The sequence below is a fragment of the Ursus americanus genome, chromosome 1 (assembly GCF_024610735.1).
Source record: "Ursus americanus isolate L20-20 chromosome 1, mUrsAme1.1.p, whole genome shotgun sequence".
Taxonomy (NCBI): domain Eukaryota; kingdom Metazoa; phylum Chordata; class Mammalia; order Carnivora; family Ursidae; genus Ursus; species Ursus americanus.
Window position 1 is genome coordinate 107627468 of NC_142127.1, and position 288358 is coordinate 107915825.

General features: G+C 51.3%; 1 protein-coding gene across 1 annotated transcript; it reads right to left on the bottom strand.

The window, feature by feature from the left end:
* Positions 1-104055: 104055 nt before the first annotated feature.
* LOC123791218 (contactin-associated protein-like 4) lies at positions 104056-237927 on the bottom strand. Its single transcript, XM_087865191.1, has 24 exons — positions 237811-237927; positions 216828-216938; positions 192015-192208; positions 174429-174576; positions 166691-166894; positions 165905-166086; positions 164518-164661; positions 163425-163689; positions 159784-159933; positions 158118-158289; positions 153802-153908; positions 151934-152053; positions 146695-146892; positions 144612-144768; positions 136920-137047; positions 132564-132734; positions 131807-132025; positions 122184-122423; positions 117327-117551; positions 115349-115482; positions 114419-114506; positions 108021-108239; positions 107468-107539; positions 104056-105944 (listed from the first exon to the last, which is right to left on the bottom strand). The coding sequence occupies exons 1-24, from the start codon at positions 237893-237895 to the stop codon at positions 105754-105756; spliced, it is 3924 nt and encodes a 1307-aa protein (XP_087721317.1). The 5' UTR covers positions 237896-237927; the 3' UTR covers positions 104056-105753.
* Positions 237928-288358: the final 50431 nt, after the last annotated feature.

The window sequence follows — 288358 nt, forward strand, 5'->3', positions numbered from 1 at the left end:
GATCACGGGACCAGGGAGCCACACAACGGCACTCACACGTGTGTGGGGTGGACAAGTGCAGGGACCAGGAGCCCTCGGCCGGCCTGCGCTGTGCGGTGGTCGCACGGGGTGCTGGAAGAACTTTACAGGCGCTGTTGCCTCCCTGGGCCCGAGGGAGACCCCGCTGAGCCTCTGCCCCATCAGCACGAGGACCTGGCTGCTCCGGCTTCTCTCCCTCCTGCGTCTGGAGCAAATTCCCCTCCCGTGTAGCTCTAGCCTGGGTCCTTGGAGGAGGCCGATCCAGGGACGCGATCCTGTGGTCCAGCCTCTGGACAGGGTCAAGGGGGCGGGCTCTGCACACTGCTGGACTCAGTGCTCGCTCTGTGCGTTTAACGTGCTGTCCACTTAAACCAGGGACAGGGATTCGTGGCAGGGTGTGCTTCCTCCTGCATCAGTCAACCGGGAGCAAGTGGATCCTTCCATGCTGACCACGGGTCCAGAGCCAGGCCCAGCCTGCGTGGTTCTGAAGAAGGAGGCCCTCTTCAGCCAGGAGCAGTGGAGTCTCGGGCTGTGACCTGATGACCTAGCGGCCCCATAGCTCCTCTCACTGTTGACCACTGGACCCACGGCTCCAGGAAGGGAATGCTGCCAGCTCCCGACACAGAAACCCCTGCGGGTCCCGACCCTGGGACGCTGTGGCTGTGCGCCCGTCCACAGGCTGGCCTCCTTGCTGAGCACATTCCCCAGAACCCACCGGGGGCGGCTCAGTGTCCACACGGGTCCCAGCCAGGTCTGGACACCATGATGTCCTCACAGGAGGGCCGGAGGACCACAGGCCAATGCGCAAGGACACCGTGTGGACACAGCGTCACACTCATGCCGACCACGTCGAGACACCACGTGGGAAGTACTGGACTGTCTCCCCCAGACAGAGGCTCTGCTCTCCTCAGACACTCTGGGGTCTTGTGGGGCTGCCCCCCAGAATCCACTACCTCCTGACACAGAGACTCCAGAGATCAGGGTGTTGCCAACAATGCCGCATTGAAATATAAAGTTCAGTGAATTAAAAAATGTACTTCACAGTTCAAAGAGATTGCATTAAATCACTTTCTCAAATGGTCCTAATTAATCTGAATGAGTTTCGTACGTGACAAGACTCACAATCTTCCAGAAAAACAGTACCTGTGAATCTTTTGCACCAGCTGGAAGTGAGGCGGGCTGTTCCCTTTCCTTCCAGGGCTGGGCTCCTGCCTGACCCTGCAGTGGGAGGGCGCGGGCGAGGCCCAGGGGACAGGGCAGGCAGGGCGGGCTCGGCGCAGAGAGGAACTGGCACTGGGAGCCACGGCAGGGCTGGGAGGGTGGCGGGGGGGGGGTCCTGTCTCCAGGGCGACACCACGAGCCTGGGCATGTGCCTTCCAGCCTCCCGCCTCCCACGAGGACAATCTCTTCCCGAGTCACGACGTTGCTCCCAGTGCTGGGAAAGCCAATGACAAACCAGTGGGGACTCTCATTACCTGGAGACAGGCGACTGAATGGTGACCACTGTGTATTTATCGTTTTTCTACCGAATTTATTGAAAAGGACATCAAGTAACTTTCTACGTGCTGAATGTGATTTGCCTGCTTTGCTGTTGCCTACACTTCCCGGCTCCCTTAGGACTGTGCACCGCGTGCGTATCAGGCAGCGTTGTGCTCTGCTTTCTACCGTCACTAACAGGAAACATCGGAGAGAAAGGAGGCATCGATCCCGTGTCCGCAAAGCTCAGTCACACACAGCTGAACATAACACTTCAGTTTCTGCTCTGACGAAAAGGGAAAACGGGCACATTCGCCCTTCCGCTAATTCTCTTCAAGTGTGAAATGAAAGGTGTTGCCAGACGATTCTTACCAGTGCCTCTTTCTTCCTAAGTCTCAGCACATTTCACTCAGGATAAAACAATGTCCAGAAGGTGGGATAAAAACGCAAATCCTCCCCTGCCTTCCAGCGTGACCTTCAGAAAGCAGCTCTTCACGCACGCCCATCAGCATGTGAGCGCTCACGCGGACATCAGCCCGCGCACCCATCAGCATGCGCGGGTTCAGGCAGAAGTCAGGTCTAGGGGCGCCTGGGTGGCGCAGTCGTTAAGCGTCTGCCTTCAGCTCAGGGCGTGATCCCAGCGTTCTGGGATCGAGCCCCACATCAGGCTCCTCCACTGGGAGCCTGCTTCTTCCTCTCCCACTCCCCCTGCTTGTGTTCTGTCTCTCGCCGGCTGTCCTCTCTCTGTCAAATAAATAAATAAAATCTTTAAAAAAAAAGCAAGAAGTCAGGTCTATTTCTCACTTTTTTTTTATTTGACAGAGAGCTGGGGGAGCGGCAGGCAGAGGGAGAAGCAGACTCCTCGCTGAGCAGGAAGCCCGATGTGGGGCTCCATCCAGGACCCTGGGATCGTGACCTGAGCCGAAGGCAGCTGAGCCTCCCAGACGCCGCAGATCAGGAGTATTTCTAATCTAAACATCTGCTCCCCCTCGACAAGCTCACGCAGCAGCTGACTGATAAGTGTCCCTACAGCAATGATGTGTGAGTGGTTTTATTTTCCGAGTCTCCAACATGCACACAGAGGGACCGCACAGCTTTCTGGAGTGACTTTGTGCAACTTCACTCAATTCAACCACATCTCAGAAATGAGCTCAGAGCTTTCCTGCAAGTTTATGCAAATATGTGAAAGGACAACTGTGTCAAATCCAGTGTCACACAGCTGAATGTCACAAGCGTGCAGCTCACTACTTCTCAGGCTCAATGTTTGTCAGAAACTGCCATTTGCAACTTATGTTTTAAAATTAAAATTGCATTAATTTTTTATATTTCTCGATTGCATGAACACTTATTAAATACACGAGGACATCTCATCCCCACCCACTGATGTCAAAGTTTAATTCAGATTACGTGAGTAAGTGGATACATGAACGTTTAAGCCTCTGTGATGTGAGACGTGAGAACAAAGACCCAGGACTGGAGTTGAGATTCTAAAGTGGCCTGGAGCTCGGAAGGTGGCTTCCTGCAGGCGAGAGTCTGAGGACTGCTGCCGCGTGTTGTGGAAAGCCAGGAAGGTACAGGAGAGTGCTTTGACTTTGGAAATCGCAGGGATGCCCTGGATGGCCGGGGGGAAGTCCTGTCTGTGTGGCGTCACGCGGGGCCATCTGCGCGGTCACCAGCACTCCGTTTCCTTCGCCATCTGGGCGTCTGTAGTATCTTTCCGCGCCTGTCCCCTTGGAAGTCTTGCACTTAGAACAAACTTCTTACTAAGTAAATAACTGCCATAGAAAATGAGGGGTCATATAACATCAGACTTCCTGTAAATGGTTAAAAACCAAAAACTATATTTTATGACTTGTTAAGATGCTGTGAAATTCAAAGTCCAGTGCTTACGATTGAGGTTTTATGAAACAGCCACGCCACCCTGCTGGTGATTGTGGCTGTGGACGGGACGCCGAGAGCCTGAGGTCCTTCACGGAAAGTCCTTTCTCTGGACCATGTTATTTTCTTTGAAATGTATCGCTTGGTTTGTCCTCAGAAAATGATCATTCATCTACGTTCTTAGGTGTAATTTGTACACGTTGTCTCTCAGTATCTTTCCCCGTAGGTGTCTCCTCTTAGGGATCCAGAAGTAAAAATGCTCGTGCTGGGAGATGGCTTCGTCGGCCTCACCCTCCTGTGACAGATGCTTCTGGTCACCGTGCAGGTTAGAGCAGAAGTGACTCCGCGTCTTGTCACACAGAAAACGAAAGAAGTAACGGGGAGCTTACCTGGCGAAAACAAGAAGGGGAGTCAAGAGCCGACACAAACTTTAAGTACAACATACAAATAGTGCAGACATCCAGACGTTTCTGGATGGATGCTCAGGACTCACTCTCCGGACATGATTATCTCATAATCGCGACCGGGCAGGTGCGCGATCGAGCCGAGCGGGCCCGCTGCGACAGTGCTCGCCAAAGCTGAATGTTAGGTTTTGTCCTGACATTCCAAGTGTCTCGTGATTTCTTGCCTAATTACAGCTAATACAAAATCAGTCTGTTTCTCGTTACCCAAGGAAACCCGTCGCATGTGTCCAGGCGCTGGAGCGTCCTCGGGCCCTGCCCTCCTGGAGCGCGGTAGCTGGCGTTCCTCTGTGCCGGGCCCGTTCGTCAGAGTTGAACAGATTTTGACAAAGGCTTTTAGGATACACGTGTGGCTTCTTAAGCCAGCTCTTTTAAACTTTTGTAATGGTGGCTTATCAGATCCTAAATAACTTGGAATTTAATGTTATTTAAAAACCTGGTTCTTAAAATTCAGCACACTGTCCAAGGGTTCAACCTTTACACAAAGTAACACGTGACACACATGAAACACAGACAATGCTCCTCCCGAGCTGTGGAGACCTGACAGAACTCCGATCTACAGGAAAGAGAAGGCACGAAAGCCGACCGTGGAGACAGCATGAGGACGTCTGACCTGTACAGGTGTTCATGCTACGCACAAGAACGCATGTCCTGCTTCACTGCACCAACGGTGATGTGAGTGCTGGTGCCCTCCATTTACAGCTCAGGCCAAAATCGGGGTTCTGGGGTTCCCGCAACGCCGGCCTGCTGTGGGGGGTGCAGCATGAGGCCGCGAGTGCCCCGGGCTGGCCCACGGCTGTTTCCTCCACGATGGTGACTGACAGCAGTGACCGCAGCTGCAGTGCTGGCGCTCAGGCCGCAGGTGCCAGACCTCCGTCCGCTGCGGCCCCCTGGCAGGAAGCCCCTCCTGTGCCCCGCAGGACGCGTTCCCCATCAGACAGCGAGTTGGCGGGTTTGCGGGGGGGGGGTGGCTTCACCACATTCTTCAGCTCAGCAACTTCTTGAGTTTTAGAAGAAGCCATACGGCCTCATTTCCTACAACAGTTTTGAAGGTGACACAGAACTATTGGCCCAAATCTACTGTTGATCACGGTTATACGTCCACTGGACGCTGCTGGACACGATGCACACTGCTCAGCATTGGCAGGACGACTTCAGCAGGCAAGCTTGGGTAACTCTGTGCCGTCGTCCTGGCCATCTGTGCGCACGCTGCAGGCTTCCTTCCCGGAGAGAGAGCCCAGAGCATGCCACGGGATCCGGCACCTGAAGGGTTACGGGTGTCTTTAACCCTGTGTGGGAGGCGTGGCTCCCCCAGGCAACCAGACTCAGGTGCAGGAGCTCAGGAAGGACAGGGAGGACAGGGCAAGGAGGACGAAGCCAGGGCCGCTGCCCGGGGGCACAAGGCAGTCAGAAGGGATTCAAGGAGGCCGAGGAGGGCAGGACGCTGACGTCCTTCTGTCCCCAAGAGTGAAGGCAGAACTTTGAATTTGCAGAAAGACTCAAGGCTGCACTCCCGGGACCAGCAGGCCTGGGAGATCGCTGGAGGGCGGACTGTTATGAATGGGACTAGCACGGCCATGCTGCGCACACACGCGGAGGTGGCCTGACTCCAGGAGGCGGAGGGGCCCAGTTTGGGGTGCAGGGCACTGAGGGTGTCGAGAGCCCCTTCAGCCTGTCGACCACCCACTCACAAGTGTCCCCTTGGCCGAGCGCCCGGCGAGTACAGGGCTCTGGCATTGCGTGTGCACATCCGTGCACGAACAACATTGCTTCTGATGTTTCGGGCGCAGTGCAGACGAGGGCATGACTGCGCGGTAGAGCATGTCCATGTGTGTGGTCAGCAGAGAAGGGAGCGTTTCCTTGGGACTTGGAGAGGCTCCCGAGGAGACGGCCCCTGGCACAAGGCTGAGAAACAAGGGACTCTGGGCAAGGGTGCGGCACGTGCCCACGTCCTTGGAAGGACTGAGAAGCCACGTGGGGAGTGTGCCGGCCGGGGGGAGGCTGCCACCAGGGCCCAGCTTACTCTAGGTCCGTGGGATGGCCCAGGAGTTTGAGCAGAGGTGACATCACGTGGTATGGGGTTTACGGCTTTGCTGGCAGGATGGAGCAGAGGCCGAGAGCTGCCGCCGGACCGGGTGGAGGTTTGGGGACACTCGGAGAGGAACCAGTAGGCTGTGGTGGTTTCCTGGTGCCGCCTCTATTTGGGGTCAGAGGTGTGGGCTGGGCAGTGAGGTCTTTCAAGAACATGGGAGAAACCAGGTGCAAGGGTCTGGCCTGGTGGGACGGACCTCCAGACAGAGAAACTGCTGAATAAAATAAGATTTGGGGACACACAGACCTGCCTCGTGTAAACACAGTTAATCAGTATTTCACTGTACGTTCTTGTTAGGTATCTCAGCTCTGACCATAAACTCAGAGAGATACAAACTTTACTGAACCCAACTGCACCCACTACCACACCTCCTGAAACGGAACCGCCTCAGGTGGGAGAGATCACGCCCTGGAAAGGAAGAGAGGGGTGGGCGGCGGGCCCTCTGAGCCAGGCGCAGCGCTGTGCCAGGCGGGGTACCTCAGGTCTGCAAGTAACGCGACAATCCTATTTTTTTAAGCCTGTTCCCAGCAGAGAAATAAACCTTAAGAACGAACCAGGGAAGGTTTATAAGCAAGTTCAGGTAAACCTGGTTTCCTTGTAATGAACTGAAAGTCACTAAAGCATTAAATATGCAATCACTCGCTTGTTAATGTTAGAATCGCGGAGAACCTCTAGGCATTGAATTACCATCGAACACAACAGCCATCGCCGCTTGTCTCGGCAACCCCGAGCCCGGATGTTCAGCCGCCGATGTGTAATTAACGCTGCTCCGGTTATCTGCTGTGAACACACTTTTCCCGAAACTTTATCTTAGGTTTTACTTTAGTGGATGCTGGGATTTGGATTTTGCACAAGATCTGCTAAGAAATAACTGGTCTCCACAAAGTAAGATGACACTAACACATCCTAAGTGAGTTCCAGGCCGTTGAGACCAAAGCACGACCCGCTGAGGTCCATGGCCGCGGGGTCGGGGTGAGGGGCTCTGGCCCTTGTAGGAGGCGGTGTCCCCTCTGCTCTCGAGACCCGCCTCCAGTGCAAAGGGGCTGTGACAGAATTCAGCTGTAAATGACATTTGATGGAAACAAAATCTAATTAGGACAATGAATAAAAGGTTCTACAAGATCCTTTCAGGGTAAAAATTTTCATAATTAATTCTTTGGAAAATAAAGAAAACTAGGATCTCATAATGGATTTGCTGTTCTGTGTGTTATCTCCATAAGCAGCAATTTCCCGTTTCCTCTGGATTTCTCAAGGTATTTCAGAATAAAATAGGGTGAGTGGCCAAATTCTTGGAGATTCTAATGCGTTTTACTATGTTAAAAGCTGAGAAAGCCTTTGCTGAAATCACAGCATTTACCAAAACACGAGCTCGAAACCCAGTCTGCACAGAACACCCTTGAGGTGGCCACAGTACAGAGAGAAAAGCCAGCATGGATCTCCAGGGACGCGCGGAGACAGCGGAGCAAATCCAAAGCCTACGCCCGTCGCGATCATCGGTACTGGGCGTCTCGGTTAGTGTCTCCCACGTCCTCCGACTCGAGGAATCACTTTGTATGTTTGAGTAGAAAGAGAAGCGACCACTTGTTTCTTCTTGCTCACAGAGGACAGAAAGTAAGGTCCTAGTTCCTGGGCCTGTGTGGCACCTGCCACGCCACCAGCCACGGCACTGGCCACGCCACGCGTCCCGTCTCCTGATTGCCTGCTTCATCTCCCCTCCCCAACCGCCTTCCTCCAGCAGCAAACACTCCTTCCGTGCCTCCTGCTGCCACTGAGCCCCTGCTGCACTGCCCGTCTCCACCCGCACCTGCCCAGAGAGGCCTGGAGGTCCGTCCCGCCGTGGGGATGTGCCCACATCCGTGTACACATGGCAGCGGCAGATGCAGCAGGGAGACAGACCGGGCAGGGCTGGGCACAGGGAGGCTCCCTGTGCCCAAATGCAGGGCATGCCTGCCCCTTCTCGACACCACCGGGAGGAATCCCCCGTGACCACCCACGATTCCTCAGGTAGATCTGTGGGACCTGGGGACAGCCTAGTCCTTGGACGAGCTGGCACAGTCGGGCAACGCCTGTGGTCCAGACAGGACCCAGCCACCTGGGGGAAATCGGAAAATTATGCCCCCGTTTCTTTATTAACGGGTTTATAACGAGTTACCCAATTTCCACTCCGACCACCTGCCTCTGTGTTAATTAGCTATAAGATGAGGCCGGCCATCCTAACGGGTGCTTCAGGTCACTAACAGTCTGCTTTCCTTCCTCATTTCCCTCGTCCCAAAAGAGGCTTAACCACGTAGGTACCGTCTTTATAATTCTACGCTGTTGTGAAGAAGGCAATTAGAGGAAGATGTTCTAATTTTGCCAAATCAATGAAAATAACTTCCTTTGGGTGAATGAATTTACTCACTCGTCAAATATTTATCGAGCATCTGTTACATGCAGTTACGGCCTTGGTTGTACGGTGGAAGCAGCCTCAACCAGCCACCACTTGCAGTGTGTGCCCGGGGTTTGCAGGAGCTCGAGCCAAGGAAGCATGTTGCCCTTGACCACAGATGAGACTTAGGGTTTCCTTGTACAGGATGTGGGGGGCTACCAAAGACAGGCGCATATCGACCGGCCCTGGGACATGGAGCGCTGCCCCCAGCCTCCCTGGACACCAGACCGGACCCCCTCTCCCCGGGAGCGGGCACTCACCGGCGTCCTCAGGAGGCTCACCTGGAAGAGGCTCCCATCTGGGGAGGGTGTTGGCCGAGATGAGACGTGCAGCCTCGAGCCCACCCCCTGGGCCCACCGCTGTCTTCCTCAGAAGTCAGCTCTGGAAGGTGGGCTGACGCTGGTGGCTGGGTGGGAGCGGGTGTGACATCCAGCCGTGCACTGGTCTGCGGCCCCGGCAGCTTTGAGGACACTCGCAGCCCAGACCGTGCAGACACACGTCATTTCTCCAGCAGGTGTTGGGAAGCAGTATTTCTCTGAGTCTGAAAACACACAGTGGAGACCAAGAGAATCTGTCTTGAATATAAGTAAGAAATACATGGGGGGAAAACACAGCAATTTAAATTAAAAAGCAGATGGCCAGAGTTTGGTGATGCTGCAGAAGTCATTCTTTTTTCTATTTTAATGTTTTATTATATTATGTTAGTCACCATACAGTACATCCCCGGTTTCCGATGTAAAGTTCGATGATTCATTAGGTGCGTATAACACCCAGTGCACCATGCAACACGTGCCCTCCTTACTACCCATCACCAGTCTATCCCATTCCCCAACCCCTCTCCCCTCTGAAGCCCTCAGCTTGTTTTTCAGAGTCCATAGTCTCTCATGCTTCATTCCCCCTTCTGATTACCCCCCCTTTCTTTATCCCTTTCTTCCCCTACCGATCTTCCTAGTGCTTATGTTCCATAGATGAGAGAAATCATATGATAATTGTCTTTCTCTGCTTGACTTATTTCACTTAGCATTAACTCCTCCAGTGCCGTCCATGTTGCAGCAAATGTTGAGAATTCGTTCTTTCTGATAGCTGAGTAATATTCCACTGTATATATGGACCACATCTTCTTAATCCAGTCATCTGTTGAAGGGCATCTCGGCTCCTTCCACAATTTAGCTATTGTGGAGAATGCTGCTATGAACATTGGGGTGCATAAGGCCCTTCTCTTCACTACGTCTGTATCTTTGGGGTAAATACCCAGTAGTGCAATGGCTGGGTCATAGGGTAGCTTAATTTTTAACTTTTTAAGGGACCTCCACACTGTTTTCCAGAGTGGCTGTACCAACTTGCATTCCCACCAACAATGTAGGAGGGATCCCCTTTCTCCACATCCTCTCCAGCAATTGTTGTTTCTTGCCTTGTCAATTTTTGCCGTTCTAACTGGCGTAAGGTGGTATCTTAGTGTGGTTTTGATTTGAATTTCCCTGATGGCTAATGATTTTGAACATTTTTTCATGTGTCTGTTAGCCATTTGTATGTCATCATTGGAAAAGTGTCTGTTCATATCTTCTGCCCATTTTATGATTTGTTTATTTGTTTCTCATGTATTGAGTTTGAGAAGTTCTTTGTAGATCTTGGATACCAGTCCTTTATCTGTAGTGTCATTTGCAAATATATTCTCCCATTCCGTGGGCTGCCTCTTAGTTTTTCTGACTGTTTCCTTGGCTGTGCAGAAGCTTTTTATCTTGATGAAGTCCCACAAGTTCATTTTATCTTTTGTTTCTCTTGCCTTTGGAGATGTGTCATGAAAAATGTTGCTTTGGCCGATGTCGTAGAGGTTGCTGCCTATGTTCTCCTCTAGGATTTTGATGGATTCCTGTCTCACATCGAGGTCTTTCGTCCATTTGGAGTTTATCTTTGTGTACGGTGTGAGAGAGTGGTCAAGTTTCATTCTTTTGCATGTAGCTGTCCAATTTTCCCAGCACCATTTATTGAAGAGACTGTTTTTTTTCCACCGGATGTTTTTTCCTGCTTTATCAAAGATTAGTTGCCCAAAGAGCCGAGGGTCCATTTCTGGGTTCTCTATTCTGTTCCATTGGTCTATGTGTCTGTTTTTGTGCCAGTACCATGCTGTCTTTGTGATCACAGCTTTGTAGTACAGCTCGAAATCCGGCATTGTGATGCCCCCAGCTTTGTTTTTCCTTTTCAACAGTTCCTTGGCGATTCGGGGCCTTTTCTGGTTCCATACAAATCTAAGGACTATTTGTTCCAGTTCTTTGAAAATTGTCATCGGTATTTTGATCGGGATAGCATTGAAAGTATAGATTGCTCTTGGTAGCATGGACATTTTAACTATGTTAATTCTTCCGATCCATGAGCATGGAATATTTTTCCATCTTTTTGTGTTTTCTTCAATGTCTTTCAAGAGTGATTTATAGTTTCTAGAATATAGGTCCTTTACGTCTCTGGTTAAGTTGATTCCAAGGTAACGTATGGTTTTTGGTGCTATTGTAAACGGGATGGATTCCCTAATTTCTCTTTCTTCAGTCTCATTATTCGTGTATAGAAATGCAACTGATTTCTGAGCATTGATTTTGTATCCCGCCACATTACTGAATTGCTCTATACCTTCTAATAGTTTGGGAGTGGATTCTTTTGGGTTTTCCATATAGAGTATCATGTCATCTGTGAAGAGAGACAGTCTGACTTCTTCTTTGCCGATTTGGATACCTTTTATCCCTTTTTGTTGCCTGATTGCTGTTGCAAGGACTTCTAGTACTATGTTGAATAATAGTGGCGAGAGTGGGCATCCTTGTCGTGTTCCTGATCTTAAGGGAAAGGCTTCCAGCTTTTCCCCATTGAGAATAATATTTGCAGTAGGCTTTTCATAGATGGCTTTTATGAGATTGAGGAATGTACCCTCTATCCCTACACTCTGAAGAGTTTTAATCAGGAAAGGATGCTGTATTTTGTCAAATGCTTTTTCTGCATCTATTGAGAGAATCATACGATTTTTGGCTTTTTCCTTCTGGATAAAATCTAAGACACCGATCGATTTACAAATGTTGAACCACCCTTGCATCCCAGGGATGAATCCCACTTGGTCATGATGGATGATTCTTTTAATGTACTGTTGGATTCTATTAGCCAGGATCTTGTTGAGGATTTTGGCATCCATATTGATTAGGGAAATCCGTAATTCTCCTTTTTGAGGGGGTCTTTGCCTGGTTTGGGGATCAAGGTAATATTGGCCTCATAGAATGAGTTTGGTAGCTTTCCTTCTGTTTCTATTTTTTGAAATAGCTTTAGGAGAATAGGTATTATTTCTTCTTTGAATGTTTGGTAGAATTCCCCAGGAAAACCGTCCGGTCCTGGAGTTTTATTTTTTGGAAGGTTGTTTATCACTGTTTCAATCTCTTCATAATTAATTGGCCTGTTTGAAAAATCAATTTCTTCCTTTTTCAGTCTTGGTAGGTTATAGGTTTCCAGGAAGTCCTCCATCTCTTCCAGATTGCTTAATTTATTGGCATAAAGCTGTTGATAAAAGTTTCTAATAATCCTTCCAATTTCATTGGTGTTGGTTGTGACCTCTCCTTTTTCATACATAATTTTATTAATTTGGGTCCTTTCTCTATTCTTTTGGATAAGTCTTGCCAGTGGTCTGTCAATTTTATTAATTCTTTCAAAGAACCAGCTTCTAGTTCTTTTGATCTGTTCTACTGTACTCCTGGTTTCTAACTCATTGATTTCTGCTCTAATCTTGGTCAACTGCTTCCTCTTGCGTGGATATGTCCCTCTGTTGCCGTTCCAGCTTCTTGAGGTGAGAATATAAAAACTGCATTTTAGATTTTTCTATTCTTTTGAGTGAGGCTTGGATGGCTATGTATTTCCCCCTTAGGACTGCCTTTGCAGTATCCCATAGGTTTTGGACCGTTGTGTTTTCATTCTTGTTGGTCTCCATAAATTGTTTAAATTGATTTTTGATTTCCTGGTTTATCGAATCATTCCTGAGCAGGATGGTTCTTAGTCTCCAAGTGTTTGAGTTTCTTCCAAATTTTTCCTTGTGGTTGAGTTCCAATTTCAGAGCATTGTGGTCTGAGAATATGCAGGGAATCATTTCAGTCTTTTGGTGTCGGTTGAGACCTGTTTTGTGACGCAGAACATGGTCTATTCTTGAGAGTGTTCCACGGGCATTAGAATAGAATGAGTATTCTTTGGTTCTGGCGTGTAGTGTTCTATATATATCTATGAGGTCCAACTCGTCGAGTATGGCATTCAAAGCTCTTGTTTCTTTGCTGATTTCTTGCTTAGGTGATCTGTCTATTGCTGATAGTGGAGTGTTGAGGTCCCCTACTATTAACGTAGTTTTATCTATATGTCTCTTTATTCTGGTTAAGAGTTGGCTTGTGTATCTTGCTGCTCCCCTGTTGGGGGCATACATATTTATAATTGTCATATCCACTTGTTGCATACATCCCTTAAGAATAATATAGTGCCCTTCTGTGTCTCTAACTATAGTCTTTAGTTTAAAATCCAATCTGTCTGATATGAGAATTGTTACCCCAGCTTTCTTTTGAGGTCCACTGGTGTGAAAGATGGCATTCCATCCCTTTACTTTCAGTTTGAATGTATCTTTAGGTCCAAAATGAGTTTCTTATAGACAGCAAATGGATGGGTCATGTCTTTTTAGCCAATCTGCAACCCTGTGGTGTTTATGGGAGCATTTAGGCCATTTGCATTGAGACTGAATATTGAGAGATTATGATTTTAATGATGCCACGTTGCCAGTAAAGTCTTTGTTTCTATAGATTGTGAGTTTCTGTTCTGTATCACTCTTGGGGCCTTTTTACTTTTATAGAACCCCCCTTAATATCTCCTGTAGGGCTGGTTTCGTGGTTTCGAAATTGGTCAATGACTGGCGATTCTGGAAGGTCTTTATTTCTTCATCCATTCTGAATGACAACCTTGCTGGATAAAGGATCCTTGGCTGCATGTTTTTCTCTGAAAGAGCTTTAAAAATGCCCCCCCACAACCCTTTCTCTCCTTCCAGGTCTGTGTAGACAAGTCTGATGTAATTCTGATACCTTTGCCTTGGTACGTGAGAAATTTTTTTGCCCTGGCCGCTTTCAGTACTGTATCCTTGGATCTAATAATTGCGAAATGCACTATGACGTGACGTGGCGTAGGTTTGTCGTGGTTGAACTTGGGAGGGGTCCTCTCTGCCTCTTGGACACGAATGTTTGTTTCCCTTGCTAGATTAGGGAAGTTTTCAGTTACATTTTGTTCAAATATCTCTTCTAGACCTCTGTTTTTCTCCACCCCCTCGGGGATGCCAATGATTCTGACATTGGAACGTTTCATTGAGTCAGTAATCTCCCGTCACCTACATTCCTGAGATTGGATTTTTTTGAGCTCAGTTTCTACTTTAGCTTTCTCTTCTACTAACCCATCCTCCAATTCACCAATACGTTCTTCTGCCTCATTCACCCTGGCCGTCAGAGCCTCTAGTTTTGACTGCATTTGGTTCATAGAATTTTTTATTTCTGCCAGATTCACTCTCATTTCCGCCATTAGAGATTCTATATTCTCATTAACATTTTCATTAATACTTTTTTCAAGTCTACACATCATCTTGACCATTGTTACTCTGAACTCCATTTCTGATAATTTGGTTATATCCATATCCATTAGTTCTGTGGCAGAGGCTACTGACTCATTGTCTTTTCTTTGCTGGGGGGGATTTCTCCTTCTCGTCATTCTGATGAGGAGAGGTTGCGGGGATGTCCAGAGCCCAAATTATTGACCAGGACCCAGGCTGTGCGCCCTTGTTTTATAGGGATCTTAGGGATGTGGGCTTCTTGATTTTTCAGACTGCGTTCTGGGGGAGGGGCCTGCCGCGCCGATACTCAGACCACCCTGTTTGGGTAGAGTCTCCGTGTCCCCTGGGAGGGGGGATGGGGATGGGCACACTGTGAGCCGGTATTTCCAGGCTTTTGTTCTCTGGCGGCTTTCCCTGGCGGTTTGCTGTGCCTCTTCTGAGAGTCAGAGCAGCAGTGGCCGAATCTCAGCCTCTGTCTCAGAACAGAGGGATCGCGGACCATCCCCCACTGATGTTCTGGCCACTTTAACTCTGTTTCTGTTGATGCTGCTCAACCCTGCATCGTCCGGGGATGTGCACCCCACACCTGGCGTCCCAGCCCTCACTTCCAGGGCCAGCGCGTCTCTGTCCTTTGTGTTTCTAACACCGCCAGCCACCAGCTGCCAGCCGCCGCCACGCGCTCCCGGAGCTCCCGGTCTCAGTCTGGTTCCAGTGAGCGCACCGGAGGTCCGTTTCAGTCTGGTCGAGCACGTTCTCCAGCTCACGGTCTCAGTCTGCTCTCTCGTGGGTGCCGGTCCATGACTCCACCCGCTCCCCCGTGCAGGTGGCTACCGCTTCCCAGCACCCGAACACGGTGGCTCCCTCCCCCTTCCGTTTATCTTCTGATATCTGTGCGAGGTTTCACGGCTCCCCGCTTCGTACCTCGATACTCAGCGCTGGAGATATTCATTTGTAAAGATCCAGATGTATCTTCCTGCGTCTCAGGCTGATTCCGTGGATGTTCAGGCTGGTCTGGTACCTATCCAACTCGACTCAGGGGACCGGCTGAAAAAGGGGTCCCCTACTCCTCCGCCATCTTAACCAGAAATTGCACAAGTCATTCTTAAGGTCACTTTGCACCTCACTCGACTCATTGTAAATTAGAAGGTTTTCTCTGGATTTGAGATAAGGAGGTACAAGAACTCCATTCTCCTCCAGATGGGTCATAGAAAACCAGTTACTTGCTGGAAATTGGAGGCTATATATTTAAACTTTGCCTTCCTCTTTTTTATAATGTGTGATTTGGGGAGATACGGGACTGGACTCCGCTCTGATGTTTTCATGCCACAACTGAGCCTGTTTCTCAAATCACGTACATCTAGGAAGACGACTGCCTGCAGTGGGAGACAGCATTGTGGAGAAACCGCCCATCTGCACATGCTTGGCAGTAACCTCTCCCCCCACCCCGCCCCTGCCTGTGATGTCCTCCCTCCTCCTCACCGTCTCCGGGGTCCCGGAGACGTGGACGCTGGGTCTGCCGCCTTGGGAAAGTGGCACAAACACTCCTGGCTCAGTTTCCTCCCTGTGAGCAACTGGGACGGAGCAAGTGAGACATTCACCATTTGGATGACAGTGTTGACGATCCCACAGTTAAGTGCTCCTGTCTGTGGTCTCAGAGCAGGGATATGGTATTTTTAATATTATATTAAAGAACAATATTTCCCAAAGAAAAGAGGATAAAGTTGGGAACGTTGCGATAACCCACGAAAAAGCCTTTAGAAATGACCCACACCTCTTTTGCCAGATTATAGGTCCCAATGCAGCTTTGAAATACAGGAAGCAGTTCTAGCTTCAGGCATGATGTGGAAGAGCCTGGAAGTTGTCATTCCTGTCCTGACAACAAGAAGAATATACACAAACTAGTAATACTTGTTATTTCCTGCGCCCTCAGAGAAATGAAGTCACAGAACGAAACTCCACCTGGAAATCGGGAGAGATAGGCGCACACAGCGCAAACCTAGGACGGGAGCTGTTGGGGCCATTAACTGGAGGAAACTCTGATGGGTTTCCAGAGGTGCGTGTACGGCAGCAGGAGGGCACAGACCCCCGGGTTTGGCATTCCTGGCTCCCGACGGCTCACGGCATCTCCTCATGGCTCTGGTGTGGAGCGCAAGGATCGTCCCTGAGAGCAACCCTCCAGGACAAACACCCATTCTCCCAGGGAAGGGCTTCTCTGAGTTTTATTCCCGTGAGGAGGGGGCTCTTGTGATCCCACCTATCTCAGCCAAGGACAGCAGCGTGCAGCCAGGAACGCCTGTGCGGGTCCCGAGCCGGGGTTTGGCTCTAGTGGAGGAGTGCCACGGCTGCCGATCCCGGGTCCCTAACACACAGCGCAGACAGCACCCGAGTTAACACGGACGAAACGATGATTCCTTGAAAAACGCTGGCTGGCAAAGTGCATAAAGCCCACCTGAGAGAGGTCGAGACGTGGGAAAACCCATATAAACAGTGGCGGATGTTAAAACACCGTCCTCGACAGCGCACAGTGGGAACACAGACAACCAGCATGTGACTTGCTGAATCCACACAGGACCCCACACCCGGCAGGGATAAATGCACACCCTCTTTCACCACACACTGAATATTTCTCAAGATGACCCCTAGGATGGCTCATAAAGTCCTAACTGCATTGATTCTCAAAAGGCTGGAAACATTTATAAATTGTCTGAACCCAGTGGAATTTAGTAGGAATCAGTCAACAAAGACATTGGAAAATCTGCAAATGCTGAGTTCTAACCAGCCCTCTGCTCGAAGAAAAATCCCAGCAGAAATTCAGGAAATGCTCTGAAGTGAATGTTAATGAGGAAAAATGAGCAAAATTTGCAACTAAGCAATGCAGGGCCTTATGTTCATGTGTTAGAAACAGAAGAGTCAAGGCTGAACAATCAGTGACTGGATTCTACAGAAACACTAGGAAAATGAACCCAGTAAGTTAAAAGGCAGGAATCAACTTTTACCTTCCCATCCCAGAACTTACAGGATATCTATCATCTCTAATCTACCCATAATTTCTCAATAACCTATGTTCTGTCATCTATCTACTATCTATCATCAATCTATAATCTGTCAATAATTGATCATCTATCATCTACCTCACAATACCACTTGGCATTTTATGCTATTTTTTACAAGTATCTGCCGGTTGTCTCCTGTATACATACATGTACTTCAGTGATATCAAGTGCATCAAACAGCTGTATTCACTCATTTTTCTGCGATGGATCCGCGTTGGTACACTGTATGATACTGTATGATACTGTGTGATATTGCATGATACTGTATGACACTCTGTGACACTGTGTGATATTGTATGATACTGTATGAGATAATGTATGATACTGTGTGACACTGTATGATACCGTGTGATACCATATGATACTGTGTGATATTATGTGATACTGTGATACTGTGTGGTACTGTGTGACACCATGTGATACCGTGTGATACTGTATGATACCGTGTGACACTGTGTGATATTGTGTGATACTGTGTGACACTGTATGATACTGTGTAATACTGTGTGACACCGTGTGACACTGTGTGATATTGTGTGATACTGTGGTACTGTGTGGTACTGTGTGACACCATGTGATACCGTGTGATACTGTATGATACCGTGTGACACTGTGTGATACTGTGTGACACTGTATGATACTGTGTAATACTGTGTGACACCGTGTGACACTGTGTGATATTGTGTGATACTGTGGTACTGTGTGGTACTGTGTGACACCATGTGATACCGTGTGATACTGTATGATACTGTGTGACACTGTGTGATATTGTATGATACTGTATGAGATAGTGTGTGATACTGTGTGACACTGTATGATACTGTGTAATACCGTGTGACACCGTGTGATACTGTGTGATACTGCGATACTGTGTGGTACTGGATGATACTGTGTGACATTGTGATACTGTGACACTGTGTGCCACTGTGTGATACTGTGTGACACTGTGTGACACTGATATTGAATTTTCGTGAGCTAGCAATGTCCTCCCATCCTTTTATCTTCTTAGGGAATGAAGTGTGGTCTGAAGCCAGACCCCGTTTGGGTGGTGAGACATTCCAGCTCAGTCTTTCTGTGGAAGGTGGTGCCACGGAGGCTCAGTGACTCAGGAGCCATAACTGGGTCCTGGCAGACGGAGCATCTTCCAGGCACCACGGCACCTCCTGGGCCGTCGCCTCTGCTGCCAGACCTGAATGTCTCTGAATGGGCAGCAGTCTGTGCCGGGGCTCGGGTACACCTCTGGGGTCAGCGGCAGCCCCTCTGAGGTCCTCCCTGGTGCTTCGGGAGGGGTGAGCCCCGCCTTTCAAGACCTGGTGACCTCTGCTCTGGAGTGGGGGCACCCTCACCATCTGTCTTATCTCTCATCCTCCCAAGCAATTAAGCATTTGGAAGAGAGCGTGCCTGCTGCAGGAAGTGCCCCAGGACACAGGGACACCAAGGGTCTGGTGATTTTCCTGGAAAGCTAAGGGCTGACGGACACAGTGGTGGACAGAAAACACCATTATTTCCCCCAACAAACTGTCTTGCCATGGTGCACACAGACAGAAACGTGCATTTTAGTCTGTTTCTCAACCGTATTCTTAGCAAAGTTCCACATCTGTGCAGAAACATAAGGATACAACCCGTGGGCCATCCATGGACCAAAACGCAGAACATCACCGGATGGTGGCGGTCTTAAGCTGCTTAATGGGTGACGTTCCCCTTTTCTGCATTTCACATACGTGGGGCCGTGGGCTCGTATTCTTGAATGCTTCTCTCTTGGTCGTGCCCACTCCAGTTGCTTTCCCAGTGGGATTTCACTGTGGTTGCGGTGTTTTCACACACTCGGACACGACACAGCGGCGAACGTAAACGAATCACATCTACCTGCGACGTCTCAGAAAGCGCAAAACATGACCCACATAGAGAACAGTAAATAACATTCTCAAAGCAACACGGCTCATTCGTTAGCGAGGGAACCAATAACGTGTTAAAGCCGTCATCGGAACAGACACACGCGGCCAGGTGATGAGCTCCTGCGGGCTCGGGGTACCGCGTCCGGTACCAGTGCTGCCTGAGCGGGGGAGGTGGGGCTGGAGAGCTTCCCGCACGGTGATTCTAGTCAGGCCGACAACTGGAACATTCTTCTGAAGAAGCGTCATATATTCATACGGTGAACTCTATGCTATTTGAGAAAATTTAAAGTTCAATAAAATGGTAAAATGACTGATCGACGTGCATTTTATCACATATAAAATAAAGAGGAGCACTGCAGCCTGGCTTGACATCATCCTGCCTGAGAAGCCACATCTGCTCTGACATAAAGAAGGAGGGAGGGAGCTCCTTCCAAATTTGAGCGCAGGCGACAGCGACCTGGATGTGCAACGTTGGACATGCTCGAGCTCAGTGTCACAAACGCCATCCCCTCCTCCTGAGCTGCGGCTGGGCCTGGAGGGAACGTTTGGGGAGCGAATCCTACTTCCTCTGTGAAGCACCTCTGACTGCGGTGGAATCAGGGAAGGTCCCTGCGAGAAGGGGCAGTGTTGGGCTGTTTTCTGCTGCAGCGTCTTACCCGCGAGGCCGCGTCCTGGGGGGATGGGAAGCCTCTCCCATGGCCTGGCTGCAGGGCTTTCTCCTTCCTCTTGGCCTCGGGGCCTCTGCAGTGTTTGTGGTGTGGACGCCACTGCTGTTCTTCCTCAGTAAACTCTGGCCCCATGACAGGGACTCTTCCCAGCATGGCGCTGACGCCGCGGCCCCACGACAAGGACTCTACCCGGCGAGGCGCTGACGCCGCGGCCCCACGACAGGGACTCTGTTGGGCAAGGTGTTGCCACAACACTGTAAAACGATGGAAGAGCAGACTCACTAAGAGATTGTTCAAACCGTCCTGGGAGTGGAAGGTCTGCATTTTCTCAAATGTGAACGGAGAATAAACACCCTTGATCCTGGCGGTTGAACACTTCAATGTTTCACGACACTTAAACTCACTTGTCTGCTCTCATTTCAGGTTGTCAACTGGCACTTCCACACCCAGTAGTGAGGGAGCGTGACCTCACAGGACCGTCCACCCCGAAAACACAGGCGATCTGGACATGACGCAGTGAACGAGTGGCCGCCTGCGTCCCAGGGAGTGAGCGCAGAGGCAGACTGGGGCAGTGCTGGCCTGGGGGAGGGAAGCTGCCCAGGGTGGGTCTCCAGCATCCGGGCTTTTGTCCGAAGCCGAGTCCAGCTGGTAGGGTGGGTGCAGGTGCAGGAGCGGGGTGGGCATGCAACGGTCAGCGGGTCCTCAGCAGCCAGGAGCAAGTCTGCTGAGGTGGGGGGCCCGGCGAGCGAAGAGATGGGTGGGAACCCCAAATCTCTGCACCGCACCGGGCGGGTGGGAACCCCACGTCTCTGCACCACATCTGGTGGGCGGGAACCCCAAATCTCTGCACTGCACCCAGCAGGCGGGAACCCCAAATCTCTGCACTGCACCTGGCAAGCGGGAACCCCAAATCTCTGCACTACACCTGCCGGGTGGGAACCCCACGTCTCTGAGACAGGGGCCGGAGTGAGCGGAGCAGAACACATCGGGTCTCACGAGCGCTGTGCGCATGGGTGGTGCCCTGCCAAGTGGGGGAGACATCAACCAGGAAGAGAAGAAACAATCCCAGAACCCGCATTCTAGAAACTACGTGTGTGTAATGGCCAGGTTACAATCCAACATCACGCATCATACGGAGGCGAGGAAAACAGAACCTGTTCTCGAGAAAACAAGGAATCGACTGAGAACGAACCCGCGAAGGCCAGATGTTTTGACTAACAGACAACGGCTTCGAAGCAGCTGCTATAACCGTACTCAGTGAAGCAAAAGAAAATGCCTTCAAAATAAACGAGACAGACAATTGCAACAGAGAAGTAGAAACAAAGGAGGAAGTCACAGTGGCAACTATCGAGGGGAAAAGTGCGGAATTTGCAAATGTGTGTCGGATGGGCTTATCCAAGCAGAGGCAGCAGACGACAGAAAACATGTTCTTAAATGTAGTTTAATGGAAATTACTGAACGTGAAGGAAAGTAGAAAAAAGTCGGGGACGTCTGTCCAGAGATGTCCGAGGAGGAGAGGAGAGACGTCTGTCCTGCTGTCCAGAGACGTCCCAGGAGGAGAGGAGAGACGAGGAAGGGAAAATATTTGAAAAACGATGAAACATGTCCTCAATTTGGTAGAAGACAGAGAGAAGCTTCAGTGAAAGACTCTCAGGGGACACAGAAGGTGCTAAGATGGTCAGCCAACAATGAGGTACCAGCCACTCACACCTGAGAGTCAGGGGTAAAGAGCAAATCCTGAAAGAAACACGAGAGAATCAATCTGCAACCTCCACGGGAACAACTGAACTAGTGGCTGACTTTTGATAAAATATGAAGTGAGAACAACATGGTTAAAGGAGTTAACAGAAAAGGAAGCTGGATCTAAGAATCTACACCTTGTGAAGGAGTCTCGCAAAATTAAAGGTGGAAAGAGATAGAGAGCAGTGTGGAGCCCACGTCCAGCAGCATGGAGCCCATGACCACCAGTGTGGAGTTCATGTCCATCAGCATGGGGCCGACGTCCACCAGTGTGGGGCCCACATCCACCAGCACAGAGTCCACGTCCACAAGCACAGAGCCCACGTCCAGCAGCCAGGAGCCCACGTCCAACAGCGAGGAGCCCACGTCCAGCAGCGAGGAGTCCACGTCCAGCAGCGAGGAGCTCACATCCAGCAGCGAGGAGTCCACGTCCAGCAGCACAGAGCCCGTGTCCAGCAGTGAGGAGTTCACGTCCACCAGCACGGAGCCCACGTCCAGCAGCGAGGAGCTCACGTCCAGCAGCACAGAGTCCACGTCCACAAGCACAGAGCCCACGTCCAGCAGCGAGGAGCTCACGTCCAGCAGCACAGAGTCCACGTCCACAAGCACAGAGCCCACGTCCAGCAGCGAGGAGCCCACGTCCAGCAGCGAGGAGCTCACGTCCAGCAGCGAGGAGTCCACGTCCAGCAGCGAGGAGTCCACGTCCAGCAGCACAGAGCCCATGTCCAGCAGTGAGGAGTTCACATCCACCAGCACGGAGCCCATGTCCAGCAGCATGGAGCCCAAATCAGCAGCATGGAGCCCACATCCACAAGCACGGAGTCCACGTCCACAAGCACAGAGCCCACGTCCAGCAGCATGGAGCCCATGTCCAGCAGCGAGGAGTTCATGTCCACCAGCACGGGGTCCACGTCCACCAGCACGGAGCCCACGTTCAGCAGCGTGAAGCCCAAATCAGCAGCGTGGAGCCCACGTCCAGCAGCTGTAGATAGCCTGTCACCATGAAGAGAATGGCTCAGATGGAGACATGGCTTTTTAGGTAATAGGTACCTATGTAAATGCAACACGTCAGTTTTCTATTTCCTCCTAATTTCTTCATAAAATACACAAACGTTTAAGACCAGAAATCGCAGTTTGGTTTGTGAGGCTCATAGCACAAGTGGAGTGTGATTCACGTGAGATGTGCAGCCAGAGGGTGAAGGGGCCACGGGCCGACACGTCTGCTGCATTTCTGCATTTTATTTGGGCCAGTGCAGCATTAAATATAATTAGAGTGTGAGACAATGGGAGTATTATTGCAATCCTTAGAGTAATTATCAAAAGATAAAACCAAATAATTCTAAGAAGTATCGCTAAAAAGCCAACAGAACGTTTTAAATGGAATTCTAATATATTTTATAATTAAAACAGAGATTAGGAAACGAAGAGATGAGCAAAAACCAGAGGCAGCAAATATAAAACTAGTATAAACCCCTAAGACACGAATTCAAGCAGATGATTCCATTAAGTGTTAATGGAGAAAACATTCCATTTAAAGACAAAGAACATCAGACAGATTTTTGAAAATCAACTTCATGCTGCTTACAAGAAATGCGCTTTAAACCCAGGCACACAGGTGGGAAAACAGAAGCAGAAACAAGGAGACCAGCACACGCACGTACGAGAAGGCGGAGCAGGTGTTCTAACAGCAAGTAACGCAGATTTGCAGGACAGAGATGTCTACCGGAGATAGAGCTACTTCTCATGACGGTAACAGGCCAGTGGGCTGGAAAGACATATTAATTACGGTTGTGTAGGTCCCTCAACACAAAGGTTAAAAGGCAAACAACCGAAATAGTAAAGAAACCCCAGACCATTCCACAACCTGGGCAGATCCGTCGCTCCTCTCTCAGGGACTGACGGAGTTTCGGGGACAGTGAGTCTGCAGACAGGGTCTCGGCAAGCCTCGCGGCCACTGCGACCTGGCACAGGATGCCACCTTAGCAGCCGCAGAATATACACATTCCTGCTAAGTAAGCATGCTGGGTTTACTGGGACAGACCGCGTACGAGACACGACGCAAGCGTGCACACGTTTACGACACTGAAGTTACGCCCCCGTGTTGCCCAAGTGTCATGTCCCACTCCCGAGAAACAGCCACCCCACTGCTGAGCATGGAATGGAAAGATAAACTGAGAATGGGTACAAGGAAGGTCCCGAATATTTGGAAAGGAAACAACACCTCTGAATAATGCGCGGGTCAGAGAAGAAACATGATGGAAACCCCAACAGAAAGCTGAATGATAACGACATGCGGCATCACGATTTACAGGACGGCGCTAGAGGCCATATTCAGGAGTCCTCAGAACTTCAAAGACTTATATCAGAAAATCCGTAAATTGTGTGAGTTCCTACGTTAAGGCATTAGAAAAAGGAATAAACCCAAAGTAAATAGAAAGAAGGAACTACTAAAAATGAAAGAAAAAGCCAATGAAAGAACATTTTTAAAAAATAGCCAAAGCACGCCTGAGGAAGAAGAACAGAGCTGGGGCAACACACCTGCCGATTTCAAAGCCTACCCCAAAGCTGCAGCAAGGAGACCTGCATGGTGCCGGCGTGAAGGCCGACGCACAGGCCGGGATCCGAATGGAGAGCCCATAGTAAACCCACGCATTATCATTCAGACGGCCACCAGAATACCCCACGGGGAAAGGACAATCTTCAAAAATGGCGCTGGAAAAACTGGACATCCACCTGCAGAGGAGTGAGCTGGACGTGCCCCTCACACCGCACACGGACAGAAGTCAAAGCGGACTGAAGGTTTAAGCGGTAGACCCGAACTGAAAAGCTCGCAGAAGCAAACTAGGGAAAATGTTCATGACGTGGGTCTGTGCAGTGATTTCTTGGACATGACCCCAAAAGCACAGGAAACAAAAGCAGAAACAGACAAGTGGGACCGTCAAACGGAAAAGCTTCTGGACAGCAAACGAAGTGGTTGACAGAGTGGGAAGCACTCTACGGAGAGGGAGGAAATATTTGCAAACTGCATATCTGGTAAGGGGTTAATATCCAAAAAAAATAAGGAATTTGTACAGCTGAGTGGCAAAAACCCCAAATAACTTGATTTAAACATGGGCAGAGGACTTGAGCAGACGTTTCGCCAAACAAGACATCCAGATGGCCAACAGACACGTGGAAAGTTGCTCAACAGCACTCATCAGGAGGGAAATGCAGATCAAACCACAATGAGCTGTATCGCCTCACGTAAGCTGGGATAGCTACGGCCAAAAACCCCACAGAAGGCAGCACGCGTTGCCGAGGAGGTGGGGGAATTGGAATCCTCCTAACTGCCAACGGAGACATAAGATGATGCCACACGATGGGAAACAGCATGCAGCTTCCTCGAGAAATTCCATATAAAACGATCCAGCAGTCCCACCCTTGGGATCTGTCCGGAAGAGCCGAATCAGGATCTGAGAGCCACCTGTGTTGTCACATTATCAGAACACGAGTCACAATAGCCAAGTCATGGGAACAAGCCAGACGTCCGCCGACAGATGAATGGAGAAGGAAAATGTGTACACAAACGATGGAGAGAAAAGGACAGAAATCCTGCCATTCGCTGCAACATGGGTGCATTTGGAGGACTTGATATCAAGTGAAAGAGGCCAGATGGAGAAGGACAGAAGCTGCTTACGTGAGATCCCTCACATCGTCAGGCTCGTGGGAGCTGAGAGCTGGATGGTGGGTCCCGGGGCTGGGGAGGGGGGCTTCTGCTCAGCAGGTGAGCGAGGTCCGGAGGTCTGTGGCACAGCCCAGCTGGAGGCCAGACACAAAGGTCACATACTGATTCACTTGGGAAAAGATGGACAATTCAACAAACACTGACAGAAGAATCAGTTATCGGTATGAAATAAAATGAATGCTAACCCATAAACAAAAAATACCTTGAAAAGGACCATGGATTTGGACAGAAGAGCTAAAGCTATGGAATTTCCAGAAGCACACGTAGGTCAAATCTTTGTGATACTGAAACAGGTAGATATCGTCAACAGGATACAAGAAAACACAAACGATATGAGGTGATATTGATAATCCCATCAAACAGCAATACTTTCGTTCCTTGAAATGCTGAGTTAAGAAAATAAAACGCAATCCAGATTGGAAGAAAGTATTTGTAAATCATATTTCTGACAAAAGGCTAATGACCAGACTATATAATGAATATTTAAAATTCAATGAAAATGATAAACAACCCTCAAAATGGGTCAAATATTTGAATAGACACTGCACGTAAGAAGAAATATGGGGGCGCCTGGGTGGCTCAGTCAGTTAAGCATCTGCCTTTGGCTCAGGTCATGATCTCAGGGTCCTGGGATTGAGCCCCATGTTGGGCTCCCTGCTCAGCGAGGAGCCTGCTTGTCCCTTTCCCTCTGCCTGCCGCTCCCCCTGCTTGTGCTCTCTCCTTTTCTCTGTCAAATAAATAAAATCTTAAAAAAAAAAAAAAAGAAATATGGCCTTTAAACACATGAAAAGATGCTCAAACTAACTGGTTTGTAGGGAGATGCAAATTGGAAAGGCAGTAAGAGACACCATTGCACGAATGTGGCCACGTTAACATAGACGGACAGGATGAGTGGTTGGTGAGGGTGTGGAGCTGGCAGGGCTATCTAGCCGTCGGGGAGGACAGGAGGACAGCATAGCAAGGTACAGAGATAAACACCCACTTACCGTAGGACATAGCCAGTCCACCCCAGGACTTGCCCAAAAGGTGTGAAAACAGGAGTCCACACGGACACTTACAGGGTAATGCCCATGTTCCACTCAGTGTTATTCATACTAGCATGAAACTAGGGGGACGAGGTGGGCATATCTGCTGTGGAGACCACTGGCAATCAAGAGGAACAGACCACTGATTCCTGCAACCACATGCCTGGACGAGGGGACAAGTCCAACAGAAAGGCCACCTGCTACAGGATCCCGTGGGTGTTTGGGTCTGGAAATGTTGGGACCTCAGGGACGGGGCTTGGTGGGGTGCTCTGGGCCGCGTGCATGGTGGGCTGACCTGACATGGGCGTTAAGAAGTGGCTTAGGGCTTCACTGCAGGGTGGCTTCATGACTGTATGAAATTGCCAAGATTCATCTAACTGTGCATTTAAAATTGGTGAATTTCATTTACAAACTACATCTTAATACAACCCAAAATTTAAAGGGGGTAGAAAGTAATTTTTTATTTCCACTCAATCATGGCATTTTTTTGGTTATTTTTAAATAGAAGCACATAGTTACATCACATATATATATATAGAGAGAGAAAGAGTGTAGTGTCATCAGAGATATTAACCTACATAAAATCAACAAAATTATAAATAACTATTCCTTATGCTGGAATCACAAAAACTACACCAAAGGTGGTTTCCTTCCCCGCGGAAAAAGTATTAATAGGTAAAGCCAATATGAATGAATGTGAAATAACATTTTTTTGTTAAGAATATAAAAGTTCAACAGAAAATAAACAAATGTACATGGACGTGTCAGAATAACCATGTGACAGGTGTGTCTTTTCAAATATATGCATTATGATCTGATTCCTGTGCACCTGGAAACACTTTTGGGGGTCATAGCATGATTTCTCTGTGTTGAGCCAGCGTATCACTTTTTTACTAAAATGCCCAACTTTTGCAAACAAATCTTTTGAATTTCAGAGAACAGAACACGGCTGGATGGGACTAAAACAGCTGTGTGGGAGTCACAGCTCTTGCCCCCGTGGGACATTTCCGCCCCCAGCAGGTGCTGGGAGTTAGAAAGCAATTGCGTCACGAAAGCCAACGTGGAATCGCATGGTTCAGACCGCCTCGTGGAGCCGATGCCACTGCCGAGGTTATATGCCACACACGCACACGTGCCATGGCGTGGTCCCCACTTCCAGTCCTTCCTGGAGCCTGGACGTAAAACGTTCGCGGCCAACCGAGCGCGGGGCAGAGGCACGTACACAGTCCAGGCGGATTCAGAGAAACAAGAACACACCAAAATTCCCCGTCAGAGGACATTCGTTCATAATAAATGCCAAATACGGTAGGATATGCACACGTACTGAAGGTAATTCTATCTCGGGAAATGTTATTTAAATTTCCTTGGTATCTCCTAGGAAGTGGGCGTCCTGCCCAGGAGACCACAGGCTTTTGTCACTCTGATCGTAACAGCACCGTCGTTAAGGGTCGTGTGTGATGCCGAATCACCCTGTGGCTTGTTCACGGTTTATGAAGACTGAAATACTCTGCTTGAGAGGTGAGACTCACCCTTCCCCTTCCTGAGAGGAACTGTCCAGTCTTTGTCATGAAAGCACAATAGTGTTTTCGCCCAAATTTGAAAGTGGAACGAGTGGAATATGGACTCAAAAGCTCCGTTTATGGGAAATAAAGAACATGGTCTGTGGTTGCCAGGAGGACCAGCGAGCAGGCGGGAGGGTGGGGTGCCCCCGCCTCACTCCCTCTCCTCCTCGGGAACCCCCTGCCCCTTTCCCGCCTGCAGCGGAGGCATGTGTCACACACATTCAGGTGGCATCCGCTCCAAACGTGTGCTGACATCCCCACCATCTGCCTCCCTCAGTCTGTGTAGGAATGTCGGCAAGCAGCTTGGCTGTGATGTGATTTCTGCGAGCTGACGAGCCGTCCTCAGGTGCTTTGTGAGTGTTTCGTGCCACGGCGATTCGTGGAGACGAGCGCTGTCTGTGCTCAGGCGATCAATCCCGTTTGCACATTCTTGTATGTAACCCAATTGTGTGGAAATGATTTTTTACAAACTGCACAAGAGCAACAGGAAGAGTGGAACAAAAGCAAAACGAAATCCCCTATTCACAGCTCGAAAAAGATGTTTTAAAACACCACTTTTAGCTGGAAAATAGTGATTGCTTAAATATTCCATGTACTTTCTGACGGTCCGGACAATGTTTTCAGTTGCTATTTTTGGTAAACGTTATTAGGTGAAAACATACTAATGTGAACACACTTGACCATTTTTACAAACCTTGTTCATGTTGTAGGATATGTTGCTTCTAATTAGTGATTCTCATAGTTTTCCCTTGGGGCCCATGTGAACAGAGGTGTGCGTTCAGTCTTGTCCCATTCTGCCTGTAGGCAGGTATCTGCACCTGCAACCGCAAACACCTGTGCGTGCTTCCGAGACCAGTTCAACCTAACCTCGAACCGCCTACAGCTATGTTGTCCTCAGATGCATGAAGCCCGACCAGTGGTTAACAGCTAAGCGGGGGGACAGGGGTGTCACCTTGCAAGGCTCTTTTGAGGAACTGGAGGCAAGCGGCAGGTAAGGGGTCCGGGACAGCAGGTACTGTGGAGCCGGAGGGAGAGTGGCCGTAGCCCGCATGGCCTCATTACGGGGAACAGAAGGTCTACTGGGGCACAGAGACACCTCCCTGCAGGGACCTCTGATTGCCCCAACCCAAGCCCCGTGGCCGTGGTTGACCCCAGGCGCTGAGGGCTGACGTGCCTCAGGTTCCGGGAGATGCAGGCCCAGCACCCGCCTGTCACACTGTGCACAGGGTCCTGGCGCAGAACGGGGGGGCAATGGGCTCCCTAAACCCTCGCTTCATGTCTAACGCCCTCTGAAAGGCGGGCAGGCCGGGATCTCAGCAAATCCCACCAGCCGCTAACCGGCCAGTTTGCTCAGTAACCACCACCGCCCCCCGTCCCGGTGCAAACCCTCCCAGCCCCATGTGACGCCAGCATGGTCCAGGTGCATGGCTTGCTTGGCGGTGCGGTCTGCAGAGCTGGAGCCTGAGGGGGCCGCGCCCCCACCCCGCCGGACGCTGGCCTGCGCACCCAGGGGACACGCACCGCCGCAGAGCCCCGGGCCTAGCGGCCCCGCCGCAGCCCTCCAGCTCGGGCAGAGAGCCTGGTTTTCAGGCACAGTCGGGGACAGACATCGCCCCTCCACCCCGGCTGTCATTGTGCTTTGTGCTATTTACCGTGTCTCCTCAGGGCCCACCTGCGGTCCAGCGTCGATCCCGCAGGACTGCGCGGACACACTGACCGGCGCGTGCACACGACCCCAGCTTCCTGCTGGACGGACCAGAGGCACCCGCGGCGCGTGCGCACAACGGCAGCATCCGGGCGGCCGGCGCGTGCGCACAAACGCAGCGACCAGGGCCCGTCCGGCCAGCGCGTGCGCACAACTGATGTCTGCGTCGAGCCGGGGGGCCGCCCGCCTGCACGTGTCCCGGAGCGCGGGTAGGTCGGGGCGCGTGGTCTTGGGGGTACGTGCCTCCTCACGCACCCATAAGGTACATACGACTATGCAGGCGTGGAGGTCTGTGGTCACGTGGGCAGCAGCTTCGGGACAAGGAGGGACTGAGGAATTTCACAGTGTATTTTATATTTATCTGCACCAACTTTTCAAAAATAACGAAATCCTGCAAGCCGGGCCTTCTCAGGTGCGTCTGTTTCGCTGTCTTGGAGGACACTACTCGTTAAAACTGGTGCCCCTCGACCTGACCAACGGTGGGCCAGCCTCTGAGACCCTGTCATGTGGAAACGAGTGCCTTTGCTGTGGGTCCCGCTGTCAGCATCGGGGAGCTCGGAGTGGCCCCCACGCGGCGCCCCTGGCCCCGGTCTCCCTGGGCTCCCCGCTCGCAGACACAGCCCCTGGGCCAGTCCTTGGCTCCGAGTGTCTGCTCCCTCCGGCGTCTGCCGTCCACGCACGGCCTGGCCCCTGCCCTGACCTGTCCCCCTCTGGTTCCTAAATCCTCTCCAGAGCCTCACCTGCAGTTGGAGGACAGCAGTGCACTCCCAGGGCCGTATGCCCACCGCCACGGGCAGACAGCCCACCGCCCTGAGCCGAACAGCCAGGAAAACCTGCAGGCCACAAAGCCAAGAACTGACGGGATGGGTCCGGACAGGTCGCCAGGCTGCTTCTGTGGGAGGATTCAAGGTGAGTCTGTGTGGAGTGGGGTCATGGTGTCCAGGTGAGGGTGTGGTGCTGGGGCGGGGGGGCAGGGACTGGCCTGTGACCATTGGACCCCTGTGTGAGTGGGGTGGGGGTGGGGAACCAGGCTTTGCAGGGGAGCCTGAGGGTCCTCACAGGGGTATGACAGGGCGCGTCTGATCGTGGATCACCCCAGTGCCCCTGGGCACCAGACCCAGGGGAGTGCAGGCAGAAGAAGGGAGAACGGCTCTGGAAAGCTGGTGGAGAGGGGTGGGTGGCTTGGTGACATGCTGGGGACGTGGGGGATGAGGGCAGAGAGGCCTCCTCGGAGCCTCAGGGCTGAGCAGCGGTGAGGGGGTTGCAAGACGGGGTGGCCGCATGTGATGGCCTGGGGATGATGTGCCAGCTCTGGTCCCAGGAGGGCAGGGATGGGGTCATGGGGAGTGCAGTGACCTGCTACCTATTCAAGGACGGGACAGATTCCCAGGAAGGGCCACCACAGGGGATGACCCCTGGATTTCCTTCTCCGCTGTCTTGGGGCTGCTCTGGGGGCTAACAGGGTCTCTCCAGGTTCTGAACGATTGTTGAGGACCCGGAGCCCGGGCAGAAAGGTAGGCCTCGTGCCATCCTGGTGTTCCCATGACAGTCATAGTGATGGCCTTTGGCTGGTCCCTCGGAGCAGCGGGCAGGCCCCTGGGCCTGGGCACTGGGATGTCCAAGGCTGAGAACAGAGGATCTGGGGCCCAGGCGCCTGGCAAGGACCCCCACTACAGCAGCAGTGATGACGATAATAACTGATAATGATCCTAGTGTGCCTGGGGGGAGGGGTGGGGGACACTGGACACGGAGGGGCTGGGACGGAGAAGCTGGTGGGTTTCTGAGCGGCCTCCCAAATCTTTCTGTTCTCATCTGTAGGAAGGAAACAGTGCTTGACAGGATTGGTGGGGACCAAGTTTTCCTAAGCGGTGGGTGTACTTGAGGCACTGTATGAGGGGGTCAGGAGGCAGGTGCCCCTGCAGGGGACGAGTGTGCTGCCTGGGGTGTCCTCAGTGGGACAGCAACCCCGAGGCTAGTCCTCTAGGCACGGTCATGCACCTGCACGTCCACACACGCGCATAAGCAGGGTTGGGTGACCTCCTGGCGCAGCTTGGCCGCCGGCCGCTCTGGCGGATGACCTCGGGGTGGTGTGGTTCCTGTAATAAGGATTCATGGTTTCTTCTTTCTAATACTTTAATTTTCCAAGAGAAATGTCGTAATTGTATCTCTGCTGTGTTGGTGGCAGGTGGTTGAAGACACCTAATCACACTGTCTGATTTTGGTTTGTGAGGAAGCCTGAGCTCTCTGGAAGGGCTGGGCTCACTGAATTAAATGAAACCCTCAAACAGAATGTCCATGGAGGTTGGCCACATGACCATGTGACAGTGGAGAACAAGGTGACCACGTGACTGAAGGGGCTGTCTGTCCTCTGAGACCCCAGGTCACCTCTCCTAGGGTGGGGGATGCGGGCAGGCAGCACCCACCCAGAGTCCCGTAGATGGCTGATGCGCCCACACCTGGACCCGGCTCTACTTGGGGGACAGCGTCTCTCTGCCCTGCACATCACCCAGCAGGGACACCTCCTCCAGGCAGTCATGCTTGTCCTGGCTGCTGCTTTTCTAGGAGGGATGAAGGATGGGGACACCACAGGCTTGCCAGCACTGAGAGAGCAGCCCCCAGATTAGGAGCCCCGAAGCTGCCTGGACCCCCATCCTCAGGCGGTCTCAGAGTTCCTTCTGTGCCTGTGGTTTGAGGCATGTTCTAGGTGGAGCTCGGGTCACCCAGCAGCAGACCCGCCATCATTGCCGTGGTGACACGGCGGCAGCTGGGGAAGCCTGTAGAAGCTTCCATGCCCCCTGCGCTGCAATGTTCCCCTTCGTCTCTGTCAGAAACGACTTCTGTGCCCTGTTCCGACCACAACACCGTAAATCTCTTGGTAAGAGTCCGATACAAAAGAAACACGAATCACCCGTAAGCTCCATTTACCCCGTGACAAGCAGCTTCCTCCCCTTTGCTTTCAGACTGAGGAGGAAGAGCAGGCGTTAGCAACCAGAACCCTGAGCAGCACTTGACAGCGTGGTGGTTTTCTCAGCCTCTTGTAAATCTTTGAGAAACGGGAAGGTCAGGTTCACCCGCAGGTGTCTGCTGGTGGGTTGACATCCTGGCTCCGTCCCGGCTGCACGACCAGGACCGGGTCCCAGCTGTGAGCCCGTGCTGGAGCTGCACACGCGAGCATGTCCAAGAGCCACGCTCCCGCCGAGGGGGACGCAGAGCAGACAGTGGGAGCCCCTGTCCCTCCCCCTGCAAACACACAAACATGGTGCAAGACCACTCATTTCTTCTCAGATCTTTCTCCTCGTCCTCCTCTGACTTTTGGTGGAGTGTGTCATCGTGGAGGACACCTTCCAGCTCGGGGAGGTACGTTCTGGCTATGGAATAAAGAGATGCTTCGGCTGCTTCCTGGAAATCACCTTCTAGAAGAGGCCATGCTCTCTGCCCTTTCTCTTTGCAGCTCTTTGGGATTCTGACCTGAAGGCAGGAGCTTGGGCAGCTACTGTGGGCTGTAAAGTGACCTTGATAATGCAAGTCATGTGCTGAAGCTGGGGGGCGCCTGGGTCCCTGGACCAGCAGTGTGGACGAGCTGCACACTCCCCTTGAGGGAGAATAAGCCTCCATGTATGTAATTCAGGGCTATTTTGGGCCATTAGCTACTTGCCAGGTTATATGTGCACCTCACGTATGGGTCTAGCCCACAAAGCCTCTGTTCCGGCTCTCCCTGAGCGCCAACACCTGGTGTGGTTCTAAGTCACTTACGACTTTTACTCGTATGGACATATAACACGCAGATCGTAACTACAGCGCCTGTGTTCTCGGCCCCACTAATTCCCAGGCGGTTTTCCTGAGCCCGTGTGTCCAGGCTTGGGCTTACCAGGTGGCATCAGCCTGTCGCCCTGCCTGGGACGCCTGCTCATCACCTCTCTGTGCCCAAGGCCTCGCCCGCATGCCCGTTCTCTGCGGTTCCTTCTGGGCCCATCAGGAACACGCTCACAAGCATATTTTGTTTCGTTTGTAGGCAAATCTGCTGTAATTAGAAAAAAATCTTCGGAGTCATGCTAGCTATTGAAAATGCAGTCAGGGTCCTTGAAAACCTGCAGACAGGACTCAGTCATCTGGGCTTGCAGGCAGCTGAGCAGGGCAGGGTGGCTGCTGTGCTGGGTGTACCCCAGGAGGCTGGCATGTGCAGTGTCCACGGATGTTGCGTGTGGAGATGAGTCAAGGCAAAGCACAGGGAGGCCTTATCTGTGATTTGGGATCATGTCTGGGCTTCCTGTGTGATCACAGGGGTGGGACTGTTACATATGTGCCACACACAGGCACACAGGTGCACAAGCGACTCATGCACACACATGTGTGCACACACACCATGCCACAAGTGCCAGTGCGTGTGCACGTGCCTGTGCCTGATGCAAGGCAACACACATGTAACACGCACGTGTCCTCCCGGCGTGAATTTCGAGCAGCGGCGTTGTCGGGTTAAAAGACATGATGTCTGTGTAATTTTGCTTCATTTTGCTAAATTGCCTTTCAAATGAACTGGACCAAATAGTCCCCAAAACACTGGATGGGAGCCTGCAGCCACCCCCCCGCTGCAGCTGCATTTTGTGTTTTAAAATGTTAAATTTGGCATTTTAATTTAAACTGCATGTGATCTCACTTTGCCTTCATTTTCCTTCTTTGATTTTGAGCGAGGTTGACCATTTGTGTATTGGTCCTTTGTACTGTTTACCGGTTTTTATCCCTGCTGGCTGCTTACGGTTTTTTCCTGCTGATTTGGAAAAGCTGCTCATTTGTTAAGGGTATAATCTCTCACACCTCTTGTGTATTCCAAGCGTTTCTCTGGTGTGTGTTTTGTCACTTAATTCTACTTAAGATGTATTTTCCTGCCAAGAAGTGCTCAATTTTGTTGTTTTTGTAATTCATCGAGAATTCCCTTCACATTTCCATAACCCGATTTTCACAGATTCCTCCTCTTCTGAGGGCCTGGGAAGCACTCTCCTGGCTGTGGGTGGGGACAGTTTCTGACAGTGGGCCCTAATCCTCCCCCTGGCGGGATGAGGGCCGCCGTCTGGCGCCCCAGGCTGCACACGCTTGGGAGAGCCTGGGTGTCCTGCTCGGGGAGCCGACCCAAACCCTTATCAGCCAGGTCTTCTGCTCGTGCTCACCCTAACTGCTCATTTACTGTACTTGTGGACTGAGAAACAGAGCTGTGTCCTGGTGAAACCCCCAGGCTAGACACTTGTCCGGTACATGGCAGGTCTCCTGGACCTTTGCGGTCAGTGGAGCCCTTGCTGGAGCCCAGACCTTCTTTGTCTGCTCATTTTTGGCATCCCCCAGTGGCTTGAGGACAAGGAGTCCATGCCGTGTCCACCACTGGCTTCCCAAACCTGCACATTCCACCCCCTGGGCACCAGCCTCACATAATGGCCTTGCAGGACGCTGTTCCCAAACAGCTGGTTGGCTGTCCCTTCCACACACTGTCCAGTGATGGAGGGCTGGCAGAAGAGGGCCAGTCTGGTGGCCATGTGCGTATTCTGTGCTGGAGACTGGCCTGCTGGTCCTGCCTGATGTGATGTGGTGTGCACTCGGGCAGATCACTCCAAGCTCTTGTTTCGATGCCGGCAGATGGTAAAGGCATGGGTACAAGCTTGTTTTCCCAGCACACGTCAGTTCCAAGAAAGACAAGCCCTGTTTCCTCTAGAAGAACAGGTTTTATGTAATTCGTTTTCCAGCAGGTAGCTGGCCCAGGAGAATACCCATCAGAGGGTCAGGATTGGCATCTGTTGTGGGCAGTTGAGACAGTCAGTGTATTTGTGGCCGGATGGCCTTCCCGAGGGGGTGCCCACGCACGGCCCCACCTGGCCACATGGCTGCTCCCTTCCTGTCTCACAGACACGCACAGGGCCTTTTAATTGCCAGCTGTTCACTTCATTGGTGAGAGCGCGATCCCCACCCCAGGGTCATAGGGATGTCGGGACTCAAGACGGTGACCCCGGTCAGCTGAGACAGCAGCATGTCGGTCACGTGTGCTCACGGCCCAGGGAGGGGCCACACGGCTGCGTGGGAAGGCAGGCTGTGTGCTGACGGGGGGAGGGGCCCTGGTGCTGCAGGAGGATGTGGTTGACGCTGGAGTAGTTCCACGGGCTGGTGGGCCTGAAGCTGCTATGGGGGATGGGCAGGAGCTGAGCCTGGTCCTCCTGGTAAGAGGCTTGTTTGTCTGGGGGACCTGATCCGCAGGGACGGGGTGGGGAAGGACGTGTGGATAGGCCACTCAAGGGGGCCTGGGGAGCAGGAGACAGGCTGGCTGTCAGCTCTCAGGTGAGCCCTGTTCTACTCTGGGCTCTCAAGGGCCCTTGTGGACCCACTGGTGGCCTTCACAGGAGGCCAGGCCCCTGCAGTCATGCTGTTCAAGCCCAGGGTCTGTCCCACACTCCTGCCCTTCACCTCCCTGTCCCAATCCTGAATCTGGCCCTGGAAGGACCTCCCCACACATAGCCATGTGCGGGTTGAGGGACACATTTAAAACATGGTAATGTTCAGATGAAAAATTCCTAAGATCTTTTTAATTGCAAACTGGAGGCTGCAGGGGGTCGGGAAGCTAGAAGCCGACCCCAGGAATTGCCCACGCTGAATGAAAGAGGGAAATACAGGTAAAAACATGACGGATAGAGTCTGTTGGCCAATATCAAGCAGTGTAACATATACAGAACTGGAAACACAGGACAGGGACACTGTGGCAGAAATAAACATAAGAAATAGGACCCCAATTTCCCACAATTGGCGAAAAACATCTACAGAGGCAAGAAGCACAGAAAACCACAGTATGAGAATAAATAATTATACCTATGGGCACATTATAGACCAAGTGTTGAGAACAAAGATGGAAAAAAGCCCTTAAAAGCAGCCAAAGAAAAGACAAATTACATGCGGACAGATGTTCCAGGGGCGGCTGGGAGAGTCTACGAACAGCAAAAGCAGAAGAAAGTGTTAGCCAGGCACGGGGAGCCTGGATTTGACGTGGTCTGCAGGAGGAAGGAGCCACGAGAGCCTCCCAGGTGAGTGACCCCAGAGAAGGCAGGACCAGCCCCGGGCTCACTGGGAACATGCAGAAGGTCCTTCCAGAAACAGGACACAGACTCGTTACCTGTGCAGCAAGAGAAACGCAGCTGCTGCCTTCACGGGGCACCGCAAGAGCACTGTTACCTGAAGGGTCTGTTACCTGAAGCCGCGGTGTGTGTGTTCTCCTCTGTGTGATGCAGGCGACCCAACACAACCACCAGGAACCCACCAACCCAGGCAGGACTCTGAAAACAATTCTCTCCAAAGAGAAGGTGGAACAGAAGGAAAAATAAAAATGGAGGGAAGAGCAGAAATGGTTGGAAGATGTAAAGTCACCCTCAGCAATGACCTCAGCAGGCAAGAGCGGCCTGGAGACCGCGTCATGGGCAGGTGCCCACCTCCAGAACCTCCATACAAAGGGGAGTTGAGTCCGCGCGCACCCATCGGATGGAGGTCGGTCCTGCTGTCAGAGAAGGCAGCCTCCGAGAGCGGGACTCTTCCCTGAGTAGAGAGGCTTTCAGTGTTAAAATGGGTCAAATCTCCAGGGAGACCTACAATCCCGACCGTGTGGGCACCTAGTGACGGCCCTGAAGAGCACGCGAAGGAAAATAGACACAGCGGAAAGAAACGGCAGACGAGTCCTCAGCCACGGTTGGAGAGTGTAGCAACATCTTTCTGTAATTGAAATAAGGAGAAAAACCAATAAGTAAGGATACATAGAAGATCCAAAAACCGTCATCAGCCGCCTGATGGACCTGAGACTGAGAACACACTAACCCGTGCAGCAGAGTGCACAGCTCTCCAGGCGCCATGGCCCGCCACGCACTCGCCATATTCCGAAAAGGCAGAGTGGGTTTCGATTGATTTCAAAAGGTTGATGCCTTACAGAGCCTGTCCTGGGATGATCATGAAAATAAACTTGAAATCAGTAAAAATAAGATATCTAGAAGATCTGGAAATATTTGGAAATCAGATAGTACACTTCCCAGTGGGTCTAGGGAGATGTCATAAGGGAAATCAGAAAAGTCTGAACACAATGATGAAAATACAGCAGAGCAGAATTGGTGAGTCAGAACCAAATTAGTGCTTACAGGGGGTTTTTTGTGGCTTTTTGTCCCTTTATTTTAAATATAAGAAAGGTTTAAAAGTAGATTATCTAAGTTCTATAAACACCTAGAAAAAGGAGGAATGTGTTAACTAGAAATAAGGAAATAATTAAAATAAGAGCAGAAACCAAAACAGTACGAAAAAACAAAAAATAGAGAATTAATAAAGCCAAAAGTTGCTCAGATAAAAATGTTAATAAAAGACTGTCTCCAAACCAAATCTGGTAAAAATGAGAGTTGAAAACAACAAAAGAAAGGTTATCCCTGCAGATCTTGCTGGTATAACAAGGATAATAAGAAATATTAAAAATAACTCAGTGTGAAAAAATCTCATTATTTAGGTGAGAAATAAATTCTTTGATAAGCATAACTTACCCAAACTGATACAAATACAGAAAATCTGAATTAGCCCTGTTTTAATTAAATGAATTGAGTTCATTATTAAAACTGTGCCTCTGTATCTCTCTCTTTTCCATCTTTATCTCTTACACACACACCAGCCGTTAGACGTAGTTTGTAAATATAATTTTTAAAAAGGATTTATTTATTTATTTGAGAGAGAGAGAGAGTGTACAGGAGAGGGGCAAAGGGAGAGAGAGAATCCGAGCGGACGCCACATTGAGTGCAGAGCCCCATGCGGGGCTTGGTCTCACGACCCTGAGATCGTGACTGGAGCTGAAATCAAGAGTGGGACACATAACTGAGGCACCCAGGCGTCCCAAAACATTCTTTACAAAAATAATATAGCTGGAGGACATGTGCTACCTGATTTCAGGTCTTGTTATAAAGCTTTGGTATCTGGAAAGTACGGTAAATACATAGGACAGGTAAATAGATCGACAGAATGGGGGGAGGGTCGAGCAAGTAGCTGCAGGTACACCGTCAGTCGATTTGCTGCATGTTCCATAAAACTGCCTGGGATGAGATGCTGCTGAAAGAAGCAGGTGCACATGTGAAAAGTAAGCCTGATCCCTATGTCACACCTCACACAAAAAATAACTTGAGGTGAAACATAGACTTAAACATAAAAACTAAAACTGAAAATCTTCCAGAAGGAAACAGGAGAAAATATTCCTTCTTGGGTTTAGTCAAAATTTCTTAACACAGGACAAAATAGTGATACATTTAACTTCACCAGAATTAAAGATTTCTACTGATTTTCAAAGAATACCATTAAAAAAAATAGAAAGGCAATCCAGAAATTGTAAGAAAATACTTGCAGATATGTGTATATGTGAAAGATATGTATCAAAATATACAAAGTCATCTTACAAATCAGAACAGGAACCTCTAAGAAAAGGTTTAGGACATGAGAGGAAAGATGCATGAACGGCCAACGAGCAAACAGAAGGTGCTCCCCACCATCAGCCAGCAGGGACTGCAAGCTGAAATCACAGTGAGGTGCCACGTTTGACTCACGAGAATAACTCAACAGGAAAGGACTCAGATTACCATGTATCAGCGAGGACTGGACCGTCCACTGTGCTGGTGGGAGCGCAGGAAGGTGCAGCCACGTTGGAAAACAACGAGACAGTTTCCCCAAACGGTGACATATACAGCTGCCCAGTGGCCGGGGAGGAGCGTGGACGTCTGTGCACAGCGGTCACGTACATGATTGCTCACAGCGGCTCCACACCCGCAGCCATCCCCATGCCCCGCGAGGGAAGCAGTGGAAGAAAGCGGTTTCACCAAGCCACAGAGACTCAGCAGGCAGAGCCCACGAACTGATGCCTCAAAGCCCTGGGAGAATCCGCTGTCACACACACGAGGGTCTGTGCTGCATACCTCCTGTGTCTGCACTGGCCTGCACTGTGCGACCCCACCTGCACGGCGTGAACCCATCTGCATGGGTTTCAGGCACAGCTGTGACCGAGGGGTAAGCCCTGTGCTTACTGGGGTGTCCTGGCTGTGGGGTCAACCAGAGGGAATCTTGAGGAGATGGAAATACCCTAGATCATAATGGGGCATTGTTTCCAGGGGTACAGATGACTGCCCACACTCAACTAATGGTACAGTTGGGATGCAGGTGTTTCATGTTGTTTTATCTTGATATTAAAAATACCACGTGATTCATAAAACACTGACCCGGTCAACGGGTGCCTTTGTGCTGTTTACCTTCAGCGCAGTCAACACAGGTGACGGCGTAATTTAGGGAGAGAGATGGAGAGAGACAGAGGAAGAGAGAGAGACAAAGAGACAGAGATAGAGACAGAGACAGAGAGATAAGGACAGAGAGAAAGGCAGAGACAGAGAGAAAGGCAGAGACAGAGAGAGACAGAGACAGAGGCAGAAATAGAGACAGAGATAGAGGGAGACAGAGAGATATACAGGGAGACACAGATAGACAGAGCAGAGAGATAGACACAGAGAAACAGAGACTCAGAGACAGAGAGAGGGCAGATGTCTCAACGTCCCAGCCAGCACATTTGGGGATGTCTTTCTTTGGAATAATTTATAGAATAGTGAAAGCACAACATCAAGAACTTTCATCTTCTTGAATCACTTGGGAGTAGTTGAGAACTCTATGTCCCTCCACCCTGAGTAGTTTACTGTGTGTTTGTGGCAAACACAGACATTTTTCTACATGACCACAAATAACCTTCAGCACCAGGGAACCAACACCGAGAGACCCTCAGGTCACTCCGTTTCACCACCTGTTTCAGTGACGTCCTTTATGCTAGAAGAATCCAGCTTGGAACCACATGCTGCATTTCGTTGTCAGGACCCCATAGTTGGCTCCCTGGAAACACATCCTTGGTCCCTCCTTGATCACTTCTTAAGATTTTGGACCTGGTCTGCTTTTTACCTGCACCCCCCTCCGGCCGCCCTGCCCCCGTTGCCAGGAAGACCAACAGGATTTGCGTAGCCTGAGGCAGGGTGCTCAGATGCACACAAACTGAGAACATGGTTCGAATAGCCAAATTTCATGATTGTTTTTCTAGTAATTAAGTTGCATTGCATTTTGCAAGTATATTGTCTATTATATATGCCATGAATACTGTATAATACGTTATAATAAATTGTATATTAAAGCGTGTCATAGTATATCACGTATAATTAATATGATATATACCATGTAATATGACACAAAACATATGATACACGCAGCATTACATATAAAAGGATAATGTGCCATATTATTGTCCTATCAGCCGAAGATGAGCTGGGCATTAAGACTCCTGGGTCCTCATCACACTTTGTGACCTGCTGGCCTACAGCCGGGGATTCTGACGTATCATGTGTCCCAGCCTGAACGTAACCTCGATTATCTGACGTGTTTCTGAACAAGCAGACTTGCGCTGTATCTGAAATGACCTGCACTCTACTTAGATATGAACTCCAATTTTTTATGAAAATAAAGCTTTACATTAGCTTACAATGCAGGTGTCAAATGGACACGTTATTTAAATTTTGTAAGGAAATTTTCTGCCTTGTTTTAAAGATGTATGTGTGAGGAAGAATGCAAGTCAAACCTTTGCAAGTCAATCATGATAGCATAAAGCTGGCCTGCAGGTTACAAACGCCCCAGGAGCGCCCCGTGTCTGGAGTTGGGGCAACGCAGAGGAAGCTGCACGTCCAGACGCCTCTCCCGCTCCTTCTGCAGGTCTGGGGAGCGCCTCAGTTTTCTGGGGAATGGGCTGCAGCCCCCTGGGCCACAACGTCTGGAGGGAGCTGGGGCCCAGGGTTCTTGGCCAGCGATGGTGTTTGGTAAGCTCATTGCTGGGGGGCTGTTTTCTTTGGCCAACATCGGTCTGCACATTTCCTGCGAGCCTCAGCTTGGGGGGCTAACTGGGCCTTCGAGGGGGCCTGCGGCACCAGGGTCTGCCAGACTCTCAGCCGCCCGGTCTGGGACGCCAGGCTCGGCCCGGTTGCCCTGCCACTTCACCTCCTCACGCGGTGAGGGGGATGCCTGAAGGCCTCACCTCGTTTCTCTGACCAAATGCAGATGCCCGCCTCCTGCCCGTTTCCCGCGTGGGGTAGCTTGTGGTCCGTTTCCTCCTCTGCAGAGTGGCCGTATTGGTATGTGATTGGGAATCAAATCCAGGGAACAGTTGGAAGGGTACCAGCTCCCACGAGTCAACCAATCAATGTGAGCGGCTCTAATTGTGATTTCACGCTTTCTGCTGGTGCACACCCGCCTCGTGGTCCTGTGTGATCGCAGGCCTCCTTCCAAAGGGCGGAGGCTTGCCCACCACCATCCGCTGCCTTGGGGGCTGGGCGGGCTACCTGCGCGTTCGGGTTCGGTCCTGGCAAAGTTACCGTCTCTGGCAGGCCTCCACAGGATGCGTGACCAGACCCTGCACCTCGAGGGCACAGCCGGACCCGAAGGGGTGGCAGAGCCCTGTGTGTGCCACTTCCTGGGTCCAAACCTGCCACCAGACTAGCCCTCGCAGGACTGATGGTGATCGAGCCACCACAACACTACGTGGTTCTAAACCTTCTTTTGTTTTGCTGGTGACGTTGTCGGTCAGGCACGCAGGACGGGCTCTCTCCTGTTTCCATTGTTACAGAGTTGTCAGGGGCTCTGTGGGGCGGGGTCCCCGGTGTCTCTGTGCGGCCGCAGCCATTCCACCCGGCACTCCCCATCTTGGGGCAGCCAGGCCCACGAGGTGCTGACTGGTGACTTCCACATGATCACACCCCCAAACACAGCGCCCGGAGCCCCGTTCTCAGAGTGTGAGCCCCAGCCCCACAGAGGACACCACACTCTCTTGGCATCACAGCCGTGATGGTGGGTTTCGTGCATCAGCCTCGATGGGCTCAGGGGAAGCGCCGGAGGCTGGCCGACGCGACACGAGGCGTGTGTGCGAGGGTGTTTCTAGAAGAGGTTAGCGTCTGACCCGGCGGACTGAGCAGAGACCACCGTCAGTGGTGCCGCCTGGCCAGGGGAGCCAGTCCCTGCCCTCTGTCCCCAGCGGGAGAACCAAGGGAGGGACGGTGAGTGCTGGGCTCTGAGCCTCAAAATCTAACCCCTGACAATGACATGGTTAAGTATCGGCGTCGGCCAGTGACCTTTAACCCTCTGAACAGCCCAGTCGCTATTCCACAGGCTCTTTAACTATTTCAAGCTTTTTTTTTTTTTACAAGAATAAAGTTATTTAAAACTCAGTGATTTACACTCTGTCACTTTCACGCCATTTTATGCTGCTCAGAAGAGCCTTTCTTAGTTTTGCTCAGAAAGCACTCTGCTTTCATCAGAGGATCAGGATTGAATTCCACTCGTTGGCAGTGACGAGCTTCCAAAGACAGCAGGGAGTTCACACTGTCCTTCGTGTTGCTGCCCCCACGCAGACCTGAAACTCTGGCAGGAGAGAATGCTCCTTTATTTTGGGAACGTTTTTCCTTTAAAAGAGAGGTTGTAAGTCATTACATTGTATATGAAACAGGATGTAAGGGGTTAAGAAGACACTTACTAGTCTTCTAAAGCAACAGTAACCCCTTTCTTCCAGCCTGTCTCAAATACAACACAAGTATCAGAAACAGTAACTGTACTTGTCCCTGCATACATCAGCGATGACCTAGGGACACTTCAAATGACGAGTCTTCCCCCGTCTGGGACTATTTCACGTTAGTAAGGATGTACGTACAATTGAGGAAGCTTGCTGTTGGCTTGAGTAAAGTGCCGTTTGGAGGCAGGAAATGACAGTCCTGTCCCAGACGAGCTGGCAGGTGGTGCATCCGACCCCCTCCATTCTCCGGGGGACCCTGAGTTCATGCTTCGCTCCTCTGAGCTCCTTTTCTCAACTGTCGGTGGCAAGTACGGAGCCCCCGTTGGAGCACTGCTGTAGGAAGGACTGGAATTGGCGGCTTCCCTCAGGTGGAGCCGGGGCCAGACCCCACTCCCTGGGGCAGGTTCACGTTCTTAGTGTGGCAGGGACACAGCCTGGCAGCGGGCATCTTCCTTCTACCCAGACGTGCTGTCCGGGTGGAGGAAGACAGACTCCAGGTGCATGTTTATCTCTGTCTCTTTGCAGCTGGGCACAGACCCCGATCGGGCGTGAGACCCTGGCTCTTCCTTGTTGTTCAGTGTCCCCCGTGGTCCATGATGGTTGGCTCTTTCATGCACCTGCTGGTCAAGGGGTGGGGGCAGGGCGTGGCTGAGCTCAGTCCTCCGTGTGCTGGTGCCCCCCAACGTGTGGAGATTTATTAAAGCAGTGTACATTGATATTTTTAAGAGTGTGAATTCTAGACTCAAGATGAACTACCCCGATGTCTCCACCAGGTTCTAACACGTAATCAAACACACGCACTGTGATGCGTTAACGAGTGTTTGCTCCGAGCTCAGCTGCTGTTCTTTGTCTGCGTGTATTCCCTACATTTGCATAAAAACCAAAGCATGGCCTCTAAATTCGTGTATGTGGAAAATTGGATTACCAAGGTGTTTAAAGAAGTGTATTCACACACTTGGACTTACGATTATCACCCTGATAATATCATTTTTGGGGAAGAGTAAAAAAATGTTAAACGCTGAACGTGTAGACTCAGAAATTGAATAGACCTGCTTCTGGGGGAAATGCCCTTTTCTGTAACAAACACAAGGTGTGAGGCATCGGAGTGATATTATTACTTAATATTTTTCTTTTTCTAGAAAACTGTCTTTTATTGCTGATTTAACTGAAAGATTAAAATTTCTCTCGTTATTGTAGTAAGAATGATAGCTAACTCATAACGATGTAACTGTATATAAATTCTATTTAATTTCTAAAGAAAAAATGAGCCCTGAGTTATAAACAAAATAATATATTTTACTTGAGTTTTTTTCAGTATTAGGAATGTGTTTTAGTGTACCGAATGGAACAGTTCAAGCATAAAGCTGGTTTCCTTGTTTAGCACTTTAAATATATCACTATCTCGTATCTTTGATACTGCTAAAAATAATTATAATAAAACAATTGTTTATGCCTCAGAAACATCTGTGTGATTTATACTCTGCTGTGAATGTTAACATTCCCATCAGCAATTTCAGCAGAGGGCTGTAGTTCCCCCATTTTTTATGGACATCCAATTCATTTCGTGAGGGGTGAAGACAGACGATTGAAGCAGCTTAAAATGCCGTCGGAACCCTCGCTCCCCACTCCGCCTTCTCCAGCACATTTCTGTGACAACAGCTCTCGCGGGGAGACATGAAATCAGTGTTCGAATGATTCTGAGAACGAAGGGTTGAGAAAACATGGTCAGTCTTCGTGAAACACAGTAAAATCTAGATAACGACCACCCACCAGCTGGCTTCATTCTGCAGACTGTTCTGTTTAATGCTTCTTAATGAAATGCGTTAATGGGATTTTTAAAAGGATCCTTCGATTCACTTTCGACTCAGGAGGAGCAAATTCTCATGAACTCTTCCTTACCCCAAATACAGGAGGAGCGTCCTTGCGATGAACCCCCTTGTCTTTGCTGACCTTGCTGCCAGGCTGTACGAACAACCCTGTGTCTCCTACACAGACTGTAGAAAGGCCTGTACGTTTTCTCAGCAACACCAAAACCCACCAGGGTTTTGAAAGGAACTGCCTTAAATCTACAGATCCGATTGAGGTGAATGAACTGCTTTAAAACAGAATTTTCAGTGGAAGGGTGTGGTCTCTCTCCTGTGCTTAGACTGGCTTAGCTTCTCGAATGTGTCATGATTTCTGTGAAGCTCGTGCGTGCTCTGGGCCCTGCAGACTTGCTGAGCACGCTCCTCGGTGTTCGTGAACTCTCCGTGCGTTCTCGGAGTCTTCTGCACCCAAAGTCATGCCATCAGCTCAAAGAACACGTTCTACACCTTCTTCCTCATCTTTTTATTTTATACGACGTGGTGTGAGCTTAGGGTCGAAGTTTCTTTTTGGTGTGCTGGTTTTCAACTGTCTGTTTCCGTTTATTGAAAAGACTATTCATCCTCCGTTAAGTCATCTTTGTTTTTTCCACTGAGTTATCTCGAGACCTTTGTCTGAAGTCACCTCGCCATGTGTGCACGGGTGTCTTCTGAGCGGCCTGCTCCGTTCCATCGGTCTGTACGTCCAGGCCTCTCTCCGGCACAGCCCACCTTGATGGTGATGGTCAGAATGTCCTCCCCTTGATAAAACCCCGTTGAGTGGAGCCTCAGCGTCTCTGTGGAGCCTCTTTCTTTTACAGGTACTGTTCCTGCGGTTCTCCCCTGGGGATCTGAGGACCGCCGACTACGGGTCAAGCAATCTGGTAGAAAATCGAAGGGATCGTGTAAAGTCTAGACCCTTGCTATCTTACGCACTCTGCAGCAAGAGGGGAAGTAAGACGTCACGTTGCTTCTGTGAGGTGTCTGCTGACCCCAACCCTCAGGGCCGTCGGTCCAGCCCCAGGCGCCGTCTTGGTTCCGCAAGAGCTTCACCGAGCTCTGCCCGCCCCACGCTGGGTCCCCCAACACGCAACACGTTCTCGAGCCACCTACGCGGCAGCCTTCGCTTGTTATGATCCGCCAACGTGCCAGCTGAAGCCCCCCCCCCCCCCATGAGCGCATCTCCTGGGTCTGATTTGTTCCTGATGCTGAGTCTGCAGCCGCAGGTGTGTTTCCAGAATTCTGTCTGTGGAGACTTGGAGGTGGCAGTTACTTGGTCGAGCCGCATCCGAAGCCTTCCCTTGCTCAACGTGTGTAACAGGTAAAGGTCACTGATAAAGGTCATTGACCGTGAATGACCTGACAGATGAAGACTAAAGAAATAAGCCTGGAGGGAAAAGTAATTCAGAGAATATTTTCCCCCAAAATATAATCACGTAAGGAACGTGGGACCTTGCTTGCTGTAGAAACAGCCCTGGGAGCTCCCCCCTGACTTAGGCCTCCCCCGGGCAGATGGCTGGTTTCTGAATTCCCTTTGTTCCCTTGTAGTCCTTACAACTGGGATTTTGCATTTCTTTGTGGTTCTGACACCTTCTGTGGTGTGCTGCCAGAGCTGCCCCAGGTCACTAGGGAGCTGCGGGAGTAAAGTGACTCCTGCAGGAGTTCGTTCCAGGCTGCTCTGTGGATGTTTTTTACTTTTCAAAACATGTATCCCTGAAATCACAGGTGAAGCGAAGCCTGGGGGCTGTGTGGGCAGTTACAGGTGCGAGGGAAGGTTTTGGGGGCCTTGGAAGGCAGATGTCTACGAGGATGACAGCTTCTCCTAATCTCCGGGTGCTGAGCCTGTGCATGCGACACCAGACCCAGGTTTCCCCACAGTGGCTTGTCACTTAGTTTGTAACTTAATGAAGAGAGAAGTGAAATTAGAGGTTTGCACATCTGATTTATGGCATTTGAGTTAAAGTTCTCGGAAATTTTTTGAAAAGTAGTCATTTTCAGACCAAAAGGAAAAATCCTGGACATTTTCAGAAATGCTGTATAATTATCTTTCCTACAACCAACGGCAGATCTTGTGTTTGATAAAACAGTGGGAAATGCCCAGAGCTCCGTTTTAATTTCATAGAGGAAGGTCCGTTCCTTCCACTGGATGAGGCCACACCCTCCGTGTTCCAGCTAGGCTCACCATTTTCCAGAGCTTTCTGCTTCTTGGCTTTTTGCCTGAATTATCTCCTTCACCAGGAAATTTCTAATTTCGACTGTTCAAGGGAAATCGGTCCCTGGTGCTTGCCGAAGATGAAGCCGCCAGTTCAGGTGGGGTGTGAGGGTGGGCAGAGGGGCGCAGGAGGGTTGGAGGGTGGGAAATCACTAAGGAGATGTTGGGGGTGGATTCTGGCTTCACCCCCCACCCCCTCCCCCACACCTGCTGTTAGGACTCTGCTGACAACAGCCCTCGTCGTCCCCAGGCGATCTCTGATCTTTTTTCTTTTTTTTTTTTTTTAAGTTTTTAATTTAAATTCCAGGTAGTTAACATACAGTGTAACGCTAGTTTCAGGTGTACGGTTTAGTGACTAAACACTTCATACATCGCTCTGTGCTCATCACAAGTGCCCTCCTTAATCCCCAACTGATATGTCACCTACCCTCCAGCCCACCTCCCCTCTGGTGGCCATCAGGGTGTTCTCTAGAGTTAACAGTCTGTTTCTTGGTTTGTCTCTCTCTCTTTTTTTCCCTTTGCTCATTTGTTTCTTAAATTCCACGTATAAGTGAAACCGTATGATAATTGTCTTTCTCTGCTTGACTTATTTCGCTTAGCATAATCTCCTCCAGTCCCATCCATGTTGATGCAAATGGTAGGTATTCATCATTTCTGATAGCTGAGTAATATTCCATTGTATATATGGACCACATCTTCTTAATCCAGTCATCTGTTGAAGGGCATCTCAGCTCCTTCCATGATTTAGCTATTGTGGACGATGCTGCTATGAACATTGGGGTGCGTATGGCCCTTCTCTTCACTACGTCTGTATCTTTGGGGTAAATACCCAGTAGTGCAATTGCTGGGTCATAGGGTAGCTCAATTTTTAACTTTTTAAGGGACCTCCACACTGTTTTCCAAAGTGGCTGTACCAACTTGCATTCCCACCAACAGTGTAAGAGGGATCCCCTTTCTCCACATCCTCTCCAACATCTGTCATTTCCTGACTTGTTCATTTTAGCCATTCTAACTGGTGTAAGATGGTATCTCATTGTGATTTTGATTTGTATTTCTCTGATGACAAGTGATGGGAGCTTTTTTTCCTGTGTCTGTTGGCCATTTGTATGTCTTCTTTGCAGAAATGTCTGTTCATGTCTTTTGCCCATTTCTTGACTGGATTATTTGGTTTTTGGGTGTTGAGTTGTATCAATTCTTTATAGATCTTGGATATCAGCCCTTTATCTGATATGTCATTTGCGAATTATCTTCTCCCATTCCGCAGGTTGCCTGTTAGTTTTGTTCACTGTTTCCTATGCTGTGAGAAAGATTTTTATCCTGAAGAAGTCCCAATAGTTCATTTTTGCTCTTGTCCCTCTTGTCTCAGGAGTTGTGTCTGGAAGGAAGTTGCTGTGGCTGAGGTCAGAGAGGGTTTTTGTTGTTAATGATGTTTTACTCAGTGACTACCTCCACTGAGGGAACATCTGAAACTATTATACTTTTTTATACAGCAATTATAGCTATCCACAATTATAGCTATCCACAATTATCTCATCTGGTGTTGGGGTTCAGGAAACACTGCCCCAAAGTATGGCAGCTTGGCATGTTGCATATTTTTTGCTGAAAGCATCTGGGAGGGAACGGCCACTCAGACCTCCTACTGAAAATGGTCATGTGAGAAGTGCCCTCCCTACACCTGAGGGAAAGTGCATCCTCATCCCAATGACCAAGGGACCCCGAGAAGGATCCAGCAAGGGGGCCTCGTACAGGTGCCCGGCGAACGCCGACCTCGAGCTCCCACGACTGCCCACTCTCCCTCAGACCCAGTGTGAGACACTCGGGCCTGTTTCTTTGGGCCATTTCCTTACAGAGACCCCATAGCAGATAAAATACCTAAATTCAATAAGACTGTGTACTCTTCTCCTGTTCGTCTGCCAGGCAGTGTGGCTTTCAGGCCTAGTCGGGACCCCAACAGGGTGGACGACGGACGCCCCCACGGGGTCGGTGTTAATTTCTGTCCACAGGAGGGACGCTCTCAGACATCGGTGAGCTCGGCACCTTGTTTGCTGACCTGTCTCCAGGCCTGGAGCAGGGAGTGCTTGGTGGCAGTCCAATACATGTTTTTTCAATTAATAAGTGAATTAATTTTTAAAAATATTTTCATACAATATATTTATCACTCAGTAACTCCATAGCTCTTGATTAGATTGATGGGATAATTTTAAATGTTTGGATTTATATTTTGAAATACAGACATGCATTAAGGAAAACAAATTACAAACCAATTTTTTTCTAGCCCTACACGGAAAGGGATTCAGTTTGCCTTTGTAACTTCAAATGTACAGTGATATTCACACTGTACCTAAGGAGTGGGAGAGGGAGCATGACATCACTAGTCCAGAGTGACGTGACTCTCATCCTGTGTGGCATCACTCTTGTCCTAAGTGACATCACTAGTCCTGAATGACATCACTCTCATCCTGTGTGGCATCACTCTCATCCTAAGTGACATCACTAGTCCTGAATGACATCACTCTCATCCTGTGTGGCATCACTCTCGTCCTAAGTGACATCACTAGTCCTGAATGACATCACTCTCATCCTGTGTGGCATCACTCTCGTCCTAAGTGACATCACTAGTCCTGAATGACATCACTCTCATCCTGTGTGGCATCACTCTTGTCCTAAGTGACATCACTAGTCCTGAATGACATCACTCTCATCCTGTGTGGCATCACTCTTGTCCTAAGTGACATCACTAGTCCTGAATGACATCACTCTCATCCTGTGTGGCATCACTCGTCCTAAGTGACATCACTAGTCCTGAATGACATCACTCTCATCCCGAGCAGCATCACCAGACGAGGTAACTTCGGGTAGCCATAGTTGCTGAATGCACACAGGTGTCAGGCTCTGCCCCCACCCTGCTCCTTTTTGTCCCTTCTCTGGTTCATCAGGCCCCTGGCGGCTGTGTTCTCGGCCCACATGCCGTGTTGACTGGCAGATCTGATTCCAGAGAGGCCTGCAGAGCCGCGCTCACAGTTGCCCTAGTGTGTGAGCGCGTCGGCCTCACCGCTAGCATGTGAGTTCCCTGGGACCAGCTGACCTTTGTGTCCTCACCGCGTTCATCACAGTACCGACACTGGAAGGTCTGTACGTTTCCCGTAATAGAAAGGACTCGTCCCTACGACCTAGAACCGTGTTCCTGAGCATCGGGGATGCGCATCGAGCCCCAAACCCAGCTGCCAACCCTCACCTGTTATCTGCCGCGAGCACCTCAAGACCAGGGCCCATTGTGAGCAAGTCGTGAGCTCAGATCAGTCGGACCGCTCACAGCCCGCGAGAGCTGCCCCGGCTGCACCCCCAGCCAGATGTGGGCAGACACTCGTCTGCACCCGTCTTCAGACGCAGCCTGTCCCAAATTTCCCACAGTTTCCCTCGTCCTCAATTTCCCCCACAAAACACCTGCAACTAGATACTACCTCAGGTCATACTCAGCGTTCAAAGAAGGCGAAGGACTCAGGGCCACAGGTGATTAACCCAGAGCTCAGTTCAAACCACGTTGGCATAGCCCTGTTTTTCATGCCTCAGTATTTTGGTTGTTGTTTCAGCAAATACAGGCTTGTTTCAAGATAGTTAGAGTTACCAAATATATTTTTCTAAGTTCCCAGACCAGCTGTTGCTGACTTGGTTCCCAGGACAGAAGCGAGTCCCCAGGGCTGGAGTCACTGGGCTGGAAGTGCGTCTGGAACGTGTGGGCTTCGTGGCCCAAGTGTCATTAGAAACATCTATTCAGCAAAAAAAGTCTTAGATATTTGCAGAAACAGTGCTTCTTCTCAGAGCACTTCTGCCAGCATGGGCTTAGCCGGGCTCTGGGGAATTTCTGTGAAAATAAGGCGCTAACAGACACAAAGACAGCGCACATGTGTTTGCGGGAATCCGCGTAACGCACGGACCACGACTGTAACAACAGAAGGTCCATATCATTTGTTCTTATCTCTTCCTTCTCTCTCTCTCTTTTTAAATCTAGGTTAGAAAGCAAAAACAACAAAACCTCAATCACAAAACAAAAAAATTTTTTTTTATGGTTGGAAGCTGGTTTAGGAGAGTTTGGGTAATTTTCCTTAATCTCCTTTCACATCCTCAAGATCTGGGCTGCGTGTGCGGCTTGGCGGGATCAGAAAGTCCCCCAGATGAATCTCCTGGAGTGGCTGGGGGGAGTGTTCTGGAAGGTTCTGCCACAGCGTTCCTTGACTAGCTAAGTGTGCAAAGCACCAACGAGCAAGCCCCAGATGGTTCAAAGGGAGGGGTTGCTGTGTTCCCGCAGCCACGGGCAGTGGGGACTGTGACCTCCGGGCCGGGGCCAGGACCGTGGGGAGGGGGCAGGCAGGGGCGGATCCGCACAACCTGCCTGAGTGTGAGCCCTCCGAACCCAGCAGGGCTGCCGCGGGCTGGCGTCGGCAGGGGATGGGAGAGAGAGAAGGATTGCGGGACTGGGGATGGGGAGCAGGCAGAACGACCAGCAAACACGGGTCAGGGTGGCTCCCTCCTCTGGGCTCCTACCGTCCTGGTAAAGTTCCAAAACCGTAACCTCAGGGGAGGTGTGCCTGGTGGAAAGTCCACCTTCCTGTGGGGCTGAAACGAGTTCACTGGAGCACAGCGGAAAGGAGGCCTCCAGACTGACATCGGAGGTGCCTAACTGCACAGAGCAGCGTCTTCCAATAGCCCCGGATGCCCACATCGGGAAGCAATATGCATTAATCACCTGCATAATCTTTATTGCACATTTTTCAGACTTTAGCAGAAACCGACTACAAAAACCCCACAAGCCCACAGAACTTTAGAATGATGCCAACGGGTAACGTAAGAAGCACGTGGTAGGGCTTGCTCTCAAGGTGGGGACGCGACATTCGCACAACCCTGAGGTATCAGTGATTTTGCTGCTCGGGGTACGGCTCACTCGGTATAATCTGGGTTTGCTCCCAGCGGTGTCGCAGAGGGAAGGGCTGCAATGTTGGCGTGACTCTGTGTGAATCACCGTGTCTCGGGTTGAAGGAGGAGACCAGTGCAGTATTGAGGCCCGTGCTTCGCTGGAAGTCCGCTCTGAGCAGATGACGGAGGCTTCGTGTCTGAGCTCGGCTCCTCCTGGCGGGAACTGAGCTCCTTTGATGTTTTCACAAAAATGTATGAGCCAACATGTGAACAAATCCTACATCAAGAATGTTAAAGCTTATATAGGGTTATTTCACCTGTCGTCCAGGTTTTTAAAGTATTTCCCTAGATTTTCGCTCACTGAACTATCTGATGGTGAAAACTACAGTGGACGACGTCAGTTCTCTGTATCGTTGACTTCCTATCAGCTGCTCGGCCTGCAGAGCCCACGGGAGTGACGAGACCACAAAGGTGACGTCTTCTGCTTCAGTCGGCTGAAACAAAGTACACACGTCTTGACACAAAGGACAAACGTATTTTCTGGATAAAATACTTCCACAGAACATGAACGACCTGTGAGTGGCATCCATGTCTTCACGTAAGGAGGGATGTGGGAAAGCGGTTGGCGCAGCGATGACAAGTGCCAGTTCTCGTTTGCACAGGGCGGCCACGCGCCTCACGCAGGCCCGTCCCCGCCCACCATCAGGCCCCCAGTCGCCGCCCACCTGGGCGCACTCCATGCAAGGTCTCCTCTCTCCTGCCCCATCTTCTTATTCTGGCCTTTGGGGTCCCAGGGAGTATTTAGGACTTAGGTGGTGGTACCTCTTGTGTCTGTTTGTCCATCTGTGCAGCGAGCTGGTGCCTTTCCCGTGAGCTGTATGGAAAACCTCTGGCTGCTCAGAAATTATTCGTAACTTCCTGTCATTGGCAACTTCCAAACTAAGTCACTTACAAGCGGTGCCCTCTGGGGTTCACTCTGACTTCCCAGGGACCCGTGCTTGTCCTGCCCAAACCCGCTGCTAGCACGGGACAGGCGGCGGCCTGGAGGGCCCCCAGGAGGCCCTCAGCCTCCAGCTCCAGGGGGCCCATCAGCTGCAGCGTTGGGCGTCAGTTTCCCTTCCCACACCTGCTGGCTCGTTCATGCCTCCTGAGTTTCGCGCCGTCAGCAACACAGCGTTCGGCATCAGAGAAGAAGGTACAAAATGGTTATCGAGGATCCAGGATTCACATACAGTGACTTCACTTCCTATAAATAAAACGTGCATTTAGGCAAATACATTCAATGTATGATTTTATTCAAATTAATATTAAAGAGCAAATAACATTTTATGGGAAAAATTGAAGGTCACTTCAAATGTCAATAAAATAGAAACATAATTTAAAGTGCGTTTAGTTTTTGGCATTGACGACAGAAGGTCAGCAAACGAACTGAGTGCAGTGAATTCACAGAATAAGAAGGTTAAGGGGACTTTGTAACAGAAGTTGAAGAATGAAAAGTTCAAAAGATAGTTGTCACTTCTTGACGACGACCATCTCTCGGGCCGCGAGCTGGTCAGTTGGCGGAGCGCGAGTCCTCCCCATGACGGCTAAGTCTCCCCGTTTGGAAAGGCAAGGATGACGTCACTTTGCCAAACTCAGGGAGCGTGTCTCAGAAGGTGAGTGGTTTCCGGAACGTGACATGACCGCGGGCTCCAGTCTCCTCCCTGACTTCAGAGGCCGCACACGGACCCAGGCGTCGCTTGCTGCCTCTGTCCCTCCGGCTGCGGCGATGGTGGTAGTTCGGTCCCGCTCGTGCTGCGGTTTCTCCGCGGGGCCCTGAGCCTGGAGCAAGTGGGTGGTTCCCCTTCCACTCGGCCCAGTGGACTCCATGTCAGGTCACAGTAGATGCGGCCGCCGTGGGGACCGAGCGAACCCTGAGCACACCTGGCCATCTGCCTGCTGTCTCCTCCCAGCAGATGGGGACGTGGGCCCTGAGAGTGGACCCGGCCGAGGTTCTGCCTACAGCTTGCACAGAAGATGTTCACAAGAACGCAAGCTTCTCTGAATACCTTTTCAAGGAAATATAAACGAGTGTTTAGGGGAAAACTGGGCTAATCACAGCCTCATAGTCTGAGTCTCTGCGGTCAACACCAAAATAAAAATGGCACCGAGCACAAATATGTTCAGAAACTTTCCAAAACCGGTTACTTAGCTTGGACGGTCGGGGTCCGAGGCGTGGAGGCCGCAGAGACGCTCCCCGGGCGGTGGTCGCGAAGGCCCCGATCGCTACTGAATGCCCACCGCCACGTCCTGACACCTGCGTGTTCTCTGAACAGAGGAGTGCAGTCGGGGTCAGGTCAAAGGGTCAGTGGGTTTATTATTGCTAAACACGCAAGTGCTTATTCACGGTAAGTCCTCGGAAGGGTCACGGTGGGACCGCGGAGCTCTGCCTGCGACGTCCGCACGGCGAGGGAAGCGTGTTGGCAGCTGCTGTGAGCCTCTCGCTACCGCCGACCCTGCTGTTGTCCCTCCATCTGGTGCGGTGACCCTCGGTTCTCGGCTGTGGTGCTGACCAGCTGCATACGCCCTCCTCACACTCACGTCCGTGTGTGCAGGCAACGGCTCCCTCCTCCGCCGGGTCCCTGCAGCCCCGTCTGCGATCGCTCCAGCACGAATGCTGGCACCGAAGGACAGGTGCACGTGGCTTCCTGCCAAGGCTGGGGAAGAAGCCAGCAGAGGCTGTCCTCTCCACGAGCAACCACGGGCGCTCCTAGGGCTGTTTGGGGTGAAAACTGAGGGCGGGTGTGGGAGGAAGGCAGGCGGCAACCGCGGGCAGCGCTGTCGTGGAACAGCCACCCTAGGGAACACGGGTGGGCCAGGCCCCCGCAGATGGCCAGGGAGGTGGCAGGCCGACCCCAAGCAGCCAGGCTGAGCAGACCCTGGGCCCAGGGAGCCTGGGGCAGCAGGGGCCGCTCAGCCTGCAGACTGGGTGCTGTGCACACTTGTGGGGGACCCACCCCTGTAGGTCCCCCACCTGGCCATGCACACACCTGCCCGAGCTGGAGGAGAGTCCACAGGGCCCACCAGAAAGTAAAAGCTGGGCAGCTTAAATCCTTGAGCTCTGAACACTCCAGCCCAACGCAGGCCCAGCGGGACGAGTCTGGGCTGCAGCACGACCTCTGCCCGAGCTTGGCTGCTAAACCGTTCAGGAGCCCAGGCCACCTCGCCGAAGCTGAGAGGAAAGTCAGATAAAACCACCGAGCACAGCACCACTGGCACCACTTCAAGGGGCAGCCAGATCCTGTCCATCCACTCAAACACCGATAAAGCAAACAGCAAAAACAGCCAAGTAAAATCAGGAGAACGTAATTGGAAAGCAGTTGCTGAGAAATCTAAAATCAGGGAGATTAAATTGTCAGTGTTTGTGCGCCTGACAACGAGCCCCCAGTGCACGAAGCAAACGGGAAGGGCGGCAGGAGGAACGGGACACCCTGGGGTGGCGTGAACGTGGACGCTCCCGCCAGGCCTCTGGGAGCCTCGCCCGCAGCAGCACGGTGGTTCCAGCCTCGCCCAACCAGCGCCGTGGTCCGTGGGGCGATGCTCGGGAGCGGGCGGCACGCTCACGCGGTGCCCGGTGTGGCAGCAGCCTCTCCGGGCGCAGCTCCAGGACCTGATGGAGGTTTGATCGGGGTCTGTCGGCCTCCATGCGGGGCTGCGTCCCTTCCCACCGTTGGGTCATTTCTCTGCTGCTGGCGGCTTTTAATTTCAGTTTTATTTCGGCCTTTCTTCCCACGGACGGACCCAGGTGTTCTCCACCGACGTCTGGACCCTGGGCGGGCGTCCGGTGTCATCCCTGCTCTGTCTGTAGGGAGAGCAAGGCTCCAGACGCACGGCCATGTGACGCCCACCCAGAGGGGCTTCCTTGTCCCTTCCCAATGACCACGTCCACGTCTGAGCATCCAAACAGCATCTACAGCTCCTTTTCTGTGGCTCCGGTGGGTCGGGGGGTGGTGTAGACAGAGGTCTGAATCGGCTTTGGGTGGAGGCCTGCCCCGCATGGTTGGCTCACGACTGGCCTCTCTCGGGCCTGCGCTTGTGGGAGCGCCTCCTTCAGAAGCTCAGCTGCTCTGGGAGCAGGTGCCCTCGGTGTGGCGGCCAGCGTGGTGGCCGTGACCGCTCCTGCCCGGGCATCGGGCGTCCTCCTTGTTCTGCTCGCTCCCCCCACACCGTGGGTTTCTAGGAGGTGACCATGAGGGGCCCCGGCGTCCTTCCCCACAATTTAGTGAGTGAAAGTCAGTAAAACGCCTTCCCTGGTCGAAGCACAGACGTCCGGGAAGAAGTGGCCGTGATGACGACTTCTCAAGGGTACACTGTGCCGGCGTTCCTGGAAGGACTCCGTGACCTGTGCAGAGCCCACCGGCCGGCACCGCGCGCAGCCTGCCGGCTTCCGGGTGACAGGAGCGCGTGGAGTGAGGGCCACACGCAGCCTCTCCCCTGCCTCTCGCAGCAGCCGCAGGAGGGCCAGTCTGCAAGCTGACGTCACTGTAAAATCAGACGCCGCTGGGAGCCGTGCGGCACACGCGCGTTTCCCTGCCGTCTGAGGAGCCGAGCCCAGCAGTTCCTGAGTCGTCCCTGCCCACCCTCGAGGGCGCCTTTCCTAGGCTGCGGCCACCCCGCATACCAACCGCGCGGACGCTGCGGCCCCACGGACTGTGAACCGGACGCCTTCCCACCTGCTGCTTAGAAACAAAGAAATCCCATTTTGCACTCAATTAATAAAACATCACTTTACTGCTGCACAGATCACGCCAGAAGAAAGATGGAGGGGAGGACGCAGGAGCCTGTCTGTGCGCGGCTGGCCGTGGTGCAAAGGGCCGTCCGCCACGCGATGCCATTTCCCCGTCGTGCACAAATAGAAGACACGTTTATTTCTAATCACTGTACCCTTTTCTATTAAAACTTTGCCCCGGGAATGAAGTAATTGCTGCGGTGAAACAGTTTCCTCCCATCCAGCGCTCCCCGCGAGCCGTCTGAGAGGGGGACACTCAGCGCTGGAGGGGGGCTTCCGTGAACCCACTGCTGTGGGGTCAGGTGTGTTGGCCGCTGGCGCCGTGCGAGCCCATCTAGCAGCTGTTCTCCAGCTCAGTGAGTGTCCCCCTGACGTCCGGGACGGGGCCTGTCTCACCCTTGGGGCTCTTGTCTTTTATTCTTTGTAAAACGTGTTCGAAGTCGATCTTACGAAACTACGTTAAAACCCTCCGTGAAAGATATTTACACTGAGCAGTCATGGTGAATCGTGTCTGAGGTTTTGCCCTTCGAATTGTATTTTGGGACGTTTCTGAACCAATAACCAAACTCACCGATGTTTCAGATTGGGTTTTCGAAGTAGGACTAGTGTTTGGACAGTGGAGAGAAGCATGAAACTTTAGGACCAGTCAAAAGGACACAACTTTAAACTATTTTGCTTTTTTCTAGGTCATTTGGGATGAACATTGACATTTATAATATTCAGGGCTCAGAGCTTTGCTGTGAGAATCATGGTAACTTGGGATTTATTGTCTTTCATGCACAGGGATGTCTTTGAGGTTGGCCCAGAAATGCTGGCTGTGTGGCGAGCCCTGTGTGCCCAGGCCGTGTGCTGGGAGCAGAGCTGTCCCTTCGTGCCCTCGGTGGCTGGGGTGGGCTGATGGCCACCAGCTTCCGACGGCTCCTCCTGCATTTTCCAGGACTGTCCTTTCTTCGGAGATGGTCAGGCTGTTTGAGGGGCTTCAGACCATCCTGTCTAAAATAATCTATTGGTAAATAGGATTCCCCAAAACACTGTGAGGCCTCCGGTGCACAGAGTGGTGGGGCCTGAGTCGTGGGAACTCGAGGAACGCGTCTGATACGGGCACCTTGTTCCCGAGGGGGACGCTCTAGTCTAAGAGCTACAGCCGAGAGGGAGAAGCCGAGCCTCACAGGGTGGGGAGACGGGCAGCACGGCCCCCTTAAAATCTCTGGGGACACATCAGTTACCGGGGGGAGCCTCAAGAGGAAGTGGAAACTGGCTGTGTGGAGACCCGGCACGTCTGGGCAGCTCACTTCTGGCCGCGTGGAAATAGCTGGCCTGCAGCTCAGCCCTGGGCAGACACGGGGGCAGCACGGTGTGGAGCACCCAGCCTGACAGCCCTGGGGGCATCCAGGCCCGGACGACTGCTGGAGAGAAGTCAGGATGGTGGGAATGCCACACAGGACACACGCGGGTGGGCGCTGGGCTTGAAAGCCGGTGCGGTGAATATCCTACCCAGAGCGCACGATGGATGGCATCAGTGGAGCGGAAACCCAGACAGAATGGAATGAGGACCGACGGGTACCGGCTGCTGAGGACGGTGGGGGACCAGAGAGTCCCAGAGAAAGAGGCGCAGACATAGCACGGCCTACGCAGAAGAGCGCGAGCCTTGGACAACAGTGAGAACGCCCGCTGGTGAGGGGCTCATGCCAAGGGGAGGCCGAGGGACACCAACAGCAAGAACGACCGGGAATTTTCCAACCCAAGGGAAGTCACCCACCCGCGCGTGGCAGATGCTTCCGTGCCGGAGCCCTGAGCCTCGGGCTGCATCTTGGAGTCCCACCACTGCCACGGAGAGCGTCTTCGTGCAGATTTATGGGTTTAGGGATGGTCTTGCCCTCACCAGGGACCCGAGTTCAGGGGAGCCTAGGTTTGCTCCAACAGTAGCCCCACATCTCAGCAGTGAGCGTCTGCTATCAGTGGAGGGTGCAGGCAGCTCCGCTTGGCGGAAGGGTCTGCCCTTGTCCTGCGGGGTGCTTGTGGGTCTGGGCTGAGAGCTGCCCGGGGCTGCGCTGGCCCAGCTCCGTGTCTGACGGGTGGACGGCTGCGGGCTGGAGGGACAGGGTGGCCGGGCTGTCTCCCATCGTCCTGCATGCGGGCTCACATGGTCCCCTAAGAGCTTGACATGCCCGTTGGAGGCTCAACCACACGTCCCTGGAGCCACAGCCAGCTGGACAAAGCAAGTCATAGGCTAGTCCAGACCAGGTGGGAAGACCAGCGGCACGTCCTGATGGGGGGGGGGGGGCAGATCCATTTTCAAAGGGCGGGATGTGGGTTGGGGGTGGGTTTGTCTTGTTTCGTGTTTTTTCTCAGTGGCTGTACTGGAGAACAGCAGACACACACCGCTGCACAAAGTCTAGGGCCGTTTGTTGGGTTCGGCACAGGGACGCACCCCCGAGACCACCAGCACAATCACGAGTACAGTCCTCACCCCGATGGCCTTGAGAAGAGCCGCCCAACCTCTGCGGGGCCACGGGGCACGGGGGTGGGGGACACGCCTCACAGTGCGCCGGCTACAGCATCTGAACTGAGCGCTGCGTGGCTTCGCTCACGGGAAGATCTCCTGCTGTGTGAAGACTGTGTCAGGAGAACGAGAACACAAGCACAGACCGGGAGAAAGGGCTTGCAAAGGACACATCCGACAAAGGACCGTTCTCCAAAATACATAAAACCTACGACCAACAGCAGGAGAGCACACAACCTGATTAAAACGTGGGCCAACGACCTTAGCACGCACCTCCCCGAAGAACATAGACGGGGAAGGAACAGGTCAAACATGCGCCACGTTCTATGTCATCGGGACACGCAAACGAAAACGGCACCGAGAAACTACACGCGGAGAACGGCCGACGGCTGGAGCGCTGGCGACATCAAATGCTGGCGAGGATGTGAAGCAGCAGGAACTCTCGTTCGTTGCGCGGAGGAACGCAAAACGGCAGGTACTCGGAAGACAGTCTGACGGTCTCTCACAAGACTAAACACACCCTCACCGTCCGATCCAGCAACTGCGTTCCTCGGTATTTACGCGGAGGAGCTGGAAACTCGTGTTTGCACAGAAGCTGTAACGAACATTTATAGCGGCGATTCCAATAATCCCTCAAACTTGGAAGCAGCTAAGATGCCTCCAGTAGGTGAACGGACAAACGAACTGTCCATCCGGACACTGGGATGTTCCTCAGCAGTAAAAAGAAATGTGCTGTCGACCCATGAAAAGACATGGAGGTACTTCAATGCTTACTACCAAGGAACGAAGTCAGTTTGAGAAGTCTACATTCTGTAGAACTCCAACCCTGACGTTCTGGAAAAGACGAAATTACAGAGACAGCGGAAAGATCAGTGGTTGCCAGGGGTGAGGAGGGAGGGTGGGAGGGGTGAACCAGTGATGCACGGAGGGCTGTTAGGGCAGAGAAAATACTCTGTACGATACACTGATGGATACATGTCATTACACATCTGTCCAAACCCGCAGAGTGCATGGCACCAAGAGTGAGCCCTAACGTGAACGGTGGACTTGGGGTGAAGATGATGGGGCCATGTGCGTTCATCCATCATAGCATGTACCGTCTGCTGAGGGACGTTGGTCACAGGGGAGGCTGTGCATGTGTGGGGCCGGGGGTTTTTGGGAGATCTCCGTGCCTTCCTCTCAGTCTTGCTATGTATCTAACACTGCCTCCCAAAATAAAGTCTTAATAATAAAAAATGAAGCAAAATAAAATAACACAAAGAAATAGATTAGTCAGTGATCTTATCTCTTGGTATTTCCAGGCTTTCTGTGCACATGGCAGAGGTCCTGTTCAAGGATTTACTGTGCTTGAAACTGCAGCTGAATTCTGTGGTTCTGGCCCCCGGAGTTCGAGAGACAGGCTGGAGCATCCTTAGTGGAGACATGAGCATCACTTGTCCTTCCAGGTGACAGAGCAGGGCCCCCTGCTCTGAACTGAAGCCATTAGAGCAAGTTCTTTCTGATATTCACACATGACAGGGAACGCCAGCTGTGATGGCCCCCTCCCTGCAGCCACCATGCGACATGAAGCCTGTAAGCAAGTCTGTCGGCATTTAGACAGACCAGAAGGGTCTGTTCCTTCGTAACCACAGGCTGTTGCTCAGCTCTGTGGTTACTCTTCCTTTTTATTCATAAGAACACTTTTTCCAGTGTTTCCCTTTGTGTGTCTGACAGATTCCGGCTATTTCTTCACAAAGCACGGTTGTGTTCAAGCACTGATATGTGGTTTTGACATTTGAAACAGTATTGCTCTTGACAGCATTTCCCGAAGTAGGAATATCTATGCACTGATTTAAAGAAGAGGGAATTCACGGTTGTCTTTGACAAACATGATTTGCTGGTGAGAGCCAGGGGCCCCATTAAATGCAGTCTTCCTGGGACGGGGCCATGGACTCTATGTGCAGGACAGCAGGGAAGGGGCGGAACGGGGCCGTGGACTCTGAGTGCAGGACAGCAGGGCAGGGCAGGGGCGGGACGGGGCCGTGGACTCTGTGCAGGACAGCAGGCCTGAGCCACTCCGGGATGTCCCACAGTTTTGTGTGACGTGTTCCGTGCAGAAAGCTCCGTGGCTTCTGAGGACGTGGAAGGACGGGGACTCCTCCGCTCAAGCACGTCATGAACGTGCCCGTGGCGGTTTATTTATGGGGGTTCTCGCGGTGCTTGAAGCAAAGGAGATGAAGTAAGTGTGTCTAGCCTTGGCGATCCGTGGGTCAGAAACGGGAGTTCCGCTTGTGCGTCAACACTGCGCTCGGTATAAATGAGAAACGGCAGATCCTGGGATAATTGCCAAATCCATGTAGGGGACACTTTTTCACACTTCTGAGGTAAACGGGTGTCTCCTCAAAATTCACGTCCTTCCCAAACCTCAGCACGTGACCATATTTGGGGACGGGGTCTTTGCCGGCACCGTTCACGGGTTAGGGTGAGGTCACACTGGAGGAAGGCATGCGGGTCCAGCAGGACCGAAGCCCCTGCAAGAAGACGGGAAAACACGACACCCACAGAGCGAGAGGGAGGCGGACGTGGGAGCCGGGTGTCTACGTGCCCAGGGCACCGCGGCTGGAGGGGCAGGAAGCGTTGTCTGCGAGAGCCTTCGGAGGCGTATGGCGGTGTTCACCCTTCGGTTCTGGACTTCTGGCTTCCAGAACCGGGACAGGGTAAGTTTCTGGAGCTGTAATCCCTGCGTGTGGTGCTGAGTGCCCGCAGCCCTGGGTCGGGAGGTTTGACTCTCCGCTCTGCCTGACTGACAGGGGCGGCACCATCCGTGCCCCGGGTCAGGCCTTCCAGCATTCAGCGGCCCGCGGTCCTGAAGGTCACCACCCCTGCGGAGCAGGGCCGGCAGGTGTCAGAACGCAGGGCTGGGTGTGCGAGTGTGAGAAGGAGGGAGGGATCCACTCCAGAAACTCATGAAAATCGTGAGTGTGCCGACCCAGGAGCCGGGATTCGGCCGAGGCTCGTCCATCGGGAAGACCTTCTAGGTGATGCCTCGCCTCAGGAGTCCACACTATTTACTCAGAAATCGCCAACTTTCTATTTTCATTGTGATGGAATGAAATCTGGGAACGTGGAAATATAACCGCTTACTTGAGAAACTCACCGAGAGTATCTGAGGCAGAGTGCTGACGGCTGAGAAGAGAAGTGTATTCTGGATGCGGCAGAGGGACTGGGCCGTCCGAGTAGTGGGTGAAACGTGCCCGGATTCAGCCCATCTCTGCCCTCCCACCGGCGGTCCCAGGCTTCCTGTCGGCTGTGAACTCAAGCCACTCACTGCCCGGTGTGGCCAGAGCATGCTTTGGACCCGTGAGCTCACCTGGCAACGATGCTCTGAGAGTCACCTGCTTTCCCAGCATGCACTGGACCATGAGCTCACCTGGGCAACGGTGCTCTGAGAGTCACCTGCTTTCCCAGCGTGCACTGGACCATGAACTCACCTGGGCAACGGTGCTCTGAGAGTCACCTGCTTTCCCAGCGTGCACTGGACCATGAACTCACCTGGGCAGTGGTGCTCTGAGAGTCACCTGCTTTCCCAGCGTGCACTGGACCATGAGCTCACCTGGGCAACGGTGTTCTGAGAGTCACCTGCTTTCCCAGCGTGCACTGGACCATGAGCTCACCTGGGCAATGGTGTTCTGAGAGTCACCTGCTTTCCCAGCATGCACTGGACCATGAACTCACCTGGGCAACGGTGCTCTGAGAGTCACCTGCTTTCCCAGCGTGCACTGGACCATGAGCTCACCTGGGCAACGGTGCTCTGAGAGTCACCTGCTTTCCCAGCGTGCACTGGACCATGAGCTCACCTGGGCAACGGTGCTCTGAGAGTCACCTGCTTTCCCAGCGTGCACTGGACCATGAGCTCACCTGGGCAACGGTGCTCTGAGAGTCACCTGCTTTCCCAGCGTGCACTGGACCATGAGCTCACCTGGGCAACGGTGCTCTGAGAGTCACCTGCTTTCCCAGCGTGCACTGGACCATGAGCTCACCTGGGCAACGGTGCTCTGAGAGTCACCTGCTTTCCCAGCGTGCACTGGACCATGAGCTCACCTGGGCAACGGTGCTCTGAGAGTCACCTGCTTTCCCAGCGTGCACTGGACCATGAGCTCACCTGGCAACGGTGCTCTGAGAGTCACCTGCTTTCCCAGCGTGCACTGGACCATGAGCTCACCTGGCAACGGTGCTCTGAGAGTCACCTGCTTTCCCAGCGTGCACTGGACCATGAGCTCACCTGGGCAACGGTGCTCTGAGAGTCACCTGCTTTCCCAGCATGCACTGGACCGTGAGCTCACCTGGGCAACGGTGCTTTCCCAGCGTCTGGGCTGACACAGTCTGTGCCCTGGCCACAACTTCCTGGCACGCTCTGTAACATGGGGCCCTATCCTTATTTCCACAGGGCGTCTGTGTCACGGGCCACCTGCCTTGACTGAAGCACATATGTTCACACACATTCGTGTGCGTGTGTGCACCCCCCACATACACGATGGCACAACAGTGTGAAGAACTGAGAGCATCCTGCCATGTATTCTTAGGGAAAAATCCCAAACTCCAAGTCAACGAGTAACAGAAAGGTGGTTTCTGGGAGTCATCCACGCTCTCCCCTCCCCCTCCTCTAAGTGCCCACACGGGGACACGGCTGGACCTCCACAATCCCCTCCTGTCCCAGGGTCTCAGGGCACTTGAGAGCCCCTCCCCGGGGATGGGACCCGGTGTGGAGGAGGGGTGCGGGCCTGTGAGGGTCCTCGGTCCCCGACCTGTGGGTGGTGCATTCCTGGTGTGGGTCAGGTGGACGCGCACTGTGTGCAGGGAGCACAGGTGGGTCAGGGCCACGGTCACGTCGGGCTGCGTTGGGGGATGTCTCCAGGCCTGGCAGCACCTCAGGTGAGGTGGGGAAGGGGTGCTTGGCAGGAGTGAGGTGGTGCTGCCAGGATGTGTGGGTTACCATCCCCGTCCCCGGGCTGGGTGGGTGGCGGCCAGACCCAAGGTTGGCGCGTCCTCGCTGCCCAGGGCCCCCATCCCTGCACGACCTTTGCGAGGGGTGAACGCTCACTTGGAGTGGAATCTGGGGACCGTCTCTGTGTGTGCACATTTAATGTCCACGTCACCGGGTGAACCGTCTTGGGGACGCTGGGGTATTTGAACCAGCTCCGAGTCCAGCTTGTATGTACGGCCATTTCTACGCAATATTTTAGGCAGGTTTTGAGAAAGTCTGTCAATTTTCCAGGCTCTCGCACGTCCACAGGGCATGTCGTGCAGACGCTTTCTCCCTGAACAACGTGCATTCTAAGGTCTTTTCCATGGATTGACATTCTCAGCCTGGGTCGATAAAGCAAATTTTAAATACATCTAATACCTTCAATGTGTTGTGGTGCTTTATTTCCTTAGAGTAGATACACGTCTTTCCAATAGAAAATCTTATGAAAATTGGACATTTCAGTGAGTTACAGGATGTGATGTTTGGATCCTTGTCTTTTCTCCCAGGGTCTGTCATGCAATTGTTACTGCTGTGCAGGATACCGTCGGGTTTCCCGAACTGGAAAACGTTTTTCACGATCAGTCAGAACGTGACATGGCCTAATAGAAAGACAAGTCGAAGATGTAACAGAGTTATCACAGGAAGAGCCATCCTGTCGGCTCCTGGGCACGGAGAGAGCTGGTGACATTTCTCACTGAGCAAACTGGGAAAAACAGAACTAAACGTCACATGCTGACGATTCTGAATGTGGGCAAAGCTCTAAGAGACGGTCTGTGAGCTGCTGACCACAACCCGCCAGTGCCCACCATGCGTGGGCCGAGCGTGCCGCAGCGCCTGACTCCATGGCGTCCGGGGGTCCGGGTCTGCGGGAACAGCCTGTGTCTGCACGCACAGGTGCGCTGTTAGCTGTCTGGGGGGTGTGTAGGGTGTGGACGTGCCCGTACCGCAGACACACACGCAGCGGGGCGAATCTTTGCCAGGTTGTTAGGAAATATCTATTATCTGGCATAGATCAGACACGCCCCATAACTGTGTTGTCCGCACTGTTTAGCCACGACGCTGGGTGTGACAGAATGAGGTCAGTGCAGCATTTCAGGGGGGCGGGGTGTGGCTCAATGACAAAACACAAACTCTATTAATTTTGAGCAGAGAAAGATAGAATCCTGACGCCAGTTTCCTGATACCCTGGAACATTATGACGATTTCAAAATCAGGGGACAGTGTCCCCCCAGGTGGTGTTTGGCACCAGCTTGTCCACAGGGGGGCTCAGGTAAGAGATAACTAATCCAGGGAGTGTATTTCAAAAAGAAAAACGTAAAAAGCATGTGACCACAGGGGGCAGTAGCCGCTGAGATTGCTGGCCCATGTGGAGGCTGGCGTGACCACCCTGCTTACCTCTGTTTATGTGCAGGTGTCCAGGGTCCTGCATCCCTGAGGGGCCCGGGCCGTCACCAGTGTGGGAACTTTTGGTCCCTCCTGCACCTGGCAGTCAAGTAAACCCCGGTCATAAAGGGCTGTCACGGGCTCCGTCCACAGCAGGGAACAGAGCTTTCAAAGGGATGAGCTACAAAAGTGGCAAAATCACACTTAGCGCAGAGTAAACAGAAGGTGCTCAGAAGTTGCTGGAAACTTCGCAAACGTACAAGCCGAGTTATCGCCCTGCACACCTGCCGTATGTCAATTACATCTCAATAAAGCTGGAAAAGAGGGAAGAAGGAAAAAATTAAGCAATATGATCCATTCAAAGTGTAAGAATTACTTCCACAGAAAGCGAGACAGTGGATTCAAACATGACGTGCTTAGGCTGTGAGACCTGCACTCGCCCACCTGCCCTGCGTTCCCCCCCCCCCCCCCCGACCCAGGAAGAGCTGCTGATGGCTCCACGGTCAGAGTTTTCCCTACGAGGGCGGAGAGGCGACTCGCAGCTGCTTCCACACAGACCTGGGAGCCTGCGGTCCCCAGATCTAACTGCTTTTCTTCCCATCAGCTGCAAACCACAGCACCCCAACTTCTGTGAACATGGGCCAACCACGCGGAGCAGCAGAGTGCATACAGTCGGTGGGGACGGCAGAGTGCATACAGTTGGCGGCATCTCTTGTTCGTTGTTCAACCTGGTGTCTGCATGGACACGTCTGCGAACCCGCCACACCTGGCCTCCACCTGCCCGTGGACGGATGATGCCTTCTCAAGGCAGACACTCCTGGACGCCTTCGCCGCCTGGCGTTTCAGCAGACTGTCTCCCGGTCACAACGGGAACGATGGTGCGTCGTGAAGGCATCGGTGTATCTGAGTCGAAGCTCCGATTTCATGGACTTATACATTCACTAGTCGACAAGAAGCCAGTTCTTGTGTGATTACACCATGTTCTCTCAGCCCCTGGGACTGCCTTTAACTGTAGGCCTCTCGTTCGCGGTTGTTCAGGCCCAGCCACGTCTCCCCAGCTGCTCCAGAAGAAATGTCAACCAGCCATCGCACCTGCCAGGTCATGTTGACACAGGTCTTGGTCCCAGGCAGGACTCGGGGAGCAGGTGCAGGTGCCAGGGCGCCGAGCTCCCCGGGGGGCAGACGGGGACCTGTGAGCGAGGGTGGGGTCTCTGACTTGCCCCTCCTGCCGCCCCTCCGGTCGTAGCAGGAAAATCACATCTGACCCTGTGCAAATATCACCGGGTCTTCAACTTCTGGCAGAACACCCCAGAATCTGTTAACTCTGGAGAGAAAGTATCTGAAAAAGACATAAGTGGTAAGTACTATCTTTGAATTTAAATTTTATTAATCTCCAGATTATTTAATATTTTAGTCACTGGCATACATTAATTTATATTTTAAAATTAATTTTTAAAAATTGAATGAGAAGGCAAATTTCCTATTTTAGATCATGTTTTTTTCTTTATATTTTGCTGTAACCTTTTTCTGTTTTTAAAACATGCAACATTGATTAGTAAAATGTAAACATCAATGTCATATAGACATTCAAACCTTTCAATTCTTCATAGTCTGACTTTGAGCAAATTCTTTTTTCAAAAATGTTTTTACGTTGGTATAGTACTAGCAGAATGATATTTGGCTTTTAGCAATATATTTGCAGCTATAGTGTAAAATATTTATGCATTATAGCTTAACTTAAATAATTTATTCAGGACTTTTTTGCAAAATTTAGCTTTGAGCTATAATAAAAGCTTCAACCAAATATTCACTTCACAGACTTCCAGGCCCTTGAGTACAGACTCCCAGGGACGGGGGCATACAGACGTTCTCAGAAAAGGGGAGACATCAAAACAGATCATGCAAAATGTGCGGTTAGCTCACGATCCACCTCGAATAGCTGAACTGAGCGATCAAACGGCTCACGTGTCTAATACGTATGAGAGCACAGTGTTGCCAGTTTTCCCTGTCTCTTGATAGTCACTGATGCCCACCGTCAAATTCGGAGCAGCAGGAGGCCCAGGGTCTGAGCACAGGCTGTGCGACTGGACAGCCTCACTGGCGTTTGTATGTTTTCTTAGGGACAAAATATCCAGGAAAGGTGCATTGTTCTTCAGTCTGACTTACTGTTTAGAAGCTCAGCTATGGGCAGGGATCGCAGAGAGCCTCGGTCTGGGCCAGGGATAGGAGCAATTACGAACAGGTGTGCAAGCAATTATTAACCAGCAATAAGGCGCCATGTAGTTTCCCCTGGATGTGATCTGGAGTGGTGGGGTTTGGCGCCAATGGCTAGGAAAGAATTCTTGAGACGTCTTTGGTGCAAAAAGGTGATTTTATTAAAGCCCGGGGACTGGACCTGTGGGCAGGAAGAGCCGCTGCCCGGGGGTCGTGAGGGGTGACTGACCATATACTACGGAGCTGGCGGAGGTAAGGACGGGGAAGTTTCCAAAAGGACTTTCGTGTGTTCAGGAGGACTCCTGGGAGCCTGGAGGCCGGGCTGCGTCCAGCTAAGGTGGTTTCCCCCCAGCAAGGCTTCAACAGTAAGACAGGGCTTCCCGGAGCGTCTTACTCTCCCCGCCTGAACTGTTTGTCCATCGGCTGCAGGTCAGAAGGAAAGTTAATTTTATCTACATTTCTTTGGCCTTTGTTCCCCACATTAACTTCATCAAGGAGGAAGATCCTTTTGAAAATCACAATAAAAATCACGTGATAAGAAATCTCATAGACTGGCCTTAATTCTGGCCTAGTTTTAGTTGAAGGGGTAGTTGGTGTCTCACCGTGTAAAACTCTCAGACTGTTGTATACCCTCGCGGAGAGCAGGTTTGCTATCGAGCCGCGGACCACCCATAATCAGGAAGAGCGGTCCTCCTAGAATATCGTCGGGGGACGTGTTTGGACTTGGCTTTTGCCATTTGCTGCCGCGCCCGGAGCCTCCAGGTGGCACAGAAACCACTCGGCAGTTCCTAGTTTGGGGGAACACACCGCAGGATCCCCAGACTGAGGCCAGGCTGCAGGAGGCGCAGGGAGAGGAGAAGCGAGCGATCAGAAGGTCATCTGGAATCAAGCCCTCACACCCAGCAAAGCCTGATGGGAAGCGGTTTTGCAGACCTCACCCCGCTAACCTGGCACCTCTGATGGGCGGCAGCTTGGGCGGCACTGATGTTCTCTGAAATACTGTTTGCGGAAGCCGTGGTCTTTTGTCTTACTTGGGGCGCTTCTCCATGTCAGTCAGTGGGCTCCGTGTCTGTAATGCATAGTGTATCAGCACGTGTCTACGGGACATGCCCGCCATGCCAGCCCCGAATCTTCCATAGACGATCTCATCTGTTGTGTGAAAGCCCCGAGAGGTGGGAGCGGCCACCACCCACCCTTGAGGGAGCGCAGGTGCACGGGGAAGTGAGTCGGTGCCCCTGGGATACGCCAGGCTGTCAGCTCGCCTCTGCAAAGCCAGGGCTGCTGTCTGGCCGTGGGCTGTCGTTTGAACCCTTTGAAGATGGTGCGGAAGAGCACTGGGGATCAAACAGCAGCTCCCTGGGAAAGACAGTCTTCCTGTCTTGTCTGAGGAGTGCTGTCTGATGCTGTCCTGACAGATCGAACAGCATCAAAGAGAAACCTACGGAAGATCTCTCATGTTCTTTGAGTGGACTGGCATATTATCCTTATCACAGCGCGTGCCTGTGCGTGAACGGGGGAGTGCGTGTGCGTCAATGGTGGAGTGCGTGTGTGGGGGACCAGGGCGCCAAGACAGGTAGAGGAGCCGAGTAGACAGGAAGGTAAGTTACCAAGTGCTGGTTACCAGACTTGGTTACCCAGTGCTTATCACTCCTCCAAATACAGGTAAAATACCGTGTGAATTTCACTTGCTGACAGTAACTTCTGTCCTTATTTTTTTGCTAATCTTTCAGAAAGTACATCTGAAAAAAATTTATCTGTCTTTGGTCAAACGTAGCTTTTGTAGATGAAATCCTCTAGGCGTTACCCACAGCTTGGACCCTGCGCACTGACCCCGGCTTCACCTGCTTGCACTGCTCACCGTGGGCAGAAGGCACCCGGGCACGTGCACCAGGAGCTCCGGGGGAATCTTTCCTACACGGAGCGGAGCGCCGGAGGGAGTGCTGGTCTGTCTGCAGGGAGCTCTCCGTCCCGGAGTCTCCGAGCCCTTCGCCATTACACCTGCGATATGACATTAGCGAGTCACCTCTAAAAACGTGGAACATATTACTGCAGGACTTCAGGTAACTGGACGTACGCATGCGTTTCGACAACAGTTTACGTTTCCTTGACGCGGCCAAAACCACTGGTCAGCGCCGCCCCAGGCCTGCATGGACCTTCCTCCTCTTCTGCGGGGGGAGGTGGTCCGGCCACGTCAGGTTCACGTGTACGGAAGGCTGGCCTGTGTGGGAGCCGGTCGGAGGCACTGCACGGTTAGCGTTAGACAGAAAGTATGTGACCACATGTGTCATTAAAACATAAAGGGAGCCACCAACAGAACAGAAATGTGACCTGTAGCTTTCAAATCCATCGAGTGAGGAAAAAATAGAATAATTAAAAATTCATCAGTCAAACAAATGGGTAGAGGAAGAATAAAGAAAAATACAAAACAAGCACAAAAAAATGCATAACCAGAAATACTATTTACCAAGACAGCAAAACTGTACCAGAGATATGAAGCTCTGTCCTCCAAAGAGAAAATTATCAAACATTGCTTGACCAAATCAGTGATGATAATTTTAGGAATATATCCATACGGGTCAATTGTAAAGTCCCGCATCGGGCTCCTTGCTCAGCAGGGAGTCTGCTTCTCCCTCTGCTGCTCCCCTGCTTGTGTGTGAGCGCTCTGTCAAATAAATAAATAAAATCATAAAAAAAAAGAAACACCACCAGTAAACTAGTAACATAGAAAGTACATCTCTGTTTTTTCTCTAGTACCAAACCAGTCTGTTGGAATGAAGCGCTTTTGTTCTAGGACAAAGCAGCCAACATGCCCTGGAGTGGTTGTGGCCCTGTTCCAGTGACTCTATTTCCCAAAATGTCCTGCCTCCCCCACCACCGCCCAAGAGGCCAGGGCGTCCTCGGGAGGGAGCACTTGTCAGAGACGCCCCACCTGCCAGTGCTGGGGACCCCCACTTCTCAAGGGCCTTGCAAGGACACTCAAGATTTGGAGACTTTTTGGGGGGAATAAAACTAAAAATCTCTTGTCAACCCAGAAAACCTCCCACAAAGAGAGAAGAGAAAGAAAACACGGATTACTGCATCAGTGATGAGGGAACAGAGGGCCGGCTGAGGACAGAGCAGAAACCGATTCCCCTCCCCCCACCCCATGGGACGTACGTGACATTCCGCAGGCACTCCTGGCTGCCCTAAAGGACAAAGACGGCAAGACTGGAGCCTCCCTCGGTTTACAAATGTCTTAGCAGTTTCCAAGAACAAAGTATCTCTATCAGTAACCCAGCTTCCAGAAGGGAATGTAGATACAGTTAAATGTCCTTACAATCTGCAGGCTCCAGGAAGTTCCCAACTACCTTCAGGGTAATGCCCTGCTAGAGGGGTCAACAACCTTAACCTGAGATGGCCAGGCCTCCTGTATCCTGTGAGTCGTCTTTAACATATGAAAGTACTTTCTCAACCTCCCTGTTTCCTTATACTCCCCCAACCCCGTAGTGTATAATCAGCCCCCCTCCCAACCCGGGGCAGCAGCTCTTTCTGCCCACGGGTCCTGCCCCCGAGCTTTAGTAAACCACCAAAGACATCTCAAGAATTCTTTCTTGGTCGTCGGCTCCGGACCCCACCCCACTGAACGTCACCGATATCCCACAACCTCATCGTCAGCATTAGACCAGAAGCTGACTCAAGCCCCAGGCAGCCCAGCCAGGGTTACAGGGACAGAGAGAAAGCTCCCCTTTCCCAAAGCCGAGCGGCTGCACCCACCGCACACAGGCCCCCAGGCCCCCAGCCAACAACTAGTTCGGTTGGGGACCAGCACCGTGTGTCCACTCGTGTGCACCCTAAATCCACCCGGTAAATGGATGGCCACCTGTGCTGGCTAACGGGCTTCATCCAGAGAAGAAACAAAGGTCTCAGGTCTACATCAGGAAGTGGGTTTGCAGCTGGAGAAATGCGTCCACGGCAAGCGCCAGACTCAGGCTCCTGCCCTCCCAGGAAACAGAAATGAGGGCTGCCTTCCTGGGGGCTCCTGGGTCCCGTCCTGGTCGTTCCTGGGCCTTGGAGCTGACAAGAGGCTATTTAGCTTTCAAAGAGTTAGTATCCATCTCAAAGAGACAGAGGAAGAACTTAGAATCACGGCTTTCTTAGAACTGCTGTTCTGGGGGAGGGAGCAGGGGACAGGAATCTGAGATGGTCTATTCTCTTGTTCTCAACTGGGAGAATTAATCTTCTTATTCTAATTTGTATTTACCACCTCAGACTTTTCACTTGCTTTCTAAGGAAATGAGTTATCAAGTAACCCAGTTTAATTTTAAAAAGTTTATTAATTAATAGCTAATGATGCGGGAAACAAGGGCAAAAGAGAAATGTCCTTACTCCCTGCAGCCCAGTGACAAGTCCTTGAAACAGGCAGAGTGACCTTCCTCTAGGGACTCAGCTGCCTCAGTGTTGATACTTTACTGAGGGCAAAAGGCAGTCTTAGCCCCAGGACCCTGCGAGTCTACTTTAACATGTAGAAATTCCTCTGGAAACTGCCTTTATCTCTACCCCCAAGATACATGTCAGCAGTCGTCCCCCAAGCCTATGACCCACGATAGACATCTGGAGGGTCTCATGACTCAGGTTTTATTAGACGGTAATAAATGACCTTTTCCCAACAATAGCTGCCCCCTCAGGGTCCTGGAAACCTCATTGCCAAAATACCTGGGAGGCTTATGCTATCCCTAACCCCCCCAACCTGAAAGTGTATAATGGGCCACTCCTCGTGACCCTGGGGCAGCTCTTTCTCCCCACGGGTCCTGTCCTTATGCTTTAATCAAATCACCTTTTTGCACCAAAGGCGTCTCAAGAATTCTTTCTTGGCCATAGGCATCGAACCCTAACGTCTTTCCTACATCAGCTAACTTGTGAAATCCAATCGTGCTGGACCGCAGCTTTTCCTATACGCAGAGCCCTCTCCGCGGCACCCAGCCAGCTCCCGAGATGGACACGTTTATCAGAAGCAAGACGGCAGGTCCCAATGCCCATCATCACCATTCAGACTTTACCTACTTACAGCCTTCCCCGGAGATGGAATCTTAACCCAGGCGACCAGGGACTGACCAGCACCAGTCGGGTCGTCTGCCTGCCCGGCATCTGCAGTCCCCTAAAGGAAGTGACCCTGCCCAGCCAGCCACCCTGTGAGGGGGCCGTGCAGATGGGTGAGAGAACATGAAAGGTCATCCTGGGTCGTCAGACCTTGAACTGGGTTAATCCCGTTCTGTTTGATGTCTCCTACTCTCTGGCTACAGACTTAGGAGGGATCAGCTCGGGGGGTCCTGGGCTCTGGTCCCACCGGTGAATGGCCCCGGAGGGGGGGCGGGGTCTCCAGCACCTTCTGTCAGCCCAAGTCGCCCAGTAATTTCTGTGTAAGGACCATTAAATACAGTTTAAAAAGTGCTCCCCTGAGAATGTTCGTTTGTATGAATTGCTGATGCTTTCCTGTGAAATGCACTTACTTCCCCATCATTCAACGATGGAGCCCACTGCCTGCCCTCTGGCTGTTGTCTGGAAACAGAGTGAGCCTCCTGAGGGGCGGGGAGGTCACGGCACACGTCCTGCCGATCTGATTTGTCACGGATGCCACGATACGTGTGCACACCCATGCGTGAAGACTAGGTAATGCACATTACATGTGACTATACCCTCATGTACACATGTGGGTGGATTTACTTGTTACAGAAGCACATTTTGTCGTCGGCAATGCCTGTGGTGTCACCACGTGGGAGTTTAGATGATGGCATGTAGGCAGACCTTTTTGCCCCAAGAGAGCCACAGTTTCTGTATTTTGCCCCAGTTTTTTTCACTCATGGATTTGGGGTCAACGGATACAGAGTCCCCCGGCGAGTTTCCACGGTAATGCCCTTTACCCAGTGAACACCTCGCTTGTGAGATTGTTCCCCTTTTCCCATAGAGAAACCGCAGGTGACCTCAAGCCCTCAGGTGCAGGAGGTGGGATTTGAGGGACGGAGACCCTGCTGCCCACCCGGCCCCAGGCCCATCCCGTCCCCCTGCTCGCAATCTCAGAGCCAGAGCTGCTTGTAGTTTCTTATAAAACTGTAACAATTGGCTCCAATACAGTGCCGACTTTGGTCGACACATATTGACCCCGTCCGTGTGGATGATGAGTTTTGAGCTCGTGGAAGGTCCTCACGTCTCCTCCTTCCTCCTGGTGGTCTTGCTGGTCACGCGGCTGGTGCACCGCTTCCGAAACCCGCCAATCCTCTCGCACCGGCCGGCCGATCTCCACAGTAAACACCGGTGTGCAGTATCTTCAATATGATTTTTAAAAATCCCTTACATGCTTCCCTTATACTTTAATAGCATTCAGGGAAAAGATAAAGAAATAATAATACTAGGTAGAACCTCATTACTTATTCTTTTAGACTTTACCTTACTCTACTTTTTTACCTCTTTTGACAGAAATGAGGTGACGGCCCATGTGTTTCTCACAACCGCCCTGTGCCAACACAGACGGTCATTTCACCTCCCTGAACGGCTTCCGTGTCTCAGGCACCATCTCTGCTGCCATTTACCGACTGATGGGCTTTCAGCTTTTTTCGGGGTCAGTGTAAAAAATGCTTCTGTAAACGCCCTGGCCTGTTTATCTGAATACATTAATGCTTTGTTTCTTTTGAGTGCGTTTAACAAACTTGGAACGAAATTAATGTTGTTGATGATTTCTGGATGATTTTTTTCCACAACACAAATCGTGATAATTCACATTCCCAGAAACTGTTAGGGACTGCTTCAATGTTTGCCAAATGGACCCGTTAAAATTGCTACTTTGTTGCAATTTCATTTTGCATTTCCTGAATACTAATGAGCTTCAGCACATTTTATGAATCTTTTAGACATTTGCATTTATTTTTCTGCAAACTACTATTGCATATTTTTTGCCCAATTTTTAATTTTCTTTCAAAGAAACCATTGTAGACAGAGGCTCTTCATTAGGGAAGGTAACGTTTGTCTTGCGTATGTGTCCTAAATATTTTTCTGGGCTTTCAATTTGATTTGATTTGATTTCCATGTGGGATAAATTTACAAACACTTTATGGACCTAAATATGCTTGTCCTTTCTTTCATGATTTTGGACTTTTATAATTACACGTGCAATAAATATGTATAAACATTTATGTACCTAAATATTTTTCTCATTTTGGCTTTTCCTCCCTAAGAAATACCTCTTGAAATGCAATGTACCCTGCATATTCCTCCAGAAATTATTTTTATTTATGCTTTAGTTCCCCGATGCTATTTCTTTGCAGAAGGATTGCCACTTACTCCAAATTTGCTAAATAAGTAATTGTTTCTAAATGAATTGAAAATCTATATCGCCAGAGCTAAAGCTTTGTAGGTGTGTGTACATCTGGTCTTAGATTTTATTCAGGTCTGAAAATCTTTTTTCTTTTTTACTTTCCTGTGTTAATACCAAGCCCTTTAAAGTCCAGCAGCTTTACAAAAATATTTAAAATCCTCTTGGTTTCAGTGTCACCAGACATCATTTTATAACATTTTCTGGGATATGCTTCCATGTGAGTTCTTTGATTTAAAATTTAAATCATTTTGTGAACTTCCAAAACTTATCTATCATCATTCCGCTTAAAATGCCATTAAATTTGTCTATTAACTGGGGAAGTATTGAATTTTTATGACATAAAATTTTTTTATTCAGTAAAGGTCTATATTTATTCATTTTTTTCAGGTTATTCATATGTATTATTAAAAGTTTTAGTAGTTTTCTTGGTATAATTTGTCCCTTTCTTGTGAAATCAGTTTCTAGGTGTTATGGAGGGTTTTTTGGGTCTATTTTTCACTATTTCCATGTTCTGTTTTTAACAATATATTGGTAGTGCAGACGGTGTGCGTAATGATGTGTAATAATGCACGTCTCCTGTATTACACACCTGGTCCAGCTCTCATCAATACGACAGACTTAAATATAGATAAATAAGATAAAAGATAAATTATGTAAATCTATATTTAGCAAAGACTGCAGGATGTCTTAGGTACATATTCAAGTCACCCTCAAAAAGAAGTGATTGCTTTAATTATTTGTAAGTATTTATAATGATTAAAAATATCATATTTCAAATGCCTCTATTTGGAGCCAGGGTCCACCTGGTTAGTTCAGATGAAAGAAGAAACAGCAGCTCCTACCATCTGCGGGCTCCGCTGGGCGCTGAGGAGCACGCCGCACGCAGACCCAGGCCCCCGAGGTGGGACGCATGCTCCCCATCTGCGGGCTCCTGGAGGGATGTGAGCCCACCACCCCGGGATGCCCCGCGAGATCTCTCGCAGTAAACAGGTGTCTTCAGAGTCCAGGTACCCGGGATGGAACAGACGCAGCGGGCCGGACAGAACAGCACCAGGAGCAGCGCCACCTTCTCAGGAGACCTCAGCCCGCATCTCGCCAGCCATCGGGAGGTGGGGGCGCTGCACCAGGACCCCCAGCCTCCCTCACCTCAGGAGCTCCACTTCCAACCGTTCTGGGCTTGCTGCCCGGCGGGCGGGGACTGTCCTTCGTCTCGGTTGCACGGTGGTTAGAAATGTCCAACTCCGTTGGGCACATCTCTGAATAGACCCAAGCAACGGCTGGTAGACCCTTGTTCTGAGGTTAACTGCTCAGAGCCGGAGCCCAGCACGGGGGCGTCTTCTTTGTGGCCGCTCATTGTCGGCTCCTGCGGCTCCTGGAAGGGGGCAGCCGCCGTCTGTCAGATGACCTAACCGCGGTTAACGATTTTCTGAGCCGTGCTGGGCGAGCGACGGATCCATGAACGTTCCCGCCCTCTCGGAGTGGTGCACGCAGGAGACGGGTTTCATGTCCGTGTCATAAAGCCCACGGCGAGGACCCGCGGACGCTGCTCTCAGGAAGGAGCGCAGGTTCACAAACGTGCAGGAGACTTGGCGTGCTCGGGACGGGCGAGTGTCCCAGCAGCGCGAGGTCGGGGTGCAGGAGACGCACAGGCCGGCCGAGGAGGGACCCCGGGGACAGGTATCCAACGCCCCAGGAGGGCAGGGCTTCAGAAGGAGGGTGAGCAGAGCCGAGTGCGGCCTGGGGTGGCCCCTGGGAGCCCCCCTGCCTCAGAGACACGGCTTTAGGAATGAGGAGGGCACGTGGGGGCGCAGAGCTGTGGAGAGGCCCTTCCTCCCGCAGGACACACGGCCCTCGAGCAGACCCCGCCCAGGCCGGGTCCCTCACCCCCACACTCTGCTCCTCCTTCTCCCCGTGAATGACACCACAGCCGTGCGGTCGCCTCGCTTACTGGCTCTGGCAGCTTCTTCTCCTCAGACACCGTTCTGACAGCGGACTTCCTCACGTGTCCCCGTGGAACAAACCCCAACATTCACGTGACCTCCGCAAGACACGTGTCAGGACGGCCCTCCAGCTGGAGACGAGCAGCCCGTAAAGCCTCACCCTTCCTGGACGCAGACAGGATGCCGGGCCCAACTCGCAGGGACCCTCCCACGTTCCCAATCCCCCGGCGTCGCCCACGTGCCTGGCCACCGTCTGGCCACCGTCACGGGCATGGGTTCAGCAGACCAACTCAGTCACTACGCACCCGGACGGACGGAGCCCAGAGAGGCCAGAGGGACACCCAGACACTGGGCTGTTCCCTGGGCCCACAGAGCTGGCTCGGGGCAGCGAGTGAGGCCGTGGTGACTGTGGAGGCAGCCGTGGGTCCTGTCTCCGCTCGTGGGCCACCTGCCGTGTCCCGTTCGGGTCCTTCTGCTCCTGATGCAGTGACCAGGGGTGGTCACCTCCATCAGCAGCAAGGCTGCCGGAGGCTCCGTCCCGCCCGCCCTCGTGAGGTTTCAGTGGGGTCAGGCCCCACAGAGAAGGAGGCCTCCTTGTCTCCTGGTCAGACCACTGGGAAGTAAATTAAAGAATAAACACCTGCATGTGAACGTGTTTACATTTTTGGAAAAGGCACATTTTCCAAGAAGGTATAAAGCATCTAAGAGATCAGATCTCTGGCCTCTGAGAGATTTCCTTTCGATAATGCCGGCAGGCGGATGGGAGGACGCCAGCATCCTCAGGAGCACGGCCAGGGCAGCAGCACGGCCGCTCCGGGTCCGCGGGGGCACCGGCGACATTGTCTGCCGGGCTGAGGCTCGAGGACGCCTCATCTGGGTCTGTCCTCGCATCTGAATCCCATTAACATCAATGTGATGTATTTATCATTTTGTAATTACTTTTTAAATATTACAAAATGAATAAGGCTTCTGAGGTAATTTTTGTAATTAACATTTTGGGGAAATTAAGCAGACACAGAAATACAGAGTATAAGAAAATAAATGAATCTTGCACCAAGAAAAAAAGTATTTTATAACAAACGCTTGGGATTAGCTCATAAAAGAAATAAAGTACGCGGTAAATCTTAAGTTCCTCCCATCTCTGCCGAGTGACAGGCCGCGTTCTGCAGCTCGCTTTTGTTTCCTTTGGCCGCTGTGTTTCTGAGCTCCGTCTGCGTTGTACCTGGACCGTGGTAGCTCTTATTTTAACAATTTACGGTGTCTCATTGTCTGAATACACCACATTGTATTCTTCAGTTCGCCTTATTTATCAAATATGTAAATGCTTCGGTGGGGATGGGGATTGTCCCACTTCCCACCCGCCCAGGAGGGGACGCCTGCAGCTCTGTCGTGAGAAGCAAGGGGGACGCTGGCCTCTCCCCCCGAGCACAGCCGTAGCTTCCGGGTTTTCACGGGAGCTGCTCCGTAGGCTGAGGGATCCCGTCCTAGCTGCAGATTCTGGGGTTTTCATCCTGCGTGGGAGCTCGTGGGTGAGTGCACTTGGGTGCCTGATAAGTCAGGAGTCTGCACACCCTTCTCCAAAGAGCCAGACCGCGGACGTGTCAGGCTTTCCGACGTCGCGCTGTCCAAGCGCCCGACCCCATCTGCGTTCCAGCGAGGCTCCATTGTGGACACTGACATCTGGGCCTCGTCGAAGCTCCGGGGCCCCAGATACGGTTCTAGTCTCACTTTTTCTCACTCTCCTTAAGACATAAAGAGACATGTTTGGCTCGTGGGCCATACTTGGCTGACCCTGATTTTGATAAACGTTTTTCTCTTTTTTAGATTTCAGAGTTTTCAAAATTTCTGGTTCTTTCCAGGGTCAGCTTTCCATGTCGTTGATTTTCTCCCCCATCATCTGTTTTCCATTTCACTGATTTCTGCTCCCACGAGCATTGTTTTTTCTTCCGATAGTTTTGGGTTTTATTTCTGCCCTTGGGCGTCTGTTAGCATAGAAGCTTGGAGCATCGGTCTGAGACTTTTCACGATCGCTGTTGGTCTGCCTCTCGGCTTCTGTGGGCTGTTCCGAGGGACCCACGTACACGCCCTCGGTGTCGGGCTTCTGCCACGGGGCCTTGCCGTGCTGTGTGGGGTGCGTGATCAGCACCGCTCTGTGGCTCTGCGTTCTTACCGTGGGGCGCTCCGCACTTTGCTTGCGTGCTCGCCCGCGGATGCCCGGCGTCTTATAGTTTTAGGTGATCAAGGACGAAAAGTAGCGCGAACACAAGTTTACAGGTCTTGGTGTGGACCTGTTCTCGCTTCCGCTGTGCAGGCCGCGTGGTAAATGTGTACGTAACTTTATAAAAGCAGCTGACTGCTCCCACCTGCCATACGAGAGCAGGTGGGCTCGTGTCCGGTCAGTGATGAGGGGCCTCGCCACGGCCTGGCCTGGAGAGCGCTGGCTCCCAGCGTGCACGCCCTCGCCTCGGGGCTCCCTGGGGCGCTGCCGAGCTCATCCACACTCTGATGCAAGAACTTTTTGAAATTTTAGCTGTTTTGTGCTCGCCTGCTTTTCCAGAGGCAGCCTCTTCCTTCCACATTCCACCAGGTGGAACAGTTCACGTGTCCCGTCTGTCCTGGGAGTCTTGTCGGGCTGCGTCCCCGTCCACTCTCAAATGGGCTCAAGAAAGACATGATTCCAAGGTCACTCAGGTCTCCTTGCTGCAGGTGGGAACACCTGCTCCTGTGACTCAGGGGTCCTCCTGGTGTTTAGAAGAGCCAGTGCCACGTCCAAACGGGCCGAGCCACATTCCCGGGGGCCACGTGCACCTGTGCACAGGCTTCCCGGGGCAGAGAACAGACACAGACAGGACATTTTTCTTCCTGATTAATCCTGAAGTTCATCTTCTCAACAGGACATGGACTTGGGTGTCGGCCGAAGCAGGAGAAAGATGCCCAGTGCCCCCGCCCAGCCGTCTCTGTGCTTCCAGCTCTGGGAGGCTGACCGCACTGTCGGCCCAACAGACCCCCTGCCGGCAGGAAGCGCCCTGTGATGGGGGTGAAGCTTCCACACAGAGATTTCCCCTTAACAAGTGGGATTTCTCAGGAGGGCAGGAGAACCATGAGTACTTCTTTGTTTCTATTTTAAAATAAATAATTATTTGGCTGGTTTTAGAAAATAAGGGTTCAGAATTGCCGCGTCTGTAATTCCCTGTTCCAGTTCACCAACCCAAACACTGAACAATGCAAACTTACTTTCTGCATAAATCCCAGCTCGAATTGCCTCTCTTGCAGTGAGTTGGACTTGATGCCGAGGCCCTTGCGTCTCTGCACGCAGCCCCGATAATTTACGGGGCAGGTTGGCTGCTACACGTCCTTCCACGTAGGAAAGCATATTGTGCTAAGAGGTCACAAACTCTAATTTTTCTCTTACGAAGTTGTAAACAAAGAAAGAGCAGAAAGAAAGAACATAGAAGCTGGAGAAAAAGGAAAACAGGATAGAACACAAAGGGGTGTGGCATCAGGTTGGGGTAAGAGGTGGAACCCACACACGGCTGTAGAGACGGCGGATGGAAACCAGTGACCATGCAGCTCGGGGGGAAGCAGCGTCTTGGGGAAACTGAGTTCCACACGGAGGGGGAGGCTCCTCAAGGTTCTGAACAACTGAAAACACAGGGACAAGAGAGGCTTCGTCTCAATGGCGTCATCCCCCGGGTGGTGGCGTGCAGCCACTGTGAGCAGCTTCTGGGAATCCATGCTGTGCGGGTCCCGCGGGAGGACACGCTTGGGGAGGCAGACACGCCTCGGGTCCCGACTCCTCGTCCCCTCCCTGTGCCTTCCTGCTCTCGTGCCCCCTCGGCGGGGCCTGGGGACGGCGCCTCCAGGTCAGAGCCCGGGAGAACTGCTCCAGGCTTTGGGAGGAGAGGAGGCTGCAAACAGGGCTGGTTTTCCTGACGGTGCGGAGGGGCAGGGCCTTTGGAGCCCGGATGCAGGACAGGAAGGGCCGCGGAGTGTCCTGGGGGCAGCACGGGCCCGAGGAACGGGGGACAGTGGCCTGGAGAGGAAGGTCCAGACAGCCAGTGCTCACACTCCCGCCACTGGACGACATCCTCCCTCATGTCCCAGAGCCACTGACGTCCCACCCAGGGGCTGCAGGGTCAAAGCTAATTTGATTCATTACAAAAAATGAAATATGACTTTTGTTGATCCTGAAATTATAGAAAAAATTCATGCCAGCAACCTTGGGGAGAAACAGTCATTGTATGTTATTTTCCTTAAATCTTTAACTTCCAACTAAGGAATAAATGCTGTTTTGGGTTATCCTACCTTCGAGCAGTGCCCCGGCCACACACGCAGATCTGCTGACCGTCCCTCTGCGCGCTCAGGGCTCGTCATCAGGCAGAAGGATTCCCCGAGCACAGCCGTGATCGTTCACACGTCGTAATACGGCGTTAATTTTCCTGAGTAATTACTGAGATTTGAAAACGCTGCGATGAAGGTAATTATACAGAAAAGCATAGGTCAAAACTTACAATTTGAAACAAGTGTTTAATGCGTTTTAAAATGTTTGCACTGTCTCTCCCGCCTCACCTGCCCACACCCTCCGCCACGTCCCAGAGACGGTGCGACTGCACTGCCCACGCCAGGCCCGTCCACGTAAAGGCCGTCCACCCAGACGCCGCCCCATTTTGCCCAAGCCTGGTGGCTCGGGGGCCAGCAGTGACGCGGTCTCAAAGGTCAGGTAACGCCGATGTGACTCTGGAATCCGGGGGACTGCGGGCCACGGTGACACCCACCTGACCCACGAGTGTGTTTGCTCGTCTGCAGAGCTCGGTAACCGGAGTTTCCCACACAGAGTGCGGGCTGTGTTTTGTTCCTTTTCTGAGATGATACCAGTCTGAGACCCTTACCCGGTGGGTGGTCAGGGTCAGGCCACGGGGTGGGCCTGTGAAGGGATCAGTGCTCCGTAAAGAGACACCAGAGCTGGCTCTCTGCCACATGAGCACAGTGACAGGCGGTGTCTGTGGACCAGGACACGGGCTCTCACCAGACCCCACATCTGCTGGCCCCTTGACCGTGGACTCCCGGCCCCCAGACCGTGAGGGCACCGATAGCTGTGGCTCAGGCCGCCCAGTGTGTGATGTTTGTTGCAGCCCCACGTCCACAGAGGTGGGTCCCTGTGTCATTGACTCTGCCTCGGGAATAACTGGGCCGTTCACACACCCCGAATATTTCCAGCAGCCACTTCCCTGCAGTGCCCCGGAGCACACGAGAGGGGACCGCGTTTGCTGTCCATCTCACGCGGACAGAGCGCCTTCCCCGTCCCCCTTCAGGGCAGACCGCCAACTAACTGTTTTACTTGCTTTCAGCACCCGTCAGACCGAGTGACTCCATCGGAACAAACCACGACGTGGGACCGAGACACGCGTACTCTGGGGCTGCCTCTTGTGGACAGGACCCTACACTTCAAGATTAACGAAACCGGCGGGCGTAGCGTACTTTCCTGACTTGTTCAAATACCGCTCCACGGCTTGAACCGAATTACTCATCCATTTTCCCATATGCGTATGCACTTGCTGAGATGTGCCTTCTTCAATTTACTTTTGTTTACAGAGGGTGGATTTTCCCTTCTGCTTTTGTGAATTTCAATGACTTTCTACAACATGCTGTAAAATTTAGTGCATTTTATCATTACTGCACTTAATCCTGGATGAAGGTGACCTCAAACAAAACAAAACGAAACAAAACAAAAACCAGAAAGAAAACAGAGGGAAGGAGTAAGGAAGGAGGAAAGGGGGGAAAGGTACAAAAAAAGAGAGAAAAAAATACAAGTTTTACATCTCAAAGAACTCGTAACAAGATGTGTTTTTTATTCTTTCCAAAATCCACATCACTGCTCGTGAGACTAAAGGCCACTGAGCCACGGGGCGTCCGCCCGAGGATGCCATCCTCTGAAGGGGCGCGTGCTGCGGGGTGGGGACGCCTCCAGCTCGGTGCGCGTGGTGTCGCTGTCCGACAAACAGCCAACGCCGCTCTTGGTGTGTAGTTTTATTCACGTGTGTGTTGGGGGCACCGGGTGCTGGACCAGACCTGCGGCTGCTCGGGGCATCAGCACCCGGACGACGTCAAACTCCCGTGAGCAGCCGGTCGTCCGGGGGCGTCCTGCCCTCTGAGTCCCTGTGGCCCAGGTGCTTCCCCAGCACGGAGGGAGACTCCCAGCTTTCCCAGCCACGGTGCACCGTGTGTTTCCTCTTGGAGCGCCTCTGACTTGTGCGCACCTGGGGACGTCTCCATCCCCGTCAGGATACACTTTGGTTACAACTGATGGAAACCAACCAAAACCCATGCAGAAAAGACAGGTGATGAGCTTAACTTTATTGGCCAGTTCAGGAAGGAGGGACGTCTTCAGGCACAGCTCGATCCAGAGGCTGACACCGTGTCTGCCGTCCTCTGCTGTGTCTTGCCCTCCGTTCTTATCTCCGCTTGCCTCGGGGACAGCCTGACTGCCACGCGCGCTGTGTCTGGGGCCCAGAGCCTCAGCTCACCCTTACAGCACTGGAGACCTCTTCTTCCCCAGCGGGCACGGGGGTGCAGCCACGCCACCTGTCCACGGTGAAAGTCGGAGGTCGCAAAGGTACAGGGCGCACCTCCACCCTTCTTGATTTGTTTACACGGGGTGAGTGTCAGTAACGAGATTTAAGCAGTCAAGCCTGCATCTATCCTTGTTCTTCGACAGACAGGCGCCCGACTCTGGTACCCGTCCATGGACTATCCCATTGCTGGAGGAACAATGAGGGCATGTGCTCTGCTGAACATCTGAGCCCAGGAATAGAAATGTGCAGAGAAGCTTCCCTCGATCGATGACCCATTGCGTGGCTGTTTATAGGGCAAATCCACTAAAAAACTTTGCTTTTAGACTTGCTTCAAGGTTTATAGCCATTATACGTGGCTTCCTGCCAATTTTAAAAGCATCATAGTATTTCCCAAGTTAAAAATAATATTTATTAGGGGTGCCTGGGTGGCACAGCGGTTAAGCGTCTGCCTTCGGCTCAGGGTGTGATCCCGGCGTTATGGGATCGAGCCCCACATCAGGCTCCTCTGCTGGGAGCCTGCTTCTCCCTCTCCCACTCCCCCTGCTTGTGTTCCCTCTCTCGCTGGCTGTCTCCATCTCTGTCGAATAAATAAATAAAATCTTTAAAAAAAAATAATATTTATTAAAATACCAAGTTGTCTTTAATGCAGCAAAATTGCTATCATGCACACTTCATTGGTAAAGGAAGTGTTATAATGATGCATGCCAGGAGTGATAAAGGTGTCTCCCAGTTTATGCCATGAAGTAAGTAGGTACCACTCTAAGTACCCTTCAGCACAACCTAGTTCTGAGTAAATACACTCAGCGGCAAGCGGCAATGCGTTATAGAATACGATTAGTGAGGGACATGAACTTATCCGTCAAATGTCTGTGACAGTATATGTAATTTTCCAGCAATACCTTTTCAACTATGGAGCAGTGCTTAAAAAAAGGGTGTGTGAGAACAAATTCCTGAACGGAGTAAATATTCTTCGGAAAGACTGAAATCTGAGAAAATCACGCCCTAAAGTAACGTAAGGAACAGGATGCTTTGCACGTCGTGTGGTGGTTCCTTCATAGCTTTAGATGAAGATCGTGGAAGGATGGCGCTCACACCCCCAGGACCCCCAGGCTCCCACACAGAGGGTCCCTGCACCCTTGCTTAGGGAGGTTCCCGGGTGGCCTCGGGTGGCCCGAGGGTCTCCTCACAGTCCCCTGCTTTCGAAGCCCCTCATCTCGTGTGTTTTCAGTGGGCACCTGTTTCTTGCGTCTGCCCGTCCCCCGGTTCCCCGGGCTTGGTCTCTGCACCCCTCTACCCGAGCCGCAGTTCCCACCGCTCCCCGCCCGCAGCGACGTATCCCTTCATCACGAATTGTTTTCCCAGCTCAGGGGCCACGTTTTATGCTTCCTGGAAATTGCCAGCTTCACGGCTCGCGGACTCCTGCATGTCAGCACGAGGCATCATTCTGTTTACGTAGATGCGGACTTTCCAAGTGCTTCAGTGACTGAGTCTTGCACTTCTTTTGTTAAATTCATTCCTAGATACTTTATTTTTGGTTTATTTTGAATGGAATTGCTTTCTTAATTTCATTTTTGAAAGTTTTGTTAATGCCTAGAACCATATGATTGACTCTGTATATTCTTCATGTGTCCTGTAACATTACCAAAGTCAGTTGTTCACTATGACTCTGTGTGTGTAAGAGTGTGCTGTTTGTATGCCATGTGCGGTCACGTCATCGGCACGCAGACACAGCGTCACCTCCTCCCTGGACCTGATGACCCTTCTCCTCTCCCACCTCCTCGCGCGGCCAGAACCTGTGCCACAACGTCGCACAAAGTTGCAGGGTGAACGTTGCTCCTGGTCTCGAGGAAAGCTCTGGCCTTTCAGATTTACCTGGGATATTAGCTGTGGCCGTTAACGAATTGAGGAAGGTCGTGTCTCTATTTCTTTTGTTCAGTGTTTTATTTATGAAAAGGTGTTGGATTTTGTCATGTGTATTTTCTGCATGTATTCAGAGTATCATGTTTTTTCCTCTTTAGTCTTGTAATACGGTGTATTGCTTTATTTCCTTGTTAGAGGTTGTCTTTGACAAAACAAAGGAGTTTCTTCTTACTCTGAGTCTGCTAAGCGACGTTACCATGGTGGTTATTAAAGTTTATGACCTGTTTTCTTGGGACTGCCTATGCTGTCTCTGTTTTACTGTCAGTGGACTGATGTGTGACTGTTGGGCTGGGCTGGCCTCCTAGAACGAGCCCGTCCGCATCATGACACAAAATCCCTCTGATCCACTTTACCAATATTTTCTTCAAGGGTTTTCATCTCATAAAATCCTCAAGAGGAACTGGTATGGAGATTATGCTGGGGTCATGGAGTAAGTTGGGCGGGATCCCCAGTTCTTTATTCTCCCCGTGGGCTTGTACGTGTTTGCAAGTTACCCCTTCCGCACCTGTTTGGAATAGCTTACCTCTGAAGCCACCTGTACCTGGAGTTGTAGAGAATACTTCTGTTCTATTTTTAAAAAAGATTTTATTTATTTATTTGCCAGAGAGAGAGAGAGAGAGAAAGCACACAAGTGAGGGGAGGGCAGGGGGAGAAGCAGACTCCCCCTGAGCAAGGAGTCCGATGTGGGACTCGATCCCAGGACACTGGGATCATGACCTGAGCCGAAGGCAGACGCTTCACTGACTGAGCCACCCAGGCGTCCCTAGAAAATACTTTTAAAAACTTACTTAACTTTTCACAATAAGAAATAATAGTTTTGTTCTTTCAACATAATGAAATTCTGAGGAAGTCCTCTGTAAATTTTAATCAAAATTAAAAAAAAATTGAGACTAGGTTTGCTTTAAGGATAGATTGACTCTTTTGTTTTTAAGGGAAGGGAAGTGCAGTTTTCCTTCAGCCTTCATCCCTGTCGACTCTTCCCTGTAACATTAACTCAAATCATCAAATACTTATCGGCGAGCGTGAGACCCACAGGAGGCTGGGCTGGAGGCTCACCCTGGATCAAGCGCCAGTCCCTTGCGTGTGAGCTTCCCTAGGGCGACAAGCAGCTGCTGTTGAGGAAACTGGGGCCTGGCCTGCACCCCTGGAAGCCGGGGCTCCCGGAGCTGACTTGAGACACCTCTGCCTGTCCCTGTGGTCGTACGCACGGAGTGTGGCCCCGCGGTCGTGCCTGTGGAGTGTGGCCCCCCGGTCGTGCATGTGGAGTGTGGCCCCTGGCATGTCAGGTGCGGGGTTCCTGGGGCTCTGCAGCCCTGAGCCTGGGCAGCACCGTCCCGTGCAAGCTGTTGGCATGTTTTCCATGTCCTTTCTCAAAGCCAGGTGAACGCCCGTCGCATGTCCAGAGTCTGACCACCCAAGACCATCCCGCTGGTGGGGAAGAGCGGGTCTGCAGGCATCGGCAGAAGAAAGGCGTATTCAACACCTGACTCAGTGGAGACGTAAAGGAGGTGGGGGCAGGATCTGATGAGAGTTTGGGTTCAGACAAGACCCACCCTTATTGGAGATATTAATCCCAACTTGGTGGGACCCAGCGCTGTGGTGCCCCCACGTCACTGCATCACACACACCTCAGGAGGCAGTGCTGGGCCAGCTGAGGAGAGGCCCGAGGCCTTGAGGTCTGGACTGGGGTGTCGAGGCGACCAGGGTGGCTCTTCCTGGGCTACCACTCCAGGATCGCCTGTCCCCCCAGGGGAAGCCTGGGTGCATTTGGTGATCTGAGGAGTGAGGGTGAAGTGATACGTAAGCCCGCTAAAGTGTCCCAAGGTGGTGGAGAGGCCCAGCACTCTGGGAAGGTGCCCCCACCTGGGGTCTCGCCAGCCACAACCGTGGCAGGACCCCCTGGTTGGTGTGCTCTTATCCATCGTGCTTGTGGCCATGGGGCCAAGCGCACAGCAGCCACACTCCTACTACGCTCCCCGTGGGCCTGGTCCGAGGTGGGCATTTGGGGGCCACACTGGCCACCCCACGGGCACAGATGCTGAGGCACTTCTCCGTGATGGCAGGTGAGATCTTCCTCTTCGGTTTTCCCAGATGGTCACTCCCCAGGCTGGCCTGTGACCTGCACAGTCGGGGTCCCCTCAAGGGCCCGTCCACTGGCTGCTGTGAAATCTGCTGCCCAGCCCCTGCCCTGTGGCCCCCACGCCGGCACCCCACCTTCTCCCCAGGGACAGACTGGGGAGAAGCAAGGGGGACGTGCAGGGAGGAGCGGGGAGGGACGCCTGCCCCCCACTTGGGGTCGTGCGTGGACACCCCCTGGGAGGGGCAGCTTGCCAGGCTGCGACAGCCTGGCACGAATGTCCCTGGTGATTGCACACCCAGCTCTTCTGGATTTTCGCTTCCAGCTGTTGCTTCTGGGTTCTCTTCGTCTGCATAGTCATCAGCTCTTGCTTGCAAATCGCGCCCCAAACTGAAAGCATTCTGCGTGTGGATGCATGTTGGAAGGTGTGGCAACCCTCAGCCTGGATGGCTGCGCCCCAAACTCTGCTGCCACAGAGACCCCTTGCTTGTCTGAAAGTCCCACGGAGATGGCTTTAAATCACCAGATTAGAAACGACTTCAAAGCAACGGTTCCTCAAAACTTGATCTTTTTAGATCAGAAGATGTTTAATATAAAGAGCATGTGCCTTTTAGAGAAAGTTCTCTTTCTTTGATGAATGTTGGTCTTTAAAATTAATGGCGAGCAGAGAAATTTGCGTAAACTTACCCTCTCCATCAGGAGGCAAGTGGGGTATCCTGATGACGTTTATGAAAGAGGAGAGCAGAGGGGTTTACTGGAGTTGATGAGAGAAGGCGGCTGGGACTGAGAGGGGTTGCAAGTTCAGCTTCCCCTGCGCAGGGCGCCGGGTCCCAGGGGAGTCGGGACGCGGATCGATGAGTGCAAATGGGGAGCAGGTTGGGTTAGTTCGATGTCCGCACTGGGAGGGCGAGGGCTGCATTTCAGGGAGGTCTAAGGAAGTCTGATCGATAGTCTCTCGAGAAGCTCGTGGGGAAAGAAAACCCAGCTCTGCTGTGGTCTATTGCGCCCCCAAGCCGTGAAGCCTCACGTGTGTCCATCTCCACGCCTGGCGTGTGGCCAGGAGACGTGTGTCTGCAGGTGGGGTGGGTGGGACCGGGGCAGTGCTCTCCCCACCGCACCCCTGCCCCGATGGGGACCCGCGAGCTTGCACGCAATCGCCTGACCGCTCTGCCTGCCCTCTTCTCCTTTAACCGCTTCCTTCTTGACCTCCTGCTCTTTCTCTCCCTGTCGGAGGTCAGCCGTGTGGGCGTTCAAGGCCACCCTCACTTCCAGCTCCAGCTCCAGCTCCAGCTCTGAGAGCCACAGTTGGCGTTTACTTTTAACGGGTGTGTGGCTATTGCGTCTCGGCTCATGGGTTAGCGACAGGAATTTGCATCCAGCCGCACGGTGGGAAGGCGGCCAGGTCTCCGCTAGAATTTCAGAAGCAGGTGCAACTCCTGTGTCTTTGGAAGAGAGGCAGCTGCGTTGCTGACGCCAGTCAGGGGTTGAGACGGGCACAGTGCGGTGGGAGCCACAGCAGGGGGACTGGGGGGCTCTGACGCTCACACTCGCCCTGGGGTGCAGGGGGTGCCTGGGGGTCCTGCCCCTGTGGGGTGGCTGCATCCACCCCAAACCCTTCCTGGAGCCTCTGCCTGCAGCCTCGTCCCCGCCTCTATGTGCGGACGGCTCTGCCCTCGGCTTCAATACCCGGGGTGTTGCTGACCCCGCCACCCACGCCTGGCAGGCCCCGCCCCCACGTGTGGCAGAGCGCCCGTGTCCTTGGGAGCAGCCCTGATGTGTGGATCCGCCCGTCTGGATCCTCGGGGACGTGGGGGGAGAGCGCTGCCCCCGTCCCACACGGCCGCCCCACTGCACCCAGCAGACAGCCGTCCTGACGGGGTCAGGGAGGGTCTTTACTCTGCAAGTCCTCTCTTAACATTTGTGTTTTTCTTATTTTCTGTGCCATTCCTGCTTCCGTGCCTGCTCTGTTCCCGAGTGCGGCGTGGCCGCTCCTGTGGTAGACTTTCGGGTCTCCGTCGCCCTGGCCCTCCGTTCCGAACCCCGCACGCGGCCTGCGTGGCTCATCCGTGTCCCTGGAGCTGGGAGCCCCCTCGTCTGCCCAGCCACCTTGTCGACGTGCTCTCCCGCCGCTGGGCGCTTTGCTGTTCCTCGCGGTCTGGGTGACGGTGGACAGAGGCGATGTGAACCCCTGCGTGCAGACCTTGGCGTGAGCGTGCACGCTCGTTCTCTCAGGCGAACGCCGGGCGTGGGGGCTGGAGTCTGTGGTAGGACGATGTGGTGAGAGACGGAGCGGTCACTCACGGGGCTTGGGATAGCATGTCCGTAAAGATGGTGGGCGTCCTATTACGGACAAGGATGCCGCCCTCATATCTTCTTTGGTGAAATGTCTTCCAATATTCTGTCCTCCACTTTTTCGAAGTGGAATTTCTTCTCTTAGTGCTCAGTTTTGAGAGTTGGTCATTTATTCGATGCAAATCCTCTGTAGGACTGTGACCTGCGAAGACATTCTGCCCCACAGTCTGCCTTCTTCGTCCCTTCCCAGTGTCTTTTCTAGAGTGAAATTTTTAAATTTCAATCAGATCCAGTTTGTGGATACTTTCTTTCCTGCTTTTGGTGGAAGAGCTCTGGGAGCCGGGGAAGGCGGAGGGCGCGGCGTGTCAGCTTCGGGCCTGAGATCGTTCAGAGCGGGTTTGCATGGAGCACAGCCACGGCGTCCCCCGAGTTCTGACCACACCGTGCCCCCCCTGCCGTGTGCTCGGTCCTCTGAACGTGGCCTTCGTCTGGGCTCGGGCGACCTGCTGCCTGTCCACGTGGGAGGGTCGGGAGGGTGACGCCGGCTGGCCGGAGCCTTCCCCGAGCGGACACCGTTGTTGGGTGGGTTTTCATGGAGACTCTACGTTCCCGCGTCAGCAGGTCGTTCCCCAGGATAGGATGGTCGTCCCGCGGAAGGGACCACCAGCCACTGGCCGACGCTCCGACGTCTCGCCTCACCATTAATTCACGCCTGTGGATGCAAAGGGTACGTTATCCGCCAGCGCACTCAAGAATATAAACACTTTTCTAAATTTCGACACTTCCTATTCAATTTTGGTATAAGTAAGCATAAGATGTTTTATTAAGATAACAGATATTTGGTAACTATTATTTATAGGAAGCATTTCCATATAAATATCCATGTTGTCCATCTCTCCAGGTGTTTCCCACATAATTTTCACGTCCCCTCGAGAGACTAGGCCAGGGAGCAGCAGCACAAATGCCTGCGGACGCGCTCTGCAGTCCCCATGGGTCAGGACACGTGAGCGCACAGCCCGTGGCCCCAGCCGGACGGTGAAGGCCTCGTGTGCCAGGCCCGCATCTGCCACAGGAGCCCACAAGTTGCAAGGATTTGGTTTTAAAGATGAGATATTTGCATTTTAATAACAGTATTTTAAAATTATTATTCTATCATTGATATTTCTGTAAGTTGGGATCAACGGAGACCCCAAAAATAAACATTTTATTTAAAAAACCAGGTTCTGTAATTGTAATTGAGTACTACGAGATTTTGCTGAAAATTTTGTAGGGAACTTGTTTTTATACGGAAAACATCTTCTCTGTTAAGCATAAATATATCCGTGAGCAAGACGGGTGCTATAAAAACTTCATTTCTCTCTGGTGACTTATTACGTAAATTTTACCCACACAAATCTCCAAACCCATTTGGCGTTTTGTCAGATTTATTTTTAGGTGTTAAGGGCATAAATCCAATGTGTGACCCAGTCATTTACTGAGGGCTAAGGACATAAATGGCCTTTTGCCACCTGGTAGGAATGGGACAAACGTGGTTCCCGGCTCTGTGCACGCCTGGTGACCCCCATTCCCCGCGGGACTGTTCCCAGCTTGCTCCGAACGGCCCAGTGCCTCCCGGCTACACAACGACACTAGTGCGCCGTGTGTTTTCATAACAGGCCTGGGGGCACATTCTCTGCCTTCCTGCTCGGGCCAAGGCGCCTGGTCCCAGAGGAACCATTCCGAGTCCTCGGGGACGAATGTGGGAAACCGATCCCGGCACATTTCTACGTACTCCACTGTGCTGAGTCCAGTTGATACGGAAAACGTCTGGAATGAACCGTTCCCTTCAACCGCGGGATGTGTAGCTGCTACCGATGGGACTGGAACTGGCCGCACAGTAAAGGAAGAGCTGCCCAGATCTGGGGCTTGGGATGCGCCTCATGTCCGCAGTCGGGAATCACGTCTTCCTACACGTTTGAGACACGTGCCCGTGGGTAAATAAAACCTTCCCTTCCCACCCTCCCCTCCACAGCAGACACACAGCACACGCTACATGCATGCACACTGCACATGTGCACACACACACACACCATGCACACATTGGGCACACGGACACACACGCATGCACACATCGGGCACACGGACACACACGCATGCACACATCGGGCACACGGACACACACACATGCACACGCAGGCGCACACATTCTGAGATTCGAACACACTGAAGACAGAACACGAGGGGCCTTGGTGCCTTGGTTACGTCCGTAAGTCTCTCATGCACTGAACTTTCCCGTGTGCCTCAGTTTACGTAGCGCCGAGCACACAGGCACAGGGGTAACTAGCAGGTGCGTACAAGCCAAGTGCTGCATTTCTTCACTTCATCTTCTGCTCACCTCACAAGCCGAAATAAAACTGTGCACTTTACTATGGAACTTCCTGTGTATTTTTCTTCCAAATAAAAATTTGATAATCCAAATGTTGTTTCGAAATAGTCCAGTATTGGGGCGCCTGGGGGGCGCAGTCATTAAGCGTCTGCCTTCGGCTCAGGGCGTGATCCCGGCGTTCTGGGATCGAGCCCCACATCAGGCTCCTCTGCTGGGAGCCTGCTTCTTCCTCTCCCACTCCCCTGCTGTGTTCCCTCTCTCGCTGGCTGTCTCTCTATGTCAAATAAATAAATAAAATCTTTAAAAAAAAAAAAAAAGGAATAGTCCAGTATTTGTTGTAACAAGTGCTGTGTGCTCCAGCAGATGGGAGTGACCCTGTGCAGGAAGGACAGGGGCCGCAGGGGTGGGGGCCATAGGGGCAGGGGCAGGCAGGCTGGCTCTGTTTTCCATATGCTAGTGTTTCTCTTGAGACCGCATTCTGGCAACAAAGCATCTGGACGCCTACCTGTTGCATTTCTCCTGGATCTCAGAGGCCTGGGATAGAAATCTTAGTGTCTGTGGAGTTCCTGCTGCCTTAGGATGTCTTGAGCTCAGAGCCCATCCCCGGGGTGGGTCAGCGGTGGGTTTGAAGACCTTGTGGGTGCTTAGGTCTTTCTGAGCCTAGGTGCCCATCGGTGTCTTGCTGACAGTGCGTCCTGCAAGGATTTCCCGTGTAGGGGCTCTTCCTCGCTCTGTCCCCACTGGTGCCCCTTCTGCTCAAGCCCATGACCTGTGCTGCCCTCAGGGCTCCTCTAGCCTGCATGTCCAGGTGTTCACCTGCCCTTCTAGCCCTGGCTCTGGGCTCACGGCACTCACAAGCAGGTCCCGATGGCCCCCTGAACCGTACCTCCTTGGAAGGTTCCCCAAACCCACCGGTCAGAAGGGCTGCTCCATCGGTGTCCAGCATTTCCTCTGATTTATCCTCAGAACCGTACAACCTGCTTCAACCCAGTAATGACACAAGGAAAAGCAATTCTTAGTTCTAACCACTGCGAATATGCCAGCAAAAGTAGAGAGATAAAAAATGTCCATTCTGCATCAACATCGAGACACTGTCAGATGACCAACGGGGAAGGTGTTTGCTGGCCTGACCTTCGCTGCTGGGCCGGGGAAGACGCAGGAAGCCGGCGCCCCCGTCGCTGGTAGGAATGTGAGCTGGAACAACCCACCTAAAGGACGGTCTGGTTACATTTAGCAAAATTCAAATGCCCGTAATTCAGGACGAGTCTGGGAACTCACGCTGACACTCGCGGTGAATGGCTTTGCTCGCGATAGCCAGTGCGGAGCAGTGGGGCATTTTGGTGGCTCAGTCTTATGAATGTAGGACCCTCGGGTGCAGTGTGGCCACAGGGCCATGGCATGCATCTGACACGGAGCGGGCAGTGCCAAGGACACAGACTGGCCCGGCCACATGTGCACCTTCACCAGGCACCTGCTTTCCTGTCTCCCCAGACCCCAGCACTGTGTGTCCCCAGGCTTGGCCCTCGGGCCTCTCCTTATCTCTGCACGTCGTCTGCAGGAGCAGAGATCCAAGTTCCAGCCAGGGACTCTTGACCCGCCTGAGCCCCTCCAGGCCTGTCCTTGCGGCCCTCGCCCTCCTCCCAGCGGCAAGTGATGGCCTCTCTCAGGCTGTGGGCCGTGCAGCTCCTTCTTACCCGTCCTGCCCAAATCCACTCCAGCAGGAGCCCTTGGCCCCACTCACAGATGCATCCAGACTGGACTGGCCCCTCCAGGCCACAGCCAGCCTCTGTCCCTCTGCTCCTGGGCAGACAAGGCTCTGGGACACAGCGCCCGCTGCGGCCAGCTCCCCACCCGGGCCGTCAGCTCCAAACACCTCGCTGGGTGTCTGCAGCGGCCCCTCCAGGCCTGCCGCCCCGGGGTGCAGGTGGCCCGGCCACACCCCTCCCAGGCCTCCTCCATCTGTGGCAGGAGCTGCCCGCCTCCGCTGTGGAATAGGACTCGCAGAATCTTAGATGTTGGACAAGCTACAGCTGACGCCTCAGGAAACAGCCTGCCCACCGGAGCGGCCCCCTCTGTTGAGGGATGTGGGTGGCTGGCCGAGCCGGTACGGGGGCTCTGGTGGACCCCAAACACGGGGGCGTCTCTAGAATAGCTCGGAAAGTGTGGCTTTGGCTCTGACTATCGGCAGGTTTGTGCAAACATAGATTTTCCAGCAAGCGTCCGGGTGCAGTGTGACCGTGGAAACTCCTTGGAAAAGTGATGTTTGGGGAGTGGTGGCTTGAAGCTCCAGGCCGCCAGTATCCAGAGTCCAGACCCTCAGAGTAGGGGTCCCCGGAGGGGGCGCTCTGGGGCACCCTAGAGCTCAGACTGAAACAGGTGGACCGGCCCCCTGAGGGGCGCCCACTCAGGTTGGGGCTCTCCCAAGACCTGTGCCCACCCCCCACCTGCCCAGGGAGCCCCTGCATGACCTAAAATTAAACCATGGGTGAAATCCACCTCATCACATATCCGACAAAATTAGCATAATAGCCCAACATGGAATAAACAGGAGAAAAACAATGAAAGTCGTTCTTAAAAATGCTATGCACTCCAGCGTGTAAAGACTCAGGCACGGCGACCCCGGGCCCCACACCGGAAGCTTCCACGGCCTCCCTGACACCGTCTTCTCCCCTGCGCTCAATAAACACGGACACCCCTAAAATAGTCTTCAATGTTTTGAAAAAAATAAAAAATATACGCGACAATGAGCAACAGAAAATGTATTCCATCAGGACAGATTTTATTGCGTACTATAAATCTTTGTGATTATAAATATTTCAATCTCCATTCTCGTGATTTCAGAGCTCCGACTTCCCAAGAGCACATTTCATCTGACGACATCTTACGAAATATATCCGTAAACTTCACCTTCACTATTTGAATTCCCCGTCAGTGTTTGGCTCCGTTCCTCAGAAGGGCCGTGTTCCGTGTGGAAATGGAAGAATTCCCAGGCCGACCATCCGTGAAGTTGAAGACGCTTCTACAGAGGTTGTGCCCGTGCTGACTGACTACCGCTAACGCTGTCAGTCATTCTAGGGCAGTTTTCAAGAAATGCTTGAAATGCGTCAGGTTATAAAACTGCAGACCGGTCGTGGAATGAACAGAAGTTGAGGGACTCCGTGTAAAGATTCTGGGGGGCTTCCCATAAATGAGACACGCTCTCAGCCTTGTGAGAAACGTGCCAAAACACTGTGTTTGATGTTCTGCTCCCTGGAACCGGCTGGCGTGGCTGAACTGGGGTCGTCTGGTGACACACTGGCGGGTTGAACGCAGAGCTCGCATGGTTCTTGCGAAGACCTAGCTTTGACACGCGATGGAGAAGCATTTCACATTTGGTCTGATGCTTCAGAAGCTGTCATCTCTAGTGTTTCCAGCGTTCCGTCACAGATTCTGAGTCACGTCTGTGTTTGCGGGAATGATGCCACTTCGTAGTCAGCGTGCAGCCGGAGGGACCCTAAGTGCAGGAGCCCAGCGCAGCCGTGGGGGAGGCTGGCATTGGCCCCCGTCCCCACCTGCATATGGGTGACCCTGCAAGCCCCCCACCCTGGCTGATTCTGGGCTGTACCTGGCGTGACAAGGAACATCCGGGTCCTTCTGTGAGGTCTGGCCCAGCACCTCCTAATGCTGACATTTGGGTAGATGCTACCCCTCCCAGGTGCCCAAAACCCACTGCCTTGGCTCTGCTGGAGTCCGGGCCGCGCCTCCCTGACCCACAGCCCTGGGGTCCGCCTGGCCGGTGCCGCAGGCCCGCCTGCGTGCGGCATGTAGGCCCGCTGAGTCGCCAGGAGAGGAGAGAGCTTGTCTCCATGCCCGCCGCTCCTGCACTGTCCCCTAGGTCACGGTCTCCAAATCCATGCCTCTGTCTCCCCTCAACCTCGACCTTGTCCTGCCCTGCAGTGAGCCCCTCACCCAAATTCCAGAAATTCCACAGGAGCCAAGCACCTTGCTGAACACGGACACACCTCCTGTCCGAGGAAGGGGCTCCGGGGAGCCCGTTCCTCCTGCCCCCTGCGTGCATTCCGCGGTCAGGCCCATGCGGCTCCGCGTGACGAGTGACTTCTAGACGGAGGGGCTCATGAGGCGAGACGCCCACACGCAGAAACGCGATGAGGTTCTGCGGCTCGAATGTGGCAGATACCAACCTGTGTCCAAGTAAGAGAAAGGCTAAGTTGGCTCATCTCCTCGTCGGGGTTAACCCGCCTTACGCCGAGGAGCGCCCGCCCCCACGCAGCAAGGCCGGAAGAACGATGACCCATGAAGGTACAGAGCTTGGCTGCTGAGAAAGTCATTAGCTGGTATTTTCCGTAAACTCTACAGTTTTGTCTTAGTTACAAAATACGGATATTTAAGAAATCGGGGAAGGTGAAGTACAACAATTTTAAGACCGGGATTTATGAAAAACAATCTTTTTCAGAGTTTTAACCCTGAGTTAGACTCACGTTCTTTCTCATGAATCCTTTGCATTCCGTGTTCAGTGGAGACGCCTCCCAGGCTTTCAGGGTCCCCTGCGCAGACTCGTGGCAGGAGCATGACCGCAGACAGTCCCCGGGGGCCTTACCGCGCATGTCTTTGTGGTGCCCTTTCGTCACAACTTTCTTAAAATATCCAAATTCAGACCCTATTGACACCGTATCTGCTCTCAAACCACAGCCGCACAGCTCGGAGGACGTGACGTTCCTGAGAAACATCTCAGAATTCTGCCTTCGCGACCTGGTCCACACGCCAGCCTCTCTGACGTGCGAAGTGGAGCTCGCAGCCAGAGACCATGGCTCGCAAGACCAGGCAGAGACCCCTTTCCGGTATTTTCTACTGCATTTTGTTGTACTGTGTTCGTGGCATTACACACATAAGGAATTCCTGTTGCTTCTTGATGAAGTCGCTGGTGGTCTGTGCAGAGTCAGCCCAGCCCGGGCTTGCAGCTGGTGTGGGTGTGACCAGCACCCGCGCACCCCTCGTGAGCACATGGGTCCCGCTGACTAGACCGAGACCCACATGGGGGCCTTCCCTGGAAATGCTGAGAGGGAGTCGTAGACCTGAGAAATGAAATCTTCCTGCTACCTCGCCTTTCAGGCATCCTGTACACCCTGCATCAGTAAGTCTAAGAAGGCTCTAGTTAGAGTCAGGTAGCATCCCTGCCCCGGGTGTCTGCGTGGACGGGTCCCAGGGTGTCCGCGTGGACCTGTCCCCGGGTGTCTGCATGGACCTGTCCCCAGGTGTCTGCATGGAACCCTCCCAGGGCATCTGCATGGACCTGTCCCCGGGTGTCCGCATGGACAGGTCCCAGGGTGTCTGCATGGACCCGTTCCTAGGCGTCTGCATGGACCCCTCCCTGGGTGTCTACGTGGATGGGTCCCAGGGTGTCTCATGGACCCGTTCTGAGCATCTGCATGGTAGCAGAGCATGTTTTCCTGTAACTGGCGTGCCATCCACAGCCAGAGGCATTATCAGCGGCTCTCTGTTCAGAGACAAAGTCATTATTGGGAAAACAGAGGGAGATAAAACAAAATGAAAAGAAGTTGCAGCCCAGTTTGGGTAAGTCTACAGTGACCCGAAGATGCACTTTGCCACCTAGAGCTCTCTGAAGCTCTCATGGGCTCTGCCTTTGGAATTAAGGTGCCGGGCGCCCTGCTCCTGCTGGGCGGGTGGGCGCCGCTGGCATCTTGTTAGACCCCGAGGCTGCGTGACCTTGGCGAGCCTCTGTGGGAAAGCCATTCACCCTCCAGACTTCGGAAATCTGGCTGATCTTACCCAGAGTCCTTTGTTGCCGATCACTGTCCATCAATTACGTGACGTTGCTTAGGTCCCCCGTCTGTAAACGCTGTGATGTGCTCTAAGTTACCACACGCTGAAGAAGAAACAGACGTGGTTTTCGTTTCCTTCGAATGCCATCCAGTTATAATAAAATCTTGGGCTGGAAAAGTGATGTAGGAGGTTTTATAAACTTGTTTTTCAAAACTCAAACGGTGCAATGGCTTTAGCTGCCCGAATAGCAGTGGGCACAGCACATACCCGGGCAGGGGTGGGCGGGAGCACCAGAGGTGGTCTCAGGGCTCACGGGACCGACTGTCCCCAGAGGTGGGCGGTACTTCTCCTTCCCTTGGACATAAATCCACGGAACGCGGGACGACGTGGAGGCTGCGGCAGGGTCACCTGCCCTCCTAGATGATGAACAGGGATTTGCTGTTACTGCTGTTTCTACTTGTCGACAAGGAACTGACAGACCTCTGTGATTCTCACGTCTGAGAAAACCTCTTGTTTCAGGAAAATCAGCCTGGTCAAAATGGCCCCTATTGAGGACATCATTAGCCCTTCTCATAAAATACACAAAACTGCTGTTTTCCCAGAGTAGCGTTGGCAGTCATGTCCTTGGGGGCCCGGGAAAGAGGCTGTGTGGTGTCTCATCGGGCTGGGCGGACACGTGTGCATCAGAGAATTCATCCTTCCTCCCGCGGTGGCGGCAGGAGGCGGACACGTCCAGCTCACACCCATGCGTTGTTGGAAACGGGGGGAGACCTCACGATGCTGCCTGAGCACCTGTTGTAAAAAGCTCCAGACACGCTGTCCTCCTCCATCACTCTCACAGCCGCCGCCCGCGCTGTGCCACGCAAGCCACGCAAGCCATGGATGGGAGCCAGAGAGATGGCAGCCAAGGGTGGGAGAAGTATTTCTACCTTCCTAGGACACAATCGCCATCCACGCAGCCCAGATGCGACACGAAATCATGGCTGAGAGGGCCGCGCTCCCACGTGTATCGGAGAAATATGCTGAGAAATATGAGGAGAAAGCCGGCAGGTGGGACGAGTGTGGTCGGGTGAAGTGGAAACGACACGCCCCAAACCGCTCCCTCAGGGGAAGGAAAGGCTGCTCTTCAGCACGACTGGTGGGCAGGGGCCCTGGGGGCTCACGCGGCCCCGGGAAGGGCAGCTGGCTGTGTTCCCTCCTCGGCACGTGCAGGGCAGTGTGATTGCCGTGACGTCATGTTGCTCCAGGAGTGACCGTCCCTGCTCCAGGGCCTGGAGGGGCAGCGGGACAGACGGGCACCGGCCGCCGGGCGGGCGGGGGGCGCATACCACCAGGAGATGTAACGAATGAGTGATTCATAATCTCCGTTCCAAGTGAGGGTGCTGAGGGTGCGGCCAGGGTTGGGGGTGCAGGGGTGGCTCTCGGGGAGAAGCGAGAGGGCAGGGGGCCCGCAGGGGAGGGGTTCTCAGGGGCCAGTGTGGGGGTCTGACACCGCAGGACGGGCAGGGAAGGGGGGAGCCAGTCACCAGGCCGCGGGGAGACTGTGGGCACCCAGGTTCCCATCAGGATGGAAGTTCCGGGGGGAGAGCGGAGACCGTGGTGCCCGCTGTGGACGCGTCAGGCTCCTTCTCAGGGAAAACTCAGCCCGTTGATGGTTTTCTTCACGACTGGAAGATGAATTTTTATAAACTTGTATTCTTCTGTCAAGTTGTGCTAGTCCTTCCTCCGCCCAACAGCAGTGTTTCTGTGCGGACACAGCCCCTTCCAGCGGGGGCGGCGGGAATCCGTCTGGATTCCGTCGGAGCTGTCAGGGTCTGACTCTTCGTTACGTCTTCGTAGCTGGACTTTGGGGAACGTTTTCTCTGGGCACAAATTCGAGGCTCTGGCTGTTTTCTTCAGCACGTAGAGATGTCCGTATGGTGGATTCCAGACGCCGTCATGTCTTCGACAGTCAGTCTTACTGCTGCCCCCCTTCCAGTGCGATGTTTCATTCGAGCAGCTTGTTTCCTTATTAGTTTACTGCGAGGCCTGTGTATGTCTCTGTGCACGTGTGTGCATGTGTGTGGGGCACGTGTGTGCGTGTGCACAGCCATACGTGACTGTGCATGCATATTCACCTGTCTGCACGCATGTGTACACGTGTGCCTGTGCACGGTCGTGTGTCTACATGTGTGCACATGTGTTCCCCGTCACCTCGTGTGTGTGCATGTGTGTGCATGCAGGTGTGCATGTGCTGAAAATTCTGAGCTATTACTGTCATTTGAATATTTAAATTATATCCGCATTATGAATTATATGCACCATTTTTAATGTTTCACACTCAGCACTTATCTCAGACCATGAAAGCTCAAAATTCCCCGTATCTCCACTTCTTAAACTTCATTTTACGTCGTTCTAATACTAAGTGACTAACCCCATTTTTAGTCTCCTAAATTTCTTTTTAAGATTTTATTTTTATAAGTAATCTCTGTACCCAATGCTCAAACTCACACCCCCGAGATCGAGCCACATGCTCCACCCACTGATCCAGCCAGACGTCCCTAATAGCCTGAATTCTAATGAAAACAGCATTGATCCATTTATAGATGTTCTATACCAAACTTGAGGCTTGGGCATTTCAGAATGAACGGGATTTGACTGGCTGTCGTAGGGCAATGGTGGTCAGACCTGTTCAGGGGCCCGAACGTTCTGATCTTTGAAAATCAACTGCGAAGCCATGAACTTTGCTGCCCAGGCCCACTCACTGACCCCATTTTAACTTTGTCACCTCTGCAAAGAGCCCATCTCCAAACACAGCCCCCTTCTGAGTTCCTTGGGGCTAAGACTCCAACCTATGAGTCTGGGGGGGACGCAGCTGAGCCCACGAGAGTCGGCATTCTGCGCAGTGTCTCAGCTTCCAGCCTGACTGCTCACCCTCTGACCTTGGACACCGAGGCCATGTCCCTGCGCACCCCCTGAACGCCTCAGGGCTGCCCCAGGCCCCCTGTCCCTCAGAGCCGGGCCAGCTTCAGATGGAAATAGGGAGCTTTATAGGGCCGTGCATGCCTGGCCGGCACAGACCTCCTGACTCACAGCCTCCGTAAATGAGGGGATGGGTAAAAAATCATCCCTGTCGTTGCTGTCGTAAATGCTCCATAGTTCTGGAGATCCCGTGGTTCCGTGACCACCCACCCGAAATGTGCGTCCGGTAACTACGTCCGCCACGCAGGGGCTCAGTGACGGCGAAATGACAGAACGGGCCTCGACTGTTGCGGGCGCGGAATCTCATCTTACCGTCTCCCGGCTGCCTTTAACGCCAAGGGTTAGGGTGCGTCACCTCCGACAGCCTTGCCTTCTGAGAGGCGCGCCCGAGCCATTTATCAAGCCCTAGTGTATACAGCAGGTCGTGGATTAAAACTCAGAAGCAACTTACATTTTCATTCGTATTTATGGCAATTCGAGAACTGCTTTGGGAAGGATTCTTGGAGCTGAAGCCTGACCGTGTGATTACGGTAAAACAAAGGCCCTCGCCTTCCCGCCTCATGTTTTGAGGCTTGTTTCCAGATCCCCGGGGGAAAAGCCGCATTTGCAGTCGCACGGCTGGTTCCCGGGCTCAAGTCCCGGTTTCCGGAAAACTGCAGTGCGTGTCCCAGCTCCGCAGGCCCCTCACCTGAACCGAAAGCCCGTCTACCCGGCAGACTGGAGACTCGGGCCTCTCCGACCAGAAACGACTGTGTTTGGAGTGAAAACAGCTGCCCTGTTGTGTTTGTTGTTCTAGTTAGAATGTGAGCAGGACCGTGGGGACATCCTGGCTGAGGGTGAAGGGGGTAGGTGCGTGGATCACAAAGGCCGCTCCAACCCACCCTGAGATCAGTCTCTGTCGGCGTCACGACCGGGAGCGCACCTAATCCCATCTAGGAAAGACAGCATCGGTGGCGGCTTTGTGAACGTTCCAGAAGGGTGGTGACCCCGGCGGAAGCAATGATACAAGCAAAGAGGGCGCGGAGGCAGAAGGGCCTGAGGGAAGCCGGCCGGGCCGTGGGTCCCCGTGAGCCCCGGGCAGCGGAGGGAGCGGCTGGTGGGGGGGCGGCAGGGGCAGGAGGGCAGGCGTCTTCCTCTCTGTCCAGCGGAAGGGCGGGGTGTTTCTCAGTGCGGACAGCAAACACGTCTTTGTTCAGTACACGGAGACACGTGGCCCTTTGAGGATTAATGGCTCAGTTTGGACGAAGAAGAAGCCACTGGATAAAATGCACAGAAAGTTGCAGAGTCAGAGACGGTCGAAGCCGACAGGTGGGGTCGACTCCCACGTGTGCCCACATCACAAGACGTCCTTTAGACCGGCGTGAGGGACCCTGAGAGGGGTCGACAGCCCGCGAGCGGTGTCCCCGGCTGCGCTGCTGGGACGAGCTTGGGGCAGCCAGTGCTGCGATTCACGACCGCGCGGAACCGGGGCTCCAGAGCCTCACTTGAGGAAACGCCGCTGCCTGCTAGTGGGGGGCCCTCTCCGTCGTCTCCCCCAGGGAGGGAAACCGAGGGCGGCACGAGCCCAGTGCTGCTCCTCACGGCGGGCAGGGGCCAGGCGGCCCGTGTTCTCCGCGTGACTTGTTCTCGGGACGCAAGTGCTGCCCTCCACGTAGGGACGTGACTTTACGTTGTGATTTTCACTCCCCTCAGCACCAAGACGGGCAGGGGCCCGAGGTTTCACATGAGGAAGCACAGGTTTTAAAAATGGGAGAATGGTGGGCAGGGGCCTTCTAGTTAAACATGAAATACTTAGATTCTAACATCCGTTCATTCTTAGAACCAGCAAACGGGGGAGGCGGAGCTGGTAGCACGTCCGTGGACACACTGTGGCGGGAGGAAGACTCATTCAGGACAGGGACGTCCAGGCGCCCAGCTGGCCGCCACGGTGCTCACAGCAGAGGCCCGCGCCCCTTCCACAAGGGACCTAACGCCCCCAGAACACACAGGCATCCACGCCCAAGGGAAGGACCATCTTCCCACCAAACCACACGCTGCTCGTGTCAGCTGAGAACCTATGGCTTGTGTGTAAGATTCACGAGTGAGCATCCAGCCCCGATACGATTCTTTCTCTGTGGGTGGCCGCCAGGTGCCAACGGAAACTCCACTTTAATGACCCAAAATTCCAAACACCGTAGGTCCACAAGACCGGCCGCTTTCAAGGTGTCCACTTGTGCCCTTTACCCTTCATGGTTACTCACACGCATGTGCTCACATGCCTCACACATGCGTGCTCACAATGCCTCGTGTGTGTGCTCACATTCTCACATGCATGTGCACACGCATTACGCACGCCTGTGCTCATACTCTTACACATACCTGTTCACACATGCCTCACGTGTGTGCTCACACATCACACACATGTTCGTGTGCTGACAGGACAGACCGTGCACTTCCTTCTGGCTTACGCTCTCCGTCATCCAATGGGAAAGCAGGAACCCGGGGTGCATTTAAAGCCTTTGGGGACACGTGTTGATCTGCGGGAGGAGGGTCCGTTCTGACTCACGCTGGAAGCGGAGGGGCCAAGGGGAGCTCGGGCCTCTCTAGCGAGCTAATTATTACACTTGGTTTTACTTTGCATGAGAGACGGGTGAGCACCCCCGTGGCAACTTCTGTGGGAGCACTGACGTCTCCCAGGACCGACGGTCGCCCCAGCCGGCTCTAAGGAGGAGACATACTCGACAGACAGCAGCCGCACGGCGGGCGTGACCGGAGCGGAGCCGTCGCGTCCGACTCAAGCATGCGTGAGCTCAGATGACTCACACCCGCAGCAACGGGTAAGTCCCTCCCTCGCCCTCGCGCCTCCTGCAGGAGCCGCTCACCGTGCGCACACAGCGGGTGACGGCTGCATTTGTTTGCAGAGAACGGCAATGCGGGGCCCTGCATGAAGCGTGGGAGACACGCACACCGGTACAGAACGCACACGCCTACGCTCTTTCTACTGTTCGAAAACTCTCATTTCATAATTACAAAATGTTATATGAATTCCCTCAAAATAAAAACATATTCCTCACTTTATTTCCAAAGTCCCACTATATCAACAAACGAGAAGGCAGTTTACAAACCGAGAACGGACGGTGAGGACGCGTGACGCTGGCTTTCATGGGAGGTGGGCTGTGGCGGGCGCCCCGTGAGTCCCCCTCACGTGTAGACGCAGCCCAGGGGCCACGGGTCTGCGCTCGGCTCTGCCCGATCAGACTCAGCGTCTCTCTGGTCCTCCCTGTCCATCTCATGGGGGAAACGTGTGCCCTTCCTCAGCTACTGAATGAAGAAGCATCAGTAGGGTCACTCAGGAAAGGATGAGGGTTTTCAGCAGAGCAAGTGAGGTCCGGCTACTAAAGTCCAGAGAAAGAGGCAGAAAGCAGATGCGAGGTGGACAGAATGAAGCCAGGCACCGCCCGCTTTCTCTGGCGTGGGCACGCTTGGGGAACACAGCCGTGGTGAGTGGGGGGCACGGGACCTGCCTGGGGGCTCCCGGCAACCGTTCCTCTATCAGGGCTCCGAAAGTAACTTCCGGCCACTTTCCCTGCGATAGTCTGCCATCAGTTCTCTCCGGGGCTGCACCCTGAGACGTTCCCGTTGGTTCTGGGAACGCTAAGAAACAGACGTCTGCATCCTGGAAGTGCGGCTAGAATGTGGATTTCAGAGTTGCTGTGGTCGTCCAGGTCAGGCACGGCTCCAGCCCACAGTCCAACACGCCTCGGCCTCCGGGGCCTGTGGGCACGGCACGTGGGAATTTGTGCCTGACGCATCAGGAAATCTGACACATAGAGGGCTTTGCTTTCTAACACGTGGGGAAGAGTCTCCACGGCTGAGTCTGCGGACGGCGAGGAAAGTCGGTGACACCATCAGAGGGACAAGCCGGGCTGACGAGCGTCCAGCCAGCAGCAGGAACTCACCACCACAAAGGAACGGACATGATCTCCCAAGCATCTGGGGAATAAACGAACTCTACGCACCATTTAGGTACTGCAGACGCAAACAACAGTACCATCGGCCGAGGGTCTGTGGTTCTACCTGGTCTTCCAGTTTAATTTAAAAAAAATCCCCTACGAGATCGTAGGGGTCAGGGCGCTGCCGGCGTCTGGTAACTCGTGCAGTTAGCTCCGCGTTCCCGCCAGAGCTGAAGACGGCAGCCAGCCCCAGGCGTGTCCGCCCTCCCTGTGCACCTGCCAACAGGAGAACGCAAACGAAAGTCTGTCTGGGGAACAGTGCTCTGCGTCGACTGGACCAGCAAAGACAAAGGCAGGAAGGCTGTCTGGGTTTGGCCACATGGCTACGGCGCTCCTCAGATGTGAACGTTCAGCAAGCCCGGGCAGAAGCTCGTTCAGGTCGAGAAGTCGGCCCCGGTCACCGCGCACAGCCTCGCGCGGCAGGGCCAGGCCTCCAGCCGGTGGGGGAGCTACAGCCCACCACTCAAGCGAGCGTCCCTTTCCAAAGCCCAGGCGCTAAGCAGTTAGCTCCAGCCCGCCAAACACGACAGCCTCAGAACTAACACGGATCGAGATGATACCGCAATCGTGGGGACGTAAACGCAGAGGCGCAGATGGGGGCTGAGGAGTCATCCACGGGACAAGGCCTCCGAGGACCCCAAGAGCTGCCTGCTGCCCAGCATGGCTCGAGGTGACTTCCGGCCACCGAGGTCTGCAGTGAGGACGTCGGATCAAGGCGAGTTTGCCCAGCCCGGCTCATGCTCAGAAGCCCGCCTGCCGGTCCCCACACATGGCGTCCTGCCCGCCGAGCTCACACCTGGGCACGGCCACGCTGCTGCCCTGCTTCCTGGGCCCTTCTGCCTCCGTGGCTGTGTACGGGCTCCTGTGCTGGTACAGGCGGACGGCCACGGCGGCGACGCAGAGCAGGACGAAGATGGACACAGCTACCACACCTGGAGAGGGGGCAAGGGAAACAGTCAGGCCGCAGCGGCGAGCTGTGCCCATCGCGCCCCGGCCCGGCGTCCCCGCTCACGGCCACACCGACCGTTTCGGCCGTAGGCCCCCACGGCGGACTGGGGACTCTCAGCTGCGGGGCTGTGGGACACGGGCACCGTGGCCTTCCCCGACCTTCTACACTCTGCTCTGTCTGGTCCCTGTGCCATCCCTTCAGGGTTCCACTTCATTTACTGCGTCCGGAAGGGAACGCGCTGTCTCCCGGACCCGATGCCCTGTCAGGACCAGACGGGCTCAAATCATTCTCAAAGTGGAGGACGCACCACGTCTTCACAAAGAGCTCAGCACCTTCTTCTGATGTTGTCGTGAAGGAAACGGAATTGTGCACCTTGGCAAGAAGTTATTTTACAATACCTCGAGTCGGACCCAGGGATTTACAGCACGTGTGAGATCTGTACGTACATACACGTGTGGAGGGTCTGCCACTACATTTTTCATAGGAATATATCGAATATGGGAATTTATAGAATCCCAGGTATTTGAGATCTCCACTTGAAAATGTTCTGATGATTAACACCAAAGCCTGTGGTTCTCAACCTTCTGCATGTTAGACACATGTGATCAAATCTCCAGGTGGGAGAAATCAGTGATTTTAGGGAGCTTTTCAGTGCAAATATTTATGCAGATCCCAGAACACCGAGCTGTATTGAAGCCAGGCTCGCGCACGCTATCACACCCCGAGAACGAGACGCAAATGCGAGCTGCAGGATATGAGCAACAAGAACAAGAGTGAGAACTCTTTCCTAGGCTTGCAGGGAGGGGTCTGGCGGGACTGTGGCCCAGTGAAGCCAGCGTCCCAGCAGAGCCGCCTGGGGCAGGAGAGGCCACGCCAGGACTGCCAGAGTGTCCCCGAGGTGCTGGGCGGACACTACAGGACAGGTGTCAGATGCTTGGTAATGTTTGATTTTTATGTCAGCTTTGGGTATATGCTTTCACCTGAAAATGATGGTTCTAGCTCTTTAGCTAAGAAGTTGTGATCCAACATTAGTCCAGTGGCCTGATGTTTCCTTCATAGAAATAACCTGCAGTGATGTGTGCATTGGACGGTACCTAAACTCTCTTCATGAAGCTCCCCAAACACACAGCAGACCAAGAATGGGGCCCCTGCTGCGTCTCCACGACCCCGAGCAGAGGCTGACTTGGACCCGCAGCCCGAAAACCCATTTCCTCAAACTTGCTGCATGCCTTCGGGGAACTAGGGCGCTGTTGGCAAGGTCAGACTTTTTCATTGTTAGACACGTTTACAGTGATTCCTTAATGGTCCCCTTGATGAAACCATCCATTACATAAACGGAGAGTCTCCAGAGGGGCTGGCTTTGGGAAGATGACATCAGAAAATTATCAGAAAAGGTCAGACTGCCCAGGGGTGAACTAAACAGCAGGTGCCTAGGACATAGAGTCTGGGTCCTCTGCTGGTGTAGACATTGCCCGGGTCCAGCCAGGGGGTGAGCCAGGAATGTACCTCCAATCAGTGTGGCATGTCCGCGGGTCCTGCCTGCCATGGGCTTCCCCTCTTCCACCGCTCCAGGACGTTCTGCAGGGAGAAAGGAGTGCTAGTCTGAGAGGAACTATCTTGTGAAAGTGGAATTTGGGTTGTTTTAACTTTAGAATCGTCAGTTTGCATTAAGAATGCTTTAACTGGGTGGGACGCCTGGGTGGCTCCCTCAGTTAAGGGTTGGGCTCTTGATTTTGGCTCAGGTCATGGTCTCAGGGTCTCGGGATGGAGACCCCCCCCCCCCCATGGGCTCTGTGCTCATCGGGGAGTCTGCTCCAGATTCCCTCTCCCTCTGCCCCTCCCCTGCTCAAACAAGCTCTCTAAAATAAATAAATAAAATAAAATAAAATAAAATAAAATAAAATAAAATAAAATAAAATAAAATAAAATAAAAAGAAGACTTGGTCAAGGGAGCTGCTGCCTGGGATTTCAGGAGCCCCCGCTGACTATAGGCCCACCGGACCCGGGCTCTTGCTGTGGCCAGGACAGGGCTCGTGTCCACTGCCCACAAGGCGCGCACCTGCTCGCGCGTGCGTGTGCTCCCGGGCCACGTCGCCTCCGGGTCCGGCCCCGCATTCCGACGAGGTCACGGGCCCCTGCACCGAGGTGCGCCCCGAGCGCCCGGGACGCAGCGCAGCCTTCAGCGGGGCCGCGCGCTCGAACTGCAGGGCGGAGAGGCAGCCGGAGAAGCCTCGAGCGCCAGCCTGCGCGGTGTCCTCATCCACGTGGCGGCCGGGCTCTGCGGGAGACAGCGCGGTTAGTGGGGCGCGGTTAATGGGGCGCGGGAAGCGAGCGCACGCAGTGGGCACGGTACGGGCAGGGACGACGCCGGGTCTTTATTTAGCACGTGTAGTTCACGTTTCCAAGCAGTTTGCTCTTCCCTGAAGGTTCGCTGCTCCCCGCTGTTCCGCGCTCTTCATCTCTGGCTCCGTTCTGTTTACCGAGGACGCATGAGAGCGATCCTCTAGGGTCTTCCTCCTGCGCGCTGGCCTGCTCCGGCCACCCAGCAGGCGGTGATGCCAGCCTCCGTGTCTGCGTGGCCTCTCCACGAAGGTGGGGTCTGTACTCCACAACGTGTCTAGGCCACGCGGGGACCCCGACCCCAGGTGCGGTTTCCCTGCAGCTCAGGGAGGCGCTCTCCCGTGGGCAGATAGCGCGCGCTCACGTGCCTTCCCTGGCTCTTCCTCCGCGTGCACAGCCCGCCCTTCCGTCAGCTCTGCGGGCTGGACCGTGTTTCTGCTGGAGTTCCAGCGTGAGCAGGGTCTCTGCCGTGCTCGGGGTCGCCCACGGACTCTGCAGCTGTGGTCGCCACGACTTCTTCTCCTGATCAGACCTGGTTCTTCTAAGTGTGTGAAAGCATCACCTGTGCTGTATTTTGCAGGGACCGTGGGGGGTGTTCTGCCTTCTCTCTCCCTCTGTCGGAGCCCCTGGAGTGTGGGGTTGCATTTCGGGATGTGCCCTCTGGCTGTCAGTGCCGCAGTGGTCGTCGGGTGTGTCTGCTGCTGGATGCATCCCCCCGGACCCCTGCAGACAAGCCCAGCCCTTCAGGGTTCGGGGACCCACAGCCAGGCCTTCTCTGGGCGACCCCAGGAGGCACTTCTGCCCCAGGGGCTTCTCCACGCTGCTCCAGGTTACCTCCAGCCCAGGAGGAGACGCCCACGGGAGCCGGCTCATCCCGCCCTGCCTGCCAGCTTGCCAGGCCGACCTAGTGATAACTGTGCCACAAGAGACCCACACAGGCATCTCCCTGTTGATGCCCCGAGTTGCACCACGAACCTGTCTGCAGCTTTAACCTTTCTCCATCCTCCGGGGGTCTTCTGTGTGTCGTACCTGTCCTACATGCGTGGGTTCTCGGAAATGTGCACAGGAAGCTGCGTGTGCTCTCCCGAGAGACCAGGCTGACAACAGGTGCGGCGGGGAAGGGCCCCGGAGGGAGAAGAGGGGGCGGTGGGCACTGATCGCCTGCGAGAGTCCGCGAGAGTCAGGGCTGTGGCGTGGGCGGGGGGCCACCGGCATGTCCTCTGTTCTGTGATTCTCGGGAGAACTGGCTGCGTTAAGTGTTGCTATTGTCGAGTCTCCTCTCTCTTAGGAACAAACTCTAAATCCAATTCCTGAGGCAAAATCAGATTTCTGAAATCTCAGGTTATAAAACTCCCGAGTCATTTAGACTTTTAGGTAGTTTTGCCTAATTATCAGTTCGTGTGCATCACGTGATCCACGAAAGCAACAGCTTCCGCTGTTTGGAAGAGCAAATCCTTCCAGAAAAGGTCTGGAAGGAAAACCAGGTACGGGCCCTGGAAGTCGTGCAGAGAGCGCGCTCTGGGAGGAGTGTTTCTGGAGCGCGTGATGACAGAGGCGGGAGGCTTCTTGTACCCCTCAGCCAAAGCCCAGCCAACAAAAGACCGTGGGTGGTTCTGGTCACAGGCCTTAGAGCAGAAGGAAAACATCAGACACGAGAGACACGGCGACGCCCTTCCGCGTTAAGTTGGGAGACGGGCGGGGTGTGTCTGTGCTGCCCTGGCCGCGGACCCTCAGGGGGTTTCTGGGCACGGGTCACATTCTCTTCTTGATCAAACTGTGTTCCCTTTGTCCAAGTTCTCCCAGCTGTGCACTGAGAATATTACACTCTTCTCTGTGTATGTTATACTTAACGGGGTCAAGAAACACAGCTGTCCTAATGGACCTACGGTTAAATGGAGACATCTGGAACCCATCAATTAGCTCGGAGCCATGAAACTCCAGGGATAGTAGGCACACTGTCTCACTTACAGTTTTGAGGACCTCTGGGTATCTATTATCTCAAATAGCTAGTTGCTTATATTATAGGATTTAGTATTTGGGAAGAATCTTAGAAATAATCTACCCATTTTTAGGTATTCTGTGAAAATTCAGATAATCCGTGGAAGTACCTGTCCCTGCTGTGAGTGCTCATAACAGCCTCTGAGACACGTTTTCCCTGATTATCCATTTGACAGGTGAGTAACCAGAGCCCAGAGAAGGCAGGTAGCTGGCCCCACACAGCAGGTGGCAGAGCTCCGGCTTCCTGGACGCGGCTCCCATCTGGGACGGGGAGACCAGGAGAAGTCCCTGTGCCCAGGGCACACTCTCCGGTCCGTCCCGAACCGCTCCACACCCTTGCGTGTCCTGTCCGTGGTGTTTCTTCGGAAGGAGCTCACTGAGCTCAGTTGTCTGCAGGGTGCGAGGCAGGCTCCGGGCCGTCTTCCCATGGACGCCTTCCCATGAGGGGGCAGGGTCGACTTCGGCTCATGGTGCCACACTCCGCCTCGGGGCGCCCTGGGCTGGGAGCGAGACCGTCCTGTGCTGTGAGCGCCGTAGACCGCCTTTTCTCATTGCTTCAACCCCGCCAGCAGGAAGACCACCCTCCCTTCCGAAGAGCTTGCCCTTCGATTTTGCTCGTCTTTTTTACGGCCCATGTACCCAGCCCGGACGGCGTCCCGAAGGCTGACGTTCCTCAGCGTCACCTCCTTCACGCTCTGACTGGGGGAGAACGTTCTCAGAGCTTCTGCGCGTCGGACACAGACTCTTGATCGTAGAGCTGCGAAGTCTGAGCTCTGACGAGGTGACTTTTACAGGCTTCCGACTCTGACATGAGCATGTGGGATCTGAGAAAAGACGAGAGTGCGTACCACCAAGTGACCCCGTCAGAGACGTAAGACTAAGACGCCTATTTTAACCGACGAGGACCCTGGACCGTTCCGTCAGGAGCACCACAGCATGCACGCGGGTGACCCGGGTCATCAGATGGGGCCGCTGCCGCTAAAATGCACCCTGGAGACGCTCTCCCAGTGTTGGAGGAGGGAATGAGCAGAGCAGGAGACACTGGGCTCCGGAGAAACGCTGGTGTGTCCCCTCGGTGTTGGACGCGTCTCTGGGACGGAGCGCTTTGCGGCCGAGGAGGGAGCCAGTGTGACCAGGCCCCTCGCGTGCTGGCCACTCGGGACACAAAGCAGCAGTTTTCTCGGGCTGGCAGATGCTTTGGAAGTTTTATTTGGCTTCTGGCAAGACAAATCTTCAAACGAAACCATCAAGACGTGGAAAGCGTCATTAGACCTTGGTCAGAATCCGTGCCCTTGGGCATATAGTTAATGAATTTTTATTTCAGATTTCATGAATCCCTGTTGCCAGCTGTAAACTCGACTGCTTGGCTTGGATTTTAACAGCACTTTTAGAGTCTGAATAATCCACTGATGGACTCGGAATTCGTGTAGAAGCAACAATACGTTCCATTCCCCCCCGAAGTTCTTTACCCACGTGATCGAAGGGGATGTACTCCATACTTGCTTTCTTCACTGCGCCCCGTGTGGCGTGCGCCGTTTCCCTGGTTCATCAGACAACATTTGGGCCTTTTTGTCACTAACTTCAGCGTTGCTTTTGAACATAAGGGGTATTTTTAAAAATATTCTCTCGTCAGAGTTTTTAAACAATGCTTCGTGTGTAATAACTTTGTTAGCTTATTTGCATATCCCTGCTTGGGCTTAGGCTGTGGAGTCTTTGAGGACAGGAATTTGTGTGTTTTGGACACGTCTGCCACAGCAGAGCCACTTGGTCAGTACGTGGTCCCTCAACGTCTGGTTGCTCAGCTCCCTGGAAGAAGACCGCCTCCTTCCCTCCAGGCGTGGAAAGCAGCAAGTCAACAGAAACTCGGCCAGGCCTAGGGTCGCAGAACCTGGATTATCTCTGGGATTATCAGCTGCTCACTTCATTCTGGCAAAACCAGTAACTACCCACAGGCCCAGGGGGAAGAGCTCAGTGGGGCACAGGGCCAGGCCTGGGTCACTTCCACCTCCAGCACACTGGGGGCCTGGGGTCCAGACGGACCCCACCTGGGGCTAGTGAGCAGCAGAGCCTGGGACAGTCCGTGGGCTTTTGACTAGAACTGAAGACATATTCTGTGGCACAGTTTTAAAAATGGAATAAAATGCATACTGCTACCAGGGAGAAAATGAAACTCCAGAAGTGCTGAAGCCAGTCTCCCCGCCGACCTCCATGGCGGACCGTGAAGGACAGGCATCACACACACCAGCAGCCGTGTGTCCCACCAACCTCACCAGTGTCTGAGCCCCAGTCCCAGCAGGTGCAGAGCTGAGCCTCACCTGCCCTGCCCCAACTCAGGGGTGGCTCCCGCCTCCCCTCCTCTCCCTTCCTCCGCTGCCAGTTGGGTCGTGGCCAGCATCTCGCCCCAGCAGCAGGGTCAGACCACAGACTCTGCAGTGCCACATTTCATGGGAGTAAAGTCAGTCCTTGGACTATGGTGCCCACAAAGCCCAATGTGGTCTGTCCCCCTGACCTCTGTCCTGGAGCCCACCACTCGGTCACGTCCAGCACAGAGCTGTGGGGGACTCTCCCCTTCTTCAAATGTTTGTCCACTTCTCACATCCTCTACACAGAGTATGCGGCCCTCCACGCTTGTCCTGTACAGGCCCCATGACCTGGGACCCTCCTGCTAGGGCGTAGTCACCCTGGGGCAGGGGTCTTTGATGCATGCTGACCAGCTGGCATGCTCGGAGGTCAGTCAGTGATCGTCAGGGTGTGGGTTTGGGATGAGAAACAATGACTCTGCTTTGTTGTTGCCGTGCTCTGTGGGAGCCCCATCCCTGTTCCCTAAGCGTGGACTGGAGCAAAGCTCGCTGTCAGGGCTCCACACGCCATCTGCTTTCCCGTTATGGGATCATCAGCATTCTAACCAAGCGTTCAGAATCACCATTTTAAATCAAATTGTCATTATAGATTTATCTTGAAAGTAAGTTTTATATGTGTGCATAAAATATGTGTGCATTTATGTAAAATTTGCCTTCTCATATAATGCAAGTTTAACTGAAAAATTATGTATATATATGTTATATTCAAACCAGGCTCTATGTATCTATCTGGCTCAGTTTGGACCATCAATTAAACTCATACTGTATCAGTAGGACTTTCCACACGTTATTTTTCTTCTATTCAATAAAACAGCCTGTTAGAGCATTACAATTCAGGACATTTTCCATGTTGACTGAAGAATGGGAATGCATCCTTTTAATGCCCAACATAGTGTTGGAAAACATATTAACAGAGTTAAGAAATTAGGTGTCATCCTTTTCAGTGACTTATACTTTTATTGTCTACCCACGTGTACGCTTCCTGCTCAGGACTTGAGCTTACATATTTGGAAAATGAGAAAGACTCAGGAATATAGATACAACAAAGGCAGAGATGAAAAGATCATTACCTTGGATAAAGTCTATCCCGTTAGTGCCAAAACAAGACGAGGGAAAGGAAACAACTCGAGAGCATTCTCCCACAGTAATACGTGAAAATCCGTGGTGGTTACAATTTGTAACTAAAAAGCAAGCCCTCCTAAGTCTTACTCGCTTTCACTTGAATACCTGGAGACACGCGGGGACTGAACGCATGCCCACCAAACCCGTAGGTGCCACTGCGCCGACGCTCAGGCTGTGGCCGTGGAGACTGGGCTGCAGGAAACGCTGCTGCGGCGAGCGTGGGAACCAGGCAAGGCGCACCCGCGCACCACCGCCCGGCGCCATCACGAGCACACGGACCACAGACATGTGCTCTTTGCAGACCCCCTTCACACGTCATCCCGGGTAGGGCTCTGGACCTGCGAACTCTGTCTGTTCGGACCAATATTCTTCTGTGAGGTCAGAGAGTCGCCGCAGTCCTTGTGCTAACGGCAAAACGAGGGACAGGAGTGTGTAGCTGTTCTCAATGGTGTTTACTTGCTCGTCTGTGGGAAGTGTGTTCTCGTGATTATGGGCAACCCAGATCTCAGCAGGGTTTCTGCCTCGGTGGGCATGCATGGTCTAATGAAAACAAAACAAGGAGCTTGTTTCTGTGTTAGTGGCATGACACCGAGACCCAGGGAAGGGGCACGGGGTGGGGAGCTCTGCGTCTACTTGCCTAAGATCTTGCCCAGCACCAGGGATTTGACGGCGTTGAATTCTGTGCCAGAGGACAGGCTCACTTGGCTCCGGGTTTCCTGGTCCACCTGCCCCATGAGAAGCAAACACCAACACATCTGTCAGTTGTCAGTGACATGGCAAGAAGCAAGGGGAGGCCATGGAGTGGAAACGATCCACAAGAAAAGGAACGTAGGGTTGCACCTGATGGAAAACCCCACGTTAAAAGCTCGCCATCGACAGTGGAACACTAGTTCCTGAGCAATTTTCGTGGCGTCTCAGATCCCCGTTGCCCACGTCCACCCCCTACCCCTGTATTCTGCACGGTCTTTATCACTTCCCCACACAAGATGAATGATGTGTATTTGGCAGAACCCACAAAAAGAGGCAAACGTCCAGCCCTTTTACACACCTCAACATAAACCGTCGAGTGAAGGCCAGAGTGGGTTATTCCATGTAAGAGCAAATACACTCATGTCTGTTTTCAAAAGTGCTGACGGTGTGTAATTTCACTTACTCTACAACGGCTCAAGTGTATTTTGTTAGTCATGCAAATTTTACTCATAATTGTATTTTCTGTAAGTCATATCCTTAATTGTCATAACATTTGCACTCTGTGGATTCCTACTGCAGCGTCATTCACAAATACTCCACCTGTAACTCGCCATGCTAACACAGTCCACATTTCATAGTAAGTCATTAATATAAATGGGGGAAAATTAAAATAGTTAAATTTTATACTGTATCTGGTAGGTTTCTGTTACTAAACAAATATAAATCCTGGAGTATGATTTCTTGTCTGTAGCACATGAGAAATTAACCCAGAGGAGGAAACTTTATATTATGTTTCATTATCAAGGGATTGCGGTGAGTGACACACAGCGGGCGTCAAATAGGAGGCTAATGACTGTTGGGCCGACAGTGCTCTTACCTCCACGGAGACCACTCCTTCCTCTCTGCTGATCTTCACCCGGTGAAGGTGCCCATCCGCCATGTTCTTGACGTTAAGGTTAAAGACGTCAGGATCCTGATGTAGGTCTAGCTTGTACCTAACCTGCAAACTCCCTAGAACGGAAAACATGACGTACTTAAGCAACAACGGGTTTTAAAAGCTGCCTTTCCATACTCCAGAGAAGTGATTATTATTCCGTTGCTTCTAGGAACAACATTTTGTGCTTTGAGTCTGCTGACAGTTCACGTGAAGCATCTGGCTGATCTCTGTTCTGATGACACCATGTTTAACGCAAGATAAAAGTGTTAATAAGAGTGCTTTCCCACTTGGGGCGCCTGGGTGGCACAGCGGTTAAGCGTCTGCCTTCGGCTCAGGGCGTGATCCTGGCGTTATGGGATCGAGCCCCACATCAGGCTCCTCCGCTATGAGCCTGCTTCTTCCTCTCCCACTCCCCCTGCTTGTGTTCCCTCTCTCACTGGCTGTCTCTATCTCTGTCGAATGAATAAATAAAATCTTAAAAAAAAAAAAGAGTGCTTTCCCACAATTCTCAACTCTCTGAAAGGAAGCACCCAACTCTAACACATGCTAACGTCTGAATTCTGCTCCATTTTTGCAAAAAGAGCATTAAGGAATGCTGAAGCTTCTGTCTTCCTGGTCTGCTCTTCTTTATTCTTATTTCCCAGACTCTGAGAGGTGAGTTACAAGAGAGTGTGGCTGGTCCTGGGAACTGCTGTGCCGCCAGGGGCTATTGGTGGCCTGAGGCTGTGGAAGATACTCCAGACGGTGAGGCTGACCAGTGGGAAGTGAACTCGACCAAAGGCTCCCCTGGGGTTGATTCCCCTTGCCTTCTCATGGTGGGGAGTCCACTGTGCCCTTCCCAGGGCTCCCTCCCATGGGACGGTGAAATGCTCCTGCCATTCCGGTGGTCCGTAGCTTACGTCTGCACCACTCTCACTGGGGTCGTGTTAGAGGTGATTGGCAGCATTTGTTTATTTCTGTTTTTATATAAACACATATATTTGTTTATGCACAAGCTGGAGGTTTTCTTTCTTTCTTTTAAAGATTCTATTTATTTGACAGAGAGAGAGAGAGAGTACAAGCAGGGGGAGCGGCAGGCGGAGGGAGAGAGAGTAGCAGGCTCCCCAGTGATCAGGGAGCCCGACACGGGACTCGATCCCAGGACCCTGGGATCATGACCTGAGCCGAAGGCAGATGCTTAACTGACTGAGCCCCCCAGGTGTCCCAGCAGGTTTTATTTCTGAAATCTGCAGGCACGACCAGAGATGCAGAAGTGGAACACGGTGATAACCTCTCTGTAGGACAGGATCCCCATGGCTCAGCGTGAGCTGCTCCACGAGGTGCGGCTTCACGCTTCTATGCATCTCACGCGGGCTGGACCAAAATCCTGCCAGCCAGAGAGTTTCCAAGTTTTCCCAGATGCTGAATTAGTGCCCTGACTTTCTGTTTGAAATGCCTACAGCTGTGTTTTCCTTCCCCACTGGAAGCGTTGTTGTTGGCCGATTGGGGGAAAAATTTACTTCAGAACCACGGACAGAGTAAAAACCAAGACTTATCAGGGCACGAGGACAGTCACTTTTGCATGACCTTACTGTGTTTGCACCCACCTGAATTCTTTTTCCCTTTGCTTAAAAGGAGGAGGAGATACTTTCCACATATAACTAGACACATTATACTTCCCAGTAAAAAGCTTCCAGTAATAATAACATGTCTGTGTACCTGAGATATGCAAATTCATCAAACATTTTCTAGAAGAATCTTAATATAATTACTGAAATGATACATTTGAAACAATATTTTTGTAGTCCTGGAAAACAAAGCAAAATAGAACAAACTGGCGTTTGCAGAGTGTGAAAGTTTTTCCTTGTTTCTAGTTCGAGAGGCTTGGACACTGAACACTCCACACGTACCGCGCTGGAGACACTCAAATGAGACTCACCGTTGTTGGCCAGGATGACAGAGAGGTATTCGTCATAGAAGGAGTCCACATAGAGCAGCAAGCTCGGGGTTTGCCGTGTTTGGAAGCTGAATGTGATCATCTCTCCAGCTAACGTCATGTCCCCATGAAATGAAGCAGCGTGGGGGCTGGAGTTCGTACTTAACGGATAAAATTCATGAAAATTGTAAGTCACCGAGGACCCAGCTCCAAAGAGTGCAGAAATCTCTGAAATGATAGGCACATTTTTACGTAAGAAAAGATTAAGGGCTAATTTTAGGTATACTTATGCACATTTGAAATGTTTTACTTTCCAGGACATTGTCATAGATAAAAGAGCAGAGAATGAGGTAACAAGCACTCAGACATCCCAGAAATGAATAGCAGTTAGTTGTTGCAGCTTTAGGACAGCCCTCGGCAAGTCCGAGTGTTAGAACTACCTCTGCCCCCTCCTCAGTGGAACGTGGCCTGAATAGGTAGAGACACCCACTCGAGCTTGTTTCCTTCCTACATTTTCCTTGCTGTTAGTCTTTTGCTTTGCAGGTGGCAGTCTTGCCCAGCAATGATGAAGGATGGAAGTGGAAGTCCCCCTGCCCTCCAAAGACCACCACCAAGTGTCTGCTCATGTCAGTATTTTACTAGAGAAGGACAGCTGTGTCTGTGGCATCACCATGAATTTGAGAGAGGGAGGTGGTGCAGGGCCAGAAACTGTTCAAGATCTTCCCTAATAGGTTTATGAGAGTGTGTCGTCGGCCTTCTACATAAGACGGGGCCCTACATGTATGTGTACACATAGTTGGGGGCAGGGCATGGGTGGTTTGGCCGCCGTGAGTCCAGGCATCTCCATGGCTACAGCAGGTGCCCCCCCCCCCGCCACTGGCATGGCCATCACATCACCTTCTTGCAAACCCACTCCCAGACCAGCTCAGAGTTGTTTCCGCCTCCCTCTTGAGGTCAGCCTCTAAGGTAATGTTTGCCTGCAAGAGGACCTTCAGGTTGCACTTAGTGGCTATGGATACAGAGTCATACCAAAGGGGAAAAATATCTTTTCAGTGGAGCTCAATGAGGTATAACTAGGGGCAATAAACACATCCACTTCAAATGTAAAATTTGCAGAGTTTTAGGAGATGAGCACAGCCACGAAGCAACATCCACAGTCCATATTCAGACCATTTCCAGTTTTCTTCTGCCCTTTGGGCTTCTTGGCACTCAGTTTCTCCCCTAGGCCCCAGGCTCAGGCAACCACTGATTTGCTGCTGTTACTCTAAATTATTCTACAATTTCGTAGAAATGGAATCATGCATTAAATTTTTGTTTTTTTACTTTTTTGCCTCAAGTTAATATTTGTTAAGTGTCAAGTTTTAAGTGTCGACCCATTTATGGGTTCTCTATTCTTTTCACCATAACTTATTATTTTTAAAATACCTTGGAAATCTAAGGCCTTATGCATTTCCATATAAAATTTAGACTTAATTTGCAATTCTGCTGAAATTTTGGTTGGCATGCTGAATCCATAGATCAATTTGGGAATAAATGATATAGTAATAATAATGAGTGATCCAGTTCATCAACATGGTATATTCATCCATGTCTTTAGATGTTAATTTCTTTTAGTAATTTTCAGTGTAGAGATCTTACACTTATTTGGTCCATTTATCTGTAATATTTCATGTTTTTGGAGTCTATTGCAAATACAATTTTATTTTTAATTTTTTCCCAGTTGTTCATAACTAGTACATAAAAACTAAGTTGAAATTTGTATATTGACTTTGTATTCTGTGACCTTATGAAACTCCCTCATTAATGCTAGTAGGTTTTTGTGAACTCTCTATATTTTATATAGATAATTATATCCTCTATGATAAAGAGAGTTTTTATTTTTTTCTTTCTAATATGTACAATCTTTATGTCCTTTTCTTGTCTTATTACAATGGCTAAGACCTCAAGCATATTGAGAAGAAGTGATGGGATTAGAAATCTTTGCCTTCTTCAGTCTCAGAAGGAAAACATTCTGTCTTGCACAACTAAATATGTTAGTGATATGATGTTAAGTATCCTTTGTTGGGTTGGGAAAGTTACCTTATATTCCTAGATTTCATAGTGAATTTTATCAAATGTATTTTCTATATATATTGAAACACTTGTTTTTCTCTTTTATTCTGTTGATACAATGACATTCTTGAGATTTTTTAAAACTTAAATCAGCATTGCACCTTTTGGATTAATTCCACTTATTCATATATTTTTTCCTATATTGTTTGATTTGACTTGCTAATATTTTATTAAGTGTTTTTATATCAGTATTCATGAGTATATTTCTGTAGTTTTTTTTTGTTTGCTTTGTTTCTTGTAAATTCTTTGCTTGATTTTGGTATCAGACTATTAGTAGGTTCATGGATTGCATTGGAAAATATTCTCTCCTCCTTTCTGTCCTTCAACAGCCTGCATCAGACTGAAATTATCTTTTCTTGTACAAATTACTAGCAAATACCTTCTGGCCCTGGAATTTTCATTGTGGGAAGATTTTTACTTAGCAATTCAACATCTGTGGTAGTTATAGGTTATTGAGATTTTATATCTCTTATGCTTTGGTTTGGTAATTTGTGTCTTTCAAGAAATGTGTCCATTTAATCTAAGTTGGGAAATTTATTGTCATAATGAAATTCATAATATTCCATTGTTATTCCTTTAATTTTTGTAACATCTGCTTCGGTATCTTTTATTTTTGATATTTATAATTTGTGTCCTTTTTCCTTTTTTCTTGAGACTCTAGTTAGAAATTTATCAATTCATTGGTCTCTTCTATGAATCAGCTTTTAGCTGCACTGATGTAGTTATATAATGATAGTTACTTCAGTCATGATTGCATTGATTTTTTTGTCTGTTTTTATTTCATTAGTTTCTGCTCTGTCTTTATTATTTCTTCCACTTTCTTTGGATTTCGTTTTGTTCTTTCTTTAAATTCTTAAATTGGAAACTTATATAATTGATATTATACCTGTATTGTTTTCTAATAAAATAATTTAAAGTCATAAATTTCTGCTTAAGTAATACTTTCTTGTAAACTCAAATTTTAACATGGTATATTTTTAATTAAAAAATTTTTTAGTTTCATTGATGAGTCCTTCTCTGACTCAAAGATTGTTTACAACTGAAGTATTTAATTGTTGATATTGTCATAGAAGATTTTGAGACTCCAGAATTTTTTCATTTTTTTCTCTCTGTTCTTCCAATTGAGTGATTTTTATTGTCTTATTGTCAAGTTCACAGGTTCCTTCAGGTTCCTTCCTCTGTTGAGCTCATCTGGTTATAATTATTTTTTAAAATTTCAGTAATTATATTTTTCTGCTCGAATATTCTTATCAATTTTTTATATGATTTTTATTGACCTGTTGAAGTTGCATGCATTTCTGTTTATTTGTTGCTGGCCTATTTTCTTTGTTTCTCTGAATTTTATTCCCTTTGATGAATAAGTTATAATCACGACTCAATGTCTCCGTCTGCTGAAACAAAAGGGAAAAAAAGGCCCTACTCAGAGTCAAATCTTATTAACTACATTTTTTTCCCTGAGTATGCAACATAATTTCTTGATCTTTTTTTTAACGTGTTCAGTACTTTTTGAAAACTCGGCAATGTAGACCAACTCATTGTAAATGTTCTTCATTGGTTCTTGTTGTTTCTGTTTTTCTGTGGTTGCTGCTGTTTGCTGTTTGCCCCAGTGGGCGGACAGCATGCCTGCACCCCCACTTCAGCCCTGTGCCCCAGGCATCGTCCCTCGCATCTCTGCCGTTGTGCTGCCTCTGGAGGTCTTCCCGAGTCTGCACACTTGGACTCCACCAAGGGTTTGGGCAGAGACCACGGGCACATCTGGGGGCTCATCCACTCCGGTCTCCTTGCGTCCAGTCCTCGGGCTCTGGGAGCAGAGTCTGTGAGGCCCCTTGACTCTGTCAACGTGACTACAAGTGCCCGGTTGGATTTTACCTGTGAAGGCGAAACGTGTCCTGGCATGGGGACACTGATTGCCATCACACACTTACCCTCAGATATCACTGCTGTGACGGTGCTCTGACCATTCTAGGCAGCTCACTCTTTCGAAAATCAAGAACTGACCCAGTCTGGTTCCCAAGTTTGTACTCTAAAACCCAGTGGCTTTTAAGGTCAAAAGGCAACAGCTGAAACATTCCCGAATGGAGGCGTTGGAATTTATTGTGGTGATAATGGATTTTATTTAGATTCTGTGAGTATCTAGGAAAGTATAAACCTCATAAGTACATTCCAAGAATTATGTCCGTGCTACAATTAGCTCTGTCATTTCAACGAATGGCTTGTGACCTCTCAGAATGAGACTAAAAAGATTCTGTCATTTTCACTGTAACAAGAGGCCATCAATAAACCTCAGAGCAAAATGTTTAAGTGGCTCTATTTCAGGCATCTTAATATAAAGGGGAAATGTATTTATTATGCCAATAAAATACATTTTTGGAGGAAAGTTCTTCCTGTACAACTTGAAGCCATTACTTTAAATAATAATATTGAAATAAGCAGGGCCACACAGGACAGACTTCTAATAACGTATTATCTTCGAGCAGAGGCATGAGGCAGAAGGAGTTAAGGTGCACAGACAGTGTTTCAAGAAAATCACAGAATTGATGTTAGATTTCATAGCCGTCAGCCCTGGCTTTTCAAGAGTAGACTCACATTTCTTTCCAATAAAATGACATTAGCTGCAAAAGACTGATTTACAGAAGGAATTTAGGAACTGAAATACGTTCATCGAACAGCAACGCCGAAGAGGTTTTGTTCCGGATTTGCACACCCCAGGGCAGCCCGCTCCCCAGCGGCACCCGCGCTCACACTCACCCTGTGTGCAGAAGGGCCCCGAGAAAGCGGAGAGCTCGCAGTCGCAGGAGAACCCGCGGGGCCTCTCCCGGCAGCGCCCTCCGTTGCGGCACAGCCGCTTGTAGGTGCTGCAGTGCCCCCGACAGCCGGGCTCCACCCCCGGGGTGACCTGCGCCCTCTCCTCCAGGTCCAGGGTCTTCCCGTTCAGCTGCAAGGACCGGATGCACCCCAGGAAGCCCCTCTGTCTGGTGGCCGTGCCTCCTGAAACAGAAGCACAGGACGGGGTCCAGGCCCCTGCAGGTGGCGCCTTGGGGGAAGAGGGAAAAGTCGTGACTTCCCGAAAACCCTTATGGACAAATACAATTTTCAAAATGTAAATTTTGACACAGTTGGGAGATACTCAAGAACACTGAAAAAACTTTGTTTTTAAAACTTGACTTTGCTTAATGTTTATTCTAAACAGATTCCTTGTTAGTTAACAGGAATTTATTTTTAAGTTAATCTTATTAGAATTAAGAATGAGACTTACTTCAGAAGGGGGAATGAAGCATGAGAGACTGTGGACTCTGAGAAACAAACTGAGAGCCTCAGAGGGGAGGGAGGTGGGGGAATGGGATAGACTGGTGATGGGTAGTAAGGAGGGCACGTATTGCATGGTGCACTGGGTGTTATACACAAGTAATGAATCATCGAACTTTACATCGGAAACCGGGGAAATACTGTATGGTGACTAACATAATATAATAAAAAATATTATTATAAGAAAAAAAATTTTAAAAGAAAAATGGAATAGGGAAGGGAAGCAGTGAGAATTAAGTGAAATTTATATATATATTATATATGGAATATTATTTAGCTGTAAAATAGAACAGAATCTTGCCATTTGCAGCGACATGGATGAAGCTAGAGAGTATTGCGCTAAGTGAAATCAGTCAGTCAGAGAAAGATAATACGATTTCACTCATATGCGGAATTTAAGAAACAAAACAAAGGGAAAAATAAGAGAGAGAGAGAGAAACCAAGAAACAGACTCTTAAGTATATGGAACGCACTGACGGTCACCAGAGGAGAGGTGGGTGGGGGATGGGTGGAACAGGTGGTGGGGACTAAGGGGGGCACCTGTGATGAGCACCGGGTGATGTGTGGAAGTGTCGAATCACTATATTGTACACCTGAAACTAACATGACACTATATGCTAACTAACTGGAATTTAAAAACTAAAAAAAAAAAAAAGAATGAGACTTAATAAAACATCAATATTATTGTAATAATGATACTGTAATGTGGTGGACATTGATATGATTAGCTAAAATGGAAGAATTTTTTAAAAGATTTTTATGTATTTGAGAGAGACGGAACACAAGCAGGGGGAGCGGGAGAGGAAGAAGCAGGCTTCCTGCTGAGCAGGGAGCCCGACGCGGGGCTCGATCCCAGGACCTCAGGATCACGACCCGAGCCGAAGGCAGACACTTACCAACTGAGCCACCCAGGTTCCCCAAGAATTTTTTACCATAAAAAAACCAGATGTCCATTTATGGCGATAGTGGAATAATGGGGACTGGATTTGCTCTCCCACCTTGAAAATAGCTTAGAATACCAGAACAACGTGAAACAATAGTTTTGAAAGCACTGGGCATTTGGACACAAACGGCGGTCACCCCCGGGCATGAGAAAACAGCAAGCCAAGCTCTCCCATCACCCCAGCTTTCTGTCCGGGGAGTTTCCAGGCCACATCGCAGGGGCCCGTGTCTCTCGGCTCCCCAGATGAGCTCTGCAGGTCTGCGGAGGGCCCCCTGAGCAATGAGCTCAGCACTGGCCAACACCTTCTGTGAGGAAACACCAGAGGCCAGGGAGGGGGTGACTCAGAAGCCTGGAGGGTGTCCCACAGGACTGAGGTTAGCGCTAGGCTTGGGGTTAGGGCTAGGGCCGAGCTCCAGGGCTCCCGCAGGGTGGGGGATACTGTCTGCTCCTAATAGTCACCAGCAAGCCACCAAATTCAGGAGGCATCTCAGGCAGAAGTTAAAAATTTCTTGCCTCAGTAATGAGAAAAAATTAATCCCAGATTAACTCCAGTCCTAAAAAAAATCTTAAAAGCAAGACCACCAAAAACAATCAAACTTTTTCCATGTACATGAATCTTGTTCCAGACCAAAGCTGAAGAACACGTAAAGGGTTACAAAATGTCCAGTATCCAACAAGGGGAAAGGCACACGGCCCAGCATCCAGCTTAAAGAAATGGCAGACGTACAAAGAGGCGGGACTTAGTGAGCAATCGTGAGAAGAAAACCTCATCAAGGGGAAGTCATCCAGATACGATACAGATGACAGGGTTTGCAGACGAGGGTACTAACACAATTATTATGACTGCACTCTAGCTCTGTTCTAGGTCAACAAACTAGAGAAACTTTTCTTTTTTTTGCAAAAAATGGAATATATTAGGCTCCTGGGTGGCTCAGTCCGTGAAGCGTCTGCCTTCAGCTCAGGTCATGATCTCAGGGTCCTGGGATCGAGCCCCACATCTGGATCCTTGCTCAGCGGGGAGCATGCTTCTCCTTCTCCCTCTGCCTCTTCCCCTGCTCGTGCTCTCTCTCTGTGTGTGTCAAATAAATAAGTAAATAAATACATAAAATCTTTTAAAAAATGGGATATATTAAAAAAGCTCAAATCGAACTCAAATTGCTGAGTAAGCTTCAATTTGAGAAGAAAATTACATTAAATGGGATTAATGGCAGATTAAGTTTGGCAGAAGATTCCACTCTAATTTCTCAAAATTTTTTCATTTCCCTTTTGATTTCTTCTTTGAATGATTGGTTGCTAAAGCGTATGTTGTTTAGTTTACACATATTTGTGTATTTTCCAGTGTTTGTCCCCTCAGCAAAATATTAGCCAACTGAATTCAAGAGCACCTGAGGAGGACCACTCGTCAGGATCAGGGATGGGTCACCACCCACACGTCAGTCAACGTGGCAAACCCCCGATAGCATGAAGGATACAGACCACACGACTACCTCAACAGATGTGGAAAAAGTATTTGACAGAACGGAATATCTATTCATGATAAAACTCTCAACAAGTTGTACAGAAGAAATTGCCTCAGCATAATAAAAGGTACCCAGGGCTAGCCTACAGGTGACATCACGTTCGGTGAAGAGAAGTCGACAGCTTTTCCTCTGAGATGAGAACCCACCCTCGCCACTTCAACTCGGCAGAGAGCTCGCGTCCCAGACGGAACAGTGGGTGAGATAAGAGATCAAACGCATCCCAATAGGAAACGAAGAAGTACATTTGTCTCTGTTTGCAGATGACATGATTTTATATACAAAACCCCAAGGATTCCACCAAAAAACTTAGAACTAATAAATGAATTCAGTAAACTTGTAGGATAAAAAAATCAACATTTAAAAATTGGTGTGTTTCTATATTTTAGCAGAGAACTATAGAGGAAAATGGAGAAAACAGTCCCACTTACAATAGCATCAAAAATAATGAGATACTTAGGAACGAATTTAACTGAGGGAGCAAAAGATCTATATACTGACAACTGCAAAAGACGATTTACGAAAGAAACTGAAGGTGACACAGTTAAATGGGATGAGAGTCCATGCGCATGGGTTTTGGGAGAATTACTGTCAAAATGTCTATACTACCCAAAGCAGTCTACAGATTACATGCAATCTTGACCAGAATCCCAAAGGCATTTTCACAAAGACGGAATAAAAAAATCCTAAAATTCATATATACCACAAAAGAATCCAAATCGCAAAAGCAGATCTTTAGCAAGAAGAACAAAACTGGAAGGATCATACCTTCTGATTTCAAGTTACGTGACAAAGCCAAAGTAATCAGAGCAGTATGGTATTGGCATAAAGAGAAGTCAAATGACTAATGGAGCAGAACAGAGAGCCCAGAATTAAACTCACACAAATCATACACGCTCAAATAATCTTTAGCAAGGGCACCAACAATACAAAATGGGGAAAGGATAATCTCTTTAATAAATGGCGCTGGGAAACTGGATATCACATGCAAAAAAGAGGTAATTGGATTCTTATCTTACACCATAAACAAAAATGAACTCAAAATGGATTGAAAGACTTAAATGTAAGATCTGAAACTATAAAATACCTACAAAAAAATAGGTAAAAAAAATCCTTGGGGGCGCCTGGGTGGCACAGCGGTTAAGCGTCTGCCTTCGGCTCAGGGCGTGATCCCGGCGTTATGGGATCGAGCCCCACATCAGGCTCTTCCGCTATGAGCCTGCTTCTTCCTCTCCCACTCCCCCTGCTTGTGTTCCCTCTCTCGCTGGCTGTCTCTATCTCTGTCAAATAAATAAATAAAATCTTTAAAAAAAAAAAAATCCTTGACATTTGTCTTGGCTATGATTTTTTGTAGGATACCAAAACACAAACATCAAAAGAAAAACAAACTAAAAAGCTTCTGCTTAGCAAAAGAAACAATCAACAAAATGAAAAAGCAACCTACAGAAAGGGAGCAAATATTTGTAAAACATACATGGTAAAGCGTTAATATCCAAAATATATAAGGAGCTCCTACAACTTAATAGCATAATACCAAATCCCCTGAGTATACGACGGGCAAAGGCTCTGCATAGACATGTCTCCAAAGAAGGCACACAGACAGCCAACACATAAACGAAAAAGTGCTCAACATCACTAATTATCAGGGACGTGCCAAGCAAAACCACAATGGTAAATCACCTCACCCCTGTTAGGATCGGTATTACTGAAAAGACAAGAGATACCAGATGGTGGGAATGTGGAGAAAGGGGAACCTCTTGCACTGTTGGTGGGAACGCAAACTGGTGCAGCCACTCTGGAGAACAGTGTGGAGGTTCCTCAGAAAGTTATATATAGAATTACCATATGACCCATTAATTACTCTTCTGGGCATATATCCAAAAGAACTGAAGTTGGTATCTTAAAGAGATATCTGCAGCATTATTTACAGCAGCCAAATTAGGAAAACAACCGAAATGTCCATCAACAAATGAATATCTCACACTATGTATGAAAATGCAGTTTATTATTCAACCTCAAAAAAGAAGGAAATCCTGTCACTTGCTACAGCAGGGGTGGGGGTGGAGGACATTATACTAATGAGATAAAAAGTGAGAGAAAGAAATCTCATTCATCTGTGGAATCTAAAACTATCAAACTCCTGGAACCAGAGTATAGACTGGCGGCCATCAGAGCCTGGGTGGGGGTGGGGAGGAGAAGGGGAGTCACTGGTTGAGGGGCACGAGGTTCCAGATATGAGAGGTAGATAGGTTCTAGGGGTCTAGAGCTCACAACACTGTTTTGTGCCCTTAACATTTCTAAGAGGTTAGATCTTATGGTAAGTGTTGCCATAAAATTAATAATAATAAAAAGGGCAGGAGGAAACTTTGGGAGGTGATGAATATGTGCCGGTCCTGGGTGGTGCTGGTCACTTCATGGTGGGGACTCCCCCCCGTGCTCGTCAAGCTGCGTACACTAAATAGTTGTGTGAGCTAATTGTATGTCTCTATAATGCAGCCATCAACAAAACTCCTGCCGTTTGTGACAACGAGGATGGACCCTGACGGTGTCGTGTTGACTGAGATAAGTTGGAGAAAGACAAATATCGTTAAGATCTCACTGACATGTACAATCTTAAAACACCAAATTCACAGATCCAGAGCACAGACTGGTCTTTGTCAGAGGCAGGAGGTGAGGGATGGGGGATGGGTGAAGGTAGTCAAGAGCTACAAACATGTAGCCATAGGGTAAGTCAGTCAGGGGATGCAACGCACAGCATGGCGGGTGCAGGTAACAAACACTGTGTTGCATATTTCAAGGTTGCTAAAACAGTAGGTCTTAAAGCTTCTCATTATAAGAAAAAAATTGCAGCCACGTGAGGTGACAGATATTGACCAGATTACTGGGGTTCTTCCGTGGTATATACACGAATCCATACGTTGTACGTCGTGGGCTAATACAAAGTTAACGTCAATCATATTCAATAAAGTGGAAAAAATGTTACCAGGAACATATTTAAAAATTAAAATTAAATGTTAAAAAAATTCATTCTAGAAAAAGCTATCCATAAAGCAATGATAGCATCTAACATCAAGAGATTGGCTATCATGAACTACTCTGGAATCGTTCCCTTGTATGAACTCTGAGCTCCAAGACAGTAAGCTCCACTGTGGGATCCGAAGCAGCAAGGTTTTCCAGCATGGTCACTCTGTGCGACACTGACATTACGTCACCACCAGCAGCTCCGAGGACTGGGCACACAACCAGAAAAAGATAAACCCTCCAGCTGCGATACATTAAATACCTTTTTACGTATCAATCATACTACAAAAAAGTGGTATAAAAAATTAAGCCTTGAATCCTATCTCACACCATATGTAAAAATATTTTTATATAGATCATAGACCTAAAAGCAAAGCTAAAATTTAAAAAATTTCTAAAAGAAAATATAGGAGAAGTTCTTCCAAACACTGGTTTCTCAGAGAAGACTCAAGGAGCACTAACTATAAAAGAACTCTTTGACGAACTGGGCTTGAAGGTTTTTTATACAAAGGTTGATCAATAGTAAAACTTCTGCAAATCCAAAGACATTGGTAAAAAGCTAAAAGCAAGCCTCAGATGCGTAGTAACAATTGTGATTCATGTAAAGGACTGGGGTCCAGATTATATAGTATTTCTACAAATCAATAAAAAGGCAAACAGGTCAATTAAAAAAGGGGCAAAAAATATAAACAGGCACTTCACTGGGAAGGTATTCACGTGATGAATAAATATTCAGAGCGCACGGCAACCTCCCTGGTGACTGGGGAGGCCCTCTTTGGGCACAAGGTGTGGCTGCTGTGCACCCACACACGGATACCAAGATGGGGACACAGACGACAAGATGGGGACACCGATGACAAGATGAGGACACAGATGACAAGATGGGGACACAGATGAGAAGACGGGGACACTGATGACAAGATGAGGACATGATTCACAGGAGGGGTGCATGGATGACAAGATGGGGACACAGAGGACAAGATGAGGACAGTGACACTCTACCACTGGGCAGGAAGATGGAAAACCAGCTTGAAAAACTAGCTGGCAATTTCTAGTGAAGTTAGGTGCAGATCCAGCCGGCCTCCAGCAGAGCCACGTGCTGGTGGCCTCAGGGCCCTGCAGAGAAATGCCCCAGCAGCCCTGCTGTGACGGCGTCCCACAGTCCCTCCTGGGAAGGACAGAGTTAGGATGAGTCGGATAACGGAACACGGACAGCAACTTAAAAAGAAAAAGAGTGGTGCGTGAAGTAACGAGCATAGATTTCACAACCACGATGAACAAACCAAGACGAAGTCAAAGGAATTCCTACTAATGATTCCCTGACTGTGGCGTTCACAAGCAGGCAGAAATACCCCGGAGCCACTGCGGGGGTTGGGGGCGGGGTATGCGGCCAAGTGACCTGTGTGTGAGCTGTGGTGGGTGTTTTTCTCCATCAGCCCAATCACAGAGATCCCATTAGATGGGACCTGTCCTGTATTTGCCATGAAGCTCTCTGCTCAGCTCAGGGCTCTTTCCCCAAATTCTCCAGAGTGGGGAGACAGAGGCACAGTGGATGTCTCAGTGATGACTTTTTGGTCACATTTCTCATAGTCACCTTTTTGAGGAAACTCTCATCTTCGCAAGAGAAAGCACTCTGGTGTCTTCACGTTGGCCCATTACGCTGTCCTTGGAGAGAGGCCAGCAATTGAATCCCCTAAAACGTAATACCAGAGCACCATGGGCCTCGAAACCAGGACGGTGAAATGTGGACAATAAGTCGCGGCATTTTTACGAACATGACCACGTTTGTTCTGATGGGAGCGTTAGAGATTAGAGACTGCATCTCGGTAACTAATGCGAGAGGGTGAATCTCCCTGTTTCGTGGAATATAATTCTCATTTAACAACTTCATGTGAGATCTGAATTTTACTGAGTGATTCAGCGTGTGCTCTGCCAGGTCTACTTTCAAGTGAGAAGGACCCCAGCTGCTAAGTGCTATGGTACTGCTGTGTGGGGAAGCCGTTCACTTTTTTTTTCCGGTTTTTTCTTCTGTTTTTAGAGACCTTCCTTCCATGCAGTCTCTGGATGAAAACTGTTATTACAAAAATAAAGCAACAGCAAGTCTGAACAGTTAGTGTAATCTTAATAACCCCATCCACAGAGGAAGTCTCGGTACAAACCAACAACGTCGTTCTCAGAATTGGCAGGCGGACACATGAAGCACGGTGAGTGGTTACCTAGAACTCACGAGTGAACAAAATTAGAATTCCCTTAGGGTGTGTCCTAAAAAACAAGAGAGCGGAGAGACAGAGCTGGAGAGATCCTAGGGGATAGGCGTGACTTGGCAGAGGGACTTGGGCTGTCAGAGAGGATGGGAACACTTCAGATGCGAGCGCCATTTCCTCTCACCGGACAGGCCCAAGGTCCAGAATAACGCACCTGATTTCCTGCAGAGGGTGACGCCCGGGGCGGGTGGGGAGGGGATGGGCGGGAGCCCCCGGAGCCTGTGACAGCGGCCACTGCTCTGGGGGGACCAGACGACCGCCTGCATCCCCGTCTGCTGTGCGGGCACCTCGTTCTCAACAGGGAACAGGGCTCCCCCTCACAGCTCGGCCCTCAGCTCTTAACACATGATGACGAATAACTGAGTAAGTCCTGTGATCCCTCGGCTCTGACTCCAGGCAAACTTCGTGGTTTATTCTGTTAAATCCTCTGTGGGGAAGAGGATACTGTGGTTTGTTTGATGGTCTTACTGTAACTTCGACTTAATCAATCGATATTTTAGTCTATACGTTGTTTAGTAGCTTGGTTAAAGACTTTTTGTGGGAAAGTGGTCCTCTCCAAGTGGAGGGTTAAGACCGAGGTTGTGAGTGGCCTGGTCGGTATTTCATTCATAGTCGGTGATCATTTTCGATTTGTTGGAGTCCGTAATAAGTAAGCAGCACCCTGATGTATCTGAAACGTACGGAGTGCTCACAGGAGGGCTAATCCCTCTGTCTCATCGATGCCCCAATCACAATGACGTCATTCGCAACAACACAACGGAAACAACACCAATCAACCCAGCACAGCGGCAGACCCACGCAGGCTTGACAGGAGTCATGGTCAACGGGGAGCAGGAGGGGTCCGAAGGAGGTCGGGGACGCCCACAGAAGGGGAGGGGACGTCAACATGTGTGGGGTGGCTGCCCCTCCTGGTCTCTCGCTCACTGTTTCTGGGGGGCCCTGAGGGGGGTCCAGCACTTAGAAGTGGGGGCCGCTGGTGTTCACCTCCCCACTGGGCACAAAGTGGCCAGAGAAGCTCCACCGCATGTCCCTGGGAGCCAGTCTTGGGCAGGTCAGCGCCCTGACCCTCTGGGGCAGCGAGCTGGCTCCTACATCTGCACTGGGGACAAAGGCACCTGGTTGCAGTGCTGGGAGGTTATGATCCAGCGTGAGCTGCCCGGCCCAGCAGCTGGAGCCTGGAGGTGCCTGACGGGGCCGACGGAAGCGCTGGTGGCGTGGAGCTAATGTCCTATCCTGGCCTGACCTGTCGCCTTGGCTCTGCAGTCACCCCACCCCACCGCATGCACCCCGGGGTTGGAAAGGGCGCCGGGCAGCACTCACCCACAAAGAGCTGGCTGTTGAGCTGCAGACGCACGTGCCCGTCCTCGGGGGCCGCGTGTGTCCCGGGCGGGAGCAGGTCCACCTGCAGCCAGGCCTCCTTCGTGTTCCTTTCGGCCCGGACGAGGTGCCACCGGTCGTCATTGAGGGGGGTGGGCGCCTGCACTGTGACCTCACAGGGCCCGTTCCCCACATCGAAGGAAAAGGCCACCTCCATTGGGGCTGGAAACACGACACATGGGATGGTGGGAGCCACGTCCCAGATGGGCCCCGGGGACATAGGGAAGCAGACCAGAGGGCAAAGGCATCTTGTACTTGGGAAAATAATGATTTTTAAAAATTAGGCTCGGAATGTGCTAATTCACTTTGATTTGTACTGGGCTGAACCGTAATTACGTGTGGAGAGAAACTATAACACATCGGGGTTTTGTGTCGAACTTAGTGCAGACCGTCACCCGTTTTATAACGCGGGCAGGCTGTGGGTGCACGGTCGTCTGCTGTAGGGGTCCAGTGAGCACTTCGTGAAAGAACTAGCTGAATTCAAACCCTGTCTACACCCACATGAAGGGGTCTCAAACCGGACCCTGTGTGGACAGGTACTTGCCACGGGCTGTCAGGTGCATCAGACTCCCGCTGGCGGGGTTCACAGAACGGCAGGCTGGAGCTAATGGAGGGAAGGGCAAGGAGCCCCTCGGACACGAGACCGTCTGGGGGGCCCTGACCAGCGATAAAGGCCCCGCGGAGTTTTCTGGACACTCACAGCGTAGCTCCAGGCTGATGAAGTCTGTGATCCCCAGGTTCTCTAAGAACACGCCGGATGAAGCTCTCGTCTTGAAAAAGAAGGACACGTCGGCGCTGAGCTCTGCGTGCAAAGTGGGGAAGTGAAGGTACGAAGTTTCTGTGTGGAAGGAAGCCGAGTTCCAGAAGGATCCTAGGACACAGGAGGGAAGGGTCACACAGAGCAGCCGCACTGGCTGTCCTGGCTGCCGTTCTCCTGAGCGTGCCCACAGGACGCCTGAACGGAGAGCTCAGTGGGAGTGGGGGTCCGCGAAGACCCTCCCCTCACGGTGCAGGGAAGAGCGCCGTGCAAACCGTGTCTGTCTCCACACCACCCACCAGGGAAGTGTTCTCTGTATCCAGGCAAGTCACTCTGATAGCGTCCTCCACATTCATTATCAACCCTCACCTGCCCATCATTTGGAATGGGAACCATGTACGTAACTGAATTTAAAAAAAATCCTGCAGAAATCCAAAGAGTTGCCCATCGCAACCGGGGACCCAGATGGTCGAAGGGCCCCAGCCTTGCCGGGCTCCTTCCCCAGAGCGCACTCCCACCCTGACTGGGGCAGGGACGGGGAGACCCCTCCACCAAGCCTGGAGGTGGTCTCCCTGACACACACGTTCACCTGAGCCCTGATAACGTGGGTGGAAAGTAACCACCCACACTGGTTTCTGCCACCGCCATCTCCTATCGCTCAAAGTCAATGAAAACTAAATAGCCTAAAACCTCTCGAAGGACAAGCACCTTCCCAAGGATTAGCACTTCGACGGAAATGAGCTTTGAAAGACACATGATCCTGTGACGTGGGGCGACTGGGAGCCACGCTCTGGTTGGGCTTCTCTGCACATTTCTTCTGAGTTTGCGTGCCCTGGCCTCCCTCTTAGCTGGGGCTGCCTCCTGCTGGACCTGAGGCTGGGCCTGGTGTGCAGCCTGGGCGGGTGGTGACCCTGCGTCCTGGCTCTGAGCCTGCATATGTCACAGCACTTGACTCAGCCTCACGTCTAAAGTGCTTTTCCTGGAGAATGAGTTCGTGCAGGGGTCAGAAAACAGCCATCCCAAATACCTCTCCGCCCCGGTGTCCGGAGGACAGACGCAGTCCCAGCTAGCCTCTGTGCTGTGTGTACCCAGCTGACATCACTTCCTGCCAAGCTGGTCTGCTCTGCAGCCTTCTGGCTGGGGGGCGGGGGGCAAATCAAGGACTCGGTGCTCAGGTTTTCCCAAGACTTACGTGGAGCAACAGCCCGTTTTGCTGGCTTTTCTGTGGAGATACATTTTGGAGATGTTTTATTTTTCTCTAGAGCATAATTAGGTGAAGAGGTCTCCTCTGTACAGGGCTTCCCGGGACCAGGTCCTGGGCTGCTCCATGACGGGGATGCCGGGTGACTGCCGGCCCAGGAGTCCCTGCAACCGCACGCGGCAGGACCACGGTGCTATCCCCGTTGAACTCTTAAAGAAAACTTATTCATAAAGGAGTAGAGAGCATGTTAAAGGCACTCAATTTTATAAAACAAAGATGTTTACTTTAAAAATCAAGGTGTATGAAAATAAAAAATCTGCTTCTTAAAACTGAAGTATAAATTATGAAATTACTAAGATGACCAAGATTTTTCTAGTCCAATCCGTCTTTCTGATCGTTTAAGAGACGGGTAAACACAGCTTCTCGGAGAGAAAACGCGAGGGGTCACGGCTGCAGCTTCGGGAACCCACACACTCGTGCGTCGGTCCAATACGTCCGCGGCTTCTCTTGAAATTCGAAGTGTTCTTAGAAATAACAATTGGGATCAAAGATAAAGGAAAACAAAAACAAAAATAATGAAATACGTGGCTGGATAGGATGCTGGTTTTGGTCCGCAGGCCAGTGGGAGGAGAACAAAGCTATTCGCACGTCTGCACAGAAACCTGCTGCCCTGTGTGGGGGAGGCACGTGCAGGATAAAATTCGCGGAGCTCACGGGAAGTGAGAACTATTCCTGAAGTTATTCGCACGACCAGCAGACAGAAGCCGCTCAGCCTTCAGGGCCTGCGTTCCCATCTGGATCTGCGGGGACCTGTCCTCACGCTGGCGGCCCCTGCGAGGATTACTGATGCCCCAAAGACACGACAGACACGCCTGCCGTCTACAGAAACACGTCTATCCCGAGGGCCAGCTGGAGCCAGCAGGTCCCAAGGAGGTAGGAAGAAGGCACCTTGGGCCCAAAGGTTCGCCAGCCCTCCCACCTTAGTTTAGGTGCAGATAAAACGTGAAGTAAGACACTGAGACGCTCCTGTGGTTTTCTGCGTGCACCCTCCATCCGCCACGAATTCGTGCGCATCTGGGACGGAAGCTGGTGTGGCCTCATGGGGTCTGACAGCCGCTCCCACCTTCCCGAGCAGTCTGCCTCTTCCCTGCACATTTCCTAGTCTCTGGGTTTCCTCCTCTCGGGCACTGTCTGTCCAGAATAGCCAGACCGCCCCTCATCCCCTGACCCGTGCAGGGCCCTGTCCTTGACCTCTTTCCTTCTCTGCGGACACGCACCATCCAGGGGACCTGTCCTCGGACGACTCCCGTGGGCAGCGGGCAGCCTCTCCAGGGACAGCATGTGAGCAGGGCCAAGCCCCTCCCTCTGCCCTGTCTGTGCTCACCCCACAGACGTCCGGACCAGCCTGTTCTTCCAGTTGCATGCACGCGCCATCCTGCGTGTGCATGTGGACTCATCTTCTCCCCGTTGCCCCAGGAGGACAGCGACGGCCTCCTGTCTTGCATCCTGGTGGACACACTCCATAGTTGTCTGACTAAATGTCTGGGTAATATTTCCTCTTTTCTTGAGCTGTGAGCAGGTTGGATACTTCTTTCACTTTGGTTTCATAATGTGTCTTCCTGTAATTGTGCTCATGTTATTTGTGGAACAAATGGGAGTGGGGAAGGAGGACCGAGGACGTGGAGGTGGAGGAGAGCAGCCGGGGAAATCAGAGAAAGGAATCCGAAGGAAAGCAAGGCAACCAGCTGCTGTAAGCATTTAAAAATGGTGGACGCTTGGGGAGCCTGGGTGGCACAGCGGTTAAGCGTCTGCCTTCGGCTCAGGGCGTGATCCTGGCGTTCTGGGATCGAGCCCCACATCAGGCTCCTCCGCTATGAGCCTGCTTCTTCCTCTCCCACTCCCCCTGCTTGTGTTCCCTCTCTCGCTGGCTGTCTCTCTCTCTGTCGAATAAATAAAAATAAAATCTTAAAAAAAAAATGGTGGACGCGCCCAGACCCGGGTGGGACCGGCACCGTGGAGGCCATAAAGGCTGTTGCCCAGGGTCTTTGAAAATGGGATCGATCCGCCTGCCTCTGAGATGGTTTTGCGGTAGCAGAGCCAAGTGGAGGAGAAATTAATGAAATCATCACTTGTCCTGGGAGCCTGTCCTCTGCCACGGGTTGTTCATTGCTGGCACACCCGAAATATTAATGTGCCCTGTGCAGCCTCGAGTCCCAGGCAGCTGCTCCAGCCACCACAGACGAATCGAGGGAGCCCGTTTCGGGGGCTCAGTAATGGCTTTCCAGACCACAGGACGCTGAGAACAGTTTCCAGACTGCGTGTCCTTGGCCGTAGCACCAAGGCAGATGCTCAGAACATTTAAAATTTTAATGGAATACATTATCCGAAAAAATAATTTAATAAAATGGGCTGCAGAATGCAAATGTCAAAGATTTTTAAATGGCTTTGCAGTTCAGACCATCAAAAAACGAAGACCACCCCTTTTCCCATAGGTGACATGTTTGCATATGGACTCCAGGCAAAGATGGCGGGATGGAGTTGGGACACACAATGTATTTCTCCCCAAACCTGATGAAATCGAGAACGATGAGCAAAAACTATACAGCACCTCCAGCAACACGCACAACAGCTCCCAAAAGTCTGTTCCGAAGCCCTGAGCCCCTAACTGGACTTCCGCCTGACGTCCAGCAGTTGTCCTCACGGCTGCAGGGCTCAAACACGGGGACTGTCCTCTTTGCCTGCACCCAGACTGAAACCCTAACTGAGAAACAGAATGAACAGAAGAAATTCCCAATTGTCTCATGCTACTCCTGAACTGCGAGCTCTCTGGAACCTTCTCTGGGGGCACTTAGCCGCTCTGAGTGGACAGGCTCTGAAGCTTCCAGGCCTCAGACATGTCCTGCATTCCACAGTGATGGTTTGTATCAAGTATCGAGTAGGAGCTGCAGAGCACTGACCCCTTTCTCAGTTGACAAAGGGACATAATCCTTCCTTCCTCAGCACCTGATGGAGTGCAATGCTGTTTAACACGTGGCTGCCCCCTTGCCGTCATGCTGCCCAACCGCTCCCAGGAAAGAGGTCCTTTGGACATTACTCACGGTCTCCCTGGCACAGCAGAGGCCCCAGTTTGTAGGCTGCAGCAGAGCTCGGGCGGGCTGCGTCTGCGACCACAATGCGTGTCACGGGCAGGTGCTCCTTATAGGACAGCACAGCTGTGTCGTTGGTCCTGGGGGAGAAAACGCCCACTAGTGCCGTGTGGGGTCAGCAGAAGGAGCTCACCCACCAAACGGTCCACGCACAACACTTTTACCAGGTCCTTTCCAAGCACAGATAGCATCCACACCGCTGACCTCAGAGAAGGCAGGTGGCCGATTCAGAAGTGGGGTCTTCTGAGTACACCTGAGGTCACATTCCAACCCAATTAAGCAGTTGACTGTTCTTCTAAATATAGCACAGGACTTGCATGAAGTTTATATACATTCACGCAGTATTAGGTGTCCTGTGGGTAAGTCACTGCATTGGTCGGGCTACCTGTCAGCAATACACAATATTCTACATAACATGTTTATATAAACAAGTTTTTTGCTCAGAACTTTATTTTCATTATTGTTACTTTTTAAAAACTACCTTGTTTTTATTTTGTCCGTCCTTATTAATTTCATAATTTTAAAAACGTATTTGAAACCAACTTGGGGATAAAATTTCGCACAATGTTGTCTAAACTTTGGTCAGGGAGATGGTGTGTGGGAAGGTGCTTGGGAAATGTGCCCTCTGCTCACACCCTGCTTGGGACCAGGGGGCAGGTCCAGTCCCTGCCCTCATCCGGGAGACCTGCGAGGCTGCGTGGCTGCGTGGCTGCCGTCACACTCTGCAGAAGCGAGTGTCCGGTGGAGACACAGCAGCATCTCCTGGGACAGAGCGAGGTGGGCAGCGGGCAGCTGGCACCGGCCCCGCCTGGCCAGTCCCTGTCTCTTTAGCACCAGAGGGTTCTTCTCATTTTCTCCAACATCCTCCTGGTTTTATGAGGGGCTTCAATTTTGTGTGGATTTCTGATTTATGGACGGTGGAGGCTCCGATGACCTGCTGGTGCCTGGGTCTGCGGGGCCGGGCTGGCAGTACCGTCCTCGGCACCTCTCCCCATCCTGCCTCCGCAGACGGGGAAGGAAGAGCCGGTTACCCCCTGTCGGTCACTCCTTTTTTTGTGCAGTTAGACGTTCCCTTATTCAACAGTAAAAAAAAAAGTTGTCAAAGGTAAAACAGGAAGCATTATTTTTAGATCAAACTAGAGACTGTTATTTGAATTTTTCTTCCTGAGTTCAAAGCAGTCTTGAGCTGTATTTAGTGCAGATACTGAGATATGAAAACATAAATATTAAAATCTGAACAGTAAGGCGTATCTATTGAAGGAGTTGGATCATCTGCCAAATTCAGCCTTGACAATCTTCTGCTTCACCTAGTTAAGCTTCTATTTCTTCATGCTAACAAAGAAAACAGAACATGGATTTTCCAAATCCACTGATGCTTGACGTTGGGATAAATGGGGTAGACCGGCGGGTGGCGTGGCTTATGGCCACGTGGTAAGTCGGCCAGACTGAGCACATCTTCTGCTGTCAATCTCGCCGACACACCAGCGCGTCCTGTGGAGACGGTCACGCCGGGGAAACGCAGCCGTAGTTACTCACTATGATCCGTGAGTTTTTGAAGAACTACTTTGCAGAAACCAGTCCTTTTCATTGAGGGTGTAACAGTGACATTTTTAGAGGACTAGGAACGCTGCAGACTCGTCTTGGTGCATCACACGTGTGCTGGGGAAGAAAATGAAACACACCTCTGCTCCACGTTGGTTTGAAAACCATGTTTTTGTGGAGCTGATGGGAAGACTTGTCCTCACAATACTGTGTAACTACGCAGGGTCTCCGAGGTCCCACTTTACTCACGTAATTACTGATTTGCTGGGTGCATTTACTCAAAACAGCCTAGTTAACAGGTGCTCGTGGTTTTTCTGTGTTCTCTGTCTTCCTCGAAGGGCCCAGAGTCAAGAGTCCAAAACGAGGACTTTACAGTTTATTTTTAGCAACTCCTAAAACTACAGAAATAACACTTATGATTTTCCAAGGAACCATACGATTGTTGTTTTGTGAGGACTTTCAGGGGTGCACAATGTGACTCAGAGTAGTTTCAGAGGTTGGGAAGGAAGAGAGGGGGAGCAGCTGGCCAACCCCAACATCTCGTAATGGTTTCAATTGACTACAAGATCATTCAGAACAACTTTTATGACCAAATTTGGAGACTGTTCCAAATAAATGGAGTGATTTTGACCTTATAAGAAATTTTACTTATATAAAAATATATTATCACTAATAACTCTCTTGGTTAATTAAATGTTTTCCTGTATCAGCAATATCACACATTCAAAGTGGTTGAAACAATCATAGAATAAACACCGATGTACCCATTTAAGTTTGATAACTGAAATATTACCAGTGGAAACAAAGAAATAAAATTGTAATTGATTGTGGAGAAGTGACTACATGTGCAGAAAATCCAAGAGAGTCTACAGACTGCCCACTGAAGTTCAGAACGGGAGTCTAGCCGGGCCACAGGACACAAGGCCAACATGGAGATGAAAACGGATATAAGATGATACTGTTCACATGAGCATCAAAGATACAAAGTCTCTAGGAAATAAACTAATGAAAGGTCCTGCAGGTCTGGATGCTGAGTACTATAGACACATTCATGAGAAGATTTAGGGAGCTGGAAAACCTCACATGGCCGCCAGTTGCCCTGAAGTCACCTGAGGTGCTGGCCCAGCCCCGGTCAGGGCAGTAAAGTGTCATCTGCAACCAGCGTCAGCAGCAGCCGCATGAACATGAAACCCCCAGCACATCCTCCAAAGAAAGACAGACAGAAGATGAATGACAGACCTACGGACAACCTTCCATCTGCAAAGCTGGAAGTAACGAGATCTGGGACAGAAGTGGTGGGTGAATGGCACTTTGCGTGATACGTGCTGTTCCGCGTTAGCGCTGTTTTCTGGCAAGATGGAAATGCTGCAGAGGGAGGACGCGGGAAAGAGGGGAGGCTGAGTAGGTTTCCTGGTGATCACATGGGTAACAGGTAAGAACCAAAGGGAATTAAAAAAAAACCCTACAAACCAGAGAGTAATGGGTTAAATAAGAAAACCACAGGACAAAGTCTTTTTAAAAGAATTGACTATGCATGTCATTACAAGGACAAAAAAGCAAAAGTCCCTAACTACTGAAGAAATAATTTTGTAGAAGATCAAAGAAAAAAGAAACACAGCAAATGTAACAATTTACGTTAATAACTATAACATAAAATAATATGATAGGTTTGAACCCAAATGTATGAGTGTCATCAATGAATATGAAAGGGTTTAATTAAACTTTTAAAACACAGAAAATTTCAGATTTGGCTCCCACACTAAGATACGACGGTCCACTGCAAACCAGAGACCCACCCACACCAAGTGCCTCAGAAAGGCTGAAAGGAGAGGGCAGTGGCCCACCTGCCATTTGCATGACGAGGAAATCAGGGGTGATCCTGGCGTCACAGTACAGTTCAGACTCAAGCCTGGGAGTGACAAAGGGGCACCACAGCATCTGAAGCCCGAAGGTGCGATGCAGGTAGAGCTGTTCTAAATGCCTCTACTCCAAAATATCAGACCAACCACCTTCTGAAGAAAAGTCTACAGAAGACGCAAGGGGTCAGGCAGAGGAACTCACTAATAATACGATACTGTAACACAAAACAGAGACGGGAATGGGTGGGGATGTACAAGACCTGAATAACATAACTGGTGGGTAAATCTTACCGTAATATACCAAAAGCTACACCCAACAAAAAGAAATACAGCTTCTTCTCAAGCTTGTATGGGACATTCACTAACCCAGTCATTGGCTATACAGCAGAGAAAGTGACAGTAAGTTCCTTACAGTAGAAATATTATAAACATACTCTGATCGGATCAGAATAAAACTGAAAATATAAACATTTTTAAAAGGCCCTTCCATCTGAAAATTTGATTCCTAAATCTGATAAAGACTAGCTCACCTATGAAGGTTGATGAAAGCCTTCTAGCTAAAATATTAGTAAATAAAATATTAGTAAATAATACCACACCAAAAAATGATACGACGTGACCAAGTGGAATTTGTTCCAATTTAAATATTAGGAAGTTCATTAACATTACCCACTAAATTATTATATATAAGGAGAAAAATAATTTGCTTATTTCTATAAATGCTGAAGATTTGACAAGTGTCAACACACATTTCTAAGAGACGTTCAGGAAGGTAAGAATTGATGGGTACTTCCTTAAAGTGACTCATAAGTTTAGATGACATCTCTATATATATGTCCACATCTCTGCTGTCATGTCTGTGTCACCTAAATACCCTGGTCTTGCAGCCAGAAGCTCATCTAGCGGGCAGGCTGGGGACATTCCCACTCAGATCGTGAGGCCACAGACTCCACTGCTATCCAACATATTCAACAAAAACTTGCCTTCACACATGAGCAACAACCAGCTAGAGGATATAATGATAACTCCACTTTTGGTACCAAGGAGGAAGATAAAATGATCAAGGACTAAATTTAACAGGAAATGTACCAAATGACTAGAAGAAAACTTTCCTGAGAGACATAAAAGTGATGGTGTGATCCTTTTTCTTGGATAAGAAAACCCAGCATCATGAATACGTCACTTCTTGCTGAATAACACAGCATCAGTAATAAGACACTCTCCTCTCTTGCTGGCGGGAGTGCAAACGGGCAAGGACACTGAGAACTGGGTCATGTCTAGCAGAACTGCCATTCTTTGCAGAATGGTTTGTGATTTGCCACAAGCAACATACATGTCCGTATACAAGACTGTGTTTGAATAAATTATGATATGTCCACACAATGGAGATAGCTATGAAAAAGAACAAAGTGTATAAAAATACTGAGAATATGTTACCTTTAGTGTAAAAAAGAAGGGGAAAATAATAAACTACACAAGTATTTACTTATTTATGCAAACATAAACATAGGAAAGATAAACCAGGAAATAATGAGATTGGTGACCTGTAGCGAAGGGTGGTGGAGGGGGAAATGTGGAGGAGAGAGAAGTGGATCCAGGGATTGAGAGAGAGAAAGAGAAGAAATGAGATGGGGATGGGTATGAAAAAAAGATGATGGAGAAGGTGGAATGGAGCCTGAGAAAGAGCTAGAGGACGTAAAGATGGAGGGATGAGTTTGGGGACGGACAAGAAAACCTCAAACCTTGAAGGAAATGTGAGCTCTATCAGTAGGCCTCCTCTCTGTCTTTCTCCTCTGTCCCCCACCTCAAGTTTTGAGCTAGCAATTCTGAAACCACTTTTTGCAAATTCTAGGACAGAGAATAGAAGCACATGCTTTTTAGGAAATAAGGACCAGGTTTCTTGCTGTTGGAAAGGGAGTTACAATTATAGAAAGACGGTGGTTAGAATTTATCCCATGGCATTGCACTGGGATTGGTGGGGTCATGGATTTTAAGACATTCCAGTAGCGGGGTGCCAAGGTGGCGCAGTCGTTAAGCGTCTGCCTTCGGCTCAGGGCGTGATCCCAGCGTTCTGGGATCCAGCCCCACATCAGGCTCCTCTGCTAGGAGCCTGCTTCTTCCTCTCCCACTCCCCCTGCTTGTGTTCCCTCTCTCGCTGGCTGGCTCTCTGTCAAATAAATAAATAAAATCTTAAAAAAAAAAAAAAAAGACATCCAGTAGCACTGAGCACACCCAGTTCTAAGTACTGATACCCGAGTACCACCCTTTCCTGAAAGGAACCAGGTCTTCCTGTAGAAATGGCATTTTCCAAAGCTGGGGCACAGAAAGTACAAGACGAGTTTGGAACCTCTTATTGTGCCAAAAGTTAATGAAATGCTCCAAGAATGGCAACATGCCAAAAGGGCATTCCTGAGGGTCTGACCTTTGGCCTCTCCCTCGCCAGGCTGTGGTTGCTATGACTGCCATGTCCTGGGCGAGTCAGTGGCAGAGAAGACCAGAGAATTCTCTGGGTTCAGGATGAGCTCTCCACCCCGTTTGCACAGAGGCAGCCCAGCTGAGCACGACAGACACAGTCCTCTGCAGCCATGGACAAGGAACTCTTCCCTTTGCTCCCTGGTCCACTGGCATGAGCTGCCCAAGGTGGCCGGTGGTGTCTGTGGCTCCCGGGGGCTCTGACCACATGACTCCACGCTGTGCAGACAGGAAGCAGAAATTCTACAAGTGAATCTTTGGATAATATCCAGAAGGATCAGTGATGGTTCCCCATAACTGGAACCATCATTCGCAATGGGAATGAGTCACAGGGACCACAGAGCAGCCATCAGGGGGTCAGAGGGCAAAAGGGGGCTCATGCCCTCTGGATAAGCTACCTGGTCTTACAGCTTTCTGAGGTTTCTCCCTGGTGGACACCCTGTTGGTCACTGACAGGAAACCACAGATACACAGGTCCCCCCATGTCTTGTCCCCACGTCCTGTCCATAGATTGTCTCCAGTTCCCAGACCCCGGCCGTCAGAGCCATTCAGCCCTGCCAGAAGCCCCTGCACATCCTCACCCAGGGCCACCTCTGCTCCTCCATCACGTTAATGACCAAGGGCCCTGCTCTGAGCTGTGCCACCGGCAATGTTTCTTATTCATTACTCCCCCACCCACAGCGGCCCGATGTTGTCTCAAGTCCTGAGTATAACAGACATTCTGCAGCCAAATAAATCACATTGATCACTTCGCTCTTTTACAGGTGATTCTGGCGTCCGTGACCTGTGCTCAGAGGAGCGTAGAAACGCGATAACTAAGGCGTTTGAGCTAAAAGCATTCGTAAATTGGTGATACGTTTGAAGCATGAATCCCAGAGATTTCAAAACATTTCCACTTTACAAATAAATAAAAAAAAATCAATACACAATGCAAGGTCTTTAGCCTCACGTGTAATTAACCAGTTTTCTAATTTCACGGATTTTCTACCTACATGAGACAACCTTTCATTTATACGTGGAGTGCCATTTTTACGTGGTCTATGTGTGATATATATGGTTTTAAACATAAACTGATTTGACCCACTATGTGATTAGATAATTCTGGACGCCCTCTCAGAGCCAGTGGTGTGCAAGCCCAGCCTGCCTGCCCAAGCAGCGTGCCTCGCAGAACTTCATCCCCTGCGCCTGTCTGGTCAGGGACCCCTTCGTGTCAATCATACGGGAGGGACACTCTTCAGAAACTATGTCCCGTCAAGCAGAGACCGCTTAAGTGAACTTAATTAAGCAGAATCCAAAACTTCTAGAAATTATAATGAGGCTGATGTCATACTGAACAAAAAATATAAATGATTCACTGTGGATTTATCATGATAACAGAATATCGAGGGATGCGATGGTATGATGTGTGGGCTTGCTCGACAGTAATCCAGGCAGGGGGAGCAGGCGGGGCGCCCACGCTGCGAGGCTGACCGCGAGCGGTGGCTGGTGACGGGCACACGGGGCTTGTTAGTGCTGCTCTGCCCTTCGTGGGCTTGTCCTTGCCCGTGACGGAGACGTTAGAAGTAAGAAACAGGAAGTGAAGAAAAGGAAGAACGCAAGCCAGCACATCACCGATCTCAATAACAGATTGACGGTACCGTATTTTATCCGCATAGACGTTTCTAACCCATCCGCCGTCATCCCTGGCCTAGCCGTGGAGCATCTAACGAACGTTCACGTTTCGGGCGACAGCAAAAGCACGCCGTGCGGAAGGAAATCCCGAGCAATTCACCATTCGTCCTGGTCCGCGTCGCAGTTGCAGCGATCCCGGGAGTCTGCGCAGTTCCCCGCTAAGCCACACGCGCACATCTGGGCCTCGGGCGCGGAACCCGGCCGGTAGGTGCGCGTCCCCTGGGTGCTTCCGACCCACCAGCTCAGAGGGGTTCCATCTGAAAAACAGGTTTGAGAAAGGTGACTTCTGCTTGGCCCCCGTGCCCTGCCACCCCAGATGACCCCTTCTCTCCCAGACCGTTACGAAGAAACCCGCAGCAAGAACACACCTGCTTCAGGAACGAACCTCTTCTTAACACCGTAGCGGGAGGTGCTGCTGGGCGTTCTAACCCAGACTCGGGTTTGTCTGATTACACCCTTGAAAATACACGATAGCACCCAAGTCTTTCCGTCACGGCAGTAAATAATTTCTAATCAGCAAAACTATGTGATTTCTCCAAGAATTATATGAAAAGTGAGTTGCCCTCAGGATTAAAACACTCAGCTCCGCCAGAAGCTGACACGTGCTGCGGATGTGAATGCCCTTGGATCGAAACCGCCCGGCAGACAGGCAGGCTCCCGGAAGCACCCTCTCCGGGGCCCTGGCTGCAAGGCTCCTTTGGGCGCCGCGTGGGGCATATGCCCGCCGAGGACTGGCTTGTTCGGGGAGCCGCTGTGCTGAAAAGCGAGTCCACGCCTCCGCAGAGCAAACCCTTTACCCCCCCCAGCACATCTTCTGTTCTGAACGCGCTCCGAGCAGCGACACCCCCACTGGACCAGAGCCCCAGGCTGCCTTGTTATGACTCCTCCCAAACGCCCTGGGCCACCGAAGGAGGGAGGGTGTGTCCAGGAGCCCCAGGCAACCCCAATCCCAGGAGCGGTGATGAGCGAGGGCGCACCGGGAGCACGCGCCCATGGGGCTGGTGGGAGGCGGGGCTGTGTGGACGTTCCTCCACGCCTCTGAGTGGCTGAGTGGCCACCGAGACACTCTGAGCTCCCAGTGTGTGGCAGTGTCGTGGCCTGTCCACCCTGCTCCCTGTCGGATTTGGACCTCTCCCCCCAGGACTGACAACCGCTCGCAAGAAAACGCGTGGCCATTGCCAACTCCCGTGGGTCCAGGAAGAGAGTTGTGCCAAAAGGCATCTAAGATGAATTTCTTCCAAATTAAGCTGAAAGCTCATTGCAGGGAGGCTGATGGCATTTAAAATATTTAATAGATATTTTGATAATAACACTTTAAAATTTTAATCATTTCACCATTATGCTTTCAAACCAGAGCAAAATGACATCACTGGGCTGCATCTTTTAAGTGTGTTTTCAGCTTCTACTCATCTCTCCCACCAACGGCGATTCTCCAAAGGCTGTCATGACGCCGGGGCCTCTGGTTGCGTCTGTGAGTTGTTGGGCACTATAGAGATCTGGGGGAGGCAGGAGGGTCCACCTGGGAGTGGGAGAGCCTGACCGCCCGCGGAAGCCCTTGGCTGCCCTTCCCTTCAATCTGCAACTGCTCCTTTGCAGAACCGGCTTTAATCTGAGGCTACATATGTTTTTCTGCCATTTCCCTTGTGGGTGAAAAGAGGAGTGATTTGCAAAATTCAAGGATGAGCTTGTACCTCCATCACGTGCACTGTCCACACCGCGCATCCACATGAGGAAACAAGGAGCTGAGGAGCCAGTGTGGGGTTGGGTGAGAGCGGCCGTGCCCGGGAGTCCCGGGACCCCGCAGGGGAGCGTGCGGAGGGCCTCAGGGCTGCCCAAACAGGAGCACGCATGGTGGAAGCCATGTCCAGAAAGACACGTCCCTTCATAAACAGTGAACTGGTGGGTGGTTTGAGAAATCAGGGCCGATGCAGGGGAAGAGCACTGAGGACCGGGACGCGGGGCACGAACAGAACACACAAGAAACAGGGACTCGGTCAGAAGGAAGAAAGGCACAGCCTGAAGCAGCACTGAGAGGCAGTCTGCATGCGACGGAGAAAGGTAAGCTTCTGCCCCTAGATCAAGCTAGACCTGTGCTCCGTGCCGCCTTCACCTGCACCTCAGCGGGGGCCGGGGGGGGGGGGGCTGGCAGGGGTCGTTGACCTGGGCACGTCGTGGGCACCTACCTCGTGAGTCCCGGAGCCGAGACCTCCTACAGTGGAACTCCAGCAGCTGCTGGCAGTGCCCGGCGTGGGCGATGGTGGCCAGCAGCTGCTCCAGGCTGGCCTCATACTGGAACGCCGCCCAGTGCGCGTTCTCCTGGTCTGCGCCCTTGACCCTGGTGAGGGCTGAGCCATTGTGCTGCATGACGGTCCACGAGATGTCTCACGGGTGGAGCGGGAGAGAAAGGAGAGGAGGTCACTGAGCTGGACACTCAGCACCGCCGGTCACCTTCTAGTGGGCAGACGCAGAGTCAGCGCCAGTGGGACTCTAACCCTTAAATCAGGGGAGAGGGTGGTCTTCCTGTGATGAAGTGTGTCATTTATGTCTGAGCTGATCCTTTCGTGAAAGTGGGTGTTTCTGGATTCTTAGCCAGACAACATTCATGGGAGAGAAAAAGACGTATAACTTGGTTATTAAATTTCTCTAATTATCTAAAGTAATGCAAGACAAACAATGGCTTTTCTACTTTAACAGCACTCTTTTCTTCACTGGAGAATCACCTGACACCGTCAGCAACCTGTGCTCCTCTCACATGCACTGACCTGCATCCTCCCTGCAGGTGACCGTGGCATCACACGCCTGCTCCGCTCAGACCTGGGGGCAAGGAGAGGTGGCCTTCCTGGACCCACACCTGACCCTGCTCTGCAGGGCGAGATGCCCTGGCCTGTGACAGTGCCATGACCCCTGGCCACTTCTGTATACCCTGGTGCACCTCTGTCTGCCTGAGTGTACTCCTGTCCACCTGGGACACCTCTGTCCACCTGGCACGGCAGCTGCAATGTGAACCCTGCATGCTGAATGCCGGTGCACAAGGGGACGTGGATTCTCCTAATCCCCATTGCCAGAACTCTCTCTGTGTGGTCTGGTCACCCAGCATCATCTGTGAAAAAGAATTGGTTAAATTGTCCCTTTTGGTTGGGATTTGTCCAATTAAGGGGCCTGGAAAGTGGCCGTATGGACTTGGTTTTGCTGGTTTGCTCTTTGTGTGACCCCCGTCCGTGTGTCTGGCATTCCTGCCTGAGACACATGCACAGGCCATGGCTGTCGGTACGCGTCAACAGAGGACTTCCAGCTGCTGAGCGGCCAGACGATGGAGTCCTGCGAGCCGTCTGCTGTGTGGCACGTGGTGGCCGCGCCCCACAAAGCTGGTGTAGCTTGTTTCTTCAGGATTTCTGCTGCTCTGAAGCCGCCGCGGCCACGGAGATAGAGCAGGCGGGGGCTTTGGGGCCACCTGCCATGTGTCTTCCTGTTCTCGTGGGGACAGACCTGGGGTCGCTGGGGGTGGCAGGCTCGGCACAGTTCACACGGGAGCTGCGACGGCCACAGGGAGGTGTGACGATGGACCCGTGGTCCCTGTTTGCTCCACTCCTGGAGCCCGTGTGACGTGGAAATCTCAGGCCGCCCTCTAGACACAGCTGGGGACTGTTGGGCACAACAGGCTGGTTTCATTCAGGGGCTGGGTTCATCTGGACGGAAACCATGACACCAGCTCTACCATGAAAACGCCCCAGGTTCCGACTCACGCCTTTCCTCCGACCTGACAACACGTCAGAGAGCGGTGGTATGATTCACACAGGAAGTAAACCCAAACAAGCTGTGATCGGCGCACAGCGGCTCCGCTGGGCCTGCGTCCCCGAGAGGAAACGGAGAAGACGCGGACATTTCCAATGTGGAGATCGGCCTCGGGGACCCGAGGGCGTTGCATGGTCCTCCAAAGCACCGAGAAGACGTCCTATCTGTGCCAAACGACCTCACCGATGGGAGGCGGCAGCCCGTGTCTCCTTTGTGACGAGCCAGAGGTGCCCACGGAGATGAGGATCCCACGTCCCGTGGCCCCGGCCTGTGTTCTGTCCTGGGAGGGGCTGCGTGGGCCTCGTTCCTCCACGGACACTGCCGGGCACACGTGGGGGAGCCTTCTGCCTCTGGGGTGCAGCCCCTGCAGCTGCCGCCCGGTGAGGAGCCCGGCACACGGGCTGCCCTCTGCTGTCTGCCTGGGCTTCCTTCCCACACAGTCCGATTCCCACTACGATTTTGGTGGATTCTGTGAGCACCACAAACACGTCAGTTATCTTAGACGTGAGCCTTTGGCACCTGACCCTGTTCTCTGGGACGCGGGACGAGGTGACATCGCTGCCCCCAGAGAGGCAGAGACCCGGAGCCCAGGAGAGGGGGTCGCCGCACAGTCTCTGCTGAGACTACCCCCAGGCTCTCGAGGCTCCACCCGCCCCGAGGAAGACCTCGGACGTCCTCAGAGCCATGACGACTCTCAGCCCAACCGTGGATTTCAGGTCCCTGTCGCCTGCTGGATTGTTCCCAGGGCAGAGGGGACACATGACTCCTGGGGCCGAGGAGGTGGGGTGAGGTCCGGGACCCTGCCTCAGTGGCCACTCTGAGTCTCATGCCGACCTGGGGCAGGGGCTTCCTCCGAAGCTGCCCTCCTCGTGCGCCCGGCCTGCCTGGGGAGGGCCCGTTCCCGCCTACCACTGTGCCCCTGCCCACCCTCCCATCCCGCAGAGACTCTCAGGGTGTCGTGGTTAGCCCCGTTCTCCTCCTCCTGCACTTCCCTGACCCCCCCTTGGAGAGGAGGCTCTGGAGCGAGGCAGCGCCAAAGTGGGGGGGCCGTTCTGAGGGGTCTGCCCCTGCGAGCCCCCAGGACGCCCGGGACTGAGAGACAGGGGAGCGAGGACACGCTGCCGCGGCCTGATGACCAGGGCTGACTGCGGCCACGAAGAGGAAATGATTAGGGTCCAGAAGGTGTCGATGGGGACGAAGGACCTCATCACCGGGGCCTTGAACTCACGGAAATTCTCCACGACGACGGTCAAGAAAACCACAGGTACGACGCGGCCAAGTGCACGCGCTGCCTCAGCAGTCCACCGCCTCGGCATCCACGGTGCCTGGCGAGGGCTCCGTCCCCAAACACGCCTGCACGGCCGGGTCGGCTGTTGCGTCCCCGCAGCACGGACAGCGTCTGGATGGGGTCAGGGCGCCTCACACTGCTGAGGCCGGTCAGAGTCTGGGGTGGAGGACACGGGCTGCTGGAAGTCAGCTGCATACATGTCCTCATGTGCTCCCGGCCGCCGCCCAGCTCTGGCGCCGGCACACGCGTGTGGCATGTGTGCACAGGCGCTGAAGGCACATTGTCCGTTCTTCCAGAGGTCGAAGCACGGCGCCCCAAGTCTGGGGGGTGGACCCCCAGGAGGACAAGGTGGGCAGGCAAGCCGGCTAGGCGTCCCCTCCGAGGCCACATGTTGCACACCCAGAGGGGCTCCCAGCACCAGACCCGCTGTCCGCACAGAACGCCAGGTGCAGCAGGGACCAGGTGGCCACAAGACGTCTCCGGGCAGAAGACACCAGGAGGGAGCTGTGTTTACCTCTGGAACCGGGGGTCCCCCGGACACCAGCCCTGACGTCCCCTCACTGTTTACTGGACCCAGCTGTCTGTCAGGCACGGACCCGTGTCCCCGCCGGCCTGGGGGTCTGGATGTGGGTGTGGACACGCCCGTCTGAGCGCCGTGCTGCCGGCACACTGCCCCCCGCCCCCCCGTCCCGGCCGCCCCTCCCCCTCCGGGAGGGACACCTGCCTGACTCATGTTTGATCAAATAATTTGGTTAATGGCAGCAACAGTCAGATTTTATCTTGAGAATTGAGACAGAAAATCAAAAATTTCATGGGAATGGTTTTAAACTATTCAAAAATCATTTTAAAGTCTAGGCAGCAACGATTCTCTTCTCAGGGAGTCTGCCACAGGGTGCGTTGTCTTCACCAACTTACAAGCTCCACAGCTTGGTGGCTTCAGGCACCCGGGTTGATTCTCCCACACCAGAGCCCAGAGCCCGACCGACGGGGTGGCGGGACTGCGCCCTCCTGCAGCTCTGCTGGCGTTGGGAACCCTGGCCGTCCACGGCTGGCCACGCGGCCCCCCCCTCCTGTGTCCGTATTCCCATCTCCCTCCCCCATTGGGACACCAGCCTTCGCCCCAGAGCCACCCTCACCCAGCATGACCGCATCTCAGCCGGACGCATCTGCAGAAACCATATTTCCAAACACAGTCACGCTCGCAGCTTCCAGGGGACGTGAGTTTTGGGGGGACAGAATCCAACCTAGGGCACTGGGAGACACTGCGTGTCTAGAATCTGGGTAACAGTGTCTGAAACTCAGCAAGGTAGAAACTTTAAAGAGGCGGCAGTTCCGTGTGGAGGCGGAGCTCACGTCACACAGCGATGCAGAGACGGCATCGTGGAAGGTGTCCTGCCCGGGGCCGGGGGCCTCAGGGCAGCGTGGGCTGAGGGGTGGGGGTGGGCTCCAGTGTGGACAAGACACGGGGATGTGGCCGCAGTCACAGGAACAGATGTGGCGATCAGAGAGAGGCAGACTGGATCTGCACAGGAATTAAGGAGCCCACAGCACACACTGCATGTCCACACTCGCTGGAAGACCACCGTGGTGTCCAGCCGAAATGCACAGCTTTTACTACGAAAAGGTGAAAATGCAGGTGCCCAGGGGCTCTGTCGGTTGGGCGTCCTGCTCTTGAGTTCGGGTCAGGTCGTGATCTCAGGGTTGTGGGACTGAGCCCCGCATCAGGCTCTGTGATCGGAGGGGAGTCTGCTTGGGATTCTCTCTCACCTTCCCTCTCGCCCCTCCCCCACTCGTGCTCGCTCTCTAAAATAAATAAAATCTTTAAAAAAACAGGTGAAAATGCTTTTGACTTGCACATCCATTAATCTAATCAGGTAAGTCTTGAAAAACCTTTTAAGATTTAATAGGCAAAATTGTATTATTAAATATTTCAGAGTACATGCTTGAAGATAATGACATAATTATGAATTTTCATTTTTTAACTATTTTTTTTTCTTTATTTTTATTTTTTTTTAAAGATTTTATTTATTTATTTGACAGAGAGAGAGACAGCCAGCGAGAGAGGGAACACAAGCAGGGGGAGTGGGAGAGGAAGAAGCAGGCTCCCAGCGGAGGAGCCTGATGTGGGGCTCGATCCCAGAACGCCGGGATCATGCCCTGAGCCAAAGGTAGACGCTTAACCGCTGTGCCACCCGGGCGCCCCTATTTTTTAACTATTTTTTAAACATTTATATCAAATACTTCTATTGAATCACTATCTCACAAGGTTATCCTAATAAAGCTGCTAACCAGATCACCGGGCTGTGATTTCGTGTTTGCAGGAGTTGAAGTTGTTGACTCACCTGTCATGTTGCAGAATGCGGGGAAGGGCTGCAGGGGTCCGCTGCCGTCGGGGTCGATGTAGTATCTCCCTGAGGACTCGCCCCTGTGCTTGTACGCCTCGCACGACTGCTCGTAGAGGGCTGGGGAGAACCACCAGTCAGTCACCGGAAATGGGATGGAGGGAGAGTCCTACATGTCTAAGGAGGAGGTGAAGGAAACCCCACGTTCCGCATCATCGCAAATATTCGCCCTCCGGGAGCGTGACCACGTCAGAAAATCTGGGACCACTGTTTAAAGGCATGTGTGCGTAGGGTAACGAAGGAGACAGAAGGAAAGTGTGTAGCCATCAGACCTACAATGCTGTTAGGCCCCTACAGGCAAATACGATTACTTGGTTCAGTGCGGAACTTGGTACACTGTCCCATCACCAGGAACCAGACCACGAGTGTTTGCCTGGAGCTCTGTCTACTGGCAGACGTCCCCGGGACACGTGAACCTTTGTTCTTTATGAACGTGTCCCCACACTGCGCCCCGAGTAAGAACAGGGGTGACCTGGGCTAGTTAGGCCCCTCCTGGCCATGTCTCAGAGCGGCCTCATCAGCAGGTAACTGGCGACCCGCCAACGTCCCCTCTGCTCTTCTAGGGAGAACAACGGTGATGCCCACTGGGCAGAGCCCATCCACTTATCCTCCGACTGCTTCCTCAGAGCCCGTGGACTGACAGTTACTCGTAAGAGTTAAACTAGAAAAATCCATCCATTAAAGCACATCCACCAGGCATCAGCTCTGTGCAGGGCTGTTTTGGGCATGACAGGGGAGGGAGGAGAGGAGATACAGCCGTGGGGACTCCTCCTCCCGTCGGGCGCTGGGCTCTGGTTCCGGAACCTCCTCTCCCCTCCCTCCCGTGGGAGCCAGCATGCGGAGGTGGGGGTGCCCGGAGCCCTTCTTGATCGTCGTCTCCCTCCCCCTCCTCCAAGCATCTCTGTGAGACAGGGTCCTGGTCTCAGCTGCTCCCCAAGGATCAGACCCTGAGTCCTTCAACGGGTCACATGCCCAAAGCCCAGGCCCCGTGTGAGAAAGGGCTTCCTGGCGTCCCGCCTGCCTGCCTTCTGTGAGTCTCATAAGGTTAAATGATAAAAAGAGTGCCGTGCTTCCCGCCAAGGCAGCACTCTCGGACTGGGACAATTTTGGAGAAAACGGAGGGAGGCTCTACTGTCCTCGAGTGAATGGAGGCCAGGGACACGGCTGAGCGTCCTACAGCGTGCAGGGCGGCCCCTGGCAGGCTTCTCTGGCCCGAGCGTCTGATGCTGCAGACGAGAATCCCACTAGTAATAGAATCGGCTGTTTCCTCTCCGGAAATGGGATTTCAGTCATGCGGACGGGACTGCGTGACGCACAGGAGGCAAAGAACAGGGCCTGACGCATCGACACCTGACCAATGCACCTGCAACTACCATCAGCTCCATCAAAGGACCTCGGGGTCAATGGGGACCTGAACTCTGAATCCCGCAGCACGGTTGGGACTCCTACCCAGATTCTCCCAGGAATCTGTTTATGTCTAGGAACATCAATAACCTGGTACCAATCGTGTCTCCACTGTGAGGTGTTTCCAGGAAGCTCAGAAGCACAACTGCGGCCAACTCAAGGAACCCAACCAGAGATTTAGGCACGACGGACTTTGTTCCAGGGTTCTCTTTGATTACAGCGCACTTTCTTGGTTTATTTTCCTTTTGTCTACTGTCTTCTTCTTTCCTATCGATTTTCGTGTTTCTGGAAGTGACTGTATGAGCGACTTAGACCACAGCCAGACGTGGCTGCAGATACAGGCGTGGGCAGGCATCCCAAAGAGGAGGGCGGCGGAGGGCGGGAGGGGCGGGCGGAGCACTTACGGTGGTGGCACGTGGCGCCCGTGTAGCCCGTGCCGGTGCAGTTGCAGTGGAAGGCCGTCCAGCTCTGGGAGCACCTGCCGCCGTGCTCGCAGCGGTTGGGCGAACACCTGAAAGAAGGGCAGGGAGAGTCTCCGTGTGACTGCTGGTCTTCGTGAGGTCTGGGTCCCGCTAGCCGAGCTGCGGGAACATGGACGAGGGGACGGCGGCCGCCCACGGCCCGCGATGACTGAGCAACCAGCCCCGGGCTAGCGAACCCTGACCCAGCGGACTGACCCGCGTGCTTCCCTGTCCCCCGGAGAAGCACGTTTCCTGCCACAGGAGCACAGCGTGGCTGCTCCGTGTGGCCGGGAGCAGAAGTCGCTTGCAGAAACCAGCGGCGACCCTGTGTCATTGTTGCCACACGTAGATATTTGAGAGGAAGAACGGAAAAAAGCAGAGACGAAGAAGGGGCCTGCCGCCCACAGGGCATTTATCCCAGGCTCACCTATCGCTCTGATTCTTTGTCCACTTGGTATTTGGAATCAAAGGCCGGTTGTGGTGCAAGGCGTACATGCATTGTATTTCCCCCGAGAAAAACCAGTAGATCAGAAGGTACTCAAGGAAACTCAGCACCATGTACGCACGACGGATATTTTGTAATCTGCCCAATTCAAACTAGAATGGGACACTTGAAACCTCACTCTCAGGACTTGTACTGTGAAAACCAGAGTAGAACTGATTTTCTTGAATACAAACAGCAAGTGTCCATTATCAAATACTCAGTCTAGAAAGTTCATAAAGGGAAGCAGGACTCGCTTGAAACCACAGCACAGAAAATCACCACCACAGTTACGCACGTGCTTGCATTTATACGTAAGCACACACCACACAAACCTCACCCAGCAAACTCAAGATGACTCATCACGCGTCATGAGAATTCCACGTCAACTAATTTATATTTGCATCGGCACTTTCAATAGCTCGAGGGAACCCATGACCAGTTACTATAATTTATACAGAACATTCCATGTGTGTCTTTGGTACATGCCCGTAGGACGAGGGGGTTCACCAACACCTGAAGCCAGTAGCAAGGGCAGCGAAACCAGTGATGGACCAGACACGCAGATTACAGACGGGGTGGTGCTTGCTGTTTCCAGACCCTAAAAAACATGCTTCCAGTTTAGCAGGAAACTCGAGACTAAATTTCCCACTCCACAGCAAATACGCTATTTTCTAACTGACCTGCATTTCACCATCTGTTGGCTGGGTCCATTTTTCCTGTTTTCAGATTGGAAGTTTTGGAGAGAATTTTGGGATTTTAACTGTCACGAAATAAAGGGAGAGAATCTGCTTGTTCATTCCATCAGGACAATCCCGGTGTTGAAAGAATTCACTAAGAACCTGAGAGGCAAATGCCAACGGCAACCTCAGACAGATGAGAATGGCCTAAGATTATGATTAGTATTTAAATTCTGTTAAAAGAGAATCAACTGTTTAAGCAGAAATAAAACAAGATGCAGGGAAGGGCCTATAGTGAGAGTCAATAAAAAGTTTGGCAACAAAATCACGAAAGCTGGAGGGAAGACGGAAAAGACGTTTTTAGGTTCTCGTACTGCACAGGGAGGGATTAACTCGCCCCAACTGATATACAGATTGAACAAAGTCCTAATCAAATTCCTAGCAGGATTCTTACAAGAAATTCACAAGCCAGTTCCAAAATTCCTATGAAAATTCAAAGATGTAATACAACGAAAACAATTTTGAAAAACAAAACAAATTTAGGGGGGCAAAAACATCCGATTCCAATAATTATTATAAAGTAACTATAACCACGGACACGTGGAATTGGCAGAAAGATAGATAAATAGATCAAAGAAACTGAATAAGGAGCCCAGACAGGGGCCCAAGTAGGTCACAGCTGGGTTTCCACAAAGACACAAAGACAGTGAAAGGGAGGAAGGGTCACCTTTTCATCCAATGGTGCCGGGTATTTATATGCAAAACAAACAAAAAACCCTGCTTATCTTGCACCAAATATCAAAAAATATTCAAAATTTATCAGATATAAATTAAATCTAAAACTCTAGCATAAACAGAGCAGAAAATCCTTGCAACCTCAGATTAGTCAGACTTCTTTTATATTGTTTTAAAGTTTTATTTATGTGAGTAATCTCTACACCCATGGGGGGCTACAAGTCCCAACCCCGAGATCAAGACTGAGCCAGCCAGGAGCCCCTCAAAGACTTTTCAAGTAAGATATCAAAGGCATGATCTATAAAAGAGAAAAAAAGGGTACATTTGACTTTGTCAAAATCAAGAGCTTGTGTTCTTCAAAAGAACACAAAAATTCAGAGAATTAGAAAACAAAGCTGAGAAAGAGCATTTACACAGCACACATGTGATAAAGGGGCCCCGAAACTCAGTGAGAACACAAACTCTAAAAAGCATGCAAAGGACTTGAGGAGACGTTTCTCCAGGTAAGTGCTTCACGAGGCCAGGCAGTAGGCACAGACCCCGGGGAGGCAGCCGCGCGCCCCTTGTCAAGGCTGCGCATGGAAAACTGACCACAGCGAGAGTTGGCAGGGACGTGGAGGGAGCGGGAGTGCCCTGCGCTGCTGGGGGCTGGACGCGGCACCGTCACCTTGGACAAGGGTGGCGGCATCCCCAAACCTGGACCTGTCTGCCACACTGTCCGGCCACTCCCCTCCGCTATTTGCTCAAGGACAGTGGAGTGGACCTCAGAAGGACTTGTACCCGAAACTCACGGCAGCTTCGCGGTCACAGTCCAAACTGGACAGAACCCAAAAGTCCATCAAGCTGGAAACGAAGAGGCAAACTGTGGTCTTCCACGTCAGCAGGGACCGCGGCCAACAAGAAAACACGGTTCACACACACGTGGCCGGATGGCTTCACACACAGTTGTTTCCACCTTTTCCAGTCAGTACGTAAAGGTGATGCAAGAGAGGCTTTCAGAGCAGAAGAGGTACCAGAACAGAACCCTGTCCGGCGATACTATGTGCAAGTGAACACATCAGGGACGCCGGAACATCCAGCCGCCCCCAGGCCACCCTCCTGCCGACGGCCGTGCCCCCAGCAGCCCCTCTGCCCAGTGCGGGTCTGCGGGTGTGCGAGCCCCACAAGCCAGGTGCGCTGGGCGACTGTGCCCTACACGTGATGCGGCCGTTTCCCCTGAAGGTCTGGAAACCCAGAAATGGAGCCGCAGGTGTACTGGCTGCAGTCTCCCTCCGCCAGACAAGGGTCGCTCCACCCACAGTTAATGGAATGAGCACTTGGGGAAACCACGTCTGGGAGTGAGTGACTCCACTGGTGGGGATGTGGGCTGCTGTTATTTTTTTAAAACATTTATTTATTTATTTTGGAGAAAGGAGGGGGGGGAGAGTCTCAAGCAGACTCCCCCCTGAGTGTGGAGCCTGACCCTGAGACCCCGACCTGAGCCAAAACCAAGAGTCAGATGCTCAGCTGACTGAGCCCCCAGATCCCTGGTGTCCCGCGCTTATTTGGAGGATTGCAGGTGATAACGAGTTTTGTGAGTTCTGACTATTATACAACACGGCCTGAGACGGGACTAAGCTGAGAGGAGAGAAATCAGGCGCATGTGAATTGGGACTGAGTTGCTCAGGCAGGTGAAGACGGGGTTTCTCAACTGTAGCGTTCATTCGGAAATACGTTAGCATCTGCAGGAGGAAGGCGCCGGCCAGCCTGTCTACCCAAGTCACCCCCTTGTTGGAGCCTGGCCTTCCTGCCACAGTGACGTTACTGTTCTTCCTCCCTTGCCCACTTCTTACATTTTATTTATTTCTCCTCCCCCGAGACACCTCTGAGGTCACCCCTGGTCCTCAGGGAGCTGTTCGTCCCTTCCTGGTTCCTAACAACCTGTCCCCAGGGCAGGCCCGTCCCCACTGCCCCTGCGGACCTGGGGCAGTTCAGCGTCCCACCCTCCGGACACCCCACCCTGACCACATGGGCTTCCGGTCTCAGCATTTGATTGTCAGGATCCATGCTGTCCAGCAAATGCTGCTGGCCGATCTCTCTCCACGGACACTGCAGCAACGTTAGCACGGCCTGTTCGGCGTAAAGGAGCTCACGGCCATGTGAGAGCAGCCGTGACGAGCACGCACCTTCCACCCAAATGCTGTCATTGCAAAGAAGGTGTTCTACACAGTTACAACTTTCTCGGACTCCCCGTGGACAGCGGGGGAAGGGCAGCGCGAGGGGGGATCCAGGGACCCAGAGGGAGAGGAAACGCGCCCCACCGTGAGTGTCTGCGACCCGCCATCACAGATCTGAGCCCAGGGGCGTGGGAGCAGCGCCCTTACCTGTCCAGAATGCCGCAGGAGTCTATGCGCAGGCCGCTGGAGTTCCCGAGCACCCCCCGCTGGACTGAAATCAGGTCCACCTCTTGGGCGTTAACGGAGATGAGCCTCAGACAGCCCTGGAACCCAGCAAGTGGCGCCTCGCAGCCAGACCCGGAGCCGGGAGGAAGGCACCCTGATTGCTCAGAGGCGGGGACACGAGAGAGACACGGGGTCAGGACCGAGGCCGCGGCATCGCCGGCCCTGTCACAGGCTCCCGGCACGTGGGCCCCCTTGTACCTGCACCACTTGGGGGCAGAGAACACTAGGTCGGCAGGGATGAGGGGCACAGAGTGGGAATTTAGATGAAAACAAGTTAGAGTCCAACTTCAGGCTCGACTTGAAGCATAATCGTCCCTAAAGCACGCTACAAAGTTTCCGCTCCTCCTATGTTACGCATCGCCAACAAAAACAACTTAAATGTACATGGATTTAAAATCAGAAACGAAACAATAGATTGTATCGTTGTAAGCACAAATTACTGAAATCACGGTGTTTGCAAGATGATACTGAGCCAGACGGTGACGGGACACGCGCCGCTCATCCAGAAGCAGCGCGGCCCCAGGTGCAGGAGCTCACGGCAGCTGGTCCCAGTCGGCCTGTGCTGAAGACTGGTCTCCGCCAAGTAGGGGACGTGTATTTGCTTTTACAGCAATCAGATCTGTATGGGTGATTTGGTCGAACATATAGCCATACATACAATCTCAGTATCATGAAATGTGAGGGTCTGCGTGATAGCAAGCCATCATCCAGACACCTGCCTTGAACGGTATTATGTGAGGGAGGAAATGGGCCTCCGGTTCTTTCCAAAGGCAGACCAGCCATAGCCGTGCGCCTGCTGGGGGCATGCCCGGGGCCTCTGCCTTGAAGGTGCCCCTGGAGAGCCACCTGTGCCCCTGCCCAAGTCCTGCCACAGGCACGGCTCCACAGGAACAGGTGCTCTGAGCTGGTGAGGCCTCCCCGGAGGAGGGGGTGGTGCACGGGCTCCCGGCTGGCCGCCCAGGGCTCTGTGCTCAGCGTGAAACTGCACCACACAGGATTCCACTAGGCAGAGGGGACTGGGCGTCCAGGGTCCTCTAGCGGACCTAAGGGGGCAATTCGGAGCGCTGCGCCAGAGGCCACCCCACAAAGAAGGCTGGTCTGGGGGGAAGTGGACAGAGAAGCAACACTGCTGGACAGTGGTGCCCGTCTCCCCGAAGTGGCTGGCTGGGAGCTGCCTGGGGCCAGGACTGGCCTCGCTGACGCTGCCCCTTGGGAGCCAGCCTGACACACTGGGCCCTTTCAGAGAAGCCTCACCAATGACTCCCGTGACCCAAGCAGCACCTGGTACCAGAGGGACAGTGGGAAAGGAAACTGGGGAGCCTCTCTGGAAGGGGGTGACTCAAGCACTAAGGGTCTAACAAATACAGCTGAAAGGACATCCTCCTGACAAGGGGACTCTCACGTGTTAACATACATTATGCCTCAATATAGCTGCTGAGAAAAAGTACAGTCCTTCGTATCTGGTGAGCTCTGGGGGAGTCGGAGACACACGATGCAGTAGAAAAGTCATGTCAGCCACAGAACCAGGGGCAGGAGACGTGGAGTTCCGATGGGCACCAGCCAGTGGGGTTCCATCCCCATCACTCACCTCCAAAGAGATAGGCACTGCCTGCATGGGTCTCCAGAGGCTGCGCTGTGCGAACCGTCAAGGCCCCAGCCTGGTCCACCACCACACTCAGCTGGTCCCTCTGGACTGTCAGGGAGACCGAATGCCACTGCCCATCATTCAGTCCCACACCTGGGGAATAGAGATCAGATAGAGACCCTGTGAACCACTGCCCATCATTCAGTCCCACACCTGGGGAATAGAGATCAGATAGAGACCCTGTGAACCACTGTCCATCAGTCAGTCCAACACCTGGGGAATCAAGATCAGCTAAGGACGCTGTGAACCACTGTCCTTCTCTCAGTCCAGCACCTGGGGAATGGAGATCAGCTAGAGACCCTGTGAACCACTGTCCATCAGTCAGTCCAGCACCTGGGGAATAGAGATCAGATAGAGACCCTGTGAACCACTGTCCATCAGTCAGTCCAGCACCTGGGGAATAGAGATCAGATAGAGACCCTGTGAGCCACTGTCCATCAGTCAGTCCCACACCTGGGGAATAGAGATCAGCTAGGGACCCCTGGGAACCACTGTCCATCAGTCAGTCCAGCACCTGGGGAACCGAGATTAGCTAGAGACCCTGTGAACCACTGTCCATCAGTCAGTCCAACACCTGGGGAATGGAGATCAGATGGAGACCCTGTGAACCACTGTCCGTCAGTCAGCCCAGCACCTGGGGAACTGAGATCAGATAGAGACCCTGTGAACCACTGTCCATCAGTCAGTCCAACACCTGGGGAATGGAGATCAGAGAGAGACCCTGTGAACCACTGTCCATCGGTCAGTCCTGCACCTGGGGAATGGAGATCAGATAGAGACCCTGTAAACCACTGTCCATCTGTCAGCCCAGCACCTGGGGAATGGAGATCAGATAGAGACCCTGTGAACCACTGTCCGTCAGTCAGTCCAACACCTGGGGAATCAAGATCAGATAGATACCCTGTGAACCACTGTCCATCAGTCAGTCCTGCACCTGGGGAATCAAGATCAGCTAGTGACCCCTGTGAACCACAGACCTCATGGTGCTTCAAACAGTAACATAACCCCTTGAGTCCCACACGAACAGGGACCCGGGCTGGGGGTGGAGGAGCCGCGTCCCTGCAGGCCCACTCCAGCTTCTGGAGAGGACACCTTCCTGCCACCTCCCCATGATTTACTTAGGGGGGAACAAATGGGAGTTTGGCTGTTCTAAATTCTGGCACAGATCAAGGAAGTTTGGTGCTGTTTTCCTGCTACTTCTCCCCCTCCAGGTAAGGGTCAGAATCTCTTCGGGGACACACTGTAAGGGCCAAACCACCGGTGGCCAAGCTGTGGGAAGGGAAGTCCGTAGTTCCAGCCTACTCACCATGAGGTCTGTCTGCACATACCCTCTGATAGGGCACTGGAAACTCCCTGCGTACAGACTTGTCCGTCTCCAGGCTGCGTGTCAAATGGAGTGCTGTGTGGGGGGCTGTGACCCTGACCGCCCTACACGGCAAGGTCAGGGGCCTCCCGTGGGAGGGGCCCTGGGTGGAGGAGGGTCTGAGGGGCTTGTCTTGGGGGTTGTCTGGTCCCAGGTCACAGGGGGTGTTGCAAACATCATGAGCCCGCCCCTGCTAAGGCCCTGGTGGCATGGATGGGGTCATGGCCCTGATTCTCCCCATCAGCCAAGAGCCCCTGGTCCCTAGGCCTGGCTGAGTTGGCAGCTGGGCCCTGTGCAGGGGCACTGGCCTCTTGGGGTTACCAGATTTCCAGTTTCATATTGGAAGTCAGGTATCTGGATTTTGCTGTTAAATCTGTGGTTTTTTTCCCCCACTGAATTTTTTTTTAATGGAAAAGGACAGGTTCAGTTCAGAGAGTAAACACAGAGCCAGCTAGAAAAGGCACTTTGTTAAACATTTCAGCACCAGTCCTGTGGGCTGGCCCGCACGTTTGACATTCCAAGGTGGGCAGAGTGAGAAAATGTCCTGTGGCCTGCAGAAATCCTTTTGACCTCTAACTGGTTGAAGTAATATTTGTTAACAATTTTAAATGAACGTTTACAAAGTTGGAAAGCATGCTGAAAACGTTACCTTGTATTCAAACACACTTTCAAATTGTGACCCAATTCGGCACAATTTCACTTTGATTCCTGGTAGGGACCTTAATGCACGTCAGACTACCAACTTAAACGTCTGGTAACCAAGGGAAAAAGCCATCCTTTCTCAACGGAAAAGTTTGATTTATTGTAACTCATAAATAAATACGTCCTTCTCCTTCAAGACTGCTGTGCCGGATCCTCGTGGCCGTGCTCAGAGCAGTGTCTGGTTGTCAAATGCTGCTCGTGGGGCCGCACGCAGGCCTGGGGTGAGTGCGAGAACGGGCCGGGGACGGTCGCTGCGTGAAGGGGCAGGGGGACTTGTCCCACCTCAGCTGTCTGTTCTGGGCTCACATTCGGTCTGTCTCACTGTAGTTATGAGTGTAACCGGACCCAGTGCTTTGATTTGTGCCTGTTACTTATCAGGACAGAGCGCGTGCCTCTCCTTTGTATTTGCCTTCCCGGTGTCTCTGCTGCTTCTCATGCTGCACTGATCTTGGCATAGGTTCTAGGATGCCCGTGAGCATAAGGGTCAGTGGTTAGGGGAAGGCTGACGGCTCCTGGTCGTCCAGGAGCGTGCTCACGGACATGGATGTAGCCCTCCAGGGGGGAGCCCACGGGGACCTCCTGTGCCAGCCACATCAGATACCCTTCCGTGGCCTCACTTCTGACCATGCAAAAGCTCCGTGGTGAGTGCCCGGCGGCCAGCGCTCGAAGTCCTGAGGAAACGTGGTTCATCACAGGCCAGCTGGATCTTCCTGAGGAGGTGTGCAGACCCCACTGGCCCCAAAAGCCTGGCTGTGGTGCTGTCTCCACCTCTGCCCGGGGCTCTCAGATCTGACGCCAGTCCACAAACCCAGAGGTAGCCGACTTCCCAGCGGGAAGCAGTAAGCGGACAGGCCCTACCTCTCTCCTGTCCGCAGTCCATGGACCATCCGCCATCACTTGTCATGATCAAGAACATTGCTTTGGAACGCTAGCCTCCTCAAAACTTGCGTCCAGCCAGAACGGCTCCTTGCTTGGGGACAGGAGCAGGTCAGCAGAGGGCGAGGGTGTGTCCCCAGGACGTAGTATTTCCTCCGGGGGCCCACCACATTTCCAGACGCACAACTGGGTTTGGCGAGGTTGGCGGGTGCCGTCAAGTCTGACAGCACGAGCTCGCCACCAACACCAAGGGTCAAGAATGGGCTCCCTGCCGCCATGTTTCCCCAGAGAGCAAACGCACAGGGAGATGCACCCGGGACGTGAGCCTGGTGTCCGGTCAGCTCGGCAGGGAGGGGACAGGGCAGGGTCCCCGGGAATGGAGTGGGGGACTCTCAGGCACTCCCTCTTCCCCAGGTGGCTGGGCCAGGCTGAGGGCGTCACCTGTTATGGCCGCTTTGGGTGCTGACACCGGTGCCACAAGGGTATGAACAGCAGGGAGCCCGTGTCCAGGGGACATCGGCACAGGTACCTAGATGTAGGACCTCGAGTGTCTTACAGACTCCAGGTTTGAATCAGGGTGTGAAAGGCCGTGGGTCCTGGGGTGACACGGCTGTGTGGGCTGCAGCCTGGGGACACGTATTACCTGCAGTGACGTCACTCCTCGCTTGTCCTGGAGATGGGGACAGCCCCAGTCTGAGGGCTCCGTCTCTGAGCGTGAGGAGAAAGCCCGTGGAGCCGTGAGGGGGCCAGCTGGACAGCAGGAGCCCTGCCTGGTTCCACGTCCGGAACTGGAAGCTGATGGAGGCCCCGTCCTGTGCCAGGGTGCCCGGCAGCACCAAGTGGCTCCTGGAGCTTGGAAACGTGACTGGCACCGACTGCGGCTGGGAGCAGGAGAAGGAGGCGTTGCCCTGGGGACAGGAAGCAGATCTGAGGAGGCCCTGGAGGTGTCCTGAGCCCCGCCATGGCCCCCACACCTGTGTCTCCCCAGCCAGAATCACAGGGCGTGGTGCTGCCAGCGTGGCCTCCTGCCCACCCAACTCCCCAGCCCCCAGAGACCCAGACCGCAGCAGCTGCTCGCCCCAGTGCACGTAGCCTCGGCCTCGCTTTGGGTGCCTCTGGGCGAAGCCAGGACAAAGCCCGGTGCCCGCGCTGCTGTTGCGACAAGATTCCCCTCCGGGTGTGCGCTCAGACTGACAGAGCTCACAGCCAGGCGTTTTGACCAAAGGCAGGAGATGAGGGCCCAGAGCTTGAACGTTTGTTCCCGTGACCCCGCTACTGGGAGGCAGGTCAGGGCTTAGCCTCTGATGCGAAGACCCCACATGGAAGCTCCTTATCACGTCCCAAGGGACACAGAAAACATGTAGCTTATCGACCCATGCGTGCGTCCAAACCCCCTTGGCAAATGCTGTATTTACACGTGATGTGGGACCGGTTCCCGGGGGCAAGGCCCGTGTTCCCACCGGCTCGTGGAGGAAACCCCACGGCTAAGGGAACTGGTCCCTGCACTCTGGAGAGCACAAGCAGAGACCTTATCTTACGTTTTAATGGAAGACGTGATTCTTCATCTCACATTTAAACAATTACTGTAAGTTATGTGCGCTCTGGTCTGTGTCTCCCGCTCAGGCGACGAGGCTGTGACATGAGTCACGTCACGCTAACCTAACGTCACTCGGGGCACGCGAGGACCCTCATTCCTCCGAGGCCCCCCACCCCTCTGTCCCCGGGCAGACTCTTACCCTGATGAGAATCTGTGGTCTGTGCCTCTTGGCCAAATCAATGATATCCTCTCCATTAAAATTAATATTTTCTAAACATCCGTCGAAGTGTTTTCTTTGAAATGTCACAGATTTTCCAGGTGCTAAAATCCCTCCAAAGCTGATCTTAGAAAGGAAAATGACATCAATAATATTCTTTAGTTGTTTCCCATTAACCTGAGTAAACATTCGTGAGTCAGCAGGAAGAGGCCCAGGTTCTCAATTCGGCATGATCATGTGCTGCTGTGTTCACTACTCTAAATGAATTCTAAGACAGAGACTCCGAAATGACCTACGTGCTGCTGGGGTCTGCCACGCTCCTTCACCGATCATTAGGGAAACGTGTGATGCGGCATCTCACTGGCCCCTCGGAGGGATGGGGCTACTGATATTCGTGATGGGAGAGCAGGTGCGGGGTGGCCTGGATGTGGGACCCAGAACAGAGTGCCGGGTCCTCTGCTCACCAGCAGCTCGGCACCTTCAAGTGCTGGGAAGTCTTGCCCCCGGGATGGGCCTCTCCAATGCTGGCAGGTGCTGGCGGGCAGCTGGGGGAAGCAGCGTGCCCTCCAGGGTCCCCGCAGGAACCCCTCCCTGTCCTGCTGCTACCTTCCCTTACAGCTCTTCCCAAGGGCACATCCTAGTGTCCCGGGGAGCTGACCAAGACAGCCACCCCGTCTGCAATGTATTAGATGGACCGGTCTCCTTGGGGGACCCGTTGTATCAGCTGTGGTGTGTCAGGTGAGGGGAGCGTCACATCTGTGTGTCCATGGCCCGGGATATCTGATCCATGTAACCCCAAACCCGTGCAAAAGTTAAGTCTGTGCAGAAAATGAAAATGATCTTCTAGCTTATACATCTCTGCATGGAATTTACATTCATCTCTGTCATAAAATATGTTATTTTTGCCAACTCATAGAGTTTAGGCAATAAAATCGTGAATGATGCAAAATAGGACAAGAACTGCCCATCGTCTGTTTTTGCCAAACACAGTTTTGTTTTAGTGTTTAGCTTCTTTTAATAGTTTGTGAACCTGACAATGTCTTACAAAAATGGCATAAAATACATGTGTGCAAAGGGCTGCGAATATGTTAGGCGTGTTTAAAAGCTGAAGGATGAGACAGGGCATTGGAACCAGCTGCTAGCTTGGGGTCTAGCTGGGACGTCAGCCGGTTCCTCAGGTCAGCCCAGCAGGACTGGATGCGTGAGGAGCTGGGCTGCAAAGGGTGCCCAGGAAGCGGCTCGCTTCGGCTCACGGTTCAGCCCAGACCACACGGGCCAGGAAAGGGCGTTTCTCTGCAGGAATCCTCCTTCTGTCCGGGCTACACTGCATTTAAGCCCCACCCCGTCATGACCGATGGGGACTCCGCACCTCAGGATCCAGGTCCATGTGACTCAGCTGTCCCTGTGCCTGGAACTGTCTCGAGTGCCGGTCCACTGTGAGGGTCACAAGCTGGCGGGCATGCTCAAAGAGCACCGAGTGCCAGTGCTGGTCGTCCAGCAGACTGCCCAGAGCCACGCCGTCGGGGCCGGACGGGGAGGGTGCGGCGTTGCCTGGCAGGCGAAACGGGCAGTTAGGGCCTGCCAGACCAAGCTTCCTCAACTCCGTGAAGCGGCTGCATCTGACCCCGGGACACCCCGTCCATCAGGGCTGCTCTCGGCCACTTCCCTTCATTACTGGGGTGCCTGCACGCTTGCTTCCCTTGGAAGCACCGTCTTCGCTGAGAACTCTGGTATGGGGACAGGGCAGTGGCTCTCTGAGGGGCGCCTTTGTCCCCTCCGGTACACTGGTCCGGATGTGGGTGTAAGTTGTGCTACTGGCCTCTGGGGTCGAGGGCAGGGATGTTAGTAAACACCGTCCAACGCACAGGGCAGCCCCCACGAAGAGTCATCTGGTCCGAAATGTCACTGGTGCAAAGTGAGGTTGGGAAGCCCTGGGTCTGGTGACGCAGGTGAGTTCGCTGGATACGAGGAGCTCCAGGGACCCCCTCCCAGCACAGTTATGACATTCTAATATGTTTTTAAGCAAAAGAGAGTCAGAATCTGTAAGTCTAGGCCCTTAGCTATAATGTCTGCTAAAAGGTCAGGTATAAAAATACTGAAGTACATATTACATCTGAGAATTCAGATTACCGAGTTCCCTGGCTGATCACTTTACCTGAATTGAAGAACAGAAGGAGCCTCCCTTTCACTAATTCCAGGGTGATGCAATCTCCACTTCGGCCCCGTCTGTGGAATAGAAGCCCATCACTCTGTGTTGTTTTAAATTTCAAAGAAATGGTGTCTTTCACGGGACTCCGGGTACTTTGAACAAATCTGTAAAGCACGGAACTTTTTCCATCAAAGTCAATCACCTCTGATCCTGCAGGAAAGATGATAAAAGTCGTTCTAAGTATTAGCTTGCTTCTCATTAATGTTTTTAAATGTGTGGGGCCTCACACATACACACAGAGGCACACACAGGTGCACACTCACACACACACAAAGGTACATAGACACACACCGGTGCACACTCACGCACACACACAGGTACACAGACACACACAGGTGCACACACACAAAGGTACACAGACACACACCGGTGCACACTCACGCACACACACAGGTACACACACAGGTGCACACTCACGCACACACACAGGTACACAGACACACACCGGTGCACACTCACGCACACACACCGGTGCACAGACACACACAGGTGCACACTCTCACACACACAAAGGTACACAGACACACACCGGTGCACACTCACGCACACACCGGTGCACAGACACACACGGGTGCACACTCACGCGCACACACAGGTACACAGGTACACACAGGTGCACACTCACACACACAGGTACACACCGGTGCACACTCACACACACACAGGTACACAGACACACACGGGTGTACACTCATGCACACACACAGGTACACACCGGTGCACACTCACACACACACAGGCACACAGACACACACGGGTGCACACTCACGCGCACACACAGGTACACAGGTACACACAGGTGCACACTCACACACACAGGTACACACCGGTGCACACTCACACACACACAGGTACACAGACACACACGGGTGTACACTCACGCACACACACAGGTACACACAGGTGCACACACACAGGTACACACCGGTGCACACTCACACACACACAGGTACACAGACACACACGGGTGCACACTCACACACACACAGGTACACACGGGTGCACACTCACACACACAAAGGTACACAGACACACACCGGTGCACAGTCACGCACACACACAGGTGCACAGACACACGGGTGCACACTCACACACACACAAAGGTACACAGACACACACCGGTGCACACTCACGCACACACAAAGGTACACAGACACACACGGGTGCACACACAGGCACATAGTATGTGTCCAGCCTGCTCATCAGATGACACATTTCTCCCCGCAGGTGCTGACATGCCTGACAGATTTTCTTCACCTGTAAAACCACCGTTTGGATGGCTACTGTCTGTTGGCACCACGGTCAGTGTCGACCACGTGGGACCTCTCGGAACGCTGCTGTGTTATCAGGGCCCTCGGAGACTTCCATGTCGCATCCACCTGTGGGAACTGGAGCCTCCCAGGGCAGTGGGCTGTCCTGACTCCTACTCCCTCTGCAGGATTGTCCCTACCCCTGGCGACTGTGCCAGAGATGTCCTGTCTCACCTCAGGGTCACTGAGGGCAGCAAGGCAGACAGTAAGGGGGCTGTCAAGAATGAAGCGCTCCTTCTCCCAGGAGCCGGCTGCCTGTGGCTCTTCTCAGCGGCCTGCGGCTGCTGGGCCCAAATGCCAGGAGGTCTGTCCCACTGCGCTGGGGCTCCCACAGCGCATACCTGCCCACCCAGCACGTGTGCTCGTGGCGTCTGTAGAGAATGTGTCTGTGTTCCACGTACATGCGGGAACAGCGGCCGGGTCACCAGAGGCCTGGGGCTTGGCCAGGGTGCCCATTTCCGAGGGGGAAAGCACTTACCCTAGAAAAACCCTCCCAGCAAGGACCTAGCCCCTCGGAATTGGTGTGCTCACAGGACAAAGGGAAAAGCCTGGAGGGGCCCGTCCAGAGCAGCAGTGGCCATTGGGGGAGTCAGAGCATAACGGTTTGACCTTGCCCCCATCCTCGGGTCCCAGCCCCCACGTGTCTGGACCCACACGGGTAGGGCGGATGGTGTGCACGTTGAACTGATGGCCAGTTTCCTCCAGGAGAACACAATAACATTACTTCTTTACGGACCTTGTGTCTGGCAAAATGAAGGGTACAGCAGACTCTTGAGGAACACGGGGTTGGGGTGCTGATGCCCACAGAGCCAAAAGTCTGTACGTAACCTTCAACCACCCCCCAAATTTAACTAGTGATGGCTGCTGACCAGAAGCCTCACCTGTAACAAAGTCGATTAACAGGCACTTTGTATGTTATGTGGTTATCTACTGAATCCCTGCGACACAGTAAGTTCCAGAACAGCACCTGTCATCACGGAAGTCGTAAGGAAGAGGTCATACCCCTACAGCACGCTACCGTATTTACTGAAAATGTCTGCATGTAGGTAACCCCACAGCTCAAAGCCCGCTGTTTGGGGGCGCTGCACAGGGACATGCGTGTCGTTTAAAGGGCGCATCATATGCAAAATAAGCCATTAAAAATGACTCTTGCCCATCTTACGAGGATATCTTTTTAAAATTCATGTTTTATTTTCTTACATCTTGTTCATGTACCTAGAAACAATTTACTTACCAAGTGCACAATGAATAAATAGTTCATTCTGTTTAAAAGGTGTGTTATCTGCCCAATGATTTCTTCCGAATGAGGAGAAACATGGATGAAGGGCCAGAATAAGGGGCCCCCCAGGTGCACGGCCCCGACCGTTTCAGGGGCTGCCTGCTCACGCCCACGTCCCAACAGTGCGTCTTCCCTGTCCTTGGGTGAGGGCACAGATGTCTCTGCCAGCCTTGCTCAGGAGCCCACAGACCCCCACCTGTGACCCAGGGCCTGCAGACCCCTGCCTGTGACCCAGTACCCGTGACCCAGCGCCCTCGGGCCCCCTCCTGCCCCTACTGTCCTGCATGCCACTCCCCGGGCGGCTACTTGCATCAGGCATGGCCAATCCCAGTGCCTGCCCTCCGTGTCCTTTCCGGACGGCCGCGCTGCAGCAGACAAGGGCTTTCTGGCACAAGCTCTGGTGTAACAGAAAACCAAAGGAGGAAATTTAAAACCACAGAGAAGTCCCTTTTGCTGCTTTGCTGTTGCCGTGAGCGTTGTAAACACACATGGAGCAGGTTGGAAGGGAATTCTATAGTGAGGGTTTGTTTTGCATTTGTCTCATTTAGTAATTCATCCTGACCTTCTTTTTTGTATTTGGTTATTTCTGTGTTTTACAAGCTTATCAGATGTCCACAGTGGTGATTTTTGAAGACAGGAGTAAGAAGGGGGTGAAGGATCCCCAGACCCGGCTCAGGACCCTCTGAGAAACGTCATGTTGGAGAATTACTGTCTCCTGCCTTCTCACAGGCTCTCCAACAGTGAGGGACACACATGCAGACAGACGCACACATGTGTACAAACATGTGCATGAACACAGGCACACAGGAGTGTGCACACACATCAGAACACGTGAGAACACATGTGCACAAACACAGGTACACACGAGCGGGCACACACAAGACCATATGAACACACATGTACACAAACACAGGCACACGTGAGTGTGCGCATACCATAACATGTGAGCAAACATGTGCACAGACACAGGCATGCACATGAGCATGCACACACAGGAACACGTTAGCACACACATGTGCACAAACACAGGCACATACGTGCACATGCACACAGGAACGTGTGAGCACACATGTACACAGACACAGGCATGCACATGAGCATGCACACACAGGAACATGTTAGCACACACGTGTGTGCAAACACCGGCACATACATGTGCACGCACACACAAGAACGTGTGAGCACACGTGTACACAAACACAGGCATGCACACGAGCATGCATACACACAGGAACATGTTAGCACACATGTGCGCAAACACAGGCACATACATGTACACGCACACAGGAACATGTGAGCACACGTGTACACAAGCACAGGCATGCACACGAGCGTGCACACAAGGAACACAGGAGCACACATGTACAAAAACACAGGGGCACACATGAGCATGTGCACACACACTTAGGCAAGCACACCAGGAAACTCATATACGGTGTTTAGATGCAATTCTGTTCATGGAGGGTCCCGGACCCAAAAAACCCTTTCCAGGGTTCCTGTGGGTAAGGGTTGAGAACTACTCCAAGTCTCCTGGCCAGAGTACCCCCCAGCAGCTCTGGGGCAGGCAGAGCACTAATCCCGTCCTCTGTGAGGATCGCGATGCCTCTGGTCCGCTGGAAAGGGCCCACACGTCCACTTCCAGACTGGTTTGCATGGAGTCAGCATGCTCCCGCTGTTCCTAGTGGTGGTAATAACTCTGGGCTCGACCAGGCTGCCATTGGAAAGCACAGTGTGTGCGATGGTGACCTCACACCCTGGCTTTGTTTGCCAGCTCGCACCCCCGTCTGACGCAGAAGCCTTCGTGTGACATAAGGATGTCATCAGCTTTGTGTCTTGTCAAGGTGGGTACTTCTCCCTCCCACACCGTTTGATTTCCTCTTCATGTGCCCTCAGCGGGAGCCGCTCACAGCAGACCCTGTGCTGGCCAGCAGGTCTGTCCGTGCTCACCAGGAAGGACCCTCATTCTCAGAGGCTCTCCCGGCTGTGATTAATGACCAACTCAGGGGCACGGCATGGGCTCGCCCACCTTGCCCCTCAAGTGGTATGCATTTAACTGGACAACCCTAAGCCCTGGAAGCCTTGGCATTTGCTCCATGCTGAACATCAGACTCCTAGCCAGTCTCAGACACCATGCATGAGGAGCAGATGCTTTCCTGGTGGCCTTGTGGCCCGCCTGCTGCACACCTGACAGTGCATTTGCTTTTCATCCGTGTACCCTACTGACAGACGAATGAACAGTTACCACAAGGCGCCAGGATGGTGCGGTTGCCATGGGGACAGAGCAGGTTGCCATGGGAGCCTGTCAGCACGACACCAGCCTGGCCAGGGTGTGCAGGGAAGTTGTGGAGGTGGAGACGTGGTGGTTGATCCAGACTCCGGGGCATGGCAGTGGAGGGTGGGTGAAGGAAGCCAGGCACCAGCGACACACCCAGGAGTGTTCCGTGCAGAGAGCTAGAAAGAGGAGATGCTAGCCCATGGTGTAGAGAGGCATCAGGGTGAAGGGAGAGTGCCGGGGAGGAAGGGGAATGAGAGGCTCTTGGAAGACTGAGAACCGTGCCCTTAGATTTGCGCACTTTCCCACATGTATGGTACACCTTGAAAAATATGTGTCCTCAAAGAAGGGATGAAGGCTGACAGTTGCAGGCTTGGGGACCGTCTGTGCAAAGGTCCTGTGGTGACTGCAGACATACTGGTGCTTTCAGAGAGCCAAAATAGAGTGACGGTGGCTGCCTGGGGAGTAAGCACTTCTCTGGCAGCTGCCTGGGGTGGGTGGGCTCAGACAGACAGGTGGGTCGGAGGAAGGGCAGGGGGAACCAGGGCCCTACCCGGCTGCAGAGAGGAGCATCCCTGGGGCCCCTATGCACCATGGGGAGGCCCAAGGCCACACTGTGCCTACTAAGAAGCTGCTGGAACTGCTGTGGCCCTCTAGGTGGAGGGTGGTGGCAGGACCCGGACCAGGGTCGGAGCCAAGGATGACGAGGATTCAGAGTGCGCTGGGAAGGAGGGGTTGTGGGGCTGGCTGGGTGTGAGCAGCCCTGGGTCCCCTGGAGGGGGAACCTGGGGCATCCACCCGGTGAGAGAGAGAATGCAGGTGAAGAGACAGCAGCTGGAGACGGCTGGAGAGATGGCTCCGGTTTCAGGCAGATGAGGGTCCCGGAGCATCGCCCTGTAAGGTGTGGGGAGGCGCAGGTGGATGTCGATGAGCCTTGGAAGGAGACTTGAGGTGGCCAAGCTGTGCCCTGGAAGCCTGCCGGAAAGACCCTCCTGGCCCGTGTGCAGCCCGCAAGGCCGTCCTCAGCCCGCCCTCGGTCCAGCTGCAGCAAGAATGTGCCGAGTGCACGGAGAGAGCGCCCCGACCCCACGTGTCCTCCTGGTGATTGTCCCTGCACAGCCCGTCACCGGCCCCCGGCCGTGAGCCCCAGCATCTTCGCTCATCGTCTCAATGGGCTCCTGTGTGCTGCTTCCAACTGCGAGCAAAGAAAGGGCAGGGTGCCACGGAGACCGGACAACGCCGGCTCTGCCCACAGCTCACGTGGCCAACTGCAAAGGTGGGGGTGTGGAAACCGGGTGTGCGAGAGACACCACGGCCCGTCCAGGAGCACTGCACGTGGTGGCCGCGGAGGGATGTGCGGTGGGAAGGGTGGGATTCCTCCGTGGTCTGCAGGCAGGGCCGCTGCATGTGAACAGGTGGACGTGAGGGCAGCAGGGCCGAGGGGCACAGCCCGCATCTCCCGAGCAGCATGCTGAGGGGACCTGCGCTCTCCTGCCATTTCCAACACCAGAGCACGCACTGCGTCGCTCGTGGGCGCTGATGGAAAGGCGGTGTGTTCCGCGTGTGTCCAAGGAGGCACCAGCCTGTTTTCCAAGCGGCGGTGACAGATTACCTGCTGGGTTTTCATGCACCCCTCCCAGCAGCGTGGCTGCGTGGACTTCAGGGCTGCTGCTGGTCCCACTGGGAGGGCCGTAGCCACACCTCTGGGAGGGACGGTCCCGGGGCACTGTCTGCCACGGCCATAGGAGTCCTGGCACAGACTCATCAGAGCCCGTTCCCCAAGGGGACAGCTAGCGGCAGGGCCCTTGCCCGAGGGAGCCCTCGTGGTCTGGGTATCCAGTGTGAGGACACGGACGGAGCAGGAGGAATGTGGAGATGAAGTCTCGGCACAGGGGGTCCCTCGGGTCCCCGTGTGGGGCTGGCAGTGCTGGTCCATGCAGCCCGCGGGCTGGACCCCCACTCTGGCGACCCTGGGACTCCCCTGACCCCCCATGGCCGCAAACCTGCCTCCTGGAGCCGATCAGCTGGCCCCCCACCCACCCTCCCACCCCGCCTCCTTTGTGCCATCCTGAGTGTCTCCTCCTAACAGACAGCAGACCCACCTTCCACGGCAAACCCTCCCTCACAGCAAGTCCTGGCAACTGTCACACGGTCAGCGAGTGCGGGGGCGGCCCCTGTTCAATGTCGCTGACAGTCAAGCCCACCCCCCTCGAGCCTTGGGCTGGTGACATCACTGTGTGTCCAGAGACAGAGAGAGAGACAGGGAGACAGAGAGACAGAGGGACAGAGACAGGGAGACTGAATGAGAGACAGAGAGGCAGAGATGGGCAGAGACAGAGACAGGGAGACAGAATGAGAGACGGAGAGGCAGAGACAGAGAGGGAGACATAGAGACAGAGACAGACAGACAGAGACAGAGGGAGAGAGACAGAGAGAATGAGAGACACAGAGGCAGAGACAGAGACAAAGGAACAGAGACAGACAGAGGGACAGAGACAGAGAGACAAAGACAGAGGGACAGAGACAGAGAGGGACAGAGACAGAGACAGAGAAGGAGACAGAGAGACAGACAGAGACAGCGGGACAGAGGCTGAGACAGAGACAGCAGAGACAGAGAGGTAGAGACAGGGAAGGGAGAGAGGGGCAGACACTTAGTCAGAAGATCCAAGAACAATCTGATGGCTTCATCTCCAGTTTTACAACAATACAAAGGAGAATCCATGTCCTAGTTAAGGAATTTGAGAAAAGCCTCCAACAGTCTCTGAATTTGGGCCAAGGACCCCGCGAACCAAGACAGGAGCCACTTGCCGCGCCTGCACTTACGGAATGGGCATCCGTACACCTCCACGCGCATCCCGATGCGGCCGTCGCGGTTCCAGGCGGAGGGGAGGAAGCGCAGGTGCCTGGCTTCCATGGGCGGCCGCAGCCGGTGGCGCACCACGCTGTCCGCGTTGGCGTTCCCAGGAAAGCCCTGCAAGAGAGCAAGGCCTCAGTGCCTGTGGGGGGTCCCCTGCTCCTGGGGTGACCTTCTCTTCTCTCTTCTTTCCCGACCCGCCTTCTCTCCACCCCCAGACAAACCAACACCCCAGCAGAGGCTGGGGATCTGGAACCTTCTGCCGGCCAACAGGGGCAGGGGCTTGCAGGCACTGAGGAGGACACACCTGTCCTGGCCGGTGTGGCCGTCACCCATGCACATGGCACTGGACTCAGGTGGGAGACGGGCTCTGAGCACACACCGTGGGCAAACACATGAAGTGCAGACTCCACGCACGACCTTAGCAGTCCTGGGAGACTCTCGCCCTCAAACCCCTGTGAGTTTGCACCGAGGGGCAGGTCAGGGGACGCGGTGACGTGCCGCGTCCTCGCATGGCTCAGAGGCCGGGTCGGGGGGAGAGGGGACATGCCGCATCCTTGCACGGCTCTGGAGCAGTCTCTCGCTCCCCTTCCTGCTGCCCTGGCCTCCCTGGGCCCTGGCCCTGCTGTGGGGTGCGGGGCCAAGACGAGCCCCTCGTGCTCAGTGTTTCAGCCTGCCCCACAGACAGGAAGGATCTGTGGGGATAAGACCAACGGACCCATAGACCCCGCAGACCTGTCAGGGCACACGTTGGGGGACACCGTCTGTAAAGAGCAAACCTCGGGAGGGGGGCTTTGTCTGCACGCGCCCCCCCCCCCCCCCCCGCCAAGGGCTCAGTGGGTGCCCCTGGGACTGACCAAACCTGGTGAGAGTGTATGTGTGTCAGTGTGGGTGTGTCTGTGCGTGCATGCGTGTGAACACGTGTCTGTGTTGTGTGTGCATGTGTGTGAGAACGCACACATATCTGTGTCAAACGTGTGAGCACGTGTCCACACACACGTGTGTGTCCAGGGTGGGTGCTCTTGGCCAAGACATCGCTCAGTGACCCTCATCACCGTGGGTGGGTGTGAACCAAGGCAAACTGTCACAACCGACTTTCCATTTTAAAAGTAACGATATCAATTACAGTGTAAATAATTTACTTTTAGCTAAATAAGAAAAATAGCTTAGTGAAGAAAATGAAGATTTAATTCTGTTCATCTTCATCAAAAAGCAGGAAAATACGTTTTATGGGAATGCCTCATTGGTGTGATCAGTCTTATGGTTTTTACCAACCCCTAGAATCATTCTAAGGGGGGCCTTCAACTTCCTACTTAGGTTTTGTTAATAATGCAGAATGTAATTCAATTACATAATTGTGTATAAAAGCTCCATTAAAATAACATGAATTTAACATTAAAATTTCAAATAGGAATGCTACTCTTGTGGTCACTGCGGTCATCTAACCAGAGTCCAGTCCGTGGTCACCGCGGTCGTCTAACGAGGGTCCAGTCCGTGGTCACCGCGGTCGTCTAACGAGAGTCCAGTCCGTGGTCACCACGGTCGTCTAACCAGAGTCCAGTCCGTGGTCACCGCGGTCGTCTAACGAGAGTCCAGTCCGTGGTCACCGCGGTTGTCTAACCAGAGTCCAGTCCGTGGTCACCGCGGTCGTCTAACGAGAGTCCAGTCCGTGGTCACCGCGGTCGTCTAACCAGAGTCCAGTCCGTGGTCACCGCGGTCGTCTAACCAGAGTCCAGTCCGTGGTCACCGCGGTCGTCTAACGAGGGTCCAGTCCGTGGTCACCGCGGTCGTCTAACGAGGGTCCAGTCCGTGGTCACCGCGGTCGTCTAACCAGAGTCCAGTCCGTGGTCACCGCGGTCGTCTAACGAGGGTCCAGTCCGTGGTCACCACGGTCGTCTAACGAGGGTCCAGTCCGTGGTCACCGCGGTCGTCTAACGAGAGTCCAGTCCGTGGTCACCACGGTCGTCTAACCAGAGTCCAGTCCGTGGTCACCGCGGTCGTCTAACCAGAGTCCAGTCCGTGGTCACCGCGGTCGTCTAACCAGAGTCCAGTCCGTGGTCACCGCGGTCGTCTAACGAGGGTCCAGTCCGTGGTCACCGCGGTCGTCTAACGAGGGTCCAGTCCGTGGTCACCACGGTCGTCTAACCAGAGTCCAGTCCGTGGTCACCGCGGTCGTCTAACGAGGGTCCAGTCCGTGGTCACCGCAGTCGTCTAACCAGAGTCCAGTCCGTGGTCACCGCGGTCGTCTAACCAGAGTCCAGTCCGTGGTCACCGCGGTCGTCTAACCAGAGTCCAGTCCGTGGTCACCGCGGTCGTCTAACCAGAGTCCAGTCCGTGGTCACCGCGGTCGTCTAACGAGGGTCCAGTCCGTGGTCACCGCAGTCGTCTAACGAGGGTCCAGACTTGAATGGGGCCTCTTGTCAGACTCAGTTGCCTGCCCATTTGGCCCCTGCACACAGGCCTCCAGCTCAGCCAGCAAAGAACACTCCAGATCCCACTATTTTAAAAAACAGTCAAATGTCTAGTAGTTTTTCTAGGTGGAAATTTAAACTTGCATTTTGGAAAGAACCACAACTGACAAGCCTTCTGATGCAATTGCTGCAGCTCTGATCCTGGGAGCAGGTCAGCACCTTGGGTGAGGAGTGCCGCAGCCCCACCTGGCTCCGCAGGGTCAGAAGCCCCCGCTCTGGCCCTGGGGGCTCCACACGGAGTGTTCACCCGAAGGCCCACGCCTCCTGGAGCTCCTAACACGTTCCCTGCGCTGGCAGCAGGGACGGCTGAGCGTCCCGCCTCCCTCCACCTGGGGCCTGCTCCAAAGGCTCCTCCAGAAGGTCCAGACCCCATCCTGCAGCAATCCCACAACTTACTCTCTCCTTAGCAGGTGCACACACGTGCACACGCACAGATGTGTGCGCATGGGGTTGCCGTTCGCTCACACACCTGCAGGCATTCACACAGGTGATTATCTGTGGTCGAACCATTTGAAAAGGAGTTGTAAGTATCGTAACTCTTTATCCAAAGCTCAGTGTGTCTCCTAGAAAGACAGACCTGCTCCAGAACAACTAGAATACCGTTGGACACTAATCCCACAATAACATCTAGGATTTGCCCACATTTAGATTTCCCCCATTGGTACAGGACTTCCACCTGGTGATGTTGGTTCTTGGCTTCCCCATCGTTGAAGAGCCTGGTCCAGGGACTTGCAGAGCACGGCCGGGCTGAGTTTGTCCAGCTGCCTTCCGTGATGAACGTCAGCCACGCATTCTGGGTAAGGATATGGCACGGAGATGCTGCCTTCTTTATTGTGACCCTCAGGGACATGGTCTCGGTGGTCCCCCCCCGATGACATTAATTTTGGTCACTTGGTGAAGAGAGCAAGTTTTCTTCGTGCGCTCTGCCGGTTAGCTGGTCTGACTCCTGGGATGCACGGGAATGTCCTTTTCAGCCAACGTCTCATGTGATGGTTTAGGCCCATCTGTGATCTTTGCCTGAACCGATAATCACATTGGGTCTGGAAAATGTTCTGTTTAGACGTGTCTTTTTGTGCCCCCCTTTCTCTTCATTCAAGAGGAGAGTGCGTTAACGGCTCCTATGTAATCCATTAACACTGTTGCCCTTTGCTCAAACTGTGCAAATTTGCACAAGAGAAACGGCATTCCCCGATGCCGGGAGCAGCCAGCCCTCCTCCCTGCCGACGCGAGCTGCCCGCCGGGGAGCCCGGGGTCCTTTGGGACCCAGGTTCTGGACGCTGTCTCATTTGCTTTAATATTTCATGAGAAGCAGCAGACAAATAGGCTATTTTTAAAAATCTCCTGACACGTCTTAGCAAAATAAATACTAAGTGTATTTGCATGTTTTAAAGTATATTCAGATACCTTGGAAAATGCAAGTCTCGCTTATTTGAATTCTAAGGAATCGCGCTTTGTAAATTCTATGTAACCAGCGCTGTTTCCTGAACTATCACACCCCTGGCTGTTACCGGTCAGGAAGCTGAGTGGACTGTTTAGAGGAAGCAGGTGACAGAGTGTTCAGGACTCATTAGTATGATGGTTTTAGCTCTTGGGCTAAATTAATGTTTCATAAAAACCAACATGTAGTCTAATCTACCACATATTCAAGCTGGGCTTGAATCTTCCAAAATGGACCCGGACCCTCATGAATGTAACGTGAATGCAAGGAGAGAGAGACCTATTCTTGCTTTATTCCCTCAAATCGGCAAGGCAGTTTACAGCTATCACAAGAACACGTTTCTTCTTTGAAAATACACTGCCTGTGGCAAGCCTTCAGAAGTCAGACCCCGATTCCGTGATGCAGTCATGGGCGAGGCAGAACGGCTGGAGCGCAGTGGTCGGCACTGGGATTTGGAACCACAGATGGTGTAGGCAGATGGAGGAATTCCAGCACTCAGCTCCTAGCAGACACCTGACCTGGGGAGTTGCTTTGGGTCATGGAATGCCGAGGCACTGAGCCCACTGACACCTCACCGCTGTGCACGGCCGTCTCCCGCCAGTCCCAGGGTCGTGGGACCTCAGTGCTGCCATCAGAATCGATTTGCTGTCATGCAGATAAAGCCTGGCAGCTTTAAAAACACACACACAATGGAATATTACTCAGCCATCCAAAAGGATGAAATCTTGCCATTTGCAACAATATGGATGGATCTAGAGGGTATTATGCTCAGTGAAATAAGTCAATCAGAGAAAGACAGTGATCATATGATCTCACTCATATGTGGAATTTAAGGGAAAAAAACAGAGAATCATAGAGGAAGGGAGGGAAAAATAAAACAAGACGAAATCAGAGGGAGACAAACCATAAGAGACTCTTAATCATAGGAAACAAAGTGAAGGTTGCTGGAGGGGAGGGGGTGAGAGGATGGGGTAATTGGGGGATGGGCATTAAGGGGGACATGTGATGTGACGAGCACTGGGTGTTATACGCAACTGATGAATCACCGAAATCTACCTCTGAAAATAATAATACACTCTATGATAATTAATGAATTTAAATAAAAAAATAAAAGCTTCACAACCATTTTTAAATTCGATGATGAGAACTGACTTATTTAATAAACGATCACATTCTGTGATGACATAGAACAGTGCCCTAACATGGGGTTTTCGTCTGCTCACTGCCAATTATGGTTTTCAAAATAATATATTCAGGAATTAATGACCAATATTAAGGATCAGTCAAACCTGATTTCCTTTGTTTGCTAAACTGCTGGTAAAATCTAAACAGCACAACCGAATATTGGAACTCTGGATGTCTAGGGAAGCTTTTCTTTTTCATGCAGTTGAACTTGAAATTAAGAACAAATAAGGATCGGTCGTTTTGCTCATGGGTTGTTCAGATGGTCTCGGGGATAACGCAGCCTGCCACCACTCCCGGTTGGGGTTCACATGTCCAGGTGGGTGGTCACAGCCCCGAGTGTCTTGTCAGGAAGAAGCTGGTTGACAACAATTGTATTTCAGAAATTGCTTAGGTCTTATCATTTTACGTTTAGGATTCAGAGCTAAGCTTCCCCTGTATTTAAAGCACACGTGTATTCAGGAAACACTGAATTTGAAAATAAGAGTGATACTCAATTAGAACAATGAATTCAATTCAAAGTTGTTTTTGCTGGTTTATTTTGATAAACGTAGATTAAGTCTCTGAGATGTGAATAACTGATTTTACACGCTCTCATTTAATGCTAGAGAAAATGTGGGAGAAGTTGGATTAAACCTATGAGATGTGAATGTGCATCAGGGGCCCTGGGCACGCACGGCCACAAGGACGCTCACCAGAGTCCTGGCTTCTCCTTTCTGCCTGTCCGATCGCCTTGCCGCCCTGGCCTGCCCCACACAGACTGGTGCACCTGCTGGGGCTTCAGCAAAGCCATCATTGGTCCCTGGAGGATGGAGGGGCAAGGGGGGCTTCCACAGGGGCCAGCAGAGGTGGGGACTTTGGTGGGCAAAGGCACACTTCACCATGGGGAAGGGCAGGGGTAGCCCTGGGGACCTGTGTGGGCATCTGGTGGCCACTGAGGCATCTCTGGTGATAATGCTGGACACAGCCATGTCCTCCAAGGGGCTCTGAGCAAGATGCAATTATTAGGCACCATCTCATGCACACTGGCAAGATTAGTGCTGACTTAGTTTGATATGTGTAATATCTGTTATTTGAAGATACGGAATCAGCTCAATTCAAAGCATTAAAAATAGGGTTACCCTGGCGTCAGCACTCACTGGGATATCACGAAGCAGCTCAAACGCTACTCCGGTGGATTACGGAATGTAAGTCTGTACGCGGATGATGTCGGAAGTCAAAGGTAGGGCAGGTGGGTAAGGAGCACCTCACCCCCCAGTTGATGGGATGGAGGGTCATTGCCGGTTATTGCTAATTTCTCTTTTGTATAATTTCATGGCGGTTACAACACTTATATAATTCAAAGGTTGTACGCAAAATATCAAAAACAGAATATATCCCTCTCTTTCCATTTGCTCCCCTCTCCTATCCCAAAGGTCTGACCTTTGTTGGCCTTCCTTCCTGGCAGGGTCATCCCCTTCTCTGTGGCCCCACCCAGCTCCGGAGCTCCCTTACAATCCTCTGACCGGTCTGGTGGTCTTACATCTGCCTTGGAAGGGCCCTTTGACATTTTTTCGGGAAGTAAAAGAATGACACAGATAACTGTGCCGTTGGGAGCCAGACACTATCTTCTTTCCCACGGCCTCGAGTCTGAAGCTCACGCCCGTCCTGCCAAGGGGACCATGTTGCTACTCACTCTAGAGCCAAGCACAGAAAGACTGCGGCCACACAGAAGAGGAGCCTAAAAGCCAGCTCACGTGTGAAGACACTGGGCACCGTCAGCACCAGGAAAGGACCAGTGGAGACACGGGGACATTGGTGTGAAACGTGGGTGTTTGCAGGGACGCAGGAGCCTTTGTGCATCGTGTGAGAAGGGAGGGGGCGCTGCCGTTCCCAGGAGCAACCAGGCGTCTGCGTCAGGAGCGCACATTCCCGCTGCTGGGGAGAAACCTGAAGGGACTCGCGTACAAGTGCCACGAGACACAGGCGACCCCAGTGTTGCTGGAAGCCTCGGGGACGGGAAGCCCTGTGGGCGTCCCTCACAAGCAGACAGGAGAGCGGAGCGGTGAGCACCCGGGGGTGTGCGGTGTCGTGGCTGACGCAACATTCCAGCACCTCTCAGTAAACACGTAAGAGATAAAATACATGGCGCACTGCCATATGCATACACTTGAAGATACACGAAAAACACACCCATGAAAATAACAATGTCCTGTTTCGAGAATACGCATGTGGAAAAACACACAGGACACACGAGTATGGGCAGGCGAGAATGATTCTTGTCTACACTGAGAGACGAGGCTCCATGCCCGTCACTTCACCCTCCCCTAATTTTATTGTCACCGACTTGGCTGTCTGGAGGCTCAGCCGCCCCGCCTGCCGGAGATCACCACCACACCCTTTCTGTGGTCCCCCTCGGGCTGCCCAGAGCAGCCAGGACCCCTCACGGGGAGCGGGGCTGGTGCCTGCAGGGGCTCGGCGAGGCCCCTGGCTTGTCGTGCTCACTGGGGAAAGTGAGACCCCCTCGGCGGTATGCATCCCTGGGGAGGCTGCTGACCGCTTCCCGTGTCCGGGGACTCGGACTCAGCAGGTCTGGGGGAGCACCGGGGACGTAACACCAGCAGGAGTTAGAACTGCGGAAGTCCAGCCCACGCAGACCTGCTGACTCGGGTCCTGCACACACGTGGCCAGGGAGCCGCCGGTCAAACGTGGGCGGACAGAGAGGACGTGGAAGATTGCCCTGCCCACTAGTGCTGCAGTCCTCCAGGTGCCTCGGCCGAGACTGGACCCTCCGCCTGCTACCAGTCTGGTCAGAGTGAAGCGTGTCTGGGCTGCTCCCAGCATCCACCCGGGAAGCGTGGTGGACAGTGATCCTGCCTGTTTCCCTGAAGCCTGAAACTCTGTCTCAGGGAATGAGCCAGACGTGGTTCTTTTTGCCTTAAAACACTCACAATCCTATGAAATTATCAACCTGTGATTGAGAGCTGAATGCACTGCAACGACCACCCTCCCCGGGTGTAAACCCTTACTACACTGCTCGTGCAGACTCCCGTCTGAATCGGAATCCACGGTGCAGACACCACCGTGAGCTGCTCCACGGGGACCCGCGCTTCTTCTCTTACTGCAGAGACACACAGTTCTCCGGCTTAGACAGTCATGACGCTACGGAGAGCCACACCTTACCGGCTCGAAACAGTCGCAGATGTGCGGGGTCACCTGACTCACGGCCAGGACACACAGCATTGCTCACATCGCTAAAGCAAGAGACGGAGGAACCTCCCCTCTGCTGTAGACTGAAGGTTGGTCTCCCCAAATTCTTGTGTTGGGATCCTAGCCCCACGGCGATGGTGTGTACTACAGGAGACCCAGAGGCTGACCTGTGCTTCTTTTTTTAATATTTTATTTATTTATTCGACAGAGATAGAGACAGCCAGCGAGAGAGGGAACACAAGCAGGGGGAGTGGGAGAGGAAGAAGCAGGCTCACAGCGGAGGAGCCTGATGTGGGGCTTGATCCCACAACGCCAGGATCACGCCCTGAGCCGAAGGCAGATGCTTAACCGCTGTGCCACCCAGGCGCCCCTGACCTGTGCTTCTGCATGTGGGGACACGGTGAGAAGTCAGCTGACCGAGAACCGGGCTGGGGCCCTCACCAGCCCTGAACCTGCCAGTGCCTGATCTCAGACTTCGCCTCCAGAACTGCAGGAAGCCGGGGGTGTCGGTTACAGCAGCTGATGGGTGGAGACAGCCTTCTTCCACCAAGAGTGAGCTCACCTCAGGGCAGAGCCTCAGAAGGGCTCACGCCAGGTATGCCCTCGGAACATGCATCCTGAATATTGCTCTTTCATTTTCCTTTGCTGCTATTCGTGTTATTTAGAAAGTAGAAATAAGATTAAAACATCACTTTTTTTTTTCCAGTAGGGCATAGCGAGGGGCTTGGCAGGACCACTGCTAACATGGAGAATCAGACTGGACAGAACAGTCATGGACAGCCACCCAAATGCTCTGGAAACCACCAAAAGCCACACAATAAATTGAGAAGCATTTACTTATAAGAAACTACGGAACAACAGAATCGAAGTGTGAGAACAATAGAATTCTATGGTGTCCCTGCAAGGGTTGGTCCTACTCCCATCCCAGTTCATCCATGGTGCCACGAGGGTGGGGTGGGGGTCAACCCTGAAGACCAGCAGCTATGCAGCCAAGGGGGCTCCCTCAACTTGGAGTGCAAGATCCCAGGCCTAGCAGTGGCCATACAAGCAGCAAATGGGAAGGCCAGCGGTCAGCAAGCCTGAAGATGGGGTCTGGTTGAAGTGATGGACCCGCAGCAGACTGTCCAAAGTTAACAGCAAGTGTGGGAAGTGAGACAGCTCCCAACCTTGAGGAGCCCCCAGGTCTCCCTGTCCGTGGGAAATACTGTGCTGAAGCCAGGAAGACTGAAGGGGGCTGCTGTGCAACTATGCTGTGCATGGGGACCACCAGAGCCGGCAGGAAGCAAAGTCCCGCAGATGTGAGGACCACCCCAACGGCGAGCACACGCCCCAATCAGCAACCTCGGAAGCCCTCACAGCCTGGCACGCACGAGCACGCCTCTGCCGATCCCTGGCTGACCACTAGCTATGGCTTCAAAACAGAAAATAAAAAAGCAAACACAACACAAATTCTACAGCAATATCAGTGTTTCTCATCGTAGGAAACAGATTTCAGACTCAGTACAGGCGGTAAGTACAAGAATCCCAAGTTGCTGCGATAGATGATCTGAGAAAGTTAGACACACGAGAAATGAGAAAGTGCAGCTCATAATCGGGAAAAGCTGGTTAAAGAAATCTGTGTCCATGTGGATCCAGAAGCTGGATCTTATTGACAAAGACTTCAACACAACTCTTACGACTAGGTCGATACAAGGTAAAGCATGTTTAAAGAATTTACGCAAGGTCGAACAACGGCACAACAAACTGAGAAGCTTGTTAGAGAAACAGAAACTTGAGAAACTCAGAGTCTGATGCAGTTTACCTCCGATGCTGGGCCAGTGGCAGACGCTCCCCAGCTGGGTGGGGGCTCAGGAGACACCCCCCGTTTCAGGTCTGCCTTAAAGCAAATGTTAAAAGAAGTTCCCAAAGAGATAATATAGGTCATGAAGAAAGGAAGAGCATCAGAGAAGGATTAAGTGAAGGTAAAATAAAAACTTTAACTTTTTCTTAATTAATCTAGCAGGTAAGTTTGTTCAAAATAATATCAACAATGTATTCAATTATGTATGCTTAACCCTATGTTTTATATAGATGTGTATACGCATATGCTTATGTAAAAGTAAAATGAGTGACAGCAATAATTCAAGAGGTGGGAGGGAAGAATTAGGGATATTTTGTTATTACAAAATAGTCACACTATCCACGAAGTGGTATAGTGTTATTTAAAAGTCATCTTGGATTTGTTGTAGAAGTCTATTGTAAATTCTATGCCAACCACTAAAAAAATTAAAAAACAGAAAATCAATTGAGAAAATCAATAGAATCAGAAGCTGGTCTTCTTTGGAGAAATGTCTGTTCATGTCTTCTGCCCATTTCTTGATTCGATTACTTATTCTTTGGGTGTTGAGTTTGATAAGTTCTTTATAGATTTTGGATACTTGCCCTTTATCTGATATTTGCAGATATCTTCTCCCATTCTGTTGGTTGTCTTTTGGTTTTGTTGACTGTTTCCTTTGCTGTGCAGAAGTTTTTATCTTGATGAAGTCCCAAAAGTTCATTTTTGCTTTTGTTTCCCTTGCCTTTGGAGACGTGTCTAGCAAGAAGTTGCTGCGGCCAAGGTCACAGAGGTTGCTGCCTGTGTTCTCCTCTAGGATTTTGATGGATTCCTGTCTCACATTGAGGCCTTTCATCCATTTTAAGTCTATCTATGTGTATGGTGTAAGAGAACGGTCCAGTTTCATTCTTCTGCATGTGGCTGTCCAATTTTCCCAACACATTTGTTGAAGAGACTGTCTTCTTTCCATTAGATGTTCTTTCCTGATTTGTCGGAGATCAGTTGACCACAGAGTTGAGGGTCCATATCTGGGTTCTCTGTTCTGTTCAGTGATCTACCTGTCTGCTTTTGTGCAAGTACCATGGTGTCTTGGTGATCACAGCTTTGTCACATTCCTTTGGCTATTTGGGGTCTTTTCTGGTTCCACAGAAATTTTAGGATTGTGTGTTCCAGCTCTGTGAAAAATGTCGATGGTATTTTGATAGGGATTGCATTAATGTGTGGATTGCTCTGGGTAGCATAGACATTTTAACTATATTTGTTCTTCCAATCCATGAGCATGGAACGTTTTTCCATTTCTTTGTGTCTTTCTCAATTTCTTTCACGGGTGTTCTATAGTTTTTGGAGTACAGATCCTTTACCTCTTTGGTTAGGTTTATTCCTGGGTATCTTATGGTTTTTGGTGCAATTTTAAGTACATTTTAGAAACGTGTTACTAGCATTGAGATCCATTGAGGATGTAACTGTGTTAATCTAAAAACATTCTCTATATTTGCAATAGATTTTTAAAAACTATACCAGTTTTCTACTGTGGTTTTGGCCATGTTTTTACTAAGTGATATCTTTTCAAGTTAATACTGATGAAAGTCTTTACACGTCTCAATTCATTTGCTTCAGAAGCAAAGAGTAACAGAGTTTACGCACTACCTACTGGGTAGTTTTCCTTTTGTTTCAAATCTCGGTGTCAGCATTTGAAATGGCCTCACCAGCTCCCCAGTCCAAACGTGCATTTGGTAAAGTGGGAAAGGGCATTGTGTCTAAGCCCACAGGCATGAGGAAGGAGACTTTTTTTACCACAGGCACGGTGAGAATCATTCATCAGCAACAGAGGCAAGCTTTGCTCTCAGATGGCACACATCTCGAGCTCATTAAATGATGCTGGGAATGAGCTGTTGACCATCTCTTCCTAACAGTCTCTAAGGGGAAAATGGGCTGACTCCATGGAGGCATCGGCACCGTCCGTACTGCTGGTGGCATGGTCACCTTGCTCTGAGAGTGTGGCTGGCAGGCCACAGGGAGCAGCGGCCACGGGGAGTGGCAGCCCCGCAATCTGTGTCCTGCTCCGGCCACCTGAAACCTCTTCATCTCGCATCCTTTTTTTTTTTTTTTTTAAGATTTTATTTATTTATTTGACACAGAGACAGCCAGTGAAAGAGAGACAAGCTGGGGGAGTGGGAGAGGAAGCAGCAGAGGAGCCTGATGTGGGGCACGATCCCAGAATGCTGGGATCATGCCCTGAGCTGAAGGCAGACGCTTAACGACTGAGCCACCCAGGCGCCCCTCATCTCGCATCCTTGACCTCACGAGGGGCTTCTCCCTTCTCCCCGTCTGCACTCACTGAGCAAGCTCTCGGGGTGCATGGGACGCTGCTCGGGTCCTGACCCACCACCACAGTCCTGAGAGCAGCAGGCAGGTCTAGGGATTTCCTCACATTTCCTGCAGTAGGATTGACTCCTGGACCCCAACCTCTCAAACTTGCTCTGTGTCAAAAAAATATAAGCCCAGATTTTATTTTATTATTAGACTCACTGCATCAGCGTCACTCTTCTGAAGTGCTCCGCGTGGGTTCTGTCCCCGACCTGTGCTAGGGCTGCTCCACGGACAGCACGTGGGGGACGGTGCTCAGACCTGGGTGTGCGTGGAGCTGCCCGGGGCTCATGGCTGCTGGTGAGGTGGCAGGAGGTGGGACCCAAGATGCTGCGTCCCCAACAAGCTGGTGCCCCGGTCTGTGGCGGCCCCGGTCCGTGGCGGCCCCGGTCCATGGACCTTGCTGTGTCCTGCTCAGGGAGCCCCTCAGAGCACAGGACCAGGACGCCTGTGCAGACAAACCCTGAAGTCTTAGTGTTCAATCTGTCTTCCTCTTCCAGAAGCTGTTAGCCAGAGGGAGACCCAGTCCAAGTCTATCCCCAGGAGGAGGCACTGCCTTCTCCAGTCTCCAGGGCGCTGCCCTCGCTGTGCCGCTGAACGCCTTCCTCAAGGAAACCATCCGGAGGTAGCACCCGCCTCCGTTTCTAGCTTGGGTGGGCACGCGGCTCCATGCCTGTCTCAGAGATGGGAGAATATGACAAGTCCTTCCCAACCAGGTGGCCCAGGCCCCTCGCCTCCAGAACGTTCTGCAGCTCGTCCCATTGCTTCCAGAGTGGAGTCCCCGGGCACACTGGCCGCTCCTCATTGTGAGGTCTTTCAACCCAGTGGAGGGCGGTGTTTGCTCTGACAACAGGGTCATGCGAGAGCCGCGTTGGACACAGACCCCGTGAATCAGCCACGTGACTGCTGATTACTCAGATCTGCCCCGGATCCAACCCAGACGAGGGGCCGCCCTCCCCACTCGAAACCCAGGCCAGTTGGGCCCAACGAGCCATTATTCTGTTTGTTAAGTTCCCCGAGGTCTGTCTCACCAACACGTGGGCCACCTAGTCTTCCGACATTATTGACTCATTGTCGTTCTTGTAAAAGTGCATCTTGAATGTCTTCCACGTGAGCCGCTGAAGTTTGCAGTGATTCAAGCAGACACATGAAAGACAAACAAGACTGAAGTTTAATGCACTGCAGATCTTTGAGAAATTAAGGAAACCTCGTGGATGCAGCCCACACCCTCGTCCACATGTGGCGCCAGCATCTCTCTGCAGAGGGTGCCTGCTGTTCCTCTGTCTTCTTGGGAGGCCGTGTGGTGTCTGTCTCTAGACGCCACAGCTCGCACCCTTCCGTGATGATGTCCTCCTTCCATTTTATTTTCCTGCTATATTTGGAAGGTCTCCAAGAAAATTAAAGTTGCAAATGATTCACTAATTCTGGTGAATTCTGTTTGAGTACCTACTGGCAGGTAATCCTTGAGAAAAGCATCTATTAAATGGGCACTGGTTTGGGGCTAAAACTTAAATTTACTTTAATGAATTTCCTTTTCCCTCAAGTATGTTGCCAGCATGTGACAGGTGGGTGTGCCCGTCCCCTGAAGGACTTGCACGACAGGGAAGTCCTCCCCAAGGTTTACGGTCACTGAATCCTGAACACCGCATGCCTCAGGTTCAGATGCATGTGTGCGACCTTTAACCTGGAGTTCTGGTGGGCTCTCACGTGGCTCTGGTGATCACTGCAGAGAGTACAGAGGGGCTCTCACGGGCATGGCCCCTGGGAGGTCGGCAGACAGCGGGGAGCCCGGCTCTCCAGGGGGTCACCTGGACAGGTGAGCAGTGCAGGGGGAGCTGACAGGAAGAGCCTTCTTTCTAAGACTGGAGGTTGACCCCACAGCGAACTCTCAGATTGACGAAACGACACAGGTGGCACCCGTGTGTAGACACTGAAGTCCGTTGGCCGACGGGAGCCGTGTTCTGTGGGGGCCGCGGGGCAGGGACAGCTGGGCAGGGGCGGGCTGAGGGGTGGGCTGGGGGCCGGCCGCCATGGGGGGAGCTGAGCTCATGGGTCCCCTGTGGACAAAGCAGAGCTGTCACCACTGGACCTGCCTGAGGGATGGCTGGACCGGGGCTCGCGGCCTGAGGGCAGCACCAGCAGCAGACACGCTTGGGTGAACCCGGCCCACTGGACCCACACGAGCCCTGGGACTGAACGAGGAACTGTCGCCAGGACAGCAGGGACACTGGCACTAAACAGTTTAAGAAGTCAGAGATCTACAAACATGACAACGGAGGTCATCGTACGCACGGAGTTCTCATCAACAAGAGCGTTAACATGTTCGGTATAGAAGTGAACACGTTAATTAGTGCTGACCTCACAGCTCCTACCTAAGGCAAGTGCTTACGGGAAGGGCAGACACTCTAATGAAATGTCGATTTGTTGTAAAGGCAGCTAACTGGGAAGGCCAGTGTTGGAAACAGTGTTCACTTTCTATTTTAAGTGAGTGTAACAGTAATTCTCGACTCGCGAGATTCACTTCTGTGAAAGTCAAGAGTGCTCAGGTTAAAAGAAAGCTAAACAGGAAACATGCCCAGATTAGAATATAAAATAGTAATTACACCTTTATTGACATTTTTAAGGATAGATTACTTTGGCATAACCCTGTTATGTCCTGATTAAACATGAATTAAGGCGATAAAAATAGCAAATAAGACCATATCAAACTTAAAAGCTTCTGTTCATCAAAGGACACGATCCACAGAGTGAAAAGACGACCTGTGGAATGGGGGAGATGTTTGCAAATCACGTATCTGAAGAGGGGCTGATATCAGAATGCGTAACGAGCTCCCACGCCTCAGCGACACCAAAACAACCTGATTGACGACCGACGAGAGCTCTGAGCAGACATTTCTCTAAACATACGCCAACAAGCACAGAAAAGATGTTCACCATCAGAGATGCACATCAGAGCCCCCGAGATGCCACCTCACAGCCAGCAGGACGGCTGCTTCCCAAGCCAAACCAAACCAGAGAGCAAGTGCGCGAGGGCTGGAGAAACTGGAACCCTTGTGCGCTGTTGATAGGAACGCAATATAGCACACCCACTGTGGAAAACAGTCTGGGGAGTCCCCAAAACTTAAACACAGAACTGCCACATGGTCCAGCAAGCCCACTTCTGGGTACTTCCAAAGGAAGTGGAAGCAGGGTCTTCATGAGACAGTCGCACCCCCATGTTCAGAGCGCCATTATCCCCGAGAGCGCAAGTGTTCACTGACAGATGAATGGATGAGCGGGATGGGGTCGACGCACACAACGGAACAGACTCCGCCTTAAAAAGGAAGTGAATTCTGACACCTGCTTCAGCATGGCTGAACCCTGAGGACATCACGCTCCACGATTAAGCCAGTCACCAGAAGACAAAGAGCACTTACACAGTATTCCGCTTACACAGGACACGTAGAGCTGTCAGGTTCATAGGGACAGAAAGCAGAATGGTGGGTGCCAGGCGCTGCGGGGTCCGTGTTTCAGGGGGACAGTTTTGGTTTGGGAGGATGAGAAACTTCTGGAGATGGCGGTGGGGACGGTGCTGAGTGCGAGTGTGCTCAGTGCTGCTGAGCTGTGCACTTAGAAACTGTGAGACGGTAAACTTCAGGTGAAGTTGACAGATAAATAAAGCAACGGGTAAAAGGCACCTTTCATAATGAGGGGCCCACACAGTGATGGCTGGGAAAAGGTAAATGGTACTGGTAAGGCGCGTCCTCCCAGAATTTACATTCTGAGGCCCTAACCCCCAGCCCGACTCATCAGGACCTGGGATGGTTAGGAGTTAACGGAGGTCGATTGAGGTCACAGGGTGCAGCCCTGGCCCAGCAGGGCCCCTGTGAGAGGAGAGAGAGGTCTCACTCCCGCCTTCAAAGAACGGTGAGAAGTGCGTCTGCAGGCTGGGGAGGGCTCCCGCCTCCACAGAGAGACCGGTCTGTGGTATTCCCCCCCAGCCTCACCCGCTCTGCCCATCTCAGTGTCACTGTGGGGGATGGGTCAGGCCCCCGATCCCTGAGACAAGCAGCGTGGGGGTGCTGCCCCGTCACCCGGCCTCGGCCTGGGACACAGGACCTCACAGTGTCTCCCTCGTCCTCTTCTGACTGGTGTTGCACGTGAAGCCTGGTCTGTGGGGCTGGGCTGACCTGCGTCATACTAATAGAACCGGGTGCTGTGGCCCCGAGCTCCCAGTGGACACGCCGTCTCCTGGCTCACAGCGCAGCTCTGGTGGTGTGCCCAGAACCGGCTTATCTCAGACAGGCGGAGTAGACGTGGCCGAGCCCTGGTGCAGAAGCAGGTGCAGACTTGGGTAGAGAAAGAGGGTGTGGACGTCGCAGGTCGGCCGGGGCACCCGGGCCTGCGTGAGCCCAAACCAACCTTCTCTGCGTTGACGTGAGAAAGAACGGCGTCTTCCCACCTGACGTGTCCCTGAGCTAGGCCTTCAACACTTCCTTTCAATCGTCTGCAGCTTCCCTGTCGCTGCTGATTTTGCGTGAACCGGGTCCTGGACCGTCTCTACTGGCCCACACTCCCGCCACTTCACGGCCGGGTCAGAACCGCGGTTGCACAAACTCTGCCTCGATAATTACACAGTACAAGGGACACGGTCTGCGGTAAACGTTCCAATGGTCACGAAAGTTGCACAGACAAAACAATTTGCCGCTGACCGTGGCTGGGATCCAGGGCAGGCCCTACAGACCTCGTGCGGCAGTTTCTGCAAATGCCGCCTGAAGGTCATTCAGCTCGTGTCCTCAGGAGCCCCGGGTCAGGGAGGAGGGGCAAGAGCCACTTCCTGTGCTCGTGAGGAACGCACGGTGACCTCGCCACTCCCACGAGGTCATGCAAGGCATGGGCGGGGTTATCAGTGATGTTACCCCCTCGTAACCAAGCAGGAGGATTCTGCTCAGTTGTTCCCATGCTAGAGAACCCCTTCGCTGCTCGACGCCCACGGATTTTCATGTGTCACGTATCTGGAAATGGTTTGCTTCCCTGGTGGATCTGAGACCCTGGCCCGGGAGGAGGGAAGGTGCTCTGGGGGCCCCTGGAGGTCGAGTCGCGTGAAAGGACCTACCGCGATGCTCTCCTCGTGCCGGTACAGCTTCCAGTTCCTGCCACTGTCGCTGAACATCAGGACGTAGCTGGTGACCCAGTCGGAGCTCCCGTACCCGCCCTGCGTGGCCACGGCGGTGATCGCCACCCTGTCCCCGAGGTCGATCTGCAGCCACTGGTCCCTGTTTGACACGCGTGGTGTCCAGCCCCCGGCTCCTTGGCGAGGAAAAGGAGACAGGAGGAACATAGTGAGAGCAGGAAACATTAAAATGCATCTTCAAGCGGCAAAAATGGCACAGGGCGTAAGCCTCTGCGGCTTCGGGAAGGCTGTGTCTCCGAAGCCCGGAAGCCGGGACCTCCTGACCGTGAGCACCGTTACGCGCGGTGAACACTGCAGTCGGTGCTCTCCTGCTCCTGGGGCGTGTGGCTGCCTCACACGGGCACCAGGTGCTCGGCGCTGGGGGGACACCCCGTGGAGCCCGTTGGCCTCCGAACCAGTGTCCTCTGGGCCCCGTGTTGGGGTGTGCAGGGAGCGTCTAGCTCATGGCAGAGCTGGACGTCTGTCCGGATGTCCCACCTCCGGGGTCCAGTGTCCCACTCTGGTGATGCAGGGCCCTCGGGACGTGGCCTGCCATGGGGAGCCCCAGACTCAGTGACATGGGCATCCAAAGCAGAGACAGGAGCTCAGAGATGGGAGAAGGTGCCGGTGGATGGCGAGGCCATCTGGGGTGGGATGACAACAGCAAACCCCACCCCCAAGGTGAGGAGGGGTTCATGCAGCAAAGTGCACCCCCACTGCAGGGAGACAGAGGACAAATGAGGACCAGAGGAGAAAGGGCAGCCACCCGGCATGGGACCAATGCCCCCTGTGACCCCAGCCCTGAACAGAGAACCAGGGGGACGGAGCAGGGACCTCCTAGGGGTGCTGCAGAGTCCAGGAGAGGGGACAGGAGTGCGACTGGAAGGGGGAGTCCACCTCAAGCTCCCTCCATGAAGGGACAGACCCAGGCTTGGAAAGTGTGGAGGGCTGCAGTCCCATAGGACCCCCAGCCCTTCTCCCATGTGCACAGCAGACACCAACAGTGGACAGCGAGTGCTGGTCAGCTGGGATTACAGAGGTGGGGACTGGACGCCCATAAGCTGGAAGAATCTGGTATCACCAAACCAGTGAGAGTAAAACACAGGCAGAGTCACTGAGAAAATCAGGAAACAAATACTCTCAAAAAGTAATTGAAGAACATCCCTACGTCCTAAAAACAGCGATGAAGCAAAAGGAAACCACGGAAAATAAGCCCCTCAGACAAGCCTTTGAGAGTCCGAAATACCACCTTGAATCACAAGCTCGGAGTTACGAACAGCAATGGGCCAAACACGGAGTAATGAGAAAAAACAGGAAGCAAATGGAAGAAAAAGACAAAGTTATCTTTAAAATAGAGAATAAATACCGTGACTATTAGGAAGGCCCCAATCCAGAGCCCTGACAGCGCCAAGTGCCGGCGAGGACTCACTGCTGGGGGACGCAGGAGGGAAGACGGCCTGGCGGGTTCTCACAGAACAAATACACTTTCACCATGGGATTCAGGAGTTCTGATCCCCGGTGTTTACCCAAGTATTGCAGACAAATATTTAGAGCACCGTCGTTTCCGATTGACAAACACTGGAAGCAAACAAGGTACCCTTCAGCATCAAGGGTTAATAAACTGTGGTCCATCCAGGCAGTGGAATGTTCTTCTGCGATAAAAAGAAATGAGCCATCAAGTCACAAAAAGACATGGAGGAAACTTAAATGCATTTTACTGAGTGACAGAAGCCCGTCTGAAAAGTCTGCACACTGTGTGACCCCAACTCGACGTCTGGAAAAGGCAGAACCAGGGAGACAGTAGAAGATCAGTGGTTGCCGGGGGCTGGGGGCCCGGGGAGGGTGAGCAGGGGCTGGGGGCCCGGGGAGGGTGAGCAGGGGCTGGGGGTCCGGGGAGGGTGAGCAGGGGCTGGGGGTCTAGAGAAAGGTGGGGAGGAGCTGGGGGCGGCCAGGGAAGATGAGCACAAAGGATATTTAGGTCAGTGAAACCATGTGTATGGTATGTTATGGTGGATACAAATGTATTTGGTAAAACCCAAGATGCACAACACCAAGGATGAGCCCGACGTGGACTCTGAGCTCTAGGTAACCAGCACATCAGTATTGGCTCATTGATTGCAGTGCGCGGGCCGCACCACTGTGCTACCGGGAGGTGTTCACAGCCGTGGGGACTCCGTGTGTGGGAGTAGGAGGGTGTGGCGCATGGGGACTCCCAGTCCTTCCCACTCTGTGTTACTGCAAACCCAAAACTGTTTCAAAATCAGTTAAAGAGAGAATAAACTACACAGTGTCCAGGGGAGAACAGACTGAGGTGGAAATGTAGTAAAGGCCGTCTCAGAAGGCCCAAACATCCCAGAGCACGAGAACAACCAAATGAATGAATGAATAAAGGATCTGAGAAGTGGAGGTGGTTAGGGGAAGCAGGCAAAGGACCGCGAGAGTCGCTGCAGAGCCCGGCAATGACAACAGCGTGGATTGTGGGAAAAATCCAGAAACAGACCCGAAGACATGTGCAAATTCAGTGTGACGGAGGCGGGGTCTCGAAGCCCTGGGGTGAGGACGGACACCTTGCTAAGTGGCCCTGAGACAACGGGGCAGCCAGTGGGAAGGCGGGGAGGCTAAATCCGCGTTTTACACGTTCACAGCGCGACCTCCCGGTGGGTCAGGGATCCGGGTGAGTGTGCAGCTGCAGAGACGCCAGAGGAAAGGGCACAGTCCTCTTTGCCACGGTGCAGACAGCGCTCTTCTCACTGTGACGCAAACTCCGGAGGCCACACTGGGGAGACGGATGCATCTGACCGCTAATCTTTTAAATGCACGACAAAAACAGAAACCAACCCAGAACAAGTCAAAACAGGGGTGCACAGACAGAATGCCAACCGACGTACCAGCCGCCGCGGGCGCACAGGAAAGCGGGCACGTGAAGCACGGTGCGGCGCAGGACAGGCCCGAGCTTGGACGCGGACGGGTCTCCAGGACCCACGGTCACCTGGATGCGTGAACCCAGTTGCATCTACTCCGCGGAGAAGGACAGGGGGTTGCCATCTGTCTTTCCTGCAGATTAACGGGGAGGGTGCGCCAGCAGCTGTAGAGACCGGCCGAGGGCGGGGAGCACAAGGCAGGGGGCTGGGCAGGTGCGGAGGGGGTGGCACGCTGCTTTTTACGGCCCTGACTGTAGCAACCGAGGGGACGGTCCACATCCCTCCAGCTACCCCGGAAATAAGCAACGGAAACCAGCCAGGACGGGAAGGAGCCTGAGTGTAATTCAAGGCCAACGCGAGCCTGGCCAGTTCCCAGACGGGCAGCACCCCCTGGCGGTCGGGGGAGCATCGCGCATCCAGGGTCCAGGGCCAGTGAGAACCTAGACCCGCCTAAGTCGGGCAGTCCACCGAGGCCTGCGAGTTTGCAACCCTGGAGCTACCCTGCATGTGAACTAGACCTGAGCCAATTAGTCAAGATATTACAGAGGACGGGTAAACACTGGGGGTTTAATGTGGGTGTAAAAGGATACAGAGCTGCACATACGTGTGCCCACAGGGCTTAGCATCTCAAGGCACAGGGTGCAGGTCTGACGGTACCGATGGCACCGGTAGCCACAACCCACACCGGCCCTGAGCTTCTGCACCGCGTTCTCCTGCGCAGTGATCTGGGGTCCTTGAGAAGTGGTTGACCCCGTAAAGAACACAAGATGCACTTACAGCATCTTGTGCACCGAAATGTAGGAAGTGCTCAGAGAAGGGAGCCTTGTGGAAAGAACGGAAGACCCGACCTGAGTTGCCCAACTCTAGGACAACTGAGCAGTGAACTAAGAAACAAACGTGTTTTACGCCTCGGAGTGCGAACGTCCGCGAGTCTATACTGGTGAAAAGGAATGAGCGGGGCGCCTGCGCGGCTCAGTCGGTGAAGCGTCTGCATTCGGCTCAGGTCGTGATCTCGAGGTCTTGGGATCAAGTCCTGCATCAAGCTCTCCGTTCAGCGGGGGGCCTGCTTCTCCCTCTGCCCCTCACCCCACTGTACTCTCTCTCTTTCGCTCTCAAAGGAATAAATAAAATCTTAAAAAAAAAAAAAGAAATGAGCAATCAAGCAAACACCGGCTCAGGAGAAAGGGGCAGCTCTTCCTCAGGGGAGAATTCCCAGGGGCGACTCCCCAAGGAGAGAATCCCGTTGGGCACACACCACAGGGGAGGCAGCTGGGCAGCTCTGTGGATGGATGCTGACGCTGGTGGGGGGACGTTTGGGGAGAAACCACATTGATGGCTCTCAAAGTGTCCCTCAAGTCAGTCCTCACCATTGAAGGGTCCAGGCCCACATCACCATCATCAGAGTAGAAAACTGTGCCTTCATCTCAGATCCCCTCCCCTTCCTCCTGGTAACTGGAAGGGGACGCACACCACGTCCCTGCCACCCAGCCAGACCAGCGGCAGGAGGACCCATCCCGAGACTCAGGACGTGGCCAACACGTCCAAGAAGAACGTGGCCAGGCGCTCAGGAGACCGACGTTCTAACGAGAGCGGCTCTCTACACATTGGACAAACAAGTTCCTTGCAAGACACGCGCACGGTGAGTCATTCTCCACGCCCTCGACTTGGCTTTCCTCCTTGTGAGTGGCGACCATCGAAGAGAAAAGTTTTAATTCTGATGAAGTCCAAGTCGTGATTGCTCCTTCCTGTCCTATTTTAGGCATCACCGTCTACCCCAAGTGCATAGGGTGCTCTAATGTTTCCTCCTAGAAGTCAAGTGTCTCTAGTCTGTTTTGTTTAGAATTTTATCCAGAAGATACAGAGAACTCCTACAACTCAAAAATAACAAAGACAAACCTAATACATTAGGTCCCCTCCCAGGCACAGAAGCTTCCAAACAGGCGTCCGGGTCAGCTTTATTTCTGGTGTCAACCACCTGAGGTAATCCCACGGTCCATCCACGGCCGAACCCACCAACAGTTTGTGGCTGATCTACTCAGAGTGATAAGACACCACAGCAGAAGCACCCGAGTTCTCGGTCCCCAGGACGACGCACTGCTGGCGGGGGGCTCGGGCGCCCACCGCAGGGCAGGGTGGGATTCCACGTGAGGCTGGCCGCATGCTCGCTGAACCCACTGAAAAGTGCATGTGAGCACACGCGTGGCGAGGAGGGCATAGCGGCTTGCTCGTCTGAAACTGCTCTTCCCACTGCGTGGAGCTGTGGGGGGATGATGCTGTAGGGGGGGCCCAACGGGATGCGCAGTCAGGGAACCCCGCCATCGTCCCCACACGCAGACACAAACCAGTGCCTGCCCGGGAACCGCGGGTTGGCCGTGGACACACCCAGGTCAGTACAACGCCTCTGGGGAGGGGGGCTTAGGAGCAGGACGCTCACCGGTTTAATAAAACACCAGATGTTTTTTAGCAAAAAATCCAAAATGTTCGATTTGGGCAACTAGGCTTGGCTGTAAAACGGAACTTGTCTGCAGACGATTCCAGAGGGAAAGTGGACCCAGTTCCTGGGAGGATCAAGGTGTCTGGGGACCGCGAGCAGCGCAAAAGCAAGCCACGGACCCATGCCAGGCCCCTTCCCGACTCCTGGGCGGCCCCCACGAGGGCTGGCACACCCCCCCCCAAGAAGAGTGTGGCCCCGGCCTCGGGGGACGCTGACTTCTGCACCAGGTAAGCTCCATTAGAGACACGCAGATGTGGAAGCCGTCCCCAGAGAATCACAGGCCTGTCCTGTTCACGTGATTAATCCAGGCACCCCTGTGGACCTCTGCTGGAGAGCCTGCCCTTCCAAGGAGCGTTCCTTCATTTTTTAGGTGAATTATCTGTACCGAAGTGCTGTGAGACAGCCCAAGGAAAGCCTGCCTGCTGGATGGAGAGAGAGCTGGCTGGAGTCTCCAGAACCTCTGTGTTTCTGCTTCGAAGGCCTTTGGTCCCTGGATGCTCGTGGCCAAGCCAGCAGACCTTCAGCGGGAGGCACCCAGGGCCAGGTGTCAATGCTCCGGGGCCACGGCCAGGGAGGGGGGCCACAGCCCAGCATCCTCACCTAGCCGGCCCTGAGGACGCTCTGTGCACGAGGCTGCTGCAACATGCAGCTGGAGGAGGACACATTCTCACGGGTCTCACCCGCTGCATCCTGGACCTGCCCCCAGGTCAGCTACTGCCCCCGCAGCGACCTCGGCTCTGCCTCTGGGGAACCTGCCCGTGATGTGTCTTTGTGCTGCCCTTACACCTGCAAAGCCGCTGGTGACGCTCAGTGCGCAGAGGACCCTCTGGGGCTCCGCGGCTGCTGTCCCCATCACGGGAGTGACCGCCAGGGCAGGACTCAGCTGGCCACCAGGAACCCGAGAACCGTCCAGGCCTGTTGTCACGGCACAGGAAGACACGGGGTGTGACTCATGGAAGAAAGGAAGAACGTTCCCTGCAGTGATGGATGGCCACTCGGCGGTCGGGTTTGGGCTGCTTCGCTCTGGGGCTGCTGGGAGTCAGGCTGCTGTGAACGTTACAGATCTAAACATCCATAAGGCTGGAGACCGTCCTGAAACTACGGTTTACGCCACTGACAGAGGAAACACGGGGAATAGAAAAGATTGGGCCACGGAACAGGCAAGACACTTAGGAGGAGGCCTGGCGGGTGAGGGGAACTTGCCCGCCCCCAGGGCGCTCCCAGTCCAGTCTCCACTCTGCCCGCATGTTTTTTGAAGTTGGAATGAGTCAAACTGCCCTTCCCAAAACACAGGGTGGTTTGGGCGCCCTTGGTGCCCACGGCCCTGGTCCTGGTCCCCCTTCGCGCTGCGTCCGGGATGCCGTCCCTGAGCGGTCACCACACGTCCCCACCATCTCTACTGGCGTTTGGCCGATCCATTTGCTTTATAATTACTTGCCTATTTGTCTTGGAGGGAAGTGCAAATTAAATGTAAATGAGAAAGACTGCAGGAAGGAGGGGACCAGCTCCAGAGCTGGGAAGGGAAGGAAGGTGCAGAGAAGGCTGAATGACAGACGCCCACCTGCGATTTTAGGCACCTGGGGCACAGTCCCTCCAGGTGGGTACTTTTGCTCCCATTTTGAATCTGTATACAGTTTAGTACTGAATTTCCACATGGTTTTTGGAGCCAACGACCCAGGCAGTTTGCCTGATGCCAGGACCCCAGCCCTGTGCATGGCCCGGGGAGACCCACCGGTGGTCAGATGCCCCCTGCGGCCGATGGGAAGGACCCCGGTGGGTGGGGACGCCCCCAGCACCTCCTGAATATGTGCAGCACAGTGACCTTGGGAAACATTCCCTGCTGGTGGCTTCAGGCTGGTCACCCCAGAGCCTCTCTGTGTGGGGGGTCGTCCGGAGCTCGGCCCCTTCATCCTCCTTCCCTGAGAAAACCAGGTGGGTCTGAGCCCCAGGGCCGCCCCCTGGGAGCCTCCCTGCTCTACCCTGCCCTGCAATGCTGCAGGCGGATTTGGGCTCTTGGTCCAGAAACTGCCCACCAAGCGAGCTTGAGGGGGATTGGCAGAAACGCCCGTGCCTCTGGAGGTTTGAATGTGCAGGTGGTGTGGATGGCATGTGGGAAGCGTCCCTGGCAGGCGAGGTGGACCGGACATGGGCTCCAGGCCGTCTGCCTCGCAGGCCACTCACCCCCTCTGGGCACGGCAACGAGAGGAGCTCCTACAATCTGAATCACATGCGTGAAACCGGATTTTTAAGGCACTCAAGATAGCAGGGCGGTCTCCTCCCGTGGAGGGGTGGTGTCGGCGAAGGGGGGCACATCCAGCCGTGAGGACTTCAGTGGGGCCCGGGGCTGGAGGCGGGATTACCCCAGACGCCCGCCCGCCACGGGGGTCGCCGACAGCTGCAGGACGTCTGTGCCCAGTGAGACGCCTGACGTCTCAGGACACGGGCTCTGCCCATAGCAGTCAGACGCTGACCACAGGAACAGAGCTTCTGTTCCTGCCTTTCCCACAACTCAATAAGCAGACAGAACACTTGCGACTCGAGAAGCCGGAGGCCCACAGACGTCTGCGTGCGGGCCGCGGGTGGACTGACCCCGGAAGCCTCTGTGTCGGGGGAGCAGGGTTTGGAGGCGAGGGAGAGATGTGATGCCTTCTCTGCTCAGCGCATGGGAGGGCTGGAGCCAGCTCCGCACACCTGCGAGCAGCACCTGCTCACGTTCCAGTGCAGACAGGTGCGTCTCTCCTTTACTGCCCTCGATGACCACACCGCGACTGGCTGCGCCCTTCAGGAGTGGTTTTCCCAGTCACTCGTCCTCTGCTGTGCACGGAGGGCAGACTCGAGTGCCAGCCTCGAATGACGCCTTCAAAGTTCTAATTTCTTCTTCACCAAGTTCATGCTGCAGAACGTTGTATTTTGTTTCTTCCGGGAAAAGCTGAAGTGAAAAATTCTGCTCGCCAGCATCAGGCAGCCTGGCCACACCGTGTGGTCTGTGGCAGAGACAGACGTCTGGCCGGGGCCGGGGCGCAGAGCCCCGCGGTTTCCAGCTTGAGAGGCTCCTCCCGCCTGTGCCGGGGATCCATGAAACGTGTGAACCGCTGCCGCATTCTCACGATCCGGGGGTTTGGTGGGAGGCGGTACAACATTAGAAACAGCCCTGGGGCGCCTGGGTGGCACAGCGGTTGAGCGTCTGCCTTCGGCTCAGGGCGTGATCCCGGCGTTATGGGATCGAGCCCCACATCAGGCTCCTCCGCTATAAGCCTGCTTCTTCCTCTCCCGCTCCCCCTGCTTGTGTTCCCTCTCTCGCTGGCTGTCTCTATCTCTGTCGAATGGATAAATGAAATCTTTAAAAAAAAAACCAAAACATTAGAAACAGCCCCACCAGGAACCCAAAGCGGCTTTCCCCCGGACGGTCCGCGGTTAGCCAGACCCCCACCGAGCGGAGGGTTTACTCCCTGCTGTCCTGTTGAGCCCTGCGCCATGGCCCGCGGAGCATCCCTGGAGAACCACGGTCGCAAAGGGCAGAGGTCCGTCCGGGCCTTCTCCTCCCTGTCGTTTGAGCGAGGAGAGCAGCCGAAGAGAGGGATGCGTCGTCAGCCTGGAAGATAATCCAGGTAAGAGAAAACTAGGCATGAAAATGAAAACAGTGCCCACGGAGGAGGGAGACTGGGACCGAGGAGGGGTCCCCAGGGCGGGCAGGGTCCCTCACTTGCAGACTTGCTGGCCTTTCCTCGTGGGCACTCGGCCAGCGGCACCTCCAGTAGCGGTGGGAATGCGGGAAGGCGCCTGCCAGTGTTCACTGAGTTCTCCTGACCCCTGAGAGACCTGGATGGCGGGTCCGGGGGCTCTCGAGCAGGACCGCCAGATTCCTGATTTCCGAGGGACTGGAAGTTGATGCTGGTCAGTTAGAAGATGGTGAGTCTGGCCTTGCACACCAATTATAATGCACCCGACAGCCCGGGATGGGTCAGGAAGCAGCTCCTCCCCAGATGTCACGTGACTCTCCTGTGCCTCAGTTTCCCCTGCGACTTTACGCCTGGCCGAGGTTTACTTAGAGGATTGGAACGTTTCCTGCGCTCTATAACTCATCAGATAAAGGCCGGGTGTTAGTACCGACGCGGCGGGGTCTTCGTTCAGGCCCCCATCGCGGTGGGGTGGGTGCTTGTGTGGTGTGTGCGGTCCTCGCGCTGGCTGTGTCTCATCCTGGACCCAGCTCTCCTGCTGCCACGCCCCTCACACAGGAGGGGCTGAGCTCTGCCTGCTCCTGTCCCTCTGCGGTGAGCCCCGGCCCCTCCTGGGGCAAAGACCCCCGCCCCCGGAAGGACGCAGTCGGACAGTAGGGTTTACAAGCCTCTCTTCCTCTCTCCCAGAGACTTTGCTGCATGTTCAGAAACTCCCCCACTGTCTCCAGGGCGTGAGGTCTCCACCCCTCAGAACGCCGGGGCACTGCCAGTTTCCATGCCCCCAGGGGAAAGCTGGACAAGCTGGACACCGGCCGAGATGGGAAGTGGATGGAGGTCAGTGTTCCAGACACGCGTTCCCGACAAGGCAGGGTGCGGGGAGCTGCGGCATCCGGTGGGACCCCACCCGCTGGGCCCTGTAGCTGCAAGCACCTTTGTCAAAGGACACCGGACAGAGGCAGCCCACGCCCGGCCTGTAAAGGCACGTCGGGCCCCTAAGGCCCACTGTCCTTCTGATCTCCGACGGCCCTGGGAAGGCTTCCTGCCCAAGTCAGCCTCAGCTTCACGTGCACACACACCCGCTGCTTCAGACGGCCCTGCAAGCTGGAGGGCACCTGGGAGAACAACGCCTCGCGCGTGTGTGTCCCTGCACGCGGGCTTCCACAGCTCTGAAATCGCAAAGCCCGTGTGGACATGAAGGCAGTGGGTGCAGATGGGAAGGCGGCAGGCGCCCTGGAGCAGGGGCGCGCAAGGCTCAGAAGGAGAGAGCCATCAGAGAAGCCGCAGTAAGAGGGGCACCGACGGGGGCCTCCGGATCCGCACCAGCCCGGAGGAGCGCGGGCGCCCACGGCGTTTTCTTCATAAGTGAGTCGTAAGCAGGAATCTGTCTCCGGCAGAGGCTGGGACCCAGCTGCACACACAGCAGAATGGCTGGGTTATTGTCCACTTTCCGTCGGTCAGGCACCCAGCAGGGATGGAACAGAACAAGCAGACGAAGAGATCAGGGAGTCCATGGGGAGTGAACGATGCTGTCAGGTAACTGACCCAATTTTCATTTCCAGAACATTCCACCCAGCAAAGCGGAGCACAGTTCCTTCCAACTGCACGCAGAACATTTACAAGGTGGACTATGCTGTGTCCATAAAACACATTTCAATGATCTTGAAAGAGGTCGAATCATACAGAGTATGTTCTCTATCCAGAAGGAAGTTCGGGGCACCTGGGTGGCTCCAACGGTTAAGTGTCTGACGCTTGATTTCAGCTCAGGTCGTGATCTGAGGGTCGTGAGATCGAGCCCTGTGCTGGGTGTGGAGCCTGCTTAAGATTCTCTCTCTCCCTCTCCTTCAGCCCCCCCCAAAAATAAATGAAACAAACAAATAAATAACAGGATGAAGTTATAAATCCGTAACAGAAGGATATCTGTAAAATACCGAAATATTTGAAAACGCAGTAACATTCTTCTAAATAACCCGAGTCAAAAGGGAGATCAAATGGAAAATTACAAAGCTTTTGACTGAACAAAAGTGAAAACACAACTTACCAAGACTAGTGATGTCACTGATACGAATTGGGAGGGGGGATTGGGAACACATAGTGATGTCGGAGGAGAGAGTTCTCAAATCAGTGAGCTTAGCTTCCGACCTAAAGAAGCTAGAAAAAGAAGTAAATATAAACCCCCCACTTAGACAGAAGGAAGGAAATAATAGAGATCAAATGGAAGTAATGAAGAGAAAACAGAAAATCAAGGGAGAAAAAGAAGTAAAACCAAAAGTTATTCCTTCGATCTATAAAACTGATAAGCTTCTACTTGGAGTAATCAGGAACAAAGAGAGAATTACTAATTTTTTAAATTACTAATTAATTAATCAGCTTAATTACTAATTAATTACTAAAATCAGGAATGAGAGGGGACATTGCTACTGGCATCAAAGGGTAATAAAGAAACATTATGAAAAACTTTATTCCAGTCAGTTTATTTTTAGATTTATTTAGATGACATGGACATCTGAAAGAAACTAATAAATTTCATTTAAGAAGAAACAAACCTAATATCTGTTAAAGAAACTGAATTTGTATTTTAAAATTTCTCACAAAGAAAATTACAGGTTCAAGGATTTTACAAATAAAATATATCAAAAATTTGTGCAAGAACTAACATCAGTTCCACCCAAACTCTCTAGGAAGTGGAGGAAATAATTCCCAACGAACTCCGTGAGGCTAGCTACATCCCGATAACAAAACAATGCAAACAGTGTAACAGAAAAAAGATACAGACCTATCTATCTTAGGAATGTCGATGCAAACTTTTTAAACAAAATGTAAGCATATAAAATCCAGCAATCTATGAAACGGTTAGTACACCAGAACCAGGCGGGACGCACCCCATGAATGCCGTGTTGGTTTAACGTTAGAAATTCGGCTGACGTGATTCACATATGAACATACTAAGAATGTTCAAATACTGGACTATACAATCACCGAATAAATGCAAAGTTTTTGACAATAACCAACATTCATTCCTGATTAACAACAACAACAAAAAAGTCTCGACAACCAAAGAACAGGACGTTTATTTAAAAACCCTGCAAGTACCATCATATGTAAAGACAGAGTGATTTCCCTCTGAGATGGGGAAACAAGGTAAGGCTGCCTGTTCTCACTGCATCCACTCAGCATCACGGACGGCATGTGGCCAAGGCGATACAGCAAGAAGATGAAATAAAAGGACTTGGATCGGGAAGGAAGAAGCAATGGTTTTAGCCACAAATCACACGGTCATCCACGTAGATGACCTGTGGAATCTAAAATGTGGTGCAGAACCAATATGTGGTTTTAGCAAGTTTTCAGAATCAAGTCAATATACAAAATCCATTGTATTTCTTTTGCGTGACGTGTATTACCCAACCTGATTGTTTATTACTAAATTAAAGTTCTTAAAACAGCACTGAGTAAAGAAAATTAAATAGACCAGTGGAGCAGAAAAAGTCCAGAAGTTGACTCAGCCATGTGTGGTCAACTGCTTTTTTACAAAGGTGCAGAAAGTTGAGTGGGAAAGGACCGTCTTGTCCAAAAACTGTGCTGGAACGATTGGATTTTTTTTTTTTTTAAGGTGAGGGAACTTTGTTCTATAGCACAGTTTCTTTTAAAAAATGATAAATTGGTTTTCCTTAAGATAAAAACTTTCACTCTGCAAAAGACACTGTTTAAAGAACAGAAAGACGACAAACACACTGAGAAACAATATTTGCAGCTCCAACCCACATACCTAAGTGTAGACAGAACTCTCAGCACTCAGCAACTACAAACTGAACACTCCAGTGCAGTCCTGAAAAAACAGGCAAAAGTTCTGAACTTTTCCCAAGAAGATAATCACAATAAGCTATGAGAAAATGTCCGATGTCATTATTCTCTGGGGTCATAACATTAGAAACCCTCACACCTGTGGGAACGCCTAGCGCTCAGCTACTCATCCCGGGAGCCGGGAGGGTGTGCAGCACCCAGAATGCCCCAGCTTGGCCCTGGAGGTGCGAAAGGGCAAAACCGCAGTAGAAGACTCTCTGTCAATGTCTTAAAATACTGAATATTCCCCCACAGCTTAGCCAGCTATAAATACGACTCCTGGGTCTCTGCGCAAGAGAAACAGAAACGGGTCCGCGCAAGACTGTCCGATAACAGTCAGACAGCTTTACTCTGGGTCCCCAAACCAGAACCACCCAAGTGTCCTTCAACTGGAGAGAGGACACATGATTCCTGTTGTGTCCATACATAGAGTAGTGCTCAGAAATTAAAAGGGAAAAGTAACGGAAACAACCCAAAACGTGGATTAGTCTCATGTTGGGCAGAAGGACCCAGAATTATTTGTGTTCTATGACATGACAAAGTACGTCAAGGTCACAAAAATTGGGAGGGTGGCTGCCTGGGGGTGGGGTATGGGGACAGAGGTACGGAGGACACTTTTTAGGGTGAGGGTATATTTAATCGCTTTGTTGTTGAGGCCATTATAAGGGTACATCCGCTTGTCAAATGAAAGATATTAGTTAAAACAATAATATTGGGGGAAAATAAGTGAAAATCTCAATCTTGGAAACATTGCAATTTACACCTGCAGAGTTCTGCATTCTCTTTCTTTAAAGAAAAGAGTCTTCTAAAGTCGTTCGTAATCTGTAGTCTGTAGGAGCTAAAAAAAAAAAAAAAAAAGGTAAGAAAAAGGAAAACGGAGTGAAGTGCGTTCCCTTCGCAGCCGTAAGCAGGTAGGAAGGAGGAATTCAGAATGACCAGAGCGAGCTGCAGGGACAGAGCTGGACAACACAAACGTGTGAAGCACGTTCATGCTGGGTGTGGCATCTTGGATACCTCAGCAATGTGGTCATTTCTTCCACATTAAATGCATCTCAGATTTACAGGAAGAACACTTTTAGTTAGAAATGAGATGTTAAATATCGGGCAGTGGTCATCTCTGCTACTAGTGTGATGTCTCTTTTTACTTCGAGGATATGTGCAGGGATCTCAGCTTTCGGGATCACAATGGCTCTCCACGGCTGGAGGAAAAGAGAAATCTCTAGGAAACATGCATTTTTGGTCCTGGTGTTCAAAATTCTGTCTTATTTTCGATAGTCTGTTGTTTCTCTTGAAATAAAGTCAACATGGGACTCAAAGAAATAAAAATCATCGCAGAAACTGCTTTTTCCTAATGTTACAAAAGAACAGAAGAATGAAATAAGAACCGAGCTGAACCTGCCAGTCACTGAGGTCCAGGGCACGAACGGGGGCTTGTGCACAAGTGCCCTGTGTCTCTGGGTAGAGCAGGACAGCCCAGGAGGCACGGATCTTCTTTCTCACCTCCCTCAACAACTACGTGTTCAAATGACACGGGGGGGACACACTGTCATTCACTCATCAGCTGAAGCTACGGCACAGAAAAAATATGCCTAACGCACACTCTGTACTTCACTCAGCGATGAGCGTGTTTACTAAATAAAATCCACCCATGTGTTTCAACCATTCCAAAATCAATGGTATTACGTCAAGTGAAATAACTCAGAGAAAGACAAATGGTGTGGGATTCCACCCAGATGTGGAATTTAAAAAACGAAACGAACAAACAAAACAGAACAGAAACAGACTCTCAGATACAGAGAAGAATCTGGAGGTTGCCAGAGGGGAGGGATGAGGGGTGTGCAAATAGGGGAAGCGAGTGGGGGGTATAAACTTCCAGGTAGAAAATAAGTCAGACGGGGGTGCAGCGCACGGCACAGGGAAGACGGCTGATGCCGTCTCCACTTTGTGTGCTGACAGGGGGCGGCCGCATTTACCCTCCTGACCATCTCACCATGTCTATAAATGTGGGATCATTATGTTGTACACCTGAAACGAATGTAATATTGTGTATCAACTACACTGCAGGGAAATAACAAAAAATAAATAAGTAATTACTGGGAGTGTTTACTGCCCGTGGAGACAATCCGGAAGCCGTAAATGATTCTGCATGAAAAATAAAGACTCAGATTTATGAAAATAGATCTTACATGCCGTTAACGAAATTTCAAGTAACTCTTATGTGCTAAGCTCTACATAAATATAAACTAGTATATTTTAACAACGTTATAATTCATGTTAATTAAAAATTTCTTTGATATGCCAAACAGACTGTAAAAAGTCTTACTTTCATTTACCTTAAAAACTCGGTTTTGATGACCTTAAATGTGTTAATTGCATAAAGCATTTTCTTAAATTCTGCACAAACTGTCATTTTTCTACCTAAATCTTCCATATGGTTTTCCACTTTGTTTGAACATTTATTTAGATGCATTATTCCATTGGACTTAGCTAAACCTGAAATCATGGAGTGTGAAGAATGTACGTAAGATAATTATACCTTAAAATCTTAAACAACTAGAAAAGGGCCACACTGCATGAAAAATGTATATTTGAGATTCAGTTTTCAGAAATGTGCCTATGAAAACATGGCTCACGGCTCACCCTGTCCAGGGTCCGTCTTCTCTTGCAACATCTCCTATGATTTATTTCTTATAATACGTCCAAGTATATCATCTTCAAAGTTACATTGTCCAAAGTTGTACATATGTGGTGTTTTTTTATGTTATACTATTTTTTACCAAATTTTTGCTTTAACACGTCTGTGCGATGGTCAACTTCAGATGTGACCTGTAGGTTTTTAGTGTATAATTTAGTGTTCCTTAGTATATTCACGGACTGCAACGATCAGACACTGTGCAGTACCACGCACCTGACAGGAGCCGGTCTCTATTCTCTCCTCACACAGCCCCTGGCAACAAGCAGACGTCCTCTGTCCCTGGATTTACCAATTCTGGACGCATCCCATAACTGGAATCCCTGTATCAATACCATATGATTTTTATTTTCTGTAGATTATGACTTTTTGGTGTTTGTTTGTTTGTTTGTTTTTTTGAAGATTTTATTTATTTATTCGACAGAGAGACAGCCAGCGAGAGAGGGAACACAGGCAGGGGGAGTGGGAGAGGAAGAAGCAGGCTCATAGCGGAGGAGCCTGATGTGGGGCTTGATCGCAGGACTCCGGAGGCAGACGCTTAATGACTGAGCCACCCAGGCGCCCCTGGTGTTTGGTTTTTTTAACCCTTTCCTGCTGGGGTGAGGGTGGGCCAACCAGCGACTAGGGGCTGCGGGTGTTGGGGAGTGTGTCTGCGACATGCCAACCAGCCACTCAGAGCTGTATCCCCTCTAGTGGCCTGGACCCTCCAGCCTCCAGGGCAGGTGTCAGAGCCCGGCTGTCACGCTAGCTGGTGCTGAGCGCCACTTGCCATTCTGTGGAAACCTAAGGAAGACCATGACCTGAACTCTGCCAGCTCTTCCTTCTGCTTCCTGACCAAGCGCTGGTGGCCCCGGGGCCCCGGCACGTGAGCCCAGCCTCTCGTTTCCAGGGGAAGTGTGAGCTGCTCTAACTTTTCTTTCAATGGCATTGACTTTTGTGTCCTCGCTCTGTCACCTTTATAAAGGAAGACCCAGCACAAAACACTTAGAGGATGTGGTTTTTTCCCTTAGGATTGACTAACGTGTAATTTATTCACGTTTCACTAACATGCAGCGTTGTGTTAGTTTCAGGCGTACAGCACAGCGATTCAGCAGCGGTGTAGGACTCGGAGCTCATCACCGCGAGGGGGTCTAATCTCTGCCCCCCACTGCCCCTCTTGCAACCCCCAGTTTGTTCTCTGCATTTAAGAGTCTTTTTTTTTGTCTTTGTTGGTTCATGTGTTTTGTTTTTTTAATCCCACACGTGAGTGAGATCATTTCTCTGACTTGCTTCCCTCAAGGTTACACTCTAGCTCCATCCACGTCGTTGCCGACAGGACAGCATCTTCGGTGACTGTATTCTTCCAGTGGGTGTCATGTGTATGAGGTCCGTCCACGTTGTGCCCTGGACCGTGGATCACTGCTGAATAACATTCCACGGTATGAAACCACCGCAGCTTGTCCACGCATTCGTCAGTCGGCGGATATTTGGGTTGCTTCCACGTTACCGTGATCCTGAAGAACGGTGCCGTGAACCTGTGTACGAGCTTCCGCACTGACATCGTCCTCACGTGGGTCCACACCTGGGAGTGGCTGCGAGTCCTACCCTGATGCCACGGTAGCTTCCTGAGGAGCCACTGAACTGTCTTAGCAGCGCCTCGTGCCCACCAGCCGTGGGGAGGCTGCGAGTCCTCCGTGGTCTCTCCAGCCTTGTTACTGTCCTTTCTGCAGACGGCAGCGATCTTCACGGTGTGACGTGGATTTTCATGTGGCGAATGGCTAATGATGTTGGGCATCTTTTCATGTGCTTATTGGCCATTTGTATGCCTTCTTTGGAGAAATGGCTTTTCAAATAATTTATCTATTTTTAAATTGGTTTTCTTGGGGTTTTTTTATGGTTGATTTGTAAGGGTTCTCTAGAGACTCCAGATTGGCAAGTTCCTTATCCACTCTATAATTTACAAATATTTTCCCCATACTGTGGGTTTTCTTGTCCCTTTCTTAATGGTGTTTTTCAAGTAAAGCATTTTTAATTTTGAAGAAATCCAATTTATCTATTTTTTTCTTTTGTCACTTGTGCATTTAGTTTCATATCTATAAACACATTTCTGAATCCATGTCTGTGTACATTTACTAGTATGGTTTTCTCCAAGACTTTCATAGTTTCATCACTCACATTAAGTCTGCGGTTCCTTCTGAGTTACTTTCGATGCATGGTGCGAGTTCAGCATCGTGCTTTCGGCACATCTGCTGGAAAGACTATTCTTTCTACCACTACATTTTCTTAGGGCCCCTCCAGAAAACCAACTTAGCATAAACGTGAAGGGTTATTTCTGGACAATAAATTGTACCCCATTGGTCTGCACATCTATCCTCCACAGTGCACAGTGTCCTAATTGCAGTAACTATGGAGCCAGTGTGGACACCAACAATTGGGAGTCCTCCAGATTTATTCTTTTTCAATATTGTTATGATCACTTGTATTTCTAAATGAATTTTAGGGTTAGCTTGTCCGCTTGTGAGGAAGGGGTGCCTGGGATTTGGGAAGGGATTGAACCCAATGGAGACTCATTTGAAGAAAGAGCCCCACTTAAAAAAATATTAAGCCTTTTGATACATGGACAGGGGCTGTCTTTCCACTTATTTAGGTCTTCTTTAATTTCTTTCAACTATGCTTTGTATTTTTTATATAAATATAAATCTCACACTTTTTTGGCAAATTTATTGCAGGGTTTTAACACTTTCTGATGCTGTGATAAATTGAATTGGTTTCTTAATTCCATTTCTGTATAATAATTTCTAAAGCATAGAAATACAATTGATTTTTGGATATTGGTTCTTGGATATTGATTTTTGGATATTGGTCTTGTGTCTTACAAGCTTGCTAAACCCATTTTATAATAGTTGTGTGTGTGTGTGTATTCTGAAAGGTTTTCTATATACAAGATCATGCAACCTATAAATAGGGATAATTTTGCTTCTTATTGATCCCCTTTTATTCTATTTTCTTGCCTACTTGTCCTATAGCTAGAACTTCCAGTACAATGTTAACTGCAATTGGCAAGTATAACACCCTTGTTTTGTGTCCAATCTCAGGGGGAATCATTTAATCTTTTACCATCAAGTATGATGTGAACTACTGGCTTTGGTAGATGCCTTTTAAAGGCTGGTGAAGGTTCCTTATACTTCTAGTTTGTACACTGTTTTTATCATTAAAAAGTGTGGGGTTTTGTTAAATGCTTTTTTTGTATCTATTGAGATTATCATGTATCTGTTCCCTTATGCTATTAATATGGTATTATTACACTGATTTTTGGATATTAAACCAACCTTGAATTTCTGGGATAAACCCTACTTGGTCACGGTGCATACTTCTTTCTACATGTTGCTGGATTCATTTGCTAGTTTTTAAATTTTTTTTGAGAATGTTTGATCCACTTTCTTAAAAGATATTAGATTATAGTTTTCTTTTGGTATCCAGGTGACATTGAACTCAGAATGATTGACGTTTCCCCTTTTTTTCTATCTTGTGGGAGAGTTTGTGGAAGCTTGGTGTTAATTTGTCTTTAAATGTTTGGTAGGATTCACACATGAACAATTGGGTTCTAAGCTTTGCTTTGTGGGAAGTTTATAATTATGACTCCAATCTCTTTACTTGTATTAGTTATATTCAGATTTTCTATTTTTTCTTGAGTCATATGTAGATTTGTCAATTTTATTAAAATTTTTAAAAATCCAACTTTTGACTTTGTTGCTCTTCCCTGTTTTATTTCCATTTGAATTTGCATTCATTTCCAGTTATTTGCTGAAATTATGCATCTTTTAATATCTTGAACATATTAATTATATTTGTCTTAAAGACTATGTCTTATAACTTTATTGTTATTAATAAAACTCTGTTTTATTTCTCTGGTTTTTAGTCATATCTTATTATGTGCCTTTTTTTCCATTTCTAAACTAGATAGTTTCATTTTTAAAATGTAAAAACACGATTAGGTTCTAGACGACTTGGTTCCTTCCAGAGTTAACTTACTCTTGCTTCTCAAAGCATTGGCAGCTCAGTCCAATCAGGGTTAGGCTTTTTTCACAATGAAAATGAGTGTTTCTGGTTCGGTCCAAAGTCTGTGATGTGCTCAAGGGCCCCTCCTCCCTGCTGGCCTCTGAGTTCCACTTTGGGGCAGCTGCCTGAGGTCCTCCTCAGCCTCTCACCTGTCGCTGTGGCTTTCGCCTTGGAAGATGCCGTCAGCAAGCGGCAGCAGAGACAGGCTCAGCTCCCTGGCCTTCCCTTTCCTGGTCCTGGCCCCACTGTCTGGAAACTCTCCAGGATCTTCAAACACTTAAAAAAGCATTCTGTGTAGGCTTTCTGGTAATGCTTGGTGGCAGAAATGTCTCAAGTGCCCTTGGCAGCATTGGTGGAAGCCACCGATTTGGGAAAGAAATGGAAAGTGTTTCACGGACGCCAGTCGATGTTCTGTGGGTCACTGGGTCACTGGGATCTGCACATGCAGCACCCTTCAGGCTGCACCCCCCACAACAACAGCGTCATCAGTGACACTGTGAACCTCAGCTTCCGTGGCACCTCACGTGGCCAGAGGCTCAACTCCAAATGTCTCTCTGTGAAAGCAGCTGAGTGAACTGGGGCCACAGTCAAGTGGAGAATGTACCCCATATGGGATTCCCCAGCCCTGGCCATGTGACACCCGAGGACCACGGAGCTACCCCGTTCCAGATTTGTCCCACGTACGGTAACATCTGGGGACTTGAAACCCGTCCGCGGTCAGCACTCCTGGCTGTGGCGCCCCCGCCTGGGTGTCAGGTCCAGCCTCCAACGGACACAAACCTGTCATGACTTTCTCAGGGAACTGCTTCCTGAGGCAAAATAAATCTGAACTGGACAGAGCATCCCCGTGCCCCTATTCATGAGCCTTTTTGCAGACTTTTAAAAAAAATTCTCCCTTAAATTTAGTTCACGCTTAGCTGAAATTGCCGTTCTGTTTGCGTATCTCGTAGAGGGAACGTTGAATCGGATCTGTCAGGTGGTTCCTGGACTGACTGCAGAGGAGTCGGGATGAGTGATCCAGGAAGTCTTGAACACGCACCAGGACATCCCGAGAGGCTCAGCCTCAGGGCTGGAGGGGAGGCGGTGGCCGCACAGCCTGTGGGCACATCCAAGGCTGGCCGCTGCTGGCCCAGCCCTAGCAGACCTCCCACCGCTGGCCCCCAGGGGAGGCCTCCAGGCCAGAGCTGGCTGCGGACTCGCCCTGGGCTCACCTCGGTCCACAGTGCTCACGATGCTCCTTGCTGCCTTCCTGTGTCCTGGGCAGAGGGGTGTTTTTCTCTGCATCCGTCTCCCCCTAGAGACTCCTCAGCCCAAGGACCGGGGCCTGGACAATGCCCTTTTCAGTAGGTAAGAGATTTGGAGGAAACCTCTTGCTGGTGCTAGATGGTGTTGTGCAATCCCCTTCTGAAAAGAGAGGTTTCTGACGTTTCCTTTGTCATTTGTGCACCGAGTGCCTTGTCGGGTTGCTGTGTCGGCGACCCCCTGCCGACCTCGTGGGTGCCCCACCGGCAGCCTGAGATAACCTCACATTTCAGCAGCACTGACAGTAAAGGACCAACAGGCTTCTCTTCCAGACGCATCACAGTTCATGGTACACTGCACGGAGATGGTGAACGAAGGAGGAGCCGTGGGAGCGATGCAGGTGCCTCCCGGGAGCGCCGTCATGGCCATCTGTGTGCTGGGGAATCTTGGATTATTCCTTCTGAGCTGCGGCGAACCCAACTCCCTCGACCAAGGGAAAGACAGCGGTATGACCTGCTCTGGGAGACTCGGCTTGTCCCACACGCGTGCCCCAGGGAAAGGGTGTGACAGTCCCAGGGCCTCAGTGCCCCTGACGCGGGGCGTCCCACATCACCTACCCCAGCCCCACCGCTTCGGACATAGAACAAAAAGCAGTGAGTGGTCTGGTTAGAAGCCGCCTGTTTCCTGCCTGCTCCCAGACCTGCAGCGGGAAGACCTCATGTTTTATGGGTTTCTGACTCTGAGAAATTTGTTTGCCGGTGTCTTCATTCGTGTTCGTGTATTCCTGTTCAGACTGCCTGCGTAGCCATCATTCACAGCCTGATCCAAAGCAAAGGAGAAATGTTAGAACAAGAGAAGCACCACACAGCCTTCAATAACTCACCCGTTTGCAATTGCTGTGAATGCTGCCGGCATCCGCGGGGAGAAAAAATAAAACCCAATCAAAAACAATGAATTAGCAAGTAAAAGATAATTAAGATGGGCTGTTTTAAACTTAATTAACATGCAAATAAAGTTCATTAAAGTTGATATCTTGCTTCATTATGAGCTGCAGGAAGATAGCGGATTGAAATGATTTTCCCTCATGGAAAATCCCGAGGCTCGCATGCCCGGTGGGAAATGCGATTTTAACCAGCAAACGGGAGAGTATGCTCACTTGTCATTTACGAAACACGCGCACAGACTGAAGATAAATTTACTGATTTATGTATGGTGTCTCCACTCTCTGTGAAAACTTTGAAAGAAACTGATTGAAATATAGACTTTTCTCTCTTATTTTCAAAAGAAAAACTTCATGCTTCTCTTAACCTGGTTACGATGATTAGGATTCACGTGAGAACGAATAGTGGGTTTTCCTAAAACACCTCTTCTTTTATTGCATTTTGCTGGCGTGAAAATGCCTCCCCCCCTTTTCACTGTGACAGTTTTGGGTGAATCCAGCTCATCCCGGAGAAGAGCCGGCAAAGGGCTCTCATCCTGCCTTTGTGTTTCCAGAAAACGGTAATTTGTGTAGAGAGATGTTTGACACTCAGACGTGATGGAGCTCAAATAAACACCATCTGGAGAAAGGGCTGCCAGATTGAGCATGCACGGACGCGCACTCGAGTCACGTCAGGAGGAAGGACACTGGTTCGGGGTGGGGCTATGACCCTGTGTCTGGGAGGCTGGGAGCCCCAGCATGGGCCGTGGAGCCGGGGGGCACCGCAGGGCCTGGGCTCCCAGAGGCCTACAGGAGCTGTTGTTCAAGGGCCCAGGAAGGAAGTCCAGCTGGGGGTCCAGCCCCGGGGGGGGGGGGGTCCACGCACATCAGGGTTGGACCAGCAGGACAAACATGACGGCATGCAGGCCCTGGGAGGGGGACTTGCAGAAACCCAGGGTGTCACCAGAGGGTGGCCAAGGGGTGCTGGGTTTCCTGGCCTGTGGTCAACAGAGGCTATTTGTGTCTGGGAAGCTGAGGCCTCTGTGTCTTCACTACCAGCCACACTTGTCCGTATGATGCGTAAGCGGCACTGACAGCGTCACTACGAGGAAGGTAGGGCTCTCCCGTATAAAACCCGAAAGTTCTGTAAATCTGTAGCAAATCTGAAGATCTAATTGGCTTCCTTACAAGACTCGTGAACCGGCAGGACCCTGTTTAGCAAGCAGAGGGGACCCCAAGGAGCTGCACGAAATGGACGTTTTACAGGATGGACGTGAGGCAGGGAAATTACCAGCAAAAGAAAAGGACCGTTCTTTTGGGCTTGCCTCCCTTTGGGGGAAGAAGGGCAGGGGTCTGACTGTTAAGACTGCATCTGGGGGAGGCTGAAACTGCGGTCACTGGGTATTCAGCGCCTAAACCACACGTTTTTGGGCCTGAGGTTTTCTTTTGAGCACGTCTGAACTTGCTTTCCAGAACAGAGGCTGGAGAGACCTGACTTCCTGGGGCCCAAACCACCTCCTCACCTAATTCCGCCCGTTCAACAGCAAATAAAATGAAATATAAAATCATCAGTGTCGACGCGTCTACACAGCTATTTTGTAATAAGCACTTTGGTGGGAGTATCTGTCTGTCCATCTATCTCTAACAAAAACCTCAGATACCGCTGAAACCCCGTATGAAGTACCGTTATTTTCTGTGTTGTGAATGTTCTCCGTAATAAATGAGGTCAGATGCTGAACCTCGCGCTCAGGACAGCGGGAGGTTAAAGAGAAAGAGCAGGGGGTGATTTCAGAAGGCGGGCGAGAACAGGCTCTCATCCCTGCAGGAGTCTTCTGGGCGACAGAGCCGGACCTGATTCCCTGAATTTGCGGACGGGCCTCCCGCCTTCCCGTTTTGTGGCCAGGACCCCGGCGACGCCCTCCCATGACCGTGAGCTTTTTGCAGAGCGGCTGAAGACGACGCGGTTTCCTGCTCTTCTCTGCAGGACGGCACACGGCGACACCCCAGAATAAAGGGTTCAAAGGTGTAAGAATGACCCTGACGAGCGTGAAGGTAGCATTCCATTCCCCTTGCTCCTCCAGACGTCATGGAAGAAATGGAATGACTGTCTTTATTTTTAACTGGCAAGTATCTGCGACTGCTTTTCCAGCCTCTGATGGAAGGCGGACGATGGCCCACTTTTCAGCCCCTGGAACCAGTGGCCTCACACGACAGGAAGGAGTTAAGGCTGCTCATCGGCGGAATCTGAGAGGTCAATGTGATCACAGGGCGTTAGGTGGGAAGGGGGAGGCAGAGGAGTCGGAACCAGGGAGACCCCGCAGCCCTGGAGGTGGAGGGAGGAGCCCGGACAGCAGGCGCCTCCAGAAGGGACCAGTCTGGCCAGCACTTCGACTCCAGCCGTGAGACGCGTCCCAGACCTCTGACCTTCAAACCCAGAACGTACTACATTCGTGTGGTTTTAAGCCACTAAATCTTTACGGAGTGTGTTACAGCAGCAATAGGAAACTAACACACCTTCCAGCTTCTCTGTCCGACTTGAAGACAAACACACAGTCAGGGCTAACAGACTCCCAGACGTGAGTATTTGTGATAGAAAAGATACTTTCCTAGATAAACAGCTGGGCACATTAAAAGGTATGTACATATTCTCGCAACTGAAATGCTGCAATGACTGTGCACAACAGTCACGCAGTTCACAGCCATTTCGGGCGTGGCTCGCTCCGTGGCCCCGACACGCACGTGGAGGGAGACCAGCCTGGGCATTCCTACGTGCAAAATCTCACATGGGAACACGCCCACACACCTAATACTTGCTTGGAGTTTTACTTTCTGTGCCACAGATAGTCAGTCCACTTACAATTTATCAAAAGAAATACAGGAGTTGTTGAAAGTCCGTGAGCCGCCGTGGATCAGCGAGAGGCAGCCGGCTGACTTACCGTCTCTGCGGTTCAGTCTCGCGAACCCGGGGCTGTGGCTGCTGGAGAGCTCAGAGGAACTGCTGAAGGAGGAGGCGGGCAGCGCGGACGCCAGCGGCTGGTCGCAGCTCTCTGTCGGGAAAACACCCGCTCAGATTAGCACAATTGGCAGCCCTTGCACGGTCAGTAGCCTAACGTTGCAAACCCAGGAGCAAACACCAGGCTCAAAGGGCTCCCACGGAGCCCACTCAATGGGAAGACCTGGGGAGCACAGGGCATTAGAGGCTTGCAGGCACAGAGAAGTGCCAAACCAACCACACAGGCAAGTCCCTGGAAACAGCAAGACCACACGGAGGCTGGGCGTACGAGCCACGCACCCGTACTCATCACATTTCTCTGTGTCAAAAGCATGAAACTACCTTAAAATCGTCATTTATAATGACCACAAAAATGTAAGAGAGTCTATGGACTCTGAGAAACAAACTGAGGGCCTCAGAGGGGAGGGGGTGGGGGAACGGGATAGACCGGTGATGGGTATTAAGGAGGGTACGTATTGCATGGTGCACTGGGTGTTATACGTAACTAATGAATCATCGAACTTTACATCAAAAACCAGGGATGTACTGTGTGGTGACTAACATAATACAATAAAAAAATTAAAATAAAAAAAAAGAGAGAGTCTTTCTCAAAAGATATTCAAGGTTTAGTGAAGAAAACTATCAGAGTTTGCTGAGGGATCTTACTCAAGGCGCACACAGGAGGGAGGATAGGCCACATCCAGAAACTGCATGACCGCCCGTGAGATGCATCAAGCTGGCCCGCTGCCAGGCTGTCCGTGGCGCCGTGGCTACTGCCTGAGCCAGCAGGCCGCGGAGCTGGGTGTGCATGGCTACACCCCACCGTCACGTGGAAGTCATGCCCAGGAGATGGGCTCACGCAGCCGTGAAGGCACACGGGAGTTCCACAGAGAAGTGGACAAGTGCCCGAGTCCCTGCGCCCGCCACACTCCTTCTCTCCCAGCCTGCAGCTTCGCCAGGAGCACCTGTGAAGCACCGACGAGGAGAGAAGTCCGGGGCCCGGGGTGCAGATGGCCCTGCAGCACACGCAGGCCCCACCTGAAAGTGGGCAGCCGGGGCACACGGCGTGTCTCTGGGCCGTCCCTGTGGGACAGTGGGCACTGGAAGTCCTCCGAGCGGGCAGGGCTTGGAGAAGCATGTGGCTGAGTGCCTCGTCCGCCAGCAGAGACCAACACTGAGCCTCCGTGTGGCCCCTTCCCTGGGCCATCAGACCAGTGTCTAAACCTTATAGACTGAGTGAGTCCTTGCAATAGACCCCTTTGCAGACATTTTTGTGCTGGGTTCTGCTTTTGTTGAGCCCCGCCTGTTACCCAGAGGAGGATTCTGCATTTAGAAAGATGCCTGTTCTCACTCACTCAGAGCTTCCCAGCCTGTGTGCTGCCCCCACTCCCGACTTTTCCCCCCTCCACTGAGGCCGGAGTCCCCGAGGGCCCCCTGCTCAGGGGCTGACCAGGGCCCGTGCTCCTGCTGGGTGAGGCCATGACCACCGTGTCACGCTGAGCACCCCACTCACAGAGAATCCGGTGGAGGAGTGGCAGTGGAACCCTCGAGTTCCTGGGCAGACAAGAGGCAGGGACGGTCCTTTGGGGTCAACATGCACCTTGTCACCAGTCAGCAGAGCGGGCTCTGTGCACCTTGGAAATGAACCGAAGTCGGTTTCCACACCTGGTGCATTTAGTCATGCACGAGTACATGCGTGTGCGTTACAGGCGCTCACACGCGGCGGACCCGCACCCGGAGTCACGAGTACATGTGCGTGCGTTACAGGCGCTCACACGCGGCGGACCCGCACCCGGAGTCACGAGTACATGTGCGTGCGTTACAGGCGCTCACACGTGGCGGACCCGCACCCGGAGTCACGAGTTCATGTGCGTGCGTTACAGGCGCTCACACGCGGCGGACCCGCACCCGGAGTCACGAGTACATGCGCGTGCGTTACAGGCGCTCACACACGGTGGACCCGCACCCGGAGTCACGAGTACATGTGCATGTGCGTTACAGGCGCTCACACACGGTGGACCCGCACCCGGAGTCACAAGTACATGTGCATGTGCGTTACAGGCGCTCACACGTGGCGGACCCGCACCCGGAGTCACGAGTACATGCGCGTGCGTTACAGGCGCTCACACGCGGCGGACCGCACCCGGAGTCACGAGTACATGTGCGTGCGTTACAGGCGCTCACACGCGGCGGACCCGCACCCGGAGCCACGAGTTCATGTGCGTGCGTTACAGGCGCTCACACGCGGCGGACCCGCACCCGGAGTCACGAGTACATGTGCGTGCGTTACAGGCGCTCACACGCGGCGGACCCGCGCTGGAGTCAGGACCCTGTACCAACCACCGCTCCCTCGAGGGAGGAGGCAGATACAGAAAAGCTTTATCAAACAGCTCAAATAAAGAATGATGGGCTGTAAGATCAAGAAAATTAAAGACTCCGGCTTCTGAATCTGAATGAGACGGTGATTGACTCACCCTGGTGCGGTCGCTCGTCCCTCACGACATGTGAAGTCAGACCACGTGCTGCACACCGTGAACTTACACAGCAGAGAGGGTCATTCGTCTCGGTCAGCCTGGGAAAGCGACCGCAAGCGCAGAATGTCTAGCTGATGTTCTTACACTATTACGCGCACTTTGTTGTAAACAATAGAAAATTGTATCTTTTCGAAATTAGATATACTTTTCTCTGAATCCATAAAGATAAAATTTAACTTAAGAAAGAATACCACATAATATTAAAAAGTGGATATAGGGGCGCCTGGGTGGCTCAGTCGTTAAGCGTCTGCCTTCGGCTCAGGGCGTGATCCCGGCGTTCTGGGATCGAGCCCCACATCAGGCTCCTCCGCTATGAGCCTGCTTCTTCCTCCCCCACTCCCCCTGCTTGTGTTCCTTCTCTCGCTGGCTGTCTCTCTGTCAAATAAATAAAAAAATCTTAAAAAAAAAAGTGGATATTTTCTGAATTTCTCAATGAAATTAAAGCAAAAGCAGTGTTTCCACTGATGGTCAAACGTTTGTGTGGTGATGAAAGTCTGTGTGTAGGATCTGCACGGCCGACCTCTCCAGAGTGTGGAACAGAAGTAAAGTCATGAAAACCACACATATGAATAAATCAAGGACGCATTCTCTAGACGGGGAAAACACGAGCATCTCACTGTAAGTCACACCTTCCTCCTGGCACCACCTCATACATCTGTGTGTTGAAAGCACACCATGCAGTTTGTGGGACTAAAATGTGGCGGATCTGCTTGACTCGGAAAGAACCATGAACAAGTGAAACGGGTATAAAACCCCAAGACACTTACTGAGCGTAAGGCCCTACTACAGCCAGACCCAAATCCAAAGGTGACAGGATCAGGGGACGTGACACAGAGCGGCCACTCTGGAACTGGCCAGGCTGTGCCCCTGGAGCCAATTTCCCGCCCGTGTAAGAGCAGAGGCTACCTCGGGCCCACCCAAGGCCTGCAAGAGCGTCCACGGTGATGTTACTCATGGTACGCCAAAGTGGAAACAGCCTGCATGCCCACTGCGTTAGAGGGTACAGATCAACAGTGGAAACCACACAGAAATTTAGAAAAATTCCTCCCTACAAATGGCGGAGATGAATCTGGAGCATAAGGTTGAGCAAAATCAGCCAGCACCACGGGCGGGCTCTGCGGCTGGCCGCAGCGAGAACAGCAGGAAGCACCCCACTCGGTGCTGGGAGGACGTGTGTGCAGCTGTGGGGCATGCGGCTTCCTCTTTGCAAATCCCCTAGCGCGCACACATCCAGGACACTCTGTATCCCCCTCCCCTCCGGCACGAACCCACAGCTCTGGGAAAGCAGCTCTTTTCCCTGGTGGGAGCTCCTCTCCTGCGGCCAGCAGGTGCAGCAGGGAGGGGCTGCCTGGAGCAAGAGGGTGCCCCACACGCATTGCGTTTGGAGAGTCTCCTTTTCCTGCTTACAAGAAGGAAGGCAGTACACGTCCACAGCTCCAGAAAGCATTCCAGAAGTAACAATTTATAGAAGACATTCACAAATCAAGTGAAGTCATAATTTTCCAAATTTGCACAACTTCATGCAGTAAAAACATCAGATATAGAAACAGCTAGCCCAGCGGTTTCTGAACACAAAGGGAGTTTGAATCCTTCTGAAAGTGGGGCCAGGTCTGGAGGCACGCTGGGCAGTGGGCCCAGACCCCTGAGGACCCAGGGCTCCATACAGACCAGGCCGGGCAGCCACCACCGGTCAGCACGTGGGATTGCCTGAGGGGGTGGCTGTGGCCACGCCACACAGCAGGTGTGAGGTGGAGGGACAGCTGAAGGGCTGGCTGGACATGGACCGCGGGTCAAAGGACAAGCCGCCACAGGCAACTGAGACCGTGAACAGAGTGAGACCTGCAGGTGGGGCAGGACCGCCTCAGCCATGTCAGAGAAGAGCGTCCTGCCAGCACACACCCACGCTGCCTGCGTTCTCACCGTCACACCTGCTCACACCACAAACACACACATGACACGTGTGCTCACTGTCACACCTGCTCACACCACAAGCATACACACACTACACGTGTCACCGTCACACCTGCTCACACAAGCATACACATGCTACACATGTGCTCACCATCACACCTGCTCACACTGCAAATACACACACACTACACGTGTGCTCACTGTCACACCTGCTCACACCACAAACACACACACATGACACGTGTGCTCACTGTCACATCTGCTCACACCACAAATACACATGCTACACGTGTGCTCACTGTCACACCTGCTCACACCGCAAATACACATGCTACACGTGTGCTCACTGTCACACCTGCTCACACAAGCATACACATGCTACACGTGTGCTCACCGTCACACCTGCTCACACTGCAAACATACACACACCCACACTATATACATGTTCACACCACAAATGAACACATCTATGCTGTGTGTACACACCACTAACACATGCAGCCCTGCTCACACGTGTGCTCACACATCCACAGTTGACACCACACACACACACACACGCACGCACAAGTAAAAAATATTCCTGTTAACCTGCAATGGATTTACTGTGTTATTTTTAAGTGAGTTAATAAATCAATGCTCTCAAACATTCCTAGTTTAACGGCTATTTGATGAGTACTGGTAGATAAAACTCCAAGAGCAGACACTTCCAGGGTTCCTCGATAATGTGTAGGACTAAAGGAATCCCGAGAGCAAGCACTGAGAATGCCGTATGCTGTTTGGTGCTGTTTATAGTGTCTTTTCTCTAGAAGTGCTGTAAGTTTACGTGACCAAGCACCGAAGCAGCTTCTACGACATAATCATTTCACCTAATTATTCAATTTATTCAAAACTACGCACCATTCCCATTACAAATACAGAAAATTAAGTCATTTAAAAGGGGTGTGTGTTTAGAGAGCCTGGCGGTATTAGGTCACTTTGAATAAATGGTGTCACTTCTTGTTGAATGATCCCATGTACGCTAAACAAGCTTACGTGTCCCATGTTGTTTTCATGGGCGAATAGATACAGGTGAGAATTTACCTGAAGAGACCACCGGCGGCAGTTTTCCTATTGGAACTTCCCGGGTGGCGGTGAGAAGTTGAAATACCGGTTGTACTCAGGAACCAACAGGATTCCTACCGTGTGTGTATCTCTTACTTTCCTGTATAAATCTGCACTTATATCCATAGATTATAGGAATTATTTGGGCTGCCAAAATTAAGTTCTTTTACAGGAACACTCGGATCTTTCTCAGAAGATACAGCTATTGTGGGCTTGTGGAACTTACACCAAAAAAATAAGAAAAACAAATTCACGATGCCTGATAAAATTTAATGTTTTATTCCATTTAAAGGACTTTGCAAAATAGCTGACAATTTGAAACCTTCACAAAATTTTAATGATAAGAATTATTGCTAACACTGCGTAACGCTACCAATAACCTCTGGAAATTACTTTCGTTTGGCAAAAGATGTGCTCGTCATGCTCTAAAGTAGTGGGGGACAATGAAGTCAGCTGCAGGGCTGTGAGCCGCGAGAGGCAGTGCTGGGAGCGGGCCGGGAGAAAGCTCACCCTCTCACCATCTAACGTAGGAAGCTTCACCCACGCATGCTTTCTCTTAGCCATAAGCACTTTCGCACCAAGAAATAATGTATTCAATTGATAAGATGGGCTCTTTTGTTGCTGAACATGAGGGCATCTTTGCTAAGACATTGCCAGGTACCTGGCTGATCAAGCTGGTGTTTTGTGTTTTTCCCGGCACCGCGACAAGAATCTTATGAAGGGCACAGGGGTCCCTCCAGCTGTGCAGGCATTTTTGTTTTGGTTGTTTTATTTTTTTAAAAGATTTTATTTATTTATTTGACAGAGAGAGAGAGAGACAGTGAGAGAGGGAACACAAGCAGGGGGAGTGGGAGAGGAAGAAGCAGGCTCCCAGCAGAGGAGCCTGATGTGGGGCTCGATCCCATAACGCCAGGATCACGCCCTGAGCCGAAGGCAGACGCTTAACGACTGCGCCCCCCAGGCGCCCCGTGTGCAGACATTTTTGGAACCAGCCGTGAGTGTCCTGCCGCTCAGAGCCCACCAGCAAATACACATTTCAGAAGGAAAGCGTGCACTGGAGAGAAAAGCCCCAAGTGCTGATATTCAGTGATGTCACCCAGAAACTCACAAACCATAAAAGCATTGCCAGCGTTTTAACACCAATACTTTAAATAACAATGGATAAAAGCTATTCAGTTTGTATCATAACCAGTAAAAACGTAATACAGTGAATATGGATTTTCTTTCCAAAGAGAAAGAATCCGTCTCTGATTTCAACTGCAACATTAAAAACACGCCAAGTGGTCCATTCCACTATGCGCACACTGCCGAGACCACGCACATGCTTTCAGTTAAAAATGCTTTCTTGTTAGAAAATGCTAGCCATCATCTGAGCTCTTTGCGGGCAGGAACCTTTTTGCTGGTGGCGGTTCTTGCCCCGATGGTGGTGGCTGCTGAGGCTGGGGGGCTGTGGCAGTTTCCTAAAACAAGACGGCAACCAAGGTTTCTGCATCGACAGACTCTTCCTTTCACGGACGATTTCTCTGCAGCAGGACGTGCTGTTTGGTGGCATTTCACCCACAGGAGAACCTCCTTCAAAACTGGGGTCCACCCTCTCGACGTGGTGCTCCTTTACCAGCTGCATTTATGTGATGTTCTAAGTCCTTGTTGTCCCCGTGACGATCTTCACGGCATTTTCACCGGGAAGACACTCCGTTGCGAGAAACTGCTTGCTTGGCCCGATGCCATACCTGTCCAAGTTCGGAGTGCGTCCAAGTGTGCGAAACCAGATGGCAGCTCACGCCCGTCTTCAGGCTCACTTCCGGCTGTGGCCCGGCTGTGGCCCGGCCGTGGTCCGGCTGTGTGGTGTGGCCACACCTGCAAGTGCTTCTCCATCTTCCTGAAGGGCTAGCCTCCACTTGTAAAAATACGTATGTACACAAAGTGCGACACAGCAACGTGCAATTAAATGAGGGATGGCTGCCCGTGCTGGTGATTTGCTCAACATACGATGTCCTTGGCCCCGTTTTTCGAGCCACACACTCTCTGCCTCTTAGGGTCCTGCTGTCCTCTGGTATTTTAGCTGAGTGGCAGACAATTTTAGCTGAGGGCCATGGCCCATGACCCTGGAAAACAGAAATCTCCCATTGTGTTCTGAGAACTGCCGGCTGCAGAGAGCACTAAGATGAGATCCACGCTGCCCCCTTTTTTATCGAGGACACAGACCCTCCAAAGTCCTTCCTGGTGACTGGTAGCTGAACGCTTGTCCTCACTGATCAACCACAACAACCCATGTGTCAACCACACTTTGGTTCTGCTTCTGTCCTGCGCCCAGATCCCTGCACCAGCTTGAGCCACAGGGACCCCTCTCGAGGGCAGGCATCCTCAGGAATGTTCTCCAGCAGTGCCCCTTTGGGCCAGGCCTGCTCGTCCGTGGCGCCTGCCTGGGCCTGTGAGCTGTGCTCACTTCTCCCCTCAGCGGAACCTCCTCTGTGCCCCAACCTGGAGGAAACCCGCACGTAATAATCCCTTTGAAGAAACTCTGTCCTGTCTCAGTCAAGATTTATTTTTTATTGGACATTACAAAAAGCTACTTTTAATATTAAATATGGATCTAAACATAAGATTTCATTTCCCTATGTATTTTTTCTGCAAAATTGACTGTTATTTCTCAATTTTTCTTAGTTTTCCTTTTTCTTGTCTTTCCCAAGAGTGCGCTAGAGGATTTTGTTTGTTCGTTTTGTTCAGAGAGCACCTAAGGATGGTTGTAATTCTGTGTTCTTGAATCTCAGCTTGCCTGTGCTGTGATCTCGTATTTGCTGACAGTTTTGTTGTATAAATAATTACCGCTCCGAAGTCATCACTCCTCAAAATTTTAAAGATAGCACACCGTTGTCCTTTTGGCCCATCTTCTGAGAAGATGTCTGACTTTTCTTCTCCAGGTTATTTTTGCAGGTTATAATTGTTGCTTGTTTCTGCATAAAATTTTGAAGCTTTCTCTTTAACTTAGGAGTTAGATGGTCATGGTGGTTTTTTGTTTGTTTGTTTTCATTTGTTTGTTTTTGTTTTTCTCAGCATGAGTTAAGAATAGTCCACCTAAACCCTCATGTTCCTGAGTTTCTGGTAAGTTTTCTGACACGTTTCTCAGATGTGGGGACGGTGCTGAGACATGTATTACAGCACATGGCGGGGGTACTGGGATGGTGTAGGTGGGAGTGTAGGCTCCCCCACAGACCAGCAGGGTCCGACTTCAACCCCTCAGGGAGCCATGCAGGAGGAGGGTCTCCCAGCCCACCTACCCTGGAACAAGCCCAAACTTTGCACCCACTGCCCACATGCACACAGCTGGTTAGAACAGCCCCCGGGCCAGGGAGGCTGCAGGGACCCTGACAAATACAGGCTCCAATACTCACTTTCGTGTTTGGATGCACACTCACCGCTCACTGCCAGCTTCTGCGGGTTTCCCTGACTTCCCCATCAGCTCTACTGTACATTTAAACTGATCATCAAATGTGCTGTCCAGGCTTTCCAGCCCTCCACAGAAACCCAACACACCGCTCCCCTGGGGTCACCTCCCTCCACTCAGGTGTCCGTCTTCACACCAACAGTGCCTGCATTTCTGCTCGTGAACAAGTGTTGGGTGCTGAGTCTGCGGGGATGTCTGTGTGTGCAGGGTGGCTGCACGCACTGGTAACCTGCTCCCTCGTGTCTCCTACTCCCAAATAAACTGTACAGACCACAGATGAGATTTTCCTGGCTCCTTAGTAGCTCCTCCCACTTCCCCTCATCATACTCACAATACTAAAACACATCACAACCACCATCATCACCATTACCATCGTAACAATCAACACCATCATCATTATCACCATCCTCACAATTATCATCACCATCAACACTGACATCACCATCATCACCATCACCACCATCATCACCAATATCATCACCATCACCATCACCACCATCATCGCCAATATCATCACCATCATTACCATCATAATCACCACCATCAGCACCATTATCACCATGACCATCACCACCACTGTTGTCATCACCACCACCGTCGTCATCACCACCACCACCATCATCACCATCATCACTACTTTTCTTTGAAACACCATATTTACCTTAGCTTCTCCTGGTTACTTCTTTCCTTGAAAATCAATTTAAGTGGATTACTATTTTTGAATACTTCGGGTAACATCTGACAAAGGTCTCACAGGTGATAATAGTATTTGACCAAACCACTATAGTATTAGCTCAAAGAATAATTAAACTGCCTCTTTAGCAATTCTGGAAGTAGCTGTTTGGGGTGAAACTTAGGATTACATGGAGAAGACAGCATGAGGATCTCCGCTCACATGAGCAGCTTTCAAGTGATCTGTTCAAGGTCCAGCCACCGTGATGATGGCCAAGCCTAAGTTCACACAGATTCCAGATATTGTTTGTCAATCTCTGACAGTTCTCAAAAAAGAAAATGCACACTGTAAAACCTTTCTCAATGGATAAAATCAGAGGCTAAGTCAAGTAAGGAAACTGACATTTAAACATTTCCCCAAATTACTTAATAGATGTAATTTTTGAAGGCAGACATATCTAAATAATTAGCCTTTTGTTTTGATGTTTTGATCTAGTAGAACTTCCCTTTAAAACCACATTTGCAATCCTATAATTTCCGGAAATAAAACCTCTGGGAGTTGGAAGCCATAACATTATGTTCTAATGGTGATCGAGTAATTGTGTATGTTCACACACTCATACATGCATACGTGTGGATACTTTTTATTTCGGGATTTAAAATTGTGGAGATAGTTTTCAACCTGTTCTATTAAGTAGGTGTGCAATTTAAATAACCATTCCACAATCACTAATTTAAAACTACTGAATATGACAACTGTCTCCTGCTTCCATCCCTCTCAGGTCATCATGCCCGAAGTGCTCAGCAGTGGGAGCATGGAGGGGGCCACTTCCTGCCATGTCCCTTCCTGGTTTCACTGCTTGCAGTTTGGTTTTCTCACAAGCAATGAGAGGAAACTAGATTTACTGCAGGTTTCCAAGGGCTATAGAAATGTGTTGTAAAACCCACATACAAATCTCTTATTATTGCTAAATACCGGAATTTCATTTACCAGATAAATCGAAACTGAACACAGACATTTAAGCAAGAAATGACATGCTGTATATATGAAACTAGAAAAAAAATGTATCCTTACTTGTGCAATATCATATCATGTTAGACCTGGTCATACTGCCAGCCATGCATCTATGTATGTGTGTGTACATACATGTGCCTGTGTGCATGTGTGTGAATATAGCCACACACATACACACATACTGCAGTTACTTTAAATGTTATTCAACCAAGAGGACCTACAGCTATCAGCTTCATTCTTCTCCCCAAAGAACATCTTCCTCTGGGAAGCATTCCGTCCAATGACAACAGCCGCAGGTGGCTCTGAAGCTTTGATAACAGACGTCACAGCCCTGAAGCAATCCCTCAGAGAAGGGGGAGAACAGGCCAGAAGTCAGCCATGTTTTTGTTATTCTGAATGCAGCCAGACTTGAAGGAAAATCATTTATCTCTTCTTTCCTGAGTTGATGAAACATATTTTCAATCATTTCACATTCAACCTGCATTTTTGATCTGAGGGAAAACGAGTCAATTCAAACACATTTGAGCACTTGACTTTGTGCAGTATGAAGAAATGGCTTCCATCCCTCTGAATCTGTTCTGCCTCAACTGAGCAACAAAATCTAAACTTAGCATTTTCTGTTCAATACAGTTCAAAGACTATGTATACTACTATTCATGGTCTTTTTATTAGTTAGAAAATCAGTGTCTTAAAGAGAAATTCTAAAACTTTATAACAGAAATACTTGCTTAGCCAGTGGTCTCTCTATTTTATGAGAGTATTTTCCCAATCTCTTGTTAATTCCCTAAATATCTGTTCTATGAGAATGCACTTTATGATATATTTACTAATCATATGTTCAAAAAGAAACAAAAATAGAGTCTGATCCACCAAGCACAGAAAGCTAGTAAAAGTCAATGACAATATGAAGATATGTATAATAAAGTCGTTAGTTGGATAAATTAAACCATTGAAAATATTAATCCACCAGTTCCAATATGAACAAGATGTAGAGATTGTTTCTGGAAGCTGGAGAATTTATAATTACTTTCTGAGCATTTTCAGAAACTGGGGGCTCAGTGTCCATTCTTCTACTGGGGGAAGATGCATGGGGCTTCATGGGATCTTGAAACTGCTCTGTAAGGTCTATGTTCACAGGTGTCTACATTTCCAAAAACCCAGCAGAAAATAAAATCCAGGGTAATAGTGGCTGCCTGAATCCAATCTCTGCTCAAACTCATACACACACAAACTATAAGATGACCAAGAATTATAGGCATAACCACATTTGGCTCATGCCTGTAGCATGACCAAGAGATAGACCATGTCATATGTTTCAAGTTAAACTAATAGAGGAGTGAACTGGAAGGGATTCCAGTGGTATTCTTACTGTGTGTGGGTGCAGAGAAGGGAGTGGGGACCTAAGATTCTCCAGAAAAAGTGGAGAAGAAAATGGAAAACAGAGTCAACACAGAGAAAACCACACCTGCAAGAGAAGTGCAGTGTAAAGTATTAAAATCTTGCACACAGGGGCGCCTGGGTGGCTCAGTTGTTAAGCGTCTGCCTTTGGCTCAGGTCATGATCTCAGCGTTCTAGGACCAAGCCCCGCATTGGGCTCCCTGTTCAGCAGGAAGCGTGCTTCTCCCTCTCTCACTCCCCATGCTTGTGTTCCCTCTCTTGCTGCCTCTCTGTCAAATAAATAAATAAAATCTTTTTTAAAATAAATAAATAAATAAATAAATAAATAAATAAATAAAATCTTGCACACAAGGTGGAGACTTGGACATTTAGAGCACCAGGGAGCCAGCTTGGGGTGAGCAGGGCTGAGGACTGGGGGTGACAGTTCAGGAGAGAAGGAGACAAATGGAAGAGGAAGCTGCTTCTTGGAGCCAGAATTGTGAGAAAACAGGAAGAAGGAAGAGGAGAAATCACGTACAGTATTTTGAAGAAGATGGGACAAGGCAACCCTTCCTCCTCTCATCTTATCACCACTAACAATGTCATCCGTTATAAATTTAAACTTAATCTTACTGCCTGAGGAGGGAATTTATGGACTAAGATCCTGTCCACAAGATGCCCAGGCATAAGATCAATCAGAACGAATCCATGCCAACAATTGAGAAGAAAATGTAAAACGAGGACGAAAACATTTCAGCTAATGAACACCTCCACCAGCCAGAATAGAAGCCAACCATGGAGCCCAGGAAAGTTATGACGCAATAACCCAAACTAAATAAAGATCCTAAGTCCCCAAACAGAAATCTGTACATAGAAAAAAGTCTAATTCAGAAATTTTAGGAGAATAAAAATGGACAATATAAAGGAAATTCAATGAGTACTGAGTGCATTCAGAAAAAAATACATATAGAAAGAAAAATGCAAGACTGTTTTGCCAATGCAGACACAGTTACAAGATGCTTAAAAATATTATTCAAATAAAATTTTAATGAAGGACATTGAAGAACTACAGAAATACAATCAAGTGAATGAAAATAAGATTTAAAAAAAAGTGAAACTGGGGCGCCTGGGTGGCACAGCGGTTAAGCATCTGCCTTTGGCTCAGGGCGTGATCCCGGCGTTCTGGGATCGAGCCCCACATCAGGCTCCTCTGCTATGAGCCTGCTTCTTCCTCTCCCACTCCCCCTGCTTGTGTTCCCTCTCTCGTTGGCTGTCTCTATCTCTGTCAAATAAATAAATAAAATCTTAAAAAAAAAAAAAAGTGAAACTATTCAGAGAAAAAGTGGCTAAACCGGAAGGTAGAAAAAGAAAATCCACTATTGATCTATTGTCTGTTTATCTATCACCTATAATCTATCTATCTATCTATCTATCTATCTATCATCTATCTATCTATCATTCCTGAAAAATAAAAATGTAAAAGCAGTGGAAAAGAAATAATATTTTAACATGTTAATCAATTTTAACTTTCTAGAAATAAGAAAAAAAAAAACCCAACCTAAATCTTCATTTTGAAAGGAACTTCCATGTAAGTACCCAGGTTAGATTCAAGACATGTTCTCCTTAAATCATTAGAATTAAATGCAACATAAAAAGGCAGGGCCTCTAGATAAAACTGACCACATTACTTAGAAAGTTAAGAAAATTAGACTGATGTCAACTTCTCATGAGCTGTGGAACAGCATGTTCAAGGAGCACATGGAAAGGAAATTCAAGCTGAGGATTTTATACCCAGCCCAGTTACCCTCCAAGTGCAAGGTTGTAGAAAATCTATTCAAGGCTCATGCTCCTGTGATACACGGCACAAAGCCCTTCTGGACTCTGTCGTGAAAACAGCTCTCTGGGAAAGATCTTGGAGACCCTCAAGGGTCCACGGTGCCAAACCACTTATATGAAAATATTAAGATGCCATTTGTCTATTTACTCTAATTTTCTCAGAGTGTATCACAGGGTCTTCCAGACGATTCAATGAACATTCAAAAATATCTAAAAGAGCTATCAGAATACTCCTCCTCTTCCCACTGACATATTTGCTGAAGGCTAGCTTTTTTTCATAAACATCCCCTGGAACAAAAAAAAAAAAGAAAGAAAGAAAATCACAAGCTAAATGCAAGAGATGAGAGAACCCAGCTGTCTTCCATTAAGCCCTATGTTAAAATTTGCAAAAGTATAAAACTAAGCTATTTTACTATTTTTATGCTTTGAAAATGTGTTTATTGTTTATAAAATATATTACTGTTAACATGTAATTTGCTTCTTATTGTTATTTTTAAATGTATTAATTATATATTTTAACGATTTTTTTAAAGATTTTATTTATTTATTTGACAAACAGAGAGGCAGTGAGAGAGGGAACACAAGCAGGGGGAGTGGGAGAGGGAGAAGCAGGTTTCCTGCCAAGTCAGAAGCCCGATGCGGGGCTCGATCCCAGAACGCCGGGATCATGACCTGAGCTGAAGGCAGATGCTTAACAACTGAGTCACCCAGGAGCCCCTATATATTTTAACTATTAATAGCACTAACCTGCATAAATAAAAGCTCATTGGTATCCTCATAATATGAGTGTAAAGGCATGTGGAGCCAAAGATATGAGAGCAACTCTCCTGGAGAATGGGTTTATCCAACCTACAAATGATTGGGAACACTTTAGAACAAAGACTAGGTAGTTCCAGATCAGAAACTGAAACCAACATGGAAATATGGATGAACGGATGGCATATAAATAGTCTGTGTTCTGAGAAAACAGGAAGAATGTAAGAAAAACATGGGAATAGAAGACAGAGGAAAGTGGAGAAGATCATTGATTATTGTATTGATAATAGACACCACGGAAACTCACCCACCAGACTGTGACAATTTATGAGAGAATCACAAAAGATGTCACTTCAAAGTAAACTAGTAGAACCAAAGACAGACCTTCCCAAGCACTATGGAAATAATAGTAAAAGGGCAAACAAAGCAAATCTCAGGGAGTAAAAGCATATTAAATACACATAAGAACGTCGTAATTATGTAATAGCAACGGCGCAGAACATACCAGCCATAACAATACGTATGGGCTTAACACGATTATCAGAAAGAACGAAGAGTAAGATTTTGAAATTGGTTACTAAAGCAAATCTCAATCCAATAGGAGTACAGTAAACACACCTAAAACAACAAAATTCAGGACTAGGAGGGGATGGTGGGTAGACGTGTGCTGACAGACATGAAGAGTGACCATGTGGCCCTGACAATGGACAGGGTGGAATTTAAGGCTTAAAGCACTTCACAAAACAAAGGTCATTCTGTAACAACAACACCACAATTCACAATGATGGTGCCGTCACTCTAAATGGCTAGAAGCAAGTAATACAAGCAACCACATAAAATGGAAATATGCGTAGTTTAGGGGAAAGAGAAACACGAATAAAAGACTTTAAAACAGGGGCGCCTGGGTGGCTCAGTTGTTAAGCGTCTGCCTTCGGCTCAGGGCGTGATCCTGGCGTTCTGGGATCGAGCCCCACATCAGGCTCCTCTGCTGGGAGCCTGCTTCTTCCTCTCCCACTCCCCCTGCTTGTGTTCCCTCTCTCGCTGGCTGTCTCTCTCTCTGTCAAATAAATAACATAAAATCTTAAAAAAAAAAAAGACTTTAAAACATCACTCTGAGAACAAGATAAAAAAATAAATATAAAAAATTATACAGTATGATCTTCAAATAAATAAAAAACAATATCCAGATAAAAAAGATTATTATCTTAACCACATAAGCAACATCCACAAAAACTGGTCTTATAATTAGTCACAAAAAGCATCAGTAGGCATCACAAAACCAGGGTATTATGGATATCATTCTCCGATCATGAGGCAACAAAACAATTCTTCCAGTTGTTGGAGAAAATAAACCTTCCATTAAACAATTTTTATATAAATTAGTAAATACAAACATAGTATGAGAATTTCTGAAAAATCATAATAATGGAAACACTGTTTTTCAGATAGATTCTGTGCAGAACAGCAAAAATGGGTCAGAGGAAATTTCATAGCCTAAAACATCTGTCTATACATAAAAGAATGAAAAGGAATAAAATCCTCTACTCAAGCACTTAGCCAAGGAACCATCATTCAAGCCAAACACAACATAAGGAGATAAATAACAGAGATAAAAGCTGTTAGACAACAGGAAAGCAGTGAACTGAATTAATAAATTAAAACCCTGGGTCCTTGAAAAAATCAACATAATAATCCATGATACAAAGAATGGAGAAAAGATGACAAATAGTACAAAATGCAGAATTAGAAATGACATTGAAACAGAAGCCATACAAACATGAAGCTTATTTGCACACCCTCTATGTAAGCAAATTTGAAAAGTAAGTGGAATTATACTTTCCAAGTAAAATACAGTTCAGCAAAGTTAGAGATAGAATTCTTAACCAAACTGATTTTTGTGAAAGAAAGTGAAGGTCATCAAAGAACAAATCCACAAACAGAAAAAAGTAGGGAAAAGCACCAGGCCCAGAGGGTTTCACAGGGGATCCTGCCCAGCTGAGAGCAGGGACAGGGCTAACGTGGGTGAATCATCCCAGAGTGCAGAAAACAGGAGAGAAGCCCCACTCTTTGTGAAAGCAAGTGTGATATTAGCAGGTGCATAGCAAAACGAAAGACATGACAAACCAACATCACCTCTGAATATGAGTTAAAAACACTAAACACAATATTATTGGCTAGATGGCAAATTCCATTAAGAAAATGGTGTCCCAGAACCCTGTGGGACTTAGTCCAGTAAGGTGAAGAAACTATTCACTATTAGAAAATCTATGGACACAAGCGGCCATATTGACATGTAAAGAGAACAATCACACGGCTATCCTATCCTCCAGACACTACAATGCCTTTCACAGCACGTAATGTTCCATTCCGATAATGACACCAGGAAACAGGGATAGATGGACACTTCGCTGACCAGATAACATACGTGCCCAACCCTGACTCAGCCTACTCCTTACTGGGGTGTTCAGGGGACCCTAAGATCAGGAGCGAGATGGAAGCCAGCTCTCTACCAATCCACACTGTGTTGGAGGAGTTATCCAATGTAACCAGCAAGAGAAAACCACAGAGGCAGCATAAACACAAAAGTAGAGGAAGAAATCAGCTGCCTCTATTTTCAGATGAAAATCGTATCCTAGAAACAAGCAGGCATTGCAGGTGAACACGTGCAAAATGGTAAAAGGCCAGGGAGGAAATGTGGCAACTGTCACTTTAGGAACTGACCCCGAATGCATACATCCAACAATTTAAAAACACAGCTGCTCAGTGTTATTCATTACATCACTATTTTAGTTGCTAAATATTGGAAGCCATATTAATGTGTACTTACTGTGTAATTAATGTGTACTTACTGTGTAATTAATGTGTACATAGAAGATTGATACATGTATTTTATGTTATATATGTACATGCATCAGAGAGAGAGAAGATACAGAATATATACATCTGAAGTGAAGTGCGTGTTAAAAGGGATGAGGGAGAACTGATGAACTGATAGAGTCGTTTCTGGGATACACTGCTCACCAAAAAGAACAAAGGGACACGTGTAGCACTGTGTACAGGAAGGGAGGAAAAAACCCACGAAGTTGCTGATGTTTGCAAAAAGAAACACAGAAAGTATAAACTAGAAAGTCGTGAATGTGGGTGAAAACCGAAACAACCCACATGAGCAGAAATGAGGCTCCCTTGCATATTTCAACAAATGCCATAACCGCCCCATCGGGTGGACCCAGGGGCACTTGGCCACGGTGTCGCAGCGACACAACCTCAGTTAGCAGGAAGCAGAGAACAGCGGACGGGTCTGAAATTCCTGTTGCAGGTCTGTTTCCGCATGGACGACTGCATCTGGACCCTAGTTTTTGGACATCGTAGGCGTGAAAGAGTGAGTGCACCGATGTTGTTGGGAGCCTGGTATTCTGCAGAAGAGGGGAGATGCAGAATGGAGATAAAATAGGGGGTCTCGGCAGGCAGAATAGAAGCCCGTGCAGGGACGGAACCAGCCGCGGCAGAACCAACGCACTCTTTGGTCTCAGGTTCACTCAGTGCTTATGACGTCTCCACTCGGCCACTGGAGTCCAGCACGAGCGGTGCCCCCGGGGTCAGGAAGGAGCTCCTCACATTAGCTCTCTGTCTGCAAGTCCCTGCTGGGAGTGCACAGGGAACCCCAGCTGCTGTCCAGGCACATGGGGGGTACACCCTCCTCTACTCCACCCCTGGGAATAGAGGTACTTGGTGGGAAGAGTCCACCCCAGAGAAGTGGGAAAACAGAGATACACATCCCCGAAATAGCACTAAACTGGCAACGTCTGTGTTTTCACCCATGTGGGACCCTCTGACTGGAAGTTCACCCCTGCAGGGAGATGCGTGGGCTCACGCTTGAGGCCCAAGGTCCGGACAGCATCACCTGCAGACAGGAACCCTGACCCCAGCTGGCTGGGTGAGCAGAACCAGCGCCCCCCTGCCCCTCCCACACGGAGGGTGTGCAGCGTGTAAAGGGAGGTTCCTGGGCCCTGTGGGGAGACTCCAGTTCTCCTGCTCACTGTTCTCCAGGATTGCTTAATTTATGTTGAGTCAAAGTCATGTCTGGAGGAATTATATGAATAGTTCAAGCTATTTCTCAAAAGGAAAAAAAAATGTGCCACCTGAAAGCTTTTGCACGAACTTATTCCTGTGGTAAAGTTTATCTTTGCCGGCAAACAGAATTCTCATTTCTAGTGACTTCTCAACTCTCGAGTGACTTCAGAGTTATTTATGCCGTCGAGACAGAACGCAGTCACTTAGCACTACTTCTTCCACTGAAGACAGCACTCTCAGAATCCCATCAGCGAGAAAGTACCACCTGCAAGTTCCTAGCCTGGAAGATAAACTTTGGTCACATAAAGTCAATGGATTTCATTTTAATTCATGAAGAACTATAACTTCTACCATAGTTTTGGAGATAAAGACTCTAAGTTTTGCATCTGAAAGGTTCTTAGTAATTTAATTTCATAGGTGTTTTGAAATTTGATTCTTTCGTAAAGAGACAACACACTTTGTGAACACAAGACAGGTGAGCATGGGAGCAGGTGCGTCAGCCGGAAGTACTGAAATGTAAGCAGGAAGCCAAGCGAGCAGAGCCACCAACCCTGTGCACCTGCCAGCGTCCCCCGTCCCCCGGATTCCAGGAGGAGAACCAATGCACCAGGAAGACCCGCTTTCGTGCTGTTTACTGCAGCCTCCCGGCTCGGCAGAGCGCTGAGCGCGGCCTCTAGCGCCTCGCCCGGCGGCTACAATCAGCCCACCGGCTCCGCGGAGTTACCTTCCCGGCCTTTCTACATACAGGTCATTTTTTCAGGCTCCGTTTTTGAGGAAAGCGCCCAGGGCCACTGCCGGCATGCACCTTTCCGCCGCGCCTGCCGCGTGTGCTGGCGTTCCGTGTCAGAAATCACGCGGTTCCCAGGAAACACAGATCCTGCAGATGGGAGCCCGACACCGGGGCTCGGCCGACGGACCCAGCGGCTCCCAGGGAGCCCAGCAGCCTGGCCCCCAGGACAGGACAGGGGCCCCGTGCTCCAGCAGCCCCCAGCGTGCGGGGATGGTCTGGGTGCCACCCCCTGTCCGGCTCGGCTCCAACGCCTGTAAACTCCCCAGGGTGCCACCCCCCTCCAGCCCTGACCCCAGAGCCTGGAGGAGGCAGGGGCTGCGGGAGCAGGGCAGGAAGAAGCCCCCAGTCTGGGAGAGGGACTCGGCGCCCTTTCTTCACAGGGGCTCAGCACTTGTCATGAGGAGAGAGTTTCCCTGACAGAGATTTTCAACCAAGTAAACTCAGAAACTTCTGGCTGTAGCATGTGCAGGTGAGTGGGGGTCTCCTGCATTATTCTGGACAGTGCCCTTGGGTTGGACCCACAGAACTAGTCCAGGAACGGGACGTGGGTCTCTGAACCTACAGGGCAGGGCCCTGAAGGACAGAGAGGGAAACGGTGTCATCACCCAACACGTAAACAGCCATCCTGTGGGGAGCAGAAGGGCATCTGTCTTTTTTTTTTTTTTAATGATTTTTTATTATATTATGTTAGTCACCTTACAGTATATCCCCGGTTTCCAATGTAAAGTTCGATGATTCATTAGTTGCGTATAACACCCAGTGCACCATGCAATACGTGCCCTCCTTACTACCCATCACCGGTCTGTCTTTCTGTAAATGCAGGAAGTCTTTCTGCGGGATGGAGGGCTTTCCAGGGCAGGCGTGGGGCTCTCTCAGAGGCCGGCGCCCCTAGGTCTGCCCCAGCGTGGGGGGCACCGGAGCTGCCCAGGGGCTCCGGGCCTCTAGGGGCAGCTGCTCCCACGGACCTGTGAGCTGCCCACCCAGGGGACCCACAGGACATGGAGCCTGCCTGTCGCTTCCCCTTGGTCAGACCCAAGCTCCCACGTGCCAAGTGCCGTCCTGGAGAAAGGAGCCCACGGAGACCCCAGCTGCGCTCTGTCCCCCAAGATGCCCCTTTCACGCTGAACTTGAGCCTCCCCGATGCGTTCAAAGACAGGGAAACAGGAGCACAGCTTGTGGACAGAACCACAAACACACCCTGAACAGCACGGACCAGAACCGAGGGAAGGAAACGGGAGGAAATGCGTCCTATTTAGGACTGTACGTGAGCCGGCTCCTGTCTGATTCCTCAAGGAGGACCACTTCCAGACCTGCGCTGCCGTCCCAGCTCTAAATATTAACAATCAACAATCAAATAAAAAACACCATTTAAAGTTTTGGGCGAGCCCCATGCAAGTTGTAAATCATCTGCGTGCTTACCTGTGTCTCCTGCTGCGGCCGAACCCCCGCCCTGCACGGACAGAAGGACCAGCGCCCTGAGGACGGCTCCGGGTACCGAGCCCATGTTCCCGGTCCTGCTCCTGGAGGCCCCAGAGCTGGACTCCAGCCTGCAGCAGCTCTCAGTGCGAGCAAGCCGGCTCTGGTCTCCTGGCTTCCAGAGCTCCTCCTCCCAGCTCCCGCCCTCCTCTCTCCCTCTCCCACTGTCCCTCCTACTCCCCCTCCTCCCTCCTCCTCTCTCTTCCTCCTCCCTCTTTCCTCTTCTCTCTCCCTCTCCCTCCTCTCTCCCTCTCTCTCTTTCCCTCCTCTCCCTCCCCCTTCCTCTTTCCCTCCCTCCTCCCTCCTTCCTCTTCTCTCTCTCTCTCCCTCCCCCTGTCTCTCCCTCCTTCCTCCTCTCTCTCTTCCTCCCTTTCCCTCCTCTCCCTCCCCCCTCCCTCCCCCCTCCTTCCTCTTCTCTCTCTCCCTCCTCTCCCTCCCTGTCTCTCCCTCTCCCTTCTGTCTCTCTCCTTCCTCCTCTCCCTCCCTCCTCTTTCTCCTTTCCTCTCTCTCCCTCTCCCTCCTCTCTCACCTTCCTCTCTCCCTCCCTCTCTTTCCCTCCTCTCCCTCCCTCCTTCCTCTTTCCCTCCTTCCTCCTCTCTCTCTCCCTCCCTCCCTCCCTCCGCCCTGCCTCTCTCTGGCCTGCATCCCCCTTTCCTGACCCCCCTCCTGAGCCTGAACCCCCAGGGACTTTCACCTCCATGTGCAGGGACCCCTCATAGTGACACAGACTGGCCCTGGGAAGGGCTGCTTGCTGGCTTGCTTGTACCTGGAGGCTCCTTCCCCCTGGCTCCCCTCACCAACAAACCCCAAACCTTCCCTTGCAGAGGAGGGAAGCTGCCCTCTTTGCTGCCCGTCCTGATGGGAGGAGCCATATCCAGTGAAACTGTGAGTGTCAGCTCAGAAGAGGCAGAACGGGAGAAGTGCCAGCATCATTTGTAACCTTCAGCTCCCTGTTTCTGAGAGGAGAGCGTCGTCTTCTGATTATATAAAAAGTATTGTTTTGAGCTGGAGCATTTTCACCACCTAAATTCCAGTTACGGCATCAGAGGCTTGGGGCGGCAGGCATGACACCCTGTACAACATGGGGTGGTGAGAACCATTTCTTACTTCCAGGGTGGGGTAAGATTATGCCAGTTACACGGATCAGATGGGTTTACTGGCTAAATCCCAAATTTTCAAATGAGCTCTGTCTCCTGGGAGTATGCTCCCACCCAGACCAGCGGTGGGAACCACTGAGGGGGAGAAAAGGGTGTGGGAGCCCGGGGCGGGGGTGGGGGGGTGCTCAGGGGTCCGTGTCTGAGAGAAGTTGCGAGTCCAGCGGCTTCCTCCAGGGACGGGAGTATTTCCTGAACAGAACCGAAAGCGGGGTTGATGGCATCCAGGGGTGCAAGCATCTTACAGAACAGTGCAGGCACCACCAAGAACAGATGTACCTTGGGGAGGGGCATGGGGAGGCTCAGGCCCCAGTGTCAGGGGTGTCAGGGGTGCGGGAAGATGCCCACACACACCCGCCAACCCCTGCCAGTGAAAGGAACACAAAGTCCTCATCCCACAAAAACCCTGTATCAGGTTTTTCTGGTGGAGATAATTCAGAAAACAAGGTTAAAAGGGATCAGATCGCGTACAGCTTAAAAGGAAAACTGGGTAGGCGATTGATCCCTGCTACATTTTGAGACAAGGTGGGACTTCGTGCAGGAGGCACAGAGGGTCACACAAGGGGGTGAACGTCTCCGATGGGAAGCACGCCCCTGCTCCGCCCACTGCAGCAACAGCCACTTGCAGAGCTAGGACCACAGGGGTCAGGTGTGCAGCTGCGGTCTACACCCGCGGCGGTCCCTGGGCATTGCCAGGAGACAAGGTGGATCCTGCCCACCCAGGATGCACTGCAGCCTTGGACAGTGACCCCCCATCATCAGTCCCTGCCCAGGACCCACCTGAAGGCCGTCCCAGGGTCCAAGGCGCCCATGGCAGAGAGTGCCAAGTACACCAGAGATTCCCCCCTCCCCGACGGAGTCCAGAAGCGCAGGGGCACAGCCTCAGAGGCCCTTTACCGAAGGCACGGCCTGCAAAGAGCACCCTCCTTGCTCGGTGGGGTGACAGGGTGTCCAGGGGCCGAGGGTGGCTGACGTTCATGTTCTGCTCTTCACACACCATGAACCACCCCTCGTGGTGCCAGCCCGTGTATTTCTAGTTGCTGCTGATGCTGACGGGGGACCTCAGCTGGGCATTATTCACCTGATGTGGCAGGAAATGCACAGATAGCCGACTGGGGGCTGGCAGGGACGGCTGGCTGTAGACAGTCTGCCCAAAGCAGGGCTCTGAGGCTCCAGGCTGCCTGCCCACACAGGTACGGGAGGGGCAGGTGCGTGCGGAGCTCCCTGCTGGAGGAGAGCGCGCGGCTGGCGACATCTGCCTGCATCACCGCAAACTCACCTTTTTAAGTTTCTCACTCAGCAGCACACCCCTCTCAATTTTTATCGCAGCATTTTCTGTTTAAAACTTGAATGCACTTAATTCTTGCTTCCAAAGGGCAAATGGCTTTGTCATTCTGTTATACCCTCTGATAACTGAAGTAGCTGTTAGGGAGACACAGGGTCTGTGCCCATGGAGAAAGATTTGAGCTCTTCCCGAAGCCCCCAGCGCATGAGCCGCGATGGGGAGAAATGTCCATGGACTGGCCCTCTCGGCTCTCTGAGGGGCCCTCATGCTGGCCTTTCACACCAGGGAGAGCAGGTCCATCGGTGGACATCCTGTGGGGAGACGGGTTGACTTCTCAGTGCGTTTTGTAAAAGGCAGCCTATCTTTACACAGGAGGACTCTGCACACATCATTCCGTGGGCAATGCCTGGACCACACCTGGACGACACCGGGCAATGAGTCTCACGTCTCCTACAACGCGAGAGAACATCTCCGGTCATTCACGCACGCATGCACGCACACGTCCACACTTAGGCAAGCACACACGCTCACATGCACGCAGTCACACGTGTGCACACGCGTCCGTGCACATGCACACTCACCCACCTTCATGCCACACACCCATGCGCACACACATTCACGGGACACACGTGCGCACACTCACTCAGCCGCTCGTGCTGACTTTCCACCTTTCGTAGACTCACACCGAGACGTGCGACGGGATTCGGAGCCATCCAGTCCAGTGCCAAGTCTTGACAAAACAGCTCTGGGGAAGGTCACCCGCAGGCTTCTGCAGTCTCTGGTTTCAGGGCCCGAGATAACCGCCAGCAGACATTACAACCGCCAGCAGGTGCTTACAACGTGCCACGGGAGAAGGGAGGGAGAAGGGAGGAGAAACCTACTTCCTTAGTTCCCAGAGCAGATCAGAGATTGACAAGTTCACTTGAATCAACTGCGTGAGTTCCAGAAAAGATGTTTTCCTAATGTTACGAAGGACATCTCAAAGAACGGATTACCTCACCTTTGGGGAGGGGAGACGGGTTTGTATTACCTATTTTTTCCTTATCACAAGTCCTGTAAAACGCAATCCCGTATGAACTAGCTGGTGGGCGTCCCTGCAGCCTCGCGGTGCAGCAGACCTCCGCGCTCTGCACCCCTCCCCGGCCTCAGTCCGCCGGACCCAGGACGGCGGGATGTGACACAGGTCACTGCTGTTTTCCTTTAAAGTGTAGGTTATAGTTACAAAAGAAAATCTATAATCCTGTTAATTGTAGTCAGGTATTAAAGGCATTTTTAAAAATTAGAAGCTTCACTGTTGAAATTATAAGGCTTAATAATGTTCAGCTAAGGGGCGCCTGGGTGGCACAGCGGTTAAGCGTCTGCCTTCGGCTCAGGGCGTGATCCCGGCGTTATGGGATCGAGCCCCACATCAGGCTCCTCTGCTATGAGCCTGCTTCTTCCTCTCCCACTCCCCCTGCTTGTGTTCCCTCTCTCGCTGGCTGTCTCTATCTCTGTCAAATAAATAAATAAAATCTTTAAAAAATAATAATAATAATGTTCAGCTAAGAAAAATGCCAGCAGCAGACATTTGCGATACTTAAATCTTGGCCTCATCGAACAATTAAAGAAAGACATCGTTCAGAGGAACGTATTTCCTATCATAGGAAAACTGAACTGACAAGACTTGAGAATTCTATTTCCAAGTTCAGGCATCTGAAGAGCTCACGCGGGCTCGGAGAGACGTCTGTCCAGAAGGGGCCGGCAGTCCAGGCCGGGACGCCACGGCCCGCCGGCCGTCCTCTGCAAGACCCAGCGGCCCAACTCTCCTTGTGGCTGCGGTCGTCTGCGTCTGGGGGCTGAAGTTTGTGCAGTGTTTACATTTACTTGCTAGTCCAGAGCTCAAAGTCCTTCAGAACAAATGAATGCCTGAAGTAAATTTTGTGTTGTTACAATTGCTCCTGCCTAGCCGTGACATTTAAATCAAATTAGCAAAGTTAGTTACTTTGCTAATACCACGCTGTGGATTGATCAGAATTTTGGAATTTAAAGCTCTAGAGATGCAAGTTGTTAATATTTTTTCAACCCAAACTATTGTAAAATGTTGGTTTAACTCACAAGAGAAAGTAAAGCCTACAGGCAGCATCTGTGTCTGTAGCACTGGGGGCTGAAAAATGGCAAACACAGCAGATAAAAATAGTCGAATGTTGTGCTTTTTCCTGCTTGAGAAACTGTCAGAAACACTGAAAGCTCTTGCTTCTCTTGTTAACAGAAATAAGTAATGTTTTTATTTTATTTTGGCTGCTTGTTACATAATTCAAATAGAGTTGCAAAGGAATAGGGTTGTAAGAGCAAATATTTTTATTTTACTTTATCATTTTTTACTTTTTTTTATTTTTAAAGATTTTATTTATTTATTTATTTATTTATTTATTTATTTATTTATTTGACAGAGAGCGAGAGAGAGCAAGACAGGGAAAACAAGCAGGGGGAGCAGCAGAAGGAGAGGGAGAAGTAGGCTTTCTGCTGAGCAGGGAGCCCAATGCGGGACTCGATCCCAAGACCCTGAGATCATGACCTGAGCCGAAGGCAGACGCTTAAGGACTGAGCCACCCAGGCGCCCCTAGTTTATCAGTTTTGTTTAAACACCGATGGGTTAGGTCTTGAGTGGATGAGATATTTATATAATGACTGAAAACAATTTTTAGTGTTTCTGGAAAGACCTTTCTTAAAAATGTTTCTAGGGGCGCCTGGGTGGCTCATTCGTTAAGTGTCTGCCTGCGGCTCTGGTCATGATCCCAGGATCCTGGGATCCAGCCGCATCGGGCTCCCTGCTCAGCGGGAAGCCTGCTTCTCCCTCTCCCACTCCCCCTGCTTGTGTTCCCTCTCTCACTGTCTCTCTCTGTCAAATAAATAAATAAAATCTTTTAAAAAAATGTGTTTCTAGATCAATTGAGTTGCAAATGCCTATTGCAAAGAGTGAAGTGTTACTTAAGACAGTGTCAGTAAGACCAGCTGGTGTCCGCCCCTGGTTCTGCAGGAAGATGGAGGGTGGTCTGCAGAGAGGGAGGCTGCCTGAAGCCCAGCTCCCTACACTGAACAGGTGAGCGAGCTCCGCCCTTCTGCGAGGCTCTGGGCCTCTCCGGTCTCTGGACACTGCCTCTCCCTGAGGAGTTGGTGGAAAGCCCTGTGCGGTGTCTGTGGAGCTTTGCTCTCAGGCTCTTTCCGTCAGGAAGGTTCTCAGGCTGCCTTCTGCCTTGGAGCGCCAGTTCGGCAGCCCCGCCCCACGTCTCCAGGATTGGGTGGGACACGCGGGCGACCGAGGGCCTGAGACCCGCCGCAGGAACCGCGTCCACAGCATCCAAACGCCCCGCAGAGCCGGGTGCTTATTTCATGGTTCAGAGCTTTGTTTGGGATCATTTAAATTTAAAAAATGGGTGAGACTTTAGTAAAATAATGCTGCATAATTCATGTGCCCACTGCACACTCTAGCATCCATTTGGTTTATTGTTTTTCTAAAGCAGGGACATTCTGGGGATGGCCAGAAAGAGACACTAAACCAACGCCCTCAGATGGCACCATGGGTGAACAAGGTCTCCGAGAAGGGGCCGTGGGGTCATTGGTATCATGAATGTATTCTCAGAGTGTGACCCTGAGTTATCTAAAAGTGAGGCATTGGCCGTCGGAGTAAGTGCCCGGGACGTGTCAGGGTGCAGTGTCGACACTGGGCATGGGGTGTGTGCTTTCTCTTTGAGAGGCAGAGTATTGGGCGTCCACTCAGAACTCCCTCTGGGCTCTCATGCCTGTGCACAGCTGCCGAAACCATGGGGCACAGACAGCGAAAAGTCAGCCTGCCGTGTGTCCAGCCGGGGAGGCAGACGCATGCAGGAGAGGGATGTGGTGGGGACGTCTGTGCGGAGGGCTCCTGCCGGTCGGGAGGTGTCTGGGGGAGAGGCCGTGCGTGAGGAGGAGCTGGGGAGGCCCCACGGCACACAGGGGAAGAGGGGGTCTGCGAAGGGCCGTAAAGAATCCTAGGTCACCCACACGAGCCTTCCCTCCACACTCAGACGCGCAATCCACTTGGTATTGATCTCAAACGCCCATCCCACCGAAGGGAGTGGAATCGGCCACACTCACCCTCCCAGAGCATCTGCCGACGTCCATGGTGGGACCCCAGGCCAAGCCCCTCCCTGGATGCAGCCCCTGGCCCCCCTTGGCTGCTGTCCCTCTGCACTACCACCACCCCTAGGCTCCCGTTCCCACCTCAGCGTGGGCCTTGGGCGCTGGCAGTGCAGGCCGGGAAGGCCCCTGTCTTCCCTTCTGAAGCCTCCCCTTCCATGTGACCCTTGTGTCCAGCTTGTCCTTGAAGGGGCTGGATTTCACCCACGTTCTCCTTCAGGCTGTCCATGCACTGGTCACCTAAGGGGTCCCCAGGTGGAAAATTCGAATTCCAGGGGAAGACACTGCATTCTCTAGCCCAGTGAAGTGCTCCGCTGGAACTCCGTTCTGAATGTTGTAAAGGACCCCAAACACAAACATCTGTAGGAATATGAGCAAGGAGAGTTCTGGAGCCTCCATCCGACCACGGGCACCTTCAGAGCTGAAGCCCAGTCCACAGCTCACTCCTTTCCTGGGCGAGCAGAGAGGAGGAGGCCACAGCCTGGGGCACCCCCAGCCACGGCTGCCCGGAGAAGTCACTCAAGAACCGAAAAGGTAAGAGTTTGAAGTAAATTGTAGTGTTGGCCTTTGAGCACAAAATATTCTCCAGCCACAGAGAATCTTCCATAATGAAAGAGCTGAGACACTACAGACACTCTTCTCACGTCTTCTCCACCACCGCCTGCAAGACAGGAGGGACTCCTTCCCCTGCTCCTGTCCTTCTGGACGGTGTCTGCAGTTCTAACCTCCTTACTGTTCTTCAAAATACACCCAACTTTCAAGATGGCACTGAAAGATGAGGACAATGGAAAGACAAGCCATCGAGTAAGAGAAAACCTGCACAACACAATCTGATGAAGGACTGGTAGCAAAATACACAAAGAACTCTTAAAACTAGAACATGAGTGTTTATAATTCAACAAGAAAACAACCCAATTAAGAAATGGGCAAAATATCTAAACAGACACCTCACCAAATATGCACAGATGGCAAATACATGTGTGAAAACATCCTCCACACCACATGCCCTCGGAGAAACGCAAATTCAAGGAACAATGAGATACCACCGTGCAGATTAGAAGGGCCGGAACCGAGCGCTGCCAGCACCACCTGCAGGCGAGGGTGGGTGCGGCAGAGGCGCTCTCTCGCGGCCTGCGGCGTGCCAAAGGGTAGCCGTGTTGGAGGGCCGTTTGGCGGACTGGGGAACAGAATGAAACACACTCTTATCCCGTGACCCGGGAATCTCGCTCCTTGGTATTTACCCAAATGAGCTGAGTAATGATGTCCAGTCGAAGACCTGCACAGGGATGTTTACAGCAGCCTTACTCACAATTTTAAGACTTGGAAGCAACCAAGGTGACCCTCAGGAGATGAAGGGATAGACAGTGGTCCACCCAGACAATGGAATATTATTCAGTGTTAAAAGGAAATGAGCTTGCAAGTCATGAAAAGACCGGAGCCTTCTACGCATATGACTAAGCGACGGAAGTCGGTCTGAAGTCTGCACGCTGTGCGATCCCAACTCTGGGAAAGGCAGAACTATGGAGACAGTGGAGAGATGGGTAGTTGTCAGGGGTGTGGGGAGGAGGGATGAACAGAGCACAGAGCGTCCTGAGGGCAGTGAGGCTAGCTGCAAGGGTGGGTGCGGGACCTTGCACATCTGTCAGTGACAGGGTTGTGGGATATCGGCGAGGTTCAGTGGGGTGAGGGCCAGAGCCATGACAAGAAAGAACTCTTGGTGCAAAATGGTGGTTTACTAAAGCTCTAAAGCTGGGGGGCAGGACCAGCAGAAAGAGCTGCTGCCCCGGGTTGGGAGGGGGGCTGATTATACACTACGGGGTTGGGGGAGGTAACGAAAAGGGAGGTTGAGAAAGTACTTTCATATGTTAAAGAAGACTCACAGGATACGGGAGGCCTGGCCATTGTCAAGTTAAGTTTGTTTTTCCCTCTAGCAGGGCGTTACCATGAAGATAGTTGGGAGCTTCTGGGAGAAACTTTACACTCCGAGGCTTCAAGTATCTGTCAATGGGCTGCAGATTATAAGGACATTTAATTGTATCTACATTTCCCTCCGGGAAGCGTTATTGACAAAAATGCTTTGTTCTTGTAAATTGCTAAGACATTTGTAAACTGAGACTGTGGTCTCTGTAGGTTAACTGTTTGTTTCTCCTCTCCTTAGCTCTAGGGCCTGAGGAATGTCACGTACATCCCATGGGGGGAGTAGGGGGGTGTCAGCATGCTTTGTCCTCAGCTTGCCCTCTGTTCCCTCATCATCAGCACGGATGGTATTCACATCCGAGGGTAGCCGCATGCAGACGCTGGACTTCAGTTAGTAATAATGTATCGATGATGGCTCATAACTTACAATAAATGTACTAATAATAGGGAAATTGGGGAGGGGCAGTGGGTGTATGGGAATTCTCCATACTTTTTTCTCAATTTTTCCTATAAGTCAAAACTGTTTTGTTTTTTTCCCCCAATTAGCTAAACTCCCACAAGCCACTGTCCTGTGGAGGGATGGTGAGGCTGAGGTCTCTGCTGCCAGGCAGGGCGCGACACTGGAAAACTGGGGAGCGATGGGTCAGCAGAGATGGGCCACCTGTTTTAGCAGACGCAGTGCTGCCTTTGAAACTGGATCTGAATGCGGCTGACAACAGTGGCTCCTGGAGGCACCCCAGCGTTGCAGGGGGAACGAAGCTGGGGCCGACCCAGCCCAGGTGCGAAGACCTCCACCACTGGCCACTGTGTTTCTGGGCAAAGGTTCACCCCGCTCAGCCCGGGCTCCTCCTTGTGGTGAGCAGCTCAGAGCCACGGAACTGGATTAATCCCTTTGGTCACTGGTCCACATGTTTTCATTTGATTGTGCTATTTGAGTTCATGTATTTAACCCCCTCGAGCCGTTCCTCAGAGCCCCAAGACAGGCTGGACGTGGACCACCTGGGGCCCCAAGGAGACCCACCTTCCTTCTTTCTCTTACATCTGTGTGTGCCCCACCCAGGGGGCTTCACCTTAAATTCACAAGTAAGAAAAACAGTGTCCTCACTATTACGGCCCCTTCACAGATAAAAACATGAAGAGTAGTGAAAACAGTGGTTTTACTTCATAATTAATGTCCGTTGTCTTCCAAAGGAAAGCTGCGTGTAGGAGTGTCAGAGCGAAGCTGGTTTAGAAGAGATTCGGGCAGGTCAGCACGTGGGGTTTTCCACCTTGAACTCAGCTCCAGGCTGCCTGGCTTGGTTCCGACAAATCACAGGTCAGGACGAACTACCCTCCCTCTGCAAAGACGGGCCATCTGGAGATGCGTTTCCTGAGCCGCACGTCTGTCGGGCAGTGAGGGCGAGTCCTTCCCAAACTGGCCTCTGACGTGTGCAGATGTCTTCCCGCATATGTGAACCAGGGAGGTGGCCTTGGGTTTGCCACCAACTTTCTACTGCAATCTGGTATCTCTAAGATTAATAGGATTTTGACACGGCTTCAGTTAGCGGTATTTTTACAGGGTCGACAGCCAGCCTCCTGACCCCGGTCTTAACTGTGATTCCACTTTCTTCTGGCCGGCTGACCTCGTGGCTCCCCGGCCACCAGCTGCACACCAGTGGGCTCACGGGGGACGTATATAGGCTTCTCCCAACCGGTCACCACAGAGACCCATGCACGCCCTGGCTCAGGCTTCACAAACTGAGCCGTTCTCCCTGCCGCCTCTTCCCCCTGTTGGCCAACAGCTGCTTCTCCCTCCATACTGGACCACACCAAGTAAAGCTCTCTGAGCTTCCTCCTGGCAGGAGTGGCGGGCGTGCGATGGCGGACTCTGTGTTCCGGTTCTGACATTTTCACCCGACTCGGTTATGAAGCTCCATCTGCGGCTGTGTGTTGGGAGGTTCACGACGCACGATCAGATAATAAGGGTAATTCACACAAACATTAACCAAGTGTATGACAGGGACGTTGCGTCCTGGCATAGAAGTAAGAGAGTTTGTTGTTTTATATTTGGCTCATAATGTAAAAGCCCGTTGTCCTACAGATCCTGACGGCCACTCCTTTCAGAGGCACAGGGTTCGAGCACACGTCCCCTCCAAACCTCCCGTATTCAGTAACTGTGGAAACATCTAGAGAATCCAGAAGACCCCTCCTGGAGTCCGACAACGTCTGTCATGCTAACACAAAAAGGTTTTGCTTGTTTGCTCTGTAAAATGTTATAATGACCGGATGAGGCTAGTGGGTAAACTATTAAACACGTCATTACTTTATAAATTTTACATATCGTGTGCTATCAGCTTACGTTTTAAAATCACTCACTATAAATTGGAGGAAAATATTTTTTAAAATGGTAAATAAAACTCCATGTGGGAAAAGAAAAAAATCTCCATGTGGAAACAGAAAATAAGAGAAGACTATTTTTTATAGAAATGTAATCCCATCAGACTACAGTTGACAATACAATTCCCCACCCTGAGAAACACACACGACACACCCGTATGAAAACATCTGCATGTAGAAACATCACCTGTTCTTTTTCTACTGAAAGTCCTTTTCTCACATCAGAACAAATGGCTCCACCACCCACACACCCCGATCTTCATTCAAAGCCAAAAACAAAAATGTCCCTCTTTCTCCGATGAAAACCCTCTTTTTCCACTGAAAACCTTGAAGAGTGCATTTTACACATGTTCACCCCAGGAAGGAGGAGTGGAACCTGCATTCCGGGGGGGGGGGTCTGGTGCAGCCACGGCCCCCCCCCCCCCAGTCCCCCATCTCCACCAGCAGCGGGTTCTGGTTGAGCTTTTTACAAGCCGTATGTATTTTCTTGGTTTCCTTTGAAGAAAGGAACGAGGCACTTTCTTGAAGGGAATAGAACAGGCTTTTCCGACGGTGGGGAGCAGAATGTGGAAGAAGTTAATTCATTTTGCATTGCTCTTTGTTTTACCAGATCTCACTTTAATTGAAATCAGTTTACAGTATGTTGGAATGTGTGGTGTTCAGTTAGAAAGGGCCATCAGACAAATGGTGTTTTAGGTGCAGACGTGCTCAGGCCTCCACTGGTGATGCCACTCAAGGAGGAACAAAAGAGGGGGGCCCTGAACCAGGATTGGGGGCCTTTGCATGATCAAAACCTTCTCTGATCCAACTTTGTATTAAGTCTTCAGAGATAAAATGTTTCAACTTTATAATTTAGTGATATTGTTTTGCAGACTTAATATTTTTTCCTCCAGGAAGGAATAAAAGAAGCAAATTGTTCTGCTAGATTGAGGTTTAGATATTTTTTTGCCAAAATAATATATTTGAGTAAATTAAAAAGTAAAATACAGGAAAAGTCTCAAGAGGATGACACCCCAACGAGCCCCCCGTTCATTAGTCCGGTGCTGTGTGGTGGTTCACCTGAAGGATGGCGCGTTCGTGTGTGAACACGGCCCCTGCGGAGGGTGGGCACACCCACCTGTCGCCCGCTCCCGGTCTCAGCTTCTGCAGCTGCAAGCACACAGTCGTCTTTCTGCTCCGGACGCGTCGTAATAAACAGAATCCCACAGTGTGGGCTCCGTGTCCGCCTCTTTCGGGGAGCAGAAGCTGGTCGAGGTTCGCCCGTGGGGAAGCATGGAACCGTGTCGGGCCTCATTCCTTTCTGTGTTGAGTAACATTCCACGTACTGCAACGTTGGATGGATGGGCCCCATTGTGTTTATCCACTTGTCCTCTGACGGACGTTTGGGTTGTGTCTACTCTGGCTGTCACGAATAATGCTGCTGTGGACACTTCGGACAAGCCCTCGTGCAGAGGCAGGCTTTCGTTTCTTTCGTTTCTTCTGGGTGCATGCCTAGCAGTGGAATTCCTGGGTCACAAGGTGACTATGTTTAAGCTTTTGAGGAGCTGGGAGGCCGTTTTGTGAACTAGCTGCTGCGGCTGGGTCTACAAGTGCCATCAGCTCAGCCATCGGCTTCCCCCCGCAGGTGAGGTCGGAGCACCTCTGAGGCTCCCCCATTCCACACAGCCTAGCCACTCAGTTCAGCTGTATTGCTTTTTAAATTAAACCAAGGGTCATTCCGTATATTATCATTACAATGCTGTGTTGGGGTCACGCAGAGCATGAAATCAGCCGTAATACCTGGCTGGCTAAAATGTAACACGGACGCCGCTGCAGCCGGGGAAGGTTTTGGAGAAGGGCGTAGGCCCAGGGAATGCGAAGGCCTACGTGACCACTCCGCTGTTGGAATGCCGCGGGGAGTTGCCTTCCTGAAACTCTCCTAGCCCAAAGGGTCGCCCTGTGAGCTAAGAGATGCAGGCATTGTCCCTTAGGCTATGTTTAGCAGAACGTGGAGCACGCCCAAATTAGCATATCGTATCTTTCTGGGTAAACAGATCCTCCCAGTTTCAGTAAGACCGTTGTCAACTTCACGTGCTTGAGAGACAGTGATAAGGATTTTTGATTATCCTGAAGGACCAATAAAAGTGGGAGCAAAGAAGAGCAAAGGGTCTTCACCTCTGAGCGTCGATCCCCTTACCTTCTCCTCTCCTTCACGGCAAAGTTTGGAGTAATCTTTCATCCGTCGGTACAGGGATGTACAGGGATGTTGGTTAGGGATACTTTGAGCTATAAATAGGACCAAACCCAAGCGACTTGAATTAAACAGATAAATGTTTATTTTCCCCAAATACCCGGAAGTCTGAAGGTAGTGTGTGTGGCCTGGGAACTGTCCAGCATCCTTGGTGCCCTGAGAGCCAGGAGTTTATCCCTCAGTGTGTCATTTGCTGTGACAAGGTGGCTGCCAGGGCACCTGGTATCACGGCTGCCTCTAAAGGCAGGGAGAGGTGGTCAGGTAGAAAAATCCCTTCTTCTCCTGTTCTTCACACTTACTGAGGAGAGATGCCTCTTTCTGGTCTGAGGCCGGTGCTTCTGCAGAGCTGCCCTCAACAGGGAGCCCCAACCCTCGGCCTCCGTGGACACTGGGGACACCATATCATCCCTCTTTTCTCCAGGGTCTTACGTCAGAAAGACCAGCTCTGAAACCCCTAGATTCTATGAAGCTCAGTGACTCTCAGCTGTGACCATTTAGATGGGTTGTACTGAGCTCTTAGCAAAACACTTGGCTCTTCCTTCATCGTGGTGTTTTACAGAAACACGGAATTAGTGAGAACGTGCAGACATGGCCACTTGCAAGCTACGGGAGGGTTCTGCTGTGTGCTGACACTGCTCGTTAATACTTGAGCTCATTAGACCACTGCTCAATAATTCACCTCACAGCTCAACGAATACTCTTTATCAGCCTGATGTCAAAAAGAAATCCTATCCTGCATATGGGGAAAACCAGGTGTTTCCAATTCAATGTTTCAAAACTTGATTTACGTATTTCTTGCAAAGATTTCTGTCTTTCAATAAAATCTTAGGTTTTGCTATTATTTTACAAATGCTAAAATTAAGCTCCAGTTTCTTTTAGTTGTTTTTGAACAGTTAACCCTCTACCATCAAAATAAGCGCACTCTTTACTCATATCAGCACCCTGCAGCCTGCCTCTCTCTGGAGCGGAGCCCCTGGGATGAGTGGACAGGTGGGAGCAGTTTGCGCCTCCCCGGGCTGCCCGCCTCAGAGAGAACTCAGGAATTCTCCAGCAAGTCGTCAGCCTACACATTCCCAGAGTCTCACTGCAACAGTTACAACTCCTTAGGATAAAAAATTACTTCTCAACAATTCTTCACATAAAAATAAAACTCAACAAATTGTTTTTTTTACCTTTTAAAATTTAAAGAATTGTTAAAGATGTATTCATTTTACAGATACAATACTACAAGTTTGACGCACTTTATGAAAACCAATCATTTGCCACCTGTTTAAAAACAGATTTAATTTCATTGTGTGCCTTCAGGATCATTTAAATTTTATCCACAGACTGTTCGAATAAGTAGCATTTAATTGAATAGAAACAATTATACAAATGGTGTTCTAATCGAAAAAGTATTAAACCACCATATGGAAACACGGGTACATGTCTTTGCACACATCACGCTCTCATATTCTCGAATGCATGAAATCCTAGTTTCAGGTGACTTTCCTGTTAAAAGAATATCTCTACCTACAGAACTTAAAAAGTTGTCAATTGATATTTGAAGATGAGCATTTCTTGCAAATTAACCTGATAGCAGCACTTAACATATAAAACCTCTATAATAATGGCGTGTTGCTTCTTTTAAAATCCAAGGCCAGCATCTCTAGATCCCTGGTGGACACTGGTTTTAAGGTGTGGACATGGAGGGACAGCTGAGCGAGCTCCAGGCTCCCACCTGCCGCTTCCCATCCCTCTGTCAGTGGGCAGTTGGTAAACCTTGCTCCAGCCCCTGGTCCTTGGAATGGGGATGGTTCACAGACAGGCCTGCATGGAACAGAATGCCTGGAAATGTTGGTTAAATTTTTACAATCGGTTTAGTTGTTGATCTTAGATTCATAGCTTCTGAAACATTTGTTTTCATTGTTTTGCTCCTGGAATATAAAAACTGAAGTGTGTTTTCTATACGAGCCAAATGATTTAAGAAATGATACACAAGTTCTGAAATGTGGGATGTGTCTGCTTGTTTCTTGTCCTTCAGAGACTTTGGGAGTTGGCGGAAGGGGCTCTGGCTGGCAGCCCCCAGGGCAGACAGGTGCACTGCAGACCAGCCTGCGCAGACCCCACTCACCTCAGGACATCTCTCTTTACCTCTTGCTCTGTTTCTTCCTTAAACTCACTTACTTTGTAAACTAATCAGCAAACTGGCAAACACAGCAAAGCAAAGCATCTCTTGTGCCTGAGACGTGTTTAGTCCCAGTTATGTGGCTCTACAGGGGAAGGGTTTGTCCTACGTTTTAAGGAAAAACTATACATAACTCAGAACCGAAGCCCCAGCCGTCTGGATGTTCCTAAACTGCACTTCCCAAACCGCATCCACATCTCCATCCGTGTCGCCCAGGTGTGCTGCCATGTTCCACGTACGTGGGGGTGTCACTGCCTGCACACAACCCCCTGGGGGTAAAGGAGAAATCGTCTTAATGATGGGAGAAATGGGAAGCTCAGGAGATGAGTAAAAACTATGAAATCATGGAAATGTCAAGTATGGGAGATGAGATAAATGAAACCTTTACTACATAAACACATAGCTCGTTGGAAGTAGAATAGTTAGAATCAGGACGATGATAGATCAAGAGAAATTACAGAATCTGGAATGAGAGAGAAAAAGTGATTAAGGAAAATGGACAGAACAGGTGGGACGCTGTCAGCAGCATAAAATGCGTCTGCTTTATCTTACAGGTTCAAGAAGCTCAAGGACTCTCGTAAGAGTCAACACAAAGAAAACCACAGCTCTGCACTGAGTCAAGACGCTCACAGCCAAGGTCTCAAAAGAAGCCGCAGAAACCCCATTCTGCATGGGGAAGAGTCACAGGGAGCTGACCGACCCTCTCTGGAGGCCGTGGGAGAACTGAAAACCATATGCTTGCACCGTATTTCGATTGTGAAAGGCAGCCGGTTGGGTACTTCTGCCTGTGGGGCCACCGACTTCCCTGTTAGAGTGAGCTTGTCATGTACACAAGAGGTGCTCACGAGGGGTGCTGACTGGAGTCTTTCTTCAGCAGAAGATGCGAATGGCCCACAAAAGTTCAAAGCAAGCTCTGTCTCAGCAAGGGGCAGCCTTTCACTCCTGCCTGAGCAATTCCAACAGTCTTTGCAGCAGACACCTTCCGGCCGCCCTGTGGCAGCAATGCCCACAGCACCCAGCTCACCTCGCCCCAGCCTCAGGTGCGTTATCCTTACTTCTGAATCCAAACTCGCAAACGTGCAGCTGTGTCCATGCCCACGTGCAAATGTGAATCTACACCTGCACTGACACCTGTATGCATATCTACACCTGTCCCTACACCTGCCGCGACAGCTCTAACCACACCTACAACTATACCTGTCTCTACAAGTACACCCACACACACATCTACACCTTTACCTACACCCAAACCTACACCCACACCCATCGATCTAACCCTATACCCATATCCAGCTATCTGGCAGGTAGATACCTTGATTCATGACAATCGGTCCCAGGCACATCTCTTAAATGAATTTGCAGGTATGGACCTGTGTCCAAGTTATGGCCCTGTCACGGGCCAGTGCTGGTTGGCGGTGGTGACACGGCTGTCACCACCACATTGAGTACATTTCAGAGCAAAGAATGCTTCGGTGATAGAGAAGGTGATTTCAAGATGACAAAGCGGTTCTTTAGGAGAACGTAATGATTCTAAACATTTACACCTCTAATACCACACGCTAAAAACTCATCATGGGAAAATAATAGAACTACACAGGCTTGTATCACCAATGGCAACCAGGTGCCAGTTGAGATCTACAGAAATCTACAATTATGGACGGAGATGTTAATGTCCCTCTCTGAATAACCAACAAAATAGAAAAACCAGTGCAGATACGGAAGACATGAGCAACACTTTATTTTTTTAAGATTTTATTTATTTATTTGAGAGAGAGTGAGTGGGAGAGAGCACGAGCGGGGGGAGGAGCAGAGGGAGAAGCAGACTCCCGGCTGAGCAGGGAGCCCGATGCGGGGCTCCATCCCGGGACTCTGGGATCATGACCTGAGCTGAAGGCAGACGTTTAACTGACTGAGCCACCCAGGCGCCCCCAGGAACAATACTTTACCGAATTCACTTGTACTGAACACTGCATCCAAAAGCAAAAATAATACACACTGTTTTCTAGTGCACGGAACATTCCCAAGACAGGTCAGGCTTTGCCATACAAGTTCAGTCCATTTCAAAATATCCCACTCCTACAAAGTAATCTATCTGTCGTGATGGAAATGGTCTATAGATCGACACCTGAAAGATTGCTAGACAACCCTCACATACTTGGAAATTAACACATTTCTAAGTGACTCGCGATTATGAGGAAATCAAGAGAGTATTAGGAAATATTTTGAAGTGTCTACAAATGAAAATACAGCACATCAAATTTGTGGAATGTTGATATATCAATGCTTAGAAGGAAAGTTATATCAATTAACTACATTGGAAAAGAACAATTTCAAATCAATGAACGTTGCCTTCAATTTAAAGAATCTGGTTGAAGGAAATCCGGGATAAAGGAAGTAAAGGTAATAGCAGAAGACAGTGAACGTCGTTGAGACAAGAGTTGACTCTGAGAAGACGAGTGTTTCCGACGGACTGAAGCGCGAGGGTAGGACACAAGTGCTGACCCCAGAGTGAGAGCTGCGGCCTCGCTGGAGAGCCTGCCGGCGTCAAACAGGAATGTTATGAACAAAGACCTGCCAGTAACACACGGCCTCCACGGAATGGACAGACTCTCTGAAAGACACTAAATATCAGAATTCTCTCAAGAAAAAACAGGTAACTTGAGGAACCGGGTATCTACTTAATAATCAGTTTTAGTTCAAAATCTTTTTATAAAGAAAACTTCAGGCCAAGATGGCTTCACTGTTGAATTTTCCCTAACATTTGAGAAAAAAACAACTCAAACTCCACAAAAATCCTCCCGTGTGAGGTGAGGGCATAGTTCCCAACTCGCACGTGACCCGCACGGCAGGACAAGGGCTACGCATCAGCACCCCGTGAACAAAGGGTGGGACGTGCTCACAAGAAAACCACAGTAACTCAAATCCGACATTCTGTGAGAGGAATGCGTTATTATGACCGGGCCGGCTTTATCCCAGGAGACAAGGTTGTTTTGACGTCTGAAAACCAACGAATCCACCGTGTTGGCAAAGTGAACAGAAGAGCCATGTGCTCATCTCAGCAGATACAGAAAAAGCATGAGACAAAATTCAACACCCGTTCTTGACAGAAATTCTCAGCATAGGAAGTATGGAAGGTAAATTCCTCAATTGTACAAAATAAGGGTTATCTACAGAGACCTACAGCTAATGTCATTCATGATGGAAAAAGACAGAATGCTTTCCTCCTCATAAGATGACACAGGCGTGATTGCAGAGAAAATATTTTGTATGTTTCTGCCCAAACAGAGCTCTCTGAGCAAAATTTATCGACCCTTGGGTTCTGGACTAACAAGCCTCAGAAGTTAAGTTACACACGATTAGAGTGAGTTAGCGTCAGAGTCTTACTTTTCCTGGAGGCATGAGTGTGCGTTTCAGGGGGTGACCATGGAGACACCCAGGGTGGCAGAGACGCACGTTCCATCCACGTTCCATGTAGACTGTCTACCCGGGGGAGAGAGCAGCTCTCTGTCACTCTCTCCCCTCTCCCTTCCTGCCTCCTTGCCTCGCTCAGAGCAGGAGGGCTTCTCTCCCACAGAGCCACCGGCATCCGTGTTTTCAGCATTCTACAGGACGCTCTACAGGAAAAACCTGTGGCTTGTAGGGTGACGTCTCATTTATTCCCATCGTGTCTCCCTGGAAGCGGAATTGGGGCATGTCTGCATTCAGGTTAATATAAATAAGTTCAGATGTTAAAAACTTACTAGCATACAATATATGAAATAAGATAAATCTAGCAAGACATGTGTAATGCCTCTGAATACTGGAAACTACTAAAAACGGCGGGCACAGAGGAAAGCAGACCTAAGCAAATGGAGAGATATACCCAGTTCGTGGCTTGGAAATGTCAATATCGTTACAATATCGTTACAGTTACAATCTGATCTACAGACTCGGTGGGATGAGAGCACCGTCCCTGCAAAGACTTCACTCATCGTGGCCAGAGCTCTATGCGACCGGAACATTCATCGTCAGTGAATGGATGAAGACGGCCCTACGCCGACACAGGAAATGCTACTGAGAAGCGTAAAGCAGCAAACACTGCAACAGGCGGCTTTCTGGATGATCTCAGAATGATGACGCTGTGGGGGGGCGGGGAGGGGGCACACGGCACCGGGAACTTTCCGGGCTGGCCTATCTGCTCAGGGTCGCCACAGAGCCACACGTGTGTCAGCACACAGCACGTAGTGCGTTTCATCCCGTGACTCTGGTGCGTGTCCATCTACGTCAGCCGCGTGCAGTGTGAGGACACGTCTAAGGATGCTGCCGACGGCGAGGCTGTGTGTCTGTCCCACGCAGGACCGGGGGCCAGCATCGCTGGCCTGGCCACCGGGGATGCTGTGCGGCACCTGCTGACCACCACGGACAAGTTGGGCCATCACATCGGGATGAACCGCAGAGGCAGGTGCACACAGGCTGGCGCCGAGACTCCGAGGGTCCCTACAGCTGCCAAGAGCACCCACAGTGGGAAACTCGACAGAACGCTCTCAGGGCGAACCCCAGCTTTCGAGTCTGCGCCCCAGGAAACCCCCAGTCTCCGCCGACACAAGCCATGTCCTCGCCGACAGAGAAGCAGGACCCACAGACACTCTCCGGTAGGATTTTCTTCCCTAAACTCCCGCTGAGCTGCTGCTGGGGGTTTTTGTAAATACTGAAGGTTTGGGCCTCTGCCGTGCAAGGCGTTTTAGAAACAGTCCTTTCTTCTGAATGTCCATCCAACTACCTTACGTCTCGAGAATGATGGGGTTTTTAAAAGCATTTGCCAAAACAGAAAGGAAGAGCAGCTATTTAAATTCTGGCGGATAAAGGTAAACTGATTCAAAATCATTCCAGGAAAAGTAAAAGCACAGAATTGACTTACAGGATCTGTGCGCAGAGTCTTTCAATTTGGGGTGAGCTCTTGAGCAAGCAACATGGCTGTTGGGCGTGACTGTGTCCCCATCCTGGCCCGGGCTCCCCTCACTATGTCTTTGGGGGCAGGGACCCTGAGTCCCCTGTTCCCCTGCGAGGTAAGGTGAGGCCTCCAGCTGGGCTTCCATGCCTGTGTCCTGTGCGTGCTTTCCCGTCTTCCTCCTCCTGCATCTGCGCCTCCCAGAACCCTCCCCAGCTCCTGTTGCAGGGGTGTGTCTCCTCCCCCGCACCCCTGTCCCCTGCCACCCAGGTCCGGGGAGGAGAAGGGGGGCTGCCTGGCATGCATTTCCCCCTGGGCCTCTGAGCACCTGTTCCATGAGACTTGTGGGCAGGCCGAGGGCAGGCGGCAGGTGTGAGCCCGGTGTCTGCATCCCCGGTGTCGGCAGGGCTGGCACAACCAGGCAGGGTGGGCGTCTACGCAGAGGACAGTGTTGGAGGCTGTGCGCTCAGGGAGCGGGTGGGTAGCTGGTGGCTAAGCGTATCAGTAAGTGTGTGTTGAACAATAATTAGTTTGATTAGGAGAAATATTGATCCTGGAGGAGGGGGAAGAACCTGGAAAGGGAAGGTGAGGGTGGGGTGACTGCCCTGGCTCCAGGCCCCAAAGATGGTGGGTATTTGGAAAAGCAAGTTGCCGAGCAAGCAGAGTTGGCTTTAGAAAGCTGGTCTGAGTGGCTGGCGGTGCGTCCATGTGGAAGGCCCAGCAGAAAGGCCCCCTAGTGACCCTGGGCACCCAGAGTGGATGCAGAGATGTGCTTGGCCTCACCCGTGCTCGGGTGGGCAGGGGAGGAGCTCGCAAGATGGCCTTGTGAGAAGAGGGCCAGAATGGCTGCTGGTCTGGGAAGGCGAGGGGACCCTGGTGCGTGGCGGTGGGGGTGCCTTGTGGCCCAGAGCAGGGGCTGAGAGGGCGAGCCACAGGTCGCGGGGCTGTGCGGGAGGACCCAAGGGGTGAGCACATCTGCGGGGTCCCAGCTGACCTCAGGACGGCAGGCAAGGTCCTCGTCCACATCGACGAGCCGCTCCCTCCCGCCTGGCTCTTTGCATGGAGGCAAACTGTGCGTGAAACCCACCTTCTTCGAAAATCATTACCTCGCGTGGAAAGGAGCTTCCTGTCCTCTCTGTGTGATAGGTTCCCCTGCCTCCTCCTGTTTTTGTCTGAAAATCACCTCCTTTTCCATCCAAGTGGCCCTTCCCGGGTGCTACTGAGGGTAAATTACCTCCACATTCAGTTACTTGCAGTCACATTCCTCCTTAAAGCGGGTAATTCTCTTGGAAATCTGGCGCAGGTAGGTATGAATCAGAGATCTTACGAATTGGTTTTTAGGGAAAATGTCACCAGGATGGCGATTCCTGTTTTACGTTGTGCGTTGAGATTTAATTCGGGCAGAATATCGGCTGTGCCTGGTCTCCCACGTGAGTCAAGACTGGTGGTATTGTCACTGCAAAGCTGTGTCCCTGACGTAAATCCCCGTGGTCTGAATTCTAATATCACCTGGTTCTGACCTTCCTTGCGGTCGTGAAGCCCACCGTCCTCTGGGCTGGACCTCAGTCTCTTTCCTGTTAAATGGGAAGGACACACACGCCAGCGCTGCGGGCACATTTCCCACGACCTGCCGGCCTTCCCGCGGGGACGGGCGTTGTGTGGGGTGTCCTGATGCGGGACAACGGCCGAGGCGTCCTTGCTTCCCCGCCTCCCGCTCCGATCCGCCGGATGGTGTCCACAGGCCGCAGGCACGGGCTCCAGAGCCTTGAGGGGCCCATGGGGCGTGGGTATTTCCAGGGGCCGTGGGGACAAGACCGGATGGCTGGAGGCAGAGACTCGCAGCTGCTCCCATGTCTCATTCCTTCTACGGGTCTCTGTGTACGTCTGGGCAGGAGTGTCTCCTCAGTGAGGAACCGCACGCTGGACGTTTGCACTCTCCGAGCAGCACCGTCCCAACCGCCGTCCCCTCCATCCTGGGTGCTGAGCTCTTCTACTTAGAGTCCTCGTCCACGTGAGATCGGGGGCATGGTCTTTCTCCGTCTACTTCGTGTGATGCCCGCAAGCTTCCCAAGTTGTCGCAAACAGGATCCCTCCTGTGGCTGAAGGTGTCTCCTTGCACCATCACACAGCTCCATCCGTGGACCCGTCCGTGGACCTGTCCGTGGGTCCGTGGACACTCGGGCTCTTTCCGCGTCTTGGCCGCTGGGAATCATGTAGCCCAGACCACGGGAGTACAGATGTCTCCTGCAGGACCGGATGTCGTGTCCTCTGACAAGCACGCAGGTGGGATCTCCGCTGCTGGCGCTCCCTGTAGCGGAGAGATGACGCGAGCCGGCTTGCCTTAACCAACAGCAGAGTTTTTATGTTTAGTTTTCTGTCGCATCTTCTGCATTCTACTGGACTGATCGAGTTTTCACTGTGGTTTTCTTCTTCTTTAGTGAGTTATAAATTTATAATTATCATTACAAACAGCGTTGTGTTCGTGTCCTGCCTGTGTGTCTTGCTATGCCAGTGTGCGCGTCTCCCCAGAATAATGACTGAGAAGTGATTACCTGGCATAAATGGAATGCACATTCTTCCTTTTATTAGATGCCATCAAAGAGCCTGAGAAAAGCCTGTAACAATTTATAGTCTCACAGTGTTTGGAAAAACCACTGTATTTTCAACAAATACTGCATTAATTAACACTAATTGCTGTAACAAACCCCTAAATTCCAGTCGTTTAGCAGGATAAGAGTGCATGCTTCCTGAGGGTAACTGGTCTTGGGGGCCATGTGGCCGGGTGCCTGGGGACGCAGGGCTGTCCATCTTCTGTCTGTGGCCCAGGAGCAGGTGCAGGGAGGAGGACGGGCAGAAGCTCCTCTGCATCGCCCCACCTCAGGGCCTCGTGTGCTCAGAGCCCACACGCGACCCTGTGCCGGGAGGACGCTGGGGTGCTTCTGCCACAAGCCTGCCCGGGCAGGTGCCAAGACCCCGGTTCATACGTGCCCCTGGGCCGAGGAAGCCGCTGAAGGAAGGCCTGTTTGCGGCTCATTTCCCACCGTGCACTCGTGACCGTCGGTTCCCTGGAGCCACGCACCTCCTTACAGCTGGTGGTGGCCTCGGTTCCCTCTTCTGCCACCTTCCTGTCTCCCCGATCTGGGCATGGGGACCCTGGCTCCAGTGGCACAGCTGTCCCGGGGATGCTCGGCTCCTCTCACTGCAGCACCGCGTCCTCCCAGCGGCTCCCTCTCTGCGCGTCCCTGCAGCTCGAGTCCGAAGCTTCAAGCTCCTGCTTTTCCCACTGATTTTCTGTGATTTCTACCAGCAACTGAAAGTTTATCAAGTTCACAAGGAAGAGGGGCAGGTCTTTTTCTCCTTCTACAATCTGTCATCTTCCTTCACGTATTTTGAGGTGATGGTATCAGGTGCATAGAAACTGAGAAGCAGAAGGTCTGCTAGAGAATGAAACTTCTCAGCATCGTGAGTTACAGCTGTTTCCCTAGTGATCCTTTGGTTTGAAGACAATGTGTGCTGATACGAAGTCTGCTTTTCTCTGGCTGGTGTTCGCCCGGAGAACCCTGTTTCCTTTAGATTTCTGTACTTGGTACGGAAGGCGTGTTTCTCGTCAGCCACACGCAGCTGGGTTTGTATTTTCATTCAGGTAACGAGCTTGGTCTTATTTTTACCTCTGACCCACCCCAAACCCTTATGTCCAGGTAACCCTGAAACCGCGGAACACAAATGCCAACAGAGGAATCAGGCCCGAGACTGGGGAACAGAACCACGCTCCATCTCAAAACCGTAAAACTACGAGAACGCTCCTTACGGCTTTGGTTGTGAGAGAACCATCGTCTCAATACTGTGGTGTGGCAGAAATAGTCCCCGAATGGGCCTCACGCTCTGAGGGCAAAGCGCTCGGGTTTTTAGCAGAACACGGCCGTTGCTCAGGTTGGACGCTTGGAGCCGGAACGTAGAACAAGTGTCCTCTTTCCACGTGTGCACTTACGGGAAGTCGGGGCTTGGCTGGCGAAAATGTCGTGCAGAACCTCACATCCCCCGTCCGGTGACGATCTAAACGCGAATGTCGCTTCAGGGAATTTTTAGATGAATGGCGACGCCCGCTTACGGCCAGCCCGTCTCTGATGTGGGAAGTGCACTGTGGCCCGACCGTCTGCAACAGCAAGACCTGTCAGGGGCCCCTTGAGTCTGGAGCTCCTGCTCTTGGGGCAGATTGTCGAGTCTGTCAGGCGACAGGGTCACGTCCGACAGAGCCCTCCGGCAAGGTGGCGAGGCCTGGTTCTGAACACAGGCGCTACGTCTCAGAGGGGGGCTGCCCCGCGTTCCTGGGCCGCGTGGGAGAGAGATGGCAACTGGCATCTGTTGCCTGACAGACATCCCGGATTTCCACTCGTGAATGAAAATGTACCCACCCCAGTCATCCTGGGGTGCACGAAATCTTGATCTTCTCACAGGATGGCAAGATGCTACGAATAGTCCAAAACAAATACAAGAGAATGGTTTCCATGGTTACCAATAACACAGACAGTAGACGGACTAAAAGTACAGTTATCTGGTCCTGCCAATGACAAACCACAGAAACTTCTCTTTTTTCACAATTACAGAGTAATTTTCAGTTAACATAGCAATTGTTCATTTTTGGCTCTTTTTTTTACTTTATCAAAGTCAGGGAAGATGAAAAAATACTGTTTTATTATATGAGGAATGTATCCTCTGAGCCGACAGGAGTTCCGTGAATTTCCACAGCACTTTCCACCACGCGCTCTTGCGACCTCAGGAAGGGCCATGACATGAGCACCAGCCCCCTGAGGTCACGTTGGGCGTGGTGCATATGATTAAAGGCCCCTGTGTGTGCGGACAACGGAGCGCTAGTCTTCACCTTTCTCTAAAAGGGCTGAGCTGTGTGCGGGTCCCGCCCACCTGCCTTCGCCCCGCCAGCCTCCTGTCCACGCGGGGCATCCCCTTCAGCTCAGCACCATCACTCTGCAGAACCGTTTGGAGGTTCCTCAGAAGGGTACAAATAGAACTACCCTCTGATCCAGCAATTGCATTACTAGGAATTTAACCAAAGGGTACAAAAATACAGTTTTGAAGGGGCACATGCACCCCGATGTTTATAGCAGCACTGTCAACAGTAGCCAGACTACAGAGAGAGCCCACGTGTCCATTGACTGATGAATGGATAAAGAAGACGTGGTATGTGTACACACACACACACACACACACACACACACAATGGAATATTACTCAGCCATCAAAAAGAATGAAATCTTGCCATTTGTAAGGACGTGGATGGAGCTAGAGTGTATTATGCTGAGTGAATAAGTCCGAGGAAGACAAGTATCATATGATCTCACTCATATGTGGAATTTAAGAAACAAAACAAATGAACATAAGGAAAGGGGGAAAAAAGAGAGATGGAAGCAAACCATAAAAGATACTTAAAGATAGAGAACAAACTGAGGGTTGATGGAGGGAGGTGGATGTGGGATTGAGTAAATGGTAATAGGTATGAAGGAGGGCACTTGCTGTCATGAGCAATGGGTGTTATATGTAAGTGACCAAATCACTAAATTCTCTTAAAGCCAATATTACACCATACGTTAACTAACCAGAATTTGAATAATTTGGAAGATAGATAAATGAATAAGAATGGGGGAAATGGCTCAGCCAGTGAAGAATTCTCAGTATTATAGATTTTTGTCTGAAAACCCTGTGTTTTGCTTTCAGCAGGAGGATATTTCCGTTGGGTACTGAATCCCAGGTAGACCAACATGGACTTCAGACTGACGAGGGCGGGGCTTTGTTCTGACCCCAGTATCCTCAGTTGAGAAGGATGCTGGAGCTGTCCTGTGGACAGTCTGAAAGCCATATTCTCTTTTAATGTGGGTGTTGTAGAGGTGTTCCCTTCCTCGGATTTCGGCAGTCTGACCACGACGGTCTTCTCTGTACTCGTTATGCTCTGGTTTGCGGCACGTCTTCATGCCTTTGATCTGGTTTGGAGAATCTCAGCCATCACCGCTTGATGGAACCCTCTTCTCTCTCTCCTCCAATTGGGAACCCATTGCATGTGGCTCACTCCTCCATCCTTTATGCCTTCTTACCTATTTTTCTTGCTCAATCTGCATATTTTCATATTTTCTTTTGCTTCACATTCCGGTTCACTAGAACTTCCTTCCTCTGTGTCTAATCATCTGTTGTTAAACACAGTCCTTGAGTTTTCATTTCAGTTAGTCTACATTTTCACTGTTGGATTTCAAGTTTTCAGTCTCGAGTCCCTAGCTGCAGTCCTCAGCCTTGTCTTCTAATGTAGTGAGTGCAACTATTTGGAAGTCTATGTGTGTGCAGCAACTCCATTATCAGATGTCCTGTGAGTATACGTCTATGATCTTTCATGTCTCTTCGTTTGTAATGTTGCCTTGTTAAGCATGGCAGGTGTCGCTGTAGAGACATCTGATTCCTGGAATGAGCTTGTCCTTCTCCAGAGACGATTTCGCTTGGCCCTGGCAGGCGACGGGGACACTCGAATGTTAAAATGTTATGATAGAATAAAACACATAGAAAGAAACCAGAGCCAGTCCAACCCTCGAGTGTCCTGGCCATTTCTGGGTCTCTCTTATTCCTTCACAGGAACTGTGTGCCCTGGCCCGGGAGCTCCTCACCCCCCTGCCATCCTTCCCTGCAGCTGCTGGGCTCTCTGCCAGCCACACGTGCCATGCTTGCTGTGCCCGTTTCTTCCTCCTCCTGGGTCTCAGTCCTGCGGTTTCTCACAGGCTCCTGGGCTCTTGGATGTCTACAAATAGATCTGTGACCCTCCTCACTGGGCAGTTGGTCTCAATTACACATGCCACCTATTCCGGACAAATCAGGTATCTTCCTAACAGAGAATTTGCCTAGAATGATGGTTTTTTTAATGTGGTGCTACGGTCAGAACTACACGCCTACAAAATCCATGTGTGGAAGACCTCACCCCAGTGTGTGTGCATGTAGGGCTTGTGAGGTGGTGAAAGGTTCAGTGAGGTCACAGGGTGGGTCCCTGATCCAACAAGAACACTGTCTTTATAGGAAGGGGAAGAGACCCAGAGCACCCTGTCTTTCTGTGTAAACACCCAGCAGAGGCTACGTGGGGACACAGCAGGAGGGTGGCTGCCTGCAGGCAAGGATGCAGGCTCTCACCAGAAGCCACGTTTGCGGGCACCTAGGTCAGGCTCCGGAGCTGCGAGAAACAAGTTCTTGTTGCTTAAGGCACTCCCCGGGCGGACTGATCTATGGGACGGTCTGACTCATTATTCAAGGTACAAAATATATGAGGTAAGCTGTATCAGGTATCTTCTGAGCCACCTCTATGCGTGTAACTGTATTTCCCAACCAAAGAGTCTGCTGCTCGTGTGAAGGGTGCAGAAACCCTAGGAGCATCACGTATCATTCCCCACACATCCGCGAGGTGGTATAACTCGTCTTCAGAGGAGAACCCACTGTGTGGTCTTCCCACGGTGCATGACGGAGAGAAGGGAGCGCTGCTGGCCCAGGTTTGGAATTAGAAGGACAGCAAATGCAGGATATGAAGAAAGAGCCGACCACAGCTTCCGTCTTTCCTGTCAGAGGCCCCTGGACCTGTTTCAGAGCCATCAGAAAGGCCCCGTCGGTGATGACCCGGGCAACCCCACTGCTTCTCTTAGAACTTCCTGCTTCTACACGTATGGCCCTTCGCTGGACTCTGGACCTTTGTTCCCACAATGTGTCCACCCGAGCATCCACCCCCGCGTCCACTCTAGGATGTTTTCCTTGTCAGTCCCACCTGCCGTGTATCTATCTGCCCTTGCGTGACCGACGGCGATGTGGGGATAAAGCCCACTCACAGACTGTATGTAGACAACGCAGACTAAGCTTAGTTTCTCAGAACAGTTTCCAAAATCCGTATTACTGAAGGTTAATAAACTATGTTAAAGTGGTTCGTATGACTGCAGATATTACTTTCCTCAGGCTATAAATTCCATCTGAGTCACCCCCAATCAGACACTTAATTAGCTCCTATACTTGTTGAGAGCATTCAGAAATGCCCTGAGGCATAGCAACGGTTAGGGGTCACATTGTGTCCCCCAAAAGAATATGGCGGAATCCTAACCGTGACACCTGGGAACATGACCCTGCTCGGATGGACATGGGTCTTTGCAGATGCAATCAAACTGAGACAGGGTCCCTGGGGTGGGCCCTAGTCAAAAGGACTGGTGCCCTTTAAAGAAGAAGAAGAGATCAGAGCCCAGGCATGCACAGAGGGATGCCCACGGGGGGCAGGAGGCCGAGACGTGTCTGTAAGTCAAGGGACCAGGGGCTACGGCACCACCAGGAGCTAAGGGGGCAGGGCAGACCCTCCCCAGAGCCTTCAGAAGCAGCAGAGCCCTGCAGACACCTGGCCTTCAGGCTCCAGCCCTGCAGAACTATCAGAAAAATCCCCGTTGTTTATGCTGCTGGGCCTGTGGTACTTTTTACGACAGCTCGGGAAACCACACAGTGACCCAAAAGATTAAGGCCACGTCTCTAACATTGCAGAAGAATGCTCAATACTTAGTCTGTTGAGCGGGACGTAACTATGGGTCGTAATCCCAAGAAACTGATAAAACTGCCTCAAAACCCACAATAATCTTTGGCCTGCGTTAAGGAGACACAGCTTAAAGATACAATCAAAGCGTATGCCTTTCAGTGTTGGCAAAGATACCAGGCCCCCATTTTGCACAAAACACCACATTTCTCACAACAGTTAATGGGAAGGAGGCACAGACCATGTTCTGGTTCTCAGTTGAGCCCCTGTGCACATAAACAGGTTGCCAGAAAGAGGGGTGCGCATAATGTGGCCTGAATGGAGGAGGGGGTGATGTGAGGGTGCACAGATGAGGACTAGCTGCAGGTCCATGTGCAGGGGGTCTGTGAGCTCAGTCCTGTCCCCCACTCAGGGGACGGCTCAGGGCAGGCATGAGTGGCCAGCCCACCGCGGCCACAAACATCACTGGCTGTCACTGTCCACCACACAACTGCTGTGGGACAGATTTCACCTAAAGTCCTGCACTGGGGACCAGAGTTGAAGAAAGGGCGCTTACAGCCAGAGGCGTCCCTGCGGGAGACCCAGGGCGTGGGAGAGCAGGGCTGCCTGGGTGGAGACGGAGACCAGCCCCAGGCTGGGAGGAGCCTGCCCCTGATGCCTTGGGGGCCCAGTGCAGGAGAGGGGTGTTGCGGATAACCACCAGAGTCCCGGGGTGTGAGGAAGCAGAGAGCAGGGAGGCAAGACACAGATGGAAAAAAGGGGGATGGACGAAGAAAAAGCCAAAGACAGGGAAGAGAACCCCACGGCACACCCTCTGTGTGTGGGGGGGTGATCTCTGCGGGGGTGAGGTCTCCAGAGCTGGGGAGGGGCAGTGCCTCCTCAGAATCAGGGAAGGAGGGCACGGGGGCCGGCTCCAGAGAGGGTTGGCCTGGGAGCAGCTGAGCACCCACCCTGGGCTCACCCTTCCCGTTGGGTGGACATGGGTCTTTGCAGATGCAATCAAACTGAGACAGGGTCCCTGGGGTGGGCCCTAGTCAAAAGGACTGTGTGTGAAGGGTGGGCGCTATCTGCAGGGGTGCAAAGTCGCAGCCTCCACTGTGGGGACCAGGCCCTGAATTATTCAGAGACAAATCAAAGGGGGCTCTGCTCCTGTTTTGTCCCAGGGAAGAATCAGCCTCTCCAAACTAATGTGCCGTGAACGGTTTTTAAGACCAGACCAAGGAGAAACAGGAACCTCTGCTCTCACCCGGTAACCTGGGTCCGTCTGTGAAATCACTTTTGCATTGGCCCCCAGACCCTATCTGGACTGCTCTGCTTTTGTGGAAAATCACCATTGGAAGTGGGTGACGTGCAGATAAGACCTCGGCTGGTCTTGGGGTGTGCAGGAGGGTGGCCAGAAGCAGGAGCGTCCACAAGGAGAGGAAATGGGGTCGGTGGGGCCCTTTGGCACCACTGGGCTTGGTCCTCCTCGTCTGGACCTGCCAGGTCTGGTTTAAAGCCTCCTGACAGCAAAGCTGGAATACGGACTGAGCCACAGGAACCACTCGAAAGGGCCCCCAGTGGCCAGTGCTGGGGCCTTTGAGCAAGAAAAGAGACGAAGTGGTATTGGGTAATAGCCCAAAGTATAATGTAAATATACCTGTGTCCATACGGGTCTAAGTAAGTGACCGAATAAACAGATAAATGGACAAGGAGATAAAACGTCCCACGCAACAGATGTAGGTTCTCTGTCCTCAGGGGGGTGAAGCGTCACTGTGGGCAGCGACTTCCAGAGCGCACACAGCACAGAAGCGGGGGACGGTAACCACCCCCAGTGTGGGAAGCATGCACCCTTTATTCTTCACCTCTGTGGTCCTCCTCCCCCCAAACACCCCAGTGTAATCCTGAGGACAAGATGTCCCAATAGAGGGACATTCTACCAGCCACCTGACAGGATGCCACGAAAGTGTCCAGTATCAAATCAAGGAGAGTCTGGGCAGGGATCCCGGCGCAGGGCAGCCTGAGGAGACGTGAGGCCCACCTGTCCTTGTCCTGGGGGCGGGGGGAGGCTGGGGCCGAAAACCAGCATCAGGGGAAACACAGGAAGTCCAACAAGCGGGCTTGAGTCGACAATAACGCGTCAGTACCCGTTCATTGTTACAAACACTGTCTACTGAGCTGAGATGTTCATAACAGGGAACAGGGACTCCACATTCTCTTCAGAATCTTTCTTTAAATTCAAAACTGTTCTAAAATGAGGCATCGATTAAAACGCCATGTTGCTGAGAACACAGACTGTTGTTTGCCAGACCAGTAAGGCGATATTCTGTATATTGAGTGTACAGGGGAGTGATTTAGTTGTTAATAATACGGTAATCTAGTTAAAAATCTGACCCATTCGGAATGAAACTAGACATATTACATAAAATGCTAGGTATGTTTTAGATTGTTTAAAATAACGTATTTACTAAAGGTCATCTGCTGTCTTCAAAATAATGAAAATACTTGAATTTCTGTGTGCTGTCCGCTCTGTGAGAAAGCTCTGCTTTCAGACCACTCTTACTGAGATCACACCTTCACGAAAGGACTCGAGAAAGAACCAGGCGACAGAGACCCGCCAACACCGTCCCTGCGTCAGCCCTTCCGACGGTCCATTAACTGTTCTGAAATTTAGGGGATCGGCAGAGTATCGTAGGTTGTCTGCCACGTAAACAGATTAGGAATCATCTAACCTGGGCTGAAAGAAAAGCTACCTTCCTTCTTACGGATGCTGTTTTCTGGACAAACGTAAGTTGATGTAGTCTCTGCTTTAGGCAGGAAAAGCGGGATGCAGTCTCTTCAAAGCCCCGAGAACGCGGTAATTTATTGTTTGGTTTTAACCATAGGTTTCAGATGCTCTTTTATCTACGGCGATCATGCCAGGAACTTCCGAGCTCGTTCCGTGTCCACCGGACTGAACGGGGCACGTTTGTGTTCTGTTCGTTGCTCTCCGGGTTGTGTGACAACCTAATTGTCACGGGACATGCCACCAGCTGCGGGATCTTAATTATTCTCACCCCTGTTCTCTGAGACACGATTCATCTCTGCGTGCACCCCTCATTCTCCATGCAGGGTGATGGTCCCCACGGTCACGCCTGCCCCCAGCAGGGCGGGTCACACGCTCCTTACAGACTCATGAGAACGGCGGCTGTGAACCAGACACATTAAACATAGATGGAGGGCACGTTACCACACTCGTGTGTGGGCTCACATGTGGGCAGATGGATCTGACCCGCAGTGCGCTCAGAAGAGCTCAAACCCAAGGAAGAAAATCAGAATCCGCTTAACCGAGGGATGACGGGTTCTTATTGTCCGGCGCCTGCCTAGGTCTGTCTGCGGAGCTCTACCACTGGGCTGGACCGTGACGCCGGTTAATTATCTCCTGTTACTATTTAAATACACTTTCCAAATCCATTCGTTTCCAAACACGCAGTATTGATCCTTTGAAAGAGATGTATTACCCACATCTTTATTTACTCCTCCCACAAACTGTGATCTCTGTGAAGCGCTCGCTGGTGACGGGAGTCCAGAGCGCTCGGCAGCTCGGCGCCTGGGAAGCGCCCTCGTTCACAGGCTCAAGTCTTCACCAGCCCCTGTGTCCCTGTTTCCCGGATAGGCTGTCTGCTACAGCTCTTACCATCGTTTAATTTAGTTTCAGTGAAATACGCGTTTGGTCTTCTCCATTGTATGAACACAATTAGTGACTACACTTCCCACCTTTTGTAGACATTTGATGGGAAGAATTCTTGAGGGAGTCCTTCTGTTTTGAAATAGGCTTGTACAGGAAGGGAGCACAGCGACGGGGAGAGGACCTGACCTGGGGCTGGCGTGACTCGTGCACAGTCCTTGAACAGCTGCAAGGACGGCCCCAGCGGCCAGTCTGCTTGGTCACCTCGCTGCCCTGTGCCTCACGCCCTGCAGATGTCACCTTTCTGTGTCCCATAGGAAGCATCTCAGTCCCACCTCAGCTGACGGAGGGGTTCTGACCCCCTCTCAGGTGCCCCTGTCACTCACCATCGGGACTTGCGCTGAGGATAGCTGTGACCCTGGAGCTCCAGGAAGGAACCCGAGGGGACGCGAAACAGGAGCACCAGAGATGGCCCACCAGCCCACGGACCAGCAGCCCCTCCTCCCCTTCCGCATGAAACCCTTCGCGTTACAACAAAAGGAAGTTGTCATCATGAAATCCATGAAAGAGAAGTGGGTCTTTTATCCACTGACAGCTGTCGCCACTAACCTGAACACGCAAATGGCCTTTTCTGCAAAACGTTATTCCTGTTCTTAACGGAGGGCGTTCTGCTTGGCCTGGTTCCCACTCCCCTCCCTGCCTTTCAGATCCTGTCCCAAGGCGGGTCCCACCCTATGGGGCAACCCTTGTTCCCAGTGATGCTGTGTACCGCGTGTGCCACAGCAGAGACGTGTCCCTGCACGAGGCCTTCCACCTGGCTGGTCCCGTGGCCTGCAGAGTAAACTGGCAATCTAGGAGATGAGTTCTGTGGGACGCTCCCGTGGATTAAACGATCCCACAGAGGGGGTGTTTGGAAACGTGTGGCTCACGCGGTGGGGGGGGGGTTAGGGTCTGACACTGATGGGGGGAGGGGGGCTCTGGCGCCGTTTCCAGGCAGTCGGGGCCGGAATTGAATTGACGCGTGGGAACCCCGGCTGGTGTGGGAGAATCTCTTCGTGGGGAGAAACCTTCATGTGGGAATGGGTGTCAGAGTCAGACCCACAGGACACAGCTAGGTCACGCGTGTGGAGCCCCATGATGGGCTCCGACCCCAGAGAGCTCCTCCACCCCTTCCTGGTGAGGACACGGAGGAAAGACCGTGCCTCAGGCTTCCCCGCGGCCCCGGCCTCCAGAGCCGTGAGCAGAAGCTGGCGGTCAGGGCTGGCGCTGCAGCAGCTCTGGACTCACATCTGTGGTGCTGGACGCAGCCAATCAAGGCTCTACTCTTTTTTCTACCGAAGGACATCAACTCTACCCAAGAGTTTTATTTATTTGTTCGTTATTTTTTAATACTCTATCCCCAAGTGTAGTTTTGGTTTTCAGGGGGCCAGGGAGATTCAAGTGGCCTCTGGATTTTTCCTGAAAACGAAACTGGCCACCAGGAGCTTGGCACAGACAAACCATGAGAATTTGTGCTGCGTGAAGGCCATTCTGTACACAGGAGTGTCCACAGGAAGGTAGCCAGGGGCCAGTGACTATTCGGGGTTACCTGCTATGGAGGGATGTTGTCAGAAGGGCCAGGGTCCCAAGAGCCTTTCCTGCTTGGGTGGTGGAAGGTGTGTGCCCGTTGGACGGGCACCTGCCCCGATGAAGGTACATCCAGGCTGAGAGCTGAGCAGGGGCTGCTCCGTGGGCGTCAGAGATGCATCCCTACTGGTCCTTCCACACCCTCAATGCCCAGCGTGGACCCCGCTTCTGCCTGCAAGGCGCTGTGGCCCCCTCCTCTGCAGGACTGGCCGCCCTCCCCACCAGTGCCCTCAGGCATCGAGCTGTCAGAGTGGCCAATGGGAGGTGGGGTCCGTGTCACACGGAAGGACTGGGTCCCATCCCATGAGGTCACATGAGACCCTGGCACCCTGTGAGCAAGGTCATTGGAAGGAGGATGGATGGGGAGGGAGGGCAAGTTGGAAGGTCGCACCTGAGAGGGTCGGCAGTTCCTGGAGAGCGGAGACAATGACCCCACGCTGCTGCTTCCCAGGATGGGTGGGAGCGGGCTGGTTGCAGAAGCCACCAGCAGGACGGCCCCATGGACCTGGTCTGGGCGTCTGCTGTTGGCTCTGAAGGGAAGCCGCTGCTCGTGGGGCAGCCCGTGTGTGAGGGAGGGACAGGCCCCGTCCCCTAGGCAGGAGCAGGTGGCCCAGGTGTGTTCTCACCTCCAGAAGCCCCGGGGGTGCAGGAGCCCCTCCCTGAAGGCAAAACAGGGTTTCCAGCAAGGAGGTGGCTCCCTGGTCTGCACCCCATCCCGAACATCAATTCGAAGCCAACTCAGAAAGCTCCTTAGTATGTGTTTTTCCACGTAGAAGTTGTGTTAAAATGTTAGTTTTCATCTGTGCTGCTCGCAGACTTCCCGCAGTCCGGGCGGAACACAGCTCCGCGGAGATGAACGTGCCTGGCGCTTTGAAGAGGCCCTTGATGCTCCAGAAATGAAAGGGAGCGTTTGCATTATTAGCGGAGGCTTTCCCGTTATTGCTTTCAGTTTTACCATTTTATTAGTTCAAATATGCCTCTCACAGGTGGAAGAGCAGCAAAAGAAAAATAATCAAGTGTTCAATATTTAATTTGCAAACATCAAGTGCTAAGTAAAGTCTGAAGCTCACAGAAATTCTATTCAGCTTTTGAAACCGTTCTGCTGTCAGGGTCCCAGTTCTGTGGTTTTCTGTTGTTGGCCATATATTTAATTTGAACCTTAATCTGAAAGGACTGGGGGTGGGCAGCAGGAGTCGGTAAGAGCATTATAAACGTTAACTGTTAAAAACATTCATTTAAATATAAGTGGCCTCCAGACTCGGGGAGCCCGGGTTCTGAGTCAGCCTCCTTTGCAGAAGTGACCCAAGTTTTCTTTCGCAGGTAAGAGATCAGTGAGGGTGAAATTTCAGACTCCAGAAAGGTGGCCCCTCATCCTGGCCCCATCTGTGGTGACAAGATGCACGTTCTCTGGGGACCCAGCGTGGGAGGGGACCTTCCTCCTGAGACCTGTGTGCAGCCTCGCCTCCCTGAGTTATCACATCCTCTGTTAGGAAAACAACAGGGAGTTAAAGTTCAAAGCAGGGGGACGTCAAGGCCACAAACAGGTGGGATAGTGACACAGCGATGGCTCAGCACCAGGCACCTCAAACCCAGTGCGCTGATGCTTCACCGCGTTCCTGGTTGGTTGGTTTTAATTCAATTAGCCAACATATACTGCATCATTAATCCTAGATGGAGTGCTCAGTGATTCATCAGTGGTGTGGGACACCCAGTGCTCATCACACCCCGTGCCCTCCTCCATGCCCATCACGCTGTCACCCCATCCCCACACCCACCTCCCCTCCAGCAACCCTCGGTTTGTTTCCTGGAGTCACGGGTCTCTCATGGTTTGTCTCTCTGATTTCTTCCCATTCAGTTTTCCCTCCCTTCCCTGTGGTCCTCTGCACTTTAAAAACACATTTCTTTCAGTGCTCGTTTCATAAGAATGATTTCTGCAACCTGTCCTCCACAGCACTACCGTTCAAGGGGTTGTTTGTGGCGACCTGCATCTCTTTCCTGTTCCGGAAGCTTTGCCGGGATTAAGCAGCCACAGGGAGGGTCTGGGCACCTGAACATGCAGACCCTGGCTGGGCTGAGGTTTCCTCAGGGCAGCATCTCCCCAGGCAGACCTGAGGCTCCAGGGGGAGGGCCGCAGCCCCGGCCGCTGGCCCCCGTTATGAAGCGAGACCCCCTGGTTCCCAGGATGAGCGTGAACATGGGTGGAGCTGCCCTCCTCCCATCCGTCATCCCCATGGTACAGAATAACCGTAGTTTTACACGTTCACTGGCCTGGACAGAACTGTTCTCGCCCCAGATTCTCCTGGGGGCTCAGGTCCTCCTAGGAGAGCAGCCCCACTGTGAGGTTCTGAGGAAGGACCAGTACAGATGTGGACGTTTATCAGTGCCTCAGTTTACCATTTGTTGCTGAAACCTATTTAATTTAAATCCTTTATATTCACATGCGTAATCAAATATCTGTGCTGATGTTTTCACCGCTTTCCCCACAAATGCATATGCAGCAGGGGACCCTCCTGGGGCCCCAGGGGCCTGAGACTCTGGGGTCTCACCACCTGGAGGAGGGGTGCGACGTGGGGAGAGCCTTCCTTTCTTGATACTCTAAGGAAGGTTATGTCATGCAATAGCAATTCAAAATCACGTCACAATTTCTAAGATATTGTGGATTGGCTGCAGTGGATATAGGATAAATGACTGAGCCATGCCCCAGTCTAATCCAGGTCAGTGAAAAGTGCAGACAGGAAAGAACAAAACGGGAAAGGATCTTTAGTATGTAAGGGTGAGGAAACAGGATGTCTTGGCCCATCACGGGCACATTTAAACACCGTTTACTATTTTCACCTACACTGAGAAACTCTGAAGAATCCCCGTCTGTAACAACTGGGTCAATTTGACCTTCAAACAGCAGAAATTCCCAAGTCCTTCTTCCAAAAGCCTAGGCACCTAGGAGGTCCAGCCATATGCAACCTTCCTCTTCCCATGAAAGATGCCTTCCATCTCTCATGCTCTTCATTTCAAATCCCAACACTTACCTTCCTCTCTACTTCAGACTAGGAGAAAAGGGAATTCATTTTAAATCTGAGAAAATTGCTTTACATGAAGTAAGGAGGAAAAATTCATGTTGCTAAGATTTAATAACAAATTATTAAATTTATAGGATTCGAAGACTGCTTCTTGAGGTCTCTGTGCAACAGCCAAGTTTGCGGGCTGAGTATTGGAGCCATCTGGGAAATCTCCTCCAAGGAGTAGACTCGATGAGCCAGTCAGTCAGTATCTCCAAGGAGACATAGATACAATCCACGCGTGGGAATCAGTCCACCAGTGGCTTCTCCCATCCCTCGCAAATCTGCATCACCAGAGCTCCCAGGCCGAGCTGCTCCCTGAACAGAGAATCCCTGGTGCCTGGCGCAAGGAGCCCTTGGCACGCAAGGCTGAGAGCCCGGAGGGCCAGGCCAGGGCTGGGGCATCCTGCATCAGTGTGCAGCCCTCAGGATGACAGAGTAAGGACAGCTGCTCATGGACAGCTGCGCATGTGGGGTTCTCCTTAGAACATGGTGGATCAGCCACCTTGTGTGGATAGGCCACGGCAAACAGCAAATAGCAATGTGCACACCAGCTTCCTTCTGGGAAACCTCTTCATTTGGGAAAAAAGGAACCCAGATACTAATTTTATAGCAATAAATACAAACTCAACAAATCCCTGGACATTTCCAACATAGGTAATGTGACTGCACTCACCTTACTTCCTGGAGGCATTGGCGCACCTGCTTGGGGCCTGTCCAGGCCCAGCGAAGGGTCCTGAGCACCAATTCAAGCCATGAGCAGTTTCGTCTGTCTTCCTAGTAACTGTTGCTTTTGAAAGCAAATCGTTCAGGACTGGCGCACTTCCCAGTACATGCGACACATCGGTCCACCGCAGCCCGCCCTCTGAAAACACGTTCCTGCCGGGCCTTCCCTTTCCTCGCGCTCCTGAACTGAAATTCGAGCCAGGGAACGCAGCACCAAGAACACGCTGCAAACCCCTGAAATGTGTGTGATCTGTTCACCTTTCCCCCAGGCTATTTGGAGACGAGGGCAGAACCATGTTCCAGGGTAACGCTTAGGCTATGAAGGAGGCATTATTCACACGCTCTCCCAAGAGAAAGGTAAGGACCGAGGCCAGCGAGTCAGCTCCCTACGTGGAGACCTTGAAGACTCCAGAGGCGCTCCCCTGCGGTCTCACACCAGCAGCATCCAGAGAACATTTGAGGCAGGGGGCTGCAAGAAAAATGACTTTTTCCGGTGATGTTTATTGCTTCTGCTGTTGTTTAAAAGCTTTTATTTATTTATTTTTTTTAGTGTTCAGAAATCTTTTTTTTTATAATAATATTTTTTTATTATATTATGTTAGTCACCATACAGTACATCCCTGGTTTCTGATGTAAAGTTCGATGATTCATTAGTTGCGTATAACACCCAGTGCACCATGCAATACGTGCCCTCCTTACTACCCATCACCAGCCTATCCCATTCCCCCACCCCTCTCCCCTCTGAAGCCCTCAGTTTGTTTCTCAGAGTCCATAGTCTCTCATGCTTCATTCCCCCTTCTGATTACCCCCCTTTCTTTATCCCTTTCTTCTCCTTAAGAGCAATTTTTCCTACTCCCCAAGCACCAACAAACCCATGTTACGAGGGAAAGTGTTCTCTGGCAGGCTTTTAAATAAAACAGCTTAGAAATAGAGTAACTTCAGGAGAAGAACTCTTGCGGCTTCCAGCTGAGTTGGGGGGGTGGCTGTGGACCTGTCGGCAGCGGGACGCACGCAGGGCACTGGCTGCGCGCGGTACCTGCTCTGCTCCTGGTCCTGTCGCAGGGATTCCCCTCCCCCAGCCCCACCGCCCAGCAGGGTCGGTGACTGTTCCCTGTTCTTTTCCTTTCTGATGACTTGGCTGTACGGAGAATGCTTTCATCCACGTTGAGAGCTGACATGTTTCCTCTCGTTCTTCCCGATCTTACCACCAACCAGGTCATAATGCTGGGTTCTCTGCAGTGAAAGAATAACGTGAATTGATGGCATGAAAGACTTCAGAGATTAAAGAAGAGGTATAAACCGTGCACGGCTAGTCAAGATAAAATGGAGAAAACCGTAAAGACAGACGAACAGCTGTTCAGGAAAGCCAGGTGCACACAACCGAAGGCCATGGGAACCCATGGTAAGAAAGAAGGGCCAGCAGTGATGTGCACATGCCTATTACATGCAAATCTGTGCCGTGCGGGCATGCACGCATGGGTGCCCGTGTGCGTAATTTCAGTGTTTACGTGTCCACACGTGCGTGTTCATAGACATGCACACATATATATGAGTGTGTGTACACACATACTGATTTTTGCAGCAAGAAAGAGGCAAGAATAAACTGGACACTAAATTATACAGTGACCAGGGGAGCACCAGAGGGAAGAGGGCAGAGGGGGCCATGAAGGTGTGAAGCTTCCTGGAGTGAACCTTTTTATAGTCTTGGCTTTGGAAGCTTACACGTAATTTACATATCCAAATACCAAAATTAAAGCAATACTAAAATCAAAGGCAAACAACCAATGAACCCAACTGAACAACAAATTGATAACATGACTGCTCAAAAAATAATTTACTAAAAAAATGTTCTATTGCTTTCTTAGTAGAATAAATTCTAAGCAACAACAACAACATTAATTCAGCCATTATATTTCAGTAATCACACTAGAATAGCAATTTTAAAACTCATACGCATTGTAAAACAGAGAAACTCAGTAAATTCCCTGAGTTGCTAGGCTCTCACTGTGGGAGGAGAGGGGGTGACATGGAGGAAGGAAAGAAAGAGCTCTGTGGTTATGGGTAAGAATCAGGGGTATCACGACTAAATGCGTACACGGGTGAACTTGTGATTAAAATACGTGTGCATGTGTGTAAACACATGTCCACTCTCATGTTTATATTCACTTATCTGTATATACAGTTGCGTAGACTGTTTTTACATATGCATAAATATATGGTGGTGTATACAAATGTTTTATTATATACAATTCAAGCATACAAATATATGTGTGCAGATAGATGGCTGGCTGGCTGGGTGGGTGGGTGGATGGATGGATGATGGATAGGCAGATGCATAGACGGATGGATGTGGGGATGGATAGATACTTACGTCCAGATGACTTAGAAGCTTACACCACTTGTTGGTCTACACCAACAAGTAGACCACAAAACAGTCCCAGGTTTATTGAAGAAAAGACTGATTCTTGGTCTGAGATGAGAAGGTTCAAAAACTGAATTGTCTTCTTTAGAAAGTAAAGAAATGTTCTAAAGCAGATGGAAAAATGCCAACAGGACACAAGAACTGGTTTTAGGGGCTCTCATCAGCCAAATCAGGGAGAATCTGTGCACCAAGGAAGTAATGAAGGAAATGGGTATATAAGAAAAAGAGTGAAGGAGGATCTGTGGTCCCACAGTGATTCTCAAAAGTGGGGTGGGTGCAAAGGAAGATCTTTAAAGGAAAGTATCAACAAACCATCAGCTAACTGATTAGAAGGAATGACAGAATTTAAAATACGCCCTTTTGCAACTTCCTAAATAATAACTGAATCGGGCAAGCACCATGAATAGAGGTTAACACTATCGGGTGAAACATGAGTGATTCATGCCCACAAAGTATCATCTCAGGGATTATGCACTGATTATTATAACATATCTTGGCAGTGGAGGTGTGGTCGCTTCACCAGGTGACCAGAATAGCATAACAATGGGACGGTGACCCCAAGGCCAGGACATGAAGCTCTGAGGAGGACGCGGCATCCCCGTGCAGGATGCCTACCACAGTGACCGTGTGTAATCTACGCAAGAAGGGACGACCGGGAAAGCCCGGGGTGTGGGCCCTTCCATACGATGGCTGGCCTCGAATCCTCCAGATTGTGGGCAGTTTGAACAACATGTAAAGCTGGGACTGCGGGTCTAAGAAACGGTGCAGGGAGTGCAGTCCTGGGGCGTTGACCCAATCCTCGGTTAGGCACAGGACACTTGGGGCGGAACTAGAAGAAGGGGAACATAACGTATAAAACAACACAATGCATAACCATGAGCACCTTTCGTGGGAGGTGACGACGTGGTGGCACACTCAGCCTTAGGAGAAACCCAGTACGCCTTCCCCTGAGCGTCACCGTGCCCTACTCTCGCTGTATTACTTTTAGTGAGACTCTTTCTAGTGGACGTGAGACCTTCAGAGCCAGTGGTGTAGGGCGGGGAGCCTAGCTATCTAAGGTCTGAGTCTTTCCCCTGTCCTGCACTCTGAAAACCCTCCTCCCCACTAATACGTTGTATCTAGTAATATCTCTATTGTATAAATCCCATTCTCTTGAAATCTTCGCTTAATTATTACTTTTCTTTGCTAGTCTTCTCTGGTTTATTAATCTGGGTTCTGGGTTCTGGGTTCTGGGTTGTATACAGCCAAATTCACACTAGCTACTTTTAGCAGAAAAAAGCTCCTACTCAAGACCGTTAGGTAATTCATGGAAGCCCCAGGAACATCAGATTCAGAATGAAACGACATGGCAGGAGCAATGACATTGAATTATAGGGTCAGACCCCTGCAGTGAAGAGGCCCTGGCTACAGGTGGTACCCAGGGGCTCTGCCTGCATTTCTGGAGGGTCAGGGTTCCTGTCTGCACTGTGGCTCTGAGAGCAGATGGTTGGGCTCTCCATAGATGTCTCAGGTGTCCCATCTCTGAAACTGAGGAACAGATGGTCAGATCTGAACCCTTGTGGCCACAAGCCTTGGAGCAGGGGGACTGCATACTCTATGACAGAGGCCATCTCACACACACGAGTGCCCCTAAGTGCCTGGGAGGCAGGACCACTACACCACCTGCCTGTGGGGCTGGGCCAGCTGCACTAGTGGTTGGTCCGTGGATATCCCGCCTGTACTCTCTGTTGTGTTTGTTACCACGCCAGGCGGTAGGACACATGTATTTGTGTGTGGAGCTCCCAACGCCTAACCGGACCGGGAGTCCTTGGAGGAAAATGAGCATACCCAGGTTTATTCTTGCATTTTCTGTGCCCACCTTAGTACCCGATACCTAGGCTCAATGATTGTATGTGAAATGAGGAAAGTAGCTTTACCACTAACAAGAACGTAAATCACAATATGAACCCTGCACTTGACATACAGCAAATGTAGGAAAAAGTCAAGACGAAAGTAGGCAAAATGAAGGACAAAGAGACTCATGAAGCATGTGTCTTGAGAAAAACATTAGTGAGATGGTTTTTGGTACTGATGATTGAAGTCATGAGAATTTTAAATGTTCCTTCTTAATACTGAAGAGTTAAGTTTCATGTATCTTATATGCAAATTAGTGTATCTTGATTTCAGTACACAGCCGTGTGTCCAGAGATTTATGGTGGATGTCATATCAAGAGTACATGATGCCCACATGCAATAGGATTCTTTTTACCCAAATTTTGGAGAGTTCATTCAATTTGTAGTAGGCAGAACACGTTATGACAAAGGAGGCTTAGGGTATGAAACACCGTAGAGCACATAGTGAGGTCATGTAATTCTGCTCTATTTCTTCCACCCAGCGTGCAGTTGGTCAGAATTATCACACTAAACTGCTCTCAGCAAAAACAGCTTATAAATCATCTGATATAGACGACGTATCACATTCTGTAAATCAAGTGATAAATAGGATAGATGAGATATAGCCAATTATAAACTATCTTAAATTTTTAAAGACAATGTTTAAATGTGTATCTTCCTTTCATATGTAAAAGTACATGTGAGGAAACATCCCTGAGTACATATTTTCTATGCTCAGAGCCATTATTTATGGACACAGAGACATAAAACAAAGGGACACTTGAGAGTCTGTGAAACCGTTGCAGCTGTGACCCACGTGTCCTCAACCTGTGGTGGAGAATGTGTAAGTGTTTCGTGGAGGCTGACGGGTAATCCGATGGCCAGGGAGAACCAAAACCTACCGGTGCGCCTAGACTGTGCTAGCAGCATTTGCTTCTGTGCCGGAGGGAGGGACGCATGGGTCCCCTGAACCTTTCTCTCTAGGCTTTCATTTTGTGTGAACCAATTATTGGTCTCTCGAGTGGCTTCTGTTGTGCACAGGTCAAATCAATGAAGGACTCTGCAACAACTCAAGGAGTGGGAGAGTTTCAACATCATGCCGATTCTTAGAAATGCATAAAATAAATAAAATGAAATCCAGTGACAGGACATCAAAATATCTTGCTGAAATTTAGCATCGGTACGGTCCCACCTCCCCAGAAAAGGTATGCATTACAGTGTTCGACAATTAAAAAGTAGTAATATTGACCCAAAAAAGGCTAAATAAATAAACGTCCATGCCCCATGATTTTTTTGTCAGTCCTGGAGTGAACACATTCTACCATGAAACTTTCTCGAGACTATCGATTTGTTTCCTGCAGCTCCTGGGAGCGGGCTCTGGTAAATGAGTGAGAACCAGAATTATAAAACCCTAGTAGGAGGCGTTTCTCTCATTATGATGCAGAACGTGCCCTGGGAACCACCTGTCAGGGTCGATCTATTTCTGGATCAAGTCATTTGTGCGGTCTTCTAAATTCACATTTCAGTTTTGCCCAGGTCCGCATGTTCTCCACCCAGGGCTCTGAGCGGCGACACGAAAACCAGGTTTTCCATAAGTGGCTTAGAATATATAACCTTTATTCTTTTGCTTTTTTAAAAATAATTTTGTTTCATATTTAAAGTCCTTGTCATGTTCAGCATTATTTGAACCATTTGCCATTACAAGAAAGAGAAATACTTATTTGTGCTTTAAATAAAATTTGGGTAGAAAAAAAAAGAAATGAATAAGACTTTACAATAAGACTTTCTCTAGTGCTTGTTATTAAATGATTAAGACTAGATAGCAAGGTATAGAGAAGCAAAAAAATCTACTCTATGGCATTTCTATAAATAACATTTATAGGCAGTGACATTTTCTAGATGGAAATTGAAATGATTATGGATGCTTGTAAAAATAATTAAAAATAGAACCACGTTTTTCTGCACCATGAAAATAACATTTAAATAATATCTAATGCACATACATTATGTATAGAGGCAATAAATTACCTCGTTTGTTGTTTGGCAGTCTGAAAATGAGGCTTATCTATCTTATGTCTACAGAGCTTCTGATAGATTCACAGGTTACCTGCAGATTTCTAGGTTCCTAACCGTTGAACACTGTTAAATGTGCACTGCTCCGTGTAGTTAGAACAGGCATTGCCACCAACCTGGCTATTATTAAAGTAACCATGAAAACCTCAACATAACAGCTGTTCATTTGCTTACAGACCCAAAACCTGTGTTCAGGAGCTGCCTGTCCCCAAAGAGTGTGGTTTCATTCGAAGGGCTCTAACATAGCGGGGGAGGTGTTCAACTCAATCTTTCCTGCAGTATCTTTGGTGTTCTCACTCTCTCGTCCTTCTGTTTATGAGTGAACAAGTGAAAGAAAGGAATGACCCGGAGAAACACCCACGGAGGTGAGTCTGCAGCCCTTTCTGGGCAGTGACGGGGCAAAGGCGCCTGCCTACCTGGGAGGGGATGGGAAGCTGGCCGAGAGGCTGGGGTGTCAAGGCTCAGGGACTCAGGTGACCGCTCTGGGCTCGTGACACAGAGGACGGAAAAGCCTCATGGAGAGGGCTTCTCTGTGTGCCGACGACAGTTGATGAACATAAAGCCTCTTCAAAATACAGCTGTGACGTCGGCACTGTTTTTCAGTTTGGATGCCAGACCCTGCAAAACGGAGGCCGCAGGCGGCTGTGTCTTATCTGGTTTATGTTTGTACATTAAGTGTTAAATTTGTGCAGCTTTGCATCGTATCTGCATATGTTTAAAGCAGACTCTTGACCTTAACAGTGAGGCTCTCTTGTGTTCCTCAAACAACTGCACGGGTCTCCAGGGCCAGAGAGCTGGAGTGGCGTCACTCTGCTTGCTGGCCATTTCCCAGATGCTGACATGAGCTCCACTGGCCAATACCAGCAGCCCCTGGGGAGCCGGGGGATTTCCTGAGAACATCTGGCAGGGGAGCTACAGCCCTGACCTCACAGGCAGCCCCCCAGAGACGCCAGCATGCTTCTCCATGTGTGTTTACCCACATTTCCTCTGCTACTAGCAGGTGAATATTTCACTGCTATTGTAGTATTTTATATAAACTATTTTTTTAGTAGTTTCAGCAAAATTGAGAGGAAGGTACAGAGATTTCCCAGAGACCGTCTTCCTCCGCTTGGGCACAAACCCATCATCTGTGTCCCCCCAGAGCGCTGCACGTGTTGTAACTGACGAGCCCACATCCACACGTCACACGGTGCCCGACGACAGTACAGTTCGGTCTTGGTGTTGTGTGTGCGATGGGTTTGGGCGAATGTAGAGTGGCATTTATCCACCACTGTGGTATCATACAGAGCATTTCAGTGCCCTAAGAACCCTCCATGCCCTACCTGTCCGTGCCGGCCCCCAGGCACCCCAGCCCCCGGCAACCACTGATCTTCTACTGTCTCCCTGGTTCTGCCTTTTCCAGACGTTGTCGAGTTGGGGTCACACAGTGTGCAGACTTTTCAGACGGGCTTCTGTCACTCAGTAAAATGCACTGAAAGTTCCTCCATGTCTTTTCATGGCTTGATGGCTCATTTCTCTTTAGTGCTGGATAATGTTTCCTTGTCTGGATGGGCCACAGTTTATGTGTTCGTGCACCTCTGAAGCCCATGTTGGCTACTTCCAAATTCTGGTGACATAAACGAAACTGGGTTGTAGCTTCTTAACAAAGGAGGATTATTTTAGAATCCTTGCTTTAGGACCAGGATCATGACATTATTTGAAACGCACAGTAAAGGAAAGGCCCAAAATTATTAAATTATCGTTAGTCAGTTGTGACCAAAGGATATGTGCGTGGTTCTCCCAGGGCGTGAAAATGGGGCACCTTCGTTCTCTCTCAGCCATGCCACTCACACTGGTTATTCAGCCCAAGAAACTCACATCACATTTTGTTGGCCCTGCTCTCCAGCTGCGTACGTCTGGTCACCACTTTTGTTGTTTTAAGCAAAAGTAAACAGTGATTGAAGGTAAGACATTTCATGTTTGCATAAGCTGGGAGTCAAGCAAACCAAGATTTTCTTTCTTTATGGGCATCAGTGTTCCAACACGTAAAAGGCTCGTCAGAAGTGCCAGAGCAGAAACTTAAAATTGAGTTTCATAAAGCATATAGGGTATCCACTTTGTGCAGCAGTGCTCTGCATGGTGGGGCCCACTGCACAGAGTCCTTAGTGGAGGCAGACGCTGATGGAATATGGCCCAAACACTGTCCACTAGAGCTCCCCCCGAGGACACACTGTGCGTGGTCCTGAAGAGGGACAGTGTCGGGATGAGCACCAGCATGTGCCAACCCGCTGGAAACCAGCAAAGCCACTGTGGCTGGGGCTGGCCTCCCCGCCCCCTCCCTCATTCCTCCCCCTGGGCCCAGCCTCCCTTCATGGGCTTTTTTGCCACCTGTAGGTCCTCTCCACTGAACTGTCTGTTCATTTTCTTTGTCCATTTTCTGACTGGATTGCTCATTTGTATGGCTGAGTTTTGAGAATTCATCATATATTCTAAAAATCAGTCATTAGTTGAATATTTTCTCCCACCAGGAAGTGTGTCTTTCCATTCCTTCTTCTACTTCTGATGAGGTTCAGTTTATCACGTTCTCCTTCTGTGGGTCATGCTCTTGGTGTCAAGTCTAAGAATTCACGGCCCAGCCTGAGATTGTAGAGATCTTCTCCTGTTGCTTTTCCTATAGTTTTGCATTCGAGTCTGGGTTTTAGGGTTATTTTTGTATGAGGTGAGCTTCCAGTGGAGGTTCGTTGTTTTTTATCCTTCCTTTCCACCTTAGTCAAAGCCAGCAAGGGGACCCTCGTGGGGGCCTGTCTCTGGATCTTGTGTCCCCCACTGGCCCATGTGTCCATCCCTCGACTAGCCCCACATCGTATTGGTCCCAGGAGCTGTGTGGTCGAGTGTGTGATCCCATTATATCCTTCCTTCTCAAGAGTGTTTCAGTTATTATGGGGCCTGTGTCTTCCCGTACAAATCTTAGAGTAAGCTCGTCTATGTCAAAAAAGAGGAAAAAACCAGAAACAAACAAACAAAGCCCTTCTGGTACTTTGACTAGAATTGCACTAACCCCCGTGTCAATTTGTGCAGAATTGATGTCTGTGCTCTCTTGGGTTTTGCAGTCTGCGAATATGCTGTGTCTCCTCAGCGTGCTGTAATTTTCAGCATCAGGATCCTCTCATGTGTCACCAAGTTCATATCGAAGCATTTAATTTCCTTTGGGATGATTACAAATGACATTGGGGTTTTTTTTAAATTTTGATTTTCCCATGGTCATTGTTACTATTACAAATGGACTTTGTTTCACATGTTGATATATTCTATGGCCTTTTTGAACTCATGTATTAGTTATAGAAGATTTTTTGGTATACCCTTCACAATTTTCTTTTTTAAGAAATATTTATTTATTTTTAGAGAGAGCGCGCGTATGAGTGGGGTGAGGGGCAGAGGGAGAGAGAGTTCTCAAGGAGACTCACTGCTGAGCATGGAGCCAGATGCAGGGCTTGATCTCATGACCCTGACTGAGATCATGACCTGAGACGAAAATCAAGAGTTGGACGTCCAACTGACTGTGCCACCCAGGCAGCCCTCTTCATGATTTCCTATGAAGCAACAGTTCCTACTGCTCAGTCTTCTGATATCACACTTGTAGTTCCCTGGACGTTTTTGCCCAAACTTCTCTTCTGTAAGTGTAACTCAGTCTTCCACATCCTTTCTGAAGATTCATGTTTTAATTGTGAGCAATGCATGGAGTCTGTAAGTGTGTCAGTGTCACTCTCTGCAGAGGATGTGGAGTGGTGGGACTCACAGAGTCCTTTGGAGTCCTTGTGTCCAAACCGAACATCCTGAAGGAGGAAGACATTCCGAATAGACTCTTCCCTACACTCTGTCCTTTGCCACAATTACAATTCGAATCAGGGAGTTTCAAAGTTGTACCATTACTTTCCTGTAGCTCTGTATTTTATGTTCTGACAAGATGCACGATCTTAAGAAGAGCTTTGAGCTCCTCAGTCCTCCCCTGTGTTGGCTGGCACACCCTCTCCCACAGAGCAGTGGAAATGTGGGCAGTCTTGGTGGGTCCCATTGCTTCTTGTATCCTTTGCTTTCCCTTAAGATTCCAAAAGGTCTTGATGGATGACCACATCAAGTGTGATGATTTTGCCCATTCAGAAAGGCTTATTTTAATAAATATCAATAAGCAATGCATTAGTTTCTTGTCACTGTTATAATGAATTGCTACAAACTTAGTGGCTTAAAACAGCACAAATTTATGACTTCGGTTCCTAAAATACAGGGCTAATTGTAACACCTAACACCAAAAAATTAGTTCTCTTGTCTTTAAAAAAGTGTTTTAATCAGTTCATTTTTAAAGTGTAGAAAAAAGCTTATCATGTTTAGGTGTTTCATTCATTCTGATGATGATGCTGTACTTCTTCATTTGCTGAACTATTTACTTACGTATGCATTGCTTACAAGCTATGAAAATTCAGATTGAAAAAAAACGTGATGTAAAGAAAATGGCTCTGGCCATTTTCACCAGGAATAAGTGCTATACTACCTAAGTAACAAAACCTTTCTTCAATCCGATTCTCTGGTTATTTCCTGTGAACACATGCCTTCTATTTTCAATATGTGAAAACATTAAGTAAATGGGGACTATTATGGACTTGGAAAGGGAGCGTGCACAAGGTGGTTTCAGGATGCATCAGTTACATTGCCAAATGACAGTGAAAGTCAGTAAATTAAAGGAACTTCAAGATCTGCTCAAGCACCAGCTGTTTTCTGTGCCTACGTCAAAGCTTTGTTGAGAACAGAGCAACCAGATGCAGGGAATCCAGAAGACCATAAAGCAGCTGGGGATTCATTTTGGCTCCTTCTGGGTCCAAGCACATCATGAAAATGCTGGTCCTAACAGGCCTGAGCTGCACTCCCTCCATAAAGATACCTGCAGTGTTTGGGAAGCAACTGTGGGTGGGTAGGGCAGGATGGGAAGCCCTCTTACAACAGGATAATGATGACTTCCCAGATTTTCTTCTGTTTTTCTTCCTTCCCCCAATAGAGCAGCTACTACTGTACTTCATGTGCATCTCTTGTAAGCACCATACAATTGAGGATTTGTTTGTTTTTCTATAATCTGATAATCTTTACCTTTATCAAGCATATTTTTACCACTTACATTTAATGTAATTACTGATATTTTGAAGTCTATGCTATTGTCTTACTCTTCACCTTCTCTTTGTTCTGCCCATTCAATGTTCTCCTTTCAAGTTATTTGGGATGAGTGGATAGGTGCTATTTCACTTTCCCTTGATTAGAATACTATTTTATAATTTATATTTATTATTTTAGTGTTTACCCTAGATATTAAGACAAATCCTGATCTATACCACTCCCTTGTGATTTTTAAGTATGCTTTTCTCAACCACCTCCTTTGATTGGGTATGTTGTTCCTGTTCTCTCTCTAAGTGATATGGTCCAGAGGTCACTTGTTAGAATCATGATCTACCCAGCATCTTACTGCACCCTGGGCAGGGTGCAGTTATATCCAGGCCTTTCGGCTGAGAGGAGGTGGGGATGCCCAGACACATGGCGGGAGATCTGATTAGAGGTCAGGCTGGCATGCTTGGTAAGTGATGTGGGAGGGTTTCACACAAAGATGGAGAAAGACCCCCAGAAAGGGAGGAGCCCAATACAGGGCTGTTGTCATGGACACCATGTGAAGCCAGATTCCAGAGAGACAGAAGACCAGCTAGGGCCAAGGTCAGGGTCAAGGTCAGGATCCCGGGACACCTGGGGGCTATGGTGTTGGTGGGAGGGCCTCAGCCTCCTCAAATGGTGGGAAGTACCTCACTAGGCAATGCAGGCACTATGAGCTCAGGACCCAGAGAATGGGTGGGGCATGGGGGACCCAGGGCCGTCCCAGCACCAGCATCTGACCAGACCCAGGCAAAGTGGCATCCAAAATGGGTTAACACATGTGAATTTGGCACGTGCAGAGGATGCACTGGTGATGGGTTGCCACCAGCAACAGTTAAACAGTGATGGTTCCTCGGGGACAGACAAATGGGAAGGCGTTCCCCTGAACACCTCTGAGCCCTGGATGCAGGAGACAACCTGTGTTTTCAACCTGTGCCAAGTTCCACTGATTCATGAGAAGCAAAGGGGAGGACAGGCAGGCAGGAGGAAGAGCTCAGGCCTTGTTCTACATCTCCTCTGAGGGTTTGTTTGAGGGGGTCTGGGTGTTGATGATGAAGGACAGCGAGCTCTGCTGGGCCACGGGATCTCTTTGATCAGCTCCAGGAGTCCTTTGTGTTTTGAAAGAGCGGCCTGGCCTCCTGGTAAACTGTTCTACT

What these genes read in the sequence shown, in the direction of transcription:
- LOC123791218 (XM_087865191.1), bottom strand. Translation starts at nt 237,895, where the DNA reads ATGGGCTCGGTACCCGGAGCCGTCCTCAGGGCGCTGGTCCTTCTGTCC. An exon ending in GAGACTGAACCGCAGAGACG is followed by an intron (nt 192,209 to 216,827) that starts GTAAGTCAGCCG and finishes TTCCTCGCCAAG; the next exon opens with GAGCCGGGGGCTGGACACCA. An exon ending in GACGCGGACCAGGACGAATG is followed by an intron (nt 137,048 to 144,611) that starts GTGAATTGCTCG and finishes TTTCTCCCCCAG; the next exon opens with GACCAACGACACAGCTGTGC.